The 288,358-nt window shown below is 34.8% G+C and overlaps 12 protein-coding genes, 5 long non-coding RNA genes and 2 pseudogenes across 44 annotated transcripts; 9 read left to right on the top strand and 10 right to left on the bottom strand.

The window, feature by feature from the left end:
• Positions 1 to 30,444: 30,444 nt before the first annotated feature.
• Positions 30,445 to 43,215, bottom strand: LOC120070279 (reticulon-like protein B5). 6 transcript variants are annotated; one of them, XR_016531957.1, is made up of 7 exons: positions 42,891 to 43,215; positions 41,332 to 41,512; positions 41,099 to 41,240; positions 40,842 to 40,911; positions 40,401 to 40,726; positions 36,308 to 36,463; positions 30,445 to 31,297 (listed from the first exon to the last, which is right to left on the bottom strand). XR_016531957.1 is itself a non-coding variant. In XM_039022199.2 (5 exons), the coding sequence occupies exons 1-5, from the start codon at positions 43,078 to 43,080 to the stop codon at positions 40,557 to 40,559; spliced, it is 753 nt and encodes a 250-aa protein (XP_038878127.1). In that variant the 5' UTR covers positions 43,081 to 43,215; the 3' UTR covers positions 40,236 to 40,556. The 6 variants fall into 6 exon arrangements, 1 of the variants encoding a protein (XP_038878127.1); XR_016531958.1 differs by having other exon boundaries at positions 40,536 to 40,726; XR_005479846.2 differs by lacking the exon at positions 30,445 to 31,297 and adding an exon at positions 34,847 to 35,640.
• On the top strand, positions 30,640 to 31,849 carry LOC120087200 (putative membrane-associated kinase regulator 6). The gene is made up of 2 exons (XM_039044110.2): positions 30,640 to 31,303; positions 31,419 to 31,849. The coding sequence occupies exons 1-2, from the start codon at positions 30,640 to 30,642 to the stop codon at positions 31,424 to 31,426; spliced, it is 672 nt and encodes a 223-aa protein (XP_038900038.1). The 3' UTR covers positions 31,427 to 31,849.
• Positions 43,216 to 86,287: 43,072 nt separating the features above from the next.
• Positions 86,288 to 87,661, top strand: MAKR5 (membrane-associated kinase regulator). The gene is made up of 2 exons (XM_039047071.2): positions 86,288 to 87,166; positions 87,286 to 87,661. Exons 1-2 carry the CDS (start codon positions 86,323 to 86,325, stop codon positions 87,393 to 87,395), a joined length of 954 nt encoding a protein of 317 aa, XP_038902999.1. The 5' UTR covers positions 86,288 to 86,322; the 3' UTR covers positions 87,396 to 87,661.
• Positions 87,662 to 92,983: 5,322 nt separating this feature from the next.
• Positions 92,984 to 93,618, top strand: LOC150038385 (uncharacterized). The gene is made up of 2 exons (XR_016527727.1): positions 92,984 to 93,038; positions 93,163 to 93,618. It is a non-coding gene; the product is annotated as an uncharacterized LOC150038385 (long non-coding RNA).
• A 5,577-nt stretch (positions 93,619 to 99,195) lies between these two features.
• ABCG8 (ABC-2 type transporter family protein) lies at positions 99,196 to 103,423 on the top strand. Its single transcript, XM_039026056.2, has 2 exons — positions 99,196 to 100,467; positions 102,616 to 103,423. Exons 1-2 carry the CDS (start codon positions 99,378 to 99,380, stop codon positions 103,344 to 103,346), a joined length of 1,821 nt encoding a protein of 606 aa, XP_038881984.2. The 5' UTR covers positions 99,196 to 99,377; the 3' UTR covers positions 103,347 to 103,423.
• A 3,970-nt stretch (positions 103,424 to 107,393) lies between these two features.
• LOC120084883 (protein SGT1 homolog) lies at positions 107,394 to 111,194 on the bottom strand. The gene is made up of 10 exons (XM_039040716.2): positions 110,757 to 111,194; positions 110,228 to 110,297; positions 109,886 to 110,010; positions 109,569 to 109,698; positions 109,271 to 109,367; positions 109,112 to 109,177; positions 108,680 to 108,815; positions 108,080 to 108,162; positions 107,896 to 108,000; positions 107,394 to 107,794 (listed from the first exon to the last, which is right to left on the bottom strand). The coding sequence occupies exons 1-10, from the start codon at positions 110,914 to 110,916 to the stop codon at positions 107,687 to 107,689; spliced, it is 1,080 nt and encodes a 359-aa protein (XP_038896644.2). The 5' UTR covers positions 110,917 to 111,194; the 3' UTR covers positions 107,394 to 107,686.
• Positions 111,195 to 113,252: 2,058 nt separating this feature from the next.
• LOC120073692 (uncharacterized) lies at positions 113,253 to 139,056 on the bottom strand. 4 transcript variants are annotated; one of them, XR_016531951.1, is made up of 5 exons: positions 137,758 to 139,056; positions 137,454 to 137,601; positions 135,988 to 136,080; positions 129,785 to 130,101; positions 113,253 to 115,399 (listed from the first exon to the last, which is right to left on the bottom strand). It is a non-coding gene; the product is annotated as an uncharacterized LOC120073692 (long non-coding RNA). The 4 variants fall into 4 exon arrangements; XR_016531950.1 differs by lacking the exon at positions 135,988 to 136,080 and having other exon boundaries at positions 137,752 to 139,056; XR_005480773.2 differs by lacking the exon at positions 135,988 to 136,080.
• A 2,054-nt stretch (positions 139,057 to 141,110) lies between these two features.
• LOC120067471 (Pentatricopeptide repeat (PPR) superfamily protein) lies at positions 141,111 to 143,974 on the top strand. The gene has a single exon (XM_039019030.2). It carries the CDS (start codon positions 141,275 to 141,277, stop codon positions 143,924 to 143,926), a length of 2,652 nt encoding a protein of 883 aa, XP_038874958.1. The 5' UTR covers positions 141,111 to 141,274; the 3' UTR covers positions 143,927 to 143,974.
• Positions 143,975 to 144,111: 137 nt separating this feature from the next.
• LOC120067478 (NADH-ubiquinone oxidoreductase-like protein) lies at positions 144,112 to 145,959 on the bottom strand. Its single transcript, XM_039019035.2, has 2 exons — positions 145,433 to 145,959; positions 144,112 to 144,511 (listed from the first exon to the last, which is right to left on the bottom strand). The coding sequence occupies exons 1-2, from the start codon at positions 145,743 to 145,745 to the stop codon at positions 144,318 to 144,320; spliced, it is 507 nt and encodes a 168-aa protein (XP_038874963.1). The 5' UTR covers positions 145,746 to 145,959; the 3' UTR covers positions 144,112 to 144,317.
• Positions 145,960 to 159,874: 13,915 nt separating this feature from the next.
• On the bottom strand, positions 159,875 to 165,536 carry LOC150038384 (uncharacterized). The gene is made up of 3 exons (XR_016527823.1): positions 165,471 to 165,536; positions 160,401 to 160,443; positions 159,875 to 160,213 (listed from the first exon to the last, which is right to left on the bottom strand). It is a non-coding gene; the product is annotated as an uncharacterized LOC150038384 (long non-coding RNA).
• A 12,737-nt stretch (positions 165,537 to 178,273) lies between these two features.
• On the top strand, positions 178,274 to 178,743 carry LOC150038383 (dnaJ protein ERDJ2 pseudogene; annotated as a pseudogene).
• Positions 178,744 to 180,779: 2,036 nt separating this feature from the next.
• On the bottom strand, positions 180,780 to 182,671 carry LOC120072995 (uncharacterized). Of its 3 annotated transcripts, XM_090311127.1 has the most exons (6): positions 182,536 to 182,671; positions 182,345 to 182,428; positions 182,050 to 182,147; positions 181,418 to 181,626; positions 181,189 to 181,336; positions 180,780 to 181,115 (listed from the first exon to the last, which is right to left on the bottom strand). In XM_090311127.1, exons 3-6 carry the CDS (start codon positions 182,143 to 182,145, stop codon positions 181,041 to 181,043), a joined length of 528 nt encoding a protein of 175 aa, XP_090167253.1. In that variant the 5' UTR covers positions 182,146 to 182,147; positions 182,345 to 182,428; positions 182,536 to 182,671; the 3' UTR covers positions 180,780 to 181,040. The 3 variants fall into 3 exon arrangements, 1 of the variants encoding a protein (XP_090167253.1); XR_016527822.1 differs by lacking the exon at positions 181,189 to 181,336; XR_016527821.1 differs by lacking the exons at positions 181,189 to 181,336; positions 182,536 to 182,671 and having other exon boundaries at positions 182,345 to 182,502.
• Positions 182,672 to 183,167: 496 nt separating this feature from the next.
• LOC120072133 (uncharacterized protein At3g49140-like) lies at positions 183,168 to 194,490 on the top strand. Its single transcript, XM_039024549.2, has 11 exons — positions 183,168 to 183,425; positions 184,180 to 184,276; positions 184,871 to 185,093; positions 186,448 to 186,550; positions 186,649 to 186,716; positions 190,300 to 190,494; positions 190,574 to 190,699; positions 190,838 to 191,179; positions 191,892 to 192,044; positions 192,917 to 193,012; positions 194,182 to 194,490. Exons 1-11 carry the CDS (start codon positions 183,356 to 183,358, stop codon positions 194,284 to 194,286), a joined length of 1,578 nt encoding a protein of 525 aa, XP_038880477.1. The 5' UTR covers positions 183,168 to 183,355; the 3' UTR covers positions 194,287 to 194,490.
• A 1,537-nt stretch (positions 194,491 to 196,027) lies between these two features.
• Positions 196,028 to 198,502, bottom strand: LOC120072142 (NAD(P)-binding Rossmann-fold superfamily protein). 2 transcript variants are annotated; one of them, XM_039024558.2, is made up of 3 exons: positions 197,610 to 198,477; positions 196,515 to 196,865; positions 196,028 to 196,428 (listed from the first exon to the last, which is right to left on the bottom strand). In XM_039024558.2, exons 1-2 carry the CDS (start codon positions 198,316 to 198,318, stop codon positions 196,546 to 196,548), a joined length of 1,029 nt encoding a protein of 342 aa, XP_038880486.1. In that variant the 5' UTR covers positions 198,319 to 198,477; the 3' UTR covers positions 196,028 to 196,428; positions 196,515 to 196,545. The 2 variants fall into 2 exon arrangements, with proteins under 2 accessions (XP_038880486.1, XP_090167952.1); XM_090311826.1 differs by having other exon boundaries at positions 196,028 to 196,865; positions 197,610 to 198,502.
• Positions 198,503 to 199,783: 1,281 nt separating this feature from the next.
• Positions 199,784 to 206,963, bottom strand: LOC120072123 (DNA primase). Of its 2 annotated transcripts, XM_039024536.2 has the most exons (14): positions 206,600 to 206,963; positions 206,170 to 206,306; positions 205,822 to 205,985; positions 205,570 to 205,716; positions 205,410 to 205,461; positions 205,121 to 205,295; positions 204,296 to 204,378; positions 203,668 to 203,877; positions 201,935 to 202,051; positions 201,609 to 201,765; positions 201,247 to 201,354; positions 200,943 to 201,008; positions 200,610 to 200,857; positions 199,784 to 200,228 (listed from the first exon to the last, which is right to left on the bottom strand). In XM_039024536.2, exons 1-14 carry the CDS (start codon positions 206,667 to 206,669, stop codon positions 200,151 to 200,153), a joined length of 1,812 nt encoding a protein of 603 aa, XP_038880464.1. In that variant the 5' UTR covers positions 206,670 to 206,963; the 3' UTR covers positions 199,784 to 200,150. The 2 variants fall into 2 exon arrangements, with proteins under 2 accessions (XP_038880464.1, XP_038880469.1); XM_039024541.2 differs by lacking the exon at positions 201,935 to 202,051.
• Positions 206,964 to 210,135: 3,172 nt separating this feature from the next.
• LOC150038382 (uncharacterized) lies at positions 210,136 to 211,113 on the bottom strand. The gene is made up of 3 exons (XR_016528452.1): positions 210,978 to 211,113; positions 210,760 to 210,903; positions 210,136 to 210,559 (listed from the first exon to the last, which is right to left on the bottom strand). It is a non-coding gene; the product is annotated as an uncharacterized LOC150038382 (long non-coding RNA).
• Positions 211,114 to 239,092: 27,979 nt separating this feature from the next.
• On the top strand, positions 239,093 to 248,199 carry LOC120080574 (CBS domain protein with a domain protein (DUF21)). Of its 16 annotated transcripts, none has more exons than XR_016527288.1 (14): positions 239,093 to 239,410; positions 241,725 to 241,960; positions 242,724 to 242,800; positions 242,894 to 242,977; positions 243,056 to 243,169; positions 243,679 to 243,765; positions 244,231 to 244,370; positions 244,457 to 244,544; positions 245,294 to 245,367; positions 245,681 to 245,787; positions 245,875 to 246,077; positions 246,548 to 246,590; positions 246,793 to 247,072; positions 247,968 to 248,199. XR_016527288.1 is itself a non-coding variant. In XM_090310266.1 (14 exons), exons 1-14 carry the CDS (start codon positions 239,262 to 239,264, stop codon positions 248,013 to 248,015), a joined length of 1,719 nt encoding a protein of 572 aa, XP_090166392.1. In that variant the 5' UTR covers positions 239,103 to 239,261; the 3' UTR covers positions 248,016 to 248,199. The 16 variants fall into 16 exon arrangements, 14 of the variants coding, with proteins under 14 accessions (XP_038891225.2, XP_090166392.1, XP_038891217.2 ...); XM_090310266.1 differs by having other exon boundaries at positions 239,103 to 239,410; positions 245,890 to 246,077; positions 246,544 to 246,590; XM_090310259.1 differs by having other exon boundaries at positions 239,105 to 239,410; positions 246,544 to 246,590.
• Positions 248,200 to 251,367: 3,168 nt separating this feature from the next.
• Positions 251,368 to 252,696, bottom strand: LOC120080632 (uncharacterized). Its single transcript, XR_005482591.2, has 2 exons — positions 252,166 to 252,696; positions 251,368 to 251,921 (listed from the first exon to the last, which is right to left on the bottom strand). It is a non-coding gene; the product is annotated as an uncharacterized LOC120080632 (long non-coding RNA).
• Positions 252,697 to 287,633: 34,937 nt separating this feature from the next.
• LOC150038381 (uncharacterized) overlaps positions 287,634 to 288,358 on the top strand; it is a 1,008-nt pseudogene continuing 283 nt past the window's right edge.

Here is a 288,358-nt window from a genome sequence, read left to right as displayed (position 1 = left end):
ATGATAAAGAAAAAGATGATGATGAAGACGATGTTGAAGAAACTAAAGAAATTCATTGGTTACAAAATGTATTAATGTCTTAAGCCAAAATGTAATACAATATAAAGATAAGAAGAAAGATGGAGGGCTAGATGTAGGCAATCTCTTGCTTCCATCAGATATACGTCAAGGCTGCCGGTGGTGCCATGGATGGGTGGTGGAGTAGTTCTCTTTAGCGCTCTATCTCCGGTGAAACTCCAGTCGTCACTCGGAATGGGCTGTAGAGGTGAAGAATCCTCAAAGAAAACCTTACTCATGCTCTCATCTGTGATCACAAGGATCTGCCTTAGGGTAGAAGCTCGGCTACCTTGAATTTGGGCTTTAAGGCTCTATTTATAGAGCTCAAACGCCGACAGCATTGGTGGTCCCACTCTGAATCACTACCACTTCTAACACGGTAGGTGAAATGTCAACATCATCTTATCCTTTTGATACTCCCAAGGTATGCGTTCATACTTGTTTCTTCAGAAGTACCAACACGTTCCACCCACCTTGCGATCAACCTTCTATCACGTTTATTACTCTGTAGCCGCAACATCCATGCGATGATCTTGTTCTTTAAGATCAACACATGCGATCAACTCTGCGATGGTCTAGGATCAACACATGCGCTCGATTCCTGCGATAGCTACATAAATAGGCATTTTGATGCAGAGTAACGCATAATATAAGGTTAGCAGAGATTTTCAATGCTGATCGACGCAAGCTCACTTTTCTCATGAATTCTTAGTATTACCAACACATATTCTACTTGTTAGCACTCATAATTCTAAATAAAAGGCTACAATACCTTGTATTTCTACCAGCTATCACCCTCTAAAGGGATGGTCACTCCAGGACGACACGCATGCAAACCATAAGAATCTCACGACGCAACCTAATGGAGGAGACCGAAGGATACCTTGACACACGTCCTTCTCCCACTTACTATGAACACTTTCCCTATTCACCTTGTGACCCATGCAAACACTTCTCAAAGGGAGGCCATACCAAGGACGACACGAAGTCGAGCATGGATCTCACGAAGTGAACTCATAGGGACATGAGAGCTGAAAATCGATATATCCCATATACCATTTTTCTCCCACTAAAGTGTTCTACCATTTTATGGTTTTATTATACTTAGTTAAATTCTGGCTAATGAATCTATCTAAGTCTATACCTATTATAACTCTTATAAAGGTCTTTATTCTAATGTTCTAGGCGAATTAAATCATTTAATTAACCTAGTGACATTGCATGCTAACAGGACTAAGGTTTATTCAACTCAAGTTCCGGGTCGGTTTCTAAGTAAAAGGTGTTCTGTAAACCGTCATCTTAAGAACGCCCAACCTAGACAGAACTTCACTGGTAGAGTTCCCTTATAACCTAAAGTCATGTTTGTCCTATTAGTCATATTTTAAATCTATTAAAAAAATAAGACTTAATTCTAATCTTATTAGAATTAATGTGACCTAAGGTCTAGATTAATTTTTAACATTTTAAAATTAATTCTAATCCCCTAAGATCCTAAGTTTGCATGCAACTTTTTATTATAGGTTGACGGTTACTAAATATTAATTTTATAACTATTACAACATTAATTATTAGCCCTATAAACATGCTTTCTATAGTTTACTTGATTAACAATCAAATTCTAATTAACAAAAAAATCATATTACATGCATTTCATGACTTTGATGTAACAATTATATTACACTATGAATGTGTCATGCTTAATGCAAATTGGTTTTTAACTTTCTTAATATAACTCTTATATTGAACAACTCATGAAAATCCACCAAGCATATGCAAGACATTAATAAATATAACTCTTTATATTTAATAGAGTAATGTTATGCATCATGCTTTTCCAATTTCATATATTTAACATATCAAAATATATTAAATAACTCACGAAATCATATACACATCATGCATTAAAACCATACATTATAACGCTTATAATAGATTAAAATGCATGAACATGCTTAACCTTTGGTGGGATTTATCTAAATGACATCCATAAAGCATTTATAATAGCAAATGAACCGGTAATTTAGCCCCTAGGATAAAATAAAACAATAAATTACAACAATTATGCTAATTTTATCCTAAAACTGCTTCTGTTGCTCCAGAACCGGACCAGACCAACTCGAACCGACCCGAACCGCTTCGAATCGGACCTCAAAACTACAAACCGAGGAAACACAGTGCAAAATCGGACAAGACCACTTTGAACAAGTCGAATCGAACCAAACCACCCTGGAATGCAGCTGAATTGCACGCAACGCGTTCCTAGCGTCACATTGTTCTTCTATTTTTGGCCGATTACAATCCTAATTCTAGGCACGGACTTACAGAAGACTCAAATTACATGACTAAATGCCCAAAGACGTAAGGGCCTTTACAATTTGATCGAATAAAAAACATGAAATTCCATGCCCATAACCTACCGTAAACATTCATTTGCAAAATTACATTCACAATGCAATTAATCCCACTAAAACTCAGTAAAAATTTCAGAAACCTAAATATATTCTATAAGATGGTTTTAATACCAATTGTATGGATTAAACCCCTAACGCAGTGGAAGAAAATGAAATTAATTTAGGAATTCTAAAATACCCATACACTGGAAACTACAAAATATTTCACAGAGATTAACAAAATCAAACCTACTGTAAATTAAATCTATGTTAAGCATGCTATAGGAAAAATTCTACAGGGAAAGGAAACAACTACTCACATTCATTGACGTCTCAGATGAAATGGGCAATTCTCCAATTAGGTTGGAATCAAGAACACCACCAAAAAGGCTTCCTTCCTATTCTCTAAGAATTCTTAAGGATTGATTTGTGGGAACCAGAATTATGGGAAGAAAAGGAGAATTTTTGGAGAGATAAAATTACATAACCCTTCTGTAATCAAGCACACACCTCTTTCCCTACATATATTATGTAGGTTTTTTATCAATGGAGAGAAAGAAACGTGGGAGTCATCCAACGTTTCTGTTAACTCCCTAGGTGGGAGTTAATTTTTTAATTTAAAATTAAATAAATTAATTTAACTAATTAATAATTTATTAATCTTATTTTATTAATGGTTTCATTTAAATCATATTTAAATGAAACATCTCTCACATAACCTGTAGTTTTAATTCAATTAGTTTAATTGAATCAAATTTAATTAAGTTAAACAATTATTTAATTCTCCAATTCAATAATTACTAAATTCAATATCAAATATTTAATTTAACCTAAAAATGGAAGATTCAGTTGTATTTCTTTCACACCTCTTGTTTTAATGTGCATCAAATGCACATTAATTCTAACCTATAGTTTTAATATAAATCTTATTCATATTAAATTAATATTTGAATTGCTTCAAATATTTAATTATCCCATAAATTAATTTTGAATCATATCCAAAATTAGATTTATATTATAAAGTTTAATTAAAATATAAACTTTATATTATAATGTATCATTATACATTATATTATTTCCCTAAGTGAACTTGAACATTTCAAACTCTATTCAAGACATAGTTACCTCAAATCCTTTTACAAGTTAGGAAGGGGACCTCATGGACCTACAGATTAGAAACTTCAACGATATGAGATTAATTGGCTAAACTCATTAACCACATAATCAATATTCGTTAACTGTGGGTACATTCCACTAAAGACCTACAACTGCACTCTTCTCACTATAGATATAATTCTGTGTCCATGAATATAGACCAATAACAACAAGTTAGTCCTTCACGAGTGTTTATAATATCAATTGGGTGAAATTACTTTTTGACCCCTGGGTTACCTCTGTATCCTTAAGTACCAGTGCTCCTCTAATGAACAACTTGTTTCTGGTCCAACTATTAAATAGAAACCTCTCTCGAGTCAGTGAGAGGGTAGGGCTCTTTGTTCAAGTTCCAGAGACACCACTTAAGCAAACTCATTACATAAGATACCTCCATTTGCTTGTTGCCTGCACGAATGTGTTGGATCATTGTGTTTGTATCAAATACGAAGTAGATCGTATCCATAGTATCATCAGGATAAGGTACCTAGCCTTATCCCTATATTATGGACCCTTTAGGTTGTATCTTGTACATTGATCTTTATATGTCTCCACATACGATTCAAGACTCAAGACAACCTAGGATGTTAGTTTATTGGATTTAGGGTTATTAAGACAAAAATAATACAATGCAATTAATAACATTTATTGAAATAACATCGATAACTCTTTATAGATGACAATAAATTATTTACATTTTTTATCTATGAGTTTTAGGGCATAAAACCCAATAGAACAATGAGGACCCTCACCCTCTCATTAGCCAGAGAGGGATCTGGTTATAATGGGACTATGACTAATTGTTCATTACAGAGATCAATGGTGCTTAAGGAGTTAGATGTAACTATAGGGGCAAACGATAATTTTGATCCAACTGTACTTACGAGCAATTTCTAGAGGGTCAATGCACTGCCAATTGGTTATATCCAATGGACACAGAAATATATCTACAATGCAAAGAGTGCAATTATTGGTCTTTAGTGAAGTGATCGACAGTCAATGAATATTGATCAATTTGATTAAGGAGTTTAATCAATTAATATCATATCATTAGAGCTTCAATTTGTAGGTTCATAAGGTCCCCTTATTAACTCAATAAGGACTAAAGAGAATCAAATTAATTTTGGTTTAATTTGAATCGTTTAAATTAATTAAAGGAAATTAGTTGTATAGGATACTACATACATAATGTATGTTGATACATTATAAAGTATAATCTATGTTGATGCATTATATGAAAGAGATAAGTATTTGAATATGATTCAAGTATTTATTATATGAATGAGATTCATATAAAAACTATATGTTAAAATTAATGTGAATATGATTCATATTAAATCTATGTAGTTTTATGAGAGAAATAAATATTTGAATATGATTCAAATATTAATATAATTCATATAGAAATTGTATATTAAAATTAATGTGAATATGATTCATATGAAATCTATATAGTTTTATGAGGGAAATAAATATTTGAATATAGTTCAAATATTAATCATATGAATATGATTCATATTAATAATATATGTTTCATAAAAGATAATAAACTATAGGTTATACTATATGCGATATAATAAACTATAGGTTATATATTAAATGAGATATTATAGTTGGTTTGATTATATTAATTGGCTAATATAATTCAATTAAATTTGAATTTTTAAAATTTAAATTAAATATAAATCCTTGGGAGTTATTGAGGGAGTTAGAAAAAAAAGGAGTTGAAAAACTTCATTTGGTTGAACGTGACTTTGTGAGATAAAATCATCTTCTTCCTCACTCTCTCTGTAACATCTATCTTGGCCTGCTTTTTTTCTCTCAATCTCAAGATCTCTCTTCTTCCTCCCTTACCAAAAGGAAGTCCACAACTCTCCTTTGATTCTCTTCTTGAGAAAAACAAGGAAGTATTTCTTAGTGGTGTCTAAAAAGCAAAGAGTTTGCTACCTTGTTCGTAGTGTTCGAGTTCGAAAGAAAAAGTTTTGTTCGTGATCGTGACCATCGAAGAGGAAGCGAGAAGATAGGATCTTCAAGGGTGAGTTTAATTCTTCCCTTATCCTCTCTATATTCTTAGAAGCGTGCTTAAGGGTGGATATTTATCGTGTAAGTTTCTGTTATTCCTTTGTTTAATTAAGTTCTATAAAACGATTTGAAAGACAAGCTATCATTCGTTTCCGCTGTGCAGGAATTTGATTACTTTTAGTTACCACATCCTCGATCTCGATTGCCTTTTTCTTGGTCATCTTCTTTATCTTTGAACTACAACTTTGACTAAAAAAGTTGTTCAGATGTTTGTTTGCTCTTCTTGATAAGCTTCTCTTCATGGGCTTGTAAAGAACCCATAAGTTGATCAACGAACATTGTACTCAAATCCTTTGATTTTTCAATAGCTACAACAATGAAATTGAACTTTTCATCCAATGAGCGGAGTATGTTTTCTACTACTTGCTCATCATTTATTGTCTTACCATATCTTTTCATTTTATTTACTACTATTACCGATCTTGAAGTATAATCTAAAATCGATTTGGACTCCTCTTATGTAGTGATTCATAATCATCTCTCAATTTTTGAAGAGTATTCTCCAAAATTTACCGTGCTTGATGTGCAGTAGTTGCTCCAAAAATCTTCTTAAAATTTAGATCTTCAATAGCTTGATAAATAATGGTGAGAGTCTTTTGGTTTTTCTTTTTTGTATTTTGCAAAGCTTCACATTGAGCTTAATTTGAAGTTGCGTCACTTTTTGGTTCTTCATAACCATTAATAACAATGTCGCATACATCTTGCGGACCAGGTAGAGCTTCCATACAAATACACCAACTATTATAATTTTCGTTTGTAAGTTGAGGCACTTAGAAGGGAATCGTGAGCATCAGCATGAAGGTTCCAGATCCAAGTGGTAGTATCAGGACCCTTAGCTATTTTTCTCGAGAAATGACCTGGTCTGGCCCATTCCTCGAAAGAAGTTTCTATGGGATCCCTATCTACCGAAATTTTGACTTCTGGTTCCGGCGAATGAATAATCATTGAGTCCTCCTCTTTCCAGACAACACATACCAAGAGACCTACACTAAGTCTTTAAAAAGCTAACATGAATCCCCGGAACGTAACTTCTCATGCTGATATGAGACCAGAGATACAGAAGCATTCACTCGAAGAAAATGAAAGGCCTTGCTATACTGATTATCCTTCCTTTATAGATTTGTCTACCGTAACTCCACTCAACCAACAAAGTGAGGCAAATAGTGAGTTAGCGAAAGAAGGGAAGCTCCGCACAAGGAAAGGAGATAGATACGAGACAGTTCCTAGATCGTTATACCTAGGATTCTTCCTAGCTTCCAGATAACTTAAGATGTGAAAAGTCTTTGTGCGAGCCGTATGCGGTGAGAGTCGCACGTACGGTAACGAGCTTAAACAAGAAATCACAGAGAACAAGGAGATATACAGTTGAACGTAAAGTCGGCGGTTTTTCCTTCTAATGACCGGCATATCAATGATTCTTTTCTCCCAGATGGCCCAGGGGGTCTTGGCAGGCTTCGGTGAGGTTCCTCTTTTCGGTCTGTGTCGCATTGCAAACGACAAGGTCATGTCGGTCACGAATGCAAAGTGGCGAAGCATCTAGTAGCATAACCCGGTTCTACTTAGAAAGAAGGTCCTCGCTCAAGACTTCAGGTTCACAATCTAGTGATAGTTGAGTTTCCCTTGTATTTTGATCTGTTGAAAAGTGCCTACTTATCTATAACTGAAAGGAGAGGAAAAACTTCCTAGCTTTCGGATAACTTAAAATGTGAAAAGCTAGACCCAATAAGAAGCCCTTAGTTGCTGCCACTTCTTTCTTTGTAGATGTAGATTTCCTTCCTGTCCTGGGGAATGAACTCCCTGAGTCTTAGTTGGAAGCCTCATATTATAAACTCTTATTAGAGCATGGAAACAAAAATCGTATCGGAGGTTATGTTACTTTTTGCTTTTTTCCTGACTCTACTGTTTGTTTTCCAGGCGAGGAGGAAGTCATGGGTGATCATTGGTCCGATGCTTCAGGCGAAACCCATTCCCAGGGTGTGACGGGCGAAGAAGGAGTTTGTGAGAGGCCGGCTTACTCTTTCAGATCCGTCTTTGAAGATCTTGGAAATTAGTAGCTTCATCGATGTTACCTACCAAATAAAAGATGATGTTCCATATTCAAATAGAGAAGATTCACGAAGCCCGAAATCCCAGGAGCTAATCCAAAATCACCTAAAGTCAAGGTGTTAGCGCTTTAGAAAGATTGCAGGGCGTTGAGGCCCTTACTACACTAAGCAATACATGAGCCCCCTATACGGAAGGAGACTCTATTTGGTCAAAGTCACTTTCCAAAAAAGCTTTGACGAAGAAGAAACAACATTGGTTCTTAAAAGAGAAGGTGCATCTCCCAACCAATATCTTTCCTTCCCAATGGTCTCCGGCCTAGGCCAAAGGTACGGTATGGACAATTGTTTCCATTACTGACCAGAAAGACACCAAATTCACCTTTAGGTGGGTCGAGAGTGGGAATTGAGTTTCCTTCCACAGGCGATTATGTAACCGCAGGCAGCTCCATTCCGTCCTCTCATCAGGCAAATCCCTTTACAACTCCCATGAATAAAAAAGGAGGCTTGTGCCATTAAGGAAAAGAAGGGAACCAATTTGAATTTGGATCTTGATATGTCAGTGGGGAGTAGAGAGGCGGGCCCCTCTGATAATCATATTAGGCTTTGTCCGAGTACCCCGAGTAAAAAAAAAATCCTACAACAAATAAGTCTCGTTCGAACACTTGCCCCGGATCAACTTCCAGATGAAATTTCTCTAGTGAATAACTAAATAAAAAAAAATAAATAGATGGAGCAGACACAAAGTCAGAACTCGATCGACTTGATTCTCTTGAGGTAGCATACCCCAGATTGAAGGAATAGGAAATTAGGTACTCGACAGAAGGTCGGGAAGAGTTTTCACCTCAACCAAAATAGAATAAGGAGAAAGAGAAGATCAAGAGCTCTTTTAGTGTGATTGGTCTAATCAACGCAGATATTTTTATGCCTATTTAGTGAAAAATTGGCAGGCTATCTCCTATTGTTTTTTAATAATCAAAGGAAGCCATTAGCACCAGATCTGCGGGCTTCTCTTTTTTCAAGAATGAAAAAAAAAAAAAAAGATCCTGTTCTCCAGCAGCTCAAGCTGCAGATTCTATTCTGGGTGTCTGCTGCTTAGTCTTAAGTTTAGTTAGCATCTAGTAACCTCGCCTAACTATGACTTCTTTCTTCAATCCTAGCTGCTTTCATTCGTGAACTCTCAACTGGAAAAGTCAACATCTTCATGATTCTCGGTCTGAAAGGCATCGCTCTTTCCTTTGTCCTTCCCCCCTCATTGCTATTTCCTCTAAAGCTTGAACAGCGGAGGACAAGCGTGTCTCAGCACTTAGACAAGATGAAGAAGATTCGAAAAGAATTTTGAGCTATGAGAGTCAAAATACCAGTAGTTTCGGTTGTAGAATCTCGTGCAAGTTAGGTTGTGGTTGTATTAGCTGCAAGCGGAACGTACCACCACCGCTCAATCCACGAAGCAGATAGGAATAAAGGGAGGGTGAAATTTTGGAATTAGATCGTGCTACGAAAAATAGATTTATATATATATAAGTGCTTATAATTGATAGGGGTGAGACTAAACTACAAAAGGGCTCAACCGTTAGGGTACGAAGAGATGGGGAGATATGACCCCAGGATTTTGTAAAATCCATAACTTGACGCGTAAACTGCAAATGCTTTTGGAGATCCCAGCAAGGCTGCCGGAGACATCACTAAACCACCCGTTAGCCGGTTTTTGTAGCAAATTCAATTTGTTTTTCACTGCTTTGGGTTATGGGGCTAACCTTTCCTAGCCTATGGGGAATACAAGGGGGAATCCTCACAGTCAGATAGCTATGAGTATGTAAGTAAATTACTCCCAGTTGTTCAATCATTTGGTTTGAGCAACTTTCAAATTCCTCTGGAAAGGGATTACCAGTCATTCCCCGAAAGCTATTAGTCTTTGTATACAGGACTCGAACCTGCAACTTTCGCCTTGACAGGGCGGTGATCTGGGAAATGTCTCGAAGGGGGTTAAAGATTCTTTCTTTAAAGTTCATGCATGGATTTTCAGTGCACTCCACCACAAATAAGACCTAATCTTTTTTTTACTTGCCTTTTCTTCCCCTGCTTCGGAAGGATGGGAATAGTTACATTCTTTGTTAGGCCTTTGCGCAAGCAAGCAAAGTCGAAGCTTTGCCAGAAGCAAGACATCCTCGATTATTTTTCTTTCTCAAACCAAGAAATCTTTTTCTAGAAGGTGTCGAGTATCTTCCAGTAACGGCGAACCATATTGCTCGGTTTCTGGAAAAAAGGGCTTTCGTAACAAAGGAAGTTTTCTTAATCGTCCACTTGTAATTCCTTAGACATGACAATTGATCCCTCTAGAATACTCAATTGCAGACATTTCTGGAACACCTCTAACAGAGGGACAAATAGTCAATTTTGAAAGAACTAACATGAAAGAATTCCGCAGAATGAACGGAGCTTCCGTCGCCGGCCCTTGTCATTAGACGGAACCATCTTATAATGAGAGGAAAGGACAATTTCCCCAATTGGGTGGGCCTGGGCCATAATGGAAGTATAGCAGGCCCGTGGGTCAACAACGATATGGTTTTTTGGGGCTTGTTCCTTGAGTCCTGTCATGATCGCGCACTCGACGAAAGGGCTTCATCTACCATTCTTTCTGCAGCAATAATCGCAGAAGCCAAATCCGGTCGTTATTCTCACTGAAGGAAATATTGAATTTCATTGTCCTTCCAGGTACTTGGCCGGGTGGGGGAGCGGTTTGGTTTCGTGCAATGCCCTCGCAGCAGGAAGAGGGCTGTTGTCATTTGAAAGGAAAAGACCCTTGTATAGGGTTCCAAACCAGCGCACCACCAAACAAAAAACTTAACCAATGGGACGCATCAAAGGGCTAGTCTGTCTTGGCTGTCTTCAAAATGCATGAAAGAAAGCAATCTCGGACCTTTTATCTATCCTATCATCTCATGCATTGGGTCATCGTTCCCAGGATCATACGAAAAAGAAATCAAAAAAAGGGAGAGGTTCAAAGACGCTCGACCGACTGAGCTCGAAGGTACCTTTTTAATGTAGTAGAAGTACTTCACAATCTTTTCTTCTGTTATTGGGAAAGTCTGGGCCAGCAAGTCAGAATCTTACGAAGACCTTCGAGATTCAAAGTGTTAAAGCGTTAAGCGGCAGAAACTAATGTTTCTGGTATGAGCTGTCTCAACTGGATCAATAGCTTTGTTTTCCACCAGAAACTAATCTTCCCTGGTCTAAGGAACCACAAGAGGAACAGAATGTGAGGCTTCGCCGAATGTGATTGTTCTTTTTCTATATATAGCTGAAATAAACCTTCTTTTGAGAGGGAGAAAAAGTCCAACATTTACCGTCCCGCCGAGTCGAAAGATCATCCAAGGACTGAAAATCGGGACTCAAAATGAGCGAGTCAAGAAGGCTTAACTCAAGCAATCACTCAAGAGAAGAAAGGATTTTTGGATTATTTTGTGAAAGAATTTTTGGGTCTATAAAAAGCAGGATTTGTGCTTATGGAAATTCTCGAGTAATCGGAGATCAAAAAGAGGATTCGAAATTTTGTGAGCAAGTCGTCCTAAGACAATTCGCTCTTCAAGGCTTACTGAGAGGTTCGCTTCCAGTTGCTGTATCTGATGCTACTGACAAAACAGAAAGTAGAACGTTGGGTGATGATGGGACTAAGACTGCTTTATCATCTCCTAGAAGGCAAGAAGGCTAAAGGGCTAGTCCTTATAAGACATCACCTTCCCCATAGAAAGCTATTCCATCATGCTCTCCTATATCTTCTCTAGCTCCATTTCCATCATCTGCATCTCTCTTCTAGACTCAAGCCTGGGAAGATTGGAGGAGATCCATTAACACAAGGAAAAATCTCGATCCCAGACACCCACGATTCGACCTCTAACTTTAGAATGGATATTTCAGGGTGTTCAAAGTCAGTACCGTTCACCTTATTTTGTGTTTTGTGCTCAATGCACCCTTTGCTTGAGTTGAAAAACTTATGACTCGCTCGATGCGCCTGAACCCCGAACCATCTTGACCTCGGCTAATTCCAGGAAGTTGCTTACGGTCCGTCCACCTGCTTCATATAGTCTAACAAGTCTTTTTTCATTCTTGACAGATTTTAAAGTGTATCCTTATCATATTGAATATACCCTTTCGAACCAAGATTTGGGCCCGTGGCGAGGCATGACGCATTTCTAGTTGCGTTCTAGGTCGTTGGCGCTAGTTTTCTCATTTGCCGAAGTCGTATTCCACAGTGGAAGTGATTGAAATGGAATTGGTCATGCGCTAAGTTCTTCATCCTAAATCGCTCGCAAAGGCTTGTTGATTCACCAAATAACCAAGAAATTTCCTTGATTGATGTTACTTCGAAGGCGCACGATACCTAAACCGATAGGTAGGTCCTTGAGCAGATCCCATGTTAGCCCCAAGACGAGTAAATGTTTGAGCTTTATCGTTTTTCGGCTGTTCTACAATATTCCTTGCAAGATGGAACTTTTCTGTTGACCTAACTTTCAAGTGAGCGGACCTACTCAAAGAAAAAAAGTGTTCTACCCTAGAGAAAGGATTTCTAGGTTTTCAGTGTAATGCTCGAAAAGAGAGTCACGAGCTGGAATCGAACCAGGCCCAGCAAACAACTGATATTGTTATCGCGACTTTACTTCACATAGTTTTTGTTTCACTCCTTTGAGAAGTCTTTTATAGAGAAGAACCAACCTTCGCAGTAGCCTTCTTTTACTTTACTCTCGAGCTAAGCAGCAAAAAAAATTCGAGTTGTGAAATAAGAAGACTTTCTTTCTAAATCTTCGGAGTACCTGGTAATACTTGATCATCTGAGAGTGTGAAAAAAGTCCCAACGTCTTTAATCCTGACAAGCTTGTCTTGGACAATTTTTTTCTTAACAGAGCAGGAATATGAACAGTATCCAAACACTCGAAAATGCCTGCCTATAGAGGGCCAAAAATTGAAGAGGAGTAGGATCCGCTTATCTTGATGCTATAAATGGTCTAGCTAGAGATGCTTTCCGCTTGTGAATGATAGTCTTTCATAGCGATAGCGGCCTATGGAATTCAATTGAATTAGCGATATCTCAGTAGTTTTTGGTATTGAAGCCTTCCATTTCTGCTTCGACTGCCTTTCTTCAATCTGATTCACAGCAGAGGAGATTATCACTGCTTGCATGCAAGAACTCGACGAGGACATCCTAAAACGTTTAAGATTAATTTCTTAAAAAAAACTTTCTCATAATACATATCTAAGTTGTATTGTTTTAGAGCATCTCACTCAATATTTAGTGAAAAAAATATTTATGCTCATTATCTATGGTAAGACTATACTGAGTACGGCGATAACAGGACACTTCCGAAGATATCATCTTCGCTCATCGGGGAGGTTGGAAACGAAATAATGTTTTTCTTATCTCTTCAATATAGAAGCGGAGTTGGTGCATCAAGCAACCAAGACATGTCCAAGAAAATATGCCAGTAAGAAAACTAGGTATGTAAATACCTCTGCGAGTGGTGCTTTACCTAGAACAACATCTGAATCGACTAACGAGAAGTTGCTCGCCAGCGGCCGCTCAACTGTTCGAGCATTTTCCTTTCTCTTATTATTAGAGTAGGGTGGTTGGTTCTAAATCGACAAGGGTCACTAGAACCACAATCCTTTTGTGTGCGGATGTAGCTAAGTGTCTGACTCTATTGTTCATAGTTCCCTACTATTACGGTCGGTGCTCGTTTGCGCATGCGTGAACCAACCCAACAAACAAGGAAAGGATACCTTTCGGGGCATCTGAGAATGATGCATCAACTATCTGGTTGTCTGATACGTAAGTATCCGCCCAAGTGTCACAATTCACATGTTGCCTGTAAGTGAATGTGGGACAGCTAGGGGTAAAGCAAAGCCAGAGCTTCTCTTCCTTTTCGCCTTACCTCGAGGGCTTACGAGTCCGTGAGCATAGTTGAACAAGGCTCGTATTCTGATACAGGTGGAGTATCAGAGGTTGAAAAGGGCCAGACCATAAATAAAAAAGTCAGAAAGAAGAATCAAAAGAACCATAGCCAGAAGAACAAAGGAACTGTACATTTAGTGTTGTGTAACAAACAAAAGACAGAGAACTCGTCTGAGACAACCTTGTTAGTATTAGCTCTGCCAGGAGTATGGGTCTTGATCGTGGTGAACTGACTCACAAACAAAAAGAAAGATGCAAATTTTTTGCTGTTCTTTGATCAGCTGCTATGGGAAGTGGTATCCGGGAAATGTTGGGAGCAACTACTTTCTTCTAGTAGTATGCCAGAAGTGTCGGTGCTTATGAAAAGCTTGGAGGTTGGCACCTCGCCTTTTCTTGTTGCCATGGGGTCGACCTGTAAACAAGGTAAACCCAATGGGACCAAAAAACGGGAGGGTACTGCATTGGGTAGAAGACGAACAAGCAATGTTCAAGCACTTTCCTTTAACATAGGAGAAGAGGTTCGTTGATTACTATTTAGCTCGTGCTCTAATCAAAGTGGTTGCTCAATCAGGCATCACCGCTAGCGATAGTCTTAACTCCACCAGGCTCTTGGCCTCTCTTCGCTCGTTGGTTTGGGAAAGCAGGTACTTACGGCGGGCGGAAAAGGCTTGGCTTTATTTCACAGAAAAAGGACTAAAGAAATTTTGTTTCCGTAGTGGTGATGCAGGCGTCAGTTGACCAGGTTGATAGATAATATAGATAGATATTCTCTATATATGCGAGATCGAAGATGCGATTCGCGCGGGTCCGCTTTTTGGGGCATATGGGTCGAAGCAATAACAAGAATCTTTCTTGATAACCTTTTTGAACGTCCGTCTTCGCGTGGCGATTTGAAAAGGGAAACTGCAACAAAGACCCATACTGACAACCATTTGAAGTAGATGTTCTATCTTTCATTATTAACATCCAATCCCATGCTAATAAGAAAAACGAGCGATTGCTAGTCAGCTTTCATTTTTTGAAATACAAAGGGACCTGATTTCACTCTTTTCAACCCGTAGGAGTAAGTCAGAGAGATTGAGAAATAGAACCATTTGATTCGACCAGCGAATTATTGCGACCCGCCCAGAATGGCCATACATACTAAGACCTTATTCACACAGCGAAGAAAGGCCGAATGGAAGGGGGCAATCAGCTAGCTGTTTCTTGGCCACGTCCCCCCGCAACTAGATACGAGATACTTTATGCTTTTTTCTGATCTTCATCCAGGTTCCTAAATTTCTCATTGCAATTTCTTTCATTATCTTGAACTTGATAATCAAGGTTTCAGAATAGGATACTGGATGCTTACCAAAGAGGGGAATTGCACATAAGAAAAGGGAGAATCTTCATAGACTGGCTTCCACCAATCGAAGTTTCGCACATTTCAGATGGTGGTAAAGTAAAGTGAGAACACATAAAGAGCTCTAACTAAAGTCCAAAGGACGACCAAGATTTTCCAATCTTCCAAGTTAAAGGACATATCCTATTAACTAAGGAATCCCTTTTCCTCATGGAGGAGCCCGTCACACTTTCACGTTTTTTGCTAGCATGATTGATAAAGAGTTGGGAGAAGACGAGAAGTTCGGGTTTCCGCATATTCTATTAACGACCCACGGGAAAGGTTTTGCACACCTTACCGTAAGTGGTCTTGAAAAGCTTCAGTTCTCAAGTTGGATTCTTATTCTTTCTTGTTTCTTTTATTACAACTTGGATACTGCTTTGGAGGCGCCCGGTTGATTGATCTCTAGAGTCTCCGCTTTTCTGACAAGTCTTTCTTCATTTTTCGAGCAAAAAGCGAAACTACAAGAAAGCTTTCTTTATCTTTATGGATAACCAATCCATTTTCAAATATAGTTGGGAGACTCTCCCCAAGAAATGGGTCTCTTTCGGGTGTAATACCTAGCCTTGTAAGTCGAAATAGGAAACAACTTCTTTTCCAGGAAGCGCAAGTGAAAATGAAGGAAGAAAGACTTGTTGGGAGAGAAATATGCTATATCAAAGGTGCTTTTGGCCTTTCACCCCTAGCACAAGTCATCTTTAGGGCTTATAGCTTAATAAAGACTACTTGTAGGCTTACTCCTAGTATATGTGGCAATTTACTATAAGCACCAGCCTCGGGTCAGGAAGTCTCATGATCCTTCTTCAAAAGTGCAGTAATATGGCATGGATAGATACTGGAGACATAAAGGTGCGATAAAGTCCTCAGTGGCTGAGTCTTTCAATATTGAGTCGACCCCACTCCAAGCACCGCATCTATCGACCGGGCTAACTGCCTCCGTTGACTCCCTTTTCCCGATCTACTGATTTTGCATGGCTTTTTCCTATCTCAGCCAGAATGCTAGTGGAGAATCTCTCCCTGGCCTTTCAGAGGGTCTTGAGTTAGCTTCCTTAAAGAGGCTTGATGGGAAAGAGAGGTAAAAGAACCTAAGGAAGGTACCTCACAAGCTCTTGGATTCCATAGCTGTAGTCATTATCAGTAGCAGAAGCTAAAGCGACTAGCCATGCTGACTTCATTCAGGTGGACACTGCAGGTATGGATCAATCGAATATCCAAAAGATGACTTGTATACCAACACCTCGGAAATCAGACGAAGGAAAACCTTTGGACTGAAGAAATATGGCATCAATTGGTGTGAATGACTCCGACCCTTTGGTTAACGAATCCTACTTCCATTCTTTTTTAGGGAAAGAACCGACCCCAACCAACCAAGGGGGCTAGCTGCTCAACGAATCGAAATCTTGATGTGAGACAGCCTTTTCAATTTGAGTTGGGAAAGAATGACGAAGTCCATCCGAACCGTCCAATGAAGAATAAGAGGAGAATAAAGCGCCAATGGCACGCAAAGATATACAAGTTTCCTCTCGTACCATGCCTGTTTCAACTTCCTTTCCTGTAAACAAAAGACTAGCAGACATGATCAATAGCTCTTACAGAAGGCAATGTAATTGACGAGGAAGAGTCGGCAGCTAACTAATCAACAGTTAGTATGGGAAATACTTCAAGAAGTTATACAGGGGCATCCCGTATTGCTAAATAGAGCGCCTACTCATCATAGATTAGGCATCCAGGCCTTCCAACTTATTTTAGTGGAAGGACGTGCTATTTGTTTTCATTTTTTTTCTATAAACCTAGGCGCTTAACGCCACTTTGCTTCAAAGAAGAGTGGATGATCTGCCAGCTCTTGCAGAAATTTGTCAAAGTTGTTGCGAACCCGAGCAGCTCTTGAAACTGCCGCCTAATCTCCCGACATGCTAAAAAAACTGAGAGCCACCCAGGGACTAGACAACCAGAGGGAGCTTGCTTCTCGTCATGATCGATCCACGTCCTACCTGGGCTTAGAAAGCTAGCTTTCTAAGGCGAAGGACTTTTATTGCATGAGCTAGCCAGCCAATCCAGCCATTTTCTTGCTTCCATCCGCCTATCTAATGAATAGACCTTCAGCTTCAATCAAATAGGCCATATATCTCACTCGAAAGTGTGAAAATATGCTAATCGACAAACCCTGGAGACATCATTAGTATAAGAAGAGGTAGAGAAGACAAAGAGCTGGTCCTAAAATGGGTCAAATGTTGGTTTAGGAATATGAGAGCAAAGAGAAATTCCTTCGAGTGCCTCCGTATGGGGTCTTGATTATCAACAAAGTTTCTTCAAACTCTTTCTTAACAGACACATCTTTTTCCTTTTGGGAGGGTACTCTGAGTAGTGGGTACCTCGTAAGACCTCGACCTACCTACTCGGGGGAATGCTGCTAAGATATCAGTATCTCTGGTTTCATATTCATGAGTCGAATAAGTTAATTTAGAATCTTTAACACCAGCTTTGAGAGCTGTTGAGGCAGCGGCGGGTTAGGGGCGGGTATGGCATTAGAAGGCCCAGCTTGTTCCGGTTGATTGACCGACGAGGTACTTTTACTACGCCTGGAACTGGCGAAACAGCCAGCTGAAAAATGCTAGCTGGCTAGGCTAGTGCGCAATGGCTTTCTCCGCGTTGGGCTCGCTTCTTCAAGCTTCGCCCACAAGGTCAAAGTCAAGCGCGAAAGAAGAATAACAACACCTTGACTTGGCAACCTACCAGAAAGCGCAACAGGAATAAAAAGGAATTCGTCTACAAGATAGGGCACCAGGGATTATAGGGTTATAGGCTGAGCCGGAGACAAGATATACTGCTTATCCTACAACAAGGTTGTTTACTATTAATCCCCTTTCCACCTTTCAAGCTACTACAGCACGGGGAATGACTAGCTCCTGCTTCACCATCTTCTGCAGGTATTGATCCGGCTTCTCGTCTCGACCTCCCCGATCTACAGGTGTATCAGTGCAGGACCTTTGCTTCCACTATTCCACTGGTTGAGCAGGCTCCTACTCAATTTGTAATCCTGAATAGCATCAAGACGGACACCAGCTTCTATAGTACAGGCAGGCTGACAGCAGTCGGTGTCAGTCTGGAGTCAGATCAAGATCCATACCACAGTTTCACCCTAATACTTTTCTGTACGACATTGCCTATTTCTATTTTACCTAGTTTTTTTTTCAAAAAAGCATTCAGGCAACTTCCATGATGAGCAGTGTAAAATAGCAAGGAACGAAGTAGCTCAACCGATAGGGAGAGGGGGAGGAAGTGGTTTTTCTCCGCAACTTCCACTAGGTCCTCCGCCGGCCGGTAATGGACCTACTTACCTTGCTTGTGGACCAGCAGCTGAGCTAACCCTGGTTCTATTAGTTTAGCGGTTGCTACCAAGACGATTTCTTTATGCCTATCAAAGAACCTCGAGATGCTAATCCACGAAAAACGATACGAGAAATTCGAAAGAACTCATCTACTCCACGAGGGCGACCCGTGGAAATACATAGGTTTCTTACTCGTGCAAAGGAACTCTTGGAAACTTGGACAACTTCGCACGATGTTTGTCTCGCATATCACTAGGAAGATCATATAGCCTAATTGACTACAAGTTGAATAGGCTATGAGCCTCTTTAGATTGTTCTGTAATATTCCCATGGTTGCCACAAGGAATGACGTCGTAGCTCCTGTAGAAGTAATAACAATCAAAGCCGTAGGTGGGTGAAAAGCTGCTTTCAAGGTCTCGTCGCTTCGGTGAATCAGTTGAGCCCCGATACATTTTTGGTGCCATGGAGCTAGACCAGTGAGCTATTATGCTTTCTTCAAAGGATGGCTGCTTCCAAGCCATTTAGAGATTATAATACTTTCGTTCAGGAAGGATCTCATTCGAATGTGTGCCAGTACACTACTTCGAATTTCTTCTTCAATTTCTCAAGTCGCAAGAGTGAAGGGAAGAGGTTTAATATCCCTTGAACCTGAGAGTGGCTCAAAGCCTTTTCAGATGGGAGGGAATCATCTAGGTTGGAAGTATCCATGAATTCTTAGAGCTATTAGAGAGCTTTAGAGCTCAAGGTTTGTAAAAGTCTTCTGGTCTTCCATCGGGACTAGTTCCGGGCAGGAGGGCGTCAGAGGTCGAGAAAAGGAGAAGAGATCTATCCGCCGCAGGGATAGTTTGACTCCTAGAGCACTAGCACCCTAGTCAGACACGGATTTATTTCCAAGTTATACCTTCCGTCACCACTTTATGGAAAATCGTGAGGTATGAATATGTTAGATACCTGTGACTCGATTGGTGAAATAGATCTCTCTCCAAAAAAGCATGTTTTTTTTTACCGCCGCATAAAGAAAATATTTTGTTGCGAATGAACAAAATTGTCCATACATAAAATCATAATTATTGATACCGCCAGAAACTCGAGAGAGTCGCCTTTGGATGCGTTCGTCGGTAACCAAAGCGTCACAACATAATAAAAAAGAATGAGTTTAGCTGACTGAATCCAATCCATAAACCCGGAAACAAAAAAAAGTGTGTTCCCTTTCGTCAAGTAGGTCAAAAAATAGGTATCGCAACAGCTTCCCGTGGAGCCTCCTGCGGATCATCAGATCCGCCCGGTTGGGCTCAACCTCAGAGAAAGGTTGAGTGAATAGAAAAGGGAGGTTTGACCCGACCCTGTTCAAATTCAATTTTTTTCTAGGATGATACTCTGGAAACCATATTTTTCGTCTACTGGTCTCGGGTTTCAGAAGCTGTCAAACAAATGATAGAATGGAAGAAGAAATTCACTGTCGAACCCTTAAAGCAACAAGCGAGAAAGTTGCCCCGTTTTCAATAACAAAAAAGTAAAGAGGGGCGAAGCAGCTCGACCAAGAGGGAGAGGGGCCGCCCACCCCGTAAGATCTCGTCTTACTTACCACACACCTGACGTCCGTCAAAGCTCAAAAATCCTCCTGCCCCGCCTACTAGACCAACTCTGTCTCCATTAGTTCTAGTTTAAGTGCCAGCGACATAACCATCTCATTCAAAAATCTAGCTACGTTTAAGTCACCATCTACATCAGTGCCAGAGAGAGCTCCGACTTCTTACAAAGCTACTGATACCGCACAAGGAAAAAATTTCGTCACGGGTTTAGCAATCTCTGTTATTGGACAAAAATATGGCTATGTCCCTTCCTCTGGATATGAAAACTAGTAGTCTTGCTGTGTAGATCAGTTCCACTTACGTCTGGGGAGAGTGAAGAGCCTTCTGTCGTCTTCCTTCTAACAGTTATCAGAGACTCCTTCTAGTAACCATCCCTGAAATCCAAGGAGGTGTTCTTGAAGACATGGAAGATTCCAAGCTACACCCTTCTCTGCTACCAAATCATAGATCTTCTAGAGAAGACCGAAGCGAATGAGCTCTTGATAGCACAGGTGAGAAAACCCCTAATGGGCTCGCTTCACCGATCTCTATATAGTTCACCTCTCATCCCATTAGACTTATTTAGTAAAGAGAATAGCTTTTTCTATCTATTGGCAAGCCTGAAAGCCCCGTTAGCCTGGGCGAAGATGGGGATAAGGAATAAAGATTGAAGCCCCCTTAGCTCTGCCACGGACTGGGTAGGGGTTAGCTTTGTAAATATGGATCCGGATCTACGCCATATATCAATAGATTATAGTTTCGAGGGTCATCCATTACAAAAAGACCTTCCTCTGAGTGGATATGTGGAAGTACGCACCCAGTCAATTGCAAAAAACACAGTAGAATCACGCAAGGCATGCAGCTGGTGTGCTTCCTGCCCACCTTTTGTGGAATTTCACATCCCTCGCTCTCCCTTCCCGTGCTTTTTCGAAGAATCCTGCCCTCATCTTTTTCGTGGCCATATGCTTTGACGCATCTGGCTAAGAGAACAAATCTCATTCGTTCTTCAGATGGAAAATCCCAAGATGTTTATTACTTCGATCTGATACCTCTCGATTCAGAGAGGAAATGCGCAGGAACTGATGGAATTGATGATTTGAACAGGGTGCTGCAGGATCAACTTTAAATGAAGACAGATTGCCTTGCCACTGCGCGCTCGACAAGATGCGGGTTTTGTCTTTTTTCTACCCGCCTCGAACTGCTTCGCCCCTCTCCCTATTAGTCGAGCTGCTTCGCTTGGCTTCGTGCAGAACCAAGGGGGCATTCTGGCAGACGCGCGCGTGTAGGAAGGCCGTCCACGTCGAAAGGAATTTGCCTCCACTAGCGTCATTCAAAGAACGAAAAAAAAAAGGGTGGCAGCACCTGGGTAAGAGCGCGACTACTAGGGCACTGAAAATAAGAGGGTCGAGCGAGATATTCGACATTCATCCATCCATACGCAATCTCTGCTTCCATTTTGATACATAGTTGGCCCTTCTAACCATTGGTTCCATCGATTCTCTTGTTGTAAGGGCTTTAGCCAGGACGATAGCTTCTGACTCGAGGGAAGGAAGTGGCGAACCATTCCATTACTACCAACCCAAAGAAATATGACCTCTCTTAGATATACGATTTATGCCAGAAAGGTACGAAGTTGGACTAATTTGGAAACATTGGGCAATTTACTTTATACCTACTATTCCATCATACCACAAAGACCATGGAAGAGTGTCTCCATAGATTTTTTCACGGCTCTGCCAGAAGTATGGGTCTTGATCTCTCCAGCATTCAGGCTGAAGCAAATGATTAAGGTTCATAAGAAGATTGAACTGACATGAGGTAAGCTCGATGTTTTGGGAAAACCTTTTTCTAAAATCAGACAAAAATTCAGCAACGAGATAAGAAACGTCGAGAGGATCGACGAATCTGAGAGAGGGATCCAGAATCTGAGGAAGCGACTGGAAGGGAAGTAACAGAACCTGTTGCATGGAAAATGGATACAAATTTGTGGTTGCTACTTAGTATCGGTAATAGGTCTGAAAAAGTATCTAAAAATCTCAAATTGAGATCTTTGTACCCTATCGAAGTAAGGAACCATGGCATATATGTTTGGAATAGATTCCATTTTGAGAGAGTTGAAAAAGCACTATCTCATTGAAATATTATATACATCTGCCCTTTCTCAACGCATTTCTTTAGACAAAGACTCCGTTTTTTCCTTTTTTCGAATGGTAAATATTTCTCAAAAGAGTTTCTTTCATTACAGAAAGAAGACTCGAAATTTCGTAGAATAAGATTCTTCATTTGATTCTAGAGTAGTCTTTGCTGAAGTTTGATCTCAAGCAGTTCAAAATTCACTTTCCAAGTTTAGTAGATGGTGTCGGTCGTTCGATTGCCTATGATACTAAGACCAATAAGTCAAAAATGGGTTTGTGTTGCAAGTATTGAACAAGCCGGGTATGTAAGCCGTGTATCTGGGAGGAAGTGAAAAGAAGGGCTTTCGCTTTTTTGCACCCTATTTTGGTCTTGCAGCTATTGAAGGTCTTCGAGAGTCGAGCTATTGTGGTAGTAAAGGAATCACACGAGGAGAGTGGAGACCCTTTTCATACGGACCAAGTGGTGACCTCGACCCGAGTGGAAGTACGATGTGTCTGGAAACTCGGGATCATAAATGGATTCGAAAAGGTGTGAAACCAGATTCTTATCTAGTTGAGTTCTGGAGGGATTATTATAGTAGATTGGCCCTTTTAGTTGAAAGTGATAAGGAGAACAATAAGAAAGTTGAAAGTGAAGGATAGGTGGGAGGTGGTGACACACAACGACCAATCCTGAAAGACCACTCTTTCGTCTAAGGATGCCTAACCGCCGCATCGAGTTTTTGGGGCCTCAATCAAAATGTCGAGAAATTTCTCCCTATTCATTCAATCAAAGTCTCCATGGGCAGCTTTAGAGACTTCTCTCTCGACTTTAAGGGCGACAAAAACTTTCTCCGAGAATCGTGGGACATCAAAAGTGGGAAGTTGTTGGTTTTGATTCCTCACTCTCGTATAGGGGAAAAACGATAGGAACTTAGTTTTAGGACAGAATGATCAAGGAACGTAGAGAGATGGTCGAGCAAGAAGTGAGCAGGCATAGGTAGCCGATAGCAGCAATCGACCATCTTGAGCAGCAAGAACCTGTCGATCGAGCAAAGCACTTTTGTGAGGTGGGAAACTTGACGTATCGCATCCGTCACCCCCACTCCAAACTATCTTCCCACTCATTCCAACAGAAGTTAGTGGGGAAGAAGATGGCACCTCTACTTTAGGTGGTCACTTCAGATTCTTTTCCCGAGCTCATGGGATTGACGTAAAGGGTTGGGGGCCGACGAATGTGCTACTGATTCGATAGCCTTTTTTCTTTTTCGCTTAGGGGCAAACAATTCTTAATTGTTGGTACCAAAAATAAAGCAACGAATTCAGTAGCCCGGGCAGTTCTAATGATTCCGTAGATATAGAAAGAGCTTAACTGATTGCTCGACTTTCTATTACTTTTTTCATAAAATCGATATTAAAACGTCAACTTTAGGCTTTGTGAATTAAGGAGGACTCATATGATTCTCCTTCCTTGACTTCGGTTCTGTCTCCTGGTTTTCAATAACCCAGAAACTTGCTTAGTCAGGTCTTCCTTTTATGTGAATTCGTAGGAAGAGCTAGTAGGAGCCATCCTATCCCAATAGCGTATATTTGGAGCTCAATATGAAATCCTATTTTCTTGCAAGTTCTCAAGATTTGTTGTTATTCTTTAGTCCTATCCACTTTTGCTGGATCAAAAGGCAACCAACTCAAATAGAGAGAATAAGGCTTTTCAAAAAAGGTACTGAGACTATCCCTGACCCTGAGAGACTTCTTGAAGGAAAAGAAAATCAAAAAAGCGTAGGAAGACATTGCGGATGTCCAGGACGGACACGATTAGTTGCTTGATCAGGGCCCTAGCTTTATTGCGAGCCAAAAACCTCAACGGACCCTATAAAGATAAAGCCTTTCGGAGAAAGTTTTTTTCGCCGTCGAGATTCAGGGGTTGCCGCTATAGCCGAACACAGGGGAAAGATCATTTATACCGATATTGACAAGATCATTTTTTGGGCAATGGGTATCTCGCAGAATTCCATTAGTTATGTATCAACGTTCTAACAAAAAGACTTGTATGCTGCAAAAATCCCTGCCTTTTGAAGAAAAGATAGACACGGGGAATGAGGATTGCCAAAGGGTGTTTAACAAAGTGAAAAAATATCTATTCAATCCTCCCATCCTGGTACCACCAACGCCTGGTCGACCTCTCCTGATGCATCTGTAAGTAATGAAAGCATTCATGAGTTGTGTCTGTCCTTGGTCAGCACGATGAAACTAGTAGGAAAGAAAGAGAACGTCCAGCTATCAAGGAGACGAAAAGCTATGTGAAGTAAAGTCGTCGACTGCTACTAAGAACCTAACAGAACTTTTCAAAATGGAATGAAGAAGGCATTAGCATTAGAAAGACTACAAAGGCATTCCAGGCCGACTACAAGACTAGGACTACAATACAAGTCATTAGCGATAGCGAACCTGACAGCTATCACTTATTAGTCAATAAAAGTGGGGCTAGTTTCAGTTTTCTTCGGAGCTTTCAAGTCAAAGAGTGTCATGTACTTGCTTATGAATTATTGCTTCAAAGAATCATCCTCAAGAGGTGAAAAGCAATCAAAGCAGGAGGGGAGGGGATCCATACACGCCCATAAACACAAGATTCAGATCTATCAAATCTATGATAGAGACGACGAGTGATATCTCACTTATTAAAGAAAAAGCCATAACCCTAGATGCAAAGATCCACAGGCACTCCTAAGGCTTGGTGAGCACTTAGCTTTGAACTAGGTTGAGGAATGGGAGTTGCACGTTAGCACTTGACTTTTTGAATTTTCCGGCATAAGAAGTCTTGTATCTTTACTGTTTTAGCGGAATAAGCAGTCTTGGTGCTTTGGGTGTGGCACTAGTCTAATTGTGGCTGACCTTTAAATTCAATATCGGGTTTTCATCAATTTCACATATAAAAAAAAAGCTCTTTTTATCATAAAAAACAACCTGATTGATTTTTGAGACCTCGTGCATTGCATTACTATAATGAAAATCAAAATGAATTTTAAAAAAAAAAGAGAGAGAGAACTCTTGTGATTCAGAATGAACCTTTCTCGGTGGAAGAAAAGGGTGGACGACATGGACTGCAACAACGTCTGACAACACTGCCAGAATGTGGGCTGCTGTAACAGCTGAAATTCATGAATGGCTTTCAGCTACTGTTGCCATTTCCGAAAAGTGAACACCGCCCTTCCCTCTTTTCACAATGTTCCTGAACTTGCTAAAGAATCAAAATGTGAATGGCACTTCGAAGTGCTTCCACGATGGAATTGTTCGATTATAGCCCCGCGCTGCTTCAATGGCTCGATATGAAAGACGACCAGCTTTACAACTTTTAGTGTCATATCTTCCAAAACCAAGTTATGTACCGTCTGGTTTGCAACCCCTACTACATAGTGAGAAAGACTTTTCCAAATTCGATCAAATCGATCGAGAATCTCATCATCTGTTAGGTGGACCAACCGACCGAGTTAGTTGGGCAGGGCGTCCATGTCATAAAACCTTTCTTCTAGCCAAGAATCCCATTATTGATCAAATCGGGGCGGATCCAATTCATTGGCAAATGAAAAATCAACCGTTTTCACCAGAAAAAAAACCTAGAAAAGAGGAAGAGTCACTAAGACAAGAGCTAGGGAAAGCAAGAAGGAGAGGCTAGAAAAAGGCGAGGCAAAGGGCTCTCCATTTTCTCAAGGTATCTCCTGACTCGAAGATTAGAGCTTCTTCCCAACCAGAGGCATCCGAAACAGGAGAATCGGTTTATTCAGGCTTTGTTAGAAGTGGATCTCATAAAGTTATGGAAGAGTGTTGGCATTGAAAATGAGTGAGTATTCAAAAAAAGACCTAAGAATTTACAGGAAATTTTTTTCGTTATATAAAATAAGTACCCGAAAAAACCTTGATTTATGAACCGACTTGTATCATTGATACTACTAGGAATTTAATCATTATGGTGGCAAGGAAAAGGGAATGGAAAGGTTGCTCAATCAGAAATTCCTTGACTCTTGATCTAGCTTCTTCCCTGCACCAAGTTTTCGGGGGGGGCGGACTGCTCTACATTCAACCACGCCACTATGACCCCCAAACCGAACATGGGACTGAAATATGAGATTTGTGCCTAAGAAGCCGAGGAAATCTCGATTGAAACCAATTCGATGATGGAGGTTGAGTCTCGAGCATGTTCAATGCCTCGCCCTTGTCTCCTTCGCCTACGACTGCTTAGAATGGTCATCTAGCAGGTCACATGTATAGGACCAACTAGGGCCGAAAGATCCTTCTAGCTCGCGCAGCACTAGGTAGACCCGCCAGTATACTTCCCGATTTGAAGGGGCCGTTTTGGCTGACGCCAACTATTGGGAGTTTAAAGCCTTTGATGAATGGCAAGAACGTCCGCTTATCTTGATGCTATAGATGGTCTAGCTAGAGATGCTAAAGTATCTTCCTTATCACATTCCAGCTATTCAAAGAAGGCGGTCCTGAGCGGATGATCTTCGGATTCCATAACAGTACGTCCGGCGGCTATTCAAATGGATCCAGTTCCTACCCGCCCGCAACCCTTCGTGGGAATGGAATCCTATCGACTAGGTACTTTTAGACCAAAAAGATTTGAGCAACTTTCACGGGAGAATCTTTCAAAAAAAATCTCTTTGGCACGTAGATCAAAAAAAAAAAAAAAAAACAGAAAGAAAGCCAAAGAAACCACTAAAAAATGAGAGTTAGATAAAGAAGTTTCACTAAGAACTAGCACTAGCCCACAGCTCGCCCCAAACCCTACCCAGCTTTCCAGGCCATCCAATCTCCGTCATTCCACTTTAGCTCACCTTCAACTACCTCACCCTTATAGCTTATGGGCAAATCCCATTCCCCCAGCGGGGATGAACGAGTATGTGGATAAATGAAAGTTGAGGATTTTAGGAGCCACCAAATTATGGTTTCCCTTTATCCTGATTCACACCCGGAAGGACAAGGTAGACCGACCATACTTTTGACAGTCGGGGATCTCTTCCCAAAGGTGCCTTTTTTTCTCCCACGTATCAAAGGTAGTAGAAAAAAATTCCTTTATTGATAGAACAAAATCGGATTCATCTTTCCTGTTCTTCTGTCCCAAGGAGGTTTTTTTTAACAGCTGGAACCAAATTATTATTTGTCATTTGCAAAAACAATTCTTATTTTTCTAACTCCAAACTCAAGCTTTGATACCATTTTATTGGAAGTATGTGATGGACCCTCACAGATATATAATCAACAAAAGAATATTTGAGAGAAAACAAAACACTTATATTTGAAAGGCTTTTCAAACTAACTCTCTTTGTGTATTACTCTTCTTTCTTGGTTGCTTTACAATACAAAACTAACTCCCTTTGTGTATTTTTCTAACTATTAATGTTAGTGAACTTTCAAAAATTAGTCATTTTGGCTTTATCTTTATTTTGTTTTTAAGTAATTAAATGGTGCATGTGTATTAATTCATTGATATGAGTATAATTTCAAGCCATAAAGGATTAGAGATATACATCTTTGTATATAGTTGTTAGACGAAAAATAATATAATAAGAATTAAAATGTTTTTTTTTATTTGAAGTTTAAAGCCTAAGATAGATATACATTGAAGATTTATGGTGATGAAACAAATATATAAAAGTCTAGAAACCAAAACAAAATAAAATAAATGAGAAAGTTTGAGAATGAAAATGATATTTAATGGAACATTTAAACAAAAAAACAAAGCACATTATAGAATCTCGTTTCTTATTTTATTTTAGTTTTTACTTCAGTCTCGTTTTTTGTGAATAAAACTCACGCATCGCAACTTTTGTGGGCATTTTCAAAATTGAACACAAGGGTAGTTTATAATTTTCTTTGCCTCTCTTTTTAAAGGGTTAGGTCAAAAGTCTATTCTAGGAATTCCTTTTTTTATTTTTTCTTGTCAATAAATAGAGTATGATGGTAAATATCAATTAGATATTCATTTTGGCCAAAAGTCTATCTAATATGTTGATTTTATTTAGTTTAATTTTTTTTTATTAATGGATCTCAAATTGATTTATAAAGAATATCTTGAAAGAGAGAGAGAGTTAAAATGAGCATACTATAAATCTCAATACTTTTTCTGTAGTTAAATTATAAATCTAACTCCTAAATTTTTGAATTTTTTTATCTATGTGATCATCAAAATTTAACAGTATCTAATAAATCATATACTTTTAATTTTGTGTCTAATAGATTCTTAAATTTTACAACCTGTCTAACTTTTTGAATTTTTAATTTTGTATCCAATAAGTCCTTAGATTTATAATTTTGTATCTAATAAGATCTTAACTTATTTGAATTTTTTAAAAAAAGAAAATTATAGAGGTACTAGATACAAAATCAAGAGTTTAGGGTTTCATTCACAATTTTTTATATAAGAAATCAAAAGTCCTAAGATTTATAATTGTGTCCAATAAGTTCTTTACCTATTTGAAATTTTTTTTGAAAAAAAAAATTATAGAGGTAATAGACATAAATCAAAAGTTTAAAGTTCCATTAGACATAAAATACAATTTTCTATATAATAAATTAGTTAGTTTTAGAAAAATATCAAATATGTCAAGTATCTATTGGATGAAGAATATAATTGAAACATCAAGAATTTATTAGACCTTTTTTTTAAGTTTAGGGTGAAAGTCGGTTTTATTGTCATAGTTTTGAAGCTAACCAAGAAACAAACCGAATCAATCAATTTTATAAATAAGAAAATCAAACCGATATCTAATAAATAACAAAACCAATCAAGGGAATTGATGGCTTGGTTCTCGATTTTTAGCATTCACTTTTTCTTTCTTATTTCCACTTTATATATATATATATTGGAATTGGACATTTTTATTTCTTTTATTAGTCTTTTTTTTTTTCAAAATAATACACATATCTGCATCATAATAATTATTGACCATTTTTTAAAATAACTATAAATGCACCATAATATTTAAAACCAAGATGTTGAATTTTATACTAAAAAGTCAAGCCAACCTAATAATAGATCATTTAGATTCATTTTAATTCTTCAGTTTTTCAATTTTTTGTTACACCCTGTTAAATTACGTTGGTAATAACAATTTTAAAAGGGAAAGAAAATGAAGACATGTGACAGAACACCAAAATCCAATTCAACAGAACAAATATTTGTTTCATAGTAAAATATTACTAAAAAATGTGTCGTGTAGAATTGAGAAGGAGGTGTCTGTTACACACTTGCAAACATATTAGTAGACCTCACTTGCTCCTAAAATGGACAAACTCATTACACCTATAAATCTCCCACAACAATCCAGCCCTTTCTTCTAATCTCGACCATTTCTTTCTGAGGTAATCCAACAACTTCAAATAATTTCTTTTACTTAATTAAGCATGTCCAGTTTATTGCAGACAAGAAATTCAAGGGCTTTTTGTGATTCAATTTAGCTTAAATTGTAGTTTCTTCTCCATGATTGCCCTAAATTAGCTTGGTTTCTTATACTGTACTTTCCCCTTTTTATTTTTAATTTTCTGAAATATTACAACTAGACTTTACAAAACCAACGCACAACATTCTCTTTGGGAATCAAAATGTAGCAATGAATGTTTGGATTCTCTTGCAATCATTATTGTCTTTAAAAGGGGACCAATTTGTTTCAAGTCGCTCTCCTTTTTTGGGTGATGTCCCAAAAACCTCGGCCTCTGTCCATGTCTTTTCCCGACAATCCTTTGGACCATTGTCTGTCTCTTGCAATTTTTTTACCCATTCAAAATTTGAATGAAAAATGAAAACGACATAACTTTCTCTGACAGTTAAACGGGAGAGAAGTTTCAAAATTTTCAACACCACTCAACTCAATACTGTTGGTGGATGAAAAAGTCTGATCATTCTTTACCATTCACCAACTGTTTGATATTTGGCCTCATCCAATTCTTCTTCACCACCAATTTAATCTCAATACTCCCTTCTTTTTTCCTTTTTTCTAATTCAAGGACGACAACTTATCTACGTATCAGAATTCAGAATCATGGAAAACAATTCTTTCTTTTCTCACTTGACGTCTTTTTGTACGTCTGTCGTAATGTCGTGGAGTTTTAACAAGTTTTGAATGGACGTGTTGATGTCTCGCATCTACGGTTCAAACTTGTGATGAATAAAGTGAATATCTTTTTGGAAAGAGAATCTGTCTTCTTCATGAAGTATATAGGGAGGGGAAAATGATTAATAGAGATGTGGGGTTGAATGTACTGATGCAAACACTACATTATATTTGCTTGTAGGGACTCAAATTTCTGTTCCTTTTCCACCTTTTTCTCTTTTTTGAATTATTAATTTCACTGTTTCTTGCCCAATCACAAACATAAGAATTAGAGAGAGAGGAGATTGAGGTTTTCCATATATATATATACACATACATACACACATATGTGAACCACAAAGCCCCTGTGGACATGTTCCGTAAAGAAGAGAGTTTTCACTAGCTATTTCCCTTTGTGTGTATATATTAGTATCTTTGAACTTGTGTTCTGCACATATATTGAGATAAAGCAAAGCTGCTGGAAATGGAGACATCTCAGCCTCTTTCTATTGACAGCTTTTCATATAGTTGGCTAGTGAATATAAAGCCATCTCTAGAAAGCTCAGGTAACAACTCCTTTAGGACCTCACTCGATGCTTCCGATGAAGCTTCCTCCTTCATCGAGATGGACCCGAGAATGCCACCCTCCAAGAGATTTTTTAGGAATTCTCAAGACTTTAAATTTGATTTCCCTGTCTCGCCGCCTTCTCTCACTTTTGTACATGCCGACCAGCTGATTTCCAATGGTTGTCTTGTGCCTTTTTTCATTGATCCAGTGAAAGTTCAGAAATATGAGGATGAAGATTACAATCCAAATTTTCAAAAATCTTCCCACACAGAAAACGACGTCCATCCAGCCAATACTTCTGACTGCTCGTCGATGAGAAAGTGTCGGAAACTATCGAAGAAAGTGTTGCAGAAGTATTTGAGTTTTTTCAAGCCATTGTACCAAAGAATACGAGGTCATAGAGCATCAAGTTCCAAACCAGAAAATGTTGGTAGAAGATCCAAATCTATGAAGAATTGGGAATATTCATATGAAGCATCGCCACGGATAAGCGTAGCTTACTCTGCCGATGATTGGCGTAGATCCTGTGATTCCGAGAGCTCAATCTACGAGGCAGTCCTCCATTGCAAGAAATCTATAGGTATGTGAAGCATATTATAGTTTGATCATCATCAGAGTCAATATGGTACTAGTTTTTTTTTTATTGAACACTTTGTTTGGATTCTAATGCTTAATCAAACCTTTACCATCTACAGGAAGATGAGATCGAGTAATTTCAGACGAAAAATCAGGAGAAAGAAGTGAAAGCAGAGAGGATGATAATAAACAAAAGATTAATTCAAGACAGACAAACAGATGAGAGAAAAATGAGACATGAAATGATAACATCCACTAAGCTTTTTGTCCATTTCTTCTACTTTTTCTTAGATTCAAATGTACCATACCATTTTGTCTGTGAGGAAAGTAGAAGCTGTATAAATGAATAGGATTGCAAATTTCAGACCTTACAGAGGAACAGGAAGGGTCACCATAAATTTTGTTTGTCCTTGACTGTTATGTAATAAAAATCCATATAACATGAGAACACTTGTTTCAGTATGCCCGTGACCGAGCGAGCAGGTTCCTTTAGGTAAATACTCAAATGCCATATGAAGTTGATGAAGATGAATATAATTTTTGTTCTTTACTTGGAGTTCTGTAGATAAGTTAAACAATCAAGTGACTCTTTGTTCATATTTCTAATGAATATAATGCATTCGGACTGATATGATGGTAACATAAGAATGTCTTCTAGTTTGCATTTTGCCCTTTCTTGACAGTGGACTGAGTTTTTAGATGGGAATCCAATCCATATCTTAAAGACTTGGTAGCTATTCAATGAGGTTATAAGGAAATTGTGGTGGGGTCCCCTTCGTTGCTTTTGTTAAGCAAGGAATCCATAGCATGTTGTCTTCTTTTCATTTGCACATGAAAGCACTCCAACTTGCTTTTTCATTACATGTTCTTTATTGACAATAATTGTCGTGTTTTGTTTCTTCAATTCACCATGATTTTTAAGATGTTAACAATAATCTCATATAGTCTCACTCTAACCTAGGGGTATTGGGTGTTATTAAGTTGCATGATGTTGATTCTTAACCATGAAGTTTAGGAAACTTTTCTCTCCAGGGTAAAGAACACATGCAAAGCACGTAAAAATGTCAAAATTTAAATTTATAGTTTTAAATCCACCGACGCATGTTTTTTATTATACATACATCTCAACTATAAGTGAAAGAATGTATCAATTTGGTATGTACCCACTCCTAAACAGTTATAACTCATTGATATCAATTATATTTATTGGACTCAATAGACACATACATTCAAAGAATCATCTCCCATCAGTTCGAAAAGTTGCATCCTATCACGCATCAATTACACCTAACAGAGACATATATTCGAAAAGTTGTCCTATCTAGAAAGGGTGAGATAGAAATTTTTAAATAAAATAAAATAAAGGGTAAAAGAGGAAACAAAGGATTTTCCTATATTGCCTCATTTATATAGATTTAAATAGATTATAGATATAGATTACATATTTACCTCCTATGTTTTATCTCTAGGTGCACTTTGATTTTCGTGCTTAAGAATATTGTTTTATTATTATTTATGTAATAAGTCATTCTTATCTTATAATTAAAACTTATCCAATGACTTTGTCCTTAATTAATAAGGAGTATTAGAATAATTCTATACTTTTTAAGAAAATGAAATGCAACTTTCATTGTGAATATATATATATGAAAGAAGGGCATCCAATAAATCAAGCCCATAAAAGGAAGCCCTATAAACCCTATAAGAAAAAAAGACTACAATAAAAAATAAATAAATAAATAAGACCTAATAAATAATGATAGAAAGAATTTGCCATCGGTGCCTAAAGAGACACATAGAACCTAACGAGAGGCTAAATGTCATTAGGACCCTCTCAATTTCTCTAAGAGGTTGTTTGTTACATGGAAATCTAAGATTCCCGTGGAGTGGGCATCTAGACTACCTCGTTTGTTTTATGATACTATAAGATGCCCAAGTATCTAGAGATTTCTGGCCATTCTAGAATGTCCCTACAGAGAACATCTCGAGAATTTTGGATATCCTTCTGAAACATAGGTTTTCTAGATTCTCGTGTTGAGGACATCCCCTTTTCACTTTTTAATCTTTCCCTATATATATATATATATACACTCCTCTTTGTTTTCATTTTATAATTAAAATAAATATTGTATTTCACTCTCTTTAATTATATTTTTTTTACTTTTTAGAAATATATTAAAATTAATATTTATTTTATAAAAAAATCTTAAATTAATATATATTATTATGTTGAGAAAAATATAAAATAAAAATAAGATTTTCAAAAATAGAAAAATAAGAAAAACTATTTACACAAAATAGCGAAATTTTAATCTTCTTTGATAGAGGCTGATAGAAGCCTATCAATGATAGAAACTGATACAAGTCTATCAATGTCTATTAGTGTTCTTTTGTTATTTTTGTAAATGGTTTAACTGTAAAAATTTTCCAAAATAAAATAATATAACTATGTTAATTTAAAAAGAAATTCAAATTAATAAAAACAAATACGTATGTTATTTAAGTTCAAATTACACTAAGTTAACTATAAATTAATAAAAAGTCATAAAGGTATTCTTGGAACATTATGTAAATTTAAAACATTCCCGAGTAGAAGTCTTACGAAACAAACACAGTCATCCAAATATTTCCAAATATCTTTAAAAATATTCTTACAAAACAAACATGATTGTCAAAGGATGTTGAACATTTGTAATCTCTAACATCTATAATTATTTTTATTTAGATATTTCGATTATCTATATTCCCAGAAAACAAACGACCATCAAGGTTCGGTTGTTCATCTTCTACATATACCTCACAACAAAGCGTATAAACCGGGCGTGCCACAAGAATTCCCCCTCTCGGTAAAAGAATGCTCTAACTATAGTTGTTAATCCTAGAACCTTTCCTAGTTTTCAACCCATTCAACCAATATGGCATATTAAATCCTACATCCTTAAAGAAATTTTATTTTAATAATAATAACAATATTAAAAAAAAAAACATAAGTTTAACTATCATTTCAACAAGACTAGAGAGATTTGACCTTTTGACCTCTTCATCGATACTACAAATAACTCATCACTTTGAATTTTTGGCTAAGGATAGAGACAATAATGGAACTTTAAAAGTAAGAGTAATCAAACAAAGGGCAAGATTCTATTGGGAGAGAGTAGGAGTTGGGGAGCGTAGAACTATGAGCTCCACTCCTCGTTTAGTCCAAGGAGTTTATGATCCCCACAACTAAAGAAATTCAATTTTATGCCTTATTAACTTCTTATATTGTGGGCATCAAAAGTTTACAACTCTCCAAGCTTCACAACTATTTAAAGTTCACAACTCCGCTTCTTACCCCAAACACGTTAAGAATTAAAAATGTTGTACCACCTAATCCATAACATACCAATCTCCACCAGTCTCATTCTATATTTGATTTCTCTGAAAATGATGATGACAATTCGAAGGTTGTGAGGGCCAATCCTAGACCTAAGAGATGCGACTTTATTTCTTATACATGATTAAATCAATACCTCTCCTACTCTGCAATACAATTTAATCAAATCATGATTGAAAAATTGAACTAAACAGATTTTATTAGATACAACCCATGTTTAATTGAAACTAATAAAGGGTTCATTTGATTAAAGTGTGAAACAGAAATTCATCATAATAAATCTCAATAATTGATAGATTCTTCATGATTGGTTCAAAACTGAGCCAACTGATGGATGACAACAGAAGCAATCATAAGATTTGGACCAAATTTTGAATCTCTTGGCTCCAAATTCAGAATGATAATGTCTTCCAACTCTGCTGCTTAGTTAATACAAAACAGAAATTTCATTCTTCATCAGCTCAAAATTTTCATCTTGCAAACTACAGTTGAATTTTTACTCTGAAAGAAGTGTTTTTTTTTTTTTTTTTAATTCTCTTCAACTGTGAATGAAGGAGACTTGAGTTTAGAGGTAGAAATTTTGAACAATGCCCACCAATTTAGGCTAAAAAAATCCAAAACCCCATCTTTTTAGATATACAATATCTGGCTCAGATCCTCTCTAAACCACAAAAACTTCAAAAATAGAAAGGCACTTGGATCGAGGAAACGAAGTGTATCTTCGACCAAACGTAAGCAATTGCATACTTTAGCACTTGAATATAGCTTTTTGGTGGCAGGCAAAGGGTTCAAAAAAGTGGTTAAACTCTTTAACTTTTCTCTTGTACAAAGCTAAGATTCAATGGAACTATTTAAGGTGCATGAATTATAGTCACATCACAGGCCACTGAAGCATCCTCAGACCAAACTTTCAGTTTCATCTCTGAGCATAATGATGAACATGGGCTCCATTTATGCTCATGTGTCTGCTGCAAAATTGTAGCTTTCATTTTTTGGTGTGCTTGATATTATAAACAGTTATTCATGAACACTCTTGAATATTTAAGGCTTTTAGCAGGTCATTTGAATACTTTAAATTCATCATTTCAATTGCTACCAAACCCAAAAAGACTCAAAACTGGTTCAGGATGATGGGCAACCATTGCACCACATCCTCAAACAGTCTGTTATTAAAAACCTTATCTCTTTCTGAATACCAACAAGATTTGCCTAGTCCTTTTCAATTTCTTAATGCTTCATTATTATCTTCGTATTTGGCAACTTTACTAGTGCCTACTTCATGCAGAAAAGCTCTTAAAGACTTGAGGATAATTGTGCTTAAAAACCAAAAAGTAAGTAGCCATGGTAAACTCCTATTCTCTGAGAAGAGATAAAAGAAAAAAAAAAACGATTCAAGGCGTAAATGGTTCCCACCTCCCAAAAGACCTTTCAAAGAATACAAGATAGCTGACCAACAAATTGGTATTAAAACAGATCCAATCCTGCTTTTTTTTTCTTAAACAGTGTTAGGCTTTTAGCTAATGGACTAAAAAGTGTTGGCTAAGAATGAGAAGTTTGTCACATGTCTATAGCAAGAAGGAGGAGACATGGACAAAATATGCTAGGACAAATGACAAAGTATGATAAAATTACCTCTCTGTCTCTTTCTACTAGTTTTTTTGCCAGACTTGTTGGATTTTCTGCTTTTCCACCATAGAAGCACAGTGATGGGTGGCCTTTACGAGCTTTGTCCTTCTATCGTTTCTCTATCAACATTTTCCGTGGGGACCAAGACTTCCCACATGCGACCTGTCGTTGCGAGTCATCCTTCAGTCACTTTAGTTGCTAACAAGACAGACTAGCAAAGTCATAAATATGCATATATTTGCCAGTTAAGTTGTGGGGTTCCCTTGATAGTGTCCTTAAGCTATGGAGGATTTATGAGACAATGATAACTAAAGGTTCAAGTCTATCCTATTGCCATAGAATTGAACAGAACACCTTTATGTATCAATGCAAATTCTTTGCCCCAAGGATTCAATCCAATTCAAGATCTTTCTGTTCACAAAACTCGGCACAAACCAAGCTCGGGTTTTTCCCGGCATGTGATGTCAAATAATTGAGTTCTACATTGTTACTGTACGATTACCGTATGCCCCGAATAGATCACTGTCAAAATGAACTTTCTAAGAAGGCTTGTAGGGAATGAATTTTAGGAAAGTTAGAACAAAATGGTCTGTGCTAAAACCAAACTCCATGACTTATGTCTGAGGATTTTCCAAAAATCCTACTCAAAAGTTTTAGGACAATGACCATATATCAGTTATCACATGCCTTTTCTTTGTCTCAATATCTAGGAATGTTCATTGCACTACTGCAGCAATGATGTAGATGAACTTTTCAGGTTTCGATAAATTAATCGAACCTTGAATTCCATGTGACAGCGATGGAAGTGTTTTTACATCAAAAAGATTCACTCTGTTGATGTCAAAAAGCTAGGAATTGGAGGATGCCACTTCTGTGAATAGAGCCATGTTCAAATCTTGAATCCAAATAAAATTTCCTTTTGAGACATTGTGCTGAGTAAAGCGTATTAAATCCTACATCCTTAAAGAATTTGAATTGTTCCATTTTTTTTTTATAATCATTTGGATTTTAGAAACTCTTTTTCTTTTTTTTTTTTTATTTTTTTTTTTTTTTTTTTTTTTTTTTTTTGTAAGTTTTCTAAACTTGCTTGGATTTCAAAAACATTTATAAAAAGTAGATAACAAAACAAAGAAATCTATAAGTAGAACTAATGTTTACCAACTTATTGTTTAAAACCCAAACAGTTTTCAAATGGAACCTCAATGTTGTTTGTAGATGCAAAACTTGCATAGAGAGCAACAGAGTATAATCTTATGGACAAACAAATGATATGCAAACTAGTGGAATTTCCCTTATAACTGTCATTTCCTTCTAAGATAGACAACAAAACATATAGTAGATGATGGACTGACTGTCTATCATAAATATCTTCCAAATAAGACACGTCTAAACACCAGAAGTTAAGATTTCAGCAGAAACCTTCTGTCCGAAAGAAGTTTATTGCCCATGTAACACTAAAATCTACTTGGAGCTATAAAAACTGTTATTCAAATGTAGATGATCTAGAATGCTAATTAAGATTTTTGTGATTTAAACTGTTTTTGCCATGTTTAATGGTTTATCTAGAGCTCTTGAAGCTGGTATTCCCCCGTTTTGGGCCGAAACTAATTCCCTAATTCTATAGAATCTTTTGATTGGGAAAGCTAGATTCACGAAAGAGGTTCAGGTTTTCGTTTGACTCTTTTCGAGATCTTCATCATCATGGTTCTATCCATGTCTTTCTTTGAGCTAATCGTAGGAGTAATTCTATCACTCATGAGTTAGCTATCCATGCGCAAAGATTCGATTATTTGGTAATCTGTGAAGGCCAACTTCCATAGGCAAATTCCACCCTTCTTTTTTATTCACTTTGTCCTTAAGTTTTCTTTCTTATTTCCTTCTATTGTGCTTGAAAAAAATCAAGAAACATTTTCATTCCAAAAAGGTGTGCAAAAACAAAGAAAATAAAGTCCTAGAGCATGTTTTGGCTTCCCATAAAAAAATTTAAGAAGTCACTTATTATTCTATGTCACGCATACTTAACTTTAGAGCTTCTATGATTGAATCATTGAAAAGGAAGATGCACATTATTAGTATAGACGATAACTACATCATGTACCCCTATGTGCGCCTCGAGTACTCGAGTGTCACAACACGACATTGGTTCATCCTACTATGTTAAGTCCGACTAACTAATTACTTTTTTTTGCAGGATGGGGATCAAACCTCTGACTACTAGGAAGGAAGGTCGTGCCAATTACCATTGAGCTAAGCTTATTTTGGCAAATAATAGTTTATGTTCATATGATATAACCTGTTTTGTTTATCAACTTAATTTTAATTGATATAGTGACGTGTTTCAAGTCAAAAGTTATTCACCCATGTCTCCTTTCAGGCTTCAGGAATTTTCCATTCTACATGTTCATGCATCACAAGACGCACCAACCTCATTACTACATATATTCTCCACTAATACCTTTTGTTCAAATCTACACCTCATCTTTAATCACTCAAAATCTATGAAACACAAAAACAAATACGGATAGGAGATACGGATACGACGATACATCAATTTCTAAAAAACTAGGATACAAATTTGTCGATAATATGTTTTTTTATTTAAAAAATCCACATATCTGTAAATTTAATATAAAGAAGCTAAATACAATCCACTTAAAAATATAACATGTCAAGTTAATAACAATAACAAAATACAATACAAACACTAAAATACAATACAAAAGCAATATCAGAGATATTGAAATACAATGATCAATAAAATACAATAGAAAAAGTTGGTGGCACATTGGAGTCAAATCAATCAAAGAAGAAGAAGATTAGAGGGGGAAGTGCGGAGGTAAATAAAGAACTTCCTTGAATTGTTGAAGATAATCAAGTGGGTTATTTTTTACTTGACTTTGTGGGGACTCAACGTGAAAATGAAGATCACACGATTTTAGGTTTTGGTCATTTATTTTTTTCTTCTTTTAATTTTGGGTTGGGGCAGTGTGCTTTTAAAATAGACTGCTTAGTTTTGGAAGGGACACGTATCCTTAAAAAAAGCCAAATCACATATCATGTGCAGCATTCATTCTTAGGATATGTATCCAATATTGATTCTCTACCTCACATGAAGTATTTGTGCTTCATAACTCAAATTCAATTTAATATTTAATTTTACACTTTTAAATGTCATTTTCACATTAAAAGCATGTTTTGGAGTGATTTTGAAATGACAAAAATGATTTTAGTCATTCCAAAACTACTTCCAAACATGTCATTCATTATCTTTCTCCAACATTTTGGAGGAACACACTTTTTCAAGCAAAAAGAAATTAATTTAGTGATTTCAAAATTACTTCCAAACATGTCCTTCATTATCTTTTCTCCAACATTTTGGAGGAACACAATTTTTCAAGCAAAAATAAATTAACTTTTGACAATTAATTTCTTCTTTTTTTTTTTTTTAAGTACAATCAACCATTTAAATCCCATGGTTTTAAGTTTTTTGAAAATAAAGTCAATTTCTTACCGTGATTTTCACGAAGAGTTGATTTCTTAGCAACATTTCAAAAAAAAAATGTGCAGGTTAGTTAACTAACAAGAGCCAAGCGTTTCTAAGAATGAATGCTACACATGGAATGTAATCATGAAGAGTTTTTCCTTGTAGGGGGCACCTCCCCACTAGAACCTAAATTTCAAATGTTAGTTTGTTTATTATGAATTTCATAATCAAACCTCCTGTATAAATTCAAACTCCAAACATACCTCATATACCTAAATATTTTTATATGCACAAACCAATTCAAATCAAGACTACTCAAATACAGATTCCTACATTCCAGTTCTCTACTTAGTCTAAAGGCAGCTAAATATTAAAGCAATTAAAAATTCGATGCAAATAGATCATAAATAAAAGTAGAAGCTTAGACTTCTCGACGACAAACAAACTACATAAACCCAAACATACAGATTTATTACTATTATTAAAAAAAAAAAAGCAGCAGCCGAAAGACAAAGAACCATATAATTAATTACTCGGGAAGGCAAAGAAGCTTGGGGTTGACAAGGAAAAGCAAGGTACATTGGTGCAGAATTTATCAATCTACCCAAAACTTACTGAGTGCAGAGTAAGCATGCAGCAGCAGCAGAAAGGCTTCTAACTTCTACTTGAGAAACAAGGGAAAAGTAACAGAGCTGCCTTGCCAGAAAAAGAAAACAAGACTGCTAAGAGAGAGATGAAGTTAAGCCTAACCAGACAAAAATGCCACATAATCTAATTCTTCTTCTTCCCTTGAAGTGGCCACATTGGGATTTTGCTCAGAACCTTGGCATCAAAGACAGCATACTGCTTCTTGAGCTCTATCAAAGCCTTCTCGGCAATTGGGTCAACCTGGTCTTCATACTTCTCATAAAGAACTGGCACAGTGTGTAGCAATACAAAGGCTGATTTTCAAGCATCAAATACACATCAAATTATCAATATGTAAGAACATATTTTCAATTATAAATGCAAGAGGTTTGGTGATTTCTCATCCAAAACTGAAAGAGCGGTCCTTACATATGTATAACAAGGTCAGAAAATTGCACCAGTTGCCAACTATTGATAGAACCCATAAGCCAATAAAAGCCTGTTGATGGTATCAGACATCCTCAGTGGCATTACCAGAGTAATCAATAAACAAAATGGTGATAAAAAAAGTTTCAGAAACTACTAAAATTGTTATTTCCAATAGATGATCAAGCCTAGAAATATTTCCTTTGTTTCTTCCCTTCTCTGAAACACATTTACTCATGAGATAATAGCATTGAACTTACACTGAGAAATTTCTTCAAATCTCTTCCAAAAGCAATATCACGTAAAGTGGAGATTACATGGTTGATTTCAATTCTCAGTGAAGAGACAACCTCAAGCAGGCAATCTTCAGGAACTCTAAAATCTGGGATTTGAGGTGGGGTCCTACACAAACATGAAACAACACGAAATATAAGTATAAAACCAAACCAACAGACTATTTATTGCATCAAATTTTGTAAGTCGAAGCCCTTACTTGTTGATAAACGTATTGGCATAAGACCACAAGAAAACTATAGCCAGTAAAAGAATTAATATATGGCACACAAGAGTGATTAATTGGTACTCAAGCAGCTCAAAAAGAAACCACAAGGCAGTGACACCCCCAAGGACGCCTGCAGAGTTCTTTTTGTTCCTCCAAAGAAAAACATCAGCAGCTGCAACCGGAAGTAATTATAACTTATAAGAAAAGTTTCCTCAAGGATAAAGACAGGAAAGTGGTGAGGGGTAGAACTACAGAAGAGTGTAACTGCAATGTCACGTTCTACAGAAATTTGTATGTGGAGAAAAAAAAAGTCTATCTAATCAGTTCTAATCAGTTTTCAATTCATGTTAATGTAGTTATTATATTATACAAAGAAATTTGTATACAATTCAATATTCCATAACTATTCATTTAACCATAGAACACTAACAGGGGATTGTAATCCATAAACAAGCTAACCATGCAAACATTTGAGCCTATAGCCCCAAGTGGAGACCCCAGAATTTCCAAACAGAGGAGTTAGGTGCATGCACCTAATTGTTACAACTTTGAAAGAATAGATATATATTCGGGAGAGCTTTCCAAATTTGCTTGAAACAATTCTACTAATAGATTAATAATAAATTAATAATGGGTAAGTATTGTTTCTGTAGTCGTCTGGTAAACAGACTAGAACAGAACTAGACCTTTTCCTTTCAGCCGTTTATCTCATCAACCACAGTATTCTTACGAAATACGAACTACAATGTAGAAAGAATAACATATTGTTTTAAACTACGATCTGCAGCAGAACGTCAAACAAAATACCCGTTACCCTATTCATAAATAAAGCAGCAAAACTCAACTTTGCCCATTGCAGTAACTGAGTACTTTTCTAATGCGCAGATACATCAGTTACTCTTATCATTGTCATGGTTTTGAGTATCTAACATGAAAGTAGGAAGCCTAAAGATTATGTTCAAATCTGATCCAACAATTGTAAATACCATTGAGGACATGTTGAGGATCCTACATAGGTATGATGAAGAGACCTCAAAATATATGTTACTCTTTTCCTTGCCAATTAGCAAATCGATTTTGAGATAATACCTCATGTTTATCTAATATAACTGAAACCACAATGTATGAAGCCATAACGCTAAGCTACCTTTTTCATGCAGGTTAAAGAGGAAAAAACTATATGTTGTGACATTGGACAGTCATCCGATCTCTGATGTAAAAGCGTTTCTTCTTTTAGCATTTACAACTAAAATTCTCCTTTATCCAAACGGATAAATAAAATTTATTTGTAATCCCTTTGGATTGGTTTTTCTCCCTCTTGTACCATTTCATTCCATCAATTAAATTATTTCCTTCCAAAAAAGCAAGAAAACATCGGACAGTCATTCAATCGAACGAAAAACTGAAAGAAATTGCGCAAGTACATCTCAACAATAACATTGTAGAAAGATAGAAAGGCATTCGATAAGTAAGAATGACAAAGCATAATCCAAATCTTCCATTAACCGATCAAAACGCGAAGAGAGAGAGAGAGAGGGATCAGAGAGTACGTTTTCCACCGCCCAAGACTGAGTGGACGGGCTTATCTCTGCCGAAGAGCCTATAAACGTGGGATTTTACAGCATCGACTTTGGAAGGCCGGTCATCATCAGAGCCGGAGGAAGAGGATGAAATGTGGTCGTTGATCTTGCCGGAGATCTTGTCAATGACCGAATCTGGCTCCCCTGGTTGGTCAGCCATGGATCTTTGCAGCAAAATTGAAGAACAGAAAATGGAAAGGAAAGAAAAAAAAAACCGTCTCCGAAGCAGAGACGAGAGGACCAAATAGAAGTAGAGAATGGGGAATGCAATATTATGAGCTATTTAAACGTGTGCGTGGAAAACTAGAGAAGTAACGCAACTAAACCCACCTAAAAAAAAAAAAAAAAAAAAAATCCATTTTTTGGTTTAATTTAAACAACGTGATCTGAAATTCGAAAAATAAAATAAAATTTTTAAGGCCATATTCCAAATTCAATAGATTTTAGGCGTGAAATATATCCTTGAACTTTTTTAATAAGTCGTGGTTTAATAGGGAGTCTTCTTAAATGTAAAAAAAATATTTAAAAATATTTATACTTTATTGTTTGTTAAATATTTTTTAGATTTTCTATTTATAAGAAATTTTTTTTAATTGGGAGGAAACACCAACATGAATCGATGGAGGCCCAAAGATATATTAATGTCGCACAAAATTTAATTGTACACGGATAGATTTATATGTTAAAAGTGTTGAATACCTATTAGATACAAATTAAAAGTTTATTATTATTATTATTATTATTATTATTATTATTATTTTAGGAAAATAAATTTATGAACTTATTCATTTCGAAAGGGGATTTTCAAAAATAGAAAATCAAGAAAAACTATTTACACAAAACAACAAAATTTAATCTTCGTTAATAGATGTCTATTAGTGATGGAACTAATAGATGTTGATAGAATACTATCAATATCTATCAATGTTTATTTTGCTAATTTTGTAAATAGTTTAACATATTTTCTTTCACTACTTGAAACTTTATTGACTATATTTATAATTTAACTATTTTTTAATCTTGTTTGAAATGACAAATATTAAAATACGATGAAATTGAATGCTTAGTTTATACAAAATTTAGAAAATCCTTCGCATTTTGATCGTTAGCTATGATTTTTTTTTTTTTTTTCATAAAATCAAATAAAGAAATTGATTTGAGATCCATCCATTAGATTGTACATTTAATATTCATTTTAATTTACTCTAATATAATTTTCATTAAGGAAAACAACTACAACTTTTCATTATCATACCTCGTGCAAGATATGGAATTCAGGACGTGATAAAGTGCTCTTTGTATTTCGTGTCCAAACTATTTATTAACTTTCGAAAGTTATAAAAATATCCTTAAATTTTTAAAAATAAATTAAAAAATACTATTATTATTATTTTTTATGAGAGTAATTTGCTGAGTGGAAATCTAAGATTTTCCTAGAATGGACATCTTGATTATCATGTTTGTTCTGCGATAAAATAAGATGTCCAAGAATTTTCAAATGTCTTCTTCAAATATAGATTTTCTTGATTCTGGACATTCCCTTTTTACTCTTTTTTAGCCCTTCTGTTTTTTCTTATATATATCTATACATCACTCTTCTTTAATTTTAACTTATAATTAAAATAAATATCGTCGACTATGTATTTCACTCTCTTTGATTATATTGTAATTGTCTTTATTTTTTTTTAAATATATCCAAATTTAAGTTTAAATTAATTTTATTTTATAAAAAACTTAAATAAAGATATATTGTTTCTTTTGTGAAAATACCAAATAAATTATATTAATTTAAAAAGAAATTCAAATTAATAAAAAAAATGTTATATGAGTTAATATTATATTAAATTAATTACAAATTAATAAATAGTTGTAGGAGCATTCTCGAAACATTAGACAAATTTAAGATATTCCCAAGTAGAAAACTCACAAAACAAACACAGTTATTTAAGTATCATTAGATATCTTCAAAAATATTCCTAAAACAAACATGGTTATCTAAGGATATTGGACATCTGTAATTTCAAATATCTTAGGCATCTTAAGATTCCAATTATGTAAATTCCCAAAAAAAACAAACGGTCTCTCAGTGTTTCGTGTCAATTGAACTTTTCAAAAGTTTCAAAAACACTTTAAACTTTGAAAAAAAAAATTTACTTATTATTAATATTTGAACGGTTAATATTGTTTTACTTTTCTATTTTCACGTTTTTTTCCATCTCTTCTTTAATGTCCTCTTACTCTCCTTTTTGTTAATTATTTGATATTTATTTATCTACAAAATAATAAATAAATGAATAATAGTATTGTCCATTTTAGTTAAGGTATAAACAAGATGAAACATAATAATGAAATAATGAAAATACCAAGGAATTTTAGGACTTAATTATTTTAATAAAGTTGTAGCTAATAGTTGAGTGTGTTAATAGCCAAATACATATTTTATTTTACTATTTATCGTTTTGGTATGTTTTAAGAGATATTTTGATTTATGAATTTTGTGGGATTTTGTAGTATTTTATGTTATAACTTAGAGTTTTTGTTTTTATTTTGGTTGCTGAGAAAATTGGGATGAGAATGAAAAAAACGGAGAAAAAAAAAAAGAGTAACTCTATGAAAAATAAATGGGAATATCTATATAATTTGTTTTAGAACTAAATCTTATTGATATCAATTGACCTAAGCACTCATTGATATCTTAAAAATTAATTAAATCCCTTTTAAATTTGGAGGCGAGAGAGGGGGTGAGGGATGGTAACAAATTTTGGGTTAACGTTAGATATATATATTAATTCAAACATGAAGATGTACCGTTATAACTTAAAGTTAACTTAATTATTAATAAATTGAAATCAATAGTATCAATATCTACATAGATATTTCAATCTTTAGTAAAGATATATACACCTTCAATCAACATGTTAAAAGTCAGAATCTCCCGCTCCACGTGTTGTTGAACTTTAAAAATTTTAACTAAAATTCTAAAATGTCAATATAAGTTTAATTCAACTAGCATAAAGTATGAACAATAGATTAGAAGTTTGAATTCCTCCACTACACATATTCTTCAACTGAAAGAAGAAGAAAAAAAAAAAAACCTCCAAAATCCTTTTTTTCACAATTAGAAAAATTATTTGTATAACATCATAGAAAAATCAAAACAAAATAAACTAAGTTTACTAAGTATAAAAAGGGTAGATAGATTTGAACTATATATCTCTTAATTGTTAACATATATATATAATTAAGTTGTGCTCGTTTTGGCATAAAATGGATTTAATGCTACATAAGGATGTAATTTCATTTTTCTCATTAATCCCTCCTCCCTTTACAAATTATTTATTAATTATTATCCCTTTTAAATTAAAAGTACACCATTTTAAAAACAAGTTTGAAGAATTAGATTTTAAAAAAATAATAATAAATAATAATAATAAAAAGTGAGATTCTTTTACATAAAAGAATTACATAAAACATCATTTTCATGCCATATATTTCAAAGATATCTTGAATTTTTTTCAAGAGAGACTTTTAGTATTATTTTTGGATAAATTTACTTTTTTATTTTTTTAAATTTTTATATATATTTCCTTATTTACGAAGCTCCCTTAATGATAGAGAGAAAAAGTACATTTATTACAGATAAATGTGATTTTTTTTCCGTTTTCAAATGGAGAGAGAAAATGCATTTAATAAAAAAAAAATCATTCAATCGGAAAGTGAAAATGTGATTTTTGATATTATGTGGTATAGTTCATTGTTTGTTTTGAGTACTATTTGTTTTCATGTAATATATTTCGTTGTTTATTTGGCATATACCTAAGGTATTATGATATGTATGTCTTTCTAAGTAGGTATCACTTGTGTGCCTGTAATATATTCATCCGATGTCTTATATATATGTCATTCTAATGCCAATTTTATATGTTAGTCTGACTTATTTGAATTGTCTAATGACTCATTCTAATGGCACTTTTATATGCCAGTATTATCTAGGTGATGTTTGGACAACCATCCTCTTACATCCAGCACAAGGCCCTCAAGTATGTTTATTGAAGGATCTCATATCTAAGAGTTTCATGAGCGCGTTCGGATCGCTCCGATCTCACCATGAACGAAATATAAAATTATATATTCAACTCATACAGTTATGCAAATAAACTCTAATTAACGGCATGTTGTGAACAACAAAAACATAAGGGAAAAAGTTCCATACCAGTTGAAGACTATCTTCAAACTTCAGAACTCCTACGCAGCGGAAACCCTCCAGCAGACCTACCAACGCCCGGCGGGAACGTAGCAGCACGAACAATGAAACTCACGACCGCAACGGGGATGATACCACCACTAATGAGCCCCGAGTATTCTCAGAGTTAAAACGCAAAGGGTGGGCTTTGATGAATTTGGTAGAAGACGGAGGAAAATACAAATCGTGTAGGCGATAAGCAAGTGGGAGGGTTAAGGCCGCTATCGCATAGCAAAAATGCTTATCGTCTAGAGGAGCTACACGACCATGTAGGATTTACTGAACGATCGTTTAGGAAAAGGTGTACGATCGTTTAGTTAAATCGGCACACTATACGATCGTTTAGAGAAGCTATCTGATCGTGTAAGCAGGAATGTACGATCGTTTAGCGCGAGGAAGACGATCGTTTAGGTGGAGAGACGACTATCGTATAAGCTCTCGAGCGATCGTTTTACAAAACATCAGCGCACTTTCACGAAACCTTTTTGGACGAATGACGGATTATCGATTGCATAATTCAAAAATAAAAACTTTTTCATTTTAACTCATCGGTTACCATAACCGATATTGTCCACTAACCCACGTCTAAACGTGATATTAGGATTAATTATCATATAATTAATCAATCAACTAATTAATAAATATAATCATATTATATTTATATCTTATAGTTTGATATCACATATCTACTATAGTATTTTCTTCTCTGCTTGATATAAATCATATTTATATCTAATTTCCTCCAAAATAATGTATTTTACACATTTGTCAATTATATCATATATTAACCAGTCCAATTATATCATATATAATCAAACTTCCTCTTGTCAATTTGAACATTTCAAATTAACCCAAATACTGGTTCTCGACTTTATCCAAGCTACCCAGGGGACCTAATGGACATGTGGCTCGAAGCTCCAACAGTACGTGAATAGCTGACTAAACTCTTAAGCCATGAGATTCACCATCTGTTAATTGTTACACATTCCACTAAAGACCAACAACTGAACTCTTTTTACCACAAACATATTTCTATGTTCATCAGATGACCATTCATGAGTACGATGACCCTTCACAGATGCTCGTAAGTACAGCTAGGCCAATTTACCGTTTTGCCTCTGTAGTTACATCTCACTCCTTAAGTACCGCTGATTCCTCTAATGAACAATACAACATAGTCCAACTATGTGTGAACACCTTTCGGGCCAAGAGAATGTGTGTGGCACTGCATCGTTCAAGCCCCGGAACCAGCCCTTAAAGGAGCCATCTATCTACTTATCCCTGTCTCGGGGAAGGAGTGAATTTCACTTGTGTAGCTGAGTTCCCAGCTCCCAAATCAGATCAATCCCTAAAATGGTAGGTTTGAATCGGCGACCTGACCACTCGCACCCATATAAATCAATGGACCGCCCTCAATGGCAGGATTTCTCAACTCACTCAGGATTGAGGTCATGTTACCTATGGTCATCCTAGTGAAGTGAAGTCTCTTTCATGAACGGTGTTATATAATGAGACGTTAACACTTCGTGGTCAAGTCTTATACAAACTCTTTCATGAATGATCAGGATTAGACCATCTGTGAGATTTAGATTTCTTTTCATGGTTTTTTCAACTTTCAGTTTTGATGTTTGAAAATTACTACTAAGAATTCTTTTCAGACTTATTTAGTATCATTTATGATTTATGGGTACCATATTTTTTGTTTTAATATTTGAATTTAATGGACTTTTGAATCTACCATATTTATTTAGCATTTATTTCATCATAAAAAGGGTGTCGTTTTAAGTTCCATACATGTATGTATTTAGTAACAACTTAACTTCAGTCCTAGGGGGTCGGGTCGTTACACCCTGTGTTTTTGGGCTCAATTAACATGCTATCGAGTTTATATTCAAAGTATTTGAGTTAATCAAGTCATTCGTGATGAAGTTTCAAAGCATGGAGATGCAGTTCTCAGCGAAGAAGAAGACCAAAAGTTGATCGTGTTGTGTAGTCTCAGGTTAACGATCGTTCGGATTTAACTAAACGATCATGTAGATTTTTCTATGCGATCGTGTAGTATTTACTAAACAATCATTTAGCTAATGCTAAATAATGGGGTAAAATTTTTGCTCTATCGCATAGCGTTGGTTGCCCGATTACGTAGACGCTGGAGGTAAACGATCGAGTGAGAGCATTTGATGCTCATTATTTCGAAAAAGAAGTGGGTCATTTAGAAAAAGGAATGCGTTAAATGAACGTGTAGTTAGCATGCTTATCACATTGTCATTGACTACATGATCACGCAGTATACGATACTAAGGTGCTCGCTCGACAATCCTTTAGACAATTGTGCTTCATCGCATCGTTGTCGTTAAGACGATCGTATAAGGCTTGCGTTATGGAGCGCGCTGCACAATCACGTACCTCATGCTATGCACATGATCGTTGCTAAACCTAGAAGCGTAGATAAACGATTGAGTAAAGTGTTTACTTTTTCGTGTAGACAACTGCAAATTGTTTGGTGTATGATCAGTGGAGACGCGTTGATTCACCCAGACGGTTCAAAACCCGGTTCGTTTGTTTGAACCAGAGACTCTTTTTTTTTGTAATAGTTAGCTTTAGTTTTTTAGGATTTGAGGCAATTTTTCCCGGTTCTTCAACATTTGCTTAATATACAATAGATGTATGTGGTTTATATGGCAAAGTGTTTGACCTATAGATTTGAAACCCACATCAGGTTGTGAAATTATTCGTGCATCGTGTATTATAAGTGTTATAATATAGCATGATGAAATTACAAGAAAGCATGCACATGCATCATGAAATATAAGAGTTATATTTGTGCAGTGAACATATTCATATGTCATCTTTATATTATAAGCGTTATAGTATAAGGGTGAATGGAAGCATGTTTTGCTTGGTTCGTTGCTTGTTTGTATAAGAGTTCTATAAAACGTAGCAACGAATAAACAATGCATGGAGCGTGACACTTAGGCTGTTTATAAGCGTTATGAATGCCTTGTATGTCTTTGCTTTGCGTTGTGGTTGGTTTTGGTTGTTTCTGTTATTAGCGTTATAATAGAAATTATAACTAAAATCGATAAGAAAGAGTTGCATGCAGACTTAGGGTAAACTCATGTTTTTAAAGGGTTTTAAAATTAGATTGAGATAGACCTAAGTTCAAGGTTCTAATGGGATTAGCAACCTTATATGTGTTAGCTTTGCGTTGCGTATGGTTTTGGTTGTTTCTGTTATAAGAGTTATAATAGAAATTAGAACTAAAATCGATAAGAAAGAGTTGCATGCAAACTTAGGTAAACTCATGTTTTAAAAGGGTTTTAAAATTGGATTGAGATAGACCTAAGTTCAAAGGTTCTAATGGGATTAGCAACCTAGCTTAATCTTTTTAAATCGGTTTAATAGGATTATATTGGTTGGCATAAAAGATTAAAATTGTATCAAATCTATCTATAAGGGACCTTTTATCTAAGGCGGGTTCTGTCTAAGCTAGGGTACTTAAGCTGATGGAAACGCTTGGGAACCTACCTGGAAAGGTGAATTAGATAGATTTTCTGCAAGCATGCGACAGTTGGTCAAAGACTCTGCTAAAGAGTTTAATGGATAATGACCACAAGTTGTTAAATTATCCAAGCTAAATGTTACTCTTGGGCAAACGTAAACAGTCACTTAGTTAAAATTCTTAACCGTGTTTTTTCTAAGTAAACTAAACCCTAGGTTATAAAATACTCAGTGGGAGGAAGAGATGTATCTAATATGTAAATGATTCCACTCACGTTTCTCCCTGAATGTTCACGCCTTGAGATTCATGCTTGGCCTCGTGGTGCCCTAGGAGCATCCCCTTTCGGATAATGTTTGCATGAGTCAATATCAAGGTGACGAAGAGAGTGTTTATAGTAAGTGGGTGAACGGTGTGTGTTAACCCGTCCTACGGTCTTTGTCATTTGTTCGCACCGTGAGATCATTCTGTACTCCCTCGTGGCACCCGGAAGCGTCCCCCTTCAGATAGGTTTTGTGCAGTTGGTTAAGATCAAGGTGAACTCCAGAAATGGATAGGGTCTCTTTAGTTTTTGCCCCAATCAAATTTTTTCCCTCCGAATTGGCTGCTTGGGGTGGAACTCTAGAGCCTAAAATTACGAGTCACACTTATGGATAATTGTTAAGTAAGTTAATGATATCTTAACCAAATTAATGATGGCTAGTCATTATAGGAGCAAGAGTTGTTCTTGTATTAATGGTTAGTTGAGAATTTCTCAATTCAGATGAGGGATGAATTGACCACCCTTCGGCGGCTTTTGTTCTAAACCTTTGAAGTGTCATTGCGAAACTAGATGTCATACGGGGTTCATGTTAGTTTTGCTAGACCTTATTGGATGTTATATGTTTTTCAACGGGTATTTGCTTAAAACTTAAAACCTAACGTAGGACAATGTGTTTTATTTTTCAGCAACATGTATGATTTTTCGTTTAATGCCTCTAATTTCACTGGTTACATATAATGGGAAGAGTCTTGTAAAACGTATTTCGTGGTAAACGACCTCGAATTTGTCATGGTTGAGGAATGTCCTCAAGTCTCAACCTTTGATGCACTACGAAGTGTTCGTAATGCATATGAGGTGTGGATAAAGGCTAATTCATTGGCCCGAGTTTACATACTGGTTAGCATACCTAATGTTTTGGCCAAAAGGGTTAAGAACATGGTCATTGCACGCGAGATCGTGGACTCGTTGCAAGAATTGTTTGAACGTCAGTTCTTACTTTTCAAGCACAAAGGTATGGATGACAATACCAGTAGTGTCAGTTCCCAAGTTAAACTCCAAAAAGAGAAAGCAAATATTGCTAACTCTGATACTGATCCCACCACTCTCCAAAAAAGAAGGATGTCCAAAGACAGTAAATGTGATTTATTGGTCATGGAGACGTGTTTGGTAGAGAATGACGATTCTGCCTGGATCCTTGATTCAGGTGCTACTAATCACGTCAGTTCCTCTTACCAAGGATTCAGTTCCTGGAAAACGTTGACACAGGGAGAGTTGACTCTTCGAGTCAGCACTGGTGGAGTTGTTTCAGCTATTTCTGTAGGCAGGTTGAAATTATTTTTGGACAAAAAACGTTATTTGTTAAAGATAAACGCCCATCTTTAGCATCTGAGGTTCGGTCACATTAACCTCAATAGGATTGAGTAGTTGGTGAAAAGTGGACTTTTAAAGAGTTTAGAAGAAAACTCCTTGCCGGGGAGAAACATTCCTCGAAGGCAAGATGACCAAACGACCTTTTACTAGAAAAGGTTACAGAGTCAAGGAAGCCTTGGATCTTGTACATTCAGACCTCTGTGGTCCGATGAGTGTTAGGGCTCAAGGTGGATATGAATATTTCATCTCTTTCATAGATGATTATTCAAGGTACGGGTAACTCTACCTAATGAAACGTAAGTTTGAAGCCCTTTACAAGTTTAAGGAGTATAAAGCTGAAGTTGAAAACTTGTTAGGTAAGAAGATAAAAACATTACGATCTGATCGTGGTGGAGAGTATATGGGCCTCCAATTCCAGAAGTATATGATAGAACATGGGACTGCGTCCCAACTCTCGGCCCTAGGTACACCTTAGATAAATGGTGTATCATAAAGGAGAAACAGAACCTTGTTGGACATGGTTCGGTCCATGATGAGTTATGCTCCTTTTTTAGACTCGTTTTAGGGTTTTGCTGTGGAGATTGCATGCTACATTCTGAACAACGTTCCTCGAAAAGTGTTTTTAAAACACCTTTTGAGTTGTGGAGAGGCCGTAAAGGTAGTTTACACCACTTTAGGATTTAGGGGTGTCCAGGCCATGTGCTTGGGACATAAAAAAAGGGAACCTGAAGAAGTTGGAACCGCATTCAAAAGTTTTCCTCTTTGTAGGCTACCCTAGGGAAACGAAGGTCTATGATCCAAGTGAGAACAAAGTGTTTATTTCTACAAATGCTATCTTCTTTGAAGAAAACCACATAAGGGATCATAAACCACAAAGTAAGCTTGTGTTACGTGAGATTTCTAATGAGACTGAAACTACTGAGGCTTCAATAAGAGTTGTTGAACAAACCGACAGATCAATAAGAGTTGTTGAGGTCCGTACATCTAGTCAATCAACTCAGGAGTTGAGATTGCCTCGACGTAGTGAGAGCGTTATGAACCCACTGGATCACTATATGGGTTTGACTGAAGCCCAGAACGTCATTTCTAATGATAAAGTCGAGGATCCATTGTCTTTTAAGAAAGCAATAGAGGATGTTGACAATGATGAATGGATTAAAGCCATGAACAAAGAGATGAAGTCTATGTACTTCAATAACATCTGGGAGCTTAAGGATCCATCTGATGGGGTAAGACCTATAGGGTGTAAGTCGATCTATAAGCGAAAGCGAGGTGTAGTTGGAAAGGTGCAAACCTTTAAGGCTAGACTCATGGCAAAGAGTTATACCTAGGTCGAGGGAGTGGACTATGAGGAAACTTTCTCACTTGTTGTCATGCTAAAGTCTATTAGAATACTCCTGTCCATAGCCACATTTTATGATTATGAGATATAGCAAATGGACGTCAAAACTATCTTTCTTAATGGTAATCTTGACGATACCATCTACATGGCTCAACTAGAGGGGTTCGTAGTTCCAGATCAAGAGCAAAGAGTTTGCAAGCTTAATACGTCCATTTATGGGCTGAAACAAGCATCTCAATCTTGGAACATTAGATTTGACAATGCAGTCAAATCGTTTGGCTTTGATCAGAATGTTTATGAGCCTTGTGTCTACAAAAAGATCATCAACAACTCAGTAGCTTTCCTAGTACTGTATGTGGATGATATCCTACTCATTGGGAATGATGTAGGGTTTCTAACTGACATTAAAAAGTGGCTAGCTACCCAATTCCAAATGAAAGATTTTGGTGAGACACAATATGTTATAGAGATCCAGATCATTCAGGATCGTAAGAACAAGAGGTTAGCCTTGTCTCAGGCATCATACATCAATCAAATGTTGATCCAGTATAGGATGCAGGATTCCAAAAGGGGTTTGTTACCCTTCAGGCATGGAATCGTTTTGTCTAAGTATCAATGTCCTAAGACACCTCAAGAGGTTGAGGAGATGAGACAGATTCCCTATGCTTCAATTGTTGGAAGCTTAATGTATGCAATGTTTTATACTACACCCGACATTTGCTACATAGTAGGGATTGTTAGTCAGTATCAATCCAATCCAAGATTTGATCACTAGACGCCAGTCAAGACGATCCTCAAGTATCTCCAAAGAACGAGGGATTACATGCTCATGTATGGAGATAAGCATTTGATCCTTACAGGATACACAGACTCTGACTTTCAAACCGATAGAGATTCTCATAAATCAACATTGAGGTCAGTGTTCACTCTGAATGGAAGGGTTGTAGTGTGGCGAAGCATCAAGCAAGGATGCATCGTGGACTCCACTATAGATGCCGAATACATAATCGCTTGCAAAGAAACTAAAGAGGCTGTTTGGTTGAGGAAATTCCTTACAGATTTAGAAGTTGTTCCAAATATGGATTTTCCTATTACTCTTTATTGTGATAACAGCAGGGCTTTGGTAAATTTGAAGGAACCTCGGAGTCATCGTCGAGGCAAGTATATCGCAATGAAATACCACTTGATCAGGGAGATTGTGCATCGTAGTGATGTGATAGTCACGAAAATCACATCAGAGCACAACGTTGCTGATCCCTTTACAAAGGCTTTCATGACTAAAGTGTTTGGGGGTCACTTGGAGAGTCTGAGTCTATGGGACATGCAACATCTTGTCTAGAGTAACTAGGAGACTATACTGGGGTATGCCCTAGTTTATTATATATTGTACATGTATTTAACTTGTATTGTACATTAGTCTCCCGAGGCTTTAGGACAAGTGGGTGATTGTTGGGATTGATGTCCTAATTCTCCCGAAGTCTTGTAGTTTGTAATTTATACACATTTTTATGAATAAAATAAAAGTATTTTATTTGACATTTACTCATATCCAATAAACAAAGCTCCATGGTTATTGTATGTAAATCTGAGCATGTATATGAGATATACAAGTGGATCATGCCTTAAGTGATAACCTAAATAGGTCTATAGTATAAGGATTAAGGAGGGATACCTGATCTTTGTGACATTATGGACACAGCCCGCTTTGTAGAGGTTTGTAAATGTTGTGAACTACTACAGATGGTAGATCCTGACCATTCATGTGAAGACATGTGAGCGGGGGTGTCCTATACAAAGATTTTATAGAAGACCAAACCACGAGATTACTAGTCTTTGTATATAACGTTGTTGATATTTGAGACTTACATCTCACCTAAACGACCATAGGTGATATGACCTCAATCTTGAGTGTTTTGGGAACTTCTGCCTTTGAGGGCGGTCATTTGATTAGTATGGGTGAGAGTGGCCGGATTACCAACTCAACATGCCTACCTTTTTAGGGATTTTTCTAATTTAGGAGCTGGGAACTTAGTTACACAAGATGGAATTCACTCTTTCCCCGAAGCAGGGGTAAGTAGATAGATTGCTCCCTTAAGGGCTGATGCTGGGTCTTGAACATAGTGGCCACAACTTCTCTTTGGAAGAGAGGATTCAGTCATAGTAGGACTATGACTTATGTTCATTAGAGGGATCAGTAGTACTTAAGGAGTTAGACGTAACTACAAGGGCATAATGGTTATTGGCCCAGCTGTACTTAGAGCGATCTGTGAAGGGTTATCGCACTATTGATTGGTTGATATGGACACATAATATATCTGTGGTAAGGAGAGTTCAACTGTCGGTCTTTAGCGGAGTGTCTGGCAGTCAACGAATGGTGGATCCCATGACTAAAAAGTTTAGTCAGTTATTCACGTACCGTTGGAGCTTCGAGCTACAGGTCCATAAGGTCCCCTTGGTAGCTCAATGGATTCAAGTTGAGAGTCAGTTCTTGGTGTTGATTTGAAATGTTCAAATTGACAAGAGAAAATCCGATTATATATGATATGATCGGCGTGACGTATGAGATAAAGTGGAGGATTAATGTGAATGAATTTACATTAAGTACCATGAAATAGAAAAAGAACTATAGTTTATATGTTTCATGAGATGAAATATTAAAACTATAGGTTATAAATATAGTATGGGAAGTTGATTATCATATTAAAACTACAGATTATATAACGCCGTTCATAATTGAGAATTTCATTTTACTAGGATGACCATAGATAACATGACCTTACTCCTGAGTGAGTTATGAACTTCTGCCTATGGGGGCAGTTCTTTGATTTGTATGGGTGAGAGTGGCCAGATCACTGACTCAACAAGCCTACCATTTTAGGGATTCGTCTGATTGGGGAGTTGAGAATTAAGCTACACAAGATAAAATTCACTTCTTCCTCGAAGTAGGGGTAAGTAGATAAATTTCTCCTTTAAGGGCTGATTCTGGGTCTTGAACAATGTGATGCCACACCCTCTCTTGGCTCGAGAGGGGTTTAGTTATAGTGGGACTATGATTTATTGCTCATTAGAGGGATCAGTTGTGCTTAAGAAGTTAGATTTAACTACAAGGGCAAAATCGTAAATTGGCCCAATTGTACTTACGAACGATTTGTGAAGGGTCATCATACTATTGAATGGTTATATCCAATAGACACAGAAATATATCTGTAGTGCGAAGAGTGCAGTTGTTTGTCTTTAGTGGAGTGCTTGACAATTAACGAATGGTGGATAATGTGATTAAAAAGTTTGGTCAGTTATTCACTTACCGTTAGAACTTCAAGCTACAGGTTCATAAGGTCCCCTTGGTAGCTCAATTGATTTAAGTTGAGAATCAGATTTTGGGTTAATTTAAAATGTTCATATTAATAAGAGAAAATTTGATTATATATGATATAATTAAATTAATTCAAGTATATATGATATAATTGATATAATGTAATTGATATATTATTTTTTGAATGGAGGAACTAATATTTGAATATCATTCAAATATATTTTTTATGAATTAGATTATTGGTAATTAAATTCAATATAAATATGATTTATATTAAATACCATAAAATAGAGAAAAAGAACTATAGTTTATATATTGTATATAATGCAATATTAAAACTATAGGTTATAAATATAATATGAAAAGTTAGTTATCATATTTATTTATATTTATTAATTATTTGATAATTAATTTATTTTTCTCCATAACCACCCTTAATGGGTAGTTATTTAGTTTTATGGAAAACTGGGATAAATAAAGTTATTTTAGTTATTCCAAAGTGTGGGGTGAACAAGAGACGTGATTAATAATTGATTGACTATTCGATAGTTTCAATATCTAAACGATCGAGTTACATTGTCTATGTGATAGACTTCATCATCTATACGATTGCCCTTGTTCATCTACTCGATCATCTTCCTTCTTCACACTAAACTTTCCCTCTAACCAAAATTAGCCAGAGCCCACCACTCCTAAATTCTCACACCGGTCACCAAGTGGTAGTGTCCGGTTAGTTCGAAGATCGAGTTGCTACTTGCTACCTGTTCAAGGGAGATCATGTTGTTCGACGCGTTCGTGAACGATCGAGGGATTATAAGGTATAAGCTCTTAATCCTTTGTTTTTAATTCAAAGCATGCTATAATTTAAGTTTTATACATAATCTATTTTGTATGACTGTAAATATATGAGTCCATTCACAATGGGATTTGGACGATCCGCTTCAGCTCAAAGGTTCTCTATAAATGGAATTCCTTGATGAATATGTAGCTACTTGTGAAGCATCAAAAGAATTAGTTTGGCTCAAGAAATTCCTAAGTGATTTGGAAGTCGTTCTAAACATAGACTTATCAATCACCTTATACCGTGACAATAGAGGGGCAATAGCCAACTCTAAAGTGTCTTACGACCACAAATGAAGAAAATATTTTGAGAGAAAGTATCATCTGATATGGGGGATTGTGCAACGAGGAGATGTGATCATCACAAAGATCATTTTGGAGTACAACATTGTTGATCTATTTACGAAGGCTCTCTTGGCTAAGGGGTTTGAGAGTCATCTAAAGAGTCTAGGCATGTGAGACATATACATTGTATAATCTAGGCAAGTGGGAGATGTGTTATGGGTATATTGATGCCCTAGTTTATTGTATTTATTTATCATTCCCGCTATTTTTGGTTATTAATCTTATGTACATTTCATTGAATAAAGTTTTAGTTCAAGAGGGAGTTTGTTGAATTTTATGCCCTAAAACTCGTAGATAGTAAATGTAAATAATTGATTGTCATCAATAAAGAGTTATTAATGTTATTTCAATAAGTATTATTGATTGTGTTGTATTCATTTTGTCTTAATAATTCTAAATCCAATAAACTAACATCCTAGGTCGTCTTATGAGTCTGGAACTGTATGTGGAGACATAAAAAAATCAATGTTCAAGATACAGCCTAAACGGTCTATAGTATAGGGATATGGTTGGTACCTTATCCTTCTGACACTATGGATACGATCTAGTTTTATTTGATACAAACGCAATGATCCAATATGTTCGTGTAGTCGACATGCAAGTTGAGGTATCCTATGCAATGAGTTTGCATAAAACCGGACCGTGATATAGTAACAGCTAGATGTAACTCCGTTAACTAATTAGGTTTCTAATTCAATAGGATAACCTAAGCAAATTAGTCTTAATCTTGAGTGTATTATGAACTCCTATTCACGAGGGATTGTCCTTTGATTTGTATGGGTAAGAGTGGCAAGTTTGCCGACTCAATAAGGCTATCATTTTTGGGACAAGACTGAGTGTGAAGTTAAGAACATAATAATACAAGATGGATTTCACTCCTTCCCGACTTTAGGATAAGCAGATGAGCGTTCTTTTATCTGGTGTCTCTAAGACTTGAATAAAGGATCTTACCTTCTCACTGACTCGAGAGGGGTTTCTATTTAATGGTTGGACATTAAACAGATTATTCATTAGAGGAGTACTAATACTTAAGGATACAAACATAACCTAGAGGTAAAACTATAATTTACCCAACTAGTGTTATGAATACTCGTGAAAGACTAACTTGTTGTTATTGGTCAATATCCATGACATAGAAATATATCTGCAGCGAGAAGAGTGCAGTCGTGGGTCTTTAGTGAAGTATACCCATAGTTCACAAATATTGATTATTGTGGTTAATGAGTTTAGCCAATTAATCTGATATCATTGGAGCTTCTGATTGTAGATCCATAAGGTCCCTTTCCTAAATCGTAAAAGGAATTGAGGTAATTATGTATTGAATAGAATTTGAAATATTCAAATTCACTTAGGGAAATAGTATAATGTATAATGATACATTATAATATAAAGTTTATATTTTAATTAAATTTTATAATATCAATTTAATTTTGGATATGATTCAAAATTAATTCATGGGAAAACTAAATATTTGAAGGAGTTCAAATATTAATATAAATTGAATTCATATTAAAACTATAGGTTAGAATTAATGATATAGATGCACATAAAAAACTATAGGTTATATGAGAGATTTTCATTTAAATATGATTTAAATGAAATCATTAATTAAATAAGATTTAATTAAGTATTAAATTAATTTATTTAATTTTAAATTAAAATGTAACTCCCACATAGGGGTTACCAAAAACATGTGATAGCTCCCACATTTCTCTCTCTCTCCCTCCTTTGTTTAAGAACCTACAAAAAGAATTGAAGATGACTGGATAGGCATAGTGTGATCTTGCTTTACAGAAACGTTTTGTAAAAACATTTGATCTCTCTAAGATTCTCCCTTTTCTTCCCATCGTTCATTTTGGTTCCCACAAACCATACAAAAAAATCTCGGAGAATAGGAAGGTAGCCTTTTGGTTGTGTTGATTTCAATCCCAAAGAAGATTTGACGATTTTCATTCAAGTGATCTAGAAAAGTAAGTTTGTTCCTTTTCTCTGTAGAATTTTTTTTAAGCATGCTTAACCTAGGAATTTTACAGTAGGTTGTATCTACTTTTTGGTCTCTGTGACTTTTTGGTTTTTTCCAGTGTACTAGTATTTCACGTTTTCTAAATTAATTTCGAGTAGGTCATGTTTTCTTTCTTCCGCTAAGGCTTTGATCCCTATAGAAAATGCATTAAGTAAAACAATAAAGACATTTTGATCTGATCGAGGTGGGGAGTATATGAAAAAAAATTCCATGACTATTTGATAGAACATGGAATTGTATCCCAGCCCTTGGTACCTAGTACACCTCAATAGTGAAAGAAATCGGAAACGAGATTTCCATGAGTAGTGGAACAAGACTATTCCAAATTACAATCATGAATCAACAATACATTTACAGTCGACTTCAAACAAACGATTATACAAATAATTCCAGAAATTACAGCATGAACAACAAATGAACAGAGAGTAAACTCTACGCACATAGGCAAAAGCGTCTCCACGCTCCGTTGCGCGACCGCTCGAACAACAACGACAACGAACACTCGATCTACATGACCACAATACCGCACGAACACTTCGCGCTCGTCCTCAACGATCTCCCCGATCACGAACTCCTTCGCAACAACGAACAGCCTTCAGAAAACCTTGAAGGTGTCAAGTTTAGTCTGACACTACCAACAAGGCGACCTTGGTATTCTCGGTGTGAGAATCCATAAGCTTGGCTCTGTTCGGACTTGGTATGAGACAAACGAACAGAAAAAACAATGATCGCGTACATAACTGGGCAAATGGGAGAAGTCGGAGACCTATCGAATAAGTCGATGCCCAATCGTTTAGATAAAGCTATGTGATCATCAAGCAAAAGCTATGTGATCGTTTAGTCTATCGTTTAGCTCGGTCTGTCATGTACAGGCTCTATACGATCGTTTACCTTGGGCCAGCGATCATCTAGCAAAGCTATGCAATCGTTTAGTAAACACTGAACGATCGTTTAGCTCGCACTTGCACGATTGTTTAGCTCGCCCAACTGTCGTTTAGTAAATCTGTATTTACTTGACGACTTACGTGAGGTTCTTTTCGCAGAGATAAAGCTCAAAATTCTTTTTAAACTTTTGTAAAAACTTCTTTTCAAAATAGGAAACTACTTTTCTTTTAAACTCACGGTTACCATGATCCAATAACCACCCACTACTTTGGTTATTTAAAAGAAAAATAATTAATATTATCATAAACATAAATGATAATCAACTTATCATACCATATTTATAACCTATAGTTTTAATATTTCATCTCATGAAACATATAAATCATAGTTCTTTTTCTATTCCATGGTACTTAATGTAAATCTTATTTACATCAATCCTCCACTAAATGTATCTTATACATCATACCGATTATATCATATATAATCAAAAGACCTCTTGTAAATTTGAACATTTCAAATCAACACCAAGAACTGATCCTCAACAAAATCTAAGCTACCAAGAAGACCTCATGGACCTGTAGATCCGAAGCTCCAACGGTATGTAAACAACTTATTAAACTCTTTAGTCACGGGATCCACCATTCGTTAACTACCAGGCACTCCATTAAAGACCGATAGCTGAACCCTCCTCTTTACAGATATATTATGTGTCCATCTTAACCAATCAGCAGTGCGACAACCCTTCACAGATCGCTCGTAAGTATAGCTAGGCCAATAACTGTTATGCCCCTGTAGTTACATCTGTCTCCTTAAGTACCACTGATCCCTCTAATGAACATAAGTCATAATCCTACTATGATTGAGTCTTCTCTTCCAAAAAGGAATCAGCCCTTAAGAGAGCAATCTCTCTACTTATCCTTGCTTCGCGAAAGGAGTGAATTCCATCTTGTGGATTGAGTTCCCAGCTCCCAGATCAGACAAGTACCTAAAAAGGTAGGCATGTTGAGTTGGCAATCTGGCCGTTCTTACCTATACTAATCAAAGGACCACCCTCAAAGGCAGAAGTTCCCAAAACACTTAGGATTGAGGTCGTATCACTTATGGTCATTTAAGTGAGATGCAAGTCTCTAGTATCAACAATGTTATATACAGAGTCTAGTCATCTCGTGGTCGAGGCCTTATATAAACTCTTTGTATAGGACACCCCTACTCCATGTCTCCACATGAATGGTCAGGATCAACCATCTGTAGTAGTTTACAACACTTGCAAACCTCTACAAAGCGGGTCGTATCCATAGTGTCACCAGGATCAGGTATCCCACCTTAATCCTTATACTACAGACCGATTTAGGTTATCACTTAAGGCATGATCCACTTGTATATCACATATACATGCTTAAGATCACATAAGATAACCAAGGAGTTTTGTTTATTGGATATGAGTAAATGCCAGAATTAAATAACACTTATTTTATTCATTGAACAATGTGTATCTTTACAAAACAACGAGATTCCGAGAGAATTAGGACACCAATCCCAACAAGTAGAATGGTGTATAAGAAAGGAGAAATCAAACCTTGTTGGAAATGGTTCGATCTAAGATGAGCTACATTCACTTACCTGATTTGTTCTGGGGTTATGCAGTTTAGACTACAGCCTATATTTTGAATTATGTTCCACCTAGGATTATTTTTTAAACACCTTTGGAATTATGGAATGAACATAAAACAAGTTTACTCCATTTCAGGATCTAGGGTTGCTTAGCACATATGCTTGAGGTTAATCCTAAGAAATTGGAACCTCGTTCAAAATTGTGCCTATTTCTAGGCTATCTTAAAGGAACGAGAGGTGATTACTTCTACAATCCTAAAGATAATGAAGTGTTTACATCGACAAATGATACAATTTTAGAAAATGACCACATCAAGAAGCAAAAATCGCGTAATAAAATAGTATTGGATGAGATTTCCAATGAAACTATAAAACCTTTAACAAGAGTTGTTGAAGAGCCAAATATATCAATAAAAGTTGTTGATGTTGGTTCAAGTAGTAGGTCACATCCACCTCAACCATTGAAAAAGCCTCGACGTAGCAGGAGGGTTACGAACTCGCTTGTTCGTTATAAGGGTTTAACAGAAACCCTAACTATCATATTTGATGGCGACGTTGAGGATCCATTGTCCAATAAATAGGCACTGGGGATATAGATAAAGATGAATGAATTAAAGCTATGGATCTCGTAATGGAGTCTATGTTCTTCAATTCAATCTGAGATCTTGTGGACCATCCTGATGGGATAAAACTATTGGTTACAAATGGATCTACAAGAGAAAAAAAGGTGCAAACCTTCATGGTTAGACTAGTGGCAAAAGGTTATACTCAGGTTGAGGGAGTTAATTATGTGGATACTTTCTCACCTGTTGCCATGTTAAATTCTGTCAGGATACTCCTGTCTATTACTGCATATTATGATTATGAGATTCGAAAAATGGATATCAAGACTACCTTTTTGAATGGCAATATTGAGGGGACCATCTTCATGCAACAAGCAGGGGGATTCGTAACTCAAGGTTAAGAGCAAAAGGTTTGCAAGCTCAATTAGTCCATTTATGGAATAAAACAAGCTTCTCAATCTTGGAATATAAGGTTTGATACTGTGACCAAATCTTATGGCTTTCATCAAAATGTTGATGAACCTTGTGTATACAATAAAATGATTGACAGTTCAATGGCTTTCTTAGTGTAATACGTAGGCGATATCCTACTTATTGGAATGTTATAGGTCTACTGACTAACATAAAAAAGTGGCTGGCAGCCCAGTTCCAACTGAAATATTTGGGAAAGGTGCAATTTGTTCTGGGCATTAAGATCTTTAGGGATCATACAAAAAATTGTTTGCCTTGTCTTAGACATCAAACATTGACAAGATGTTTGTCAAGTATACAAGGCAAAACTCTAAAAGAGGCATGCTACTTTTTAGGCATAGAGTTGTCTTGTCTATGGAACAGTGTCCTAAGACACCTCATGAAATTAAGAAGATGAGATGAATCCTTTACGCATCGGCTGTTGACAGCCTAATGAATGCAATGTTATGTACTAGACCTGACATTTGCTATGCAATGGGGATAACCAATAGATATCAATCTAATACACGATTAGATCACTGGATAGTCATTAAATCTATCCTCGAGTATCTTAAAAGAATAAAAGACTGAAGGATCTGGTGAAGATCTTTGAGCGAAAACGGAATTGGTCCCAAATCCCAATTATTTTAGAATTTACAATTTTACAGAATCAATACAGTGCATTATGTATTCAATATAAAATACAACATGCTTATAAACAAATAAGAAAGGAGAAAAAAGAACAAGGAGCGAAGAGACTTACCCTTGAAGATCTAATCTTCACGTTTTTCCTTTTCTTTAAAAAAAAAATCACAAACTCAAAACCCTAATTTATCCAAAATGGTCACCACCAATTGGTTTCCTCTGTATTATCTAGGATGAGAACCCAGGAGTTTTAGAGGCTCTATCTTTTTGGAGGAAAAAGGGAATTGAGAGAGAGATGAGAAGAGAGAATAAGAGGTTTGAGATTTTTTTTCAGAAAAAAATTCTGAAATCCTCTCTCTGTCAAATGAAGAAGAAGATGATGGTCACTCCCAACCACCCACATAAGACGTGGATTGAGAGAGAATAGAAGAAGGAAGTTATTTCCCTACCTTAATTTCAAAATTAAAATTTTAAAAAAAAAATATCAAATATAACATATAACCTATGGTTTAATATTGTATCATATACAATATAACCTATAGTTTCAAGTCTCTCACCAATGACATTTAAAATAAATCTCATTTATACTAAATTTAATTATATGAATCCAATTCACATAATTAATATTTGAATTTTCATTTCAAATAAACTTTATATTATGATGCATCATCATTATAGTAATTAAATCATATATAATTAAATTAAATTAATTATATAACATATAATTAATTCCCTCAATTAATTTGAACAATTCGAATTAATCCAAAATCGATTCTCATTTAATCCTTGTTGAGCTACAGAGGGAACCTCATGGATCTGTAATTTGAAGCTTCAATGGTACTTGAATAATTAATTCAACTCCTTTAATTAAATTATTCAACATCCATTAATTGTCGGGCACTCCACTAAAGACCGATAGTTACACTCTTCGCACTACAGATATATTCCTATGTCCATTGGATATAATCAGTCAACAATGCGATGACCCTTCACAAATTGCTCGTAAGTACAATTGGACCAAAATTACCATTTTGCTCCTGAAGTTACATCTAACTCCTTAAGTACTACCGATCTCTCTAATAAATAATAAACCATAGTCCAACTATGACCAAACCTCTCTTAGGCCAGGAGATGGTGTGGCGCCACAATGTTCAAGCCTCGTAATCACCCTTAAAAGGGAGCAATTTATCTACTTTCCCTGACGTGAGGGAAGGACTGAATTTCATCTTATGTAGCTATGTTCCCAACTCTTCAATCAGACGAATCCCCATAATGGTATAATTGTTGAGTCGGCGATTTGGCCACTCTCACCCATACAAATCAAAGGACTGCCTTCATAAGCATGAGTTCACAACTCACTCAACATTCAAGTCATGTCCCTTATGGTCATCCTGGTGAAATGTGAGTCGCTATTATGAACGGTGTTATATAATGAGACTAATCATTTTGTGGTCCGGTCTTATATAAACTCCTTTGTATAGAATACTCCCGCTAACATGTCTCTACATGAGTGATCGGGATCAAATCATTTGTAGCACTTTACAACAATTGTAACATATATAAATCGGATCGTACTCATAGTGTCACTAGGATAAGGTATCCGACTTTATCCATCTACTACAGACCATTTAAGTCATTACTTAAACATGATCCACCTGTATGTCTCCACATACATGTTTAAGCTACAGAAGATAACCTTAGATATTAGTTTATTAGTTTGTGGGTTTAATGCTACTAAATGTCAAATAAAACATCTCGTATTTTATTAAATAAATAAAATATTTGTACAATACAATTACAAACTAAAGAACCCTACAAGATTTAGGGAATCAACCCCAACAATCTCCCACTTGTCCTAAAACTAGTGGGATGTTTAATATACGAGTCATACTGATATACATGTACACAAAACAATAAACTAAGGCATAAAACGCCCCTAGTAAAAAATATCCCACTTGCCCTAGATTAAATGTGGCATGTCTCGTATACCCATACTCTGTTGGTAACCCTCAAACACCTTGTCGTGAGAGCCTTTGTAAAGGATCAGTAACGTCATGCTTCAAAGCTATTTGACGTCCCCTCGATGCACAATCTCTCAGATGAGATGATACTTTCACTCTATATACTTCCCATGCTTGTGACTCCGATGCTCTCAGGAATTAGCCACAATACCACTATTTATCATAATAAAGGGTGATGTGTTTTGACATGTCTGGAACCACTTTCAGATCAGTCAGAAATTTTCTAAGCCACACAACTTCCTTAGCAGCTTCACAAGCTGCTACGTACTCAGCCTCCATGGTAGAGTCAGCAATGCACCTCTACTTGATGCTCCTCCAAACTATTACTCCTTCGTTAAAAGTAAACCCTAATCCTCATGTAGATTTCATAAAATTCTTGTCAATCTAGAAATAAGAGTCAATGTATCCTGTAAGAATCAAATCCTTAGAACCATACGCAAGCATGTAGTCCCTCGTTCTCTATAGATACTTGAGGATGTTCTTAACGGCGCTCCAATGATCAAATCTTGAATTAGACTGATATCTATCGACTATCCCTACATCATAATAAATGTCAAGTCTTGTACATAACATCGAATACATCAGGCTTCCAGCAGCTGATGCATAGGGGATTCGTCTCATTTCAAAGGTGTCTTAGGACATTGTTCCTTAGACAATATAACTCCATGTTTGAAAAGTAGTAAACCCTTCTTGAAGTTCTGCATCGAGAATTTGACAAGCATCTTATCAATATACGATGCTTGAGATAGGACAAGCATTTTGTTCTTTCGATCTCTAAAAATTTGAATGTCCAAAGCAAACTACGTCTCTTCCAAATCTTTCATTTGAAATTGGGTCACTAACCAATTATTAATTTTAGTCAATAGACCTTCATCATTTCTAATGAGCAGGATATTGTCTACATACAACACTAGAAAAACTACTGAACTTTTGATGATTCTCTTGTAAACACAAGCTCATCAATATTTTGATCAAAGCCATAAAATTTAATCGCAATATCAAATCTTATATTCTAATATCGAAAAGATTGCTTCAATCCATAGATGGACCGATTAAGCTTGTAAAACTTTTACTCTTGACCTTGGGTTATGAATCCTTCAAGCTACTCCATATAAATGGTCTCCTCAAGGTTGCCATTTTGGAAGGCAGTCTTGATATCCATTTGCCAGATCTCATAATCATAATATGAGGCAATGGACAAGAGCATCTGGATAGACTTCAACATGACAACAAGTGATAAAGTCTCCTCATAGTCGATTCCCTCAACTTAGGTATAGCCCTTTGCCATAAGTATAGTTTTGATTGCAATTTCCCATCAGCATCTTGTTTTCTCTTGTAGATCCATTTTAAATCTATAGGTTTTACCCCATTAGGTTGATCTATAAGATCTCAAATAGAATTGAAGTATATAGACTCCATTTCGAGATCCATAGCTTTGATCCACTCATCTTTGTCAATATCTTCAATTGCCTTCTTGTAAGACAATGGATCCTTAAAATCTATGCAGCTACCATGGCTAGGATTTTTGTTAAACCAGTGGACAGATGGGTTTGCAACCCTCCCATTACGTCGAGGTTCCCTCAACACTTGAGGTGGATATGACCTACTAGATGAACCAACTTCAACAACTCTTGTTGAGGTGTTGGGTTCTTCAACAACTCTTGTTGAAGGTTCAATAGTTTCCTTGGAAAGTTCATTCAACATAATCTTACTGCGGGGCTTATGATCCCTTATGTGGTCCATTTCTAGAAATGTATCGTTTGTCAACAAAAACACTTTATTTTCTTTAGGATCGTAGAAGTAACCACTTTTTGTTCCTTTAGGGTAACCTACAAATAGGAACAATTTTGAACGAGGTTCCAGTTTCTTAGCATTTGCCTCAAGCACATGTACTAAGCAACCCCAAATCTTGAAATGGCGTAAACTACCTATATGATCATTCCATAATTCCAAAGGTATTCTCGTAACACACTTGGATGGAACATAATTCAAAATATAAGTTGCAGTCTGTATTGCATAACCCTAAAACTAGTAAGGTAAGGAAGTATAACTCATCATGAACTGAACGATGTACAACAGGGTTCGATTTCTCCTTGCTGATACACTATTCTGCTGAGGTGTACCAGGCGCTGAGAGTTGGGATACAATTCCACGTTCTATCAAATAGTTTTGGAATGTAAGATCCAAAAACTCTCCAACTCGATCAGATCGAAATATTTTAATTTTTTTAATGCATTTTCAACGTCAGTCTTAAACTCTTTAAACTTTTCAAAAGCTTCAGACTTCTGTTGCATTAAATACACATACTCATATCTTGAATAATCATCAGTAAAAATGATGAAATATTCAAACTCTCCTCTTGGTCTATCATTCATCGGACCATAGAGGTCTGAATGTACAAACTCTAAGGGTTCTTTGGCCCTATGACCTTTTCTAGAAAAAGATCTTTTAGTCATTTTTCCTTCAAGGCATGACTCACAAATAGGTAAAGAATTTTTTTTCTAACTCGCTTAGAAGTCCATTCTTAACTAATCTCTCAATCCTTTTGAGATTGATGTGTTCTAATCTTAGGCGCCAAAGACGGACATTTTATTTAGGAGAAATTTTAAGTTTTCTTATTTTGAGTTATCGCAGTTTTAAACATTTCAATGTTTAGGAGGGCTTTAGTTACTAGCACAAACAAATTATTTTCAAGATTAGCACAACAAATTAATACTCCATTCTTATAAACAAATACTTTATTTACTTGAAAATTTAGAGAAATCAGGATCCTTTTTAAGTCTGGAATCACATATACATTATATAATAAAATATAAGATTTTTGTAAGCAGAGTTGAAGCCTTTCCACTACTATAGCTAAGACGATGTGCCCAGTTCCAACATGCATCGTCGTCTCCCTAGCTTTTAGTTGCCGCCAGAAGCTAATTCCTTGGAATGAAGAACAAACATGGCTAATGGCGCCTGAATCAATTACCAGGCTAAATCATCATTCTCCATTAAACAAGTCTCTAATATAAGTAAATTAAATTTACCTTGCTTGTCCTTCTTCTTTTCTATCAAGTATTTGGGATAATTCTTCTTCCAGTGTCCCTCATGGTTGCAATGGAAATAAATTCTCTTTGCAACCTTGGCCTTCTTGCCCTTTCGGGTAGAAGCTGGTGGGTTAGCTTTCCCCTTTCCACCTTTTTTCTTCTTCCACTTTTTGGTGTCGAAAGAAGAAGATACAGGCTTAGTCTCAGAGGTCAAACCTCTGTAGAACTTCTTGGAGGATGAAGCAACATCTACCTCACCCTTTTGTTCCTTAGATTTCATCAAGGATTGAAATGTCTGAAGCTAATTAAGCAAGGTGGTCAGGTTGTAGTCAATCCTGTTGATAACAGCATTGCTACGGAACTGTAAGAAACTTTCAGGGAAAGATTCCAAAATGAAGCTAACATGATTGGCCTCGTCAGTGACAAACCCATTCATCTTCACTGCGTTGAAGTGGACCATCATGTTGAGAACATGTTCTCTAACAGATGCCCTCTCTTGCATAGGGGTATTGAAGATGTGTGTTAAAACATCATGCCTGAGTTGTGCGGAAAATTGTCCAAACATCCCCCACAAGGACTCCATGATCTCACGGGCAGCGATCATGGGCTCATACTTCTTGGCCAAAACTTCAAAAAGGCTCGTCAAGTTATACGCTCGAGTTTTTTCATTTTCCCTTATCCAAAGGCCATATGTCTCTCAAACGTTTCGAGTGGCGTCTCGAGCTGGTATTAGAGGATAATCCTCCATAAGGACGAATCCAAAGTCATCGATTATTAAAATTATCTTCATTGTCTTTTTCCATGTTGTATACTTTTTGTCAGTAAGTTTCTCGGCAGCGAGTAAATTTAGTGTCGCGGAAGTCATGATTTAATTTGTTCAAACCATACAATTTATTTATATTAATAATCTATGCATTAACCCGTTTTCAAAAACCATCAAATTTGGCAAAATAATCTAATATACCCTAAGTGACATCTATTTTTCAATGATGTTTTAGTGAGACAGAACAAATGTCATCGTAGGGTGATCAGGTGCACCTTCACTGAAATGAGACTATCTCAACCGATAAACAAAAAAAACTCCTGTAACTATCAATCACCATCGTTCGGTCTATTTCTTGTAAGTGTAACCCCTTATTTTAGATTTTAGAGTTCACCCCAATAAGCCAATTGTAGAGAAAAATCGATCGGTGCAAAAACTAAAACAACCTTGTCCATTTCTGGAATTTGAAGTAAAGAATCATTCAAATGTCATCCGTAGAGGGACACAAGCAAAGGTGCCTCGAGGCTGAGCATGAAACTTCACTATAAACTAACGAGAGAGATCGTGAGATGTGTTGATACACGTCCCACTCCCACTTACTATAAACACTCTCTCCATTCACCTTGATATTGACCTATGTGGGATTTTTACTATATGGCATACATTATGACATATATAAAATTAAAAAAAAAAAGAAAAATCATACAACAAATGCATAATTTAAAACAATTATTGGACCAAGATTGGACTGCTAAACTATTAATTAAATTAATATAACACTTATATTAATTTAATTAATAAAAAATCACTATATATTACATAATTAAAGTTCAATCAACCGAGATTGGACTCCTAAACTATTAATTAAATTAATATAACACTTATATTAATTTAATTAATAACAAAAACTATATATTAAATAATTAAAGTTCAATCGATTCAAAATAAGCGAACCAAACCGCTCAGCACCCAAACCAGCCACGAACCAATCGAACCGAATATGAACCAGTAGAGCAATGAACCAAACCGTGCATAACCAGTTTGTTATTTTTGTCTTGCAGCATTGCAACGTTGTGACCTATCGTTGCAACGCTACAGATAGAACACTTCGTTAGAGTAGGGCACAACGTTGCAACATTACTGTACAATAGCAATGTCCTTCGATTCTTCTCCGATTTTGACCACATTTTCTACAGATTTTCACTGGAACATACACGAACGACTCACAAACAGTCAATCACAGATTCGATAATAATAATTATGCCCAAAACACGGGTCCTTACAAATCATATTTGTAAAAATTAAAAGTTGTAAAGACTAAAATTCAATCTCGTAAACATCCAAAATTGTAATATACGGAATGCAAAAACCACCATGAATCTATAAAATTAATTTTGGGAAAAAATTGGAAAAAATTAGGAACAAAACCTGGCTCTGATACTAATTGAAGGAACTGATGAAGGTCCAATGCGGAAGTGGGGATCGGTCTCAAATTCCAATTTTTACATAACAAGAATTTTACAGAAATAAACATAAAAGATTATGCATTAGATCAAAATTACAGCATGCCTTTAAAATTGAGAAAAGAGAAGATAGAAAAAACTAACTCTTGAAGATCCGATCTTCTTCGTGTGAATCCTTTTCTCCAAAATTGTCATAAACTACAATGATCTGGAAACCCTAATTGGCTACCACCAATCAGAACCTCCCATATTCTCTGTAGGGGAAGAGAGTCTGGAAACCCTAAGGGAGCAATTTATCTACTTTTTCCAACATCGAGGAAGGAGTGCATTTTGTCTTATGTAGTTGTGTTCCCAATTCCCCAATTAGATGAATCCCCAAAATGTTAGGCTTATTAAGCTGGCGATCTGGCCACTCTCACCTATACAAATTAAAAGACTGACTTCATAGGTAGGAGTTCACAACTCACTCAAGATTCAGGTCATGTCACCTATGTTCATCCTGGTGAAATGTAAGTCTCTATTATGAACGATGTTATGTAATGAGACTAGTCATTTCATGGTCTGATCTTATACAATCTCCATTGTATAGAATAGCCCACCTCACATTTCTCCACATGAATGATCAGGATCAGATCATTTCTGGCACATTACAACAATTGTAAAATCTACAAAGTGAGCTGAATTCCAGCCTTATCCATCTACTATAGACCATTTAAGTTATCACTTAAACATGATTCATCTATATGTCTCTCTACATACATGTTTAAGCTACAGATGATAACCTTAAATGTTAGTTTATTGGTTTGTGAGTTTAATGCTACTAAATTTCAAATAAAAATTTTTATATTTTATTAAATAAACAAAATGTTTGTACAATATAATTACAAACTATAGAACCCTACAAGATTTAGGGTATATATATATATATATATATAATATTTTTAATTTAATTTTGATTTTAAAATTAAAGGGAGGGAAATAAATCTCTTCTCCTTAATTCTCTCTCAGTTTGTTGTGGGAAATGTGGCAATTTTTGACGTGATCATATTCAACATAGAAGATTTGATTATAGAGGCTCTGGCTATGTAGTCTGAAGATAAATCTCCCTGGAAAAGATTTTTTTTTCCTCTCCAAAAACCTCTCCCTCTCTTTCAAAAAATTAACATAAAGCCCACTGTGGATTCCCAATTAAAAGAGAATACCTCGGTAATCTTGTGGTGGTGCCCAACAAATTATTCTGTATTGCTGTGATTTTTGGGTATTTGTGATCGTGGTTGTTCGTAACTGATCGAGGAGGATTATCATGAAGATCTTGGTTCTTCAAGGGTAAGTGTATATTTTCTAACCCTAAATTCTCCTTTAGTAGCATGCTGTAAAATTTTTATTGATATGTATAATTTTCCTTGTTCTGTAAATTTTGATTTTCGTGAATATAAAATTTGGGAACAATCCTCCTTCTACTATGGACCTCAAGGTTCCTTCAGCTGGAACCTCATGCAGATGAAAGAAGAAGTCGACTGAGAGAGAGGTTCATGAGAGAGAGTTTGTTGCGCGGGTTGGAGGGAGGGAGAGAGATTTGATCATTTTTCTTTTCTTTTCCTTTTTTTTTTAACTTTTAACTTAAAAAAAAAAAAAAAAAAAAAAAAAAAAAAAAAAAAAACCTAATGTGTGTGTGTGTGTAGATATATATAGATAGATAGATAGATATAGATATATATACATGGGTGGAGCCACATAGGAGCCAGAAGTGGCACATGCCTCCCCTCAATTCATTTGTCTTTGTATTTTTAATATAAATTATAAAGTAATATATATAAAACAGTTCAAGTTGAGTAACAAAAATTGTTTTGGCTTATTGGCGTATAGTGTTGTTTGGTTGGTAGTAGATAAGAGTTTGACTCTTGTAAAGCCCAACTTAAAATAATAAAGGGACAAACATTTTATTTCAAACTTTTGTATGTGTTTTTACCCAAATTTTCATCTCTAATGGGCTTTTAAAGCCCAATTCATGTAAAGAATAATAAAGGAAATTAGGTCAAACAATGTGACATTTAGAATATTATAATGTGCCATTTTTTAATAAATAATCAAAAAATATTTTTTTTTATCAACAACAAGACGACAGTTTATAGACTTTTTTCCTTCTTTTCGAAATTCACTTTTCAATCTCAAGAACGTTCAATTAAAAAGATCTCGTTCATTTTTTGCACATAATAACCCTTAAGGGAGCAATTTATCTACTTTTTCCAACATCGAGGAAGGAGTGCATTTTGTCTTATGTAGTTGTGTTCCCAATTCCCCAATTAGATGAATCCCCAAAATGTTAGGCTTATTAAGCTGGCGATCTGGCCACTCTCACCTATACAAATTAAAAGACTGGCTTCATAGGTAGGAGTTCACAACTCACTCAAGATTCAGGTCATGTCACCTATGTGAAAAGTCAATTTTTAAAGGATGCTGCATTTTATTTATGTTGTTATCTATTCAAACCAGAACTAAGTGAAAAGTCAGAATCGATTTCAAAACATGAAAACTTGTAGAGGACAATTGTAATGTAACAAATTAGTTAATATAGGAAGTTATGAATATATTTTTACACTCATTTATAGATTTTTATTATTATTATTTTTTTTTTTTTGTTAGACTTGTACATTTAGTGCCTCTATATAAAATTATTGGCTCCCTCTATTTATATATATATTTATATAACTCTTAAATCCAAATTCTAATTGGATTTCAATTAAATACACACACATATATTTTTTCTTTTCCCTCTTAAATTCTAAATTCAATTTAGATTCCTTCCAGAATTCTGAATCTCCCAATTATCAAGTTTCCAACTAATTTCAAATTTCTTATCAACTCCAATTAAATCCATAATAACTTCAAATTAACAATTTATCTCCTCCCAAATAATCAAATTTCGCTCCAATAAATAAATTAACGCTCAAATAATTCAAGAAAGTTCGGGATATCACAAATATACTAGTAAAATTGACTAAATTCCATTTAAGTAAATTTAACCGAAGCTCCCTAATAGAAATCCTAGTCTCAATTAATATGAACTTTTCAAATTCAATTTAAAACTTCATGATTTTCAAATAAACACAGCTATCTACTAGAGATGTCCACAAGGCGGAGTAGAGACGTGAAAGCCTTCCCCGTCCCCGCCCCCTATTGTTGAGGTTGATGCCCTAAACTCTCGTAGGGTTTTGTAGTTTGTAAACACCAGCATGAACAAACGTTTGTGATGTAATAATATGAGATATTTTCTTCACTATTACCTATGAAATATAAGATATTTTCTTCACTGTTGTCTATGAAATATGAGATATTTTATTTGCTTTTACCACAAACCAATAAACTAAGATCCCTAGTTGTCGTTGTAACTTAAGCAGGCATGTAGAGACATACAAGTGAATCGTGCCTTAAGTGATAACCTAAATGATCTGTAGTATACAAATATAGGAGGAAAACCTTATCCTGGTGACATTATGGATACCAGTGTTGTGACGTGCTATGGATGATCTGATCCTGATCATTCATGTGGAGACATACGAGCACGAGTGTCCTATACAAAGAAGTTTGTATAAGACCGGACCATGAAGTGTTTAGTCTCGTTATGTAACGTCGTTCATGACAGAGACTTTCATTTCACTAGGATGACCATAGGTAACATGATCTTAATCCTGAGTGAGTTGGGAACTCCTGCCTTTGAGGGTGGTCCTTTGATTTGCATAGGTGCGAGTGGCCAGATTGCCGAATCAAACCTCTCACTTGAGGATTCATCTGATTAGGGAGTTGGGAACTTTGCTACACAAGATGGAATTCACTCCTTCCCCGAAGCAAGGGTAAGTAGATAGATTGCTCCTTTAAGGGTTGATTCCTAGGCTTGAATGATGTAGTGCCACATACCTTCTTATAGCCCGAAAGGTGTCCACTTGTAGAAGGACTATGACGTATTGTTCATTAGAGTGATCAGTGGTACTTAAGAAGTTAGATGTAACTACAGGGGCAAAACAGTAAATTGGCCCAGCTGTACTTACAAGCATTTGTAAAGGGTTATCGTACTGTTGACTGTTTATATCCGATGGACACAGAAATATATCTTTGGTGAGAAGAGTGCAACTATCGATTTTTAGTGGAATGTCCGACAGTTAACGGATGGTAGATCTCGTGACTAAAGAGTTTTGTCGGCTATTCACGTACCGTTAGAGTTTTAAGCTACAGGTCCATAAGGTCCCCTTTGTAGCTCAATGGATTCAAGTTGAGAATCAGTTTTTAGGTCAATTTGAAGTGTTTAAATTGACAAAAAGGTATTTGATTATATATGATATGATTAAATCAGTTCAATTATATATGATATAATTGATATGATGTATGAGATACATTAAATGGATAAATATGATTTATATCAAGTAAAGGAGAAAAGGACTATGGTTTAAATGTTACATATTATGTGATATTAAAACTATAGGTTATAAATATGATATAATAAGTTAGTTATTATATTTATTTATAATTAAAACAATTAAACGATAATTGTAGGTGATTTCTCCTTTAATTGTGCGTGAAGTGGAAGGTTATGTTCAGTTTTCATAACTGAAGGATAAAATGAAAAATGTTTTCATTTTTGTCAGTGCATTGCTTGATTAAATGCATGAGCAATCGTTTAGCTAATGAGAGACTGTATGATAGACTTCTAAGTGAGGGACTAAACGATCGTGTAAGCGCCTTTGACTAAACGATTGTATAAAGTTTTACTAAATGATCGCGTGCCTTAGAGAGATTCTCTAAACGATTGTGTAAACGATCAAGCCTGTTTTCCTAAACGATCGTGTACCTGCTGAGTTTTACTAAACAATCAAGCACAAAATCTATACGATAGACAGTTTACTCTCCCACTTGCTTGGTCGTATAGTTCAATTGTTGTTTCCTCCAACCCTCTACCAAATCCAAAAGAGCCCACACCTCCTAGATTTTCACTTCGAGAATACCGAGGTTTTCGAGTGGTGGTGTCTAAGAGGTTACTTGTTCATGGAGAAGTTTATTCATGATTACTGGACAATTGGATAGACGATATGGGCGAGAACGAGATTTTGCTGTCCAAGTTCTTCACGAGAGCGAGAGATCTGTAGCGGAAAAATTCTTCAAAGGTATGTCTCTCGTTCCTTTTATATTTATTTTCTATAGCATGTCATAATTTGTTAGAAGATGCATAATTGGTTTGTATGTTTGTGAATGCTTTTAGTTCTGTCACAATGAATTTGGATCGATCGTGCTTCCGCTCATGGGTTCTCTTTGATAAGAGTTCCTTCACCTATTTCAATCTTCATCCCTACAAAATTCTATGCGGGAATTGGGGCGTGAAATCCCTGCGAGGAATTCAGGGGGGTCGGGTTTCCATGGGAAAAAATTTCCCATTTGTATTTGTTTTAATTTATTCATTTTTTAAAATTTCATTCTCAATCTTATAAATTTTTATGTTAAATTGGTCATTTTCAATACATTTAAATAAACACTATAAAATTTCTTAATAAAATAATAATATTTTATATGCAAAGCTATGATTAAAATATCTAATCCTATACTTTAAAAAATATATATATTATAAGTTTAAACTTTTCACTTAAATATTACAATGTTTAGGTCTTAAGAGTAATAAAGTCTTGAGTATTAAAAAATATATACATGAAGTATAAAAATATTGAGATAAAAATTTAAAAATAATTGTTGAAGCATTTTAAAACAAACTGATTAAAACTAATTAAAATAAATTCACAATGTATAAAAATATTATAAACTCACTGTGAAATCATAGAATGTGAGTATATATGTATATTTATTTAATTACAACGAAATATACATATATAAAGAATATATATATATATATATATACTATATATGAGAAAAATATATATTATTTTTCTCTCGGGCGAGGACGGGTCGAAGTCAGAGATGGAGAATACTGTTTAGTCAACGAAAAGAAATTTCTCCTTGCTCCCTCCCCTATTCCCTGTCTAATTGGGGATTTTCCATCTTTTTGGGAGCAGGTCCCCATGGGACCTTGTCTCCATGAGGTAAATGGACATTTTTACCATCTATCACATATATAAATCACAAATGAACTTAATGTTCAATATGTCTTAGTGTATATATCTTAAAACAAAAAGTCTTCATAAAAAGTTAAAGATATATATTACAATATATATCGAAAAACCACCCTATATATTAAAAATGAATAATCACAAATAAACTTAATGTTCATTATATATTAGTGTGTATATCATAAAACAGAAAGTCTCGAAATATCATAGTATATATTGGAAACGTGTATATATAAAAAAAAAACCACCCTATATATCGAAAACAAAAAATCATCATATGACAGTATATATAAAAAAAACCACCATATGATAGTGTTTATCATAGTATATACAAAAAAAAAAAAAAAAAAAAAAAAAAAAACCCTATATATCGTTTTTTATCGTTATCATCAAGAACCCCACAACGTCGAATCATCTCGTGTCGGATTTGCTTGCTGCTGAAAAAATCATCTAGCGTCGAATCTCCATACCCACACTGGAAAAATCACCATGTGCCAGAAGATCATCACCGTGTCGTCGATTCGTCCCACGTCGTCCGTCTTCCGTTGCTAATCGCCTGCAACTCACATTGTTGAGAAGGAGACAAGGGAGGGAGGAGGAAGAAAAGGGAAATGAAAGAGTTTCAACGTTTTTTGCTTTTTAAAAAAAGAACATTAATTGGCGTGAAGCCTTAAGTCTATGCATGGGGAGAGAGAATCAAAAGTTTACATGCATACATATATACGTATGTACGTACATACATACATACATATATACATAAACACATACATTCACATGCATACATATATACGTACGTATGTACATACATACATACATATATACATAAACACATACATTCACATGCATATATATATATATATATATATATATATATATATTGTGTGTGTGGCTAAGGTTTAAATTGTAAATAGTCACTGACGTTAGTAGAAAAATAAAGTCCAATCAACCTTTTTTGTATAAAAAAAAAGTGAATGTTCAAGACATTAATGTAATATAGCCTAAGGCCTTTTATGTAGAAAGCCCTATAAATAGTATTAGAAAGAGTAGAGAGAGATAATCTCCCTAGTTTGACTTGAGGTGTACATGGGTTGGGGTGGGTTGATTTTTTGGACCAACAAAAAAATTCGTATTGGTTGGGTTGGCTAATCGAATGACCCAAATAAGGTCCCCAATTCAACCACTAAAATTCATGTTGGATTGAGTTGTCGGGTTATTTTTTTTATTTTTTTTATTACATTTTTTTTATTGACATAAAATACTTAATGTTGTGTAAACATATACTCATAATTAAAATTTCATAAAACTTAAATATTAAATATCAAAATCTAAGATATCTATTAAAACTTTATACAAACATCATAAAAATATACGATTTATAATATCTATAAGTTATATATATATATACATACATACATACATACATACATACATATACATACATACATACATGTATCTATTTAATAATATTAGATTGAACACCCCCTAAGTTTGACAATGGTTATGGCAGCCCAATATAAAATGACATCATCATACAGAAACGATTCGTTGCTTACCAGGCCCAATAAGCCCATAATTTGCTCTCCTCTCTCTTTTGAAGAGACTTTTCTCTGCCTTTTTTTATTTATTTATTTATTTAACAACTTTTCTCTACTTCTTTTTCTTACTTGTAAATATATATAATGTCTTAATTTGATATTTTTCATAAACTTTCTTTATCTTTTTCACTTTCGTTCATTCATTTTCAAATATTGTACATTAATTCCTAAATTTTACACTTTTTATATATATATATATATTTTTTTTTTTTCTTTAGAACTTTTACATGTTATGTTTTGATATCTAAATTTTACATAAAGATCCATTTTTGTATTCAATCTTTGATTAGTCATTTAAGTTGAAAGAGAAAAGGAGAGTGAGACTACTTGAATGAATGTCTGTAATTGAAATGTATTAAATAATTTAGGAAAGAAAAGAACAGATTAGGAACGGGGTAGACGAAATTAAATACATAGACAAAAGGAATAGAGTTTGAAGGCCCCCAAATGCTCAAAGGTCAAAACTTTTGTAGAAGGGAAAAAAACAAAAGAAAAACAAAAACAAAAACAAAAACCTTGGACTCCACACAACAACAAAAGCTACAAAAGCAAACAAAAGGGACAAAAGAGAGGCTATGGTCAAATACAAAGCTTGCCGCTCTTCCCTATTTATTTCTCACTTTTTCAGATTTCCCTTTAGCCCTTAAAAGCAAAATTCCCTCTTTCTCAAATACATATGTTGATATCAATGCGGAAAAAAAGAAAAACCTTAATACTATCACCAAAATACAAATAATAAACCAACTCAACTCAAATGATATAAAATATGTACCATCAACCTTGAAATTAGAAGTTGATTTTATTCTCTTCTTATACCGTAAAAAAACGAACAAGTTAGAAAATGACATATTTCACTAAATATTTCATATCGTCGAGGGTTGTCCTAAGTAGACCTACAATCTGTGAGTGGGACCAAGTTAAGAAAAACTAAGAGGCGACATGGAAAATCGTGCATCCCAAAAGTGAAAAGTCAAACTCTCAAAAGGAATTACACAAATAAAAAAATAATCGAGCCAAAGCACGATTGACACTCTACAACCTCAAGGGTCGCAACTACCCTGACGTCATCGGCATTACACGTAACCACAAACGGGTGTTAGGAGAATGATATTATAAATAGCCCCGTTTGACTACCACAAAAGGGGAAGAATGTAAACACCAAATGGGAACTCTAACTTTACTCTCTATTTTTTTACGTGGAACTATACATTCCATGTACTAACATAAACATCGTTGGTACCACGTTGGTGCGAGTACTCTCATGCAAGTTAGAGCGAAAGACAAGACTAGACCAGAGAAGTATACGGATAGCATATGGAGGCCCGCATGTAATGCAAGTTTCCCACCCCGACAATTATAATAATATCAAGACATTCAAATAAATATAAATGAAAGTTTTAATATGCAATTTTAATCCTGTTCTAATCTTAGTTGCGTTTAGATTTGAGTTTCACTATGAACTTTGAAATTTTAAGTTTATTTTGCTTTATCTTTTAAACATTTTATTTTACATTATTGTAAGCTTTACATACAAAAATATTTTTGTCTTGCCTCCGTTTTTTTAATGAAATATAAACAAGAAAATGTGATGTAGAGTCGTAGACACACCTTTTGATCATTTACCTGATAAACGAAAATATTTGAATAAACAAGTGTATAAAGTCACAACATATTAAGTTATCACATATATTAAGTTAAATGTTAGGTTTCAAGGTAAATTTTGGTTATAGTAAACTATTGAGAAATTTTGGGAACAAGTTAGTGATTAAAAAAAAAACTAAGTTAAAACACCAATTTTCTCTTTGCAGAATAAAATTTTCAATCTTAGCCTTTATGCTCAATTTTAATCAATGTATTTTGAATAAATCTTAAATCTAGTTTCTATTGCTAGTTGATTTCTCCAAAAAGCTTTCGATACAAAATATTATTATTATTTTTTAACATATTTCAATAAAAAATAATAATAATAATTTCAATGGACTAAATTCAAGATTTATTGAAGCTTTCTCTATTAAACTGTTCTCGAAAAGTGATGAGGACACTAAGAATGTGTCAACCTTGTTGAAATGTTCCGATGAGTCTATTGATCCCTCTTTTTGTTAAAAAAAAAAAAAAAAGATTTATTGAAGGTACAATTTTCATAATTGGAAATTTAAAAATAGATAAACAAAATTGAAAAAAATTAAAGTACATAAACCAAATTGATAATTTGACCAAGAAAAAAAATATTTAAAAGTCAGAAAATTTAAAACATAATCTACGAAAATGTCGAGATAGAAATGAACTAAATTAAATGAAACAATCCTAGTCTTAAAAATCAATGAAAACTAATAATAATATTCTATTGACATCACAAAGCACTCAACCGTCTGAAACTCCTTCTCACGCTAGAAACATCTCTTCCATCGCGAAATAGTCAAAAACCCTAATGCGAAGTTCATTTCAATGGATTATTTCAAAATCGCAGCAAGAGTCATTATAATATCGTAGTACTGGAAGGGCACAACACGACATCCATTAGACAATTGTTGACTTTAAAAAACAGCAATTGAAGTGAATATTGCGTCAGAGCTCTAACTATTTTACGATGGAAGGGACGTCCCTAACGTGATAGCCTTCTATGACGTCAACAAAAGATTAATTTTCGTTAGTTTTAAAAAAGTTGGATTCATTCTTTAGTAGCATCTTCTAAATTAAATCATCGCTACAAAAATCACATTAGTAAACGCACTAAAATTAGTTTTTTTTTTTTTTTTTTTTTTTTTTAAGAATAAAAAACTTTTACCTGCCCTCCTTTCATTATTCATCCATAATCTCAAAGCCTATAATTTCTTTACTAGGCTTTTTTTCACATTCATTTCAAATTCTTTTTTCCTTTTACTCTTTTCTCTCTCTCCTCTTTTTGGAAGTTTCTCTTTTAACAGTTCTCAACGCTTTGGTTTTCAAAGACGTCCCTTTAACTCTATATCAACAACCATATAAGTATAGCTTCAACTTTTTCTTTTTTATTTCTTCTTTTTTTTTTTCTTTTTTTTTTTTCCCTTCCTTTTCACTTTGCCCTCATTCTCTTTCCTTTAAATGCTCTTTTTCTTTTTCTTTTTCTTTTTTCTCCCTCTTTTTCACCACCTTCAAATACTATGCCCACATGTATGCCTTTTTTTTCACTACCTTTGAATATTATACTTTCATTGCATACTTTTTTTAAAAGAAAAAGAAAAAGACAAGGCTTTCTCTATAAATAAATAAAACTTTGTTCTACTTTTGCGTTAATTGAGTTAAGATTTTGAGATAAAAGTGCATTAGAATAATGTCCTTTTGCGTTTACCCTATTTGAAAAATAAGAAAATTTGGTATACGGTTTCTTTCTTAAATCTGACATAATAAATACTAATAAATAATGATTTTGATTGACTCCCATAGTTGGTTAGAATGCGAGAATTTCATATTGACTAAAAAAATAGAAAATTGACTAAGAATCCAAGAACGGAAAAAATGTATGTGTTATAACATTGTGATAATATATATTTTTCCACATAAGGCGATTGAATTAGAATTTATTCACTCAAAAGTGAGAGATAAATTTATTGCTTTTAATTCAAAAATTATAGTTTCAATAAATGATACAATAATTACACATCGTTGTCAATTTAAGATATGTTCCTATTTCAATTTTAATTATTTGAAGTGGTATTAGTTTATATATATTGAAATAAGAATTATTGTTTATTGTTTGTGGTTGTTTTCTAGAAAAAAAATAAAGATATTTTTTTAGTATAATAGTTTTTTTTTAAAAAAAAAAAAATCTTTTTTAGTACAATAATCTAAATATAGAGAAATTGTGGATAAATGAATTATATTAGGTTAAAGGGTAAAAGCGACATAATAAGGAAAAATAGGCCACTGGGCCAAAAGAGCTATAACAAACGGACAAAACGCTATACCCTGGAAAAGAGAGAAGCTGACAAATAAGGGAAAATCAAGTCTAGAGGTAATTAGACTTGGTCGGTCTTGGCCCAATCGAGGTTGAGCCCTCTAGGTGGTGCACTCCGGTCACAGGCTAGGCCCACTAAGCCTTCAAGAGTACAGCCAATGTTGCCCAAAGTCAGCCCGAGCCGCTTGGCCTTAGTTAATGTCTAGCTCACTTTCTTCACTCGAGTCAAAATCCTAAAGAGAAGGAAATCGAAGAAGATTCGGGAGAGAAATCCTAAAGAGAAAAGGGATACACCACAGCCTAAAGAGGAAGGAGACAAGTAAAGCAAGTGAATTATCCGCTTGGAACACTAATTAACTATGAATCTCTAAACCTTCTAATTTAGGCATCAGAATATGTGTAATCTACATCGGAATAGTATGCAGTTTTTTTTTTTTTTTTTTTTTTTTATACACAAGTGAGCTCTCTTTCTTGAAATACAAATTTATCATTATATCTACGGTGAAGTCAGTCAAATCTTCCTAGCCAAATTTTGGTATCAACCAATCATTTTAGTCAAATAGAGTACATTAGAAGTTGTAAAATTTATATTAAAGAAGGTGGTAAGGTCTAAGCTTTAATTATTCAAAAAGTTTATTTTGTTTCCATCTTTATTTCCTTTTAATTTATTTTCCACTTATCTGGTGCCACATGTCAACTGTATCATCTAGGGTCACGTGAGTAGGGAGCGCGTGAAGGGTTATTTTTACAAATGAAGAAATACGGAATATTGCAAAAAAAGACTTGGGCTAAGTTGGCCAAGTCCTATTTTTGCAGTCTGACCACCAAAGCTTTCCCAGCTTTTGCATTTTTCCCTATGTCCATATGATAGTCAAGTCAAATTCATATCTAAAGAAAAGAAATGTATATTTATTTCCTATTACTTTTATAACATATGTAGGGTGCAAGTACCAATTTAATGTATTTATACAAAGCATACAGAATTATAACTTATGAATGAAAAAAAAAAAAAAAAAAAAAAAAAAAAAAAAAATTTGGATTGAGCAAAGTTCAATAATCTACTGCCAAAATGACTTATAACTCAACAAACATCAAGCATGTATTATGGATCTCAAGGTCAGATATTCAATCCCTCACTCCACATATTGTATATATATATACATGCAAGTAACAAACACATTGTCATCTCCTGACGATTAAAAGATTTGTGACTCGAATCTACTATCCCAAATTCTAACTTTATTAATAAAAAAAATATATGTTGTCTTCAAAAATATGATAGATGGAGAGTAGATACATGTTTTCTAAATTACTTTTCATATATCAATTTATGTTCCTAAATTTTAGGAGTTGTATCACGATAATGATGATATCAATTTAAACATTCAACTTTTGTAAATATTTCTATTTAGATAAACGTTGTATGAGACTTAAAGAAAACTTTGCTTAGATTAACTTTTTAAGTGTTTAAACACTTTTTTTTTAATTAAAAAATTATTATTTTTAAGTACAGTTAGAAAGCCAATCTAAACACATCTTTAATTTTATAAATTAAATTCTTAAATTTTCATAAACAAATCAATTTAGACGTTCATTTAAAATTCCTTTGAAAATCCAACGTGCATAAACTTTGGTTGTAAATATTGTTACTTCGAAAATTGAAGAAATCAATGTATATGAAATGATGGCTTGACAATTTATAAAGGCAATATAATAAATAGTCTACTAAATTAACTCATCTTTGAGAATTTAAAATTTTGATTGATATAATTATATATCAATCATAATATTTTTCTGAACAAAATGTGAGGAGAGTGTAAATTGATATCTTTGTAAAACTTCAAAATTGAGGCTGCATTTACCAATTCATGATGAAAATTGGCGTAATCGAAATGGAATTCTATTGATAGATCAATGTAATTGATCGTATTCGCAAACGTAATTGAATTATTTTTTATCGCGTTTATCCAAAATTATGGATTTGATTAAATTTACTGTTACTGTTATGGTTACCTTTACTTCTAAGGGTTAAATCGTAACCGTAACGGTAATGGTAATAGTAGATGCGTCAAAATTCATATTTTTTTTTCTTTGAAACAATAACAATAATGTAACCATAATCATAACTATAATGGTAATGAAAGTTGATATGATGTAATTTTCGGACTAATCAGATTGATCATCCTCTGCTCGTCAATCGATTTGCGTTTTTTGTTCAGATTTGGACGTGAGCCCCCTATATAAATACACAAGTAAATAATACCAAATATAATTAAATGGAGCTCATTTTTTAAACTACCAATAATTTATTACCATTCGGGGTAAAGGTGACCTTAAATAAATTAAATTATTAGATGATATTTTAATTGATATAATTTCTAAATTGATGTTAAAACCTCGAAAAAAAAAAAAAAAAAAAAAAACACGTTCTGTCGAGTCAAAAGAGAGGCATGGTGAGGAATCCAAATTCAGCGTTAACAGCTGAGAGAGTCAGAAGTACACTTTCATCGAGGTTTTTCCTTTGTTCTCCTTTTATCATTGAAGCAAAAATAATATGAAATTTCATATTTGTACTTTTCTTGTTATATTTCCATATAAAATTACTTTATATATATATATATATAAATTCTGTACTATTCAGTAGTGAAAAAGTAACCTCTTATGGCTAAACTAAGCATTTTTTTTTCAATAAATCATAAATTTAATCATTCAAATTGGCCATAATAATAGTATTTACTAAAAGTAATTGTAGAAAAAAATTCCAAATTTATATACAGCGGAAATTTGAAAATATGCATCTCAAACAATTATTTGATATAAAATCCACAGCTAAAGTTCTGATTTTTTTTCCAATAATTTTTCGAATAAATGTAATACTTTCATTTAAAAGAAATACGATACCAAAGAATTGTATTGCAATTTACAATTAAATCAAATAGATGAAAATTTGGGGGAAAAAAAAAGAGTTTTGTGTTATGTTATTTTCAGGGTCTGGCACGTGTTGGCCCGGCCCCCCTTCCTCCACACGCAGCAGCTCTATAAAACCCTCTCTAAACCCCAACCTGCTCATTTGTCTTTCTCCCGATCCTCTCTCCGCCATGGAAGCTCTCGACTTCGTGAAGCTCCATAATCTCTACTCTCATTTCTCTTCCATTGTCGAAACTGCATATCCTCTCATTCGTTCTCATTTCTATGGCGACGATCAAGATGAGGATTCATTCTTCGATTTGGATTTCATCTCTCCTCCTCCTTCAGAAACCTGTAAATCTCCCGACGAGAACAATCTCACACACTCAGGCCAAAACGAACTCTGTTTTTCTCAACGGAATCTTCTTCTCTCCCAATCCGATCTAATCTCCAAACTGAAAATCCTTCCGATTGAACTCAGTTCCAAGCCAGAGTCTCCGGTTTCAGTTTCGATTCTCAAATCCGCTCCTAGACTCTCGATTTCATTGTTCAAGAAGCCAAAGTTAATGGCGAAACAGAAGACGGAGGAAAAAGAACCGCCGTCTCTCAAATTACACAGCACAGAAAGCAAACGATTCGCCTTCAAACTGAACAGAGTTAACAGTTCAAGAAATAATAATCGGATTGACGCATCTGAGCGTCAATCGAAGAGATTCTCCGGAGAAGGAATGCAGAAGTATTTAAAATTAATCAAACCTTTGTATGTGAAAGTTTCGAGGAAACAAAACTACAGATCGTCGCCAGTATCTTCGCCGTCGACAACAACGACGGCGACTTCGATTGATGAGAAACAGAGGAATATTGCGATAGGGATTCGAGTGGTTTGTAGGCGTTTAGGGAAGAGTAAATCGTCATCATCAGCAACTGGAATGGCTGTATCACCAACGAATCGACGAGACGATTCGCTTTTGCAGCAAGACGACGGGATTGAGAGCGCCATTTTGCATTGCAAAAGATCGTTCAGCGCAACCAGAGGCAAGATCCAAATCCAAAAGCAAAATAATCTTAACGTTAACGTTTATTTTCTCTGTTAATGCCCTAATTTGATTTTGAAAATCTCTAGCATCTAACAATCATTTCAATGGAAATTTCAGATGATATTGATGGAACTTGTGACGATAATCTATTCGGTGCTGGCGATTTGCAGAATCAGAAAACGGGAAAAGATTCTTTCTCGGAAGCCAAACAAGACGAACAACATTGAAGAAAGCGAGAGCGAGAGAGACTTTTTGGGTTTTGATGTAAAAAGATGGAAAAAAAAAAAGAAAAAAAAAGAAAAAGCAAACTGAATTAGGCAGTGCAGGACAGTTTTCGTTTTTTTTTTTTTCCCTTAGAAAATGATAAACAGTAACTCGGTGAGTTTGGTAGTGGCTGACTCGCTCGGAGGTGTATTTAGTAAATAATAGTTAAATGATGATTGTTTGTAACGTATGTGATGAAACATTTCCATTATTTTCTTTTTATGTTCCATATGATTTCCTCATCATTTCCAAATTCCAATATATTTACATTTCATTAAGCCACTATGCCACTTTTTTAATATAATATATACATACATATGCTTATATACTAATCATCTAAAAAAATAACATGACTCTAATAGTCAAAGTATTATAACTTTGGTTAAAGGATTTATAGCTTCAATCACCGCTATGTTACCCCACGTTCCACCCATAAAAAGTACCACAAGAAATCAATCAATAGTTGTCCTCTCTCTAAAATGAGGGATAAAAAAGAAACAGGAAAGAAATCTTTCCAAATTCAAGAAAGCCTCGAAAAAGATGACAAATATGTTAAATTATGAGTAATTTTGTTTTCTTCTATAAATTTTACAAAATTGATAATATGATCAAAATTAGCAAGGAGAAGAGCTACATGGAAAAATCACCTCACCAAAATTCTCAAAGGTTAGACAACTTCGCTCGAATCCACTCTTGCTGTTGAATTATATGTATATGTAATAGTTATATTGTACTAACCTCTTTGAGTAATTATTTATTCAACATCTCTATTTTTTTTTTCCTTCTTTTCAAATATCTCATTTTAAAAAATTTGCAAATTCTCAAATAGTCTCAACATGAAAGAAGAGTTAATAAAGTTTTAAGGTTAAATCAAATATAGTTTGATTGACATACGAGTGTTAGTAACTATAAAGTTTGTAGTTTAAATTTCTATATCCCTAATTGTATTAAAAAACTAATAATGTTTTAAATTTTATGTGTTAGTTGATATATGAATTTTTTAAAAAATATATGTGGAATAATTTAATAGCCCTATAAGTTACAAAATTTAGAAATTTATTATCACAATTTAAAATGTAATAGTCTATTAAATACTATTTATATTAGTTCAAGAACATAACTAACATAATTTATTGATAAAGTTCAAAGGAATATTTTAAAATTTCAGACATCTAATAAATTAAAAAATCTAAAGACTTAAGTTTATGATTTAATTTAAGCAATTAAAAAAAGAAGAAGTAGAAGAAATACAATCCCTTATAGTAGAGAATAAAAGGAAAATAAGTTGGTCAAAAAATCAAATGATTTTTTTGTGCATTAATTGTTTTGTGGATAATCTTTTGGACTTTTCCTCACAAATGTAATAATTAATGAGGTCAAAATAGGAGGAATCTTTAAATATTAATTTAGTATTTGGGTTTTCTTTTTTGAAAAATGACACCTATTCTATTCGTCTAGCTCTCTTCATTTTCATTCCCCTTCTTTAAAAGTAAAGTTTTGAAACTTTCACAGAACTTTGACCAGCTTTGGCTAATGCTACCATTTATGAAAAGAATAATATAAATCACAAATAAATAAATAATTTTTTTGGCTCCATGCTACTTACTACTCTTTCTTTTTTAAATTTAGTTTAAATCATAGACTTCCAATATATGAGCTAATATCTTAATTTAAATCATAGACTTTTAATATAATTCAAATTTACTATCCTTACTTCTTCTTCTTCTTCTTCTTCTTCTTCTTTTTTTTTTTTTTTTTTTTTTTTTTTTTTTTATGAATTTGACACTCATATAATTAATTTAGGTGAATTTAGTTTAACTTTCTAAACATTTAATTTTGAAAATAAATCATTTTAGAAAAAAAATTGAATGTTATGTTTAACAACCACTCACTATAGCTTTTGAAACACTTTTAAATTACATTTTAGCCGTTTTTATCAAAAGAGTTGAAATAAAAACGATTTTTTTGAAAAAATATTTTTTTTCTCTAGTCAATTCAAATATATCCTTAAATCAAATAAGTTGGTTAAATTATAAAGAATAATGGTTATTTTTTTTAATCATTATTTATGGATTTCGAACAAGATAAATAAAATGAGACACTTAAATTACAATGAGTATTTTTATTTTTTTAAAAAAGAATAATAGTAAAAAAAAAGTTGAAGGAACTTTACCAAATTTAAAAGCCAATTGAACAAATTTCAACAAGAAAGAAGAAGCATTTTTATTATTATTATTATTATTTTTTTACTTTGGAAACATGTATTGAGAATTTTACTTTTGGTTGGGACATCAAAAGCAGCATTTTTATATACTTTCATTGAAAAAAAGGCTTAGCTAATTAGTTCAAAGTGAAAAAGTATATAAATGCTTTCTGTCTCTTAATTGAACACTTTGCATTCTTTCTTTGATTTAATTAGTATGAATTTGAAAAACATTGAATTAAATGCAATTTACACCTTTTTTTTTCTAGGAGAATGTAAGAAACTCAAAAGTTCTCTTAGATCCCTGAAAATGATTTTTCCACTAAGTTTTCATATTTTGAAAAAAAGTAAAGCCATTTTCTTAAAATATATTTATGTGTTTTTCTTTTCCTTCATAAAAAGCTTTTAAAATTTCAGTTACAACTTTTTTTATGGGCTTAAATTTTAATAATGATTATAATTTATATATATATATATATATATATATATATAAAGGTAGATTTTGAAACAAAATAAATTTAGTAAACCAGTTTAAGTTTTTAAAATAAATTTGTTTTCGGACAAGCTTTTATTTTTCGAAAAAATATATCCGTGTCAAAAACCACATAAAGTTGTTTCCGTCTTTCAATTCAAAAAGCTTTACATTCATTTAAAAAAAGAATTATTCTTTAAACTTTTAATATGAATGTTGACATTTGGATCTTATCAGCGTTGGATGATGTTGCAGATTTCTTGTAGACCTGAGCTTAGGCTCGTTTCTCCTTAGTCTAATCTCGAATTATTTCGAACTCGTGATTTGCATAAAAAATCCTCGCATCAGTATGATACCATACCTATCACACTCATGCCTAAGTTTGTTCAAAAAGTGTAGAGTTCAACTAAACACATAAGGAATAAGGTTAGAGTTTTTCTTCGAAGATTACTTCCTCTTCCACATGAGAGTCGTCGAATGAAACTATTTATAAACTCTTCATCTGATACTCGCCTAGTAACGTTGGTAGTATTAGAGTTGTTTTCAATACTACTCAAGGTTGCAAGATGTGAAAGTAGGTGTAACTTTCGGTTATTTTCCAATTGATATATATTCACCGATTCGGGTGGTCGGTCCGAACTCTGAAGCATTGATATTGTCCTTTTAGGATGTGCGTCCTCTCATGTTTTCTCAGGTCCCTATGAACTTTAGACCTTGCCTTGGACAATCTTTAACAATGGATATAGCTTAATTATCATTTCAAAACTCGATGCTTCAGTTCTTGATCTTAATATTTATTGAACTCGAGAAACAAAACTTACATATGGTTGAAATCATAGGGGAAAAAAACCCTACAAACTTGTATTATCTATGAGAATATTGTTCCAAGCATCAAAAAGTTCAGTTAGGACAAGACAAGAGGAACCAAAGCAAGAGTTCAACTCTCTCCACCTTGCATTGTTTTTATCAAAAAGGGAACAAAACCCTAAAAGCTCTCTCTCTCTCTCTCTCTCTCCCTCCCTCCTTGTAGGAAGGGTAAAAAAAACAATGGTGTTTGAAAGAAGAGATGGGGACCTTGAAATATGGTTCACTGTACCAATGAGGAAAAGCCCCTTTGTAAATTATATTAGAAGAATAGAGAGAATTAAAGAGAGAGCAATAGAATTGATTTAATCTTGGGAAATTTCAAGGCAATGTATATACATACAATACACTGAATGTCCCTAGAGAACATTTTAAGACATATAAGAGAATACCCAACACCATATTTTTCTCCAAGGGTTTTGGATTTGCTTTGTCCCCTTTCATATATCCTTCCTTGTCTTTGGCCAAAATGAATGTCCAATAATTATAAGCCAATCTCTTTGCTCTTCAATGTTTTTTTTAATGGCTTTGGGATCACAAAAGCTGGGTAGGTTATTCCCCTTCTTCTTCATTATATATTAAATGATAGAATTAATTAGTATAGCTTTTTTTTTTTAATATTTTTTTATCATTGGATCTCTAGTTTCATTGCTTGATCACATGCATTTGTGTTATGATATGTATATAGTTTTCAAGATGTTTGAGGTTTCACATTCCACAGTAAGGTTTTCTATTCTCTCTTTGGGAAAATATCTTTGAATTTTCAAAGTAATAAATATAGTTTAATATATATATATATATATATATATATATAGTTTTCTTTTTTTCCTCTATTCTCAATTAAGCTGTATTCAAAGTAGCAAAAGAAAATTGGTTCACTTTATGGAATTATTATTCCAACATATCAGACCATTTTTGGATGTTCAACCAGTAAAAAAAATGTGGAGAATTGGAACCTTTAAACTTTTAGTATTGAATATAAATATCTTAATAATTTTGAAATGTATGTTGAGTTTTGGCAAAATATTGAAAGTGCAATATCTCACATCTGAAAGGTAAGGAAGTGATCAACTTCAAATATTATTAGAAAATGTTTGTGTCTTTGGTTTCTAATAATCCCAATTTGAAGTACTTTAAATTTGGTATACTAACTCACTCAGTTGTGTATGTAATATAATGCTTTAAGAGAATGTTCTTATAATTGAGAGGTCGGAGAAAGACTTATGTGTACTTGTGATAATTTTTTATGGTTTGTGGTTTTTTTCCAATTTGAAGTTTTTCTATGTTAATTGTTGTGTTTCTAGTTTTGTTTTTTTGTTGTTTTTTTTTTTTTAAATTTATCTGTTAGTTTCCTTCTTATTATTGTAATAGTAGTAGAAGGTTTTTGGCGATATTTATATCTGCTGGTTAGAGGTGGATTTAGTATAGGCCCAGGAGGGGCTTGAGTCCCCTCAACTTTATGCTTTTTATATATGTGTATATATATAAATGATACAATATGAAAACTATTAGTTAGTCTAATGGTAAATTTATTTTTTAGTCCCCTTTAGATCTAAGTTCAAGCTTCACTCATTACATTTATTTTTATTAAATTATATAAAGTCTCTGTCAATAAAATTTATGGATCTGTCAGATATGGGTATGTTTCAATAGGTTAATACATTATTAAAGTTGAAAATTTAAATTCGATCTCGTGTAGAACTTGAGAATGAAAGAAGACGACGCCAGTGTTTTTGTGTACTTGTTTCTTGCTCAGGAAATTAATTTGCAACATTATTTTTCATCGAGTGGACTGTGAAGAGAGAGTGGTTAATTTAATTGGGCTTTAAGTGGGGAAGATTAATTTAATTGGGCTTTTCACGGCCCATGATTACCCAAAGTTGACTCATGTTAGGCCCAAACCATATTACCTACTATTTTTCGTGGCCCAATAACGATACTTTGTTGGCCTTTCTAGCCTAAACAAATAAGTTTAAACGATTTCTACATAAAATGGTTGGCCTCTCTATTTTCGCGGCTATTTACAATTTAATCTCTCTCTATATATGTGTTTATTTATTCATTCATGTATTTCTCTCTCCTCATGCATATATTTTCTCTCTCTCAATAATATATTCATATATTCTTTCTTTTCCCTCCCTTTTCTCCTTTCCCTGACTTTCTTTTCTCCTTTCAACGATGTGAGTTGTAGGTGATAGGCGACAGTGTGGGACGAATTGATGGTTCAACACGAGGTGACATGAACAACATGGGACAAATTGATGGCGCAGGCGGTGTGGGACGAATCGACGGTGACAAGGTTGAGCAGATTCGGTTGACGACACGACGAGACGAGCAAATTTGGTTGACGATGATGGGGGGAGAGATCTGTGGCGGCCATGACTGAAGAAGAGATGAAAATGGAGGGTTATGTATTATAAACTCCCATATGAAGATGAACTTTATTTTTTTTTCTCATTTTTTATATATATTGGGATATATATGTACTTTTTTTAGCTTTTATAGGAAATTTAATATATACTGTGGTATATGTATCTGTTTATTTGAAATAAATGAGTGTTCTTTTTATATTTATTTATTTAGACTCATTGTATTATGATATATATATTGTGGTGTAGATGAAATTTATGAAGATTTATATATAGTATATTTCATGTATTGGTTTATACTGTGATTTATTTCAAGCATCCATTCAATCTCTAATTTATAAACTATAATATATTTCATATATTTGTTGGAATATTTTTAAATACCTGATAAAATATTATAAGGTATATTTAAAATAATCATGAATGCGTCAAAATGTTCTAAAGTATATTTAAAATAATCATTAATCCATAAAAAAATCCAATAAATTGATATGTACAAATAAACAACGGAATATATTACATGTACAAGTGAAACAAGTAATGGAATAATTTACATAATAACAAAAATCAACATGAAAAACGAAATGGAAAATAAAATTATATTAAATGTCATTTTCTCTTTCCGAATGAAAATATAAAAAATATTTCAAATGCATTTTATCTCAACAGTTGAAAAAAAGGGAAAATCACAATAAATTCATTTTCTCTCCATATAATAAATGCATTATATGATTATTTATATCAAGCATTGAATTTATATACTGTGATATATTTCATATATTGGTTAGAATATTTTCAAAATTATAATAAAATATTCTGAAGTATATTTTAAATAACAATGAATCTGCAGAAAAAAATGTGAAACCAATGAAAATAGAAAAAAAATCATTAAATATATTTTCGCTCTCCAGTTAAATTAAATAAAGGAAAATATCTCAACAAATAAATGCATTTTTTCTCTCCATTTGAAAATATGAAAAAAAAATCATATCAAATGAATTTTCTCTCTATAATAAATATAATTTCTCTCCACGTCATTAAGAAAAATTTGAAAATAGGGAAATATATATATAATGGAAATAAAAACAATAAAAAAGGGTAAATTTATCCAAAAATAATATTAAAAATATTTTTTGAAAAAATTCACATTTAAATACATTTTCGAAATATAGGACCTGAAGATGGTTTTTATGTAAAAATTTCTAAGTTTCTAGCTTTTATATGAATAGCGAAATAGACTATTATTTTACATTAAAATCTTGTCCGGTTTTCGTCAAATAAAGCAGATTTCATTATTTACTATTTTTAACTATTTTAGTTCTAGAAAATAAAATTTACCACACGCGTTAATTTTTTTTTCATGCACTTTGAAATTCACAATTAGGCACAATTTTTAAATTTTGAGTTCAAATTTAAAGTTTTTAAATTTAAATCAAGCGTATTGTCAAGTAGAGTGAAAACAGGAAATTTCCTTTTGTTTTTCTAACAAATTCTGCTTTCAAAATAAAATTTTTGGAAAAAGAACAAAAGGAGGCCTTATTCTTTTATTTATTTTGAGAACCGAAAATCAGTACATCGAAAAGAGTATCCATACAAAATTTACAAGTTTAATCTCTACAATTTTTACCTCCAAAATTTAAAAATGTCTAGTAAATTTCTAAGTTTTCATTTTATTTTATTTTTTCTTGACTTAGTTTCTACTCAGGTCTTTCAATTTTGTACTAAATAAGTTTTATCTTCTAAAGCTCATGACTCTGTTTGAAAATAATTAGAACTTTATTTCTAATATCACCTTGTTTGTGTTTGAGAAGTCTTGAACTTTTAAAAATAATAATGTTTAACAAAAGAAAAAAATTGTCTCATTTAATAATATTTTGTTTTTGAAAATTAAGTTTATATCATCCACATTTCTCACTATGATTTACATATTTCCTAAGCACAATAGTTTAATTCTTAGCCAAATTAAAAAAAAAAAAAAACAAAAACAACTTTTTGGAAATACTTTTTTTTTGTTTTCAAAATTTGGCCTGATTTTTTAAATTTTGGTGAAAAATAGATAAAAAAAAATTGAAGAAATTTGGATATGGAAGTAATATACATAGACTTAATTTTTAAAAATAAAAACAAAAAATAAAATGATTACCGAATGAGATACGAAGAATTATGATTAAATAAATTCAGGATGCAACTAAGCGTTTTTCATCTGATTATTCCCACGTAGGTTGGGAGAAATAGAACTGATTTTAAAAGTGTTGAGAAGCTCTTTCAAGTTTGATATATATCACCAAAAAGAAAGCAGCAGAAGTTTTGTCATTGTGTTGCAACAAGTGCGTTTTAAATTAATATTGCAGAGCATAAAACGACGACGTACGTCCACTGGTTTACAATAAAATGGAGGGAGATGTCACGGGCTGCCTCCCCTATTCTGAATATACCTTTTTTTAATTAACCAAAATAAAATAAAATAAAATAATAAAAGAAAAGAGGGAAAAAAAAAAGAAAAAAAAAAAGAGAAAACCCCACATTTTGGTTCTTCCAAAGTTGAGACTGAGAGAGGGAGAGAGAATCTGTGACGCTGCTACAGTGAGCTCGTGAACTTTGAACTTCTACAAACCAACCAACTATAAAATGATGAGTTGGTTTCTACAAATTCCAAAATCATTCCCATTTTTAAATTTTTAAGTAGCTTTTCAAAATACATCTTCTAAAATATATAGTTGTAATCAATAATATTCTTTTAGTATACCTCTCACGAGCTATTCTAATATGTAAGATTTATTTTATGACGGTCACATAATTCATTAATTGTGAATTTGTCATACTTCTTAAATCGTTACTAATTAAGTTATGATTAAATTTTATGGAAAATATCAATTTATATCCCTAAATTTTATAAATGGTATCAATTTGAACCTGAACTTTTGTTGGTATATCAATTTACACAGTTCATTACATTTCATTTAAAAAAATATCGTGTACCATTTAGTAATTTTATCAATTGAACTCTTCTATTTGAATTTTCTTTGAGAACGCCAACAAATCATTTATAATCGTCCATTTGTCATATCAACAACAATTGAAAGTGTACACACGTTTGACAATCGATACAATGATGATTTTCAAATTTAATTGTTAGGAAATGTCTTGAATGATTTGCTTATGAAAATTTTAGAGTTTAATTGATGTAATTTATAAGTTTCATACAAAATTTGTTGAATGGAATAGAGTAAGATTGTAAATTGATTCGTTTATGAAAGTTTAAAGTATAAAATACCATTAATAGTTTAAGGTCTTAATTTGATACATTCTCAGAATTTAAGAGTTTGAATTACTTTTTTTTGTTCTAGTTTTTAAAAATAAACTTGAATTTTTAAGGGTAATTTTTTAAACGGTTAAGCGACGATAAATCGTGATAGACTTCTATTATTAATATCTATAAATGTGTATCACGATTTATTATTAATTGATAGTAATATTTTGATATATCTATAAATAAGTTGACTTTGTTTTGTTTTATTTAAAAACAGTCAAATTTCTAAAAGCTAGGCAATAAAGTTTTATAGGGAAAAAAAATGTAAATTTAAAATGTTGACCTTTTTCTTGCTTTTATGTTTTTGAACAAGAGGTTGACTCCGTTATTACACAATCCATAGAATGTAAAATTCAAGAGAAAATGGACTGTCCACTTGGAAATCATATTCTAATTTCATCTGCATGCTTCTATGTCTGACAACTGTTATATGAGCCCAGAAAATATATGCTCCACACCTGTTATATATCATTTGTTTTCAAAATATGTATTAAATTATCACTGCATCTTAAAATTTAATTTTGTCAGTAAATTTTCACGTCAGTCATTTTAACCCCCATATTTACATATTATTTTGATTTATTATTTTAAATAATGATTTCAACACTTTTCAATGAGCAATACACAAATAATAATAAAAATAAAAATGAAAATGAAAATAATGTTTTAATAATTTTTTTAAAAATAAATTGTCACGAGACAATTTTTAATGGATATAATCTAATATGCAGTCTCTCTGTTTTTTTTTTTTTTTTTTTTAAAATTAAAAAAACTAATTTCTCTTTTTTATTAAAAAAAAATAATTTCTCTTCCACTTATATAGTTTTTTATTTAGTACCTCCAAATTTTTTTATTACGATCCAAATTTTGAAAAGAAGGGTGGTATAAAATTTTATTTGTGTTAGTCTCTTGCTCTCGCTCTTTTTCTTTTCAATTTGTGTTTCTACTTGCATTTAACTAATTTAATACGATAATGCTCTCATACTGATACTCTTTTCCCTATCTCACTCACTGTACTCATACTAGCCACTCTAGAGGGGAAAAAAGCAAGTAATTTGTTACAATAGTAAAACAGTATTCTTCATTAGTTTCAAATTTGGGATCAAACGATATTTGGGGTGAAATTTGGATCATCGATATAAAAAATTATATATTTCATTTAAGATTTTGATATTCCTCTTTCTCATTCTGATCAGTACACTCCCTACGCTCTTCATCACAGTGATACTTCCAATCTTGTTCTTGTTTCCGAACTTTTCACCGACGAAAACTACATTTCTTGGAGCAGATCGATGGTTCTTGCCCTCTCCATTCGAAACAAACTTGGTTTCATTGATGGTTCTCTCCTTCGACCCACAGGTGATCTTCTTCCCTTATGGATTCACAACAATAATGTTGTTGTTGCTTGGATCCTCAACTCTGTTTCTAAGAGTATTTCTTCAAGTATTCTCTTCACCGAATCGGCTCGAGCAATCTGGCTTACCTTCAAGATCGTTTCCAAAGACGCAACGGACCTCACATTTTTCATCTCAAACGCGAGTTATCCAGCCTCAAGCAAGATCAAGACTTTGTCACTATGTATTTTACTAAAATGAAGAGTTTCTAGAATGAGAAAGAGGAAGCTCAGTAGTCGGAAAATCGGCTGAGGAAGATGGATCGGCCAAAGAACGAAGAGGTGTCTCGGGAAAAACCAATTTGACTTCGCGTGGGAAGGGGAAAGGGGGAAAAATTTAGGGATTTGGGAATTTTCTTGCTCTGATACCATATTGGAAGTGGAAAAGCCAAAAGTAAATAATACTTTTCTCTCTAATTTATTTAATAACAGTAAAGATACATTATATAGATGTACAATAAAGAAAAAGGAGCAGTTAACTATATTAACAAAAATAACAAAAACTTGATACAACTAATAACAACTAACAAAAAATAGCAAAAGCTTATTAGAACTAATAACAACTAATAAGTCCCACTTCAATTCTGACTTTTGACTTCACTAAGAATATTTCGTAAAAAAGAAGAAAAAAGAGACATGCAATATTTGAGAACCACAAGTTTTTCCTTCCCTTTCTCAGGTACGTAATGTCAATTCACTGTCAACAAGTTCGAAAATGAAATTCAACCTCTAGACAAAATAAAATCCTTCAAAATAAAATCTATGGATAACTATTTTTTTCCGACAATTTAAAAAATCACTATTTTTTAAATATAAGAAAGTAAATCAAAATATTTATAAATATAACAAAACTAGATGAAAATAATTAATATTTGTCTCTATCATAGAGAAATTATGATATTTTATTATTATTTATAAATATTTTTTTTTTATCATTTAAAATAATTTTCTTTTTAAAAATTTTAATTCTGCTCTACCGATATTTTTTTCAAACTATACTATTAGTTATATAATTCCATAAAAAAAATTGAATTTTGTTAATAATTTTTATTCGCACAATTTTGAATGTTCTTACAAAAATACTTAGTGCAATTCAGACGTCATCTATCTTTATGCATCTTATTAAATTGTTTAAATCAAAACTTGTCAGTGCCAAATTTTAGTTTTAATAAATATTTTAATATTTTTTAGATGTGAATAATGAGAAGGGATACACAAAGATTAATGATATCCGAGATGCACAAGTATTATCTATATTCTTATATCATGTCAATTCCCTTCTCCAATTCTACGTGTCTCTCTCGCTTCTCTCTCCATCAGAAAAATCTCTCCCAATGGAAAAAGACCAACCACCACCACTGCCACCGTCGCCGCCACCAAGAAGCTACACATTAACAGCATCATCAATCTCCTACGCCAAATCCACCGCCGCGGCCGCCTCCATCTCGCCGTACAACTGGTTCAAATCCTGCACCACCGCCGAACCCACCTACATTCTCCGAAACATTTCCTTCACAGCTCACCCTTCTCAAATCCTCGCCATCGTCGGCCCAAGCGGCGCCGGAAAATCAACTCTCCTCGACATTCTCGCCGCCCGAACCTCACCGACACACGGCGCCCTCCTCCTCAACTCCGCCCCTCTCAACCCTTCCACTTTCCGTAAACTCTCCGCCTACGTCCCTCAACACGACGCCTCTCTCCCTCTCTTAACCGTCTCCGAAACCTTCGCCTTCACCGCCCGCCTCCTCCTCCCTAAAAAATCCCAAATCCTGACCACCGTCAACTCCCTCCTAGCCGACCTCCGCCTCACCCACGTCGCCAACACCCGCCTCATCTCCGGCCTCTCCGGCGGCGAAAGGCGGCGCGTCTCAATCGGCTTAAGCCTCCTCCACGGCCCAGCCGTTCTACTACTTGACGAACCCACCTCCGGGCTCGACAGTGGGTCGGCATTTAACGTGATCTCGACCCTTAAATCGATCTGCGAATCGCGTAATAGGACGGTGGTGGTTTCGATTCACCAGCCGAGTTATCGGATATTGTCAGCCATTGATGGGATTCTTTTGCTATGTAAAGGATGTGTGATTCACCATGGGAGTGTTTCGAGCTTGGAGAGTTATTTAGTTTCGAAGGAATTTTGCATTCCGCCGCAGCTTAATCCTTTGGAATTTGCTATGGAAATTCTCAATAACCTTACGCCTTCTTCTTCTAATTGTAGTTCGGATTGTGATGATTCTTCGGGCGTAATTATTGGTAATGAAGGTATTAATTGTTCGAATTATGAAGATAATGATGAGATTAAATACAGGAGCTCCAGATTGCATGAAATCTTGACCCTTCATTGGCGATTTTGGATTATTATTTTTCGAACGAGGCAGCTGCTTTTGACTAATACTTTGGAAGCTCTCATTGTTGGAATTGTCTTAGGTATGTAATCACTTTCTTACAAATTGCTCTCCCATTAATTACTTCTACAATCTTAAGTTTTTTTTTCCATCTATTCTTTTTAATGGTAATAGGAAATAAAGCTTTATGTTTTATAATATTTTGTTATTTAATTTTAAATTAGAGAAACACGTGAAAACAAAAAAATCTAAGTGCGTTTGTGAGTGATTTTTGAAATTGCAACATGTCATTTAATCATTTGAAATTGAAAACAATTTAAGGTGGGTTTAAAATACATTTTCAAATATTTAATTTAAAAAATAAGTTATTTTGAAAGAAAATAAAGTATTTGGTAACTACTCAAAATAATTTTTCAAATCAATTTTTATCTAAAGTATTTAAATAAAAATGAATTTTTTGAAAAACTTTCTTTTTAAAAATCAATCTAAATGGATCCTTAGCATGAATTATGCAACACCTATTATATCTAACTAAAATTGTCACGTAGCGATTCATTATTAAAAAAGTTATTTTTACCGTGGGTAGAAAAGGGAGTGTGGACTTAGTTGTAGCTTAGCTACACCTAAATATTGCTCTTTAAAATTAATATGAAGTTTAATTTATAATTTTAAACAAGATTTTCATACCTTCAAAATTTATTTTGATTTATTAGGACATGTTTGAATTAAATGACTTTTAAAGTTTGTTTCCAATATTAGTATTTGTCAACTACTGAAATTGATTTTTAAGAATGAGTTGAAAGGTGATTCTTGGTAGATGATTGACCGAGAATTATCTCAACAAAAAAAAAAAAAAAATCTTTTTATTCCCTTATTGAACTTGCCACTTTTGAAATTGAATTTAATAAGAATAAATTGTATTAAAATTAGTTTAAATTTTGGAAAATTTTCACATATAGAAAAAATGTCAAATTATTTACAGAAATAGCAAGAAGAAAAAAAACTACTGATAGACACTAATAGACTTTAAAAGTTGTCAAATATTAATATTGAAAACAAACTTTAAAAGGCATTTAATTGAAACATGTTCTAATAAATCAAAATGAATTTTGAAGGTATGAAAATATTGTTTAAAATTATAAAATTAAACTTCAAATTAATTTTAAAGAGCAATGTTTAAGTGTAGCTAAGCTACCAGTCCATACTCTCCTTTATCTTCTACCTTTTAATAAACTTCTATTACATAGTATTAATGATAGAATTTATCAGTTTCTATAACTGATAAACTTCTATTAACCTTTATAAAAAAAAATTAAAATTTGTTATTTTGTGTAAATAATTTTTTTTATTTTTCTATTTTTTTTTTAAAATCTCACTTTTATTTTTCCATAAATTTATAAGAAAATTCTTATAAATAAAAAAATCTCAAAAATATCTAAACTCAAGTTGCACAAGTATAGTACTTTTGGAACTTTTTGCTATAAAATTTAAATATTTTTTATATTTAAAAGGACCCCAAATTTATATTTAGTTTATTACTTATGATAAATTTTGTATTTGATTAGTAGAGAAATTTCAACAATTTTCTTTTATTGTCGACACATTCGTATATTAATTAAACTATTCTCACGTAATAATTTTATATTTGATTAGACTCACATGCCCACATATTTTTTTAAAATATAATTATTCAAACCAAAGGAGTCAGAAGGTAAAAATTACCAACACATATACATGTATTCAAGTTGGTGCAAATCTAGGAAATTGAAATTCTAAGGTAAAACTTGGTGAAAGAGTAATTAATATTTATTTGAAAAAATATATATATATATATTTTTATAATTAATCAAATCTATTATTTTATTTAATTTTTAGATATTTATCTAGAATGTTACAGGTACAAATGATGAACAACAATGCTTAATAAATTTATGTTTATGAAAAACAATTTTTTAAGAAAAATAAAAATTATGAAATAATATTTTTTAAAAAAGAAAAAAATCATCTAACAAACTTTAATTCAACTATTAGGTGGATTGCACACAAATGAATGCAGCCTGGATGAACTTAAATAATTTTCTATGTAATAATTATCAAGTATTCATCTAAAATCATACAAACTTGAAAAAAAAAAAAAGTGACGGGTTTTCTTTTTCATAATTATTATGAGATATGAACTATGAAGATTCATAAATTTGATAAAAAAATACATTTGTGTAATTGTAAACAGGAACAATTTACATAAACATTGGAATGGACAAAGCCGGCATAGAGAAAAGATTGGGTCTATTCGCCTTCACGCTTACATTCCTCCTCTCTTCCACAACCGAAACTCTCCCCATTTTCCTCAACGAACGCCCCATTCTCCTCCGTGAAACCTCCGCCGGCGTCTACCGTCTCTCCTCTTACATAATCGCCAACACCCTCGTTTTCCTCCCTTACCTCCTCGCCGTTGCCGTCATCTACTCCGCCTCCGTCTACTTCCTCGTCGGACTCTGCGCCACGTGGCAAGCTTTCGCCTACTTCGTCCTCGTCATCTGGATCATCATTCTCATGGCCAATTCCTTCGTTCTTTTCTTGAGCTCCCTCGCCCCGAATTTCATCGCGGGGACGTCGCTCGTTACCGTTCTCCTCGCTGCGTTTTTCCTTTTCTCCGGCTACTTCATCTCCCAAGAAAGCTTGCCTAAGTTCTGGATGTTTATGAACTTCATGTCAATGTACAAGTATGCTCTTGACGCATTGCTAATCAACGAATATTCGTGCTTGGTTTCTAGATGCTTCATTTGGTTTGAAGAGAATGAAAGGGAATGTTTGGTTACGGGAGGAGATGTGTTGGTTAAAAGAGGCCTTCATGAGAATCAACGGTGGACGAATGTTTATGCTTTGGTGGCGTTTTTTGTGTTATATCGACTTCTTTGTTTGCTTGTTTTGATTAGAAGGGTTTCTACATCTAAGAAATAATAATAATAATTATTATTATTATTATGCTCACTTCAAAGCATATATTTGGAAGAAAAATAACACTCTCTTTATTATTATTTGCATTTGTTGAAATTTGTTTTTTTTTTTAAAAAAATAAAATTATAGAAAACTTGGTTCAATTTTAGTTTTTATACTTCTAGTCGTCTAATTTTAGTTCATATACTTTCCACAAATCTTAAATTTAGTCCATAATTTATTTATTGAAAAATTCTTATAAATAAAAAAAAAATCTAAAAAAATATTAACCTTATAGTAAAAAAGTTTCAAAAGTGATTTGCTATAAAGTGTAAATATTTTTAAATATTTTTTTATATTTAAAAAGGCCCTTAATTTATTTTTGATTTTTATTAGCATTTTTTACTATCAATTTATTATTATCATTTAAGAAATTTTGATAACAATTAACTTTGAAGATCTAAATTTAAGATTTATTGAAAGTATAAAGGTTAAAATTAGACAATTAAAAGTATAAGGACTGAGATGAGAAAAAACATTGAGGAATAGATATTTGTATTATATCGTAAAAAAGTTCATGAAACATTAAAAAAAAAGTAACAAAATGTTGCTAATATGTATAATATAAATAATAAACATGTTAACTCGATGGGAATGACAAATAATTCATTAATCATTATTGAAGGATAAAATGAGTGAATGATAAGTTAAAAGCAAATTAGTAAGCATCTTTCTTGTTTTCATTTTGTCAATTAGTTTATGATTCTTGTTTGGCCTTTAGAAAGAATAAAACTATGATAATAACATTGGAGAGAGATGGATGTTAGGACTAGACAGCCCCTTGATGTGAAGGTGAGGCTTCAATCATTTGGGCAAATGGGCCAAATTGTCCAAAAGACCCCACATGCAAACTTTCTATAATACTTTCTTATTATAGGATTTAAATTTTCTTTGAGCTACAAAATCTTTTTGAATCTTATATTTTTATGGAAACTTCAAATTCATTTATTAAAGATAGAAAAGATATGGGCTACTATTATCTTCCATCATATCTTCAATAAAATAATGTTATTATACTTGGCCAAAATTTTGTGTGTTTGTATTTTTTGCAAAAAAAAAAACTGAATGTCAATTTTTTTCTTCTAATTTGAACTTTAGCAATTTATAAAAATAAATTATTGGTACATAATAGATAGTAGCGGGGTTTGAAATTAATTTTCTCTACCCTTATAATTATTGAAGTATTAAAAAAGTTTTGAATGGTTAATTCAAATATGTTGGTGAGGGTTGTGAGACAGAAAGCCTATGAGTAGGTCCAAATCCAAGAAAAATTGAGAGACATCATGGAGAACCGCGTACCCAAAAGGAAAAATCAGATTCTTCAGTTTTGAACCGAAAGAATTATACCAATCAAAAAATAATTGAACCGGTTTGACTCTAGTATTCTGCAATTTTGGGGGCCACAATCATTCTAACACCACCAGTATTACACGTAACCACAAATAGGTGTTAGAAGAAGAATCTTATAAATAACCTCATTTGACAATTCCAAGAAAAGAATAAGTAAACTTTAAGGAGAAATTTGAAACCCTCTTTTCTTACTTATCTAAACTAAATATTCTTGCACTAACTTAAGTATCGAAATGTATTTGACTTGATATTATACTGGTGCGAGTATTCTCACGTAAGTTAACTTGGACAATGAGACCGTACCGGGAGAACAGACCAACAGAGCATCCAAGACATTGGCATAAGTTAAAAAATTCAAAATAAAATAAAATAAGTGAGGTTTTTAAATCCTTCAAATAATAACATGTCACGGGTGCTTTAGCTATTGTGATTTGCAGATATAAAAGTAAGAGGAAAAAAAAATATAGTTTTGTTTTGTTTGATGGTGAAGCCTCCCTGATTGAATCAGTGCCAAAATATTCACTCACGGGTTACTCTTGTGTTGCTATTGCACGTGAACCTTTTTTTCTTCTTTTTGGTCGTTTGTCTTCTTTTATAACTATATTTCACTCTACCCAAAATTCTCCTATAATAATTTTGATCAATCGACAACCAAGTCTATCCATATGTACTAAAAAGGGGATTTTTTTTTATTTTTTTATTTTTTTATTATTATTTTTTTAATGTTGGATTTTGATAATATAATTAATTTTAACGATACACTTAGTTTAATCATTAAAGTTTGAGGTTTATGTTTATTGGGTCAACTTTTATAAATATCTACTAAATATAAATTTTGTGTCTCATAGATCTCTCATAAATTTGAATTGTTTAAAGATTAATCGATTATATAATAATTTGAATAATATGTATAATGGATTCCAAAATCCCTTTCGTAACTATTTGTTTTTTGTTTTTGTTTTTTTTTAAATTAAACCTATGGACATTACTCACACTTTCAAATTTCTTTATTTGTTATCTACTTTTTACTAATAATTTAAAAATCAAGCCAAATTTTGAAAACTAAAAAAAAGCAGCTTTTAAAATCCTGTTATTATCTTTTAAATTTGACCTTAAAAAAGATGCAAATCATGGTAAAAAATAGAAAAAAAATAGACCTAATTTTCAAAAATAAAAAAAGACTTAAATTTTTAATTTTGTGTTTAAACAATCTATGAGTTTTTAAAATAATATCAAAGTTTAAGGACCATCTCTCCGATAATTTGAATATATACCAACCACAACCATAACATTATGGATTTAATACACAAATTCATTATGTGAGTTTGAATAGGATGGAATTGATGAAATTTTGTCGATATCCCACGAGAATTAATGGGTCGAAAAAAAGCAACGTGCTTATCTAAGGTACGAGATTGTGTAAGGAAAAGAGTAGAGAAAAAGATCGCACAATCGACACGTGGTTGACTTTCAACCTTGCTTTTGGTGTCCATTTTATTTATTTACTTTTGGAAAACTTTTTACTATGTTGCATTTGACGATCTTATTTATTTATTTGATGGAAGACCATATATATATATATATATATATATTGGTACTATGCTACGATTATATAGAATTACACTAGTTTTGTGAACTCATCTTTCAGAATGTGTATTGGGCTTAATAATCCTCAAATATTTCACAAAGATTAAATACAAATCACACTCATTAACATTTAATTTCATCAAATCTCATATTCAACTTCGATAGATATTGCAATTTTTACTTTATAAGGTTAGAAAAACATTGAGAATATTCTTATAAAACAATGTTTTTTAAGAGATTGATAGAATTTTAGACAAAAAGAGAAATATACTGGAGCTGGGTTTTTTTTTTTTTTTTGGGTGGGGGGATTAGAATTTGAAAGTTTTAGCTGAGTTATTTACTGTAATTGGACCAGCCCAACGTCATTTGTCCTATCGAGGTTGGACCGATCATCCATTACGATCCATTAAAGTTGCAGCACGGCCCATTATGAAGCCCATCAGTCTAGTTATCAAATTATTTATTTATACATTACATAATTAAAAAGAACCAATATCCCTTCTTGGGAGAAGAGAGTTATTCCGAGAGAGAGAGAGGGCGTATTTACTATTTAGTTATGATAATTCTCTTTTTTAATTGAAAAATAAAAGAAAAAATTAAGGTTGTTTGTCGCCCTTCAAAATTTCACTTTTCTGTAGAACATAGGACAAGAAAAGGATAAGCAACTAATTAAGTCAAAATAGCAACCTCAAAACGGGTGGATGGTTGGAAAATCCAACCTCCAACTTTTAAGAAGAAAGGCCATACTAATTGTCGTTAGCTAAACTCATTGACAAAAAAATAACTAATTTGAATATAACTTGGCTATGTGTACGAGAAGGGAGGGGGGAAAAGAAAAGGGCAAAGAATAAAAGCAACAAATCTAAAACATGCAGAAACTTCTAATAAATAAGAAGATATTAACTACAATAATACAAAACCATTTTGAACAACATTTGGTTTTAACTTCTCTAAGGATTCAATTTTGAAAATAAGTTTAACAAATCACCTAAAATAGTTTTTGAAACACTCAAAAATATTTTACATAGTTTTTATAAAAGGTTTAAATAAAAATATCTAAAAAAGACAATATTGTTTTTCTAGTTAATCCAATTGACCCTTCATTGCTATAAACACATAATATTAAAAATTCTCTAACGATCGCCCAAGACTCGGTTCGAGGAAGAGAACAAATAATAATCACAGAGTTCAGAACAGAAGAATAAGCAAACAACTGGTTTTACAGAAATCGTTGAAAAATCAAGCACAAACAAAAGGAGACCGTTGACTCGGCTGCCTACAAACTGACGCCAAAATAGAAATAACTCCATCAAAAATTTCAACTCCTTCACAAACTTACTAAATCCAACCAAAGGAAAAAACTCAGATCAGATCTCCCATTTCTTCAACTCCATACCATCGGGAGGGCTACCTTCGACCTTCTTTGATCCCACCTCCTTCCAGTTCGTTGACAGGACTGTGCCGTTCGATTCCACCTAAACAACAGAGAAAATTAACCAATCGAACAAATAGTTTCCGAAAATTACAATACCTGGCAGGACGATTAAACATCTAAAAATACTTCAAGAAGCCTTACAAATGATTTTTGCATGGCTCTTCTTGTATCCTCATCAGCATCCTTGTATATGTCTCGGAAAAACTTGTTCAACGCTGCATCCCCATCTAGTTTCTCGTCTTTCTCCTAAAATATAACAAATACTGGTAAATTCACTCCCCCACAAGGAATAATAAGGAAAAAAAATACCAGAAAATAATCAGACCTCCTTTTTCACTTGAGCTTCAAGCTTATCCCAATCTCTTCTTGGCTTAGAGGAGGGGTAAGCGAGAGCTTGAGATCCACTAGCTGCAAAAAATCACAAGTTTTGATCAACTTCAGCAAACATAAAACATAGGACACCAGACGAGCTCGATTATGAAACCATCATTGACATTCGATATACCTATCTCCTGACACAATAACCATATGTCGATAGTTCTACTTCTACCATTGCACAAGAATGAAACCAAAAGCAGGACAGTTTACTGCAGCATAGAATAAGGTAACCAAGACTGCACATTTTAAAGCATAAATGAGAGCTACACTCTGCAAACATACTCCGCAAACCCATTAACTGATCTGCATGTTCAGGATTGATCTCTAATAATGAGTCTGATAACCTTTTACCCATGGTATAAACCAAAATTATTGGTTACTTTCATTTGGATATGGTCAATATTTGGCATATTGAACAGATCACAGGTTTTTTTTCACAATTTTTAGATGTTAAATTCTTGCATCTAAAGCATTGAGCGATCAGCCCATGGTACAGTGACCCTAGAAGCAGTAAAATGAAGAGTGTATAGGGAACAAGTTCACCTACAGGGGACATTAATGCTCTGGATAATTCTATTCTCCTTGCAGAATTCAAGAGACGTCCAGTGTATTTGCTCAGCCTTTGCAAGACGAATTTCAATTTTTGTTGATAAAACAAAAAATTTGCACTTCTCACGTATTATCTGTTTGGGACAATCAAAAACCAAGCATAAGATTCCTAATAAAAGCTAGAGGCATAACTAGGCATAATATCCATGTTGCTGGAGGAAACAAATGCTCAAATAAGAAGAAAAGAAATGTAAGGAAACCAATCCATTGCAACAGAAAGAACAAAAATATGAGTGAAGAATACTACATTAAGCAAAGATGATTCTTCTCCACATTTACAAAATTCCATATTGTTTTGGATATATTTGCTGGATAAGAAGTAGAACCCCTCTTTGTTTCTTAAAAATTAGATTCTAAAAATCTGGAATACCTTCCCAAATAAACGAGGCTGGAAACAATATGCATCTTCGCCAGGAAGATCAATAGTCACACTTAGCTGCAAACAAGCCATTAAATTTTCAGCAAAACTTTCCAAATATATGTGATTTTGAAAAATATTCGAAAAATGAACATTCAATTGTAGACGTACAATTTGTTCACCAAATTCAACAGCGACATTTTCAGCTGGTATTCCCTTAGCAAATATGGACACAACTACTTCTTCCGGTTTCTGATAAAATTCATGCCTGCATGAGTATTTGACAGAAACTATGATTAGTTAGGTTACCATCTATCTTGTGATGCATCCCTACAATGGAATACCTTATAATTAAAGTACCAAAAGCATTTATGCAATTCAAGCTGGGAGTTAAACCAAAAAGAAAAGCAGTGCAGAAAATAAAGAGAGAAAATATTTACTACAACAAGAACCGACAAAGAGCAGCAACCTGAATTTCGGTTTGACTTCTATTGTCGCCTGATGCAGTTGATTACTCACAGGTACAACGTCATTACTTGGTAAAACAGTTTCCTGAACAGTACTTTCCACAGATTCCTGTGGAAGGTCGCCCATTTCCTCTGTTATGAAAATGGGGGCATCCATGAATTGGAAAAAATGTAAATACTTCTTCCACATAATAGTCAGTGATGTCAACTACCAGCAAAAGAAACGTGTTCAGACATAACAAAAACTTTGCAAAGAAGATCTATCATCCTTATCCACAAATTTAAACTGGTAAATTATCAACTATCAAGCAGCCCATACCAGCAATGAGTTTTTCACATTCTTTTATTAAATTCGTGAATCTTGAATCTCCTGAGGCCAAAGCAGAGCCTGTCTCCAAAGCAACCTTTGCTGTTTGATACTCCTCAAGTTTCAGACATGCAGTGCTGAAACAAAGACAGACACAATAAAAATAAAAACTATATAGATACGCATATTTCAAAACTTAGAACGTGATTCAATAAAGATATAAAGAACCCACCACGTTTTAAATATCCATATGATTTCACACAAAGCTGCACTATCTCTTAAAAACATTATACTCTTTGACTCTCGAGAATTACATGGAACATCAGAAGCTACGCAAGTAAGAAAAAGGCTTACCCTTTGCGCAAGTATGCTTTTGAATTTGAAGGGTCAAGTTCAATTGCTTTGTTAGCATCAGCAACAGCTTCTGCAAACATAAGCCCGAATCATTAAAAAAAAAAAAAAAAAAAAAATCTAATTAATTGTCCACTGCACTCAGCTTCTTTTAACTTCCGTTTAAAATGACTTTCTAAGTGCTCAAAAACATTGATTTTACACTTAAAAAACACTTATTTAACTTAAAAAGTCATGTAGTCCTAAATTAATCCCAGAACGAATACTCGAGAAAGTGGGGAGAAAAACTTCATATCAAAAACATAAACCAATCGACCCATCCAAACAATTCACGAATCATTTCTTAATATTAACTTCTTAAAAAAAACAGAAAATTAGCAGTGAGTAAAGTTTTTAGTACAAATCATAACCAAAAGAAGTAGAAATCCGATCGAAGACTCTGATTCGCGCAATCCTATTCTTTACAGAATCAATTGAAGGGAGCATTTCATAGTAAGAAACATGAAATTGAATGGACAGAGAGAGAAAGTACCAGTGTAATGGCCGAGTTTGATGTTGGCCTGAGCACGGGCAACATAAAGCTCGGATTTCTTCGGACTAAGAGCGATGGCTTGAGTGTAAAGGTCGACGGAAAGTTCGAAGTGGTCGTCGATAAAGGCTTCCTTAGCCTTGGCTTCGAGATCGGACGCCATGAAAGAGGAACTTGAAGCGTCGGAAGAATGTAGAGGGTTCTGGAGGGGAGGGAGAAAGATCGGGCTTTTCGAAAGAATTTGATTGACTCGAAGTCGTGATAAATGATAAAAGGCTCTAAGAGCAATGACAATCGACAGAATAAAGTAAGGTATTTAATTAGTAGACAACGTTAAATTATACGAGAAGTCAAGAACCTTCAGCTTGAACTTTAGGGTAAATGAAAGCTTTTTTTTTCCTTCCAACTTTTAAAAAATATTGATATGAATATTTAAACCTTGGCTTAGAAGTTGAACACGGATGCTACTTAGAGTATTGATCATCACACTGGTGGTTTGGACTAGTGCTTCGTGATCACCTTGGTTGAGTCTATCTTATTGGGTCGAAGTTCATTCTTAGATGGTATGAGATTAAGTTTCTTGAAGCGATGACTATTTATGAGACGCTTAACTCTCGTAATATCATTGTGAAATGTGACTATTTAGAGATTGTTAATCTTTTGAATAATATATTTACCAACTTCTCTTTTTAGTATGTATGCCTTTAATTACAATACCTTTGTAAAAAAAAAACTCCCGAACTTTTCATTTGATTCAAGATCAATATTTCTGTTAAAATGAAAATGAAAAAAAAAATGATATGAAAATGACTTGTAAAATATTGGTATAGGTGCCATAAATATAGATTTTAATCATGCACTTAAAACTTTAAGGTAGATTTCAACTATATTAGACAGATAATAAAAATATTTCTATGTTAATTTATCATGAGTATAACATAACTAACATATTGGCTATTACAAGAGTAAAATAGAACTAAAAGATTGGCTAAGACTAACTATAGTTAAGTATAACAAACTCTACTACTCCCCCTCAAGATGGAGTTAGAAAATTGATAACACCCACCTTGGACAAAAGAGGACTAAAAACAGAAGAAGGAAGAGCTTTAGTGAATATATTAGCAAGCTGTAAATGAGAACGAATAGGCATTAGCTTGACCAACCTTTAACAACATGATCTCGAATAAAATGACAATCTAATTCAATGTGTTTCATATGTTCATGAAACACTGGATTAGATGCTTTATGAACCGCAGTAGTGTTGTCACAAAAAATGAGGGAAGGATGCTCAGCAGTAATATGAAAATCACCAAGCAACTGTTTTAACCAAACAAGCTCACTAGTTGTGGCAGCCAGGACTCTATATTTTGCTTCAGTTGAAGATCTGGACACGGTAGTCTATTTCTTTGCTTTTTATGATATAAGGGAATCCCCTAAGATTACACAAAAACCAATCACAAATTTCTTGGAATCAGGGCAAGAGGCCCAATCGGCATCAGAAAATACCTTCAGCTGAAAAAAAGATGAAGCTAGTAGAAAAAGACCTTGGCCTAGAGAAGACTTCAAATACCGCAATAATATGTGAACAACTTGCAAATGAGGTTGTCTTGGCTTAGCAACAAATTGACTAAGTTTGTGAACAACAAAGGTTACATATGGCTGAGAAATGGTTTAGTATAGAAGTTTCCCAATTAACCTTCGATGGAAAGATGGATCAGTCAACAAAAAACCTTCATCATTATGCAATTTAACATTAGGATCCATAGGATATGAACAAGGATTAGAAGCTAAGAACCATGTTCTCTTGAGTAATTGTAAAGTATAGTGTCTTTGGGAAAGAAAAATACCCTTGGCAGATCGAGCAATTTCTAATCCAAAAAAGTATTTCAAGGATCCCAAATCTTTAAGCTTAAACATATCGTTCAAATGATATTTCAATTGATCAATCTCCTTAGAAGAAGCATTAGTAATGATAATGTTATCCACGTAAACAAGTAAAGCAATAAAAGATGTACCAAATCCCTGAACAAACAATGAATACACTTAGACTGTTTGAAACCAAGACAAAACAAAGCTCAAGAAAACTTATCAAATCATTGATGAGAAGCTTACTTCAACACATAAATGGACTTATGAAGTTTGTGTTGAGGTTGATGCCCTAAATCTTGTAGTGTCCTATAGTTTTTAATTGTATTGTACAAACATTTTATTTATATAATAAAATATGTGATGTTCTATTTCAAAATTAGTTGCATTAACCACAAACCAATAAACGAACATCCAAAGCTATCTTGTAGCTTGAACATGTATGTAGAGACATACGAGTGGATCATATTTAAGTGATAACCTGAATGGTTTTGTAGTAGATAGATAAAGATGGATACCTTATGTAACGACCCGACTCCCTTAGGACTTAAGTTAGGCCGTTACTAAACACATGCATGCGTGGAACTTAAAATGACACTCTGTTGTGGTGAAATAAATGCTAATTAAATAAGGTAAATTTAAAAGACTTATGCATTTAATTTCAAATATTAAAAACAACGATAGGGTACCCATAAGTCATAAATGGTAATACATAAATCTGGAAGCGTTTCTAAATAGTAAGTTTAAACATCAACACTAAAAGCTAAGAAAAACATGAAAAGAAGTTTAAATCTCATGAGCGAAAGGATAAAACTAGTCCCGGTGGCTTGATCACGAATTCCGTTTGTCATTCGCCGGCGCGTCCCTACTCTTACCTGAAACATAAACATAAAAAAAAAGGTGAATATAAAATACTCAGTAAGTAACCCACTACTGGGGTCAGACTAGGCATCTATGTCCTCTAAATGCCTACCTCTAATGGAATATATAAACTGCTCTAGTCCTCATGGGATACATATATACATGAAAAAACTTATTTCTATCCTACTGTAGTTGAGTATGTTCACTAACTCTAATAAGCCCCGTAGGACCCACAACCTCTGGTGAATCCCGAAGGAAACACAATCTCTTACATACGCATGGTTATGCATACACCTCTTTCGTATACACATAAACCCATTTAATGTGTACCTCTTTCGTACACATTGCTACGTATACACATCTTTCGTATACACATAACCCACCGAAGGTGTACCTCTTTCGTACACCTAGTTAAGTATACACCTCTTTCGTATACACATAACCTACTAAGTATGTACCTCTTTCGTACATCTAGTTATGTATACACCTCTTTCATATACACATAACCCACTGAGTATGTACCTCTTTCGTACACCCCAGATTCTCTCTATAAATGCAGGGATGCGTACCTCTTTCGTACACCCCAGTACCCTCTAGGTATGTATCACTTTCATACACACCAACCCTAGTACATCTCTTTCATGTACTAGCGCCCTTGGACGTACATTACTTTCATGCAGTCACATAGTCTGGAAAGGAAAGAAGATTGCATCTAACTTCATATTACATATAATATTCACCTAATCATGAATCCTCTAAAATCTCCTCATCGTCAACCTCATGCTAATTAACCCCAACATACATATTTAACCTAGTTTTAAATGAATCAACTGTAGCACATCACTTTCATGCACTAGGTCATGTAAACAATGCAGTATTCAGAATTTCGTAATATATCATACAGTCTACATATTCTCATAATAAATCGCATAACTATATAAATCAGAAAATGTCTAAGGCTCATCTAGCTTTAAGGCACCCCAATATGCATGCTACTTAACTCATAATTTAAGGGTCATGCTCAATCATCATTTCATATAACTCATAAAATTCCAAATCGAGTTCATACGTAATCATATTCCGATATATTACCACATGCTCATATATACTTCATAAGCAGTCCATCCAACCTCAAAACAATCAAAATTATTCAAAGAAAAACTGTTGTAGGGTTCTAAATGTTAAAATCTACAGTGTATCGCCTGGCACAAAAGCGATTCCAGTAGTAAGATTACTTACCTTAGAGTTTGAGCTCAATCAAACAAATTTATTTCCTTCCTTGCTTAAAAAGAATCTTAAATCGAACCTTGAAGTGTTTGTTCAAGTCGAACTACAGTCGAGTTTCAGACACGAAATTGACTGTAGATACACGCCAAAATGAAGGGTGTTAAGAACCCAATTAAACTCACCAATTGCTCACAATCCTTGCTTGATGGCGACTCGGAACGACCCAATCTCCAAACCAAACTCCGATCACATTGAATCGTCAACAAAAAAATATCAAAACTTAATGTGCATCCAAGATATCCAAAACCCATTGTAAAAAATCAACGAATAACTTACCACTAACTCTAACGTTCTGGCACTATCGACGACTGGGAACTTGGCGACTGCAAAACTCGAGGCTGGGCATCGATGGCTTCACGGTGGCTAGGGACTCAAGTTCGTTGTCGCCGATTTGAGCAGTGGCGACCCACGGGCGAATGAGCAGCACCCCGACAGCGACCACGAACGATTGGGGAGAGATCTTGTGCGTGTGGCTCAGACCGTCGACGCGAGGAGGCAGGGGCGACAGCTAACCTGGGGGTGGGTTTTTGGCGGCAGGCGGCGGTGATTGGGGGTCGACGAGTGACTGCTTCAAACTGCAAACACCGAGCGACCGAGGCGTTCCGCGAGCGACTAGCGAAACTGACGTCTGGCTGGAGGTGCGGATGGCCGGTGGCGGACTCAAGGGCGGCTGCTGGTTTCGACGGCTAGGGTTTTCCCAGAAAAAGGGGGGCACACGGTGAGGAGGAAGAAGGAGAAGGAAGTTTTGTTTTTATATAAAAAAGAAAATAATAATAATAATAATAATAACTTAAAAAGGAAATAAATTAAACTTTATTTTATTACTTTCCTTATTCCACTTTATTTTATTAACTTCTTTTATTTCCCAAAAAGTGAGATTAATTCCTGCCATAAATTTCTAAATCGAATAATTTTGTAAGGTCAAAAACTAAATTCTCGCATTTACACTTGAACTCCAAAATTCCAAAAATTCCATCCACTAGCAAAATTATTGAAATTATATAAAAATGAAAATTCAGGGTGTTACACCTTATCCTGGTAACACTACGAATATGAACCGCTTTGTAGATGTTGTAATTGTTGTAAAGTGCTACAAATGATATGATCCTAATCATTCATGTAAAGAATGTGAGCGAGGATATTCTATACAAAGAAGTTGGTATAAGATCGGATCACAAAATATTTAGTCTCATTATATAACGTCATTCATAATAGAGACTTACATTTCCCCATAATGACCATAGGTAACATGACCTGAATCCTAAATGAGTTGTGAACTCATGCCCATAAGGCGGTCCTTTGATTTGTATGGGTGAGAGTGGCCAGATCACTGAGGCTATCATTTTGGGGATTCTCTGATTGGGGAGCTGAGAACACAACTACACAAGAAGGAATTCATTCCTTCCCCTATAGCGAGGCAAGTAGATAAATTGTTCCGTTAAAGTTTGATTCCGAGGCTTGAACAATGTGGTGCTATACCCTCTCCTGGCCTGAGAGGGGTTTGGTCATAGTTGGATTATGATTTATTGTTCATTAGAGGAATCGGTGGTACTTAAGGAGTTAGATGTAACTACAGAGGCAAAACAGTAATTTTGATCCAATTGTACTTACTAGCAATTTATGAAGGGCCATTATACTGTTGATTGGTTATATTCAATGGACACAAAAATATATCTGTAGTGCAAAGAGTGCAACTGTCAGTCTTTAATGGAGTGTCCAACAGTTAACAGATGGTGAATAATTTAATTAAAGAGTTTAATTAATTATTCACGTACCATTGGAGCTTCAAGCTACGGGTGCATGAGGTCCTCTCGATAGCTCAATGGGAATTAATGAGAATCAGTTTTTAGATTAATTTGAATTGTTCAAATTAATTGAGGGAATTAATTAATTATATGTGATATAATTAATTCTAATTATATATGATATAGTTACTATAATGTATTTGATACATTATAATATAAAGTTTATTTGAGAGGAAATAAACATTTGAATATAATTCAAATATTAATTATATGAATTTGATTCACATAATTAAATTTAATATAAATGAGATTTATATTAAATGCCTTTGATGAGAGAATTAAAACTATAGGTTATATTATATATGATGCAATATTGAACTATAGGTTGCATGTTATATATGATATAACATATGCTTAAATATATATTTTTTGTTTTTTATTTTTTTGATGGGAGAAAAATAACTTCCTTCCCCTATTCTTTCTCAAATAACACGATGGTGGGCAGTTTCAAAAAGGTGGTTGTTTTTTCCTTTTTGTGTGTGTGTGTGAAAATATAAAGAAATTACAGAGAGCTCTTAGCTTGAAAGATCTTCTTTTTCCTCTCCTCTCCCCCAATTCACTCTCATCCAAAATAGCTAGAGCCCCATTCCTCTTGGATTCTCATCCAGACAATACCAAGGTAGCTAGTGGTGGTGGTGTCATTAGTTCGAGGGATTACATTGAAGACTGTTCTTCAAAGGTAAGAGTTCTGAACCCTTCTATTTTCTTCTCTTTAATTAAGTCTATGCATGTTGCGAATTTTAGATGCATAATGTATATTTACGATAAAAATTTTGTATTCTTTGAAATTTTGAGAATTGAGACGATCCGCTTTCACTGCATACCCTTCATAGGGATCCTTCAATTGGTATTAGAGCGGCGTTTATGACCCAATTTTTTTTTTCAAAATTTTAGAATAATTTTTACCGTAATGGTGGGTTAATCATTCAGTATAATCCATGTGATGAATTATGTGTTGAATGTGGTATGCATTAATGGGTGTTTTTGGGATTGGGTATAGATTCATCGTTTTTTTATGAAATTGTTTTGTAAGAGCCCATATTTTAGGACATTTGCAATAGAGTCTGTAATTTTTGTTTGTTGAGTCGTTTGTGATGTCCCTGACCAATTTCTGGAGAATTCGAGGCGTTTTCCATGGAGTTTTGAAGTTGTTCGAAATTGTACAGTGGTGACTGTATAGCAGCGTTGTGACGTTGCAATGCGGTGAACGAAGGAAAATTTCTTAGTGTCACGACGTTAGAGCATGGCGTCGCGATGCTTTGAGATGGAGTTTTCACGCGATTCAGCTCCGGTTCGCACGTGGTTCGTGGTCTTCTAGTCCGGTTTGGTTCATGGGTTCTCCGATTCGAGTTGTTTGGGTTCATCTGAACCGATTCCTGGTCTGGTTCGAGCGATTCAAGGCCCAATTCACCTATTTCGAACCGGATGGATAAATATCTTGTGATAGATAATTCTCTTAATAGGTGTCCAATCCCTGCCCATTAATTGCTTTTATATTATGCATGTGATGTATGATCTAATTTTATTATTATATGCCATAATGTATGACATATAGTATAAAATCCCACTATAGGTTATGCACTTAATTTCATGCATCATATTATAAATGTAATAATTTTAGATGCATGATTTAATTTTATAGCATGCTCATGCATCATATAATATAAATGTTATAATATATGCATGCATGCATAAATAGCATATTCATGCATCATTTATATTATAATTGTTATAATATATAGTGCAATGTATGTATGGTTGTATGCTATAGTTTGTTTCATTAACTATTTATATAAATGTTATATATGTTAGTAATGAAATGAAATTGCATGAAGCATGACACTACCTTAGATATTTTATAAATGTTATAATTTACTAAAGTATGTCAAAGCATTCAATGTATGTTTTAATTTGTTTCATTTGTTTATAATTGCTATAACAAAATGAAATTAGAAATTAAAATCAATAATTCAGAGTTGCATGCAAACCAAATCAACTTTTAAAATTGATTTAAAACATGAATCAGATAGACCTAAGATCACATTTCTAATGAGATTAGAAATTGAAGTTTAATATTTTAATCGGTTTAATAGAATTAAATTGATCTTAATAAAAAAAATTAACTTTGTAACAAATATATCTATAAGGGCCTTTTGTCCAAGGCTAGTTTTGTCTAGGCTGGGGTATTTAAATTAATGAAAACGTAACACCTCTACCAAGAAATTTAAGTGTCCCCATATAGGATGATATTTTCGTGCATGGCTTTGTGGTACCTTAAGTGTCCCCATATAGGATGATATTTTTACATGATGTTTTATTCAAACTCCAGCAATGGATAGGGTTACTTTAGTTTCATGTCCTAATCGATTTTTCCCTACAGTTGGCTTATTGGGGCAGAACTCTAGGACCTAAAATGAGGGGTTACACTTACAAGAATTATTGAGCGAGTTTAACAAATTATGGACCCAACAATGGTGACTAATAATGACAGTAACAAGGAGTTGTTCTGTTTATTAGTTGAGATTGTCTCATTTCAGTGAAAGGGCACCTAATCACCTGTAAACCCCGAACCCTACTTTCCTTACCTAAGTATATTAACTATGTGGTTACAATGTTAAGTAGGTTTACTTATGAGGAATGTTACATTGTAGGGAAAAGTTGAAGAATGAAGGAAAAAAAGAAAGGAAAACTCTAAATGTTGTGTTGAAATGCCTCAGGTAGGCTTGTGAATTTAGCCGAGAGTGCTTTTGGTAAGCCAAATTCTAAATTTTTATGAGATATATTGAGTTTGGGATTTATGTTGAACAAGGGTGGAAGAATACTATTAACCATAATATGATTATTATTATTATTATCATTATTATTATTATTATTATTTTGTTACTAAAGGCTGAATGGAAGTATGGAATAAAATAATTTTGTGATTATTTGAAAAAAAAAAGAAAGGAAAAGAGAAAAAGGTGCAAGTCGGTGGAGAGGTTTAAGTGGGATGAGGGATCACTCTTTCCCCATTTTTACTGCCGACATACCTCCCCCTCCAAACCGAAACAAGTGAGGGTACTTCAACTAGGCATCAAATTGGAGAAGAAGTAGAAGAAGGTTTAGGGTTGAGTGGTGTAGAATTTAAAGAAAAACTTGGGGAAATTCAAAGAAGAATTGAATCTGGTCTGGAATTCAAGTAATTTGGGCAGGGTATCATGTTCGAAGGATAACAAGCCGTGGAGATGAATATTTGAGGTTAGTAAGTCAACTCATTTCTTAACAACTTTTGTAAAGGATTCCTGAGCTAAATGTGAAGGGAAACAGATGAAATTCGAAGAAGAATTAAAGCTAGTCTGGAATTTGAGTAATCTAGACAGGGTAGGATGTTCTAAGGATAACAAGCTGTGGAGACCGAGTTTGGAGCTGAGTATTTAAGGTTAGTAATTTAACTCATTTCTTAACAACTTTTGTGAAGGATGCCTGAGCTAAATGTGAAGGAAAACAGGTGAAATTCGAAGAAGAACTGGAGCTGGTCTGGAATTCGAGTAATCTAGACAGGATATGATTTTCGAAGGATAAAAAATTGTAGAGATCAATTCCGGAGCTAAACTTTTAAGATAAGATAGATAACTCAATTATAAACATGTTTGTAGAAGGAAGTTTCATTAATTGAGTTATGGATTTCGAGTTATAAATTTTTTAAATTGAAACAGAAATTTGTTACGTAAGCAAATAGCTAGTTGGGAAGATCAAGTAAGTAGCTCACCCAAGGGAGCGAGAGCGAGATAAGGATTGTATAAATCTCGATGGTCATTCAAATCTCGTTGATTTTCTACCTAGTCTTGCTAAAATTTATGCTAAGTCTCTCTAATAATGGTAAGTCTCGCTAAGAATGAAAAATCTTGCTAGTTTTGTGCCTAGTCTCGCTGATTTTCATGCTAAGTCTCACTCATAAGAGGATCTCACTAGTGATGATCTCGTCGGTGAAGATCTCGCTAGTGATGATCTCCTTGGTGATGATCTCGCTAGTGTTAGTTTCGCTAGTGATGAACCTGCTAGTAAAGGTCCCACTAATAAGCAAATTATTTGAAGCATCTTGATGAGAATTCTAAGGAATCTAACAAGGAATTTTGTTACTTCAGGCCAAGAGGAGCTAGGAGAGGCCTACAAATCGTTAAGAGCCTAGACGAGTAGTGAGTGACTAAAATAAACTTAATGTTTTCAATGTTTTGTGCATAAAAGACCATGCAATTTCAATGATGTTTGATGATAAGTTTATACGTTTTCAAGCAACCAAGTTTTATGAATTGCATAGCATTTCTTCTCCAGCATGTGTATGTTTTATCGCATGTCAAGGTTATATGTTAATTCATTATAAAAACTAAGTATCTATGATGAAGCATGCATTTTTAAGATAAAAGCTATGTTTCTACAAATGCTATGCTAAGAGCTATGATTGAATGATTATTAATGTATATGTTTATTTATTTATTTATTTATTTTTTTAATTTTTTTTTTCTGAAGCATGATATGTTTAGTAAGCCGGATATTGAAGGTATAGAAGGTATCCAAAAAGTACCTCCACGTGCACGTAGGTAGTTCTGAATGAGAGGATGAAGTGTGGGTCTCCTAGGCCATATACCAGCAACCTGAGGCCGAAGTATAGGTCTCTTGACCGGATATAGATGTTGAGCTAGAGCGATGTATGCTCGTTCTCAACTAAGGTTTAATGATGTTTATTGATGTTTAATGAGTTTTCTTCTTAAAAGCTTGATGTTATGACTATGTTCATGTTTTAAAGGAAATTGCTTGAAATGTTTTCCAGTATGTTTACATGTTTTATATTAATGAAAAGCATGTTTTATCCTGATTTCTAGTAGTCACTCACTGGGCGAATAGCTCACGGTTTTTAAATATTTTTTTTCTTTCCCCAGATACTAGTCAGATTCCTCGAGATTGATCCTGCTGCTGCTTGCCACACAAGACCTGCTAGTTGAAGAGAAACTAGGTTAACTATTGTATATATGTACACTTGTTGTGAGAAGTGTCAGGGACATGTTAGTGAGAAAATGTCAGGGACTTGTTAATATCATTTTGGGCCCAACTGTAAATATTTTATCTGTAGACGTTGTGTTTATGGTTTGTTAAGCATGTGATTGTATGGAAGTTAATGTTGAGCTTTCTTGATGTGGGTTAATTGTATAAGTCAATAATGTTTATCAGGTTGGCACTAAAGGAGTTAAGTAAGTAAGTAAAGGGAGTAAGTGCTGGCGATAAGGCTAGTAATTACTACCGTCACATCTTCTTCCAGTTAAGAGGGAAATCTGAGAGAGGATGTGACATCACCCTATGATGACTTTTGTCCTGCCTTACTGAAACATCATTGCAAAATATATGACACTGAGGGTACATTAGAATATTTTACTAAAAAAATTGATTGGTTATTTTGATGATTTGATGTAAATAGACTAATATAAATAATTTGTATGGTTTCAGCAAACTTATTTCAATATGACTTTTGCAATGTTTAATTTACTCGCCACTGACAAATTAACGGGCAAAAATTACACTTTTTGAAAAAACACGATCAACATAATCGTAATCATCGATGACCTCCGTTTTGTCCTAATGAAGGATCGTCCTCCTATTCCAGATCTCAATGTTGCTCGAAATATTCGAGAAACATATAACAAGAAGGCCCAAGCATACATCTTGGCAAGTCTTTCCGAAGTCTTGGCCAAGAAACAGGAGCCTATACTCATGACCCATGAGATTATAGAGTCCCTGAGGAGAATGTTTAGACAACCGTCTGTACAACTCAGGCATGACGCTTTTAAACACATCTTTAATACACGTATGCAAGAAGGGGGCATCTCAACATGATGGTTCAATTCAACATGGTAGAGATGAATGAGTCTATCATTGATGAAGTCGGTCAAGTTAGCTTCATTCTAGAATTACCTGAAAGTTCCGACAGTTTCGTAGCAATGTTATTATGAATAGGATTGACTATAATCTAACCACCTTACTCAACAAGTTACAAACCTTCCAGTTCTTGATGAAAACCAAGGAACAGAAGGGTTAAGCAAATGTTGCTTCATCCTCTAAAAAGTTCTACAAAGATTCGACCTCTGGGACGAAGTCTGTACCTTCTTCTTCTGGCATCAAAAAGTGGAAGAAGAAGAAAGATGGAAAGGGGAAAGCTAACCACCAGGCACTTTCTTCTTTAATTCCCTCGTAAGCTGATCTATCTGCTCTTCTAATTCTTTAAAGGAGTCAGCTTTCGATTGTCTCATTGCCTCGCTCTTTTCAATGTAATGTTTTAACGATGTCTCCAGAGTCGAGGTGCTGCAAGAGGTAACATATAAGAACGGTTGGTCATAGGGTGGTATACCTTGAGAATTACCTGGGTTACAATCCGGAGTAATGAAGACCGGAGGGTTGCCTCTATCCCCTTGATAACTGTTCTGATAGTAACTATAGCTCCCCTGGTTGTGATTCTCGTCCCAACTTGAAGTTGGGTGATCCCACCAACCAGGGTTATAGATGTTGCCAAACGATTCATCATAGACAAAATATACGGGTTGTTGATTCCATGGGTAGACTTCTACTGGATGTCCCTCTCCACATTGAACGTAATTCATTGCGCCTACGTGAGTCACCGCATTAACTTGCGCTGATCCTTGAGAGAAAGTTCTCTGTTGGTTAGCCACCGTCTGGAGAAGTGAGGCATTGTGGTCATTTGATCGATCAGTGCGCTCATCGCATCAGTTGACACATCGGTACTTTCTACTCTTTCTTGCTCTAGACCTCGTACCTCAAGCCCAGTATCAATCCACTCATCAGAATTTCACGAGATGCGATCCAAGATATTCTTTGCTTCCGTATATGATCTGTTCATTAATCCTCTTTCTGCGGAGGCATCGACAACTGCTTGCGTTGATTGGTATAAGCCATTATAAAAGGTTTCCATCAGAAAACTATCAGGAATCCCTATATGCGGACAGCTCTTCACTAGCTGTCGGAATCGCACCCATGTGGTGCTTAAGGTTTCATAACCCTTTTGCTCAAAATTCAGCACATCCCTCCGTCTTCTTGCGTTGAGGGCTGGAGGGAAGAATCTGTTCATGAACCTATCAACCAACTGTTCCCATGCTTTAATCTCATTCCGCTCTAATGACTGAGCCCACCTCTTTGCTTCATCCTGCAGTATGTACGGGAAAAGATATAACCTAAGTCTTTCTTGATTCACATCAGGCATGGAGAATGCGCTGCACATGTCTACAAAATTAGTCAAATGCGTGTGTGGGTCTTCTCCTTGTAATCCTCCAAATTGACCCATATTTTGAATCATCTGCAGCATAATTGGTTTTAATTCAACACTTACACCATATTTGGATACGATACGTATACGTCCAGATACGTAGTAGATACGTGTCTGATACGTGATTTGAAGTATCTGATTTCTTTATTTTTATTTTAAATTTTCAGATATGAGCATCTACTTCCAGATACGTGAAGGGGATACGTGGGTCAATTTTTTGTTTCAAATTTAAGCCCAACCATTTAAAAACCCAACCTACAACCCTTTTATTTTAGTGCATGTTTAGGAGTGATTTTAAAATCATTAAAAATAAGTTTTTTTCATTTTTAAAATCACTCGAAAACACAATTTTAATAACTCAAAATTAATTTAATTTTCAATTTTACACTTTTAAATGCAATTTTCATATCATCAAAATTAGTTTTGAAGAATTTAACATGTTTCACGGTGATTTTGAAAATGACAAAAGTGATCTCAACCCTTTAAAATTACTTCCAAACATAAAAGTTCACTTAAATTGAGCAATCCAAAACAAAATAAATTAAAAATGATAAAACATAATTTTTTTTAAAGAAAAAAAACCGAAACGTAATTAAATCTCCATTCTTCCCTTCTCTCTCAATATTTAAATCATGATTCACACCTCCTTCATCTTCAACTTCATTATTCAATCTTCATCTTTTACTTCTTTCCTACCGTCTTCTCTAGTCACTCAACAATCACTCGACGTTACTGGATTTTTTTTTAAGTTTTCACTCTCTTCTCAAATCTATTCTAATCTAACTTAAAATATGTATTATAGAAATTAATTAGACGTTATATATATATATGTATGTATGTATATGTATGTATAATACGTATTTTCAACGTATCCGCATCTTAGTTTTTTAGAAATAAAAGTATCGTCGTATCGTATCGTATACATATCATGTATCCGTATCTGTGTCTGTGCTTTTTAGAAGGTAGTTTTATAAGATAACAACCTATTTTTAACTATTAAAATAAGTGGTTAACCTACGTGAGTATGCAGCTTATCTTTGTTATGATTTTAATGTCTAACTTAATTTTATAACAACTTATAAAACTTTAGACATGCTTTGCATCCATAACATATATCAAATATCTCATGATTTAATATATCACATATATTAAAACAATTGAAACCCTAAACATACACCTTATAACATACTTTCAATGCATGTAACATGCTTCCTATGGTGGGATTTTAAATTTACATGGCATACTATATGCACATTCAAAATTTATTTAATTATAACATACATCACATGCATAAATAATTAAACACAATCTAATATGGTTTAGTTTTGACATTTTTAAGCAAACAGATGCCTAAAAAACATAAAAGAACAAAATTTAGCTCAAGAACACTTTTGAACTGCTCGAGTCTCCCCGAATCAAACCTGAACCTCTCGAATCGGACCTCCAATGCTAAAAAAAGGGGCTAAATCAGGCTTAACCAGGTCGAACCAGACCACCTTGACCTGAACCGGCTGGACCGGTTCACTTGGACCATCAGTTTGGGCTCGTGCGTGCATGCTAGATTGGGATGAACAGTGTCGCAACGCTGCATCCCTGTTGGGGTTGATGTCCTAAATCTTGTAGGGTCCTATGGTTTGTAAATGTTTTGTACAAAATCATTGTTTTTTTTTTTTTATACAATATATGATATTTTATTCCTTTTTCAGTTGCATTAACCACAAACCAATAAACTAACATCCAGGTTATCTTGTAGTTTAAACATGTATGTAAAGACATACGAGTGGATCATGTTTAAGTGATAACCTAAATGGTTTGTAGTAGATGGATAAGATTGGGTATATTATCCTGGTGACAATACGAGTATGAACCGCTTTGTAGGTGTTACAATTGTTGTAAAGTGCTACAAATGATCTAATCCTGATCATTCATGTATAGACATGTGAGTGGGGATATTCAATACAAAGAAGTTTGTATAAGACCGGACCACGAAATGTCTAGTTTCATTATATAATGCCGTTCATACTAGAGACTTACATTTCACTAGGATGACCATAGGTAACATGACCTGAATTCTGAGTGAGTTGTGAACTCCTGCCCATGAGGGCGGTCCTTTGATTTGTATAGTTGTAACGCGTATGTTTAAGCATGATGCAAGTCCATGCCATAAGCTTGATGACATAGATTTTATGCGATGATACATGATACTACTTCTAGATATGCGTTATTAATGAATGATTTTGTAGTATGTTGTGCGTTGTCACAAGTTTCCTTGCGTTGAAACCAAGTATAATTTCACCACAAGTTTCTCGGTGTGATCCGAGGTCGAACACAGGGACTGTTTGAGGTTATTGTGTTATGTTTGTGATATATGCGACCAAGGGTTTTTCAATTTATAAAAGAATTTGTATACAAGTAATTAAACAAGCGATAAAGTAAAGTAAAGTAGTAAAAATGCGATAATAACATAAATTGCGTTAAAGTAAATCTAAGTTAAGATGATACAAGATACAGGTTTCATGATACAAGTTACTGAGGTCAAGGCTGGCTGTGAAGATTATGCAAAGATCGTGTAATGCGGTGGCAAGTCTTATGTGTGAAGTAGAAACAGAGAAGATAATTAATACAAACATCGCAAGTTTCTTAATTGCGTTCAAGCTATAAGTACGGTTCTGCTTTTCCCTTGGCGTACATCTCTCGGTGATCGACTGCATTCTCACATCTCTGTGGTGAAACAGGGACGAACGTAATGAACGCAAGGTTGCTTCCATCTCTGGAAGTACTACTTGCTTTATTTAACACATTCTTCTAACCTTCTCTCGACAGATCAGAATGACATCTTTACTTCTGCTCTCACAGGTGAAGATGCCGTCTAGCATGCCTTAACTAAACGCATTTATCTCTTTAGCACAAATTAAGTTACTCGTTTAATCCATATTAATTACCAAGGTATTAAGAAAACTTCATGGAGAAATCGATTAATGGAGGAGCGAAAATAGACAGAAAAGTGAAAATGAAAGTGATCGAGACATTCAATAACACTATTTAACGTCTGATACATGATTTGTGAATGAAGAGATTAAGAGAATGCAATACAATGGATGAAATAGAGTTAGAAAGAAATAAAAATAAATGCCAACGTCTTAGCGCCGATTTAGATGGAGATTTGCTTGCCGGCGTGGATGGATCGTGCGGAAGGCTGAGTTTCCCTCTCAAGAAGCACAGAGCTTCACAGTGGGGATCTAGTAGAATCGCACTGAGACTCACCTCTTGACTTTGTCTCTTCTCTTCCCAGATTACTTCCGATCAGTACTCAACTCAGTCTCTCTCTCAATGATCTAGCATCAATTAGCCCTCGTATCAAGTATATCTTCTCTGAATTCTAGGGGGGTATTTATAGGTGAAAAACTTTAACTCTTGGCTTGTGAACCCCACTTCTTGTTATGGAAATTCCGAAGATGGAGGAATAAATATTCCTTCTGTTATGCAATCAGACCGTCAAATCTGCACAACAGTTAGTTGTACAGGTGTCACGATTCTCTGCATTTGCGTTGCTCATCTGCATCTTTCGATCGGTTGCTCGCATGCGGTGTTGTTTTTATTACTGCATGCGGTTGAAATTCAGCTTGAGATCGACTGTCATATTGTGCCGTCATTGCGTTAATCGTCTCTTTATTGTTGATTGACGGGTGCAAGGTAACAGAGATGCGTTGTTCAGTTTCTCGTTGTGCTTTGATTGCAAGCAGTGACTTGGTTTCCTGCAAAACAGTAGTAGAAATATCCTCTTCTACCATCTTAATGATGTTAGTGGGCGTAATTGCGATAATTTATATTTATTGTATTCCTGAGCTAATTTTCATACAATCGACGCATATTCCTTCTCTTTTGGCCGCAATATCTGAATAAGGCAGCGTAAATAACTTGTATTTCTACAAGTTATCAATGGTGAGAGTGGCCAGATCACCGACTTAATAAGCCTAGTAGCCTACCATTTTGGGGATTCGTCTGATTGAGGAACTGGGAACCTATTATACAAGAAGGAATTCACTCCTTCCCCAAGGTCGAGATAAGTAGATAAATTACTTCTTTGAGGGCTGATTCTGGGGCTTGAAGAATATGGTGTCACACCCTCTCCTGGCTCGAGAGCGATTTAGTCATAGTTTGACTATGATCTATTGTTCATTAGAGGAATAGTGGTACTTAAGGAATTAGATGTAACTATAGGGGCAAAATGGTAATTTTGGTCCAACTGTACTTACAAGCAATTTGTGAAGGGTCATCTTATTGTTGATTGGTTATATCCAATGGACACAGAAATATATTTGTGGTTTGAAGAGTGCAATTGTCGGTCTTTAGTGGAGTTCCCGACAGTTAACGGATGGTGAGTAATTTAATTAAAGAGTTTGATTAATTATTCACTTACTGTTGGAGCTTCAAGCTACAGGTCCATGAGATCCCCTTAATAGCCCAAAAAGACTAAATAATAATAATTTTTTGGATTAGTTTGAACTGTTCAAATTAATTGAGAAAATTATGATGTTATGATGTATTTGATACATTATATTATTTATGAGAGGAAATAAATATTTGAATATGATTCAAAGATTAATTGTGTGAATTGGATTCATATAATTGAATTTAATGTAAATGTGATTTATATTAAATACCATTTATGAGAGGAAATAAATATTTGAATATGATTCAAATATTAATTATGAGAATTGGATTCATATAATTGAATTTAACGTGAATGTGATTTATATTAAATAGCATTTGTGAGAGAAAAGAAACTATAGGTTATATTGTATATGATACAATATTGAAACTATAGGTTATATGTTATATATGATATAACATATAATTATATATATAATAAATTAATTATTATATATATAATTATATTATATTAATTTAAATTATTTTTCTTATTAATTTGAATTAATGAGAGGGAATTAACTTCCTTCCTCACTTTTCTCTCCATCCACGTAGAATTGTGGAGGTTGGCAGATGTTGATGATATCTTCTTCATCATCCTGATAGAACATATAACAATTATTTGACTTCTCTGAGAAAAAGAAAAATTTGATTGCTCTCATCTCTTCCTTCCTCTCAATCTCCTTAATTCCTTCACCAAAATCACCAGAGATCACATCTCCTGGGTTCTCAGCCTGAGAATACCAAGGACTCCTTCATGGTAGTGCCCAATTCCAGTTCGAAGGTTTTCAATCGAAGATAATCTTCAAAGGTAAGGGTTTTCTGAAACCCTAAGTTTTTTTGTTAATGAGCATGTTGTAATTTTGTAAACGCATAAACTGTTTTTCTTTTCTGTAAAATTTAGTTTGGTGTAAAAATGGGATTTGGGATGATCCCGCTTCCGTTTAAGGTTTCCCTTCACAGGGATTCCTTGAATCCCAGCATAACAACACCAGAGGATGTTATTCACGATTCTGGTTGGAACATGAACAACGTCGTGACACTCCAAGCATAGCATCACAACGCTGTGAGGTAGTGGCTGAAACTTTAGTTTTCTGCTGCTGACCTCTGCTGCTTCTTTCTTCAATTACATCCTAATTTCAACTCTAATGACTCCAATCGAATTACAGACTCTTAAACACACATTAAAGCCCATCAATCAAGAGCCAATTACAAGAAGTACAACATAATTGAAGAGAATTTAATGTCAAAAATCAAAAACACCATATCAGTTCACCATTTTCATACAACTTATGAAAAACACTCACCAAGCCAAAGTTAACTCGAATTGAATGCTTCAATGATGCTCTGATATCAATTGTTAGTTTTAAAAAAATACACAACGAAAGAAAATAGGATCATAAAGCATTCTAGTTCATTAATTTTGGCTAAAAAATAAGCATGCTCATTAAATAACAATGGGGTTTCAAACATACCTTTGAAAATCTACTTCAAACTCGAAATACAACTGCAATTCTCCCTTCTTCTGGATGTGAACTGCCACTAGAGCTTCCCTTCTATCCTCTAGGAGCCTTAGATTGAGTTGTAGGACTCAAAACAAGCTGGAATTTAGGGGAAAAGAGGAGAAGTTCACTGGTGCATCACAGTTGAAGACCTTCTTCAACCTTCAACCATCTTCAGCAATATACTATCAATTGTATGACCATTTCCACTTAAATCTGAGTGATTTATACTCAAACTTCATGCAAGAACTCATTGCCTGAAGTAATTCCAGCTCCAACTTCAATTTGAGCTGTAATTTAGGAGTGGAATCATGAGTAAAGTAATTGCTTATTAGTGGAAAAATCCCACATTTGAGATTTTCCAAAAATTGAATTAAATTTCAATTTTTAATCAAATTTAAATTGAAATTCTAAAATGACAAATCAATTTAATTTGAATTTTGTCAAAATTCAATTTTAATTTAATTTTCCAAAAATTAAATTTAAAAATTGATCTTAATTAATTCTATTAATTCCACGACCACAAATCTCTATTCATGAAATTAATATTGAAATCATATTTAAATATTAATTGATTCTCTAATTTCGTTTAATTCCATAATTAAACGTGTAATTATATCACATATAATTACTAATTCCCTTAATTCGAATTTAACGATTCAAATTAACTTATCACGCTATTCTAAGGCTTATTCCGTTTGTGAGTTAGTAGGGGGACCTAATGGACCTATAGATCATGGGCTCTAACGATCTGAGATCAATTGGCTAAACTCTTTAAACCGAATTAACCCTCAGTCATTACCTACCGGGTCACTTCACTAAAGCCCAGTCGTTGCACTTCCCTTACTGTAGATATATTGTGTCTACTCGATATAACCACAATTAGTAAGTTAACCCTTCACAGGTTATTCGTAATAACGACTGGGTCAAATGGCTGTTTTACCCCCGAGATTACCTCTTGTTTCTTAAATTCCACTAATCCTCTAATGAATAATTGGTTTGTAATCCGACCATCAAACCAAGCCCCTTTTAAGCCAATGAAAGGGTGGGGCCCCTTGTTCAAGACCTGGAGTCAGCACTTAAGAGAACAACCTCTCTACTATCCCTGAAAACGGGTAGGAGTGAATTCCTTCTTGTACCCTATGTTCCCACCTATCTACCATGTTTTACTCTGAAATGGGAGGCTTATTGAGCCCGCGTTATTGAGCCAACCCTCACCTATGCAAATTTAAGGATAATCCGAATAAACAGGAGTTTATAGTTAGTTCAGAAATAAGGTTAAGTTACCTAGGTCATCGTTATGAAATAGTCAGTTTTAAACAGTAAATAACGTTATAAAGTAAGAATGACTTTATTTTTTTAGTTTGATCTTATGAAAGCTCATTGCACGGGATGCCCTCACTCCTCATGTCACCACATAAACGAATCAGAATCACTTTGTTTGTAATACTTTATAACTTCTTGTAACAACTACAGAGTGAGCCGCATCCGATAGTGTTACTAGAATAAAGTATCAAACCTTATTCATATACTATAGATCATTTCGACTATTTACTCGAACCTGATCCACTCTTATGTCTCCACATAAAGTCCAAGTACTCATGTAATGTCATAGATCTTTTAGTTTATTGGATTTATTTCTGAAACGAAATAAGTAATTCATATATTCAATAACAACTTTATTGAATCCACACTTCTATAACAACTTTATTGATTTACAGAATAAGTTTATTATTTTACAAAACCACGAATTTTAGAACATAAAATCCAACAGCTTCCTCACTTGATTCGTTTTGGGGTTTTGCAGTATAGACTGCAGCGTATATTTTTAATTGTGTTCCATCCAAAAGCATTACGAGAACACCTTTCGAGTTATGAAATGGTCGTCAAACTAGTTTACGTCATTTCAAAATTTGTGGTTACCCAACACATGTGCTTGAGGCAATAAGAAACTAGAATCGTTCAAAATTGTGCATATTTGTAGGCTACCCCAAAGGAATGAGAGGTGGTTATTTCTTCGACCCTAAATAAAATAAAGTATTTGTGTCGACAACGCTACTTTTCTAGAAGAAGACCACATAAGGGAGCACAAGCCCCACAGTAAGGTTGTGTTAAATGAACTTTCCGAGGAATCTACTGAACCTTTAATAAGAATTGTTGAAGAATCCAACACCTCAACAAGAGTTGTTGAAGTTGAATCATCTATTAGGTCAAATCCACCTTAAGTGTTGAGGGAGCCTCGTCGCAGTGGAAGGGTTGTGAACCCACCTATCCATTACATGGGTTTAACAAAAATCTTAGCTATGGTAGTTGACAGGGATGTTGAGGATCCATTGTCTTACAAAAAGGCAATGAAAGATGTTGACAAAGATGAATAGATCAAAGCTATGGATCTTGAAATAGAGTCGATGTACTTTAATCCGATTTGAGATCTTGTAAATCTACTTGATGGGGTTAAACCTATAGGTTGCAAATAAATTTACAAGAGAAAACGGGGTGCTAATTGGAAGGTGCAAACCTTCAAGGCTAGACTAGTGGCAAAGGGTTATACCCAAGTTGAAGGAGTCAACTATGAGGAGACTTTCTCACCTGTTGTCATGTTAAAGTCTATCAGCATCCTCCTTTCCATTGCCTCATATTATGACTATGAGATTTGGCAAATGGACGTCAAGATTGCATTTCTGAATGATAATCTTGATGAGACCATTTATATGAAGCAGCCCGAGGGATTCATAACCTAAGGTCAAGAGCAAAAGGTTTGCAGACTTAATCAGTCCATTTATGGACTGAAACAAGTTTCTCGATCTTGGAACATAAGGTTTGATACTACGATCAAATATTATGGTTTTTATCAAAATGTTGAGGAGCCTTGTGTATACAAGAGGATTATCAACAGTTCGGTAGTTTTTCTAGTGTTATATGTAGACAATATCCTACTTATTGGGGATGATGTAGGTCTACTGACTGAAGTTAAGAACTGGCTAGCGACACAATTCCAAATGAAAGATTTGGGAGGGACTCAATTTGTTCTATTCAGATCTTTAGAGATCGAAAGAACAAAACGTCAACTTTGTCTCAAGTATCTTACATTGACAAGATGCTTGTCAAATATTCGATGCAGAACTCCAAGAGAGGCTTACTACCTTTCAGGCATGGAGTAATATTATTTAAGGAACAGTGTCCTAAGATACCTCAAGAGGTTGAGGAAATGAGACGGATCCCTATGCATCGACTGTTGGTAGCCTGATGTATGCAATGTTATGTACGAGACATAATATCTGCTATGCGGTAGGGATAGTCAGCAGATATCAGTCTAATCTACTGGACTGTCGTTAAGAATATCCTCAAGTATCTATAGAGAACAAGGAACTACATGCTCGTGTATGGTTCTAAGGATCTAATCCTTACAGGATACACAAACTCTAATTTTCAGACTGATAAGGATTCTAGGAAATCCATGTCAGGATCAGTGTTCACTCTTAACGGAGGAGCAGTAGTCTAGAGGAGTACCAAGCAAGGGTGCATTACTGACTTCACTATGGAGGTTAAGAATGTTGCGGCTTGTGAAGCTACTAAGGAAGTTGTTTGGTTCGGAATTTTTTTTTACTGATCTAGAAATCGTTCTAGACATGTCAAAGCCCATCACACTTTATTGTGATAATAGTGGTATTGTGGCTAATTCCTGAGAGCCTAGGAGTCACAAGCATGGGAAATACATAAAGCAGAAGTATCATCTCATCTGAGAGATTTGCATCGAGGGGATGTGATCGTCACCCAGATAGCTTCAGAGGACAACGTTGTTGATCTATTTACAAAGGCCCTCACGGTTAAATTGTTTAAGGGTTACCTGCAGAGTATAGGTCTATGGGACAAGCCATGTTTAAACTAGGGTAAGTGGGAGACTTGAATTGGACGTGTTGTGCCATAGTTTATTGATTTGTGTACTTTATATTTTTGTTTTATTTTTACATTGTACACTCCACTAGCTTTAGGTCAAGTGAGAGATTGTTGGGGTTGATGCCCTAAATCTCATAGGGTTCTATAGTTTGTAATTGTATTGTACAAACATTTTATTTATGTAATAAAATATGTGATGTTTTATTTCAAAATTAGTTGCATTAACCACAAACTAATAAACTAATATCCAAGGTTATCTTGTAACTTAAGCATGTATGTAGAGACATACGGGTGGATCATATTTAAGTGATAACCTAAATGGTCTGTAGTAGATGAATAAGGCCGAATACCTTATCCTGGTGACACTACGAGTATGACCCACTTTGTAGATGTTACAATTGTTGTAAAGTGCTACAAATAATCTGATCCTAATTATTCATGTGGAGACTTGTGAGCGGGGATATTCTATACAAAGGAGTTTGTATAAGACCGAACCACGAAATGTTTAGTCTCATTATATAACGTTGTTCATAAAGAGGCATACATTTCACCAGGATGACCATAGTAATATGACCTAAATCCTGAGTAAGTTGTGAACTCTTGCCCACGAGGGCGGTCATTTGATTTGTATGAGTGAAAGTGGCCAGATCGCCGACTCAATAAGCATACCATTTTGGGGATTCGTCTGATTGGGGAGCTGGGAACATAGCTACCCAAGAAGGAATTCATTCCTCCCTCAATGTCGGAGTAAGTAGATAAAATGCTCTCTCAAGGGCTGATTCCATGGCTTGAACAATGTGGCGCCACATTGTCTTCTGGCCGGAGAGGGGTTCGGTCATAGTTGGACCGTGATTTATTGTTCATTAAAGGGATCAGTGGTACTTAAGGAGTTAGATGTAATTATAAGGACAAAACGATAATTTTGGCCCGATTATACTTACGAGCAATTTGTGAAGGGTCAACGTACTGTTGATTGGTTATATTCAATAGACACATAAATATATATGTAGCGCGAAGAGTGCAGTTGTTAATCTTTAGTAGAGTTTTTTATAATTAACGGAATTTAATTAAAGAGTTTAATTAATTATTCACGTATCGTTAGAGCTTCAAGCTACATGTCCATGAGGCCCCCTCTATAGCTTAACAAGAATTAATGAGAATTAGTTTTTGGATTAATTTGAATTAGTCAAATTAATTGAGGGACTTAATTAAATATATGTGATATAATTAATTCTAATTATATATGATATAATTACTATAATGTATTTGGGACATTATAATATTAAAGTTTATTTGAGAGGCAATGAATATTTGAATATGATTCAAATATTAATTATATGAATTTGATTCACATAGTTAAACTTAATGTAAATGGGATTTATATTAAATGTCTTTGATGAGAGAATTAAAACTATAGGTTATATTATATATGATGCAATATTGAACCATATGTTGCATGTTATATATGAGATAACATATGGTTAAATATATATATATATACACACACATATATTGTTTTTTTTTTTTTTGATGGGAGGAAAATAACTTCCTTCCCCTATTTTTTCTCAATAATACGATGGTGGGCATTTTCAAAGAGGTGGTTGTTTTTTCTCTTTTTTTGTGTGTGTGAAAATATACATAAATTATAGAGAGGTCTCAGCTTGAAAGATCTTCTTTTTCCTTTCCTTTCGTCTTTTTCAATTCCCTCTCATCCAAAATAGTCAGAGCTATATTCTTCCTGGATTCTCATCCAAAGAATACAAAGGTTGCCATTCTTGGTGGTGTCATAAGTTCGAGGGATTCCATTGAAGACTGTTCTTCAAAGGTAAAGGTTCTGAACCCTTCTATTTTCTTCTCTTTAATTAAGTCAATTCATGCTGTAAATTTTAGATGCACAATGTATGTTTACTGTAAAAATTCTGTATTATATGAAATTTTAGGAATTGGGACGATCCGCTTCCGCTGCGGACCCTTCACAGGATTCTTCAGTTTGCATACTAATTTCTCCCCATGAGGCATGACATGTTCATGCATGTAACACATACGTAAATCCATGTAAACATCTTCAATGAGATCACCGTGCAAAAATGCGTTATTCACATCTAACTGTACTAGACTCCAATTCAAGGAAGCAACCACTATTAATAACACTTTGACGGTTACAAGTTTGGCAACAGGATAGAAAGTATCTACATAATCAAGACCTTCTTGTTTTGTATATCCCTTAACTACAAATGATCTTTATATCGTTCAATTGTACCATCAACTTTGAACTTCACCTTATAAACCCATTTGCAACCAATGGGATGTTTTCCATGAGGCAATGGAACAATGGACCAAGTATTGTTTGCCTCCGTAGCGTTCAACTCATCCTTCATAGAAAAATGCCAATGTTCACAAGGAGCAACTTAATGGTAAAAATCAGGCTCAAATGTTGAGGAAATAGTTAAAGTAAAGTTTTTACAAGAGGGAGAAAGCTTCATATAATCCAAATATTTGTGTAAAGAGAATTTGGATTTAGAAGGTTGTAAAGACTGAGATTGTAATAGATTGCAAAGGAAATCTTTCAGGTATGAAGGTGGTTTAACTTGCCAGGTACAACGATGAGGTACTACAACATTCTCACTTGGATTAGTAGTGTTAACAACCTCAGCTGGATGTTGTGCTAAAACAGAGGAATTTGTTATATTTTTATCTTGACTATAAATTCCAACATTAGAAGCAGAAACATGTTCATCAGTAGACATAAGAGAATCAGTAGGGACGACAAGAGCTATGGCATCGAGATCCTACATTTCATGAACTTGATTCTCCAAAACAGTAGGAGAACTATCAGCTCAAGTTGTAGAAAACCCAAAAGATGTTCGTAGCACAAGGTCTGGAAACAAATTCACAGTATGATCTTGTTGAATGATCTCATGAAATGGAAACACTGATTCATGAAATACAACATCTCTTGATATAAAGAACTTTTTGTTTTCTATGTCATATAAACGATATGCTTTCATGCCAGGGGGATAGCCAACAAAAACGAATGGAATAGTCCGACGATGAAACTTGGATTGCTGTGAGTGTAAAGTTGAAGCAAAACATAGAGAACCAAAAACCTGAAGTCTAAAGTAATCAAGATGAGAATTATATAACTTATAATAAGGAGTGTGCCAATTCAAAATAGGGGAAGGAGTCTGGTTGATCGAAAAGGCAGCAGTCAACAAACATTCCCCCCAAAACTGAATTGGAACACGAGATTGAAACACCCTTGCAATATTCAAAAGATGCCGATGTTTTTGCTCAACCATAGAATTTTGTTTTGGATGGCCCACACATGAAAACTGATGAGATTTATGCCTAAAGGATTAACTAAAGGACAATTCTAAAACATTATCAGATCTAAATGACTTAATCTTAGTTGCATATTGAGTCTGGACAAGTGCAAAGAATTCAGGAACGATCTTTAAAGTATTAGATTTATGTCTTATAAAAAAATCCATGTATATCTGAAATAATCATCAACAATAGTCAAGAAAGAACGATAGCTAACATGAGTAGAGGTAGGATATGGTCCCCAAGTGTCACATGTACTAAATCAAACATGTTATTGGCTAAATGATGATTACATTGAAAGGATAATCATTTTTATTTTGCTAAAGAACATACTAAACATGTATTAAGAGAATGTCTAAAAGATATAATATGTAACAATTCTTTTAAAGTATTCAGATGTTTAGAAGAAAGGTGACCATACCTGTCATGTCAAGCAAAAATCAAGCAAGAAGCTATAGACAAATAACAATATCTTCCTTAACCACAGAATGAATTTGTTGATCAACTGAGAGCAAATAAAGTCCTTGTGAAAGATTGGCCTTGCCAATCGTCTTCAAAGACAATTTGTCCTGGAGAATGCACAAATTCTCAATAAATTTCATAACAATAGGCAAATGTTAGTAAGAGCACTCATAAAGACCAGATTGAAGTAAAAATCAGGAATAAAAAGAACATTATGAAGGGATCAGGAGACAACTAAATAGTTCTATAGAATGAACCTTGACCTTAGACTGATTTGGTAAAGAGACAATAGCACCATCCACATTAGTAAATGAAACAAACATATTCCGTGTAGAACAAATATGAGCAGCAGCTCTCGAGTCCAAAATCCAAGAATCATATTTGAAATCAGAAGTGGCGAGAATTGGGAAAATACCCACAACATGAGAAGTGTTGGTAAAAGTATCAGAATCAATCTTAGCTTTAGCGAGATGATTTTGAAGTAAAGATAAGAGTCCCTGACATTGTTCAGTAGTTAACATAGATAGAGAATCAACAGGAGATTCATATTTGGTCACAGACTTTTGATGAAGGCGATGACTAGGTGGATATTTGTGAAACTTGTAACATCGATCAGTTGTGTGACCATGAATACCGCAATTAGTGCAGATAGGTTTATCTTTCTTCTTCGGAATGTTAAAAGATGAAGTATGAGAAGAATTACCAGAAGAATTACCAAAATAATTTTTAACAAGCAAGGTCGTGATGGAAGAAACAGGGGATGTCAACTATGAAGGCGGAATGATACATTATTCAACTTCTTGAACAACAAGGGAGAAAGCATGATCGATAGTCGGTTCTAGCTCCATTAACAACAATTGAGCCCTAATTTGACTAAAAGAATTATTGAGACCTATGAGAAAGGTCATGACATATTCTGTCTGAAAATAGTTGGCAAGATCCTTAACACCTACATAAGTGCAGTGTCCACAAGAACACATCGGCCGATAGGAAACCAATTCATTCCATAAGCCTTTCAATTTAGAATAATAAGCAGAAACAGAGGATTGTTCTTGAGATAAATTCGATAGCTCTTTACGAAGTTGAAAAATGCGTGGACGATTGTTATGTTGATATCGTTCTTGAAGATCGATCCAAATTTCTCTGGCAAAATCAGAGAAATTGATGCTCGCCGAAATTTCTTTAGACAACAATTTGAAAATCCACGTTGTGATGCTGCCATTACAAATTATCCAAGAACTTGATAAAGCTCCAGTCAGTCACAGTATGGTTCCATCCACAAATCCGAGCTTGTTCTTGACCATGAGATCAATAATCATAGACTGACTCCAGGAAGTATAATTGGTTTCGATAAGTAGATTCGAGACCAAAACAATATTGGTGTCATCAGAAAGGTGAAGAAAATATGAAATTTTATATTGTTTAAGGACAGGCGACGCAAGCAGTCGAGCATTGACAATAGGATCAGTAGGGTTTAAAGAATTTTCAAAAACCTCCAGAAGTGGATCCATGAAGAAGAACACGAGAAGAAGAAAATAAGTACAAAATCGAAAGTTTACATCTCATACCATATTAGACTTGAGATAATAAAAATACTTATGTGTTAATTTATCATGTACAGAAAATGACATGGCTATATATATAGCCATTAGTACAAGAGCAAAACAGAACTAACAGATTGGCCAAGACTAACTATAGTAACTAACTATAGTTAAGTATAACAAACTCTAATAATATTTCTAAAATTTAGGCTAATTTTGATTTAACCTTAATATGAAAATCAAAACAACCATCTCTCTAGCTAACTACGGGTTAAAATGGATATAGAAATATGATGAGGTGGTGAGCTATAAAAAAAATCAACAATCTTCGTCACATTTGAAATGGTGTTAAAGAGGCTAATTGAAAAGTGTCTACAAAGTTCTAGATCCCTAACGTATTGAATTATTGTTAAGAATTTATTGATATATATGTATATATATTTTGCAAAGGAAAAGTTTCACCGAAGATTAGAACTTAGGGGTGTTCAAAAAATCCGATGACCCGAAAAAATTGATCAACCCAACCCAATGCATGCGGTTTGGGTTGAGTTATCAACTCATTTGGATTGGGTTGGGTTCAAATAAATGAAAATTTTATGGGTTGGGTTAGTTCATGGGTTCATCTAATATAACCAAAACCAATCCGAATTTATTATTAACTTTAAAATATATTTTTTATTACTTATAACACAATTATTTATACATATATTGATTTTAATTTTATTTATTTCTAATATTTTTTTAATAATTTATTCTTCAACAACTCTTAAAAGTAGTTTCTTCGCACTTAGAAAAAAAAATCACTATATAAATTGAAATTGAGTTGTTAATCTTAATTCAATATATGAAAATAATTAAATTAGATTTTTACATATTTATGTTTTGCTACTTTTTAAAACAAAATTTTAAATAAATGATCCGATTAACTCGAACCAACCCAACCCAAATATTTCATGGTTGGCTTGGGTTAAGTTCATTTTTTAATAAGGATTATTTGAGTTGAAAAAATTTACAACTCGAACAATTGGATTGGGTCTAAAAAGTCTTTCAACCCAACCCAACCCATGAACATCTCTATTGGATCTCAAGAACATGAAGCCAAGAAGTGTTTTGGTATGTTTCCTCACCAACTAACCAAGTTTGCACGTTAAAATATATATATATATATATATATAATAAAAATTTATTGATATTAAATATTATAAAATTGAGTTTTATGTCTAACTTTATATCTTGTTTCTATTATTTACGTGAAGTAAATGTGTGTACATATATATATACAAAATAAGAAAAACATGTCTAATAGACATTTTTAATGTTCAAATACCTATTAAAAACCAAATTAAAAATTCATCGAACAAATGGATACGAGATTAAAAGTTCATAAGTTAAATTTGTAATTTAACATATTTCAAATTACACTAATTTAAGATCAAGACTTGTACTTGGCTAATATGAAAAAAAATATATATGCAAAAAAAAATTTAGCACAACTCAGTTGACACTTGTATTATATCTCGGAGTCAGAGGTTCGATTCCACCACTCCATATATATATTGTCAACAAAATATGAAAAAAATTACTTGAGTTTCTATTAATGTAAAAAAGTGACAACGGATTAAATCACTAATCTCAGAAAATCAACCAATATAAATATATAATGACGGCATGCATTCAGTTCTAATATCAATTTTCTTTTAGTTTCACTAATATATATCTTTATATTATTCAATATATAAGATAGTATATTATATAGATCGTCTTGTACATGAACTTATCAAATATATTTTAGCGTACTTATAGAAATTCAAAAATATCTAAATATATTGTGTTGTATATATCAAATATAGCTTATTTTCTTCTTCAAAACTTCCTACGAAATCTTACTTTTGTCGGTGAGGAAAACAATTTTCAAACTTTGTAAATAACTTTTCTTCGATATGTGGATTTTGAAAGGAATATGGTTTGGAAAGTTTATAACCGTTTTAGTATTAATATTATTATATTAAAAAAAAAAAAAAAAAAAAAAAAAAAAAAAAAAAATAGTAAGAGAGCTTGAAAAGTAAATTGCACCTCGTTAGGCTATTCATCTAAAAAAATTAGAAAAGTTTTAGACAATTGTTAATTGTACCTATGTGTAGAATGCAAGTATTTGCAGGTCATTTCCCAACTGAGCCTCTCAGCCTCTTTCTTTTAAATCCCAAATGCTAAGTTCTATCAAAGCATTACAAGGAAAAACATGCTATGTAGAGCAGTCCCCAAACTTCTCAACAGAAATGAACTCTATCGTCTGGAAGAAAGCTGCTCTCAGCTTATTTCAATTTGCAATTCCAAATCCTTAAAAGAGGGCGTTTGTGTTCATAGCCCGATTATCAAGCTCGGTCTTCATGGTAATCTGTATCTGAGCAATAATTTACTAGCTCTTTATGCTAAACGATTTGGACTCAAACAGGCACGTAACCTGTTCGATGAAATGCCTGATAGAGATGTGGTGTCCTGGACCACGATGCAGGCTGCTTATGTCAGGAACAGAAGCTACATTGAGGCTTTTGAATTGTTTGATTTGATGCTAACATTGGGTCACTGTCCAAATGAGTTTACACTTTCGAATTTGATCCGATCGTGCTCTGAAACGGGAGAACTGGAGCTTGGAAGTTGTGTCCATGGCTATGTTATAAAGGGTGGCTTTGAGACGAAGCCAGTGCTGGGATGCACCTTGATTAATCTTTATGCAAAGTGTGATTTCTCTGAGGAAGCTTATGAAGTTTTCAGAAATATGGACGATGTCGATACTGTTACTTGGACCGTGATGATTTCTTCACTAGTGCAAGCACAGAAATGGGATGAGGCTCTTCAGTTATATATCACTATGATGAATTCTGGGGTCACTCCTAATGAGTTCACTTTTACAAAACTTTTAGCCACAACCAATTTTCTGGGTTTGAAATATGGGAAGTTACTCCATTGTCACATGATAACATTGGGAGTCAATCTGAACGTAGTTCTAAAGACGGCGCTCGTCGATGTGTATTCAAGATACCAAGAGTTAGAAGATGCAATGAAGGTTGCAAATCAAACACCTGAGAAAGACGTGTTTTTGTGGACCTCTATTATCTCCTTCTTCAATCAGAATTTGAAGGTCAAGGAGGCTATTGCTGCATTCCAAGAGATGAGAATGTCTGGAATTTTACCAAACAGTTTCACATATTCCAGTGCGTTAAGTGCCTGCACATCGATCCCGTCGCTTAAATTAGGTAAGCAAATTCACTTGCAGGTAATATTGGCTGGGTTGGAGGCTGACGTTTGTGCTGGGAGTGCACTAATTAATATGTACATGAAATGTTCTAACTTCATAGATGATGCCTTGAGAGTGTTTAGGACAATAACTTCCCCAAGTGTTATTTGTTGGACTTCTTTAATATCTGGTCTTGCCGAGCATGGTTGTGAACAAGATTGTTATAGATATTTTTTGGATATGCAAGCAGCAGGAGTGCAGCCAAATGCCTTTACTCTTTCTAGTATCCTTGGGGCCAGCAGTTCAGCGAAATCACAAAATCAAACATCGATGTTCCATGGATATATACTAAAAATGAGGGCTCACCATGATATTGTTGTTGGAAATGCTCTTGTGGATGCTTATGCTCGATCTGCAAAGGTGGATGATGCTTGCCGAGTGATTAGCACCATGAATCATCGGGATGCCATCACTTATACTAGCTTAGCCACGAGATTGAATCAGATGGGTGATCATGAAATGGCACTAAAAATCATTGATTCCATGCGTGCTGACAATGTTGAGATGGATGAAATTAGCTTGACAAGTTTGGTATCTGCATTGACAGGCCTAGGTATAGTTGAAACCGGGAAACAACTTCATTGCTATTCTTTGAAGTATGGCTTAGACAACACCTGCTCAGTAAAAAATAGTTTGATGGACTTATATGGCAAGGTTGGATGCTTGAAGGATGCCAATAAAGTTTTTGAAGAAATAAGCAAACCAGACGTCGTTTCTTGGAATGGAATGATATCTATATTAGCATTCAACGGGCATATCTCCTCTGCTCTTGCTGCCTTTGACAATATGAGATTAGCTGGCCTAGAGCCCGATTCAATCACATTCCTATCAATACTTTCAGCTTGCAGTCAAGGTGGTTTGGTTGATTTTGGAATGCACTACTTTCATTCTATGAAAGCAACCCATAAAATAGAGCCAGAATTGGATCATTATGCTTGTATAATTGATCTCCTAGGCCGCGTTGGACAACTAGAGAACGCAATGGAAATCGTAGAATCCATGCCATATGAGGCAGATGCTAAAATCTACAAGACATTGTTGAAAGCCTGCAATTTCCATGGGAACATGCTGCTTGGAGAAGATGTGGCAATAAGAGGACTTCAACTTAACCCAAACGATTCATCTTTCTATTTGCTGCTGGCCAACTTGTACGATGGATACAACCGACAAGATTTAAGTGCAAAAACTCGTAAGCTGATGCGAGATCGTGGAGTGAGGAAGAGTCCTGGCCAAAGTTGGATAGAATTACATAGCAAGATTCATCTCTTTGTCACAGGAGAGAGAACACATCCTCAAATCAATGACATCCAAGAAAAGTTAGAATTCCTCAGAGCTGAGTTCAAGAGTAGGGGGTTTATGTATCATGAAGATGAAAATTCATCCCATCATAGTGAAAAATTGGCTCTTGCATTTGGTCTTGTTAATTTGCCACCCACAGCTGTTGTACGAATAATGAAGAACATAAGCATTTGCAGAGAATGCCATGACTTCATATTGCTAGTAACAAAGGTGGTAGAGAGGGAAATAATTGTGAGAGATGGGCGCGGGCTCCATGTGCTAAAAAATGGAAGCTGCTCTTGCAGCCATTACTCATGATAATGTACCATCTTAATTGATTATGATCCTCAAAATCTTCTTCTGCCATTGATTTGATTATCATTTTATCCCCCGACTTGGGACAAAAAATTAAAGAGTTCGTGTCTAGATGGTAAAAGAATTAAAATTAAAATTGCTCATTCTCAAAATCCAATCATGACTGCGTTTGATGGCCAAAGTAAAAATTAAACCAGGCAATGAAACGGTGCATTTATGTAATTCCAGAATTGGGTAAAGATTATTGAAGTACACACTTTGTGAACAATCATTCCTGCATACAGGCACTCTATTGGAGAACAAACATAATTAGATAACATCAAGGCCAAAAACAAAGAACGGCTTTCGATTCCTCAATTCCGAAACTCGAATCCTCCAAATGATAAAAAAGAGGTTATTCTGTCACCTGAGGTGCTTTCTCGGCTGTCTCTACTTTTTTTGCACTATCACTGCCGATGGCCTCCAGCGTTTTGTAAAACTCTTCGGGGAGAGGGCCTGGTCGGTGAAGAGGAACGTGCTTCGGTACCGGAGCATCATTCTCGATTACTTCGCATTCGTAGTCATCAGGAACACCCCAGGGATCCCACTCTGCATATTTGAAGTAAACTAATCACTAAGACGACGACAACAACAAATTGCGCTGACTGACAGAATTCTATAAATGTCCATATCTGAAATAATTCGAGTATTGTTTAAATGCAGCAGGACCAGAGAAGTTAGATAAACTAGTAATTACTCTCAATCAAACTGAAAAACGGGGGCGAGAGAGATTAACAAACAAACCTCCTCAAGGTTGAGAAAAGAAAGAAATAAAGTGTCAGTGAATCTCTACTAATACAATTTCTGTCTACTTCAAACTTCTTGGTTAGATAATAACTCCAGCTTGACTATGTTTTAATGTTTGCAATATGGCACCTTCATCCACCTTAGTGAAAACACAAGATGAATTTCAAAAGTTCAGAGATATTAATGGGTCAAGTTGTGATCCAATTGCTTAAATGGTGGTTAAGGACCAGCGAAGGACCTGAGATTCACAAGTTGAAGAAATTTTTATACCACTCCTACAGTAAAATGAGTAGATACACAGACAATTTTGATAGCCTAATAGCTCAGGTTAAGACGAAAGGACAATCAAAGATTGCTACTGTGCCATAAGCCCCGTCTTTCGACGAGCTAAGAAAAGGGTAGAATTGAAGAACCGAAGAAGGATAAAATACAGTCTAATCTATAGGTATTGCGCAAGTTTTTCATGCAACAAGATGCAAATTCCATTCTTTGACTCTCAATACTTGAAAGTCGCCAATCTCTATCCTCAACGAGATGAGGAAAAATGTTCTTTCTTCATTTCAACGCTAAATATGAGGTACAAATCCTGATGCCCTCCCTTTCCAATTCTTACATCCCCTCCCAACCAGACAGGAAGAGAAAATGAAATGAAAATCAACTGTACATCAAAATTTCACAAATGCATAAACATAGAATTTTGGTGGCAGTAAATTATACACATACCGATCATTTTAGCAATGAGTTTGAGCTCGTCCTGGGCCTCCTCGATTAGCTCCTCCACCTGACCACAGCCTAGCCGCTGCTCGATCTTCTCCCAGTCCTCTTCCTCCTGGCAGACCTTCAACCGGTGGCGGGTGAAGCTCTCGACGGCTTTACGGTATCCTTCGTCCTCGGGAACGGCCTGGATCTCCTTTAGGGTTTTACTGTAAAGGCCGATCAAGACCTCTCGGGCATTGGGGACAACATCCAGACCGACGATCCCCGTCGTCTGCTTAACTTTGGCCAATAATGGCCGTCCGATCACTCGCAGAAACATCGTCGGAAAACTCTGGTCTCTCTCTTGATCACACTTCTCGGACGTGACGAGCCAGTCGCTACGGGAGAGTGAAAAGGGGCTCTCTCGCTGTTGAGATTGATTGGAACGGGATTGCTCTTATTGGGCCTCGAAGCCCAATTTCAAAACGATGACTCTTGCCGGGCCTAAAGCCCATCTTCAAAAGAACGACTCCTGGCGAGGGTTGAAGCTCATGCTTTCCTTGGATCCCAAATTAAGAATGAAAACGATTTTTTTTAAATAATGTTTTTTTAATGTATAATGACAAAAATAGGGTTTGAGGGAAAGTATTTCTAAAAATAGGTTTTTAAATCGTGTACCCGATATACCATTACACCTTAATCGTGTACCGTGTACACCTTAATCGTGTAACGCGTACACGAGTCCCTGTCTATCTGGCATGTGCAGTCTGTCGTGACAGTTATGTAGAGGAAACTGTGTACCCGGTACACGATTACCTTAAGTCGTGTACCGGGTACACGACTTCCTCTCTATTAAATCGTCACTCGCCCCTTCTTCTTCCTCACCGAAATCTTCAAACCAACCTTGCTCCATTTTGCTTTCTACCTTTCGAAAATTCTGAAATCTTGCTTCTTTTGCTCGATTTTCCTCACCGAGTCCTCCATTTCACCGAGTCCTCGATTTTCCTCATCGAAATCTTCCAAAATTTCGATTTTGCTCGATTTTCCTCATCGAGTCCTCCATTTGTTCGTCCGTCCAAAATCGTCTGAATGCTTATGTGGTAAAATTCTTTCTCTAGTTGTTTTTCAATATATAATCGTATGAACCTATATCTTATATATTTTTTTAATTTGTTTCGGCTGATTTAAACTTAGAAATATATGTATGTTAAACTTAGAAATATATGAATTTGTTGGGCTGATCTTATATGTATTTGTTGGGTTGATCTTATATGTATATGTTTGTAGATCTTAAATCTTAGATCTTATATATATTTTTTTATTTGTTTGAACTGATTTAAACTTAGAAATATATGTATGTTAAACTTAAAAATATATGAATTTGTTGGGTTGATATTTGTTGGGATGTATACGTTTATAAATCTTAAATCTTAAATCTTAGATCTTATATATATGTATATTTTTTATTTGTTTGGGCTTATTTAAACTTAGAAAAATATGTATATTAATTTGTTGGGATGATCTTACATGTATATGTTTATAAATCTTAAATCTGATCTTATATTTTTTTTTTATTTGTTTGGGCTAATTTAAACTTAGAAATATATGAATTTGTTAGGCTGATCTTATATGTATTTGTTGGGCTGATCTTATATGTATATGTTTATAAATCTTAGATCATACATTTTTTTTATTTATTTGGGCCAGTTTAAATGTATGTTAAACTTATAAATATATTTGTTGGGTTGATCTTATATGTATTTGTTGGGCTGATCTTATATGTATTTGTTGGGCTGATTTTGTTGGGTTGACATATTAACATTTTTTTTTTTTTTTGTCAACTATAACAGTTGAAAAAATCATAATAAATATGTCGATGTGTCCTAAAGATTTAGTTATTCTTGAACTTAGAAATGATGGAGATAGTGACATTGACATTGAAGTTGATGAATTATTTGGAAACAACAGTAGTGGTGAACATGATCTTGAGTTGGTACCGTCGGAAATGTTCACCAAAATAGATTGGGAAATGAAAAATTCAACGTATGAACTAGGGTCTACTTTGGAAGAAAGGAATATAGGTGTAGATCACTGTAGTTTAATACAAAAAGGAATGTTGTTTAATACCAAAGAAGATTTACAGCTTGTTGTAAAAAAATATTGTGTGACAGAACACTACGAAATTGTCGTAGTGGAATCAAATCAGGATCTTTGGTATGTTAAATGTAAATCATGGAGTGACGGTTGTGCTTGAAGGTTACTGGCATGTCGGCGTAAAACTCATGAGATGTTCGAAATCACCAAACTTCAAGGAGAACATTCATGTTTGTTTTTAGAATTGACACGGGATCATTCACAGCTTGATTCAAATTTCATGAGTATTGAAATTCAAAATTTGGTTTCGAGTGATGGTGTCATTCCTGGTTGTTGCTTGTTCGTATGCTGTCATTCGTGTAGACGATCGTGGTGTTGTTAGGCGACTGATTGTTGGGCAATAAGGACTGTAGATGAGTCACTTTCGCTGGATTGAGTTCGAGTGAAGAAAGTCTTCAACTGGTACGTTTACTCAATCTGTTGTATTTTTTTTGTCAAAGCATGCCTATAATTAGTGTTAAAATGCATTCTTGATTGTTAGAATGTGTGTGTGGTAATTCGGTCATAATGAAATAAGAAAGATCCAAACCTGCTCATGGATACTCTTGTTTAGGAGTTCCTTCAATTGATATCAGAGCCAGGTTCTGATATTCCAATTTTTTTTGTTGCAACGAATTGCATAAACATTCGCAGTGGGTGCATATCTGCTTTCTGTTTAATTGTTAAATTGTTTGTGGATGTGCAGATTAATGGAGTTTTATGGGATGTAACCTCAGTTTGATTAATTCTTTTACATTTTCGTTTAATTGTAAAGGCCCCTGGATTTTTTGGCATAATTAATTGTTATCAAGTCTGTAATTCAAAATCAGCTCGAGTCTTGAGTCGTTCGTGAAGAAGTTCGGAGCAAGGGATGTTGTTCTTCGAGGAAGAAGACAATCAAGGGTTGATCGGGTCGTGTAGACGATGGGGTAAGCAATCGTTGACTATCGATGCTCGAGTGTCGTTTAATGCGCGCGCGCACTAGACGATCATTTAGCTTAGCAAGCTTCATCATTTAGTAACTAACTAAATGATCGCAGAGTAACGCACGGTAAATCGTTTACCTTTCTGCATTAAGCAATCGTCTAGACGATCAGACTTCGCAGCCTCGTTCTCAACTAAACAATCGTTTAACTTTTGTGCTATCGTCTAGTGTGCGCTAAGCGATCGTTTACCTGCGGCGTTTCTCCTAGCAGTTCAAGACCTGGTTCGCCTGTGAACCGGTTTGCTTGATGGAAAATGTAATAGATAGAGTTATTTCATTCCATTTTGTAAAGGTTCATCCCAGTCCATTAATCCTTGATTTATTACATGAGATGTATGGTGATTTATATGTCATATGGAATGTACATATAGTAAATCCCACCTTAGGTTATGAATTGGTCATGCATCATCTCTTTATTGTAAATGTTATAATTTAGAGAAACATGATTTAATTATGTAAGAGCATACTCATGCATCATACAATATAAGAGTTGTATTTATGCATGCATAAAAAGCATTGACATGCATCATCTTTATATTATAATTGTTATAGTATAAGGGTGTATGGAAAGCATGTTTGCTTGGTTATTATGCGTATATAAAAGTTATGTGTAGTAATGACCGGACATTACATGAAGCATGACACATAGGTTTCTTTATAAGCATTATAAGCACCTAGTTATGCGCAATGTGTATTAGTTGTTTATTTTTAAAGGTTAAAGAGAAATTAGAACTAAAAGCAATAAGAAAGACATGCAGCTCACTTAGATTTAGTTCATGGTTTTAAAATGTTTAAAACTTGGATGACATAGACTTAAGATCATGGTTCTAATATGATTAGCAACCCTTAGGCTTTAATCTTTTAATCAGTTTAATAGGATTAAATTGACTAATAAAAGGTTAAAGTGTAGCAAATCTATCTATAAAGGACCTTTTGTCTAAGGCGGGTTCTGTCTAGGCTGAGGTATTTAAGTTGACGGAAACATAACACCCCTACCCAGGAACCTACTTGGAAAGGTGAATTAGATAGATTTGATGCATGCATGCAAGTTAAAGATAGTCCATTAAAGTGTTTAAATGTGACTACTTGAACTTGTTCATAATTTATATATAAAAGTTGTTTATGAGCGGACTTAAAAAGATAACTTAGACTAAAATTAGTAGCCGAATTGTCCAGGTTAATGAACCCCTAGGTAAAACATTCAGTGGAGGTACTTGGGGCATATGATACTTCATTTAAACCTTTCATGTTTCTCCTATATAGTCCACACCGTGAGATCTACCCTCGGTCTCGTGGCACCTTGGGAGTGTCCCCCTAAAGGATGATGTTTGGGTAAGTCAATATCAAGGTGGATGAAGAGAATGTTCATAGTAAGTGGAAGCAAGAAGTGCGACAGCATATCCCTCGGTCTCCCTCATTGGATTGAATAAAGTTTCTGCGCATCGCCTTGAGGCACCCTGGAAATGTCCCCCTATAGGATGGCAGTTTTGCGCGTTTCTTTATTTGATCTCATGTAAGAGGATAAGGTTACTTAATCTCTTTCCTAACCTGCTTCTTCTCTACGGTGGGCTCATTAGGGCGGACTCTGGGCCCAAAAGCAAGGGGTCACACTTACGTGGAATTGTTAAAAGTTAACAGTTCTGGACCAAATAAATGGTGGTTGTTAGGTTCAGTTCCAAGAGTTGATTCTACCTAATGGTTGAGAAAGTCTCATCCCAGTGAAGGGGTATTTGATCACCCCACCGGTGACATTTGTCTTGCCTCATTGGGGGTATCAATGCAAAATAGAAGTCTTTCACTTAAGGTACTTGAAAGTGTTTTGCAAAATTAATTGGTTAAAATGTGGTTTAGCAAAATCTAATAAAATTTTTGTTCGTTTTTCAGCAACAAGTTTTGAAAAATGGCCACAACCACATTAGCTTTGCTTAGCGCCGAGAAATTAACTGGGAATAACTTTTCAACATGGAAACACATGATCACGACGATATTAATAATTGAGGATCCCATGTTTGCCCTTACGGAGGTTTGTTCTCTTATTCCAACTTTGAATGCCCCTCGAAATGTTCGGGAGACATACGAGTGATGGACACGGGTGAATCAGAAGGCATGAGCCTATATCTTGGCAAGTCTTAATGAAGTCTTGGCCAAGAAGCATGAGCCCATGGTCTCAGCGCATGAGATCATGGAGTCCCTGTGGGGAATGTTTGAACAACCGTGTGAACAGCTCCAGCACGAGGCTCTTAAGTATATATTCAACTTCAAAATGGAAGAAGGAACCTATTTTTGTGAACACGTGCTTAACATGAGGGTCCACTTCAATGTGGCAGAGTTGAATAGGTCTACCATTGATGAGGGTAGCCAGGTTAGCATAATCCTGTATTCTTTATCGGAGAGCTTCCTACAATTTGTTAGTAATATGATTCTTAACAAAGTGAAATACAACCTTACAACTCTCCTCAACGAGTTGCAGACCTACCAATCTTTACCGAAAAGCAAGAAGAGGCAGAAGGGTGAGGCAAATGTTGCTTCATCTTCCAGGACGTTCCATAGAGGTTCGACCTCAGGAACGAAGTCTGCACCTTCTACTTTTAAATCTGCAAAGGGGAAGAAGAAGAAGGGTGGTAAGGGAAAAGGGAAGGCGCCTGCTAATCTGCCGCCTGTCACCCCAAAATGGCATCCGCTGCTGGTTGAAAAGGAAAAGTGTTTCCACTGCAACCAGGATGGACACTGGAAGAGGAACTGTCCTCTCTGGCTGGAAGGAACGGAAGGCCGCCAAGGCTAAGGCCAAGACAGATAAAGGTAAATATGATTTACTTGTACTTGAAACTTATTTAATGGAGAATGATGATTTTGCCTGGATAATTGATTCGGGCACCACTAATCACGTTTTTTCTTCTTTTTAGGAGCTTAGATCCTGGCGACAGCTAGAGGCTGGTGAGATGACGATGCGAGTAGGCATCGGGCACATCATCTCAGCTGTGGCAGTGGGAAGGCTCCAGTTAACTTTACAGAATAGGTTTCTTGTTTTAAATGATGTATATATTGTTCCAGAACTTAAGAGGAACCTTATTTCTGTAAAGTGCTTGCGACAATGTAACTACACTATTTCATTTAATGTGGATAAAATGTTTATTCATAAAGATGGTGTTAATATTTGTATAGTGTATCTGGAAAGTAACTTGTATGTGATAAGATCTGGCCATTAGTTCCCTCCATAACACATAATTGTTTAAAATTGTCGTAACTCAAACTAAACGTCAACGAATTTCTCCAAAAGAAAATGTCCAACTTTGGCACATTCAATTAGGGCACATCAATCTCAATAGGATTGAGAGATTGGTGAAGAATGGATTTCTAAGTGAGTTAGAAGAAAATTCTTTACCGGTGGGTGAATCTTGCCTTGAGGGTAAGATGACTAAAAGACCTTTTACTAGAAAAGAGTATCGAGCCAAAAATCCTCTTGAGTTAGTACATTCTGACCTTTGTGGTCCTATGAATGTGCGAGCCCGAGGTGGCTATGGGTATTTTATCAGTTTTACTGATGATTACTCTAGGTATGGGTATGTTTATCTTATGCAACAGAAGTCTGAATCCTTTGAAAAGTTCAAAGAGTTCAAGGCTAAAGTTGAAAACGCATTGGATAGACAGATTAAAACACTTCGATCAGATCAAGGTGGATAGTTTTTGGACTCGAAATTCCAGAACTATTTAATAAAACATGAAATTGTTTCCCAACTCTTAGCGCCAGGTACACCTCAACAAAATGGTGTAGCGGAGAGGAGAAATAGAATCTTGTTGGACATGGTTCGTTCGATGATGAGTTATGCTTCCTTACCAGACTTGTTTTGGGGTTTCGGAGTGAAGACTACAGTATACATACTCAACTGTGTTCCTTCCAAGAGTGTTGCGAGAACACCTCTGGAGTTGTGGAACGGGCGTAAAGCTAGTTTACGTCACTTCCGCATTTAGGATTACCCTACACATGTGCTTGAGGCAAATCCCAAGAAGATGGAACCACGTTCGAGGTTATGCCTCTTTGTAGGCTACCTAAAGGTACACGAGGGGGTTGTTTTTATGATCCGTTAGAAAATAGGGTGTTGTTTCCACGAACGCTACTTTCCTGGAAGATGATCATATTAGGGAGTACAGTAAACAAAGTAAAGTCGTGTTGTGTGACCTTTCCAATGAAACTACAAAAACTTCAACAAGAGTTGTTAAAGAGCCTGCTTCATCAACAAGAGTTGTTGATGGTAGTTCATCTAGTAGGCCGGTTCTACCTTAAAAGTTGAGGGAACCTCAACGCAGTGGGAGGGTTTCTCGAAAATCCTAGCTATGGTAGCAGATAGCGATGTCGAGGATCTGTTGTCTTATCAGGAGGCAATGGAGGATGTCGACCAGGATGAATGGGTCAAGGTCATGGATCTCGAGATGGATTCGATGTACTTCAACTCAGTATGAGATCTTGTAGATCATCCTGTTGGGGTAAGACCTTTAGGTTGTAAATAGATCTACATGAGCAAACGGAGTGTTGATAGAAAGGTGCGAACCTTCAAGGCTCGACTTGTGGCAAAGGGTTAAACCCAGGTAGAGGGAGTCGATTATGAGGAGACTTTTTCACCTGTTGCCATGTTAAAGTCCATCCACATCCTCCTGTCCATTGCAGCTTATTATAACTATGAGATCTGACAAATGGACGTCAAGACGACCTTTCTGAATGGCAATCTTGAGGAGACCATTTACATGGTGCAACCCAAGGGATCCATAGTCTAAGGTCAAGAGCAAAAGGTTTGCAAGCTGAATCGTCCATTTACAGGCTAAAACAGGTATCTAAATTTTAGAACATCGGTTTGATACTGCGATCAAGTCGTATGGCTTTGACCAGAACGTTGATGAATCTTGTGTCTACAAGAAGATCATCAATGCTTCAGTAGTATTCTTAGTATTGTATGTAGACGATATACTACTCATTGGGAATGATGTAGGTCTACTGACTGCAGTTAAGAACTGGCTAGCGACCCAATTCCAAATAAAAGATTTGGGAGAGGCTCAATTTGTTCTAGGTATACAAATCTTTTGGGATCGTAAGAACAAAGTGCTAGCACTGTCTCAGGCATCGTACATTGACAAGATGTTGCTCAAATACTCGATGCAGGACTCCGAGAGGGGCCTACTGTCGTTCAGGCATGGAGTCACTTTGTCTAAGGACATGTGTCCTAAGACGCCTCAAGAGGTTAAGGAGATGAGACGGGTCCCATATGTGTCTGTCGTTGACAGTTCGATGTACGCAATGCTCTGTACTAGACTAGACATCTGCTATGCAGTGGACATTGTCAGTAGGTATCAGTCTAACCCAAGCCAGGATCCCTAGACCGCAGTAAAGAACATTCTCAAGTATCTTCAGAGAATGAGGGACTACATGCTCGTGTATGGATCTAAGGATCTTATCCTTACTGGTTACATAGATTCTGACTTTCAGATTGATAGAGACTTTCACAAGTCCACTTCAGGGTCAGTCTTTACTCTTAATGAAGGAGCTGTAGTGTGGCGAAGCACTAAGCAGGGGTGCATCGTTGACTCCACTATGAAGGCGGAGTACGTAGCGACTTGCGAAGCTGCTAAGGAGGTCGTCTGGCTCAGAAATTTCTTGATAGAACTGGAAGTTGTTCCATATATGTCTAGGCTCATTACCCTCTATTGTGATAATAGTGGGGGTAGTAGCGAACTCCAAGAAGCCTAGAATTCACAAGCGTGGCAAACACATAGAGCGGAAGTATCATTTGATCTGCGAGATAGTGCATCAAGGGGACGTGATCGTCACGAAGATCACTTCAGAGCACAATGTTACTGAACCATTTACGAAGGCTCTCATGGCTATGGTGATTAAGGGTCACCTTCAGAGCATGGGTCTACAGGATCGCCTATGGCTGGACTAGGGCAAGTAGGAGATTTTCTTGTACTAGGCTTTTATGCCCTAGTTTATTGTTTTGTACTAGTTTTATGTACACCACACTTCGCTTTAGGACAAGTGGGAGATTGTTGGGGTTGAACCCTAAAGTCTCGTGTCCTGTAGTTTGTAAATAGTTTGCACGAATGATTTTGATGTATAATATATGATATTTTACTTCACCTCTTGATTTTTCTCAGTTATTTGTTTTATTTGCTTTACCACAAATTAATAAACCTAAAATCCCTGGTTATCTATATGTAACTTAAGCATGTATATGGTGACATACAAGTGAATCATGTCTTAAGTGATAACCAAAATGGTCTGTAGTATATGGATATAGGAGGGAAATCTTATCCTAGTAACATTACGGATGTGGTCCACTTTGTGGAATGCTCACAAGTGTTGTGACTTATCACAGATGGTTTGATCCTGATCATTCGTGTAGGGGACATGCGAGCGGGGGAATCCTATACAAAGAATTTGTATAAGACCTAACCACGAAATGTTAATGTCTCGTTATATAACATCGTTCATGACAGAGACTTCACTTCACTAGGATGACCATAGGTAACATGACCTCAATCCTGAGTGAGTAGGGAACTCCTGCTATTGAGGGTGATCCTTTGATTTATATGGGTGCGAGTGGCCAGGTCGCCGATTCAAACCTACCATTTTGGAGATTCGTCTTATTTGGGAGCTGGGAACTCAGCTACACAAGATGGAATTCACTCTTTTCCCGAAGTAGGGCAAGTAGATAGATAGCTCCCTTAAAGGCTGATTTTAGGGCTTGAACGATGTGGCACCACACACCTTCTCTTGGCCTGAGAGGTGTTCACACATAGTTGGACTATGTTGTATTGTTCATTGGAGGAATCAATGGTACTTAAGGAGTGAGATGTAACTACAGGGGCAAAACGTTAAATTGGCCCAGCTGTACTTACGAGCATCTGTGAAAGGTCATCGTACTCATGATTGGTATATCTGATGGACATAGAAATATATTTATGGTAAGAAGAGTTCAGTTGTTGGTCTTTAGTGGAATGTCTGACAGTTAACGAATGGTGGATCTCGTGGTTAAAGAGTTTAATCAGCTATTCACGTATCGTTGGAGCTTCGAACCACAGGTCCATAAGGTCCTCTTGCTAGCTTGGATAAAAGTTGAGAATCAGTTTTTAGGTCAATTTGAAATGTTCAAATTGACAAGAGGGAGTTCGATTATATATGATATATTAAACTGGTTAATTATATATGATATAATTGACTAAATGTATGAGATACATTATTTTGAAGGAAATTAGATATAAATATGATTTATATCAAGTAGAGGGGAAATTACTATAGTAGATATATGATATCAAACTATAGGTTAAGAATATAATATGATTATATTCATTATTTATTTAATTAAGGCGGTTATGTGATAATTGATCGGGAATTTCTCCTAAATCGTGCAAAAGTGGGAAGATTGATTCGGTTATTGTATTGAAGAATATTATGAAAATTGTTTTCATTTTGTAAAGAGTTCGAAAAATTCGCTCACAGTGTGAAAACTTCATGATGCTTAGTTGAGAACCTATACGATAGCGGCCATTGCCTAAACGATCGCACACCCACGCACTAAACGATCGCATGCGTTCTCTAAAGGAGCGCTCACCTTCTCTAAACTATCGCTTAGCGCTTCGAGCTTTTCTAAATGATCGCTTACTAATTACTAGATGTAGGTTATTACTCAAACATGATCCACGTGTATGTCTTTACATACATGTTTAAGTTTCATAAAATAACCTTGGATTTTAGTTTATTAGATTGAATTAGTACAATCTAAATATCAATAAAATATCTCTTACTTTATTAGATATATAATTTGTCTTTAAAAACTACTAGATACACTCGATTTAGGACATTAACTCCAACAATTAGTTCGTAATATTGCCATGTGCTTGACAACCAATTACTATTTTATTACCTTCTATTTTTTTCTTAACTATTTCATACTTCTGATAGTCAACTGATTTTGTTGTGATTGATATATGTTTATTTTTTATTATTGTAAAAAATAGGAAGACCAAGGAAGAAGAAAAAGACAAAAAAAGAACAATGAAATTTGAGAAAGGTGAAACATCAACAAAAAGAAAAAAGAAACAAACAAAAAGAAAAATGAGGTAATTAGCATATTACAACATGGTTAGATTACCTATTGATTTATGTCTGTTTTACTTCATGTAATAACTTAATACTGTTTGTTACAATCATTTAGTAAAACTAATAAACTGTCAATATACTTTAATAAGACATTCCACCTCATAGGTACAAGGTGCATTATTATTTAAAATTTGACATGATAGAAAATTTGCTTAAATCACTCGCACCAAAACAAAAAGAAAAGTTTAGAAATGGACCATTTGAGTTCTTTTTAGACTATAGGATAAATAAGTTTCAAGGTCAATTTCTTGTTCATCTATTAGGAAGACTATCTAAAAAAGATAGTAACGATGGACAACTGATCTTTCATTTAAAAGGATATAAAGTTTGATTCTCCTTGAAAGACTTTTCTTTGATAACTAGTCATAGATGTCATCCATTCCCAAAGTCCATAGAATTAAGTAATCGAGAGGATTGAACACATTTGTTGAGAGATAATGTCTTCAACAACTTAGATGCCATTGATAGGATTAACATAGTTGCTTCTTTAGCAATATGTAAATATGACAATGACTCGATGCTTAAGCTTGCCAACTTGTATATCTTAAAATATTTTCATAACTGCAAGCGAAAGCATAATAAGATGCAATGGAATAATGTAGAGATGATTAAGGATGATGGTACTTTAAACACCTTTCCTTGGAGTAGGTTAGTTTTTACTTTGACAATAGGATTCTTTAGAAGGGCTGCTCAACCAAAAGTACAAATTGCACCTTACAAGGATTTCCTCAAGTCTTATTATGTTGGGCCTATTAAATAATCCCAAAAATTTTTTAGCAAGATGTTGGGATTGTAATACAAGTGAATGAAGAATGCTAGAGAATGCTAAGATGGAGACCGACAAAGAAGCCTGATTGGAATTATCTCCAAGAGCGTATTTTCAAAGCGAGCGATGTAAGTTTATCAACCATTGTGATCTCATTTTTATCTTCTTTAATTTACTCTTTGTCTCAGTCATTTATTTTCATTTTATACAGTTTAAAGTTGTCCCTTTGAATCCATCTGAAAATTAATTACATTCAAACTATTTCCAATATTTTACAAACGAGCCATTGGAAGTAATTGAAAAAATATGGAAATATAAGAGGTCAATCTGCTTGGATGATGAAGAAGAATTTTGGAATGAACAAGAGGTTCAAAGCCTAGGTGTAGATGGTTCGATTAGGGGACATCAGAAAAATAAAAGAGGACTTGAAATTTTTTAAGGAGGAAACTGTTAAGATTTCGAAAAATACAACTACATTGTTTGAATTGTTCAACTCCATGAATGAAAAATTAGATGCAAAAAACATGGAGAAACAATCTCAAGATTCCTTCCATCCTAAAGACCTCCAACAGCAAGTCTTTAAAGAATTGAAGATGAGATGAATATCCAACGATTGGAAGACAAAGAGGTGAAATGTTTATTATATTTGCTTACTAATACAATTTGATGTACATTAACTTACTGATAATGATTACTTTTCTTTGCTTACTGAACAGGAAGAAGAAAAGGATGGAGAAAATGAAGGACAAGAGGAAGAAGATGAAAGTGAAGAGATACAAAAAGACCAAGAAGATAAAGAAGATGAAGGAAAAGAAGTGGAACGAGAAAAGGATAAAGAGCAATGACAAGAAGTGCAAAAAAAAATGATGGAAAAGAACAACAAAAACAGGAAGAGTTGGAAAATCTTTTGGTATCAATTGATGAAATAATCAACATCAATCAGGTGATTGCATTAATTAGTTTTTAGTTTTCATCTAATTGATATATGATTTTCATCTTATTGCATTTTAATTTTCGTTTGATTACATCCCTATTTTTTGGTAGATAGTTAGCAATTTTTTATATCTGATTTCCATCTGATTACTTTTTGGAAATCTGTATGATTGTTAATAATAAGCAATCTCAAATTTCTAATTTTGTTTATAATAGCTTGTCAAAGATATTGAAGAAGAAGAAAAACGGAGAAGAACAAAAACTAAGAGAAGAAAAAGAGAGAGATAAGGACAAAGAAAAAGAATGATAAAGGGAAAAAATAGATAACAACATTCTCTTAATACTAAGTCATATGATACACTTTGATTAATATACTTCGAAATGTATGATTTGATAACAGGTTGAAGAACATAAATCAAAAGAAGAAAATGAAGATAAAAGGACAAAGAAAAAACATGACAAAGAAAAGAAACCAGTCACATTATTTTCTTCACTACAATTATTTTCTGATTATCATGTGATTGTTATCTGATTGCTCTTTGATTTCCATGTAATTGCTTTTCAATTACCTTCTTATTACTATTCTATACTTGTTTCTAATTCATTATCTATTGGTTTTAGGTTGTTCAGAATAGAATGCAAACAAGAAAATCTTCACAAGATAAGCTTGAAGTGGAATATGCACGACCAAGAAGAAAATTAAAACCCATACCCAAGGCTGTTGATTTGGAAATGGCGAAAAAAACACAAATCTCCAAAGAAGATACGAAATACAAGTACTGTTATTGAACCACCTTCTTTTGATTTGAACATTTCACAACCAAAATGAAAACAAATTTCTTTTGATAACTTTTGTAGACTTTGGTGTTGATGTGGAATTCCTAGACTAGTTTTATGCTAGTTTTTTGTTGATAATTTCTTCAACAATATTTTGTCATATAATGTTAGACAGTTAGAATATTTTGTTGATAATGACTTTGATATTAGCACATATGTCGATAGTGAAACAAATGTACTTGTTATTCAGAAATGAAAAGTTCTTAATTACCTAAACTGTGTGTATTAAATATATAGCATTATTATTTATTGTCATATAGTAATATTGCTATTGATTGTTTTTTTATTACTTTCTGATTAACTTCTAATAGAAATATATTCAAGAGCAATATAACAATGTGGATTATGAATTTAAAGCTTGGAAAACAGGTTTAGGGATGGAGATTTCTGTGAAAGAGAACTTGCTATAAAGAAAAGGCAAAATCTTTTGATTGTCATATGATTGTGTTCTGATTGTATTCTAATAGTTATTTGATTGTATTCTAATTGCATTTTATTTTTGTTAATTCTATTCCAAATTATAATAGTTCTTTATCATATTGTCATCTGATTACCTTTTAATATGGATGTATTCAAGATTACCTGACTTGCATACATATAACTTTAATATGGTGCAGAGAATTTGAGTTTCACTCAAAGGATAATAGCAACATCATTCATATACTAAAAAAAGATGCAAAATAAATCCACTAATATACTAAAAAACCACTAAAACAATATAATGTTGTACTTAACCTATTAAAACAACAAACTGTTCTTACTCAAATGAGAAAAATAAACTCAAATGAAAACAAATAATAAAGCTATCTTTGATGGCTACAATATGATCATTCAAATAGGTTGATTTTTACATGTTCTTTTATTAGGACCATTACGCTTACAATGGATACACTTCTTGCTCTTTCTCAATTCACCAATTGAAGGGATCCTTTGCTTCCAGGGTCTTTCTACTGAACGTTTAACAATCGGTCATTTACTGCTACAATACTCCATTCATTATGGTTACTAACAAGGCAAACATTACCATTATAAGTTGATGCAAATATGCTAGCAAAATAATACTTTGCAAAAGAATAAGAATTTAAACCAAGAGTACGAATAACAACAAGAGCATGATTGCATGGTATTTCTTCCAAATCCCAAACACGACAAGTACAACTATTATAATTCAACTTTACCAAAAAGGTTTTACCTCCATCAAGTATTTGATATTCATAATCACCAATAGGATTAACCTAAAAAAATATAAAATCAAAATAAGTAATATAAGTATGGCATGTACAAGAAAGTAACTCCTAAACCAATTCATAAAGTTTAATACAATCAATATAATATGGCAATTAGATAACAATCTGACAACAATTAGTATAAGATAACGATGCAGTAATCAAACAGAAATCAAATAGCAATTACATATAGTGAAACTCTGTGATTCATCAGCTAGATTTCTCATCACTCATTTAGCCCAACTAGTCAAAATACTCTTCAAAGAGGATGTCGATTTACTTCTATCATAAAACCATTGTTGAAGTAACTCTCGAATTGCATCAAGTAGTGAAGTGACATGTAAATTTCCATCATTTTTCAACACTAAATTCAAACTCTCGGAACTATTAGTTGTCATCATTTGGTATCTTCGTTGCTTAAAGTAGACACATGCCCATCTCTTAAACCCAATATTCCTAAGATATTCTCTAATAAATAGGTATATTGACTCCATCCATCTCATATACAACTCAAAATCATCTATTGTATATGATTTTGCACACTGAAACAACCAATGTATTTGAAAAAAAATAAACCTAGATTAATTTCTTTTAACTTCAAAAAGAACTTGGGAATCAAGTCATAAGAATCACCAACATCTCCTCTCAACATCTTCCCAAGGGATTCTTTTGCCCTCCAAGCTTTATAATAACTAACAACAACCCCATAATTCATTCGCATATGATGTATTATATCCTTTGGTATTGAATGATCATAGTTATATCTAAAATTTTCAACCATACAATGACTAATAAACTGTGAAAATGCCTGCTTATGAGAAACACGAACCATCAAAGAGCAATTATGTTCACTAATATACTTTCAAATCATCTACAATTCACTACTTTTGTAACGTGATGCTCAAACAAACCATTGGCAACCATCTTTAGTACATTCCAACTCAACAGATTTTGAATTTGATTTTAAAGTTCTAAACTCAAAATTATTCTTTACAGCTATGAATTAAAACGACTTCAACAAAATTTCCTTACTAGCAAACAAGTCCTTCTTCTTCAAAGACAATGCAGAAGACATATCGTTGATATGAAAATCTCTAAAAACTTCTAATTCACCTTCAAAATCAGCCTCAATTATAGAAAAATGAGAAGTAACTAAAACCTCTAAAAGCGTATTCACAATATGAGCAACTAAAGGATATTTCATAAATTCATCTTTAACCATAGTTAGAACAAATATACATCTTTATCTTCAAGAATCTTAACAACATCTTGAACCCCAGTACTACATAAGTTCAATAAAACTGAAAGTTCAATAGATGAATGAAGCCGAAGTTCCTTCTGTATAAAGTTAACAAAAGACTAAAAAAGCATCGCTTCCTTAACCAAAACATCAATGGTTTTGTGTCCTACATAGAATTGTCGATCATCCCATTGACCATTATGAAAAATGACTATTGGAAGTTTAACCATAATTACAAAATGCTGCAAAAATATGAAAAAAATAAAATAATATATAACTCAATATTGTAATCTGATTTCCATAAAAAAAATTAATCACATGAAAATCAAATAGAAATCAGATAACGAACACAATGATATAACTTGCATTGATATATTAGTAAATAATACAAAAGATAGTCATTACATGACAATCAAATAGAAATCACTAACTACTAAGTACTAAATAGAAATCAGATGCCAATCAGATAAAACATAAAAACTAAGTGTTATCAAATAGAAATCAGATAGCAATTTTAGAATAAGATACATTATTATTCTTCTCTATTTTTGAAAAAAAATCCACAAACAAAGAAGGTATAAACTGAGAAATTCGAAAACGAACCCTTCACAAACTGAGAAATTCCTCTCTATTTCAGATTTACTGAGAGATGTGATACTGAGAATAAGAGAGTAGAGATCGAAAATGAGAAATTCGAAAACAAACCCTCCATAAATTCTAATAATATCATGTTTGTTTTCAAAAACAAACTATCTATAAAATTGAAAACACAGGTTTGTTTTCCGGGGGGAGGGGGTAGGAAACTCCACAAATCGACTGAGAAATTAGAAATCAAAACCTAATAAATTGAAAATTAGAATGTAATTATAACCTGAGAAATTCGAAAACAAACCTGATAAATTCGAAAGCAAAATATAATCAGAACCAATTGAGCGTGATTTTTAAGGCTGGTTGTCGTAACAACCATCCATAAATTCGGATTTTCAGTTTTGATTTCAAAGAAAAAAATCCACAAGTCGATTGAGAAAGTAGAAATCAAAACCTGAGAAACTCGAAAACACGAGAGAAAGTTGAATGCAAAATTGAAACCGACTGAGGAATTGACTGCGATTCTTACGACTGGTTGCAGAAACTTGGATGTTTAAGGAGAAGGAAAAACACGGGAGGAGACAATTCACAAATTGAACATTTTAGAAATATAAAATATACCTTGCGAAGGTAATTTTAGAATAAAGAAAAAAAATTCTACAACAAATAAAATTTAAATATTTTTGGTATATTTTTTTAATATATATGTTTACCGTAGTTGCAATTTTTTAAAGAATGATGAAATAGATGCTAAGATATATGTTAAAAAAGCTACCTGATGCAATTTTCCTATAATTAGCTATATACTACAATGTATCAATATACATTATTCATTATATTAATCACATTAATATAAATAACACTTTTAATTCCCTTAAATAATTTGAATACTTCAAATTATTCCAAAAGTAATTATCCCTTGTTTTATCCTTAGTGAACCAGCAAGGGAACCTTATGAGTCTACATAATAAAAGCTCCAATGATACAAGATTAATAATTAAACTCTTTAATTAAATTAATCAATATTCATTAACTTTCGGTCACTCCACTAAAGACCTGCAGCTGCACTCTTCACACTGTAGATATATTTTTGTGTCCATGGATATAATCAATCAACAGTAAGTTGACCATCACAAATTGCTCGTAACTATAGTTAGATCAAATTATCGTTTTACCCATGTAGTTATATCTAACTTCTTAAGTACCACTGATCCCTCTAATGAACAATCAGTTAGAGTTTAACTATAAATTAGACCCATCTCTGGCCAGTGAGAGGGTGAAGTGTCTTATTGTTCAAAATCCGGAATCAGTTCTTAAGGGAACAATTCATCTACTTACCCCATGACGGGGAAAAAGTAAATTTCATCTTGTGTAGCTGTGTTCCCAACTCTCCACTTGGGCAAATCTTCAAAATAGTAGGCATATTGAGTCAGTGAATCTAGTAGAAGTTCACAACTCACTCAGGATTAAGGTCAAGTCACCTATGGTCGTCCTAGTGAAATATAAGTCTCTTCAAGTAACGATATTATAAAGAGAAACTAATCATTTAACGGTCCAATCTTAGACAAACTCTTTGTATTGGATACCCTCACTCCATGTCTCCACATGAACGATCAGGATCAAATCATTTGAAACCATTTACAACTATTATAACAATTATATAGTGGATTGTATCAGTAATATCGCCAGATAAGGTACCTATTCTTATCCGGTTATTACTTAAACATGATCCACTCGTATATCAACTGTTGAGGATGGTGCCCTAAAATCTCATTGGGTCTTGTAGTTTATAAACACAAGTTTGAACAAAAGCTTATGATGTAATAATATATGATATTTTCTTCACTTTTGTCTATGAACATTGGATGTTTTAATTGCTTTACCACAAACCAATAAACTAAGATCTCTGGTTGTCATTTGTAACTTAAGCATGTATGTAGAGACATACAGGTGGATCATGCCTTAAGTGATAACCAAAATGGTCTGTAGTATATGGATATAGAAGGAAAACCTTATCCTGGTAATGCTATGGATGCGACCCGCTTTGTAGAATAGTTACAAGTATTGTGACTTGCTACAGATGGTCTGATCTTGATTATTCATATGGAGACATGCGAGCGGGGCGTTCTATACAAAGGATTTTGTATAAAACCGGGCCATGAAGTGTTATAGTATCGTTATATAACGTTGTTCATGATAGAGACTTCACTTCACTAGGATGACCATAGGTAACATGACCTCAATCCTGAGTGAGTTGGGAACTCCTGCCTTTGAGGGCGGTCCTTTGATTTGCACGGGTGCAAGTGACCAGATTGCTGACTCAAACCTACCACTTTGGGGATTCGTCTGATTTAGGAGCTGGGAACTCAGCTACACAAGATGGAACTCACACCTTCCCCGAAGTAGGGGTAAGTAGATAGATTGCTCTCTTAAGGGCTGATTTTAGGACTTAAATGATATGGCGCCACACACCTTCTCATAGTCCGAGAGGTGTCCACACATAATAGGACTATGTTGTATTGTTCATTAGAGGGATCAGTGGTACTTAAGAAGTTTGATGTAACTACTGGGGAAAAACGGTAAATTGGCCCAGCTATACTTATGAGCATCTATGAAGGGTTATCGTATTATTGATTGGTTATATCCGATGGACACAAAAATATATTTGTGGTGAAAAGAGTGCAGTTGTGGTCTTTAGGAAAAGGGAAAAGTAAATCTAAAGGACAAATCCGTAACTTTAGTCATCTATGCCATCAGCAAGATCGTTCGACATTTTTTAAAAAAATTTAGGTCGTTTATCATTTCGGATTCAATTTTTGGGTCATCTATAAAAATATTCCATCAACAATTGTGTTTGAATATAAAAGGGCAAAGATGAAAATTGTAAGTGTATGCACATTCAAAATGTCAAAGGTAGGAACAAATTTAAGTCACTAAACAAAGTTGCGCTGAATAGAAATTACTTTAACAAGGGCTGGATGTTGTTTCCAAAACTTCGCCTTCTCTTGTTTAATAATTTTCTTAAGGTCAAGATTCAACTCACTTCTAACGAGTCCAAATATCTTTTGAAAAGGTTCATTATCAGCTCTATGAACTAGCATTTCCACATACTCGCTACCTTTATGAAGACATCCATTACTTTGCTGTGTATAGCAAAATTTATTGATAATGTTAAGAAAACAATAGAAAAGAAAATTATAAGACTTACTTCGAGAAGAAGAGCTGAAGAATTTTCTTTACTTTTCTCATATGGTAGCTTGCGATTTGACTGAAACTGAAGACAAGACCAATTAAACAAGACAAGGATGTTTGTTGGTATTTGACTTTGACTAAAGATGCAATCACTAGTTATCCTTTAGGCTAAAAATGTAATAGGATGTTTGTTGACACTTTATTAACAACCTTAATAGTAGATGGTAATAATCAAATCTTCCCCCATTGCATTTACTACCGTAGATTCAGAAAATAACGCATCATGTAAATGGTTTGTTTGAAAGCAAACAAAATAGTTTTTGTTAGGATTTATGTCCTTGTTGGGGTTAATGCCCTAAATCTCGTGGGTTTCATAATTTGTGAATTATTTATACACAAATTATTTATTTAATAAAATAAAATTTTATTTTATTTGACATTTAGTCCACATAGGGCAAATTCAATAAACTAAGATCCAAGATTATTTCATATAACTTGAACATATATGTTGTTGATGAAGGAACTCTTATCAAGAGTACATCTGGGCGGAAGTAAGATCATTCCAAACTCATTGTGACAGAATTACCGCATTCATAATCTAACAGACTAGATATGCATTTAACAACAAATTACAGGCATGCTTTGAACTCTAACAACAACAAAAGAACTAGAAACATACCAGTTGAAGAACCCTTTTTCACAGAAAACACGTTCTCGTCTAAGGACTACTCCTCTCGCTCTCGCTCAGAACGTCCAAGCTATCATCCACCAAATCGTGTACCCATAAACGGAATCCTCACAAACTCGGAGCAAGGAAGACACCACCACTTGGAACCCTCGATATTCTTGGCGTGAGAATCTAGGAGGTGTGGACTCTGTTGGATTTGGTAGAGGGAAGGAGGAAGAGATAATCGTATACCACGACCAAACAAGTGGGAGAATATCATGTGTCTATCATATAAACGATGCTTAATCGTTTAGGTAGAGGTACACGATCGTTTAGTAAATCCTATGCGATCGCTTAGAAGAATTTGCATGTGTATACGATCGTTTAGAAACTTTGAGCTATCGTGTATGCTCTCGGTTTGCTATGCAATAAGCAGTATACACTATCCGGTGAGCGAATGTCTGATCCTTTACAAAATGAAAACAATTTTCATTTTATCCTTTAGTTACGAAAACTGAAAGCAACCTCCTACTATCTCATTCAGTTACGGAGAAAAAGCTGGGCAACAATTATCCTATATTTGTCAAATTAAATAATAAATATAATCATATTATATTCATTAACCTATGGTTTAATATCACATCGAATGCAACATATGAACCATAGTCTTTTCTCCTCTGCTAGATATAAATCATATTTATATCTATTTCCTTCAATTAATGTATTTAATACATTATGTCAACCATATCATATATAATTGACTCATTCAATCATATCATATATAATTGAAATCCCTTTTGTCAATTTGAACACTTCAAACTGATCCAAAAACTTATTTTCAACTTGAATCCATTGAGCTACTAAGGGGACCTTATTGACCTATGGCTCAAAGCTCCAACGATATGTGAATAGCCGATTAAACTCTTTAATGATGAGATCCATCATCTGTTAACTGCTAGACATTCCATCTTGTTCTCTTTCCTTCCTCTTGGTGGTATCGACTGTTCTTCTTCTTCACCAATGATGCTCGCAACTTCTTCTCTGACCAACTTCAACAAAACCAAAGTTAATAGAATTTAAGAAAGTGAGAGAGACCGAGACTAAGAGAGAGCGAGAGATATAGAGAGAGGGAGAGAGATATAGAGAGAGCGTGTGTGAGAGAAATAGAGAGAGAGGGAGAGGAAACAAGAGAGAGGGAGATAGAGCGAGACCAAGAGAGAGTAAAAGCAAGATACTTTTCCACATGCGCGCAAGTATATTTTGGTAATTTCAACCAAATTTGACATCAGCAAAGGGTCATTCGACATCTTTTTTTTTTATTTATTTTTAATATGGGTCATTTGATATTTTTTACCCAATTTTTATGTCATCCATACAAAAATCTCATTGTTGATCCAAGGCTCAATTAACTCATGAATTTGCCAACTTGCCTCCACCTTTGAACGCTTAAATACGTACTGGAACTTGCTCCTAGCCTTCTTGAAGAATTAATGAATTCTAGTCCAAAGTTAAAGGTATCTTAACATCTTTGAACTTTCCAAGTTGCATTTAGTGTTGAGTATTATATTGTATATCATGATGTCATGTATGTTGACCATTCAACAGTACTCTCCGCTTTTGATGAAAATTTGTGAAAGGCAAATTTGTGAAGATAATGGAATGATTCATTCTAGGAAGAATGTGCTCAGTCTCATTCATAATGGTTTTAGAATATTGTTAAAAGACGGTTGACAACCTAGTGGTAACAATATGCCTTATAAATTATTTCTGTAGCTTTTGGGTAGCAAATGTCTTAAAGTTAGATGGTAGTTCTTTGTTTCAAACCATTATTTCAGTCTCATTCATAATGGTTTTAGCAAATGTCTTAGATATAAACGTCGAAACGGGTTGGTAGCTGCTCTCTCCTGCATGTTGGGTTATTTACTTTGTGAAGGCCCAAGGCCCATTAGGGCTAAATCACTTTTTTTTTTTAAATAACCTTGCAGTCGCCTGTCAATGAGATGTAGCATGCAAACTGAGAGATTAAAACAACATAAAAGTTAGACTTTTTAGAAATCTCACCAGCAATGTTTTCCAACCATTTGGGGATCGATCCGTGGTCCGATCGAGCTGAAATTTGACACCATGTTCTTGACACGAGGGTCTTCAATCTGAATGGTGGAGATTTCGTTTGGAGCTACCTACAGTCAGCTACCGTGGGTAATTGGTTACCAATTTAAGCGAGATGTTTCTAATTTTATTCTCCTCAATTTGTTGCCATTTGTTGCCAAGATCGTTAATCTTGAGATATTTACTTTGTATGCCTCTAGTTGTGACTAAAAAGAACTTGTTGCAACCCATTATTGATTATAGTGGAGATTTTGACTTCGGTCCGTGGTTTTTTTACTCCTCGTATTAAGGGGGTTTTCCACGTCAAAATTGCTTGTGTCCTTACTTAATTATGATTGTTATTACTAGTTGATTAGTATTCTATTAGATTCACACAAGAGTGGGATAATTGATTCAAAAATATATTGTTTATCCCAACAAAGTGGTATCAGAGCCTTGGTTAAGTTAATTGGCTTTACCTTGTGTTGAATATGGATACTAGTTCTACTGAGATGGTTACCCTTAGTCAAATTATCAAGTTTGGAAAAGAAAGATGGAAGATATTTCATATGTAAATGATTTGCATCTTCTAGTTTTTTCTGAAGAGAAGCATGATGATAAAACTGATAAAGAATGGGAATTATGTTATAGAAAAGTGTTTGGGATTATGAGACTATGGGTAGAAAATAACTTTCTAAACCATATTGGTGAAGAAACTCATGTACGAACTATATGAACAAGCTTGAGTCGCTATGTGCCCCTAAAACTGGTAATAATCAAATGTTCCTGATCAAACAAATGATGACATTGAAGAATCAAGATGAAACACCCATGTTAAATCATTTGAATACATTCCAAGGTATTATTAATTAGTTATCTAGGATGAATATCAAGTGTGAGGATGAGATACATGGGTTATGGTTCCTTGGTACATTTTCGGACTCGTGGGAGACATTTAGAACTTCCTTATCGAACTCAACCCCAAATAGTGTACTAAGTATGGACTTAGTAAAAAGTAGCATATTGAACGAGGAGATGAGAAGAAAGTCATAAGGCTCTTCTTCATAATCAGATGTTCTTGTTATTAAAAGAAGGGGGAGGAGTAGGAGTAAAGGTCTAACGGAGAAAGACAAAAGCAAAAGTAAAGATGGTCGGTTTGCAAATGTTGAGCCATTATTGTCATGTGAAAGGGCATATAAAGAAGCATTGTCGGAAATTTAAAAGGGACAATAAAAATGATAAAGGCAAGGAAAAGAAGAATGACGATGTGTTGGGATTTATATCCTAAAACTCGTGATTTGTAAACAATAAACCTTATTCTAAAAATTCAATAAGTTGTTATTGAATATATATAAATTGCTTATTTCGTTTTAGAAATAAATCCAATAAACTAAAAGATCCATGACTATTACATGAGTACTTGAACTTTGTGTGGAGACATAAAAGTAGATCAGGTTCGAGTAAATAGCCAAAATGGTCTATAGTATATGAATAAGGTTGAGTGCCTTATTCTGATAACACTATCAGATGCGATCCACACTATAGTTGTTACAAGGAGTTGAAAGTGCTACAGACGACGTGACCCAATTCGTGCAAATTATGACATGAGGAGTGGGGGCGTCCTGTGCAATGGGTTTGTAGAAGATCGGACCACGAAATCAGTCACTCTTACTTTATAACGTTGTTTATTATTTAAGACTGTCTATTTCAAAGTGATAACCTAAGTAACTTAACCTTAATCCTGAGCTAACTATGAACTCCTATTTATTTGGGATTATTCTTAGATCTGTATAGGTGAGGGTTGGCCCAACAACATCGGCTCAATAAACCTCCATTTCAAGGGTAAGAACGGGTAGATAGTTGGGGACATAGGGTGCAAGATGGAATTCGCTCCTACCTGCATTTAGGGATAGTAGATAGGTTGTTCCCTTAAGTGCTGACTCTGGGTCTTGAACAAGGGACCCCACCCTCTCACTGGCCCAAAAGGGACTCGATTTGTTGATCAGATCATAAACCAATTGTTCATTAGAGGATCAGTGGGACTTAAGGAACAAGAGGTAATCTTGGGGGTAAAACAACCATTTGACCCAACCGTTATTACGAACAGCCTGTGAAGGGTTAACGTACTAATCATGGTTATATCGAGTAGATATAATATATCTACAGTAAGGGGAGTACAACTCTGGGCTTTAGTGAAGTGACCCAGCAGTTAACGAATGAGGGTTAATTCGGTGTAAAGAGTTTAGCCGATTAATCTCGGATCGTTGGAGCCCATGATCTATAGTCCACGAGGTTCTTCTATTAGCTCGTAAATGGACTAGCCTTAGAGTAGTGCCATAAGTTAATTTGAAACGTTCAAATTAGAAATAAGGGAATTAGTAATTATATGTAATATAATTACGCGTTTAATCTTAGAATTAAACGGAATTGAAGAATCAATTAATATTTACATATGATTTAAATATTAAATTCATGAATAGGGAGGGATTCATGATGGAAGAATTTGTGTAAAATTAACTTAATATTTGGTATTAAATTAATTAGAATAAATTAAATTGTTTAATTATTTATTTATTATTAATTTTATTAAAAAAATTAATTAATGAATTAATTTTGTAAAATTAATAAAAATTTCAATTTTGAAAACAAAAATTGATTTTGGAAATCAATTTAAAAAATCAAAATTGGAAAAAGATGAAAATGGAAAATCCCAAAAGTGATAATTCTCCACTTTCAGTCTTAGTAGCTCACTCATTTCCCACCAAATTCTTGATTCAATCTTCCAAACATGAGGTGCTCTTCATGCAACAATCTACTTTGCATGATTGCCTTGCAATAAATAGAGAAGATTTGGTTGAGAATCGAGTAGGCAAACTGATGCAACATATGAGTTTTTGTTGAAAAACTTTGTGGTTGAAGAAGGTGTTCTTTCATGGTGTAACAGTGAGCTTATTCTCCAAATTCCCTTTATTCAAGCTTATTTTGAGTCTCACAACTCAATCTAAGGCTCCAAGAGAATAGTAGGAAAGGCCTTAAGGTAGTTCACAAGCTGATTTGGACGAGATTTGTAGCTGAATTCGAGATTCAAATGGTTCTACAAAGGTATGTTATGAAATCCGCTTATTAGTTTATGAGCATGCTTAATTTATAACCAAAATTAATGAATTAGAATGCTTATTGATGCGTTTCACTTCCGCTGCGCATTCTCTGACACTAACACGATGACAGTGATGCAGACATAATTACTATAGCTACCGAAGATTTTTACATCTTATTTAATAGTGATGTTATAAATCTTGCTACACAACAGAGCAGTTGGGTGATTGACAGTGGTGCCTTAGTTTATTCTACATCAAAGAGGGATTTCTTTGCATCCTATACACCTGGTGATTTCGGCAATGTTAGGATGGGTAATGATGGATTAGCAAAAGCAGTTGGCATCGGAGATGTACATTTGGAGAACAAGAATGGTTCTAAGCTGATTTTGAAGAATGTGAAGCACATTCCTGATATTCGCATGAATTTTATGTCTACAGGTAAGCTTGACGATGAAGGTTTCTGTGATACCTTCTATGATGGTAAATGGAAACTTATTAAAGGCTCTATGGTGATAGCTAAGGGAGAGAAATATTCCTCACTGTATTATATGGAGGCTAAGATCACTGATTGTGATATAAATACAGTGAACGACGAAGCGAATGTTGAGCTTTGGCATAAAAGACTCAATTACATGAGTGAGAAGGGTTTGAAGATTTTAGCCAAGAAAAATCATCTTCTTGATATAAAGAGTGCACCCTAAAAAGGTGTCCCCATTGGCAGGAAAACAGGCTAGAGTTACTTTTAAGTCATCTCAGTATTCAAGGAAACCAAATGTACTAGATTTGGTATATTCTGATGTGTGTGATCCTATGAAAATAAAAATACTTAGAGGTGCATCATATTTTGTGATGTTTATTGATGATCATTCAAAGAAAATATAGGTCTATACCTTGAAGACTAAAGATCAGGTATTACAGGTGTTTAAACAGTTTCATGCCCTTGTTGAGAGAGAAACTGATAAAAAGTTGAAGTGTATTAAGATTGATAATGAAGGTAAGTATTGTGAACCTTTTGATGAGTAGTGTAAAATTCATGGTATTTGACCTCAAAAGACACCTCCTAAGACTCCTCAGTTAAATGGCATAGTTGAGAAAATGAACAAAACACTAGTTGAGAGAATGATATGCTTGCTTTCAAAATCACAGTTATCACAATCGTTCTGTAATGAAGCATTGAATATAATTGTACATGTTTTGAATCCCACACCATATGTTCCTTTGGGATCAGAAGTTCCGAATAGAATATGGTCAAATAAGGATATATCTTATGATCACTTGCATATCTTTGGTTGTAAAGCTTTTGTTCATGTTCCTAAAGATGAGAGATTGAAGCTTGATGCAAAGACTAGACTATGTGTATTTCTTGGCCATGGCCAAGATGAGTTTGGTTATAAATTATATGATCCCGTATAGAAGAAGCTCATAAGAAGTCGAGATGTTGTGTTTGTTGAAGACCAAACGATACTAGACATTGAGAAGACAAATAAAACAAAGTCTGAGCACAATGATGATCTAATTGATTTGAGTTCAGTTTCTTTGACACAACCTTCTACACAAATAGAAAATGAGGGTTTTGAGGGTTTTGAGGGTTTTGAATAGGTTGAGGCAGATGATAGTGTTCAAGAATAGTTGTCAGAAACAGAAGTTCCTATAGATGTTTCACTCAGGTAATCTATCAGAGATCGACGTATGTCAATAAGATATTCAGCTAATGAATATTTGTTATTGACTGATGGGAGAGTGCTAAAAGTTATGAAGAGGTCATAGAAGATGAGCACAAAAGATAGTGGATTGATGCCATGAAAGATGAGATGATGTATTTACATGAAAATCACATTTTTGAGCTTGTGAAATTACCTAAAGGAAAAACTACACTGAAAAATAAGTGGGTTTATAGAGTGAAACAGGAAGAACATACCTCAAATCCACGTTACAAAGCGAGATTGGTTGTCAAAGGGTTCAGTCAGAAGAAAGGTGTTGACTTTGATGAAATTTTTGATCCAGTTGTCAAGATGTCTTCTATACGTGTAGTTCTGGGTTTGGCAACTAGTTTTGACTTAGAATTTGAGCAAATGGATGTTAAGACTACATTTCTTCATGGGGACTTAGATAAAGAAATCTACATGGAACAACCAGAGAGTTTTGAACAGAAATGCAAAAAGCATATGGTGTGTAAATTGAAGAAAAGTCTTTATGGGTTGAAACAGGCACAGAGGCAGTAGTATAAGAAGTTTGAGTCAGTTATGGGAGAGTAAGGCTACTAAAAGACTACTTCTGATCATTGTGTTTTTGTCCAGAAATTTTTTGATGATGATTTTATTATATTATTGCTTTATATTGATGACATTTTGATTGTTGACATGAGTGTTTCAAGAATTTATAGGTTGAAGAAACAATTGAGCAAATCCTTTGCCATGAAGGACTTGAGGCTAGCAAAGAAAATTATTGGAATTCGAATAGTTCGAGACAAAGCTTCCAAGAGATTGTATATGTCACAAGAGCAATACTTGGAGAAGGTGCTTGAGCGTTTCAACATGAGTAAAGTGAAACCGGTCAGTTCTTCTTTATCTAGTCACTTCAAACTGAGTAGCAAATAGAGTCATTCTACAGATAAAGAGAAGGAAAATATGAGCAAAATCCCTTATGCTTCAGCAGTTGGGAGTTTGATGTATGTCATGGTATACACTAGACCTGATATTGCTCACACTGTTGGTGTTGTTAGTCGTTTTATATCCAATCCAGGAAAACAATATTGGGAGGCAGTCAAGTGCATCAAGAGATATTTGAGAGATACTTCCAGTTTGAAGCTCACATTTGGAGGTGGAAAGCTATTTCTTGTTGGGTACACTAATTCAGATATGGCAGGAGATCTAGATAACAAAAAGTCTACTACTAGTTACTTGATAACATTTGCAGGTGGTGCAGTGTTGATGCTCGGAATTATGTGGTAGAAATATGGATGCAATGCGTCGATGGAATTGCGTTGTGCACTCAAGTTTTCCCAGTGGAATTCAAGTATAAATTCCTCTGAGTTTCTTGGTAAGTCCAGGGTCGAACACAAGGACTTGTGAAGGATCTGCAGGATCCCAAATGAATTGGCTTATTCGAAAAAAGCCTTGTTCTTTGGAAGATCTATCTCGTGTCTGGTACTGTACGGTTCCACTCTGCAAGAACTCCGAATCATTCTCTTGAAGCTCATCCTCTTCATCATAAATGATCCGCTTGCCCCGAAATGACCTAGCCCAATAGGGAAATCCCAATTCATTGGGCCTTTCGATACAATCAAATAGAAAGCCCCAAGGGCGCCATATTCTAGGAGCCCAAACTATGTGATTGAATAAATCCTCCTCTATCTGTTGCGGGTCGAGGACTCCTTCTCCTTCCCCTTCTTCAAACTCCGATTCGTATTGTTCATAGAGAAATCTCTGATCAACGATAGAACAAGATCCATTTTGTATCATATCTAAGGGATTCCTGGGTTCGGGCCGAAGAAGCAATGTCACTCGATCATTATCAAATCGACTGCAATCTTTTTCTGTCCGTGAGGATCCCAACAGAGCGCCTTCTACTTCTAATAGGCCATGAACTAGATCAGAATCATTCTCAACAAGCCTATAAGAAGTGATCCCATTATTTTCATCGGGTCCGGGTAGAGACCAAAGGTCTTGAACGACCGATCCGGCAAAACAACTCAAAAGATAAAGAAGTATCGTTAATTTCTTCATGCTCGTTTCAAGTTCGAAGTACCATTTGTACAAATAAGAACCCCCTTCGTTACATGATTTCTTCTTCATATAGATAGATATAGGATCTATGGAGCAATTACTTAGAAGTACATTTTGTGCAACAGCCCTTCCTATCTGATAGAAAAGGATCCCATGATCCTGAACCGATCTTACCTGGGATCGCAAATCCCAAGTTTGTCTATGAAGAGCAGATCTAATTATATTAGTGTCTATAATTGATTTCTTCTGCGTAATACTAATCGATAGGGCCTCATTGGTAAGTGCTACAAGATCTCGTAGATTGGAACCCATGGTTATGAAACCGAATCCATTAGTATGGAACATTTTCTTTTCCAAGTGAAATCCCCTAGTATATGAAAGAGTGAAAAAGTGCTTTCGTTGTTGTGGAATAAGAAACCTTCGTATTTTAATGCATGTATTTAATTTATTCGGAGCTATTAGAGCGGGATCCACTTTTTGGGGAATATGGGTTGAAGCAATAACAAGAATATTTCTAGTGGAACATCTTTCACAATCCCTGGAGAGATAGTTCACTAATAGACCAAGGGATAAGTAATTCGACTCATTCACATCCAGATCATGAATGTTTGGAATCCATATTATGCAAGGAGACATTGCTTTTGCTAATTTGGGTTTGTTATTTGTGTTGATGAAAAAGAAATAAATAAAGGCGGCGGATTTGAGAAAGACAATTGCATTGATAGATGCAATAAGTATGCGATGAATGGGTTGAGAAGATCTTTAGCTAGCATTACTCGGGAATGCGTCAGACTATGTGATCATGTTACAACCATGCACAGCAAGTCATTTTCTAATGTAAATGTGATGCTCCTAAGTCTAGGACGCATATGTTGAATGCAAATTGTCCATTGAGCTTATCCCTAAGTCTCTACTCTTGTCCTATGCGTTGATGCAAAATGCATGAAAGCAAGGTGACTGCATACAATCATATCTTATCGCTAAGATGCATGCAATGCATTAATAACAAATAGTGCTCATTCCTAAGCACCTATCTCTCGTTTATGCGTTCTAATCTGGTTCTTCCAAACTTAGATTCTAACCTGACCTTCCCAAGGCTAGATTCTGTCCTTAGACTACCCTCCCGAGTATCTCTAATGGACGAATGAAGCATACATAAACAAGATAATCGTAAAGAATGAAGATTCCCTAGTTATACTAGCTAAATGCTTCTCAACCCATTCAACTAATTTAGCTACTCATGCGTGAACAACAGAGAGTGAACAAATATAGAGAAGGAAATTTCATTCTTATAAATGAGTTGAGTACAAAATGTCAATGGAAAGTAAAGGAAGAGAGCCCGGTAGCAATTCCTTGCTGACCGAGGCTTTTTACACTGATTCTCTATTCTGATCTAAAGATATTCCTGCTTCCGCAGGCGTCGACCCTCTCTTTATTTTGGAGCTTCCGGCACTTTCCCAACCTTACCGGAACGATCTACCGACACAACTTTCTTCCTCGCGTCCGCCTTAAAATGAAAGAAAACTATGGACTGAGGCGTGAACTTGTGGAACAAAAGATTGTAAAAGTCGTGAACCCCCTTCTGAAGAATGCACTTGGTATTTATAGAGTTTCCATGGGAAAGGCGGCTTCTCCCTCCTAGTTGTACAGATAGGACAGCTTTAATTCCTAACTGATGCGTCGGATAATTGTCACTGATAAAGCTGAATGTACTTCGTGACCGTTATCGGCTGTCAACTTAATTTAGATCCGACTGTCCTCAGCTTTCTGTCTCATCGCTCTTAATTATCCTTTCACTCGGATGCGTCCACCATGTTGTGCTGACCAAGTTGCGGCGATCCTTCTTGGGTGAATGTGTGCGAGCACGATCAACGCAAAACCTTGCGATGAAGTTGCGCTCGACCAATGAATTCCTATGATCGCAATCTTTGCATTGCGTGAACGCATATTCTGCAAAAAAAATACAAAAATCAATAGTTCTGATGCGATGAACGCATGCGACCACAATATTATAGAATTTATGCTTAATGGACGCAATTAATCATATTTCATCAATGAAATCTAACATTGTTTAAGAACTTAGCACTATGATAACGTGCATTTCTGCCCGTTATTAAGTATCTTGGCAGTTATGGTTGTAGAAGTGTGTGTTGCACTTTCTACAATTGAAGCGGAGTATATTGCTGCAGCAGAGGCTTGTAAAAAGATGCTGTGGATGAAGCGCTTTATACAAGAGCTTGGCTTCAAGCAACAAAGATATGTGATATACTGCGATAATCATAGTGTTATTAATCTTGGTAAGAATGCTACATTTCATTCTAGAACAAAGCATATAGATGTGAGGTATCACTGGATGAGAGATGCTTTGAATGATGAATTGTTTGATCTTGAGAAGATACATACTAATCATAATGGATCCAATATGTTGATGAAGAATCTACCAAGAGAGAAGCTTGAGTTTTGTCGTTCCACCGTGGGAATGACAAGTTCCTCCACAAAGTGAAATAGGGAGAGATTTGTTGGGTTATTTACTTTGTGAAGGCCTAAGGCCCATTAGGGTTAAATCACTTTTTTTTTTTTTAAATAACTTTGTAGTCGTCGGTCATGAGATGTAGCATGAAATACGAGAGATTAAAACGGCAGAAAAATTAGACTTTTTGGCAATCCGACCAACAATGTTTTTCAGCCATTGGAGATTAATTTGTGATCCGATCAAGCTGAAATTTTGATGACATGTTTTTGACACGAGGGTCTTCAATCTGAACGTTGGAGATTTCGTTTGGAGCTACTTACAGTATAATACCATAGGTAATTGGTTGCCAATTCAAGTGAGACGTTTCTAATTTTATTCTCCTCAATTTGTTGTTGTTTGTTGCCAAGATTGTTAATTTTGAGATATTTACTGTGTATGCCTCTAGTTGTGACTAGGGAGAACTCATTATAACCCGTTATTGATTATAGTGGAGATTTTGACTTCGGTACGTAGTTTTTTTTACTCCTCACATTGAGGGGTTTTTCCACATTAAAATTGTTTGTGTCCTTACTTGATTATTATTGTTATTGCTAGTTAATTAGTATTCTATTAGATTCACACCAGAGTGGGATAATTGATTAAAAAATATATTGTTTATTCCAACACTGCATGCCCCTCCACTGCCCATTTCACAAAGAAGTGAACTTGTGGTTCTTACTTGCAGATCCGAATTCAAATAATGTGTGGTTTTACCAGAAGGTCAGTTTCATGGATGAGGCTACAACCATAATTGCTGCTTCCAAGGCGATTGAGTAACAAATGGAGGGATCTGGAGCAAGTGTGAAGGAAACCAGTGCTGCAGTTAGGGAAGCAGTGGAGAAGGTAAAAGCAGGATCAAGACTGGTTCTAGGCAAGTTCCACGCCCCAGCTGAGGGAAACTACAATTTAACTTGTTACTGCCTGTGTGATTCTTGGATCGGTTGCGATAACGAAACAAACCTGAAAGTGAAAATCTTGAAACGTACCCGTGCGGGTACCCATGGAGGCCTTATGGAAAAAGAAGGACCAACCATGGAAGATGGAATTGAAGAGGAAGAGGAAAATGATGATTACGAGAGCTGTGTACAACCGGAGACGAAGCTGATGAACAAGATGTGAAAAAGAATAGCCCTATTGCCAATGGAAAAGCATATAAGCAGAGTCTAAGTTCAGAAGGCTCTGATTCTGATGATGAATGAAAAACCGTTCTATTATTAGTGAGACAACCGACCCCTCCCGTGAGTAAATGGACTCTTCCACACAGTGATAGTGCATTAGAACTTTTTTTTCTTCTTTCTTTTTTTTTTTTGTCTCTATATACCAATTTAGAAGTTTTACGGCAACAAGATTGACTTTAAAACAGATTATGCTAGAGGAAACATAATCTTATTTTGAGTTTTAAAGCATGCATTTTCAGAAAATCACAAATGGGTTTTATGTTACATATCTCTTAATGAATTCTTCAAATTTCAAGCTGTTTTTCATTCCAATTCAGTACCAAATCAACCGTGAACCACCAAGAGATCTTCTCTACTATTCTTAACCTTAAAATTGAGTGGTGGAACTCAGATTTGAGTGAATTTGTTGAAAGAGTTATGTGGGTTTCAAGAGAAAGAAGAAGAAGTCAGCTGAAACCAGATTTCAGCAACTATATCTTCCTTCATCAGCTCAATTGGAGAGTTTTAACCAGCCTTTACATGCAACCACTTCAGAAATTGAGCTTGGCCAGCAGCTGCTTGAAATTTAGATGATGGGATTTGTGTGTATCTCATGGAGGAACACCTCCTACTAAGATCAACCCACTTTTGGGTTTCAATTTCCAATTTTTTCTTTTTAAATTTAAATTCAATTTAATTAATTCATAATCAATTAATACTTTAATTTAATTCATTCATAATTAATTAAATCTAAATCATTCAATTTCCTAAATTGAATTTAAATTGGAAAATGATTTCTAATTAATTAAATTTTAATATCAAATATTAAATTGATCACACACCTAATTTTAAACATGAATCTTATTCATGTAATTAATATTTAAATCAATATTTAAATATTATAAACTCTCCAATTTCGTTTAATTTCAACAAATTAAACGTTAATTATATCGAATATAATTAAACAAACCCTAATTTGATTTTGAATTTATTCAAACTCAAAACCCTAATTTCAATTTAAACATTTCTTTGAAATTCAATTTGAACACTCCAAATTGATATCATACCAAATTCACTCAATTTAATAATTCAAGGTGTTCATGTTTTACGAGCTAGTAGAGAAACTTTATGGACTTACAGATCATAAGCTCCAATGATTAAGATTAATTGGGTAAACTCTTTAGACCAAATTAATCAGTATTCGTTAACTATCGGATCACACCACTATAGCTCGATAGTTGCACTCTCCTCACTGTAGATATATTTGTGTCCACACGATATAACCATAACTAGTAAGTCGACCCTTCACAGGTTGTTCGTGATATCGTCTAGGTCAATGTGCTGTTTTAACCTCAATATTATGTCTTGTTCTTTAACTTCCAACTAATCCTCCAATGAACAATTGGTTTATGATCCAATAACTAAATGGATCCAATCACTAAATGGATCCCTCTCGAGCCAGTGAGAGGGTGGGACCCATTGTTCAAGATTTGGATTCAGTACTTAAGAGAACAACCTTTCTCATATCCCTAAATCGGGTAGGCGTGAATTCTGTCTTGCACCCTATGTTCCCAACTATCTACCAGGTCTTACCCCTTAAATGGGAGGCTTATTGAGCCGGCGTTGTTGAGTCAACCCTCACCTATGCAAATCTAAAGTTAATCTCGAATAGACAAGAGTTCATAGTTAAGATTGAGTTACCTAGGCCATCTAAGCAAAATAGTTAGTCTTAAATAGTAAACAACGTTAAAAAGTAAGAGTGACTTATTTCTTGTTTGATCTTATGCAAACTCATTGCATAGGACGCTCCCACTCCTCATGTGAATACATGAACGAATCTGGATCACTTCGTTTTTAGTATCTTTACAACAACTTGTAACTACTATAGAGTAGGCCGCATCCAATAATTTTACCAGAATAAGGTACCCAACCTTAATCATGTACTAGACTGTTTTGGCTATTTACTCGAACTTGATCAATCTTTATGTCTCTACATAAAGTTAAGTATTCATGTAATAGCCATAAATCTTAGATTATTGGATTTAGACTCTATGAATGCAATTAATAGATTCAATATCTTTATTGAAGAAATGTCGAATAACATCTTTTATTGATAATAAAATATATTTAATTTTACAAACTGCGAGTTTTAAGACATAAAACCCAATACAAACCCCATGAAATCATGCTCAAAACTGGATTCTTTTGACATACATTCATCTTCCAAAATTTCATCTGGATCTTCACTCATTTCTTCATCATCTTCAAGACTAGAATCCTTAGGCTCTGTTGAACTATGTTCCATTTTGTCAAGCTCACTAAAACCATTACTGAAATTACTATTTTGTACAGTACGACCCGAGTTCAGGAGGGGTACATGAATGAACCGGTATCACATCCGAACGAGAGGGATCCTGAAGACATGAAAGTATGGTTAAGAAAGGTTTAAAAAAATTGAAAGTTACTACCTATACCAACAACGTGCACCTTCCTTTTCGGTGGCTCAATCATAAGAACTCTAGCTTGGAGTAATCCTATGTTGGGTAACTTCCTGGGAAATTTCCTAGGACTCATGTGAGCGAGGACAAAGCATGCTGAAAGGACCCGTGTTGGTTTATGGGGACAACTTTCACTTCTAAAGTATTCAAGGCAAGGAAGGAATGGGTAAAGCTTTGTATTCAGTTGAAACTACTTCTGTAGCAATAAAACTGAATACCTCAAATAACTTGTGATTGCCCGATCGTAGTAGAGGGATATCACTTTATAAAAGAATATAGGAGGCATGCTCTCCAGATGCTGAGAAAACAATTTGTTCCAAAACTCTTCAGCTTCATCAAGTCTTCCATCTTCAGCTAAGGCATTTAATAACGTGAAATAGCTTCCCATTGTTCTTCCTTGGCCTTTACTTAACATCCATTTCGTCAACTACAATAGTACACCCATTTTTCTTAACTCATTTGGTCGGAAACATCGTCAAGAGAAACGGCAGAGCAAGAAAGGACACAAAATAAACATGCAAGAAGGTCCTACATAGGAAATGTACCTGAATTATCCTCTTCCATTCTCTTTGTGTGTTTTTTTTTTTTTTTTTTTTTTGGAAAATTAAAAGCATTATTTAAAAATCGCTTGATGTTTGGTTATGCTGTCAAGAGTAATTAAAATCTTGAATCCTAAAAGCACTTAAAATGCTTCTTTCAAAAGTCTTAAAATGCATCCCAAATATACCCTGTATCAAGATGACAGAAAAGATTTTCTGCAATGAAAATTCAATTTCAATAGGCATAATGGCATCCTTCTTTTTGTGGATGGAGGGTATTGGATTAGTGAGACAAGAACAAGAGAGCTTACACAATCAACAAGCATGCTGCCATGGATTTGATCCCAATTCTCTTTTTGGTTTTCCAGACCCGAGGATATCTCGGCCGTGGACCCTTTGCAGCGCATACCTAAAAATAAGTCGAAATTCTTGGGTAAGAAGTGAAAGAAAAGGTCAGGATCTGTCTAAAAATTACGATACATAAATCCAATTTCCATTTATCAGACATTGCTTCTTCACAATCGAAATGAACAAACGACGTATAAGGTATAAGTCTGATTAAGTTTCATTATGGCTAGCAACAAAGCAATTGACCAGAAGGCTTACAACTGAACTGCTCGCACGCCAGGAAAATGTAACAGATTCTATCCTTTTGGATATGATGGAAAAGTGTAAATCAAAGTAAGCATCCTGAGCCAGCAAATGAAAACAAATATCAATAGATTTTGATAAATTGAAATCCAAATTTTTAACTCTAAGAGCTTAGGAGGAAGAACGAAGCAGAAGCGCGAAATCACTATTGAAGGGAAGAAGAGTGAATTTCATCATCTAGCACAAAGCATTCTTCGTATCTAAGAACAAATTTTTCGTTTTCGTTCTGAAATCTTCTCAGTAATCAAACACAAACGTTGAGAGAGATAGAATGAGAAAAAGGGAGAGTTTTAGATAATAAATAAAAAATTTTGAGGTGGATGTAGTCTTCCTAGAATAAATTTTTAAAAACAACAAATAAAATTATTACCAAAAGAGATCTACAATCTTTTTATCCTTTTATTTCATTGTTATTATAATTTGAGTAGAAGAATCAAACCACAAATTTTGTGATTACTAACACACTTATATATTAATTGAGCTATATTCAAACATTTGTTATTTTTTTAGTCTAACATGATTTGATAAAAGTCTCATAAATAGTTTAGACTATTTAAGTAATTTTATCCAATTATATAATGATAGAAATTATAATTTCTAAGACTATGTAAACTAAATTAATTGAAATTTAGAGTATATTTAATCTAATTTTTTCGGATCATCGGATTTTTTTTAACATCTCTAAAGTAGCCTTATGTATAATTTCTCAAACACAAAAGTAAAAGAAAATCAAAGGTAATGGGCTGCACATAACGTGAGAGCCCAATAGATTGCTGCCATTGGGCTTGACCGGAATGCCGTAGACGTTCGCTCGAACGGCAATGGCATATTCATTGCCGCAAAGGATATTTTCCACGTGAAGCCAATAAGAAGAGCAGGTACCTCATCCTAATACACAATTTCTCTTCGAAAATGCCTGTGGATCTCCTACTTCAATAGCGCATTACCAAGAAAAAAGGTGAAAGAATGATCGAAACTGCTCTGGCCGTTCGATTTCCCGCCGGCGCAAACTTCTGCTACTCCTCTGCCTTGTCCTGTAATTCTCTCTCTCTCTTTCTTCTCCGCCGCCATTACTTACTTCAGAAGATGAGCTATACTCTCTGTTCTCCATTCTTTTGGTCGAATTATACGAAAGAAGGAGAGGAAACGATTGTTTTGATTGCTTAACTTGCTCTATGTTGAAAGCAATGGAGCTCAGGACTCCACGGATTTTCTTTTTGGCGTTCTGTTTCCCTCATTTTTAATGGATGCCAAGCTGACTATTTTTCTTCAATGTTTTTTTTCGAATTAAACGAATGAGGAAGAGGAAACAATTTTTATTATTGCTTAACTTGAATTTTATTGAAAGCTTTGGAGCTTAAAATTCAACAGCTTTTTTTTTCTTTCTTTCTTTGGCGTTTTCTCCCGCATTTTTCTCTGCTGCCGAGCGGAGACTACTTTTCTTCTATGTTTTTGGAATTAAGCGAAAGAGGAAGAGGAAACAGTTGTTCTGATTGCTCAATGTGATTTCTGTTTGAAACAATGGAGCTCGAGATTCCGCTGCCTTTCTTTTTGGTGTTTTCCCCTGCATTTTCTTGGCTGCCAAGCTGAGACTAGTGTTCTTTAATCCTGTTTTGAATTAAGCGTATGTGGAATAGGAAGCAATCTTTTTGGTTGCTTTAATTGATATCTGATAAAAGCAATGAAGCATACGATTCCACAGCGTTTCTTTCTGAAGTTTTTCCGGTATTTTCTTTGGTGCATGGCTTAGACTAATTATCTTCCTTGTTTTTGCTCGTGTGCTTGTACAGATCACCGTCCAGCTTGGACTTCGGAGGATGTATCTAGTATAGTCCATGCTAGCAGCTTTTGCCGGCTTTTGCATTCTTGCACTTCCGACGTGCATTGGTACTTAGCTTGAGCTTGCTACTTTCTTTTCCTTTTTTTTATTTTATTTTTTATTAAATAATTTTGTCGACGAGTTTCTTGGTAACATACGTGTGCGGGATTTTTAGTCCTTATCCTGCTTCCACTTACTGAAAATTTGCAATAAATTGAATAAAAGTCCGAGTTGAATACAAATTTATGATTAGAAAATACTTGTACATACTATACGGTCCAAGCCTAATGCAATGAGAAAGAACTCATAATTCAGACAATGTTTTTTTTATTCTTATAAGATGTGGTCTTTATGGAATCGCAATTGGCAAGCATCAAAAGGATTAATGTTATTGGCAACTGTGTTGTTTGAGATCTTTCTGGAAAGATTGTGTATCTGATGGTTACTAGATCTCAGTGGTGCTTTGATATGCCACTTATGTATATATTTTATAATTATTGTGTACAGAGAAACTTGACCAAATGGTACTGTTTCTGTTTATGAACATCAAATTTGATCAGGTATATGTATGTAAAAGGCAATAGGAGAACTGCACGAACACCACAATTTCAGATACTAGAAAAGAACGATTAGAATACTAAAACCTGATAACTAAATTGCAGGAAAAGATGCCAAAGACTTAATAGTAAGTCTCTCTTGGGAAGGAACAATCTCAAAAAGAATGGAATCCAAGCATCAGCAGAGCATTTGGGCTCTGCATCAGATCCAATTAAACAAAATAGGGGATTGCAGTATCATCCATCTGAGGAGCTTGTGAAATCAATAACAGAGATTGCTGAGGATGTTAGACCTACCTCTGCAGAAACTACGAGAACAATCATTGAGGTATCAATTTAGACTAATGCTGTTCTTAATGTCATACTTAATCACGATGTTTAATAGATGTGATGCATCACTAGCAGGAAGGTTGTTTGCATTACTGCTTTATGCAGCAACAAATGTTACCGCTGGAAGGCATTCATTTGTTTGAATTATATATTCCTTTTCCATCACGTTCTCGAGGACCAAAGTGGAGGTCAAAGACTGAAAATTCACCCAGCTACACTAATCTACATCGTGCATGCAATGAGATTTATATAAAATAATTTTGTGAACCGATGTAAGATGGCTAATCTTGAAGTTTGGAAGATTATCTATTTATCTTAGAAACAAAAACAATGGACCCAAATTTTCACTACCTTTTTACCTTTTATAGTAATGATAAACTCAACTTTTTCCTCTCTCTTTTGTACACAAACAATGGGATTCATTCACGTAAATACCGTAGATGCCATGTCTCCAAGTTCTTGGAACATGTTACAATCTTTCTGCCAGCTCAATGCCTAATGACTTGGAAAATGATGAATTACTACTCATCCTGGGAAGTCCTAAAAATAAACTCCTCGCACTAGGTGTTCTTTTTCTGTTTCTTTTTTCTTTTTTGATAAGAGACAAATTTCATTAATGTATGAAATTTACAAAAAGGAATAAGCCAAAACTAAAGAAGCTACACTAGACCTCTCCAATTGGCCAAAAGAGTGGAAAGACTATATGAGCTAAAGAAAAATGTAAGTTTGCACCAAGGCATAGCAAGAAAGATAACTCTAGGGGTTTTCATTATAATTAAAATAATATAAAAGATAAATACCTTACTTCTGGCCCTGAAGATAGAATATATGGGCTTGGATTAAATGATAATTTTAGCGACTTTCTTAAAACAACAGTCACTTTGATTTCATAACTGACCAATAAGTCTAAGAAAGATAAGAAAAGCAAAGGTCGAAACCTGTCCACCTCAACGCTCAACCACAAAGACACTACTGCTTAGTTTTTATAGATGTAAATTTTCTGTGAACATGTTCTTTCCTGTATGTAGCTATTTTATCGGACCTGGTTGTGAAATGTGGGAGAACGTACAGCTACTGCAGCATATTGCTTCCCTTTGGTCCAAGTCTTACAAATGTTGGATGATTCTCTTTTTCTGTTATCACCTATGTTTTAATGGGGGTAGGATATTAAAACTTTATTTTTCCCTTAGTACAACAAATATAGGAATGAAGATTTGAACCTCCTACTCTAAAGCGAAAGTAGGTGGGAGCTATATTAAAAGGAGTTGCTTTTGTAATTCTGTATTATATATAGGTTGATATTTCATACAAGATTTTGATGATTAATATTTTCAATAGCATTCCATGTTCAGGTAAATAGCAAAGCAACATTAATGTTCGCGGGTTTGATTAACAATGAAGTTCAGGAAAATATTATCTGGCCAGAACTACCATATGTTACTGACGAACATGGAAGTATGTCCAACATAAGAGTACAACATTCTCATACTCAAGGCCAGCCTTGACTATTTTCCCTATTATCTTATTGATTGTGTTATGTTGCTCCATTGCAGATATCTATTTTCAAATGAAGAATACTGAAGAGGCCATGCAAAACCTAACGTCAGAAAATAACTTTGTGGTATGGATTTTGACTTACATATTAAATATATGTCTTCACACCTCTCACATCTCGTCTCAAACCAATAGATGCATTCAGTTGTTCATTTTTCATTATTACAAGATTTAACTCGGCATGTGAAGGTTCCCTTGTGATAGGTAATGCAAATTTGGCCCTTATCTCTTTGATTAGTTTTGGAGTGGGGTTAAGGCACTTTCTAGAATGACATTTCTTTGGAGCTCTCCACTTTCTTCCATCTTGTTCATTGTGTAGCGGGGTATGGTAAGAAAACGTATTTTGGGAGGTTCAATGGGTGGGGGATAGACCCCTTTGCTCTGTGTTTCCTCATCTTTATCATCTGTCTTCCCATAAGCATCGTTTTATATCTAACTTCCTAGTTTGGTCAGGGAGCTCTATTTCTTTCTAGTTTGACTTTCGTCGATCGTTGACTAATGAATGATAAAGAAATGATCGAGGTTGTCACTCTTTTCTCTTCTATTGGAGAGTTTGGTTTTAGGCTTGGGAGAAAGGACGTTTATGTTTGGAGTCTTGTCTCGCTAGATGGTTCTCTTGCAAGTCATTCTTTCGATATTTGCTAGATTAGTAAGTCTGTCTTTGATGCCTCGTGGAGGATTAAGATTCGAAAGAAAGTTAAGTTCTTTGCTTGGCAAGTTTTATTCAATCATGTAAACTTGATGGACCGAGTCGTATTCTTTGTCGGAAGGTGGAGGAAGACTTGAATCTTCTTTTTTGGGATGTGAATTTGCGAGGTTGACGTGGAATCAATTTTTCAGGAGTTTGGTTTTATGTTGGCTCCTTAGAGGAGTGTCAGTGGTTTAATTACCTCCTTCATCCGTCTTTTAGAGAAAAGACCCGCATTCTTTGAGATGTTGGGGTGTGCACTTTGTTATAGGATATATGGGGAGAGAGAAATAACGGAGTGTTTAGAGGGATGGAGAGGGGCCCTAGTAATGTTTGGTCCTTAGTTAAGTTTCATGTCTCCCTTTGAGCTTCGATGTCAAAGACTTTTATAACTATTCTTTTGGCAACATTTTACTTAGTTGGACCTCTTTTTTTTAATGGGGATTTTGTGGATTTGATTTTAGTTTGCCCTTGTATTCTTTCATTTTTTTTTTCTCAATGAAAGTAGTTCTTTCTATTAAAAAAAGAAATATATATATAGATATAGATATATTTAGGATATTTTAATGCATTTCTTTTCACTATAATTTTGGGAATGAAGATTGTATTAAAGGACTGACATGCTTTTGTAACAAGAAATGGTTCTGCTATACCTTTGTAATTCACAAGAAAAATTTATAATGGTTTTTCATTAGGTACCAAAACCTTCAGATTAAACTCAAATACTTTTTTATTTCATTTCTATTGTAAAGTAAAGAGAGAATAGAAATAATTCGTTGGCAGCTATTGTGGGTTGTGAGGTGAGTGTGTTGGCTTCTTTCTGTTTGGGGCTCCCTTGTGGTCACAATTTGAGGGGCATCCCGTTTTGGTTTATGGTTACTGGAAAGGTCCACTAGCACCTTGCTTCGTGATATATATATATATATATATATATATATATATTTTAAAGAAAATGGAGGTTTGTGGTGTTTTGAAAGGTCCACAAGCACCTTTATTGAAAAAATAATCTTTTCCAAGTGAGGAACATTTACTCTCAAGTCTCATCCAAGCTGTCTTATCTGTGATCCTACTATCTCTCCTTTTTAGAATTCCTGCTTCGCTCGATAAGAGCCTAGAGAAGTTTATGAGGAATTTCTTGTGGGTTGACGAGTGGAGGATTTCATCTTGTTAATTGGGAGATAGTTTCAAGGTCATTGGAGTTATCCCTCCTCCCTTTGATTGGGTCTCGAGAAGTAAGTTTTGTTTTCTTGAAACAGAAACAAAAATTACATTGATATAATGAAAAGAGTTTACTACAAAATACAAGATCTCCAAGTATTTGATAAATATAGGAGACAAACACAACTTATGAAGAACACAGGCCAAGAAGAAGAAAACCTTCGACTAAAAAGCACAAGAAACTTAGAGAGAGTCCCATAAGAAACTAAGAGAAAAATCAAACCAAGACAAACTGGGCCAAACATAGAGAAACATCAAACTGACCCTTATGCGAGGGAAACGAGACACTAAGGCAAATAGGACATTAAAAAACTTCAACTTGCTCAAGCAATCTATGAAAATGCAAAGTGCTCTAAACAAATAAGAATACCCTTAAACTTTAGCTCTTGGAGAACTAGAAGGAATTGCCCGCAACGGAAGACAGCGTACCTTAACCAAAGAAGCGAATTTGTCAGGAATCAAAGGAGACATTGGAGAAGTTACAGCAAAAGACTCTGATTTAAGTGACCCAATATCTTCACTCGCAAAAATATGATTATAGGCTTCTGCAAACATATACTCTGATAGCAACTCCTATTGCACTAGTTCCTCCATAAGAACTTCTACTTCACCACTCACACTTACCAATGATTTCTCATCTTCTTCGAAATAGCATAAAACTTCTTTAGAGAGAAGGGGGGGGATACCTCTTTAATAAATTGAACATCATATCCAGGGAGAGAGACAAAAAGAACTTGTTAGAATCTAAAGGGTTGAAGATGCTTAGAAGCGATTGATGAAGAAATCAAAAGATGAGTGCAAGACTCTTCTATTATCTCTCCCTGGAGAAGTAAGTTTGTGTTCCTCTAAACCTCCTATTTAGTTTTCCCTTATTCTCCTAGTTCTTTAAATGCTCAATTGAGGATGGCTCAAGTACCTATTTTTGGGAAGATTATTGGATGGGAAGAAATCTTCCGCTCACCTTTACCCCATCTATATTCTATACCACCGATGATATGAAATTACAGTCTAGGGCCCTTGCTTTTCCTCCTTGTCCTCCTCCTTTTGTTTTTTTGGGATTTCATTGCCCTCTCACGGTTATGGAGTTGTCAAAGGTTTCTCCCTTACTTTTGTTTGGCCTACTATTAAATTTTTGACAAATGATGCAGTTAATTCAGTATTTTTCCTCCGAAAGAATGATATAATAATTCTTTAAATTTACTTTGGAGTCTCAATTCCTTTATTTGAATTCATTTATGAGATTTCTCGATTTTAATTTTCGGAGTACAGTTTGTTAAAACAAATGTGGGAGTCATATAATTGGTTTTAATTTGTATAATGGAAGATTCATTCTACATGAATTCAATGTTTTAATTATATATCACAATCAAAATTTGGTTGAAACCATTAAAGATTTTGCGGGAGTTAAATTTGACATTCATGATTAATTTCACAAGCTCTTTGAACTTGTCATTGCTATCACAGCATATACAGAGTAGTGCTTAGCTTAAGAATGTTCATTATGGTCAAACCGTTGTGAATTTTTATACACCTTTCTCTACATCAGGCGTTTTCTTTACGTCTTTCCCATCTAGCATCTCATGAGTCATGAGATTCTTTAATCTAACATACTTTCATTCAGTAATATCAGTTGTATGAATTTATTTCTGATGGACAAAAAATTGTTTGAATGGATGATGCATTTGAACGACTATCTCCCTATCTTCTTTCCTTAATATGATTCACATTGATGGCTTTGATGCAGCAAGTTCTTATTGGCCTTGATACCATGGAAATGATCGATGAGATGGAGTTGTTTGGTCCATCAGAAATTGATTTTGGATTTGAAGAGCTTGATGATGAGGCTACAAATGATGGAGATGATGATGATCGTGATGATGAAGATGAAGATGAAGATGAGGATGAGGATGAGGATGATGCAGATGATGAATACAATAGGGTCTCTCCATATAAAAGAAAAAGTATTACTGTTTGATTCAACTATTTTAGTTTGATCCTAAAGTTTCTCCATTCTGCAGGACTGGGTTTCTGTTATAGACGATGAAGATGATCAAAATCACTCTGATGAGACCCTAGGAGATTGGGCAAAACTAGAGACAATGCGTTCATCACATCCAATGCATTTTGCCAACAAGCTTTCAGAGGTAATAATTTATGATGGATTAAAAGTTCATCTTTTTTTCCAAAGACAACCACTAACAAGACATGTTCTCTCCATATATGTTAAATGAAGCAACTGATTTCTAATTACATTGATATCCATATGCCTGTTATGCTTTTAGGCTGCATCAGATGATCCTATTGATTGGATGGAACAGCCTCCTGCAACTTTAGTGATTCAAGGTGTTCTAAGACCTGCATTCAGTGAAGAGAATACTGTTATCCAGAAGCATCTATCCAGTCGCCATTCAATTACTGGTGACATAAACGAGGCTCAGAAACTTGAAGTTGAAGATAACCTTGAAAATCATGGTAGGATCAATCATCATGGTCATGAATCAAGCTCATCCAAAGATGGTTCAAACTTGACGGATGCATTGGATGAAAATATTCCAGTGAGCGATGCTTCATTTTACCGGCTGGAGATGATAAAAGTTCAGCTATTTACAGGACATGCACATCCAGTATGTTTAATCTCTGTTTCATTTCGCAGTTTGTCATTGGTTTCTTTTTCACATTGAAGCATGTTTTCTTGAAACAGCATCATACACCACACACCTTGTTCACTTGTAAGAATGAGTCTCTTAGTCTACAATTGCAGTGGCCTGTCTGAGTTTTTCTGATTTCCTCGCTTCCTTGCGCTGGAAACCTTGTGCCTCGTGCGTTTCCTCTATAATACGTATCTTGGACTTTATATTTGCTTGCTATGCATAATATTTTTTAGAAAAAGCTATTAATGTTATTAATTACTGATTATAAAAGTAACAATGTGCTGCATCTTTCTCTGGCGGTGGGTGAAAAAGTTGCAGCCTCAAAACTAAAGTAAGATATATTTGCTCGTGACTGCTGTCAGCTTCAGCCAATGAAACTATAAACATACAACAGAGATTTAACTGATACAAACCACTTTGCCTTCATGTCGTATATTATTTGTATTAATTTTTATTTGAGCATGATATATTAAGGCTATCTAACAAAGAGAACCGGCACTTCCTGGAACTTGGGCGACTTTGGTGGACAGATTGTAGATAGTTTATGGATTATAAATGTTTAATGGCTACAATATGCAGTCGCCACATTTCTGGATGGGTCATGCTGTTCTAGCCTAAAAATGTCTTTTTTTCTTGTGGGCCTGCTTCTGGTTGTTGCTGACAAAAATTCGTTGATCTTTCCTAGAGCAACGTTGAAATAGAAGATCTCATGAAAGCTCAACCTGATGCAATTGCGCACTCAGCCGAAAAAATTATTTCTCGTTTAAGAGCAGGTGGAGAAAAGACCGCACAAGCGCTCAAGTCTCTCTGTTGGAGATGCAAGGGCATTCAGGTCGAGGTAATATATAAACCTACACAAAATCAGAAACTATTTCAATTCTTTGTTAAAATATTTGTTTTAATCTCAGAATCATTACTTTTCATTTTCCCAAAGGACAAGGCTGTTCAGTTTGTTGTTTTTATTTAAATCTCATTATGCATTTTGTATGTTAATTAGTTATACTGACTTATTATAGTATTTTTAGTTTGGGTATGATCTTCCCAAAAAAAAAAGTTTGAGCATGAGAATTTAAATCTTCAAGATAAAGTAGTATATGTCAATTACCATTGAGTTATTCTCACAAATTTTAATTAGTCAGTAGATTCATTACGTACTTCATAGTGGACTTCTTAATTTTATGGTTGGTTTTGAAAACAGTCCGCTTCTAAACTAAACAGTAACCAAATTAGTAGAGGCACATGAAAGGAAAGTAGCCTACGATGTTGCAAGAGGATGCCTTGTTTCATTGGCTGTAACATAGAGATAAATCTACTAGGTGATGTACTTTTCTAGTGGTGTTACTTGATTGGTGCTATCATGAACTGAAGTATTTTCTAAAAATTAGTACTTAGTTGAATAGCTAAACATGAAATGAACATTGGCTATAATGGAATTCATAGGAGTGCTCGATAATATATAATTTAATTTTTAGAAAGAAATAGAAAATTGATGAATGTGTTTATCACCAATGGCGGATTACAAAAACATCGAGTTGTTTTATGGCAGGAGAAATCTTTTAACTTCAAAAATCCTAGTTATGAAGTTTCTCGAAAGACCTATCCTTTCTTGTTTTAGTTTCTTCATTTTCCATTATAGTTCAATAATAGGTACACAGATTATCATGATGGTCTTGATGTTTTGGATCATTGGTTTTCACTGAATGATTGCAGGAGGCAGTAATCAATGGTATCGATTCACTTGGATTTGATGTGAGGGTTTGCTCCGGAACTCAGGTCCAAACATTGCGGTTTGCGTTTGATACACGAGTAAGTCAACTATCACGTTAGTCTCAAGTTACTGTTTTTTTCCTCTTGATTAATAACTAGATATGATTACTAAAGAAGCAAAAGAATGTTCATACATAATTTGTGACATAATTGGCAGGTGCAATATTTTGAACGTAAGCATATATGATGTGGTTTGATGAACTTTCTATGGTGCTTTTCTCCGTTTTTTAAGATGTGAAATAGTTTATCATAATTGTCATGTTTATGAAAATAATTTAGGAACTATTTGTAATAACTTTCAAGTACTTGAAAACATTTTTTTCTTTATTACTTTAAAATATTTTTTAAATCACTTGAAAAGTCATTTTAAATATGCTCTCATGGAACTTGATTAAGCCGAATTTTATTCAAGTATGATTTTACCTCTTGGCACATAGCGTACAGTTGCATATTTCTGAAGCTCCATCTACCTGATTTGGTTCAGTCATTATACCTTATTTCTTGAACATAAAGAATGTTTCAATTTTCATCATGGATTGGGTCCATAGCTAAGTGGTAAAGCATTTGACTGCATCATGGATTGGATCCATTTAGCTTTTTTTCAGTCCAGTTTCTTTCATCCTTATTGGTGCTGCCTTGCAGAGTAGAGCCGTAAATTTGTACACCAAAATTTACCAATTTTTGGCATAAATCAGATATCGTTTTGATAACTATTTTGATTTTTAGATTTTCGTTTTTGAAAATTGTTCTTGTTTTCTCATAGTTTTTTACTCATGATTTTCATATTTTGCAACTAAACATTTAAATTCTTAGTTAATTTCCAAAAATAAAATCAAGTGTATGAAAACTACTTTTTTTTTAGATTTAAAAAATGTGGCATTGGTTTTAAAAACATTCCTAAAATAGGCTACAAAACATAGAAACCAATATAATAAAAATGGTGCTTATAGGCTTAATTTTCAATAACAAAAGACCAAAAATGATAGGGTTAACAAACAGGATCTTAATCTTTCAATTGAAGAAAACTTGAAAACCTCCACATTTTTAACCTTTTTAAAAATTATATATATATATATATCATAGAACTTACCAGTTACCACCCTCTCTTGGTGCTGTCCTACGTAGGTGTTAAAGTTTATATTTCAAATGGCAGTGCTCTTGGCAGGAAAATGCTTATTAGGGAGCTTAACCAATTAATTTCTGTGCAGGCAACCTCAGAATTCAGTGCGGAAAAACAGCTGAACGAGTTGCTTTTCCCGAGAATGCATTCGAAACCTCAGAAAATGAAACAAACACATCAAAATGAATGTTAAAACATTGTAAGCCTTCTCAGTACATTACAATCTAATGATGGGTGTGTTTGGCCTTCTCAGGTTCTGATCTTTGATGTTTGAAAGCAGAATGGAAATAGGTAAATTTATTTTAAATTGTCGATTCTTTAGATTATGGATCCGGTTATCCGGTGATTGCAAATCTGCAGTCATTCTTCAATTCTTATCAATTGGCCTCTTCCAACAGCTTTCTCTTGCTGCACTGCCATTAATCTGACATCAAGTGTTTGCTTGCTTCTAGTGTGTTTTTTTTTTCTTTTTTTCTTTTTTTTTTGGGTTCAACAAATGGAGTGGAAAGATTTGACTCTTTCACCCAAGTAAATGACATTTTATCTAGTTAAGATAAGACAGTAGACACAAGTTGACACTTATTCAAGTGATTAAGCATAAAGGATATCAGTTGAAGTAATAAACTGCTGTTAACTAAAGAATTTTGCTCCTAGGTTAAATTACAAGTTTAAATTTTGATGATTTTGTCAATTTGATCCTAATATAACCTAACTTTTAATATTTCTCCTAGGTTAAAAAATTAATTGTGTTTTAGATATAAACTGGAATTATGTTTAATAGAATAAGTTTCAATTTTTTGTCTAGTACAATTGTAAATTTTAATAAATATCAAAGTATAGGAATATAATTTCCACTTGTCAGAGATGAACTAAATTAACAGTGTTAGGTTTAAAATTTCAATTTATTATTTAATATTTAATATTATATACTAGTTAAATTATCTAGTGTCTAATTTCAAACTTCACATAGGATGAGCATTAGAGATAAAAAAATCAAACCAAACAGATTTTGATCAATCGATTTACGGATATTTTCGATTAGAGTCAGTTACAAAACTTCATTCGGTTGGTGTGTCCAATAAGAACTCAAATCGACCAATCTTACCAACATGTTCATTTCTTTTTTTAAGAAAGCATTATCACGTGCCTACAAAGCTATTGCACCAAAGTGGTCAATTGATTTGCATACCTAGCCCTTCAAAATCAACAAAAATCATTCTTCATAAAACAAACCTGTTGTTGGTGGACAACTGTTTGAGTTTAAATCGACGACAACGGACCGATGTGAACCCCTACTCGCAAGAATCTATAATACAAATCAATTTGTAGTTGAATTTTAAACTAAATGATAGAAATCAAATTATATATATTATATGATTTGCTCAACACTTGTGTCATAAAAATAAAATATTACATTTACATAACTTAAAATGTTCAGTGAGGCATCATATAAGTTCATTTTCTTGTTGATATTTTTATTAAAAGAAATTTGGATTGTTCAATATACATTTCTTTTTATTTTAAAATTTTGAAAGATGTCTTTGATGTTGTAACTATACATAAAAAATAATAATAAATAAATAAAACATAATAATAAATAAATGAGAAAAATAACTTTTTGGTACCTTGAATTTTGAAGAATAAGTGCATTTAGTCCTAAAGTTTCAAATTAATCATTTTTATCATTGAGTTTTGAAGAATATGTTTGAAAAATCCTCCCTAAAAGGAACAAACTTTTTAATTTAATATAAAAATATTTATAAATGCTTGTCTCTCTCATTCTCTCCTCTGTCTCTCTCTCTCTATGAAACGTATGGTTGTTTTATCCTTCTCAAGCATAGGCCTTTGTAGCCTCAACCCGAAACAGGAAACATCCACTTCCAAAGAATGTTAATGAACTATATGAGATTCGTGACAAAGAAGCTACAATCCCATTTGAAATTCCAAGCATGATACTTTTTAATGATCTTTATTTTAAAAACAACCCAACCTTTGAAATTCAATAGGTTGGTTAAAGCCATGAAAATTTTGAAATTTTGTAGATTCTTAGACAGAGAAGCCATTATCAGAAATGATACAAATGCATCAATGTCAGTAAATCGGCAAGGACCTAATTAGGGAGACTCCACACAACGACACATAAATTAATATCCTAATTAGAATGCTACTGATTTATAATTAAGATCTTATTTGCAGTAATCTCCATTGGCTTCTCCAACATTCTTCCTCTCTCATCCCCATTTCTAAGTCCAGAAACAATCCCCTGTTTCCGCCACTGCTTTCTTTCGACTTTCACCATATATATATTTGGAAAGCAAGCAGCCGAAAGAGGGAACTGAAAGAAAGGATTGGATTTCAACCTTAATCAAATAAAACAGGAAAATCCCGATGGAGAAAACAGTAGTAGTAAAGAGGAAGCACCTGTAGCTGTTAACAAAGAAGTTTGAAGAACTCAGATGGTTGTCTCGTACGCGAACTGGGCTGCAACGAGGTCGAACACAGCAGATCCAACAGATTTGAACACGGTTATTTCATCCCCATTTCTCCTTCCCACAACCTCCCCTTTGATCAAATCCACCAAATTCCCCAAAATATCCCTCTTCTCAATAACCCCTCTCTCCAGAGCTCCCACCAACTCCCCTGCCTCTTCCAAAGCTTCTTCACCGTCCACAAAAACCCTCCCTCTCTTTATCGCCATATCGTCACACTCCCTCATTGAATGCTTGAATGACCCCACCAAATTTAAGTACGCCCCGGCTTTCAACTTATCACCTGTTCAATATACACACACACACACATATGCTCTAACCATCAATATCACTTCACATTTCATAATTTAATGGTGATATGCATGATATCAAACAAGGTCCCAAACTCAAATCCATGCATGTTATTTTCCTTTTAAGGGTGGGACTTTATCAATCAAATTAAATTGGTCCCAACTTATCTTGAGTGGAATTGGCTATTATAGCTCATTCAATGTTTGAGTCTGCTGAAGTTCTCAATTATTATAACCTATAGTTAGCTACAATAAAATTATTTGACAATCATTTACTATTTTGTAACCATCCTCTCTCCTTATCTGTAACTTAGACTAAAATAGTTCACACTCAAATAGAGACTATTGTAACCCATAGATTCATCCTCTAGTCTACCCGTGTGTTCCTGGAAAATTTACCACAACTTACTCTTTCATTTGGTGGCAATATAACATAGTTAGACATGGATTTGATAAAGGGCTAAGAAGAAATGAGTTTAATGACCTTTGAATTTGACACTCAAATGTTATAGGATTAGATGGGTTTCGAGGTGCACATAAGCTGGAATATATATATAATCTAGACAAATAAAACCTTAATTCATACTCGTGCAGTATTAATTATGCCAACTCTTATGACATTCATGTCCACAGGTAATGAAGTTAAAGGATGCATGTACCCAACAAAATATAACCAGTAAAATAGCCACACTCCCACCACATATCGAACCCAAATGTATGTGTGTCATTGAAATTACCTTTGACCAGAGGAACCTCCGAGTTTGTTGCACAGCTCACAATATCCGCCTCCGGGATCGCATCATCCAGATTTGCACTACTCTCGAAGCAGACACCATCCAGCCCTGCATTTTTCCGCATCTCATCAGCTAGTTTTTGTGCCCTTTCCTCTGTTCTGTTCCAAATAATCACTTTATTAACGCTAGGTCTTGCTGCCAAATGAGCTTTGATCAAATGGGGTCCCAAGGCACCCGCACCCACCATAACCATGACCCTGCTATCAGGTCTGGCCAAATACTTCGCAGCCAAACCAGAGATACAAGAGGTTCTGTAAAGAGTCAAGGTAGTGCCGTCCATGGAGGCCAGAGTTTGGCCAGTGGTGGAGCTAAAGAGCGAGTAACTTGCATGAATTGCTGGCAAGTTTATGGCGGAATTTTGGGGGAAATGGATTACAAGTTTGACGCCTATGTATGGAAGTGATGGAGAAGAAGACCAAGAGGGCATGAGGAGGAGAGAGGAATGGGGCTGAACGGCATGGCTTTGACGCATTGGGCTGAAAATTGTGTGGAAGACGATCGGGAGAGATGATTGGAAGTGTTCGCTTAGACGTTGGTGTGTAAGAATGGAGTCCAAAGCTTCTTTGGTGATAAACATGGGAGATCTGGCTGTAATCTTCTTTGCGAGATTCGTTTCGGTTTCGTCTTTTGGGTTGCTGGATGTGGAAGCCATGATTCGAAGGTCTTTTATGGTTTTTTGATGAATTGGAGAAGACGATGATCAGCGGTGGAAAAATGGAACATGGGGAGAAAATAAAAGGAGTCTTCAATCTAGTGGAGAAATTGAACTTTGTTTCTGTTTCTTTTCCTAGGAAAAAAAGGGAAATTGCATGAGCTCAATTTTATCGATTTGTCTTATTTAATAATGGTTGAATTACAAGACTTCCTTTTTCTTTTTCTTTTTTTTTTTCTTTTTTTTTTTCATTTTCATAGTGAAAAAAATGAAAGAATACAAGTAACGAATCAGTCCACAAAAGAAAAGATTTCTCTCTACAAGAAGAGACTCCAACTATGCAAAATACCTCTTTTTAAAAATCCTGCTATTGATTGAATTACGAGTTGAATATACAGTTCTCATTTTCAAGGGGTGGGAAGCACTGATTTGCTAACACAACAAGTTTTCAAAAAATAACAAAATTTGATAGCTTTTCAATAACTACTCAAATTTCATATTTATAACCGATTCTCTAATGGAGTGGAGACTTATGTGGGGAACGGAACAATTTACTCTAAAATTTAATGAGATATCAAAGTGATAGGAAAACAGTTATTCATGTTTGAGGTTGATCCAAGCACATTGCATGAAGATATTTTCAAACACGATTGGTGAGACCCTCTACTTATAGAACCCCCTTTCTCTTGATCTTCTCTTTCTCCTTGTTTTATTTTGATTGCGATGAGTCAAAAGTAACGACGAGTTAATCAAAAGGAGCAAGTTTTCGTTTTAGGATCTATCAAAGAAATTGTTGGGGTTCTATTTCTAGTGGCAACATGCTATGGGGTGGCGATTCCGCTTATGGGATCAAATCAATACGCTCTAAGAACCCGTTCGAGTTTTCGACAGTTTCCATCGCCAATCACATTCCACATCCCACTTCAAACTTTTCGATTCCTCGAGGGCCAAAATGCTAAATGGGTTGGGAGAAGCAAGTCAAACCTTTGATCAACCCAAGGGTTCAGGAGAAGAGGAATAAAGTCTAAGTTCCATATCGAATGAGATCGACCTTGTTGCTCCTTGACAGAGAGGAAGTTTTTTTTTTTTAATGAGTGGCCGAGGACTTATAATTGAGGACCGACAAATTAGAAAAACAGTGCAGTACATATCATTATTGATAGACAGAAGAATCGTGGTTGTCTCCAATACTTTACTCTGACTCGCCCAGAGAATTTGTTATGAAATTTGACCTAATTTCATAGGTATAATAAATGTAATGCATGAAATACTCTTGATGGTAAATCTTCATTGATTGACACTAAGAACCAGTTCGGAGAATGAAAATGCTAGAAAGAGGAAATCAAGGATTGTCCACCATCAATTTTTTTTTTTTTTTTTTAACGTATTCTCAAAAATAAAATTGAATGCTAAATAAATAAAGCCTGGATAATTTACAACTTAAAGTGCCAAGGAAAGAAAAATCTGGAGAAAAACTTCCAACACTACATTTAACTCTCAAAAGTTACTCGCTCTTGCACTCCTGATTTATTCTTTGCTTTTAGAGCAGAAAAACTTCAACACTACATTTAACTCTCATCATACCATACGTTTCATCTATGACTATAAGTAAAATCACATCCTGAACTCCACAATTAGTTACGTATAGGCCTCTCATTCATCTGACAGAACTGAATGCAATTTTCCTAGTAGAATTTGCAGAGCTAACATTCTAAGGAACCACGCCTAAATTGTAGCCAAATATCCAACAGGTTCGTTATTGGATGCTTCCAAATGCATAATAATTTCTTTATGGTACCAAGAGAATACATTTGCCATCCAGTCCTGACTTTTCAAGTAGACAAATCTTTTACTGAGTTTTCCACAGCCATCCACCAGTCATCGTCTTCAAACTCTAATTTTCCAAGGACCTGGCAGAAAAATGGTCATCGAGTCAATAAAATGAATGATGCATTCCAGTCAATAGTATAAGATCTTTTTATCCTTAGAGATCTTAGTTATTTGTGATTTTGTGAGGCAAGTCAAATAGCACATAGCAATCTAGGTTCCTTCCGGTCTATCAAAGAATAGGACCTTCAAACTGTAAAATCAAGTAATTAATTATGATCTACCATAAAAGACAGCTAGTATTTGATTTAGATCAAGATGGGCAATAAGAAAGAGAAATTATCTCTTGAATGGTAAGCTCTTATTTATAACTAATCTTTCACATGGAAAAGAGAGATCATGTAGAACCAATGTAGAAAAAAGTGCACAAGTAGGTGAATTAAATAGCATGTTTGGGGATCAACCATGTTCCGTTTGTTTTCAACATCGTCGGCCACTCTCATCACTTCAAACCACCAGGAATCCTTGGCACTGCTATCTGTAATGTTCTTATCACTGAAAAGCAAAAGACAATTTTCATCGTTGCTTAGAGATTGATACTGGATGCAATCATCGGTTGACACTATGTCATTTGATATCTGTTCTGAATCCATGGAAACCCATGGACTAGGCATGGTATCAATTGGGATTGGACGCAGAGGAGATCGATAACCTGTAAGATGGTAAGTTCAATTAAACAATGACTGCAAATCAATAGTTTTCACAAAAAGTGAGAGAATTAGGTTTTATTCGAGCACCTCTACAATCTGGATCATGACACTTCTGATAATATGCAGCCCTCCTAAGGTCGACAACATACATCACTGAACGATGAAAACAAGGATAATCAATGCTTTGCATCAAAGAAGAAATGGGAAAACTCTCAGTTGATTTAAAGAAAAAGAAAATCCAGAGAAAGTTGATTCATTAGGTTTAAAGAATTAGATGATAACTGAGAAAACTAGGGAAGCTACACATGCTCAAATATAATATATACGAGTACTTCAGTCTATTTTTGAAAACACAAGTTTAGGAGAAAAGCATTCATCGATTCAAAGGTACCATGGTTGCTTTTGTGTTCACGACCAATACGTTCACAGTATCTATTTCGGGACATGCTGTAGACTATTAGTCCATATTCTGAGAACCAATACCAGCAGCGTATTTTTCCTGAGAAGGTAGCAGCTACGTTAATGGCTAGCAATTAAATGATAGAAGAGAAAGCGATAGATATCAGCAGACGTGAAATTTAGACAAGAGCAAATACGCTAAATGCAAGGGGAAAAAAAAAATCATCTCCCTGAAAAAAAAAAAAAAAAAGTGGAGAAACTCTACTGCAAAGAATTACAATTTCTCAAATACATTAGGTTTTTAAGCACGAAGTCCAAAACTTGCCTATCGCATGGGAAATACAAGCAAGTTACCTGCTAAACATCCAGTGGAGGCAACTGATTCAACAAACTTATCCACAGCTGGGAATGGAGATCTTCCCATGCAAGAAGTTGCCGAAACATCTCTCATGCAACCAGTCAACGGTACTTCTTTAGCGAAACTGAAATGCCGTCCAAAATTACATTTCTCCTGCAGCAAGAGAACCTCAAAGGTAAACAGATGTTGAATAATTAAAATCAAACATAAAGGTACGAAACATTTGGATTTACAGGATAATTCAATTTGTAAGGTATAATACACATGTCATGAAATGTTCACAGCAGCTTTACAGTTAAACTGAAACTCAGCTTGAGCTTACCTCCATCTCAAATTGCAATGTCTTTACGCAGTCTAAATCCATTTTGCAAACTAGAAGCTTCTCACAGTCAGCACCAACGTTGCAAATCAAGGATGCCATGAACATGTCTTTCTTACACTATGGTTAAATATGTAAAAGGTAAATAATAGGATCCTTCTCAAAATAATGTATCTTCTGCAAGTACTTCTTTAAGAAGTCAAGTAACAAAACAATTTCTTTAATATTGGAAAATTTTGGGCAAAGTTTTATAAATAATGATGACAACGAGGAGCCTTGAGCTTCCTCTTTCCTATAGGAAACCAGAGTCACTTTTCTTTTTTCCCCTTTTTTTTTGTCTAAATTTGTCTCGCAAAAGTAATTTTCAAATACAAGTACAATTACCTAGCAACCCATGCATGACCTCCCAACAACTGAAAATGGCAATCGGAGCCAAACTCAATGAATCAAAAGAACCTAATTCAACCTCTCTGAGGAAGATCACTCTCAAACTTCCCAAGAGCATGTTTCTTCTACAAGGCAGTGCTATACCAAAAAACCAATACCCTATATCCCCCTCAATGGTTTAGCACTTTAATCCCTTGGTGCCTCTTTGCCTTCCAACTGAACGATAAACAATTGGGATAGCCACCTTTTAAATAGATTATTGAGGGGATCTCATTTAACGGTTGAGAACTCGAGATGAGTAGTTGTTGTTGTTTTGAGGGGATCTCATTCAACGCTCGAGAGAAGCATGCATGTGAAAGTGAAGGGAGCTCAAACTTAGGGGAGCCTAAGTTAAAATTGAATAGGAGGCTTTACGTAAGATATTGAAGAGGGAGTCTATCGTTTAATTTCTTTTTCTTCATGTAATCGTTTAACTCTTTATCCAATGAAGTTTCTTTCTCCAAGGCATGCATCCCCTAGTAGGTGACATTGCACCGAACTAAGTTACCAATCTTTACATCTCTCTGACTCTGCTCTTATTGTTTGTTACTAAGTCATTTGGTTTGTTAGTTATCTTGTTAAGCAATCGTGCTTGACTTATGTGTAGTATGCATTAGATTCATTTTAAAATTTTACTAAGGTTGCATACAAGTAAGTTTCATCAACCTTCTTGTGGAATGTTCAACCTTGAGTAGGAAACCAATTCGTTTTACCTCATGGTCTTTGACAATCAAGGTACCACCCACTAATCCTTTCCCTGGAATTGATTCTTATTGAAATAAAGAAGGGTAGAAAAAGGAAGACAAGTTTACATGGAAAACCCTAGGTCAGAGAGAAAACACCACGATAGAAGAATTTTTATTATTTTCCACACACTAAAACACCACAAATACAATGTATAAGTAGACCCGGGCAAACCCAAAAATAGTAGAGACAAGTAAAAAGACTAAACTGCCCTTAGGGCAAATACAACATTTTCAAGAATTCTAAATTGATTTAGGAGTTTAGGTGTTCTCCTATCTCCTTAGATGAGATTTCTTATTTGCAATTTCTTAAGGCTTCATAACAAATTGGTACACCAAAAACTTCACAATATCTTTCTTTTATCTGAATTCCATGTCAAAACCAAAAGTTGATAATAAGGAGATCATGAAAATTCCAAAAGGAAAAGGATGGGTATCTAAAAAAGAACTTCATGTTAAAAATGACATTTGGGATTGACTGGCTATGCATTCGTCTTATGATTTAATATTGCCGAGAAAATAATACAAATTTGAGGAACTTAATATTTGATAGTAAAAGTACCATACCATTTTTGTACGACCATGCCTCCCCGTAGGTAGAAGCATAGAAATCTTCCCTGCCTTCGATGACAAAGCTAAACGAAAGCAACGATTTCTAGAATAAACTGCATTGTCCACAAACAGATGGCTGGGAAATTCAGTGGAGCTTGAATCTTTTCTGACAAACAGTTCTTCGTATCTCCCTTCCACTTTTGCATTACAAATCCGTGAACATATCTGATAATATACCATCACCAATTAAAACAGTACGGAGTCTTGTATAAATAGACAGTATGATTGTAGCTATTCAATTAAAATTCTGTTAAATAATGAAGATTCAGAACTAAAATATATTGGACATGCCTCGGATGAATGACCTACTTAGCTGATAGCCTAATATCTAAGAAGTAAGAAGCAATTAGAAATCGTGATGTAAACATATGAGCATTTTGCATTCTCAGAAGTTTAACAGATGCATCTTTATAATAACCACTGGGGTGGGTACCATCCATGCGTGAGTTTAGGGGGTAGGATTAGGAAATTGATGACAGTAATAGCAAACCAATACGATCTCCATTCGATAGAATAAAGTAAGAGTTCAAGTGTTTATCACTGTAGGTAAATCTTTTGGTCCTATGTTTCTTCAATGGAGTACCTCACCAACAAATGCTCCTACATGCGAGTTATCCTTAAAAGCGACTTTTGGTATGCGGATTATCAGGTGGCGAGAGAACTTCTCTAGACATAAAAATCAAATTGGAAGAATTATCAACAAAATCATAAACGTCACTAATGAAATCATTTGCAATGTAAACATCGAGGCATCTACAAAAGAAATAAAATAAAATAAAATGCTAGATGTTAGATCTAGGCTATAGGCGAAAGCCCTTATCATTATCAATCTCCGAAAGAAAGTTGCATTGCATGGAAATAAAAAATCCAAGGCTAGCTTCCCAAAAGGAAATCTCCAAAACATACAGCTGAATGACTTATTAGACAAAAACAGTGACTAGCTATTCCTCCCTTAATATTTTTAATTAAAAAATTAATTAATGGTTTGATTTTAGGGTAAAGTAAAGCTTATCCGTGAATTCTACAATGTCATTCAATTGCAAATTGAACAAATAGCTCTGGAAAATTGAACTCAAAATAATTTTTCGCATAAATGTCGCCAACGGTATTAGATCAGCCAATAATAAACCTTCGGCTCTTCTTTTTAATTTTTTATGGTTTTAAAATTTTGAAGTAGTCATATTCCCGTAGAATTACGAAAAATAATCTTGTTGACTATTTTGAACTTGTAATCAATAAAAATGGTAAAAGATTATTATATATACTTATACCAGGAAAATTTCAATTATCATGTCCAACAAAGACACAAATTAAAAGGCCTCAGTTTAACCATTTTAAGATGAACTAAGACATAACAGACGAATTAACACGGGAGATGAAGCCTAGATCAAACTGATGCTAAATATACCTTCGTTTGAGGAATCTAGCTCTAGTACCCAGTCAAAGCTTCCTTGAATTGAATACTTTTCATTCAAGGCTTCTAGAACAACTGATATCAAGGAATCAACCATTACGTCTCCATTTTTTCCCATATTGATCCTCTTACTGTATTCTAAATCAAAGTAAAGGTGACAAGGAGCGCCCTGAACACATGAATAGAAAAGTGAGAAGTACAGCAGAAGAAAAAGTAAAGAGCACATGAGTCCCATGGATTAAACCACATGATCAACGCATTGACTCAAACTTGTTCAGCTCACCTCTTGGATCACTTCATAATGGTGGCGACATTTTGAATCCATGCTGTTGTACCTGAAATTAATTAAGAAACGTAGTTAAAACAAGATCATAAGTGTTAGCTAAGTTGACAATTCTGTATGCGAAGTAATTTTCCTGCTCATGATTAAAATTTGATGGTACCTATGCCAGAACTCACTGTAAGATGAAACTAGAAATCTCCTTTGTCCATTAAAGTGATCTTGATAACTAAAAATATGAACATCAGTGTGTGCTCTCGCAAAATTAATTGCTTCTTCTTGTCTGGGAAATGTGGACCATACTTGCTTGCTATTCAGACAAGATCCCAGAAATATCAAATAGTACCATAAAGAAGTGGAATAATGGTGAAGCAGACAGGAAAAATAGGAGAGGTTGGAAGGATCCTAAATATACCTTAACTTGAATCTGCTTTGCTCAGAGAGATCGACACGGATTTCATGCAATAATCTCCACAAACTAGATGGCCTCTTTGGAGGGACACCTCTAGGCGAACAATAAAATACGACTGGAGAGAACTTCTTGGAACTAGAACCTGTTTCTTTACTTGTCAAACCAATCTGAATAGCGTTAAACATAGCTTTGTTAAGCAACGCCAAACAAATATATATGTATATATCCGCCTATTTCAGCCTCACCATTCGCCCAATGAATACTGAACTTCATTAGATAATTGAAATATTTGGATAAGCATATTAAAAATAACAATCAGACAAACTTGGCCCTCAGAAAACAACGACTTACTTTCTCCACAGTATCTTGGACGCTCGATGCAGTTTCCTGCCTTTCTTTAACTGATCCAGAAGCTGGAGTCTCAGAATTTACTGAACACTCGGGCTTCAATTTACTTTTTCTTTTCTTTTTTCGTCTCACAGCAGATTCTGAATAGAAAGATGATGGATAACCGCACATAGTTAGAAGCAAAACATACAAAACGAAGAACATTCATGCTGGTCACCATGCCACTACAGAAATTTGACCTATAACAAACATTGATCCTCTGTCGTAATTCCAATTTACGAAACCTACTAATTTTAGTGCAATGATTATCATTGCTTCGCAATTGGAATTCGGTTGTGTCTAGAAATGAGATTTGCAGTACATTGCTTCACGGAATACGCTAGGCTGCCATGATTGGAGGGAGTCGAATTGAAAGAAGAGAAATAGTACTTACGGGGAGGAGAAAAGCCGCACTTGAAGCATTCAAACAATCGATCGACGTCGTCCTCCACGGTCGATGCCATTTTTTCTTGCTCGGAAGTGAATGTGGATCGCTTTCGTCTCTCGCCTTTTCCTTCTCTCTTGTTTTGAAAAAATAACTGTGATATATTTTGGGAGTGAGAGGCGGTTCTAAATGAAACGAATTGGAATTTTTTTTGTGTGCTTTTCTTCCCGCCGAAACGATCTTTCCCTCCTGGCTCCTACCTTCCGTAAATGGTAAAACATTTGAAGCAGTCCTCGTAATTACTAGTTAGCCACAAGTTTTCACACTCCGCGCCAAAGTTAGTATAGCTCATATAGCATCAAAATGTTTCCACTCTCTGTCTCGCACATTTTTAAATGGTTTTAGATGTGTATTTTTTTAACATGTGCGTTACAAAATTTGAATTAACCTCGAAGATAATAATATGTCGTTTGATCTATGTTCTTTTTGTTCGGTTTTAATCATTAGAAATTATAATCTTCCAAAAAGTATTAATCTTTAACTAAAATTTTCAATTTGATTGGTTCAATTTGTAAACCCATATAACTGTTCCGGAGTGAACGGATAAATAATAGGGAAATTATATTGGATAGCTAAAGATAATTATATATTTGTAACCGCAACTTCACTTTTTACACTTTGCATATGTTGCAAAAATCATGCATGGTTTTTATTTCATTGTAATCTCCTGCATGTTTTTCTTTTCTTTTTTTTTTCTATTTTTTACAATATTCTTGTGTGTTCTTCCTTATTTCTTTTTATCGACGTAAATTTTTATTTCTCTTATGTGAGATATCTTCTTCATTTTCTAAATGTGGTTATAAGGTCTCTCCTACAATAATTTGTAATCTTTTCTCCTCTAAATCCTTAGTGAATCGTGTGTTATTCTTTTCTCAACTTGACGTGATTGTTTATTCAACGTGCCCTTTTTTTCTTTAAATTTATTGTAATTTATTCTCTTTTTTTTTTTTATCATCATCTCTTCTTCATAATGAGAGTTTTAAAATGAAATGAAAAAAATAATTATAAGTTTTACATGTATAGCTGAAACCAAAGAATAATATAATAATAATAATGTATTTGGTATATAAATGATGCTTGACAGTTAATAAATCTTCATCTTTTATGGTTCATTTTATCAAATTCAGTAGTACACCTAACAATAATTAACGTGCATTCAGTAACTTATGTTAAAGTAAAGCACGTGTGTCTCACTTTAAATTTGTTATATCATCAATATATATAGCAATAATCAACTTTCCAAGTGTATTAGCAGTATATCTAACATCAATCAACATTTAATCAGTAATTTATTTCAGAGTAAAACATGTGTGTTCCATTTTATAAATATGAAATTCCAAGTGTATCAATAGTAAATCAGATTTAAGACACTAATGTATCAGACATCAATCAATAAACATTTGAAGCAAGACACATCCAATTAGTACTTATTTAAACGTAAAACCTGTGTGTTTTATTTCGTGAGTAGGATATTTCAAGTATATCGACGCCAAATTAGATTTAAGACATTAGTGTATCAAACATCAATCAATAAATATTTGAAGTAAGACATAAATATCAGCAGTATATCTAACAACAATCAACTTTCATTTAATGACTTGTTTTAAAGTAAATCATATGTGTTTCATTTCATAAGCATGATAGTTCGAGTGTAGTAAGACACGGGTGCATCATACATCAATCAATAAATACTTGAAGTAAAACATAAGTATCAACAACATATATATCTACCATATACCAATGTTCGACATTTCAAGTGTATAGAAGTATATCTAACAACAATCAACATTTAATCAATAACTTATCTTGAAGTATATCAAATATAAGATTGATTGTCTCATACATTAATTAGCAAATACATGAAGTTAGACATGAATGTATCAACAATATATCTAACATCAACCAACATTCTAAGTGTATCAACCATATTAAATTTTCAAATATAAATAATATAGTCTATTGAATATCAATTAGGAAACCATATTAAATCTCGAGTTCGTTAACAAACTAAGCTACCAAGCACAATCTAACAAGCATGTTAAAATATGAGTACATAGCAAATATATTAATTTTTTTAGTACATCGGTAGACTACATGACATCTATCAGCGAGCAAAACTAATATTTCAAATATATCATCAAACTATCATACATCAATTAGCAAACATATTAAGATTTCATATAAAACAAAAGCTATCATGCATCAATCAACAAACATATTAAAATTTTGAGTATATCAAAAGGCCATAAAGCTATTACCAGAGACAATTTTAAAATTTAAAGTATAACAAAGGGCTATCAAGCATCAATCAATCTTTATTTCAAGTTGACAATGAATTAAAGGGAGAAAGAAGAGAAATTGACGATGGATTGAAGGAGAATAGATATTGAAATTTTAGAAAGTGGTTACTCGCACTCAATATGCGTGTCTCATACAACATCCTAGCAATTTCAGAAACAACGGTAAAGCAATAGAGAGTGAATCAAATAAAAACATCAAGATTGGTAACCTAGTTGTGTGATAAACCACTTGCGTCTGGAGGGTAGAGTGTCCGAGAAATATATTTCACTAATATATATAAATCAAATAATTACAACATTGCATTTATCTGTAAATAACAATAATTACAAGGACACCCATACAACTCAACTTAGCTGATCAACTAGGGTCTCTCTAGATGTGAGACTCCCCCTCTCTCTAACTTAGGCTCCCCTAAGTATGTGAATATTAGTGTTGAAACACCTAGTCTCCCCCAAGTGTGTGAGACTTTCTCACACTCGATGATATCTTTTCTTCTACTTGTGAACTCCCTTCACATGAGAACTTAGACTCCCCCTAAGTCTTGAGAACTTCCTTCTCGATAAATAACACCTTAGGCTCCCCCTAAGACTTGAGAAACCCTTTTCAATTAACAAAGTCTTAGGCTCCCTTAAGACCAAACAACTTTGTTGCTGTGTTATGCTTAATATGAAAGCAAGTGAAGACACGCCACTACAAACACAATACAAAACCTTCTTCTTGAAATCAATGCAATGCAACATGTATTTTATAGAATTCTCACAATGATCTCTCAAATAATACGTGTGACAACCTTAGCATGAGAACTTCTCGAACTTAAAATAGCACAGCGGAATGATGGAAAATATCCTCACATAAAATCCTCAGCTCACCAAAAAGGAAAACATCTCAAATAAAATATCACACATAAAAAGTTAAATAAGGAAATAAATATTATGCATATTTGGCATCTTAAAGAACATCCTTTAAGACAAGATCCACCAAAGACAGAAACAAAGTCAACTCCTAAAAGCCCAAGGAGTCGACGCCAAAAATCTTAAACAAATATATTTAGACAATATCACATTTCTAACAAATCCCCCTTTGACTAAGATATATTTTTTTAAGACGAGACACAATAAACACATCCAACCCATACAGGTTAATTTCACAAATGATATAATTTTTAAAAAATGACAAAAATGTGGTTGTGTAGAAACTTTTTCTAAAATAATATGGTAATAAAAAAACATGTCTCGTCTCAAGATCAAATTGAAAGTATAGACAAAAATATATGGGAAAATCGTGGACACTGTTCACGACTTCTTTCAAGTTAAATTTGATCAGACTCTTCGTCCATGTCATCTTCCACATAGTGCGTCCACGAGTAAGGTAGAACTCGTGGACCCTCTCCACGAGTATGTCTAGTGTAAATTTAAATTTAAATTAAGTTTCTCTTTTTGTTAATTAAAAGGGCTTTGTTATTGTAAATCATGCAAAGAAGACCACAGGAGTATGGGTCATCAACTGTAAATCCTCCATGCGCTTTCCAATGCCTTTTGAACCTTATTCTACCTTGTTGCTATCTCCATTTCCTCTTTGAATGCACTTGAAACCTCCTCCCTCATTGTCCTGCTCAACCAAACCTCAAATTATTTGCTCAAAAATGCAATTTTCCATATTTGTCTTTGCCTTTTTAATATACACGTACCAATTCACCCACAAAATCGTTGAAAGTTTATGCAACCGACACTTCTACAACCACTATTCAATTCTAGAATTCGCTCTTCTAGGATTGGGTAAACCATTAACTCTAATACTCTTGAAATTACCTCCAATAGACTGTGCAACTATTTGATTCGAAACCTGGTGCTGACAAGACCCAAATACAGTATTCTGATAATCCAACAGAGGCGAGCCGGTGAGAAATCTCGAGCAGAGGTGAAAATGATGAAGCTTGATCGTCAATTCCATGTCTGAAAAGTCAAAGTAACAACAATAAATGAAATGAAAGAGAATAAATTGGCGTTCGTGAATGGAAGAAACCTACATATCAAAGAAGATTGCGAGACGGAAGGAAAGTGTGAGCTACGATTTCCATCATCTGCAATGTGGCTGGTACAGCAGTAAACTGCAGCTAACGTGGTGCCATGGGGTGAAAATCGTGGACTTGGTCCACGTTTACCCTAAAACCGTCAAGTGTAGGTGTGGACTTGATCCATGATTTATAGAAATTGTATATTAGGTCCACGATTTTACCATCTATTTTTGTCAAATATTTTCTCCCTACTTCTGTCATTGTTTATTAAAATAATATTATTTAAAAAAAAAATCCCATACCAACAATTAACAAGGGTAAACATAAAATAATAGAACTGTTAATCTATAGTAGTAATAAAGGTCCATGCAAAAGTAAGTATGTGATTAACAAGTCTTAGCCCATCAACAAAAGATATCGAAACAAAAACAACAACTGCTCAAACACCAAACTAAACGTTTGCAGTTGCCATCATCCAACCATCAATCTAAGCAATAATAAATTCAAATTGACAACCAACTCCCTCTCTGGCTTAAAGAAAATATCAATGAAAAGAGCCTAGCACGATCAGGATCCTCCCCAATTTGCCTCCTTAAAGTCATCAACGTAGTAAGTTCACGCTTTCGATCAGAAGCCCGATCAAGTTTATAACACAAGTAAATCATATTTACCTTGTTTGACCTTCTTCTCTGCCAAGTATTTGGGACAATTTATCCTCCAATGTCCCTCTTAGTTGCAATGGAACTAAATTCCCTTTGCAGCTTTAGCCTTCTTGCCTTTTTAGGTAGCAACTGGGTTGGCCTTCCCGGGCATCCCTTCTTCTTCTTCTTCCATTTTTTTATGTCGAAAAAAGAAGGTATAGACTTGGTTCCAAAGTTCGAACCTCTGTAGAACATCTTGAAGGGTGAGGGAACATTTGCCTCACCCTTCTATATTCCTCGACTTCCATCAAGGATTGATAAGTCTGTAGCTCATTGAACAGGGCGGTCATGTTGTAGTCAATTATGTTCATAACAACATTGCTACAGAATTATAGGAAACATTCAGATAAAGTTTCTAAGATGAAGCTAACCTGACTGGCTTCATCAATGACAGACTCATTTATCTCAATCACGTTGAACTGGACTATCATGTTCAGAACATGTTCTCAATTAGAGGCCCCTTCTTTCGTACGGGCATTGAAGATGTATTTGAAAGTGTCATGCCTGAGCTAAGTGGATGGTTGTCCAAACATTCCCCTAGGGGGCGCCAAAATCTCACAGGTAGTGAGTATGGGCTCATGCTTCTTTGCCAAGATTTCAGATAAGCTTGCTAAAATATATCGTAAACCCCTGAACTTGTTTTACTAGTTAATTAAGTCCAATTCCTCTTAATTATGAGTTAAGTTGTGTAGTAATGTCAATAGAAAAAAGTAGTTAAGAATGTATAATGAATAATGTGTCTAAAGTGTAAGAAAATGGGGAAATTTTTTTAAATGTTATGACTATATGCGTTCAGGTTGTAACATAGTTGACGCATAGAAAGTTGAAGAAACCTATTAATAGTAAGCCGAAAAAGGGCAAGAAAATATGTTAAGTATGGAACGTTGGGTTCTTAGGTGAAGTGGGAACGAGTTAACACCTAGAGAGGAGAAAGTTCCATGCATTGGAACCATGAGGCACGCCAGCCTAGTTGAATGCTGCGGTCAAAGGTCCAAGAAGGAGAACATTATGGCTAAGTACAACAAATGGTATGAAGGATTTATATGACCAACTTTATATGCCATTAATGAAGGCTGAGCTGATGAGTGAAGCGACAGACAATCATGCGTTGAAGGGAGAAGTCTTTGATAGACGCAAGGCTATGCGATCAAGTTTAAGCTGAGGGATTCAACTTAATTAATGAACAAGTAAGCCAACAGCCTTGCAGACGTCAATAAAAAGGATAAGTTTGACAGGTGGCAATTAATTAAGCTAACTCTTCATGCAAGCCCAAGTATAATTAGGCTTAACCAAGAAAGGGATTGTTTTGCCAGAATTTTCTTAACGCCGAAGTAAGGGAGAGTTGCTGCCATCTGAAGAATTTGAAATTTGAAGAACTTTTGGCTAGCTAAAGGAAAATTTGAGGAATTTCTTATTGGTTTTGGAAGAAATGATTGCTTAGATTATAAGGTAAACAATAAATTAAGATGTTTATGAGCATTTCTTTGAAGAAAGTTTAGTTAAAGGAATGTTGGAATTAAAGTTATGAAATCTAGAAGTTTGATTTTGAGATGATGTTGTGGATGAATAAGTAGGCAGTTGTATACAAAGAATAAGAAAGCGGCTGATTCAGTAAGGTTACACGTTAACGCATACAGCGTAGCAAATCCACAACGAAAGCAATCCTAGTACATCGTATAGTGGATGTATGTCGCATAAGCTAAGAAGTGTTTCAATGCTTACCCGATGTCATTTAAGTTATAAGGTAAGATGGCTAAGGAATAATCGATGCATTAAGGATGGTTTTTGATAATCGAACTTAGCTATGATACAATAACCATTTGTATGCGATAAATTTAAGCCATGCATTAAGCTCAAAAGGGAGTTAAATATACTGACCAATGGATCTTTCCTTTTTAGGACAAATGCAAAATAGGAGAGATGTACAACTCCTTTGATAAGTAGCTTAAGATAGTGAGTGATAAGTTTTAATGAATGTTTTCTAACGCAAGTCTTAAGAATAATTTCCAATGCATAAGCATTTCATATGAAGTTATTATATTACGATTTTCTTCAACACATGCCTTAAAATGAATGTTGACCGTATGATCTATATTTTTAAATGCTAAAATTATTTAAGAATTTAGCATGCATTTTCCAATAGCCTATACCATGTTTTATCGCATGATGAAATTGATCAAGTACACTCCATGTTTTACAAGGCACTATGCGTTGAAATAAAAGCATAAGGTATGATTATTTCAAATATGAATATTATGTATATGTTCTTAAATGTTTAAATGTTTGTGCCTTGTACAAACCTACTCTAGTGTTGGTACCAAAGGTATGATAAGGTACCAAGATTTCAATGATGTTAAGGATCCTTGACACCGAAGGTATAGTAAGATGGTCAAGACTCAATTTAACTATACGTGCACGTACGACTATGTTATCGATATTGATAAGATCGGGCAAAATAATTCTCTCTCAACTAAGGTTATTAGGAATTGAGCAAAAGGGCTCTCCCACATATTCAGGCAGCGGAGTAGTGGAATCTTCAGAAAGATGCTAAAGAGTTATTTCGGGGTTTTTACATGATGTATTCTTATGATTTCAATTCCATTTTTCAAAATCCTTGTTATGATTTTATAAATGTTTCCTTTGATAAGAATGTTTATGTTAATTATCATTTAAAGTATGTTTTACTTAAGATAATCACTTATTGGGCTTTCTAGTTTACTGTTTAAAAATATCTTCCTCCTCAGGTAGCAGTCGACGTCCCGAGGCCTAGCGATTCTGCTAGTCAATCACTCCTTAGACCCTCAAGAATATTACAGTTTAGATGGCTCATAACGTTCTGTTTAAGTTTTATATCCATGTTAGAGGGAGCATATAATGGAGTTTGTATTTATATAAGTTTGGTTTCTAAATTTTTTATGTATGTTTATGTTGATATTTCTGGTTAGCAGTAAACTATATGTTTAAAGTGGTTTCTAGAATTATGTGTTGAATTATGGAGAATTATAAATTACTAATAAGGTTTAACACGTGCTAAGGAGACAAGTTTTCGTGGGTATGTTGGCAGCAATTGTCATAAGAGGATTGACAATTTTTGTCTTCACATCTCTCTTTGGATTAAGAGGGTAATATGAGGAGGGGTGTGACAAGTTGGTATTAGAGCATAAGATTTTGGGGAGTAGAGACATGCATTAGAATAGGAGCATATGAATAATGTTATGAGCCTAATAATGTATATGTGACAGACTGACTTGGCAGATAGTTGAAAGGGATCGTGACCCTACCAGAGATCTTGTAGCTCAAAGGGACCCATAGTTAGTCAGAGGACCGATAGTGCAAGAAGCTACATTAGAGGGAGAGTCTAGTACCTCTCATGTTAGAGCCGATCCTCAGATGGAGGATAGAGTCTTTGATAAAATTGCTCAGAGATTAGCAGTTAGTGTAGGATCTGTACCACCAGATTCTGAGAAAAAGTATGGTATTGAGAGAATGAAGGCACTGGGTGTGTAATGACCAGACTCCCTAAGACTCAAGCTAGGTCGTTACTATACACATGCATGCATGGAATTTAAAACGACACCTTTTCATAATGAAATAAATGCCAAACAAATAAAGTCAATTAAAAGATTTCAATAAAACTAGATGATAAAAATCCAAGTGACAGGGTACCCATAATCATGAAAATGAATCTACAAAACTGCAAGTCTAAAAATGAATACCGAAACAAAGAGTTCTAGACATTAAGACTAAAATTGAAAGCATGAAAAGAAAACTCGAAAACATGCACGGAAGCATAAGACTAGTCCCAGTGGCTCGATCACAGATTCCGCTTGCCATTTACTGATGTATCCCTACTTTTATTTGAAACATAAAAATGAGAAAGGATGAATATAAAACATTTAGTAAGTAACCCCACTATCAGGGTCAGACTAGACATCCACATCCTTTATATGTTGACCTCTGATGGGACGAACATATGCCTTTATATTCATGGAACATATATAAATGAACATCTAAAATCATCCTACCATAGTTAGGAGTAGCCACTACCTCTAATGAATCTCAAAGGAAACACAACCTCTAGTGAATCCCAAATGAGACACAACCTCTAGTGAATCCCAAAAGAGACACAACCTCTGCTGAATCTAGAAGGATACACAACCTTTAGTGAATCCCAAAGGAGACACAACCTCTGGCAAATCCCGAAGGAGACACCACCTCTGGTGAATCCCAAAAGAGACACAACCTCTGGTGAATCCCAAAAGAGACAATCCCTGGTAAATCCCAAAGGAAACACAACTTCTAGTGAATCCCGAAGGACAACCTCTAGTGGGTATTTATCTAACGGTACATACACAATCTCATAAATATATCGTACATCATAGCATAGGCTCACAACATATACATACATCACCTCATACTTATACATCCATAGGAGTTCATATATCACATATATTGAAGTTCATGCAAACAATCACACGTCGTTCATATATAATAAGAGCAACTATTTCCTCATACATATTTATGCAAACAACCTTAAAATCTTTAATGATGGCTTAAATTTTGTTGTCTGGCACGTGGATAGTTCAGTAGTAAGATTACTTGCCTCGAGTCGAAATTCCAAGACTAGCTCAAGTAATCAAACACCACCACTCAAATTAACGTTCCCAAATTTTGTCGAAAATGCCAACAAAATCAACTCGCTAAACAACAAATAAATTCCACACCAACTTCCATCCCGAAGCCAAGATCCAACAAGAACAACGACAAAGGAAAGAAAATTTGTGCGGCAGATCAATGGCGGACGAACGACACGCTCAAATCTGGCAGACAGAGTGGTGGTTGGCTAGAGGTGAGCGACTACTCTATCTGCGGCGAGGCACTGGCTGGAGGCGAGCAGTAGGGCGGCTGCTAGGAGAAGGGATGAACGACGGGGAGGAAAAAAATCTCAGAGGCTGGGGGTGCTTCGTAAGTCCTAAGAGAGAGAGATTTTTTTTTTTTTTGGGGGGGGGGGGATGTCGCGCGTGAGGGAGGGAAGATATAAATTCATGTGAATTTAATTTAAAATTACGAATACACGGGATGTTACATTATTCCCATCTATAACGACCCGATAATTAGACTGCATAATTTTGAATTTAATTTTGACTCCATCTATAACCATCAATCTCTTAATTCCAATTCAAAATTAACTACTTCATCTCCAAGTTGAATTTAATTTTGACAATAACTTCAAATTAAATTCATATAACTTCAAAACCATCTATAACCATCCATCTCTTCATTTCAATTCAAAATTAACTACTTTCCCTCCAAAGTGAATTTAATTTTGACAATAACATCAAATTAAATTCATATAACTCCAAATCCATCTATAACCATCAATCTCTTAATTCCAATTCAAAATTAACTACATCCCCTCCAAATTGAATTTAATTTTGACAATAACTCCAAATTAAATTCATGTGACATTAAATCCAAATTTTTCTTCAGTAAATACTGAACTAAAAAAATTACGAATACACGGGATGTTACAAGGTGCCACTTCTTTCAAAGGCACTACTAACCCCACGGATGTTGAGGCGTGGTTGATTCATTTTAGAAAAGTGTTTCCAAGTAACTAGATGCACAGAGGATCGTAAGGTCAAATTGTCAGTATTTTTGTTACAGAAACGGGCAGAGCAATGGTGGAGAGTGATAGACTTTTGAAGAAACAAATTAGAAGAGATGTCATGGGAGAAGTTTAAAAGAATTTTGAAGATGAATATTATCAAGTTTCATACCGTGAGGCAAAGAGGAATGAGTTTCCGAAGCTCGTTTAAGGTAGTATGACAGTTGTTGAGTACAAATAGAAGTATACTGAGTTATTCAGGTATGCTTCTACGATCATAGTCGAAGAGAAAGACAGATGCATACATTTTAAGAGTGGTTTAAGGAAGGAGATACAGACTTTCATTACTACTACAACTAACTGGACGATTTTTCTCAGTCAGTTGAGACTGCCATGCGAGTAGAGAAGAGTTTGATAGAGGATAGGCAGGACAAGGAAGTCTCCAAAGGGGAAAAGCAGAAATTTACGCTAGGAGAGTCTAGCAGAAGAGATTTTAGGCCTTATTTTGTGGGCCAGCGACCTCTCAGGGTAGTACAGCTCGTAGTCAGCAGAGGAGAGGCAGATAGAGATTCGGTCAGACAGTTAGGGAATCTAGATCATAACATTCTAGGGAATCAGTGGCCAGTACAGGTAGGAAGCCCCAGTGTACCAGATGTGGTAAATTTCATGCAGGCCAGTGTTATGGGGGACAGAATGTTTGCTATCAGTGTGGACAACCTAGACATTATAGGAGGGAATGTCCTCAGTTAAATTTAGGGGCACAGACTGAGCATAAAGCAGCATCCCAAACAGTGGTGTAGCCTAAGGTAGGGACAATAGGTGAAAAGAGCACTAATGGTGCCAAACAGAAGGGTGCAGTCGGACGGTTACGTCAACAGGGCAAGGTTTACGCCATGACCCAGCATGAGGTTGAGGATGCACTAAATTCGTTACTGGTACAGTTTTTATTCATGATAGACATGCACATGTTTTTTTTTTTTTTTTTAATCCAAGAGCGACTCATTCATTTATTTATAGCATGTCTGCATTGAATATTGATAGGGTGCTAGAAACTACGCCTATAGAGTTAGTTATTTCTACCTTTGCAGGTGATATGTTGGTAGTCAATAATTAATTATAGAATCTGTATAATTCACATAGAAGGACAGAACATGGTGATTGATTTAATTCCCATAGAACTGTTAGAGTTTGATGTTATTATGGGGATGGATTTCTTGTCTAAATATCACGCATCTGTGAAATTTCATAAGAAATAGGTAATATTCAAATTACTAGATCAGGCAAAAGTGGTGTTTGTAGGGGAAAAGAAGATGTTCCCTACTTATCTGATTTCAGCAATTAAGGCCAGAAAATTGTTAAGTAAAGGTTGTACAACATACTTGGCCCATGTAACAGTTTCTTCACCAAAGAAAATAAGACCAGAAGATGTTCCTATGGCGCAAGAGTTCCTTGATGTATTCCCTGAAGAGCTATCGAGGTTACCACCTGATGGAGAGGTGGAGTTTACCATAGATTTGATACCAGGAATAACACCTATCTCACAGGCACCGTACAGGATGGCTACAGCTAGCTGAAGGAATTGAAGGCTCAATTGCAGGAATTAGTAAATAAGAGTTATATCAAGCAGTGTGTCACCTTGGAGAGCACCAATTTTATTTGTGAAGAAGAAGGATGGCACACTCAGATTATGTATTAAATACAGACAATTGAACGAGGTAACTATATGGAATAAGTATCCGTTTACCTCATATTGATGACTTGTTTGATCAGCTGAAGGGAGCATAAGTATTTTCAAAGATTGATATCTAAGATCAGGTTACCACCAGTTAAAGGTTAGGGAGTCAAATATCCCTAAGGCAACATTTCGAACCAGATGTAGGCATTATGATTTTTTGGTTATGCCATTTGGTTTAACTTATGCTCCAGCGGTGTTTATGGATTTGATGAACAAGATATCTCATCCTTACTTAGATTAGTTTGTGATTATTTTCATAGATGATATCATGGTGTATTCAAATAACAAAGAAGAACATGCAGAGCATTTGAGGATAGTATTGCAAATACTACGTGAAAAACAGTTATATGTTAAAGTCAGCAAATGTGAATTCTAGTTAGACCAGGTGCTATTTCTAGAACACATGGTGTCTGCAGCAGGAGTCAGTGTTGATCCTTAGAAGATTGAGGTTGTAGTCAGGTGAGAACGACCAACCTCGGTCGCAGAGGTACGTAGATTCGTTGGTATAGCAGGTTATTACAGGAGGTTTGTGGAGGATACAAGCAAAGGTATCTTGAGGCCAAGCATGAAAGTTTACTCTAAACTAATAAGTGAGACCGTGAGATGTGTTGACATACGTCCTACTTCCACTTACTATAAATACTCTCTTCATTCACTTTGATATTGACCTATACAAACACCTCTCATAGGGGGACACAAGCAAAGGTACCTTTAGGTCGAGTATAAATCTCACGGTGTGAACTTGTAGGGAGAAACATGATAGAAAAAATGAAGTATCATACACCCCATTTTCCTCCCATTAAGCGTTTTACCTAGGGTTAGTTGACTTAGAAAAATATGACTAATTATTTTTACTACGCGTTTGTTAACTTTGCCTAATGTAACATTTACTTTGGATAGTTAAACAATATTGATTCTTGTTCATTAAATGATTTAACAAATTTCAATCACCTTTTAGGTTTGTTCCTAGGTAGGGATATTCCGTTTCCGTCAACTTAAATACCCCAGCCTAGACAAAACCATCCTTAGACAAAGGTCCCTTATAGATACATTTGTTACAAAATTAATATTTTATTATTAACCAATCTAATCCTATTAAACTGAATAAAAGATTAAACATATTTCTAATCTGATTAGAAATTTTATGATCATAGGTCTAATGTGAATCAAATTTTAAACTATTTGAAAAATGAATTGATACCTATGTTAGCATGCAACTTTTATTATAGATTTTAATTTCTAATTTCATTAAACTTGTAACTATTATGAAGTAAAATGAAACAAGTTAAAACCTAAGGTTGCATATAAATGACATAATTTGAGAAAAAACTATAACTTTTATTTTTAACCTAAAGTGGTTGATGCATTACTATGGATGCGTTAAAAATAATCCTATGTTATGCCTTCTTAAACTTATAAGCACATTGTTTTATCTAATTAAACCTGAGTGCAAGTTTAACTAGAGTCCTAGTGAGTCCAAAGTTAAACTCATGAATTGCTTCCTAATGATGCTATGAGATGTTTTGATTTTGACACAATTTGTTACCAAATATGTGATAGATTGGTTTATCTACTCTGGCGCTAATGCTAAAATAAGTGAATGAGGATACGATGATTATCACAACTTAGAATGAAACAGCCTGCAAAGAGAAATGTAAGATTTTAGTGAATAAAGTTGGGATGAGAAAAATATCAACTAACACTTCCTAAGCAATGCATAAGCCATGCGTTCAAGCAGTTTACTCACAATCACAAGCTACATTAATTAGTGTGTTTAGCCACAATATCCTATGTTTAGGATGGATGCGATGAGTGTTTCATGCAAAAGACGTATCTTTATTTCTAAAGGCATTTCTTTTCTTATATAATGAGATCTAAAATCCCTTGCTTTTTCAAACAGTGATTAGTTCTATTTAAAGCAATCTCTCGACTTGATCAAAATAGTTTATGAAGCACGCATTAAACAAGTTGAACGTAAGTTAATACTTTACTTAGTACATGTTAGTTTCATTTTTTCTCAACTCATTATGAAAGTAGTTGCTCATGCTTGATAGTAAGAAGATGGATATATATATAAAAAAAAATATGATGGCATTCATAATGATAATGGAAGTTTTTCAAATTTACACAATACAAGTATTAAGGAAAGTGTAAAACAAAAAGATAAGGATAGAGAGAGTCAAGTTGTAGATTGCAATCTCTTGCGCCCTTTGACTTATTAGATGACTGCTTCACAACGGTTGTAAAGGTGGTGATGTCGTTTTTCCTCTTCTACGAATAGAATCTTGAGCTCTCATTCAATATTTCTCAAAGGGAAAGCTTAGAAGAAAGTATTTATGGACGAGGAATGGAGATTTTTGCAGAGCTTGACCATTTTCTCAATTAAGTCTCTTATATGTTCGTATCTCCAGATAGAAATCTTACGGGCTATTTATAGACATCAATAAGAATTCTTCTGTGTCTCTTACTAATGATTACGCTAACCCTATGTATTAAATTTCATGCACTGTCATGTCACCTGCCTCGCATCAGAAGTTCATTGGCTCTATCGCAAATCTTTCACGTCAGCTACCGACTCGATCTTTTTTATTTGACCTCCACCGCCCATACGGCAAAAATCCAAAGTTCAATCCTGAAACATCCAGAAATGAAAAATCCACATTCATCCGCGTTCATCAACGTAAATGCAGTACAAACAAAAATCCCACCGTAAATCTGAATTAATTTCGAAAATAATAAAAATTGAGACCCAAAACGACTGCTTTGATACCAATTGAAAGGATGTGTGAACACTCATGCGGAAGTGGGTTGTATCCCCTTTTTACAATTTTACATAAACGAGAAAATTCAGAATCCGAAAATGTTCATATGCAATTAGTTTACAACATGTTATTCACAAGAAAAGAGAGGAAATTAGGGTTTTCAAATACTTACCCTAAAAGTCACAAAATTCTTCACGCATTCCTCTTGTGGGGTTGTATGTCCTAAAACTCGCAGTTTGTAATGTTAAACATATTCTATTATCAATAACGATGCTATTGACGTTTATTTAATAAAACTGTTATAGAATATGGGAATTGCACTTGTAAAGTCTAAATCCAATAAACTAAAGATTCATGGATATTATATGAATACATGAACTCTATGTGGAGACATAAGAGTGGATCAAGTTCAGTAATAGCCAAAATGGTTTATAATATATAAATAAAGCTGGATACCTTATTCTGGTAACACTATTGGATGCGACCCACTCTGTAGTTGTTACAATTAGTTGTAAAGTGCTACAAATGAAGTGATCCTGATTCGTTCATGTATTGACATGAGGAGTGGGGGCGTCCTATGCAATGAGTTTGCATAAGATCGGACCAAAAAATAAGTCACTCTTACTTTATAACGTTGTTTACTGTTTGAGATTGATCATTTCAAAGCGATGACCTAGGTAACTTGACCTTAATCTTAAGCTAACTATGAACTCCTATTTATTCGGGATTATCATTAGATTTTCATGGGTGAGGGTTGATTCAACGACGCTGACTCCATAAGTCTCCCATTTCAGGGTAAGACCAGGTTGATAGCTGGGGACATAGGGTGTAAGACGAAATTCACTCCTACCCGCTTTTAAGGATAGTAGAAAGATTATTCCCTTAAATGTTGAGTCTGGGTCTTGAACAAGGGGCTCCACCCTCTTACTGGCTCGAGAGGGACTCGATTTAATGATTGAATCACAAATCAATTGTTCATTAGAGCATCAGTGAGACTTAAGGAGCAAGATGTAATCTTAGGGGTAAAATAACTTTTTGACCCAATCGTTATTACGAAGAACTTGTGAAGGGTTAACTTACTAATTATGGTTATATCGAGTGGACATAATATATCTAAAGTGAGGAGAGTGCAACTACTGGGCTTTAATGAAGTGACCCGATAGTTAATGAATGGTCGTTAATTAGGTTAAAGTGTTTAGTCAGTTAATCGCGGATCGTTGGAACCCATGATCTGTAGGTCCATGAGGTCCCCCTACTAGCTCATGTCGAACTAAACCTTAGAATAATGTGACGAACAAATTTGAAGTGTTCAAATTTGGTTTTTGGAGCAAAACGTTAAATATATACGATATATTTAACCTAATATTTAATTGTGAATTAAACATAAAAAGAGAGAAAATATGAGATATTTAAATAAGATTTTAATATCAAGATTATGAATATGGATTCATATTGATTGGGATTAGTGTTGGATTTAATATTAAATTAAATTAATTAAATTATTTAATTTTAAAATTGATTATTAGAATTAATTTAAAAATTAAATGGAATTAGTCAAAATTGCATTAAAAGTCAAATTGTTGACTGGGTAAAAAAAATGTAATGATAGTCAAATTGTTGACTTTTGACTTTGAAAGTCAAAAAATCAAATTTTTTTACTTTGGACTTTGAGAGTCAAACTTTGACCATCGACCAAGTTAGTGGAAAGATCCAACAAATTGTGAGTGGGAAATGCCAACTTTTGCGTTGCTAAGTGTTGTTTTCATTTGAAGACACTTGCCCCACTAAATCCCACTTTGAGTTAGTGAATTTTTTAGTGTCAAATTCTCATCAAACTTAAAGTTGTATGTTTTGCATGTAATGGTCTTTAAAAGGAAGAGTTTATGATTGTTTAGAACTCTTGATCATAATGGAAATTGATGAAATTATATGATAATCTCATTATAATTTTCTCTAGAAAAAACTTAACCTTTTCCTCTCCAAATTAGTCACTCACCGGATTCCACCATCCCATTATAAGGTCGGAGCATAGTCGGGAAGACTCTTGTGGTGGTCTACAAACCATTCGTAAGAAGATTGGAGCTAATTTGGAGAAGATTCAAAGTCTACAAAGGTTGTATTTCTACTTCCCCTTCTACTTTATTTAATTGCATGCTTAACCTTTATGATTAACCTAATTATAGTACTTTATATCCATTTTTCTTCTGTTGCACATGTGTTCGTTCCATCACCTCTCCAGTCACAAACTCTCGAAAATGCACAGCACTGCCAAAAACCAATTGGCTGGACACCACTAGAAAGAAACCTCTGTATTCTCCTTTAGGTGAGAATCTACGAGAGGGATGAGCTTTGTGATCATTTTGGAAGAGAGAAAGGGAGAGTTTTGAGAGGAAGAAAAACACATAAAATTTCCTAGACTAAGAGCACTATACAATTCTACATTGAATGGAAGGAAAAAGATGAATATCCCAATATCCAACCTCCCACTTCCACACTTTTGAGAGAAATAAGGGAAGAAAAATTATTTCTCATAACTCCCTCCCTTTTGTTCAAAATTAATTTTTTTAAAAAAACTAATTTTAAAATTTAACCAATATATATTTATATAATAACTAACTTACTATATAATCAATATTATACTATATGTTATATCTAATATAACATATAATCTATAGTTTATATAATATCAAATATAATATAACCTATAGTTTGATATTCTCTCATTTAGCCTATAGCATTTAATATGAATCAAATTCATATAATTAATATTTGAATCATATTCAAATATTTATTTCCTCTCAAATAAAAATTTATATTATGATATATCAAAGACATTATATTAATTATATCACATATAATTAATTTATATTAATTATATCATATATAATCAATACCTCAATTAATTTGAACTATTTAAATTAATCCAAAATTAATTTGATTCTCCCAGTTGAATTACTAAGGGGACCTTATAGACCTATTAATTGAAGTTCCCAATGGTACTTCATTAGTTAATTAAACTCTTTAATTAAATTAACCAACTTTCATTTTCTGTCGGTCACTCTACTAAAGATTGACAGTTGCACTCTTCGCACTACAGATATATTTTTATGTTCATTGGATATAACCAATCAATGGTGTGTTGACCCTTTATAAATTGCTCGTAAGTATAACTAGACAATTATCATTTTGCCCCTGTAATTATATCTAGTACCATTGATCCCTCTAATGAACAATAAGTCATAGTCCAACTATGACCAAACCCTTCTCGGGCCAGGAGACGGTGTGGCGCCACATTGTTCAAGCCCTCGAATTAGCCCTTAAGGGAGAAATTTCTCTACTTACTTTGACTACAGATAAGGAGTGAATTCCTTCTTGTAAAGTTGCGTTCTCAGTTCCCCAATCAGACAAATCTCCAAAACAGAAAGACATATTGAGTCAGGATATAGGTCACTCTCACCTATGCAAATCAAAGGACCATCTTCATAGGCAGGAATTCACAACTCATTCAGGATTCAGGTCAAGTCACCTACGGTCATCCTAATGAAATGTAAGTCTCTTCTATCAACAATGTTATATAGCGAGACTATTTATTTCGTGGTTCGGTCTTATACAAACTATTTGTATAGATGTTGGGTTGGAAAAGGGAGAGGAGAATAAATATGCTTGTCTTCTATTACGCGTTAATCTCCATGCGTCAATGGTCATGCGTTGGACTAGAAAATATGAAATATGCGTTAAACTCATATGCAATGACCATGCACTCCTATCACAAGTTTTCTTGCTTTCTCACCAAGTATAATGAGAACGCAAGTTTCTCATGATCCGAGGTCGAACACAGGGACTTGTAACTCAATAATGTTTGTGAAGTAATGTGTTTGAGGCGATGAATAAAAGTAAAAAGACAGAATTCAATGGATTATGCGCTACTCCTACTCCTAACTAAACAGATTAAGCAATGGAAGTTTGACTATGAGAATTGGTAGATATGCGACAATTGTTAACACATAATAAGATGCATGAAGAAATGGAATTGTGGAGGGGATAAATTCACCCCGTCATTAAGCTTGGTCATAAGGGTAATCCCAGCTCGGCACACTAACGCATCACACAACTCTCGATGGTCAGCCTCATGCTTATATCTCTATAATGCATGGTTGCGTTGAGCATAAGATTATTCCTATCTCTAGGAACACTGCTTACTTTGCTTAGTAAGTTCCACTATTCACCCTCTCGGGCAGTTGGTTATAGCTACTCAGTTCATAAACAAGCATTCCAATAGTCTCTCATTAAGCAAAGAGGATTGACTCACTATACTCACACAATGTGCACCTCTCGATGGTTTGCTACATGCGTCATATCTCTATGCCACATGATTGAGTATGCGATAACTCTTGCAATCTACACTTAACTCATGCAATGAAATTAAAAGATGATAAAGAAGAAGAAGATGATGTTGAAGGAACGAAAAAGATGCATTGATTACAAAATATATTAATGTCTTAAGCCAAAATGTAATACAATACAGAGATAAGAAGAAAGATTGAGGGCTAGATGTAGGCAATTTTTTGCTTCCATCAGATATACGTCAAGGCTACCGGTGGTACCATGGATGGGTAGTGGAGTAATTTCTCTTGAGCTCTATCTCCAGTGAAACTCCGATCGTCACTCGGAATGGGCTATAGAGGTGAAGAATCCTCAAAGAGTGTCTGCTCATGCTCTCATCTGTGATCACAAGGATTCGCCTTAAGGCAGAAACTCGGATGATTTGAAATTGGGCTCTAAGGCTCTATTTATAGAGCTCAAACGCCGACAACATTGGTAATCCCACTCTGAATCACTGCCATCACTAACACGGTAGGTGAAATGTCATCGTCATCTTATCTCTTTGATACTCCTAAGGTATGGTTTCGTGAATGTTTCTTTTGAAGTATCAATACATTCCACCCACTTTGTGATCAACCTTCTATCACGGCTATTGCTCTATAGTTGCAGCATTCCATGCGATGAACTTGTCTTCATGAAGATCAACACATGTGATCAACTTTGCGATGGTCTGGGATCAACGCATGCGATCGATTCCCGTGATAGCTACAAAAATATACATTTTGACGCATAATAACACATGATATAGGGTTAACGGGAACTTTCAGTATTGATCGACGCAAGCTCACTTTTTCACACGAATTCTTAGTATTATTGACACATATTATGCTTATTAGCCCTCATGATTCTAAGTAAAAGGCTACAATAGCTTGTATTTCTACAAGCTATCAATAGAACACCTCCGCTTACATGTCTCCACATGAATGATCAAGATCATATCATTTGTAGCACTTTACAACAGTTGTAACAACTACAAAGGGGGTCGTATTCATAGTGTCACCGGATAAAGTATCTAGCCTTATCCATTTACTACAGATCATTTAGGTTATCTCTTATACATGATCCATGTTTAAGTTACAGAAGATAACCTTGGATCTTAATTTATTGGTTTTGTGGATTAATGCTACTAAATATCAAATAAAATACCTCTTATTTATTAGATAAATAAATTTTCTGTACATTAAAATTACAAACTACAGGACCCACGAGATTTAGGGAATCAACCCCAATAGAACTGAAAAGCTTATCATCCTTTATATAGGCAAAATTGATCGAGGGATGGCCTAAAATCATGGCTGATCATTTTCCCATCATTTTAGGCATGGAATAACATCTTTGACCGAGGAAATAACAATCAAAATTGACTGGACATGAATTAGGAAAATTAGGACTCACTGATGCGGTCGCATCACCTAAGCCATCATGGTCGCATCAAGACAAATTTCTGCAAAATAGCAAAAAACCTTAATAAAAGCTTGTAAAATCAATATAAATCACTCTAAATCAACTTTAGACAATTCAAGTGCACACATTTGCTCATTTTATCTAATTTAAGGCATCCCGAGGTCAAAATATCACACAAGTTGTATTTTTACCATAAAAAAGTACTAAAATAGATGGTAAAAACATGCACTTTTTGACATTAATTAAGGAAGAGACATGTAAGTCATGCTAAGGGATCCGTACGAAGTTCCATACAGTTGAAAACGGAAAGGTCTTTTCTGACCTCTTTTTCTACAGGGTGACATATCTACGTTTGTTTAAACGGATGATTGGGTCTTCTGTTTACACTACTAGACAAAGCTTCTAACAAGCCATATGATTTGAGATGTTGTGCTATTACAACTCAATCTTTTGTCTCCCTTTGAGTTTGGATGGTCGATTATCCCTGATTTCCCCTTTTGAGAAACCTAGCCTTGCACTGTCATTAGTTGTTTTCCCTTTTGATAAAATTCTATCTAGAGTTTCAGTGCATGAGTTCTGCATTTTAACTACTTACACATGGAATCTTTTTTTGTTTTAACTAGATTTAGTTCATGTTTTAGATATGCAATTGTAGACATAAGTCTATGACTGTATGCCATTAAATACTCGATCCTCTCTTTTTGAACATAAAAAAACCTTTAAGTCATCTTGCCACTTGTTGAATAGTTTCTGATAAGAGGGATTAGAAAGTATAAAGTTACTCTCACTATTTTTATTTCTCACGAACACATCAAGTTCAGGATTTTCATGAGATAATGTCTTCATTTCCTATGAACAAATCAAGTTCAGGATTCTCATAAGATGAAGTGTCGGATGCGATGTAACTAACAAGTGCCTTGACATTAGCTCTATAGCCGCAACTGCTATCAGATTCATCATCAGTCCAAGTTAAGATGTAATTTTTATTCTGCTTTTTCTGAAAATTCGGACATTCAGCTTGAAAATGACCAAAGCCTTCACAATCTCTACACTTGAAGGACTTTTCCTTGTTTTGATAGCTAGTGGAACCTGTCACACCCCGCCCTGAGTCCACACTCCTGAGCCCGAGGAGAGGTGTAAGAGATCGCAGATACCACCCTTTTGTGATACCTATTGTCCAACTGAACCTCTTTACTAAACTCAATAAACTTTAAGTCAAGGAGATAAACAACAACTGGTTAAGTAGGCCCATTTATTATTACAATATGTTTATACACTCTAAGACTTAACTATAAAATTTACAACAACCACTCTTAAAACCCTCCGGAAGTGTAACTGTGGCTTGTGGCAGACCTTGACCTTAGTAGCACCCTGGAACTCCTCACCTTGCACTACCTGGGAAGAAAAACATGAAATAATAGAATGAGCTTCACAACGCTCAGTGGGTGGTAAGCAACTTCTAGAGTCTATTTCAACTTATAAAACAAGCATATCATATATATTCGAGGTCAGTATTCAACCTCTGCTTTGAATGAGTCTGTTCTCAACCTCTATCTACAGTGATAACTATTTAGAATGAGTCTATGCTCTACCTACACACACGGTAGATAGTTAACAAATACTAATCAAGAATGCTTACTCTGCTGCGTTCCCTTTTGTTCCCAATGTCTCTTATGTGCACATAGCTCCCTGCTCATGAGCTCAGAAGCTAGGCCTGTAGGCCCTCTGACCATCCCATGCGAGGATCCTCCTACAGGCTAAGGAACTAGACGTCTCGGTCTCCTAACCATCCCGTGAGGTTTTGCTTTCGGGCTCAGGAACTAGGTCTATTGACCCCCTGACCATCTCGATCACATAATCTCATTCTCATGCTAGATACTCATTCATAACATAAGCATATACAATTTACTCTAAAATATATTCTTTAAGACTTAAAGAAAATTACCACTCACCTTGGTAAGGATAGGAATCTTTCTCTTAGAAGTTCTTTGATCTACCCAGGCTCCTCTTTTGAACCCTAAATTCCATATTCAATTTAAAGCTCATATTACTCATAGTTATAGGATTAATATCGACTTACTTACTTCTACAAATATACTCTAAAATGTCTCAGAAAGCTTACCTTAAAATATTAGCTTAGAACTTTTTGTGGATTAGCCGAAATCTTCAAAATATCAAGACTGGCTCAGTTTACTTGACAGTTCGACCCTTCTGCCTTTTCCTCATTTTTCTGCCCGATTCCTTGGATTTTCTTCTCTGATAGCCCTACCCTGAAAACTATACGCTTTTAGCTTTCAGGTGGCTTTGAAATCACTCTAAACGCATGAGTATTCTGGGAGATATCCTTGTTCCAAGTTGATGCTACTTCCAGACTTCACTATCCGACAACATCTCCTTCTCTTGGAACTTCATGACCGATGCATGATTTCATTCCCAACGCATGGTCTCTTTCAAATCCATCCTTTAACACTCTTCCTTACACTCAGCTTCCTTCAGCACCTCTTATTCTGACTTTCGTCCAATCAACACTTTTTTTCCTTCGTTCAACACACGAATGTCTCTTACTTACTCCTTTCTTAGTGATCTTTATGAACTTGAATGGTTTTGTGGGCTAAAGTGAAGTGTTCTGCTTCTTTTATAGGCATCTCACCTTCTCCTTTACCCGAAACCTCCTCCTTTGATCACATCTAGGCGTTTTCCTCTCAATTTGCCAACACCCAGCTTCATCCACCTCCTATTTGATGTGTCTTCTTCATGAACAAAACTCACTTTGCATGAATATTTATTCGTCCAGCTCCTACTATCTCTGTTTCAGACTTCCGTTGGTAAAGCCATTTGTCCTGATGAGCTCATTCATCTTGCGTAACGTAGTCCTCAAGACTGCCCCATCGTTTAGTTTCTGCTTCTATCGCTTAGCTCCAACAACCCATCGTGTAGCTCAATCGTTTAGCAAATGATCTCCTCTCAACGATCTTGCTGATCTCGCTCCAAACGATCTCGCGCATAGCCTATCACTTGGCTACTGCGAGCGTCGTTTACCTCCATCATTTAGCATTGATACCTTATCGTCCAACGCATCCTCTAATCATTTGCGTCATCGCCCAATGCCCACCTATATGATTGCCTACCTCATCGTATAGCTCCCCGCTTTGCTACACAATCGTCCAGCGCCCGCCTACACGATCGTCTACCTCATCATGTAGCACTGCTCACTTACTAAACGATCGTCTATCTCTTCGTGTAGTACTGCTCATTTGCAACACGATTGTCTGCCCAGTGCCTTGCGTTTAGCCTCTCGCTTTCTCTGCTTTCGCTCACACATACCCAACGCATGAGCAACTCTTGGCAATGCCTCTTGCCAATACTTCTGTCAATCATGCGTCCAACCTTACAAACGCATGGTTGCCTTCTCATCTTATGCATTAATGTCTCCTAACACTTAATGCATGGGTCCTTTTTTACCTTACATTTAGCCAAATTTCACCATTTAAGGATTAATTCAAAACTACTCAAGGAAAATCTATTCAACACTTAGAAATTTCCTTCACTTCAACATAGGATTTAACTTTCACTTAGTTAATTCCCTTAATCACCTACTTAAGTAGGAAAAATGGAAATCCGGGTTTCACAGAACCAACTTTCTCAGCTTTCTTTTGAAAATTTTGAAGTTTAAACTGCTTAGGAATTATATTTTCTCCAGATCTGAAACTTCGAGTACTTTGATTTCCTGTTTTCTTCTCAATTCATTAGAGAGCATGATTGAATTATTTGGACATGCAAGATATTGAGTCAACAAGAGATTCATCAGACTTTCTATTTAGATCATCATGCTCTTTTTCAACTGAAGATTGCAAAACAATCCATTTATTTCATTTTTATGGTTTTCCATCCAAAGACATCTCAAAGGTTAATAGAGAGCCAAATAATTCATCAAATTTCATGGTGGAGATGTCATGAGCTTCCTCAATGGCTGTAACTTTCATATTAAATTTCTTAGGTAAATACCCAAGTACTTTCCTGACCAACTTTTCTTCAGAAATTTTCTTACACAGAGCAAATGACTCAATGATAATATCTAGTAATCGAACATTAAATTTAGCAATCTATTCATCACCTTGCATTTTAAGATTTTCAATTTGATGTCAACAGTTGTAATCTAGACAACTTGATCTTTGATGTTTCCTCACGAGCAACTAATAGGATAATCCAAGCTTCTTTAGCTCAGGTGCACATATTAATTAAACCGAATATATTGTAATCAACACCACTAAATATGACATTTAAAGCTCGTGAATTTCCCAAAGAAGCTTCATCTTTAGCTTTAGGCCGTTGAATTTATGGTTTCAAGATTTCTTTGTCAACAACATTCTTCATGGTTTGGTGAGACCATCTTGTGACTACTGCCTCATAGGTTTTGATATTGATTGATTTCAAGAAGGCAGTCATCCTGGCTTTCCAGTAAGGGTAGTTTGTTCCATCAAGAATAGGAGGACGTGTAGTGGAACCACCTTCCTTAATACCATCCATGATCGAAACATCTGAGATAAAGGTGACTTGCTTGGATACCAAATGAAATTCTGGAAATAAGTTATTGACACTCAATACGCTTGTCTCACATGACTTCCTAGCAACTTCAGAAACAACAGTAAAATAACAGAAAGTGAATCAAAATAAACACACTGAGATTGGTAACCCAATGTAGTGATAAACCACATATGTCTGAGGGTCAGAGTACCCGAAAAAGATATTCCACTAACATATATAAGTCAAGAAATTACAATATTATACTTATTTGTGAAGGAAACTCACTGAGGGAGAGATCCTTGAGCGGAAGCAAGATCGATCCAATTTCCATATTTCATTGAATTTAAATTTTACAGTAAAACAAGAACAAGATATGCATTTACAAAAATTATAGCATGTAATAAATAAAGGAAAACTTAAGGTTTCGGAAACCCTTACCTTTGAAGAACACTTTATTCAAGAATCTCTCGAATAAGTCACAAACCGATCTTCTTCTCCAAAAAAGGACACCACCACTTGAGAACCCTTCGTATTCTCTTGGGACAAAGGATTCGAGCAAGAGTTGTGGGTTTTGCTTGAATCCTTGGAAGAGGGAAAGAGATGGAGAAGATGAATCTCCAACCACATCATTTTTTCCCAATAGGACTATTATCTCATAGAGAATTAAGGAAGAAGATGAATCTCCAACCACATCATTCTTTCACAACCCACATAAATTAACTGAGAGAATGAGAAGAGGGAGTTGTAACTCCTTCCCTTTAATTAATTTTAATTAATTAATTAATTAAATATATATACTTTGTTATATATATATATATATACACACACACACATTATATGTTATATCAAATATAACACATAGCCTATAGTTTTATATTGCATCAAATACAACATAACCTATAGATTTTATTCTCTCAACAATACATGACGTTTAATATAAATCACACTTATATTAAATTCACTTATATGGATCTTATTCATATAATTGATATTTGAATCATATTCAAATATTTAATTCCTCTCAACTTATTTATGGTATTTAATATAAATCATATTTATATTATATTTAATTACATGAATCTCATTCATATAATTAGTATTTGAATCATATTCAAATTCCTCTCATATTACCTTATATTATAATGTATCAAATACATTATATTAATTATATCACATATATAATTAATTTAATTAATTATATCATATATAATTAATTCCCTCAATTAATTTTAACACTTCAAATTAATCCAAAAATATTTCTCAATTAAATCTTTGTTGAGCTCGGGATCTTATGGACCTGTAGATTGAAGCTCCAATGGTACTAGGATAATTAAACTCTTTAATTAAATTACCTAACATCCGTTAACTACCAGTCATTCCACTAAATAGAGGTGTTCAAAAAACCCGATGACCCAAAAAAATCGATCAACCCAACCCAACCCAAATTTATTATTAACTTTAAAATATAACCCAAACCTACCCTAACCAACCCAAATTTATTATTAACTTTAAAATATATTTTTTGTTACTTATAACACAATTATTTATACATATATTAATTTTAATTTTATTTAATTCCAATATTTCTTAAATAATTTATTCTTCAACAACTCTTAAAAATAGTTTATTTGCACTTTAGAAAGAAAATTTTCACTATATAAATTGAAATTGAGTTGTTAATCTTAATTCAATATATGAAAATAATTAAATTAGATTTTTACACGATTATGTTTTGCTTCTTTTTAAAACAAAATTTTAAATAAATAACCCGATTAACCTGGACCAACCCAACCCAAATATTTCATGGTTGGGTTAGGTTGGATTCATTTTTTAATATGGATTATTTGGGTTGAAGAAATTTACAACATGAACAATTGGGTTGGGTCTAAAAAGTCTTTCAACCCAATCCAATCCAACTCATGAACACCCCTACCACTAAAGACGATAGCTGCATTCTTCACACTACAAATAAGTTTCTGTGTTCATTGGATATAACTAATCAACAACGCGATGACGCTTCACAAATTGCTTGTTAATACAGTTGGACCAAAATTACCGTTTTGCCCCTGTAGTTACATCTAACTTCTTAAGTATCACTGGTTTCTCTAATGAACAATAAGTCATAGTCCAATTATGACCACGTCTCTCTTGGCCCAAGAGAGGGTGTGGCCACTATGTTTAAAACCCGGAATCAGCCCTTAAGGGAACAATTTATCTACTTGCCCCTGCATGAGGGAATGAGTGAGTTCCGTCTTGTGTAGTTGTGTTCCCAGCTCCCTAGTTAGACGAATCCCCAAAATGATAGACTTATTGAGTTGGCAAACTGGCCACTCTCATCTATACAAATATAAGTCTCTATTATTAGCAGATGTTTACAACTCACTTAGGATTCAGGTCATGTCACCTATGGTCATCCTAGTGAAATGTAAGTCTATATTTTTAACGGCATTATATAAAGAGACTAATCATTTCGGTGTTCGATCTTATACAAACTCTTTATATAGGATACCTCCACTCACATGTCTCCACATGAATAATCAGGATTAGATCATTTGTAACACTTCATAACATTTATAACACCTATAAAGCGGGTTGTATCCGTAGTGTCACTGGAATAAGGTACCAAGCCTTATCCATCTATTACAGACCATTTAGGTTATTATTTAAACAAGATCCACTTGTATGTCTCTACATACTTGTTTAAATTACATGAAATAACCTCGGATCTTAGTTTATTGGATTGAGTATATACTTATAAAATAACACTTATTTTATTAACAACAATATGTTTATACAGTGTTTACAAACTATGAGATTACAAAGAGATTTAGTACACCAATCCCAACAATTTGTAAATAGCAACATTTACAATGACACGACTTAGCTAATCACCTAGACTCTCCCTAGATGTAAGACTCTCTCTCTCGAACTTAGGCTCCCCCTAAGTATGTGAATATTAGTGTTGAAATACTCAGGCTCCCCCTAAGTGTGTGAGACTCTCTTACACTTGATGATATATTTCTCTTTATTTGTGAACTCTCTTCACATAAGAACTTAGGCTCCCCTAAGTCTTGAGAACTTCCTTCTCGATGAATAACACCTTAGGCTCCCCTAAGGCTTGAGAGATCCTTCTTGATCAACAAAGCCTAGGCTCTTCCTAAGACCGAGCAACCTTCGTCACTGTGTTAAGCTTATTGCAAAACCAAGTGAAGAACACTCCCCCACGAACACAACACAAAACCTTCTTCTTGAAATCAATGCAATGCAATATGTATTCGATTGAATTCTCACAATGATCTCTCAAATAATATGTGCCACCACCCTAGCACGAGAACTTCTTGAACTTAAACAACACAGTAGAATGATGTAAAATATCCCCACATAAAATCGTCAACTCACCAAAAAGGAAAACATTCCAAATAAAATATTTTGTAGAATAATATAATAAGGAAAGAAATATTCTACAAATTTGGCATAAAAAAGAACCTATGAAATAAGATCCGCTAGAGACAAAAACAGTGACAACTCCTAAAAGCCCAAAGAGTCGACGTCAGAAATCTTAAACAAATATATTTAACCAATATCACATTTCTAACCGACATAAATAAACAAGTTAGGAATTATTTTACATGGGCAAATGACGCATGTTCGGAGGAAAATATCTTGGAGACTACCCTTAAATAATAACGGATAGTTTGGTCACCAACTTGGGTGGGCTATTACAACCCACAACATAATTGGGCTCCAATTATAATATTTGGTATTTTCAACTATTATGACCTACAATTAACCACAAAATTACTATTTCATATTTCTCTTTTTTGTAGTGTTTAATATTTTCTATTCATCTTATTTTTTCTTCTTTATTATCGTGTTTATTGTTTAATATTTCATACCAAAACTAAAATAATATGAACCCTAAACACATACTACTATAAACTATTATAACCCATAAACTATAGTAAATTTTACATTCGTGATACTTCAAAAGTGCCTAGATAATTGTACTAAAAAAGTGTCTGAATAATTAGAAACGTTTTTGCTTCAAAACAAAATTAGAAACCAATGGAATTAGTGCTATTTACTTTTAAGTATTTCTAAATTTGTTCGATTACTCAAACGAAAATAATTAAAATGACTACAATGAAAATGATGATTATATGAAGTAAGGCGATATGATAGCCAATACCAAACCCAAATTATTTCGATGAAAGCGGAGCATTCTCTGTGCGCGTTTCTGGTTCTTCTAGTGGAAAATTTTCAAAGAAAATTTGAATAGCTTTTTGGAAATCTAAGGCCAATTTTAATGATAGGATTTTCTGTTGAAGAATTATCCACGAGATTATCCCTATCAAGACTAAAGCTGGAAACGTGTCCATTATGATCTTTTGTGTGCTTTGTGCAGGAAGCATATTGAAAACGTCTTTCCATTTGTTTTGGAAGTGTCGGAAAACGAAAGAATTACTCTCTTTCTCTGACGTCTAATGTGGACATTCTTTGTGATGATAGGACTAGATGAAGTAACATGAATCTTTAGAAACGGATCATTGAAAGAAGTGTTGCATAGGGATTGGAAAAAACTTGTGATTATCGTGTGACAAATTAGGGGTTAGAATTGAAGGAAATTCCTTTACAGAAGCGAGTGAAAGTTGTGCAATCGAAATTCGATTTGAAACACACAAAATACAAAAAAATCAACAGTCTAAATTTACAGTTGATAAATATTATAAACGTACATTCTACATATAGGAGAAGAAGGAGAAATTTCACTTACCCTTATAGAAATACTACTTCACGAAAGTTCTCTTCAATGTCACATACACTCTCTACACGAACACAACATTATAACAAACTTCAGTAAATAGAAACATTATCATGAAGATCTTCCTTATTATTCTCAAGATAAGAATCGGAAGAAGTTATTGGCTCTTCTACTTTTGTTAGGGAATAAGAGTTTTTTTTAAGAGAAATCTTTGAGGAGGGAATGTTGCAAAGAGAACAAAAAAAAAAAAAAAAAAAGAAGTTATGTAATTCTTTTTATTTTAAAAAACCCCCTCTATGTTATTATGTGTAAGAGCAAATGGAGGATTTATTCAAAATAACTCCCTATTATCACGTTCAAAATAACTCCCCATTATCACGTTCAATAACTTTCAAGGGAGTTATTCCTCATTTAAAATACATTAAATCTAATATAATATAATTAAATTAAAACTTTATATTAAATTATATTTAATAAAAATGTCACATATTTAAATCATATTCAAATAATATTCTCTCGCATAACCTATAATTTCAATATGAATCTTATTCATATTAATTTCAACCTATAATTTTAATACAAATTTTATTCATATTAATTTTAACCTATAATTTTATATGAATGAGATATTTGGATCCTATTCAAATATTTATCTCTCGCATCAAACTTTATTGGTTAAATAAGGTGATGATCACGGGTATATAAGGGGCAGGAGGGGGGACAATTAATTCCATTGATATGAAATCTTTTGGGTGAAACCAAAAGCAAAGCCATGGGGGTATTATACCTAAAGTGAACAATATCATATTATTGTGGAGATAATTGGAGGGTCATTATCCTTAACAACGTGGGTTGGTTCCCTCCAGTGGAGAATTGTTGGAAGCTCAATACAAATACTACTTGGAGCACGACTAGACAAGCTGGTGGTTTAGTTTGGGTGCTAAAGGATCATGTGTTCGATTTGGCTTCAAGTTTATTTTCAGATGTTGTTCAATGAAGATTCTTGAAGCTATGGTTATCCGTAATAACTTGATGATATTTTTTTTACTAATGTGCAAAATATCTTGGTTGAATCTGATTGCTAGAAAGTTATTATCCTTCTTGATGATGAGTCTTCAAACCTTAACCTTACAAAAGCCTCGTTGTTTTTTATTGAGGAGGTGAGGTCCATGGCAAGTGAGTTAGGGTATGTCTCATTCTCAACTTCGTATACTTTTGTTTACAAGAGTTCTTTAAAGAAGAGGCGTGGTGGTCTATTAGCAAATATTAATTGTCAATCTCAGTGTTTTGATAGACTGAAGGATGAACCAAATTAACAGTAAATGGTATGCACTCTTTCGCTTAAATCGAAAGTTTGGTCTTTGTCTCTATAATTATTGAGCTAAAAATCATGAGATGACATATTGAATTACATGATAATGTTTAAATGATCGTAAGAAATTTTTTAAAATTATTATGTTTGAATGAGATTTTTCGTTCCATCACAAGTTGGCACCTCATCTCACAAAACTCCAATTTATTAAATGTAGGGCTAATTGAGATGCGCCCTTGAATTTAAACCTCGAAACAAGTAAATGACAAATTAAAAATAACACGTGTCTTCTTTATGGTCATTTAATGTCCACTCCATGATAGATTTGATTAAATTTGAGTCTATGCTAACTTTAGCACAAGTTCAAGTTCAAAACCTCTACCTAAAAGTAATTGGGTTAAAAAAAAAAAGGAAACTAAATAGAAAAAAGCATTGTGTAGGAGAAGATGAGAGGATTGAAAGACTCAACATTGCGGAGCCTTTGAGGCAAACCAAACCGATTAAAAAGGTCTAAAGACAAATTTACTTTAAGAGAGGAGATTAGATATCACAGATTATAGGAACTCAACACAACTATTAATACAAATTCAAGTTTCAAAATTTTATTTGTTGAAATCCACAAATTCACTAAGATTGGGGTTCTCGTATTTCTTTTTTTTCAAAAAAAAACATCGTCATTTTTTCATATCCCTCGAAAGTGAACAAATCTACTCATGAATTAGCTCTGGCCTCCTCCTAAAATTGCTCTTTGATCCGAAAATATGGTTTTTTAGATGGTGTTCTTTTCCTCGTTGGTTAGGGGACTTTAGACATGGTTGTGTTTTGGTTATTATGTTTGGCTTAAAAAAAAATAATCACAAATTCAAGTAAAATTATAATTACAGGTTATTTTTTATGATATATTTACAAATATATGTATAAAAATTAAGTTAAATGGCTCGAAGTATCCCTTTTTGAACAAGTTTGAAACACAACAAAATTAACAAACTGAAGGGCTGAATTTACAGAGGATCAGAGCTTCCATCTCATAGACTAAGGAACCCCAACCCAACTCCCATTACGTCAGCGGAAGTTGCTGCTTCATTCTCGAGCGACGATCCACAGTATGGGAATTGGGAGGAATGGGGCGGTCAAAGTCACATTTCCTTCGAACAGTTGGAATCAGAATCCTTTTCATTTTATAATATGGAGGAGAAAGTCATCAGCATTCAGCACCATAACTTTGGAGGAACTGCTTCCGGTAACCAACGCAAGGTTAAATTGCCGTATTTTATTCTTTTCTTTTCTTCTTGTTCTTTTGGCCATATGTTTATGTAGAAGCGTAAATGTAAGAAATGCTCCAAATTCGCTCGACCAAAAGGCCAAATGTTTGAATCCCACTCCACAATTTGTTTGAATTTTTTTTTTAAAAATGTAAATAGCCATTGTTATGAGTGAAAATTAGCCATAGTATCAAACAACATTGGTGGTCAAGTGAAAAATAGCCCAAGAGGGAGAGATAAGCCAAAGAATAGTTGGGGTCAGCTCGACCGAGCTAAGGCCGAACCCCGACGGTGTCTCCTTAGCCACACAAGTCCAACCCCCTTGGGGGTCGGGCTTGGGGAACTATGAGTCCGTTACAACCATTATGGGTTGGCTTGGAGCTACATGTCCATTACTTGTCTAATGGAAGAATCCCAAGAATTAGGTGGACTGTCCGCGAGCTCGGTCTTTCGTTACGTTATGGAACCATTCCTATAAAAGTGGGGAGAAGTCATTCAAAAGTACATCCAAATGCAATATTATTTTATACTTTATACTATCTAAACTATTTACAATCCCGAGATCAACTTGAACGTTGGGGTGTGAGGCTTGACACCACACCAGTGCACAGTTCTTTTTGTATTGTAGGTTGGGATGGTTATCAATTCTACCAAATTACCATTGATCACTTTTTCTGGCATCAACAACTATTCCGTCTATAGAAATTTTTTACACTATTGAAGATCACATTGTAGATTAGTATTATTTAGCAAACTTTTCCACGTTTATCCAAATTGGTAAGTTCAAGTTGACTCGATTAGTATATTCACTTTTTTTAGTTAAATACAGTAATTAATGGATTCATTACTGTTATCCAGGAAGATATGGTTGATGAAACATATCACTAAACTAAATTGATCTCCAGGGCAAGGGAGTATTAGAGTATGTCTTGATTAATTATTTTTTATGGTGTATTTTTAATTCATATTCTTCATTTTTTCTTTTCTGTTACATAATAAGATTACTTTTTATCAAACGACTGAAATAATTTACTTGGTTTTGAAGGAAAGGGATGAAAAATAATGTGTCGAGAGAACAAACTAATAAGAGAATGTTCTGGTCAATCAATAGATTTTTTGCTTCCTAATAAAAAATTTATCTTAAATTCCTTAAATTCAACTTTTTGTTTATCAGTATACAACGCAGCATCGCAGGTAAAGATTTGATGTCATGTATATTTATCCATGCAATATTGTTCAATTCATACTCTGCCTTTGCTGAAACATTGAATCTTGATTTCGAATTGTCTCACAATTGAAATTAGAGCAAAAAACCAGCCTGTTTTTGTTTGTCAAAAGTTCAATTTCTAAAAGAGTTTAGTTCCCTGTTTTCAGTGTGAAGCTAGTTGTTGCATACCTTGAATCTATTATTTGGCATGTCGAAAGACCAAGTACGGGGGTCTGTTAGTGAACCACATAAATCTATGTGTCGATTCTCTACTATTTTTCATTTTTTCTGTTTTCTTTATTTGTTGATTCCATAATACCAGTAATGCATAAACTGTCAGTATTCGCCTTTTGCGTTTCTGTTTTAACATTATTTGTAGGATGTAGAAATTTTATGTTTGACTTAGATGCATCCCTCATTCTCATTTCAAATCATTATGTTATCCATCGAACAAATGGAGGAAGAGACGACAAATTCTTATTGGAACAAATCCATTAAAAATGTAATGAACATATATGTTAGTTAAAATCATCCATAATTTCGTCAAAATAACATTTTTTTCCCTTGTCCTCATTCTCATTTTCGTATAGATGAGAAAACTTTTGGTAAAGTCTTTCAAATAAAAATGCTATCCTAACCTCAACCACCAGTGTATATTATTTTATAGGAAGAAACAGAAGATAACTAATACACTAACTATTAAGAAACAAGTTCATAAAGTGAATCCCACAAACATATCTTTTATTGCATTTTCAATTGAATTATTGACAAGCACATCAGCAGAGTGTAACCACATAAATTTCCCATAATTTAGCTTTTCCACTTTCTCCTTTTTTATTAGAAGGTCATTTGGTGCAATGTTATTGTTTATAATTTCAAAGGGCCAAGTCTCTTGGGGGCAGTTTGTTTATACATGTCATAGATTCTCTTCTTTTGTCATTTTGGAATTTGGAATTTTTTTCTGCTGATATTAGAAGGCGTATCGGTTGGGCGACCCTCTCAATTTCTGTTCTATATGATCACTTCATTGTGTTCTTAGCCAATTGTATTAGTAGCCACAATTCTCTTGCCTGTTTACCTCAAATCTCTTTTGTTTTAGACCATTTGAAGGAAGTTTTTTAACTCCCAAGAGCTTTGTATTAACAAACAAAGAGATGGCTGCAAATGATGTTCCATGCTGTGAGCCAAGGTTCTGGATGTATCTTTTGATATGTGTAGGTTTGGTTGCTTTTGCTGGACTTATGTCAGGCCTTACGCTAGGACTTATGTCACTCAGCTTGGTTGATCTTGAGGTTCTTGCCAAATCTGGCAGGCCGGACGACCGCAAAAATGCCGGTAAGTTTGAGACACTTCCTGCTCCCCTCTTGTCAAGCAATTAATTCATGTGATATTTGCATCGATGACCTTGTAATTTGCTCACATTTGTTGGAGAAACAAATATATTGCAAAATTTAACGTAGAAGCTATGTTAAATTGAAGACTTTGACCTCGTTTGATAACCATTCGATTTTTGGTATTTGGTATTTTAAAATTAAGTTTACAAACAAACTACTTCTACCTATTGGTTTCTTTGTTTTGTTATCTATTTTTCAGAACGTTTTCATGTTTTCTGAAATAAAAACAAGTAGTTTTTAAGAACTTGTTGTTGGATTGGCTAAAAATTTAAATGTTTGCTTAGAAAAAATGAAAACCATGATAAAAAAAAATTGTGAGAAAAGAAGCACAGTTGAATAAACTTATTTCAAAATAATAAAAATAAAAGTAAATAAATAAACCAAATGGTTATCATATGAGGCCTTGGTTTTTGGTTTAGTTTTTGAAAAATGTGCTTTTTTCACCGTTGCTTTACAATGGTCTTCAACTTTTTTAAGGTAACATTTGAACTTTAGCTGAATTCCAAAGACAAAGGAACAAGTTTTATAAAAATTACTTTTTTTTTTTTTGAAAATATTATTATAAAGTACAAAACAATGGAACCTAGTGATGAAAGTTGTGGTATAAGCTTAATTTTAGAAAATCAAATGATTATCAAATAAATTCACTTAACAACTCTGCGCTTCTAACTTCATTCCTTGTTCACATTTCACATTGTTTGTAGCTAAAATTCTGCCCATAGTAAAGAACCAGCATTTGCTTCTTTGCACACTCCTCATAAGCAATGCTATGGCAATGGAGGTACTACATCATTCTATATTAATCAAACTCTTTTTTAAGAAAAAAAAAGAAAAAAGAATTTAACTGTGGTTTTTCGTTTCCTTCCAATATAAGGCCCTGCCTATCTTCATTGATGCACTTCTCCCAGCTTGGGGTGCAATTGTGATATCAGTCACTCTCATACTAACTTTTGGAGAGGTAGATTTTCTGAAACAAGTGAACTTCCTTCTTCACGATATATGGTACTTGATGGAATAATGCTTCTTTTCTCCTCAGATTATTCCTCAAGCTATATGTTCAAGGTATGGACTGAGTGTCGGGGCAAAGCTGTCGGACGTTGTTCGGGTGCTTCTCTTAGTCCTCTTTCCTTTGTCTTACCCCATCAGTAAGGTAATAATCATGTTATGAAATTGCTTAACAGTCTTAAAACCTTGAAGCAATGAGAAATATTTTGGAATATTGGCTCATATGTCATAATATTCCAACATGAATCATTTAAAGATTTCACATGCTTCTCTTCACAGCGCTTGTTTGGATTTTATATGGACAATATTATGCATCTCAGAAGCCTTAATTGATAATGTGGTTATATATGAGTAATTCTCTTTGTGTTGCTTCCTTTAGAGGGTCTTCCTGTTATTTTCTTTATTCATTTTATGAACTTGTTTTTTTATGGTCTTGTATCATATTCTTTCCTTCTTTCTCAATGAAAGTTCAGTTCTTAAAAAAAGGACATATGGAGTTTTTCTTTAATGTAAAAATAATGATTGGGTTTTATGAATGAGGAAATAAAATAAAACAAATTGAAACGAAAGAAGATATAAGGTTACAAAATCTTATTGGTTGTGTTTTGCCCAGACAACAAACGATTGATATGAGCTTCTAAATGTGAATGACAGTTATTAGATTGGCTTCTGGGCAAGGGGCATTCTGCTCTTCTAAGAAGGGCAGAGCTCAAGACATTTGTAGATATGCACGGGAACAAGGTTGGTTGAAGATGCTTACATTCCAATGGTTTTCTTTTGTGAAAAAAAAAAGGAAAAAAAAAAGGTTAAAATGTCATTTTGGTCCTATACTTTGAAGTTTATTCAATTTTAGTCCATATATTTTCAATTGACCAAATTTAGTTCCTCTACTTTCAATAAATCTTAAATTTAGTTTCATTGCTCTTTTAATATAAATTTTGAAAATATTCACATTTTGTATTTCCTTGCATGAAAATTATTATTAGTATTTAACCAATTTGGGTAAAAATTAATTCCTACAGGCTAAATTTTAGATTTATTAAAAGTACAAGGACTAAAATTGAACAAACCTTCAAGTATAGGTATCAAAATGATATTTTAAACGAAAAAAGGTTAAAATACTAAAAGCTCAGTAGTATTTCAAATGTTTGAGCTAAGTTTTAATGTGTTTGAGGAAACAAAACCATATGATAATTTCTGTCTCAGGCAGGTAAAGGTGGAGAATTGACTCAAGAAGAAACTACAATAATCACTGGAGCTTTGGACATGACGCTCAAAACTGCCCAAGATGCTATGACTCCTTTATCCAAATTGTTTTCACTTGATATAAATTCCAAACTTGATGAGTATGCCTCTAACCTTAATGTTGACTAGTTGAAGTTGATGAATCTAACTTTTAACTTGTTTATTTTGACTTCTTGGTTAATCTAAGGAAAACCATGGAGCTGATTTTAAGAAAAGGACATAGTCGAGTGCCGATATACTCGGGACATCCAACTAATATCATTGGTATTATCTTGGTATGTTCAAGTGTTAAATTGTAAGGCCTAATTATCTTATGCACCTTTCGTTTATAATTGTAAATGAGTAGATCAACCTTGCAGATGAAATTTAAAGAAACAGTTACTCAATGTTGGTTAAATTACATATCTCTCTTAAACTTTGAAGTTTGTATCTATTTGGTTCTTGATATTAATAAATTTAGTCTTTGAACTTTCAATTCTTTTAATAAAAGAATTGATGGTTCTACAAGGCAGAAAATTGAAAATTTTGGCAGACATGAAATTTAAACTTATATATAAGAGGATCACTTAATTTTAAAAACTTTAGATATTGTCAAAGATTTATTAAACACATAATTGGAAAGTTCAAAGACCCCCCCCCCTTTAAATTAAGGAACCAAATAGACACAAACCTCAAAATTCAAGAACTAAACTTGTAATTTAACCTTCTATATTCTATGTATTTTATCCTAAAAACTTCTTTTGCTAGTTTGTAAAAACTACTAGTACAAAGTGGATGCATAACCTCTTACTTTGAGGATAATGCCATCTCTTTACTATCTCCACAATGGTGTAATCTTATCCACTTTAGGTATAAACCCTCATAGTTCTACTATTAGAATTGCCCAAAAAGTCTCATATCAATAGAGATAATTGTTCACACTTACATATGCATAATCATTTCCTTCTTTAATCAATGTGGAACTTTATTTGCACCTGACTATTCTTTACCATACAGTTACCTGAAGATCCTCATTTTGCTGCAGGTTAAAAATCTGATCAAATTTCATCCACAAGATGAAACTCCCATCAGAAATCTCACCATCAGAAAAGTTCCAAGGTAAAATTTGTTGGATGCTTAGCCTTTATAGCCTTCTTAAACTCTTTAGCTCGATGCTTCTGCAGAATTTATGTTGGATGCATTTTGGGTTGCATTCATCTTTTTGCATCCACTCTAATTACAGAGTAGAAAAATTCAAAAATATTTATTAAAAAAAGAAGAAGAAAAAAGAGTTTGCTACGTGGCAAATTATTGTTGGACGACTGGTGGGCTGCAAAAAAAAGAGTGCAGCCAAGGATACACCCAAGTATTTCTATTTGATAACGTCAGTTGTCTTTGCAATTCAACAAAAAAGGTTTCAAATTTGATGCAGGGTACATGAGAACTTACCTTTGTATGACATTTTGAACCAGTTCCAGCAAGGACATAGTCATATGGCTGTTGTCATAAAGAGTCATAAGGAAGCCAGAGAGCCTGCAGGTTTAATCTTTGTGCTTATATTTTACCGTCTTCATGATTTGGTAACCAGAATCATCAAAGAGAGAAACTGATCTCATATCTCTGTAGATTCAACAAATGCAGATTCTAACAGACCAGAGCTCGAAACTGTGATACCAGCAACTGAGACGGACTTAGGACATATTAAGCTGCAGATAAGGAATATTTACACTAATTGTAGTAGCAATAATGATGGAAAATCAATGCCAGATTTTGATGAAGATGTTATTGGTATCATAACACTGGAGGATGTCATGGAAGAGCTTTTACAGGTTCGTTTTGTTTTTCTTCTTGATACGTTATTAGATTCCATGGTGAATTTCGATATGTGATCTGCTTTGACAATCCAAAGATGTTTGATTCAATGCAAATGACACTCAAATTCACCATAAATCTGTAGTACTTTAACTAGACCGTACAACTTAGGCGGCGTTTGATAACCATTTTGGGTTTTGGTTTTTAGTTTTTGAAAATTAAGCTTCTAAACATTACTTCAACCTATGAGTTTCTTTGATCTGTTTTCAACTTTGAAGTTTCCAAAAACTTGTTTTTGTTTTTGGCATTGACTAAGAATTCAAATATTACCTCGAGAAGAATGAAGACCACAATAAATAATTGTTTAAAAAAAATAAGCATAATTTTCAAAAACAAAAAATCAAATGGTTTTTGAACGAAGCCTAACATCACAAAATTAAGAACCATACTTATGTTATTTTGTTTTTGTTCATGTTTATGAAGGAAGAGATATTGGATGAGACTGATGAATATGTTGCTGTTCACAACAAGTAACTGCTGAATTCTTTCCTTTCTTAGTTTTGTTTTACAAGTTAAAAATAGAACCACATCGAAGAACTTGTTTGGAATGACTTTCTAAATGCTCAAAAAATATATTATTTTCACACTTCAAATAACTTTTTAAGCATTTAAAAAGTCATTTTAAATAAGTTCGTGATCTCATACATTGCATTTATGTGTATAAAAATACAGGCTAAAAGTGAATATGAAAGTAAGGAGATCAACATCAGAATCACCAAGAGGAGCAGCCCATCTGCACTGGATATCACCAGTGGCATCCCCACTGTCTTCATACCATCATTCTCCACTTTCTTCTTCATACAATCACTCACCAATTCTTCATTCTGCAATTCCTCCACATATTCACTCCCCATTTACTCCACCACCTCTCTCTTCTTCCCCTAGAAATTACTTGCACTCTTCTCCAACTCCATGCTCTGCTCATCTTTGTGCTTCACCTTCTTCTCATAAGGTTTTTCTCTCTCTAACATACACGTATACTCTGGAATCGTTAAAATTTTGTTATTTTCAAAATTACTCTAAACATGTATTTAGCCACTCAAAATCAATTTAATATTTAACTTTAGACTTTTAAATACAATTTTTAATCGTGAAAAATGATTTCAAATAATTAAAATCATGTTAAAAAATGATTTTGAAAATGACAAAGTGATTTTAGTAATTTTAAAATTCTCCAAAACATGCCCTAAAAGAGTATGATATGATATTAGAAAGAAGAAAAGTGTTTTTAACTAATTACATATGACATGTGTGATAAAATGTATTTTTGATCTTGCTTTTCATGAAATGAACTTTTTAGTCTATGAACTTCGATTTGTAAAAATTTCAAACAATTTAGTTCCTAAATTTTAACAAATAATTAATAATTTAATTTATATACTTTTTAATTTCGAATGATTTAATCCCTATTATGAAAATTTTCATTAAAATTAAGTGCCATTATTCTTTTTATTATATGTATCTACTCCAAAGTGTTCTTTTTTTAAAAAAAAAAAAAAAAAATTAAGTACATCTGATTCATAATTAGTTTATTAATCAATATACCAAATATTGTTATATAATAAAGTTCATTGAATAAACTATAATATAATTTAAAGTACGTGAATTAAAATATTATCAACTAAAAATTATTGCTCTCATAAAAACTTATACACCAAAAGTATTTTTTAAAACCATATATAGTTTTCATGGTATCTGTTAATTTAATTGAAAATACTTAGCAAAAGTGGTTATCACATAAAATACTTTAGTTGTTACTTTTCACCTAAAAGTGCTACACTCAAAATACATTCTAATAATACAAGTAGATTCTAATCTTGTAACTTATATTTTATTTTTCTTTCTAGATTCCAAGGAAATCGTATGAGAAGCTGAAGCAGCCAGATGGATCATAGATCAAAGTTTCTCTTATTTGGTACAATGTGTATGATATGTAAAACTAATCAATCAATCATATATCCATATGCATATTTCTCATGATATCAAAGAGACTCATGTGGCCTTAGATTGAAGTGAGCTTCTATACAAAATAATAATAATATACTTTTTGTAACACAAGCTAATATCATTTGAATTCTAGTATTTGGATTAATTATTATAAAATATCTCTCAAGCAATGAAAAGAAAAGAAATATTTAAATTAGTAATAATCAATAAGAAAAAAAATAAGGACTAGATTGATATTTTGAATTTCTATAACAAAAATGGGAGAGGGCGAACACAAACAAGGAAAAGCGATTTTTCTCTCTCTCTTTTTTTTTTTTCCCCTAAAAATATAAGTACTACTGGTCGCCGGTGGGTAATAGAATTTTTCTAAAGGTTTGTTTGGAAGTTAGTTGGAGTAGTGGGTTTTTTTTTTTAATAATAATAATAATAAAATTAAGTACGGTTAGACTTTGTAAAATTGATTTTTAAATAATCAAATTTATGTTTGGTATCAAATTCTTAGAAGTGATTTTCATATATTAAGAATTGATTTAGAATTATTATGTTTGGTTACAAAAGTGAATTTGGAGTTACTCAATTACTCAAAGTTGTATTTTCTATTTAAGAAATTATTTTTTTAACTAAATAATTATGGTAAATATTTATTTCTATTTATTTTATTGTCAAATTCTTATATGCATAGTTGATGTTTTGAGTAAGGTAAATATTATAGATATTGAAAGAAAATTCAAAACATATATAATTGTTTATTTTATTAACAATTTAATGATATACAATGTCCATCATCTTTCATCCCAGTTAAAATTAAAAAAATTGATTTCATAAATAGCCCAATAATATTTTAACGAAAACTAAATTAAATAACCATTTCGGGATCTATTTTCTATCAATCACTTATCAAAAATCACCTATCAATTAATTCCTCCAAAATCAATTTGAAACGATTTTAGATTTTTCTAAAATCATTTTTAAGTCATGCCAAATACCATGATTTTAAGGAGAAGACCATCTCAAAATCACTCCTAAACATACCTTAATTTAATGCGTACAATCAACTTAGTAGGTATAGTCTCCACTCTCTAATATATGTTTCTCCTCTTCTTCCCATTGCCAAGACCTCGTCTATTTATATAGTTTTGTTAGAGGCCTCACACGGCTTGGGCCTAGTTATTTATGGGCCATAAACTGGGCTCAGTATTGGCCGAATATTTTATTTAGCCCAATTTTCTATCATGGACTTAAGATGGGGTATTTGGGTCTATAATAGGATGTGTTTGTAATGTCTAAGAAAAATAGTAAATTTTAAAGTTTTATTTGGAAAAACGGCAAAAAGATTTTAAAGTTGTAAAAATAACCAAACAAATTTATATAATAAAAAATACTGATTAGTAAATGACAAAACTACCCTAAAAATAACCAAATTAAGTACAAACTATAATGCAAAAATACATTTCTTTAAAAACAACTCCCACTCTCCTTAAACATTCTAGAACCACCACAAATACACTGTATCTAAACATTCCAAAAGCAAAATTGAAAATCACCCAATATGGTCCTTAATGCTTCCAACGGCCTATAGAAAGCATGTATGCAAAGGAAGCTAACAACCAAGCGACGGATAGGGATGGCGAAATTTCCCACGAGGTCAGGTCCCTGACCCGATTGGGGCAGAGAATGCCCGATTTGACAGGGCGAGGATCCTCAAGGATTAAATCGGGTCTCCGATTTGGGATGGGACGAGGATCCCTGCCCCAATATCAATATATATATATATATATAAACAACTAAAACAGTAGTTGAAAAGCTACTGTTTCATTTTTTTAAAAAATTTTCTAATATAATTAATTTAATTTTTATTATTTTATAATAAAAAAACATTAAAATATATTTTTAATTGTTAATTTGAACAAATATATGTAACAATAATACTAATTTCTTACTTAAAATTTATAATTTCAATGTAAATACTAAATTTAGTTAGTTTTAATAATAAGAATAATAAAATAATAAAATAAAAAGTGGAGATTTTTTTCCATGGGGATTCTCGACCCCAAAACGGGGAATGGGGTGCGGACACGGATTAAAAATTTGCACGGGCACAGGGGATGGGGAGTGCATACCCGTCCCTGCCCGGTCCCATTGCCATCCCAAGTTGGGGTTATTAGAAACTTATGGATGTCCACAACGATGGATATAGAAGTTGTTGTTGGCAAGTGAATATTTAAAAAAGTTGCAACTTCAGAACGATGTGATCATTGGAAATATGATTGCGCTTACACCAAACCAGTTGTAGGGAGTTGATTTTAAAAACCAACTTTAAACACTATTAATCCTAGAACGTCAATGTTAAAAACGCGATGTTCAAATTCGAAATAAAAGTAGGAAAATTGTGTGCGAACGACCAAGATCTACAACCTGGCAAGAGTGGTCGTCAAAAGCTACCCAAGACGATGGAATTCAAGAAAAGATTGTTGAACCAATGATCGCAAACATGAGACTAAGAAGGAGAAAGAGAGATTTTGGGAGGCGACTAAGTGAAGAATATGAAGAAGATGAGATTTAGGGTTTTTTGTTATCTTATTTTATTTAGATTGCTTGATGATGATGATGACGACGACAAACCATTTTTATGTGCTTCTATATGAAAATTTGAAAACACCAAAGTAAACATCTAAATAAATCGAAAGTTAATTAGATAAAATCAAATTTGATAATAAAAGATGAATTCAAATACAAATTAGAGAGTAAAATCATGAATTTTTTGTTTATTGTGATTAATTTGAAAAGTAGTTAGATAAAATCAATTTTGATAATAAAATATAAATTCAACTATAATGGAGAAAAATTAGGAAGGGAGATCGTTTATTTACAACATAAATCCATTTTCATTTAAGTTACAACAGTTTCCCTGTATTTATAACTCCATCCACCATAAAACCTACAAACCCATAAAACGAAAAACAACAAAAAAAAAACCTAACTTATTGTAGAGGCCTAACAAAAACAGTAAAATTGCAAAAATGAATACTTATTTGTTTATAAAAAAAAATAGATGAATTGTATAATAATATAATAAAATGATAATGAATAGAACATAATTAAAAAAAATACAAAAAAATTATAAATTTCGAATAAAATATACAGTCTGTTAGATGATAATATGTATAAAATAATGACTAAAATCTTAATCGCAAGCAAATATATTAATTCGAATTTAAAATAATAAAAAATTAATAAGATGATATAAAATCTAAAGATCTAGTATAAAATCAAAATGGTGATATATAAATTAGAAATTGATTCATTCTCAATACTTTTGAAAAGTGGTTATATTAAATCAAATTTGATATCAAACAACCCATTCAAAATTCAAATTGGGCGAAAATACACTTTTTTATCTTTGAACCGATTAGATTGGAGTCTCATAACTGACTCTTCCCATTTACACTAGATTTCTATTCATAATTGATACACAGTATAACAATTACATGTATTCGAAAATGCTGTTATCCGATCATACCAAGGGTAACTTTGGAATTATCTAAGTGTTCGTCATGTGAGCGGCACACGTTTTGCCAAAATTATTTTATTTTTGATTTTTGACAAAAATCAAAATAATCCCCCGGATTTTGCCATTTCCTCCAATTTCTCTTGTAATGTAATATAACAAAAAATCCATGTTTGGATTGAGCATTTTGGGCCCGATTTGTAATCCAAAACTCATTCCATTTCGGCAGTTTTCAACTTAATCGTCTTTATCACAATTTTCATGATTCACGATCTCACTTTCGTTCTGTCCTCGATTACTCATGCTTTCTAATATTTGTCTGATTCCCAGTAATCCTGATTACATTCTACAATAGAGGCAGAATATATGGCTTTAACAGAAGCTATAAAGGAGAGATTGTGGCTCAAAAGGATTGATGAAGGACTTTGGTTTAGATTAAACCGTAGTTAAAATCTATTGTGACAACCAAGTGCCATTCACCTCTCAAAGAACTCACAATATCATACAAAAACTAAACAGATTGATATTAAATATCACTTTGTGCGAGATAAAATTGAAAGTGAAGAAGTCGAAACACTTAAGGTTCATACCTCCAGGAATGTTGTCGATATGCTAACGGAGTCAGTTCCTAAATTCAAGCTCCTCAAGTGCTTGAGTTGATCGACTTCAACCTTCTAGAAACAGGGTAAAATGTCAAAAATTGGAAGAATTGAAGATTGCATGCATTGGATTCAAGGTGGAGAATTGAAAATAAATGACTCCAACGACTAGCTTTTAACTTCTCTTAGTAATATTACAAACTTGTAACTGACTGGTATAAACTATAAATACCATAATAGATCTATAAATGAGAAAGAGAGTTATCATTTTTGTAAAGGTTGTAAGAAAACTTATCTGCAAATCTTCAAACAATTTCTTCCAATAGATGTAGGCTGATTTTGGTCAAACCACATACCTCCTTATGCTTCTCTTATTCTTCTCCTTCATTAACTAAGTGTGCATGTTTTGTTCTTCAAGTTCCTTGTAGAAATTCACTATTGATAGAAGCTGTGAGCTAGTGAGAGAGTGAGAGAAAGATCGAGTTTAGAAAGAGAGAGATATTTTCATATGTATTCAAAATCAAAAGAGACTAATTGAATTTGATAAATTTTCTTACCTCCCATGTGGTGTTCTCAAACTAGCAACGTGGCCTTCTCCTCTCCACATCTGTCACCTACCACTAATTCTTCTTAGATCAGCTTTTCCCCCCTTGATTTGTAGTATATGAAGTATTCAAAATATAGAACCAGTTACAAATGCATTCAACACTATCAACTATTTGGAGGTGTTTGACTTACCAACATGAGTTAAGTTGAAATGGCAAAATTTACCAACTCAATGTTGTGCCCACTAACCTTAAATGTTGGTGAGTTGAGTTGGTTTTTTTACCAACCCATCCCAACTCTCCCTCTAATTCACCCCAATTCTCTCTCCTTCCAATATTTTAAGTGGTTCCACCCATCAGCCACCATCGGTGACTACCGCTACCACACTCCGACGACCACCTTTGTGTGGCCAATTCTAACGACCAATTGAGGGAAGTGATAAAGGTTTAGAGTGGAAATGGGAATTGGTCCAAAATCCCAATTTTTACAGAATTTGAATTTTAAAGAAAAAAAAATAGAAACATTATGCATCACAATAAACATTATAGCATGCTAATTATGAATAAAAGAGAAAAGGGATAAGAATACCCTTACCTTTGAAGAACCCTTCTCAAGAAAATCACGAACAATCAAGATGGCCACAACTAATTGGTTTCCTTGGTATGCTAATTATGGATGTTAGTTTATTGGTTTGTGGGTTTAATGCTACTAAATGTCAAATAAAACATCTCATATTTTATTAAAAAATAATAAAAAAATTGTACAATATAATTACAAACTATAAGACCCTATGAGATTTAGGGCATCAACCCCAACAATCTCCCACTTATCCTAAAGCTATTGGGGTATATAATATACAAGTACACAAATCAATAAACTAGGGCATAAAATGCGCCTAGTACAAAATCTCCTACTTGCCCTAGACTATATATGGCCTATCTAGTAGACCCATACTCTACAGGTGACCCTCAAAGACCTCAACCATGAGGGCCTTTGTAAATGAATCAGCAACGTTGTGTTCCGAAGCTATCTGTGTGACAATCATGTCCCCTCCATACACAATTTCTCAGATGAGATGATACTTCTGTTCTATATGCTTCTATTTTGCAATGATGTGTCAGTGAGACAGGGTAAAAGCTACCATAAGGTGATCAGGTACCCCTTCACTGAAATGAGACCATCTCAACCAATATACAGAACAACTCTTTGTTCCTATAAATATAGCCGGAGAATAAGCTTCAAGGAATTGGGCTGGAGAATGAGGAAAATACAGAAGGGTCAGGCTGTCGGGTAAGCTGGGCCAGTCTTAATGTTTTGATGATTCCGGCCAAACCACGATAATTTATGAGCTAATATTGTAGGGTAAGATTCCTGAGACATTTCAGAGAATATTTGTAGAAGGAATTATCTCTAGATAAAGCCTATAACTATGAGTAATCTGAGCTTTAAGTTGAATCTGGATTTTAGGGTTCAAAAGGGAGCCCGAGGTGACAAAGGGACTTCTAGAGAAAAAAGGTTCCTAAACGATCAAGGTGAGTGACTAAAATATTTTCAATGTTTTAAGAAACCATGTGCTAAAAAAAGATCTTTCAGATAAAGACATGTTTTCTAAGTTTTATTAAAGAAAGTTGTTTTATGACTAGTTTTACTTAAAACTCGATACCGAAGGACATTTGAGAAGGTATCCAAGTAGCTCGATACTGAAGGACACATTTGAGAAGGTATCTGAGCAAAAGTACCCAAGTGTGAGGTAGTTCTTCTGATAAAAATCAGTTTTCTGGTCACTCACTGGGCTTTATAGCTCATGCTTTCCAAATGTTTTTTCTTTTCCCAGGTAGCGAAAGGTGAGGAGTTCCAGGGTGCTGCTAAGGTCAAGGTCTACCACATGTCACAGTTACACTTCCGGAGGGTTTTACGGTTGTTGTTGTAAACTTTGTTGTTAAATCTTTGAGTTGTATAAACGTTACATTGTTGTAATATAAAATGGGCCTACTTAATCAGTTGGTTATTGAATTTATTCATTGGTATAAGAGTTATTTCCGCAAGAGTTATTAGGCAGTAAGTGTCAACAAAAGGGTTGATAACTGCTGCAATCACGCCCTTTTTTAGGTTCGGAGGGTAGTCTGGGGCAGGGTGTGACAACTACGTGATCCACTTATATATCACATATACATGCATAAGTTTACATAAGATAACCATGAAGCTTTGTTTATTGGATTTGAGTAAATGCCTTAATGAAATAACAGTTATTTTATTCATAAAACAATGTGTATCATTACAAACAATGAGACTCCGAGAGAATTAGAACACCAATCCCATCAAAGGTGTGTGATGCCACATTATTCAAGCCTCGGAATCAGCCCTTAAGGGAGTAATCTATCTACTTACCCCTACTTTGGGGAAGGAGTGAATTCCATCTTGTGTAGCTAAGTTCCCAGCTCCCCAATCAGACAAATTCTCAAAGTGGTAGGTTTGAGTCAACGATCTGGCCACTCGCACCCATGCAAATCAAAGGACCGCCCTTAAGGGCAAGAGTTCCCAACTCACTCAGGATTAAGGTCATGATACTTATGGTCATCCTAGTGAAGTGAAGTCTCTGTCATGAACGACATTATCTAATGAGACTAAACACTTCGTGGTCCGGTCTTATACAAACTTCTTTGTATAGGACACCCGTGCTTGCATGTCTCCACATGAATGATTAGGATCAAACCATCTAAGCACATCACAACATTTGTAACTATCTACAAAGCGGGCCGCATCCATAGTGTCACCAGGATAAGGTTTCCTTCCTATATTCATATACTACAGACCATTTTGATTATCACTTAAGGCATGATCCACTTGTATGTCTCTATATACATGCTTAAGTTACAACGACAACCAGGGATCTTAGTTTATTGTTTTGTGGTCAAGCAAATAAAACATCTCATGTTTCATAGACAATAGTGAAGAAAATATCCCATATTATTACATCACAGCGTTTGTTCAATACAGGTGTTTACAAACTACAGGACCCAACGAGAGTTTAGGGCATCAACCCCAACAACTGGTGTATGGTTTTAAGGATTTGATCCTTACAAGATACACAGACTCTAATTTCTAGACTAATAAGGATTCTAAGAATCCACATTACAATTAGTGTTCAGTCTTAACGGAGAGGCGGTAGTTTGGAGAAGCACCAAGCCAGAGTGCATTACTAACTCCACTATAGAGGCTGAGTATGTAGCAACTTGTAAAGCTGCTAAGAAAGCTGTTTGATTGAGAAAATTTTTAATTGATCTGAAAATAGTTCCAGACATGTCAAATCCTATAACCCTTTATTATGATAATAGTGGTGCTATGGATAATTCCCGAGAGCTTAAGAGTCACAAATTTGTAGACTATATTTTTATTTAATTGAATTCATATATCAAATAAGAGTTAAGAATATTTAGATAAGAAGTATCTTTGTAGTTGAAAAGTATGTAATATATAGAAAAAAAGCCTATAAACAAATATTTTTTTCCTAAAACATTTTCAAACAAGAATTAATGAAAATGAAGATTTGTTCTCTAATGATCCTTCGAATTTAGAGGAATTGAAAGTGAAGTTGTTGAAGAAATCTGTTGACATTCTATTGGCTACTAAGATGATGAGGGAAATTCAATTAAAAAAAATCACGACAAAGTAAAAATACAAAACAACGATAGGAAGAGGAAGAAAAAGAAAAAGATGACAATGAAATTCATGGGAAAAAAAGAGTTAAAAGTTTTTATTTTTGTTTCATTTTATTTAATCATATTTATGCAAGAAATGTAATAGGTTAATTGTTGTTATTTAAAAATTAAAAAAAAATTGCAATCCATATTTTATTCAAAAAAAAGATGGGTAGAATTATTGAATAAAAAAATCCAAACAAAAATAGTAATCATAAAAGAAAATTATTTAGGTCTCTTTTGGTAACCATTTAGTTTTTTATTTTTGTTTTTGAAAATAACATATTTCATCCACATTTTTTTACCATGATTTGCATATTTCTTTAGTACAATGATTGAACTCTTAGCTAAATTCTATGAACAAAAACAACATTTTGAAAGCTATTTTTTTAGTTCTCAAAATTTGGCTTGGTTTTTTAAACTAATGATGAAAAGTAGATGACAAAGAAAGAAATTTGGACGTGGAAGTAGTGTTTATAGACTTAATTTTAAAAAACAAAAACAAAAAATAAAATGATTACCAAATGGATCTTAGAGTTCAAAAAACTTCACCAGATACCTAATCATATGAACTCAACCTTGTACCCTAAAAACAGACATATGAACTTAAACCAAATAACTCTATACCCATAGATATATGATCTCTACATATATATGAGAGCATTAAAGGTGAAAGGGCCGAGAAGTCTGTGCCAAAACAAAATTCTAGATTGTGTGTCTGGAGTTTGGGATACTGACTTGAAATAAGATGTCTGGAGTTCATATATTTCACAATCTAGAATTTTGTTTTGGCACAGACTTCTCGGCCCTTTCACCTTTAATGCTCTCACGTCCAATGCGTAGGTTCTTTAGATCTCCTCCAAAACCTAGCCTTTTGCTTTCACAATATAAAATATCCAAACGAATTTAGAGTTTTCGTTGAGTTTCTATACACCATAATTTTTGCTCTGTTTCTCACCATATTTATTTATTTCCATTCAGAAAATGGTTCAATTCGATCGATTAACACACATTTTAGCCATATATGGTTGCAATCATATTCGTGGGTTATGACGAATCCATCCATCCATTCAGCTCTGTTGAATCTTAATAATCTCAACAATTCATTCATTAATTCATTCAGAAGAAATTGTTCAGTGGAATCTTAACAATCTCGGCCAAATCAGACAATCCCAAAGCTAATTAACTGAATCCATCAATTCATTCATCTCTGTTGTCAATATTTTTAACTTCATCGGCATAATTTTTTTTTTGGGATCATTTAAGAAATCTTGCCCAAGAAATTGGGCAATTGTCATGCTCAATTGGGACTTATGGTCTGGGCATGTTGGTGCTTGGGAAGCTCTATGAAGAGGCAACAAAGAAATTCTGTAACGGAAATCACAGAAACTCAAGCAAATATCGAATTTAAATGTTGAAGAACAGCTTCATTAAAGAAACTCAAGAAGCTGTAATATCGTTAGTTTTGGTGAGAAAAGCTGGGGGAAAATGCAAATTCGTTTAAGATGGAAGTAGAACTTTACTCTCTTGATGCAATGAGGACTGAGATTGAGTTTAGTTAGCAAATAAGTTGTCAATATCAATGGTTGTTATCGTAACGACGATTGGATATTGGTCGTCGGTCGAGAACATGTGAAAGAATGAAGAAGAAGAGGAGGGGAAGGGAGGGAAAAAGAGAAACGAGTGGAGGGAAGGAAAAAAGGAAAAAAAGGAAAAAAGTGAAAAAAAAATTATATTTTATTTTTAAAAATGATATACTATGAGTAAAATTTGTCACCTCATCGTCTCACATCACTTTTCCATCAGTCTAGTCAAAATTAATTCGAGGCCATTTAGAAGTATTTTCCAAACCTCATGGTCTAAAATGTCTTTTTTTTTTTTTTTTTTTCAAACTTCAAGGATCAAATAGACACCAATTTCGAATCTAAGAGACCAAAAATACATTTTACTCTTGAATTAACGTTAACAACTCAATCTCAATTTATATAATGTAAAATCTATTTCTAAAGTGCTAAAAAACAATTTTTAGGAGTTGTTGAAAAATAAATTATTAAAAAACTAATGAAATTAAATAAAACTAAAATAAATATATGTATATCTAATTGTATCATAAGTAAAGAAAAAAAAACTTTAAAGCTCAGGTTGGTTCAAGGTTTGTTTGGGTTATTTTAAGTGAACTCATAAACCAATCAAATCCATAAAATTTTTATTTATTTAAGGGATTATTATAGAATCAATCCTTTTCAAAACTTATTTTCACAAATACTTTTTTATATTTTTGTAAATAAGATTTAATGGATTTTTTGGACTAAAATATCCTTGAGTATGGTGGGCGGCTAGAGAGAATGCGTAGTTGGAAAAAAATTCATATTTACAAACCACCCTTAATGTAGGAGAGAGAAAATGCATATATTTGTTAAGATTTTATTCTTTTTGTTTAATTGGAGAGAAAACAGGTTTAATAGATACGTTATCGCATATGAACTCAGACTAAACAAAAGAAATATGTTCACCAAACCTAAAACTTATACTAAAAGCATAGTAAAAGTAGTAAGAATGGGGTCGAATCCATAGGAAAAAAAATGAACTACTAAGGTTGATTAAATAATGCATATAACGGGGGGGGGGGGGGGGGGGGGGGGGGGGGGGGGGGGGGGGGGGGGGGGGGGTTGGTTTGATTTGTAAAGAACTAAATTAAAAATAAACATGCAAAGAATCGAAGTTTGAACGAGATTAAACACACAATTGGATTGAAGTGAATCAATAAAAGGGGTCTTGAGAATAGTTTATATGTCCAATTTCAATCATTAGATGCTAATAAATAACGTCAAATCCATGAACTCTACAACCTATTAGTGACACTAATTCCCCAATTAGCCAAATTCGAGATTAATCAAATTGCCTCTAAATTAATTTTAAACTCTTCTTTCTTAGCAAAATCCAAGCAAAAACTAATTCACATTACGACTAGCGTTCGTGCGTTGTGACATACTACAAACTCGAAAGCCTATACCTATAGCATGGTTAATTGAATTGGTCTGACAAATCACTTTTATTAGATTCTTGTTTACAAAATCTTCATGGCGCTATGCATAATTGTTGATTACGTTGCACGAATTAGGATTGCATGTGTCGCTATGCATAATTGGGGGTTGGTTTGATTTGTAAAGAACTAAATTAAAAATAAACATGCAAAGAATCGAAGTTTGAACGAGATTAAACACACAATTGGATTGAAGTGAATCAATAAAAGGGGTCTTGAGAATAGTTTGTATGTCCAATTTCAATCATTAGATGCTAATAAATAACGTCAAATCCATGAACTCTACAACCTATTAGTGACACTAATTCCCCAATTAGCCAAATTCGAGATTAATCAAATTGACTCTAAATTAATTTTAAACTCTTCTTTCTTAGCAAAATCCAAGCAAAAACTAATTCACATTACGACTAGCGTTCGTGCGTTGTGACATACTACAAACTCGAAAGCCTATACCTATAGCATGGTTAATTGAATAAGATTAAACTAGGGCAAACATGCTTGAGATCAGAACAGTCTTACCGACACATGCAATCCTAATTCGTGCAACGTAATCAACAATTATGCATAGCGCCATGAAGATTTTGCAAACAAGAATCTAATAAAAGTGATTTGTCAGACCAATTCTATCAAATTCCACTAAAAATAATCCAAATCACACCCAAGAGTTCATAGAATTCAACATTAGTAATTAGAAATCTTCAAGAAATTGAACAAACAACTAAAGCCAAGAAAGAAATAACCTAGCATTGCATTTTCCTCAAATTAATAACAAAAATTGAGAAGTTGAAAGCCATAAATGGAAAATATTGGAAGAATGAGAAGAAAGAATGATGAAATCCGGGTGAAAACTCCTAAAAAAAACTGTCCCAATCGTGGCCCAAATCGTTCTCCCTTCATAAATTTTCTTCACCCTTTCAACTGGAACCTAGATCCTCTATTTGTAAAATGATCGCACGTCGCAACTCTGCCAAGAACATTACGACGCTCTTGTCGAAGGAGAGGCGCAACATTGATGTGACGATGCATTGCACACGCGAAAGCTACTTGTCCGTTGGAGTTCGTAGCATTGCAACGCTGCCCTTTTCTCATACTTCTATCCAATAATGTCGAGTTGGAGCATTAGCATGGCATTGGGACGTTGCCTGCTTGTCCCAAAATTGATGCCTACTACCTCTTAACATCACGTGAGGGTTAAGGGAGGGTTGCAACACTGTCCTCAAGGGCAGCTTGGTAATTTTGATGTCTTCTTTCAATATGATGCATCCAACACCCATTCTTGCTTCTTTTGGCTCGGTTTTCATTCAAATGACTCATTTACTCTTTGAGATAGACTTACCTTCAAATGAGACAATTTAGGCATAAGAATTATTCGGACCTATTATTAACTCTTTTTTAGAGCTAACAAACATCTCCAACTTAGCTCTTAATCATCCCGAGCAAAATCGTAACATACAATCATGCAGTCAATAAGGTACTATTCACTCTATTTAACGGTCCCTAACTCAAGTCTTAACAGTCTTTCGAGGTACACAATTTAATCACATAACAAACCAAATTCAAATACTCATTTGAAGCTCATTGTAATAGATACTTTTGCAATCAAAATCATGTAAAAATGAACATTAAAGCCTTGAAAACTTTTTTTTTTCCATGAGTCAAAGAATACTTAGAAAAGCTTTATCCTATTCTCATCTTTCCTCTACTTTATCTCAGTTATCAGCTCATGACATTCTATTCTCCATCAAAGAGCAACTCTTAGACAAGAGTGCCTAAAACTCACACACACAAAACTTAGAAGGCATCAATTTAACCTAGAGGGCTAGCTTTCACACTCGACCACCAAAAACCTAACCACTCTTTTCTCGCGGGCCCTAACTAGACACGACAGAGATAGCTCTTTTCTCCTCTATCCATGCACACATACCACTTATTATTATTATTTATTTATTTATTTTGCAAGCAAGCTAGCTTTTGCCTTTTTTTTTTTTTTTTTAATAAAATATGCTTACATTATTTTAGCAACTCCTCTTTTTTTTTTTTCTTTAATAACACACTAGCCCACTTTTTTTTTTTTGCCTCATTGTTTAATTTTGCACTCAGGCACTGAAAATTACTCCCAAGCTAAAAGTGGGTCTTTTAAGGTGACAACGAAAATCCGAGAGGGATAACCCGATTCTAAGACTCTTTAGGATTTATATAAAAGAACAAGAAATTTTCAACCTAGGTTCATTATGCATAGGTTTTCATGAAAAGATTTTTAGAAAAAGCTCAAAATCACGAGAGAATTTCCTTTCTTGAAAGCATAAAACCATGTGAGTGCATCATCGACTTATCATTGAAAGGAAACGAAAAAACAGAGCGAACAGATCATGCATAAACATCCATATATATCTTCATCACAGGGATTCTTATTCAGCAACAATTGAAAAATTCAGATCATAAAAAGTCGAGCTTAGATGCTCAAGGCTAACCAGAGATCTCATGTATAAAAGAATCAATTCAATTATAAAAAACAATTCAATAGTTGTGTCTCATCTATACTAAGTATACCAAGAATTCAGCTATCCCCAAAAAAATGAACCATATACCAGATATGTTATACACAAAATCAGAAAAAAGAAGCATGCTTTGCATCCACCCTCAACTTTAAAAACATACATTGTCCCCAATGTATTGCAAAGTTAAAATTCATGCAAAAGGACAAATAGTGGGAGTTAGGGGAACAAAAAAACATTCCCCATGATATGGACATGAGCATGAATTTGGGGCAAGCTTCTTGATGAAAAGTTAAAAAAAATATATTTCTTGTAAAGAGAGAGAATTATCAACATTCTTTCAGTTATTGCTTTTTTTTTATTGGTAAAAAATAAATGAAAGAACCATAAGAAATAAAGAAAAGAAACTGAAAGTTGATAAATTTGATGCCTGACTGCCTCCAGGAAGCACAAATTTTTATCATTGTTTGCTCGACGTTGGGTGAGGATGGGCTCAAGTGAATGAGGGTGAATTCAAAACCAAGCTTGAGTGAGCAAGGTTCACTTCTCCTTCATTGAAAATCTTGACACGGTGCCCATTCACCTTGAATTCCTTTCCAGTCTCCAAGCTCCTAATCTCAACTATACCATAGGGAAAAATGTTAATAACTTCAAACGGACCAAGCCACTTGGATTTATGCTTACTTGGCATGAGTTGGAGGCGTGAATTGAAAAACAAAACCTTTTGACCGACTTTGAAGTCTTTCCTCACAAGACTCTTATCATGAATTAGTTTGGTTTTTTCCTTGTAAGTTTTAAAGTTCTCATAAGCCTCAAGTCTCAACTCTTCCAACCCTTGCAGTTCAAGAAGTCTTTTTTCACTGGTTTGGGCTAAGCTCATGTTGCACTGTTTCACCGCCTAGTAGGCTTTGTGCTTGATCATAATCGGTAAGTGGCACCTTGCCATAGACAAGCTTGAAGGGTGCTGTCCCAATGGGAGTTTTGTAAGTTGTCCTATATGGCCAAAGAACATTGTCGAGGCGTGTGCTCCAATAATTTCTTTTGGGGTTGATGATCTTTTCAAGGATACTCTTCACCTCTCGATTGGATATCTCGGCTTGACCTTTCGTCTGAGGATGGTTGATAGACAAAATTTATATCTATATTATATCGCAAAAAACTTGTAATGATTTAAAATGAATGAATGATGCGCTATGACTCAAGTTGCTTTGCGATAATTATTTATGATAATATGCGATACTACATTCTAAATGTATGCGATGATGCTTAAATGCTTCGTAGTATGCGTTCGTGTAGTGCGCGTGTCACAAGTTTTCATGCGCTGGAACCAAGTATAATTCCAACGCAAGTTTCTCAGATTGACCTGAGGTCGAACACGGGGATTGTTGTGATTAATGCAATACTAATGTGGTATATGCGACCGGTTAAACATAAAGAATAATGAATTTGGTTTGCAGAAACGTAAAATGCGGTAAAACGTAAATTGCTGTAAATAATAAAATGCGACAGTAAATAAAGTGCGGTGACGTAAATTACAATGATAAGTAAATTGCGGTGATAAAATAAATGAATAAACAATTAATGATACAAATTGAGGACTGGTTGTGAAGTTGTGCAAAAGAGTCTAATGAATGCAGTGGCAAGTCTTGTGAATGAATCAGAAAGAGAATGAGTTGAGGGAAAGGACATCGCAAGTTCATCAATCTTGTTGAGGACGTAACTAAGGTTCTGTTTTTCCTTGGCTTACACCATTCAGTGATCGGCCGCATTCCCATATGTCTATGGTGAAACAGGAATGAACGTGATGAACGCAAGGTTGTTTTCATATCTGGAAATACTTCTCACTTTAGTTAACGCATTCTTTCAACCTTCTTTCAATAGGCGGAATAACATCCACACTTCTGCTCTCACAGGTAAAAATGTCGTCGAGCATGCTTTAGCTAAACTCAACCGATTTCCTTAACAAGGATTAACTCACTCGCTTAATCCTTCCTCTTTACCCTGGGGATTAGTTACATATGATGGAGAAAATGGATGATGAATGTATGGAAAGAACAGAGAGATAACAATGATTACGATAATGATATTAAATCTAGAGATCAACGTTTGTTATAAATAGTGAATGAAATATTAAAGATAGATGACACAGTAGATGAATGGAAAATAAGAACAAACACGAAAAGAGTGTCAATATCTTAACACAGATCTCGATCAGAGACGATTTGCTTACCGGCTTATGGAAGAAATGGAGTGGAAATCTTTCCTCTCAGGCTTTCTTTCCAAGTAGAAGTGACCTCTTGCACAGAGCTTCTTCTTCGGGAATGGAAATAATTTCTTGCTCAGAGACTTACCTTTCGGACTTGTCTCGTCTTTCTCCCGAATTTTCTCTGGATTGTCTCTTCAGACCAACCTCCTTTTCATTGAATTTGAGGAAGTTATTTATAGACCTTGGCTTCTTCTGTATTAGTGGTCCTGCTTTGAAAATCTGATAATTCCTACCATGGCTTGGTGGAAACGTCCACTCTACTCCACGATTGATTTGTCAGAATCGTATAACAAAAAAGCTGTACACTGTCAGAAGTCCTTGCAAATGTGTTGCTCTTTACATCTACGATCGATTGCCGCATGCGGTGTAATTGTTTTGATCTTCTATCGATTACCACATGCAGTGAAAATGCGTTGATCGCTTGAGTCCATGATCGATCGTCGCATGCGTTGCAATTGCGTTGTTCTTTTCGTTCTTGATCGATTGTTGCATGCAATGTGGATGCTTTGTTCATTTTTGTCCTCGAGAGATTATCGTATGTGGTGACCTATTTCCTGCAAAACAATGACTTGGACATTCCATTTTTCCATTTTAATGGGGTTAGCGGGTGTGCTCACGACACTTTACAATTTTCGTATTTCTAAGCCAATTTCTATACTGTCGACGCAACTTTTCCTTCATTTTGCCGCATAATCTAAATAAAACGGTATAAAAAACTAAGGCAATTTATCACACCCCCAAATTTAGATATATGCTTGTCCTCAAGCATATCCTCAACTAAAGCAATTTAGCTCAACTCCTATCCTAACTTTGCGTCGATCGGCTACTCCGAATGCTCCACCTCTACATAATTTCTCAACCCTATAGGTTCCTTCTATCTTTCGACATTTCTTCACATGCTCTACTTTATTCTTATCTAAAACAAACCTCTGCTCAAAGTTCCCTTATAGTTTTGACAAGAATGTTTTATCTCTTCTTGCAAAAACAACGAAGTGTGCCTTTTATGTGGTGGCTTGGTTTGCGTCATCTTGTAGAGAGCGTTGATCATGGTTACACCCTTCGTTTTGGCTTGCTCCTACTGGTGTCATGTGAGCATCCAACTTCGGTTGTGTACCAAGCTCAAGTTCAACTCTTGATCCTCAACCAAGTTTTACTTTTGCTAGTCAGAGGAGTTGTCTCTTTTATTCTTGTTTTTTTTTTTTTTTTTTTTTTTTTTTTTTTTTTTTTTTTTATATTGCGTCGATCCTGGAAACCTACCTTCATTTTAGCTTGCTCCTATGGGTGTCATGCGAACATCCAACTACGAGTAGGTTCCTTTCACGACTTAACTCTTATCAGGTTGGGATTTTCCCTTGCACTGACAGCGGAGTTTTTTTTTTTTTTTTTTTGACGATGATGAACGCATTTGCCTGATATTACCGCATCCGCTTGATCGCATCTGCTCAGACCTTCCCCACCCCCAAATTTAGAGATGCACAAGGTCCTCATTGTGTTGTTTTGGACAGAAAATCAAAACACTTAGTCAAATTTTTTAAAAGAAGGTTTGAGCAGAATCTTGTAATAGAGAAGGTAAAGTAGAGCTATTGCGATGAATTGTCTAAGTGTTAAGCAAAAAATGCAATGTATAAAGAAATTTTGCTAAGGGTATGCATACTACTCATCATGGCAGCGTAAATAAACAACGCAAAAGAAAAGACAAGAATTACCATAATAATTGACAAAGGATGATAAAAGTAAAGAGGCCAACGCATAAGAAAAGAATGATTACTCAGTTGTATAAAATTTGTCTAAGTACACAAAGAATTATAAATATCGCAACACAAAATTGTAGCATGTACAAAAGAATACAATGTATAGCTTTCTATATAAAAAAATGAATGACCGCAAAGAAAAAATGCAAAATTGTGGAGAAGGTGGTACACCCCCAAATTTAGAGTTGCGGCGGGGGCTCTTAATGAGGAGGATGTTGCGGAGGAGCTCTTTGTGACGCTTCTTGAAATTGTAGAGGTTGATGTAGATATGGAGGCACCATGGGACCATGTAGATATGCCGTTAAGAAATTGAAGTACTCATGGTTGCGCTCGGCCATCTGTCTTTGGTTCAGGCGAATGGTAAAGATGTTGCGCTGAATATTGACCATCGCTTGTCGTAACATTGTGTTGCTGTCTCGAAACTCTACGTTGCTCTCCTGTAACTCCGTTAATGCATGGCGGAAGAAGGTAAGCTGTTGAGATAAGAAGACCCGCATATCGGCTAAGATAGCAGCAAAGGATGCAGTGGTGGGTTATGATGCTTAGATTTATGAGGTGTGGGAAATATAGATGATATGTGTTGATGGATAGCGTTGTGCACTCAAGTTTCCCCAGCGGAATCCAAGTGTAAATCCCTTTGAGTTTCCTGGTAAGTCCAGGGTCGAACACAGGGACTTGTGAAAATAGTTGCGTTGGAGATTTTTATGAAAACTTACGGTAACCAATTAAATAAACAAGTGTTTGGTTGTTGTTGCGTTGGTGAAAATAATAATAAATGCGGCAGAGTGTGAAAAGAATTGGAAAACGGGAAATACGATGAATATACGATGAACGGGTTGAGAAGAGTTTCAGCTAACACTCCCTAGGTTGCGTTCATGCAACATGCATACAATAGTAAACCACCTCTCGGCGTGAATGTCCCGGCTTCTAAGGCTTGAATGCATGTGATAAATATGCGATAAGTCTATAGGGTTTACACATAAACCTCTATCTCTATTTATGCGATGACAACATGACATTCACACAAATATGCGACCACATAATATCACTCTTATTCCTAGGATGCATGCGATGCAAGTTGACAAGCAAAGCTTATCTCTAAGTCCCTATCTCTTGTTTATGCAAGCCTAATCTTGCTCTTTTAAGTCAGATTCTAACCTAGCTCTCTCGAGACATTAGGTTTTTTCTTTAGATTCTCTCTCGAGTAACTCTAAAGGGATGTTTGAACAGCATAAAATAAGACAATAGCAAGCAATGAACTTCCTAGATTATGTTAGCTTAGTTTTTCTCAACCCATTCAACTAGTTTAGCTACTCATGTGTATTAAGAGAATGAGCAATAGAACTTCCATTGAATAGATATAAGATGAAGTACATAATAACAATGCAAATATAGTAAAGAGCCTGGAGCAATTTCTTGCCACCAGGCGTTATACTGTTCTACTCGTGCTCTAAAGATATTCTTGCTTTCGCGAGAGTTAACCCGCTCTTTGCTCTTACGCCCCAATGTTCTCTCTCGAGCCGCTTTAGATGATCTTCGGCGTCACCACTTCTCTCTAACTCTGCCGTAAAATGGAAAAGAAAACTATGAACAGAGGTGTGAACTTGTAAAGTGATGTGAAGTAATCGACTGCTTAACCCCTTCTCTGAAGAATGCACTTGGTATTTATAGGGCATCAAAAGTGAAAGAGGCTTCTCTCTCCTGGTTGTACAGATGGGTCAGCTTTAATTCCTGACTGACGCACTGAATAATTGTAACCGATAAAGCTGGATGTACTTTGTGACCATTATCAGCTGTCAACTTAATTTGGATCCGACTGTCGTCAGCTTTCTGTCCCATCAATCTTAATTGTCCTTTCGTCCGGATGCGTCCACCATGTTGCGGTGATTCTTCTTGGGTGAATGTTTGTGAGCACGATCAACGCAAAGTCTTGCGGTAAAGATGCGCTCGATCAATGTATTCCTATGATCGCATTCTTTGCATTGCGTTAACATATTATTCTGCATAAAAATATAAAGATCAACTGCTCTAATGCATTGGACGCATGTGACTGCAATATTATAGAATTTATGCTTAATGGACGCAATTTAACATATTCTATCAACGCAATCCAACATTGTTTAAGAACTTAGCACTATGGTAATGTGCATTTCTGCCCGTTATCACACCCCCAAATTTAAACAATGATTGTCCTCAAGTATAAGTTAAATATTCCTTTAGCAAGTTAACCGCAAAGTTTTCTTTCCTAGATTTCTCAAGGATACTTCGTTCAGATCCTATATGCTAGAATTTCCTTAAGTCTTATTCAAATCTCTTCCTAAAATATTTCTAAGACTTAGGGATTGCAAGCTTATCTTTCAAAAGGACTTTACAAATTTCGGAACATCGGATGATTTATTTCAAAAAGAAAATTTTTCACCGGGGTGTCAAATGATTTATCCCTGCACAAAAAAAAATAAAATCTTCATTGCTATTTTTTTCTGACCTTGCGCTGATCTGAATGCCTTGCCTTCGTTTTGGCTTGCCCCCACAAGTGTCATGCGGACATCCAACTACGAGCAATGCACTCTTCCTCAGACTAAACTCATACCAATTTGGCAGTGGAGTTGCGGTAATTTATTTGTGCGTTGATTCTGGCGACTTACTTTCGTTTTGGCTTATCCCTACGTGTATCATGCGGACATCCAACTATGGGTAAGTGCCTTTCACAACTTAACTCTTATCAATCATGGGTTTCCCATTGCGTTGACAGTGGAGTAGTTATTCTAAAAAATCATCTCTTTTTTTTTTTGTAGCAAGGTCGAAAACAAATATCCCACCCCTCAAATTTAAAATGCGGCAATGTCCTCATTGCCAAAAGATTAAAATAAGTCATGCGATGGTAAAAAAAATGCATTATAAAGAGAGTTTGAAAGAAAGCTAGCAAAACCCTATTTCGAGAAATATTTCATGAGGTGAGTATCCTAAAATTTACGTTGACTCTAGTATAGACGAAAGAGATAGAAGCATATTTTTCATCATTGAAATCATATTTGGCAAAGAACAACATGCGGTAAACCACTAAAGTTATCTATTGGTGATATGATTGCGGTAATCAAGGAAGATGCGGTGATAAAACTTTGAAAAATAATATGCAATGTGATAACGCAAAATTTGAAGTCAAGATAAGGAAGAGTACACCCCCAAATGTAGCGTTGTCGCCCGCATTGTATTGACGCATCCATCTTGCGGCGATCATTCTTCGTTGGGTTGCGGTGATGGAATAAGATAATTGTTGCTTCGCGTACGTTTCCGCAATCCAGCGCCTCGATTGTTGTAAAGAAAACAAAGAGAGAGTCAAATTATTTTAAACAAAAGAAAAGACTTTTTTTTCTTTGTTCAGAAATAGTACTGAAAAATGAAAAGATAGCTGAAAAGTTAGTGAAGATTCTGAGTAGTGGAGAAAAGAGTTGAAGACTTGAAATTTTCCAAAACTTGCGTCCTCGATAAATTGCGATCATTTAATAATGCAGGGATCACCTACTTCCTTCTTCATTCAAAGTTTCTTAGTTCCATGGAGTCGACTTGGCGATGCTAGTCTTCTCTGTCTTCAAACGCAACCAATCTAGTATGCAGTGATGAAACTTGTGGTTGTACTGATGCTCTAGCTTGCGCTGACATCCCCTCTTCCACCCTTGCGGTGGTTGATTCTCCGTCAAAATCTAGACTTTTCGCCCTCTTCCTTTTCTCCTCTTTCTTCAGGCGCTTCTCTTCTCGCATGTGTTGTTTTCTTTCACTTTTCTTCTTTTCTTTCTTCTCCTTTTTTAGCTAGGCAACTTCATCGTCTTCCGCCCATTTTTCTTTACTTTTTCTCTTCTCCTTCTCTTCAGTCGTCCCTGGCTGTTTCTTCACCTCTACAACCTCCAGAATAGCCCTGATGGGTCCCTCATTGGAGTCTGTTGGGATAGTCTCCTTAGGATCCGAAGTGACCAGGACTATTCTCCATGAAGCCACTGCCAATTCCTCTTCTAATGGCAAGGGCTGGTTCACTACTCTTGACTCCGGTAACCCCCCCTCTTTTTAAATTGCTCAAAATACTCCCAAATACCTTCTTGTCATCCTTTTGCTTCAGTTCGCTTTCAGTCGAAGGTACTGGGAGTGCCACCTCAAGTCTGGTGGTGGGAGCACTCTTCGTGCTCGGCCCCTCTCGATTGGTGGGTGGTTTTTCTGCTACAGAGGTCTTTCGTCGGGGTTTTTCGGCGATTCTTGGGGATGGCTTAGGCTGGACGGCAAGGCGGCGACTGGCAACAAGGAAAGCCACCTCCCATGCGGGGGGGCTTGGGTAGGGGATGATGGTTGGGAAGAAGAGTGTGAAGATTGTCTGGCCATAGGTTCAGGAGGTGAAAGAAGTTGGAAAAAGTTTTGTGTTCTTAAGAAGAAAAAGGAAAGGGATGGGTATGTAGAGAGAATTACTTAGGGTTTTTCTTTCACGAGAGATGCAAATGAACTCCTCGGTTGAAGGAGGTGCGATTTATAGTTTGGGCCTTGATGGGCCCAACGCAATCGCTGTGTGGCAGGCCTCGGTATTCCCAAAAAGCCTTTGGCCGCGCCCCTCCCATTATGATTTAGCAGAATAGACGTCCTTTCGTCTGCTAAGTCATAATTCCCTCGAAAGCTGAAGCGATTCTACTACTCTCTCCGCGAATATTTTATCATTTTTATTTATTTATTTATTTAATCGGACGAGTGCAATGTTAAGTGTTTAACGCAATCCATCTGTTACCGCAAACGCATATTGCGGAGGATGAGCACAACGTATGTATTAGTGCAACACACCCCTAAATGCAACGCATTTCTGGAGGACGGGTGCACGGTATTTCTACTAGTGCAACATAACCATCGACATAGTGCGCTTTTGCTGAGGATGGGCGTAGTGTACATACTCGCGCAACTCATCCGTCTACGCAATGCATTTTTTGGAAGACGAGCGCAAAGTGTATCTATTAGCATAAGATACACCCACCGTCGCAATGCATACTGGATGTTATTTATTGAATCACCAACATCGCAACGCTTATCCCAAAACCAAGTTGATAAGACGTTGCGATGTTCATTTTTTAATATTCATTCACAGAAATTTTGAGATCAACGCAAACTAAGGCTGGAATGGAAATAACTTCAACTAGGGATAAAATTAACGCAAGCTAGAATTGAAGTAGAAGTAAATTCAAGTAAGCAGTAAAAATTAATTTAAGAAAGCAATAATAACGCAATAAAGAAAGCAGTAAAGAAAGCGGTAAATAAAGCTATAAAGAAAGCGGTAAAGATAGATAGTAGGGATGCTGATTGAAAAAGGTTCTTCAGGGTTACCGCAATCGCATCCCTAGCAGGCGGTCAGACTTGCCTGCATAATGTCACTACTGACATTGTTCCTTCCCATTAGATCCGAGGGCCTCTGAATTACTAGGCAAGATTCCCGATGTTCTGTTTTTGAGCTCGGCTGCCAGTTGTCCAACCTGGACCTCCAGGTTCCTTATGGAAGATGCTTGCGATTGCATGACCGCATCATTTTTCTCGATATACTTCTTCAGCAAAGCTTCCAAGGATGATATATTCGTTGTGTTGGATGAGGAAGGTTGGTTGTGCAATTGCCTACTTTGGTGGTGACTTTGATTCTGACCTTGATGAAAAGTCGAAGGATTTCCTCGATTCCCGAAATTATTCTGCGGATTCCTTTGGCCTCCTTGATCGTTGTTACCTCCCCAACTAAAGTTGGGGTGATTCCACTAACCCGAGTTGTACGTGTTGTTGTATGGGTTATTCTGAATGGAATACACTGCCTGTGGATTTGATGGGCACATTTCTACTAAATGACGCCCTCCGCATTGTGCACAGCTTATCGCTGCCACTTGTGCTAGCGCATTAGCTTGCACTGCACCCTGGGAGAGGGTTCCCTGATTAATTGCCATCGTTTGGAGGAGAGAGGTAACTGCGGCCATTTGTGCGGCGTCATTTTATCCGTAGGTACAATGGCACTTTCTGCTTTTCTTCTCTCGAGCCCTCTTCCCCCATACCCATCGTCTACTCAGTCATCTGTGTTTCGCGAAATGCGATCCAAGATGACCTTGGCTTCAGTGTACGTTTTGTCCATGAATCCTTCTGATGTAGAGGCATCAACAACAGCTTGCATCGATCTTTCCAAGCCATTGTAAAAGGTTTCCATCAAAATGCAATTGGGAATCCCGACGTGTGGACAGTTCTTCACTAATCTTTTGAATCGCACCCATGTGGTGTTGAGAGTCTCATTTTCCATCTGTTCAAAATTCAACACGTCCCTCCGTCTTCTTGCGTTAATTGTAGGAAAGAAGAATTTCTTCATGAATTACTCGACCAACTGGTCCCAAGAATTAATTTCATTTGGCTCCAATGAATGAGCCCACCTTTTTGCTTCATCCCAAAGTATATACGGGAAGAGGTACAGTCTAATTCCTTCAAGAGTAATGGCGGGAATAGAGAATGTGTTGCACATTTCAACAAAGCTGGTCAAGTGTGCGTGCGGGTCTTCTCCTTGTAGACCTCCAAATTGCCCTGCATTCTGGATTATTTGTAGCATGACCGGCTTTATCTCAAATCTTACATTCTCCTCTACCGTGGGTCTTGCAATTCTGGGCGAGAAGTCATACAAGTTGGGCGCCGCATAGTTTCTCATTGGGATATTGCAATCGGTAGCAAGAAAAACTGGATCTTACGTCGGTCGATTTACCCCTTAATTCCCATCGGGCCTATCGTTGTTATTAGCCATGTTCCTTCTTTGCCGAATACAGTTCTGGCGTGCTCGTGCGCAAAAAGTACGCTCGATCTCTGGGTCGACTTCGAATTCTGGTTTAGTCCCAGTACTCATAAACCGTCAGCCTGTTCTCCGCGTTACACAGACAGTACAATTGAGATCTTTTCTGCAAAATACCACAAAAATATTCAACACTAAATGTTGTCAATCCCCGACAACGACGCCAAAAACTTGATAGACAGAATTTATATCTAAATTATATCATCAAAAACTTGTAATGATTTAAAATGAATGAATGATGCGCTATGACTCAAGTTGCTTTGCGATAATGATTTATGATAATATGCGATACTACGTTCTAAATGTATGCGATGATGCTTAAATGCTTCGTAGTATATGTTCGTGTAGTTCGCGTGTCACAAGTTTTCTTGTGCTAAAACCAAGTATAATTCCAATGCAAGTTTCTCAAATTGACCTGAGTTTGAACACGAGGATTTTTTTGATTAATGCGATACTAATATGGTATATGCGACTGGTTAAACATAAAGAATAATGAATTTGGTTTGCAGAAACGTAAAATGCGGTAAAGCGAAAATTGTTGTAAATAATAAAATGCGATAGTAAATAAAGTATGGTAATGTAAATTGCGATGATAAGTAAATTTCGGTGATAAAATAAATGAATAAACAATTAATGATAGAAGTTGAGGAATGGCTGTGAAGTTGTGCAAAAGAGTCTAATGAATGCGGTGGCAAATCTTGTGAATGAGTCAGAAAGAGAATGGGTTGAGGGAAAGGACATCGTAAGTTCGTCAATCTTGTTGAGGACGCAACTAAGGTTCCGCTTTCCCTTAGCTTACACCTTTCAGTGATCGGTCACGTTCCCATATGTCTATGGTGAAACAGGGATGAACGTGATGAACGCAAAGTTGTTTCCATCTCTGGAAATACTTCTCGCTTTAGTTAACGCATTCTTTCAACCTTCTTTCGATAGGCAGAATAACATCCTCACTTCTGCTCAAATAGGTGAAGATGCCGTCGAGCATGCTTTAGCTAAACTCAGCCGATTTCCTTAACAAGAATTAACTCACTCGTTTAATCCTTCCCTTTTACCCTGGGAATTAGTTACACATGATGGAGAAAATGGATGATGAATGTATGGAAAAGAACAAAGAGATAACAATGATTACGATAATGATATTAAATCTAGAGATCAACGTTTGTTATAGATAGTGAATGAAAGATTAAAGATAGATGAACACAGTAGATGAATGGAAAATAAAAACAAACACGAAAAGAGTGTCAATGTCTTGACACAGATCCCGATCGGAGACAATTTACTTGCCGGCGTGTGGAGGAAATGGAGTGGAAAGCTTCCCTCTCAGGCTTCTTTCCAGGTAGAAGTGACCTCTTGCACAGAGCTTCTTCTTCGGGAATAGAAATAATTGCTTGCTTAGAGACTTACCTCTCGGTCTTGTCTCTTCTTTCTCCTAGATTTTCTCTGGATTGTCTCCTCAGACCAGCCTCCTTTTCATTGAATTTGAGGAAGCTATTTATAGACCTTGGCTTCGTCTGTATTAGTGGTTCTGCTTTGAAAATCTAATAATTCCTGCCATGGCTTGGTGGAAACGTCTGCTCTGCTCCACGATTGATTTGTCAGAATCGTACAATAGAAAAGTTGCACACTGTCAAAAGTCCTTGCGAATGTATTGCACTTTACATCTACGATCGATCGCCGCATGCAGTGTAATTGTTTTGATCTTCTATCGATTGCCGCATGAAGTGGAAATTCGTTGATCGCTTGAGTCCATGATCGATCGTCGCATGCGTTGCAATTGCGTTGTTTTTTTCGTTCTTGATCGATTGTTGCATGCAATGTGGATGCATTTTTCATTTTTTTCCTCGAGCGATTATCGCATACGGTGACCTGTTTCTTGCAAAACAAAGACTTGGACATTCCATTTTTCCATCGAAATTGGATTAGCAGGTGTGCTCACGACACTTTACAATTTTCATATTTCTAAGCCAATTTCTATACTGTAGACGCAACTTTTCCTTCATTTTGCCACATAATCTAAATAAAACGGTATAAATAACTTGTATTTCTACAAGTTATCAATGGTAAGGAGTGGCCACTCAATGATGGACTCTATATTTCCTCAAAAGGGCTTCAATGTTTCAGTTACATAAATGGGAACCTTGGTCATTGATTATAGCGCTGGGATGCCAGACCTGGAAAATATGTTAGCCTTCAGAAATCCTGAAACAATAGTAGCATTGTTAGTCTTAGTGCGGATAGCCTCAACCCACTTCGACGCATAATCGACGACTAGCAAAATATAAAAATATCCATAAGAAGAGGAAAAAGACCACATAAATTCTATGCCCCAGACATCAAAAACTTCACAGACAAGAATTGAGTTTAATGAAATTCATTCCTCCTAGAAAGAGATCCTGACCTCTGACATTTTTCATAAGATTTACAGTATGTATAATAGTTAACAAATAGAGACTTCCAGATCAAACCACTATCTAAGACTTTCCTAGCAGTTCTCTTAGGGCTAAAATGCCCACCACATGCCAAATCATGACAGAATGATAGTATTGACTCAAATTCTTCATCTGGGACACACCTCCTAATGATTTGGTCAGAGAAAATTTTTTAAAGGTAAGGTGGATCCCAAACAAAATTTTTAGAGTCATTACACAGTTTGCTCTCCTAGAAGTAGGCATATCATGAGGGAACTTATCAATCACTAGGAAGTTAACCACGTCAACATACCATGGTTTTGATGTGGTTACCTGGAATAAGTACTTGTCAGGGAAACCCTCTCACATAGATGTCAGATCTTCTTCTTGAAGGAAATCACAAACAGAGATCTCCATGAGCAGCGAAAGTGGATCGTTCCAAATCCCATTCAGATTAAACACAAACAATTATAGTCTTAAACGAAAACAAACAGGTTATGCATCAATAGAAATTACAGCATGCTACGCGACAATACAAGGGATAGAGTATGCGTACCTTTGAAGAATCATTCTTCATGAATCCCTCCATCAGTCTCCAATGCATCCAGAACAGGAACAACCAACAATAGGAACACGAACACAACGATCGTCTGAATGCACCTCGAACCCAATCGAGTCTAACTTCATTCACGAACTGAGTAAGAACACCACCACAAGTATTACCTTGGTATTCTCGATGTGAGAATCCATGAGTCGTGGGCTTTATATGATCTTGGATTGAGGAAGAGAGGAGGTATGTGATCGAATAAGTGGGAGATATGAACATTGCCTATCGCATAGACGATGTACTCGATCGTTTAGATAATGGAAGCCTATCGCATAAACTTTGCTACTCGATCATATAGCAACGATCAATGAGTAACTATCGTATAGTCAACTCTAAGCGATCGTGTATGCTCTCAACGACTATCGCTTAGTAAAAACTATTTTTACTTGATAGCCCTTTCCGTGAGTATTTTCCAAATGAATTACCTACTAATTTTGGAAAACAATTTTCCTTTTATCTCACGGTTACCATAAAACTTTCAATAACCTTCCATTCAAAATGGTTATTAGAGAAAAAGAATTAATTATCTTATAATTAATATATTATAAATAAATATGATAACCAACTTATCATATTATATTTATAGCGTATAGTTTTAATATTTCATCATATGAAACATATAAACCACAATTCTTTTTCTATTATATGATACTTAATATAAATCATATTTATATTAATTCCTCCAATTAATGTATCTAATACATCACATCAATTATATCACATATAATTGAATTTTCTCTTGTTAATTTGAACACATCAAACGCACCCAAAATCTGATTCTCAACTTGAACCCATTGAGCTACCAAGGGGACCTCATGGACCTGTAGTTTGAAGCTCCAACGGTACGTGAATAACTGACTAAACTCTTTAGTCACGAGATCCACCATCCATTAATTGTCGGGCACTCCACTAAAGACCGACAGATGCACTGTTCTCACAACAGATATATTTTTGTGTCCATATAACCAATCAACAGTGCGATAATCCTTCACAAATCGCTTGTAAGTACAGCTGGACCAATTTGCCGTTTTGCCCCTATAGTTACATCTAACTCCTTAAGTACCAGATATTCCTCTAATGAACAATAAGTAATAGTACTATTATGATTGAGTCCTCTCTTCCAAAGAGAGGGTGTAGCCACTATGTTCAAGACCCAGAATCAGTTCTTAAGGGAGCAATTTATCTACTTACCCCTGCTTCGGAGAAGAAGTGAATTTCGTCTTGTGTAGCTGAGTTCCCAGCTTTCCAATTAGACGAGTCCCCAAAAAGGTAGGCTTGTTAAGTTGGTAACCTAGCCACTCTCACCCATACCAATCAAAAAACCGCCCTCATAGGCAGGAGTTCCCAACTCACTCAGGATTAAGATCATGTCACCTATGGTCATTTTAGTGAAATGTAAGTCTCAATTATCAACGATGTTATATAAAGAGACTAATCATCTCGTGGTCCGGTCTTATACAAACTCTTTGTATAGGATACCCTCGCTCGTATGTCTCTACATGAATGGTTAGGATTATACCATTTGTAGCACTTTACGACACTTGTAAATATTTACAAAGCGGGCTCTATCCATAGTGTCACAAGGATAAGGTATCTCTCCTTTATCCTTATACTACAGACCATTTAGATTATTACTTAAGGCATGATCCACTTGTATATCTCACATACATGCTTAAGTTACATGAAATAACCACGGATCTTAGTTTATTGTATATGAGTAAATGCAAATAAAATAACATTTTATTTTATTAATAATAATGTGTATAAAAAGTTTACAAACTATGTAAACATTGGGAGAATTAGGACACCAATCCCAACAATCTCCTTCTTGTCCTAATGCCTCGGGAGACTAATGCACAATACATAAAACAGTACAATATAATAAAGTAAGGCATACTCTATACCTAGTATCATCTCCCACTTGCCCTAGACAAGGTGTCGCATGTCCCGTAGACCCAGACTCTTCAGATGACATTCGAACACTTTAGCCGTGAGAGCCTTTGTAAACGGATCAGCAACGTTGTGCTCTGACGCGATCTTCGTGACTATCACTGAAGGAACTCTTATTCAAAAGTACCTACAAGCGGAAGCGGATCTTTCCAATTCATTGTGACAAAATTTCCACATATACATTCAAACATACTAATATGCATTCATAATGCTAAATTCTTGACATGCTTAAAGGAACAATAAATAAGAGATCGAGAGATCATACCAGTTGAAGACTTATTCTTCACAACAAATCTCGCTTTTGCTGAGACGGTAAGCAATCGCTCAACAAAACCCAATCGTCTACCTCGAACAGTCCCCACACGAATAGAAGGAAACGGGGATGATACCACCACTCAGAGTCGTATTCTTGGAGTGAAAATCCAAAGGGTGGGTTTTGTTCAGATTTGGTAGAGGGAATGAGGAAGGGAGATCATATACAACGATCAAGTAAGTGGTAGATAGGCTCGTCTATCGTATAGACAAAAGTGCTTGATCGTTTAGGTGAAGATACAAGGGGACTTTATGGATCTATGGCTCGAATCTCCAACGATACGTGAATAGCTGACCAAACTCTTTAGCCATAATATCCACCATCCGTTAATTGCCAGACATTCACTAAAGACCGACAGTTGAACTCTTCTTACCATAGATATATTTCTATGTCTATTGAATATAACCAATCATCAGTACAATGACCCTTCACAGATGCTCGTAAGTACAGTTGGTCAATTTACCGTTTTGCTTCTGTAGTTACATATTACTCCTTAAGTATCACTGATCCCTTTAATGAGCAATACAACATAGTTCTACTATGTGTGAACACCTCTTGGGCCATGAGAAGGTGTGTGGCGCCACATCATTCAAGCCCCAAGATCAGCCCTTAAGAGAGCAATCTATCTACTTACCCCTACTTCGGGGAAGGAGTGAACTCCATCTTGTAAAGCTGAGTTCCCAGCTCCTAAATCAGACGAATCCTCAAAATGGTAGGTTTGAGTCGGTGCTCTGGCCACTCATACCCATGCAAATCAAAGAAGCGCCCTCAATGGCAGGAGTTCCCAACTCACTCAGGATTGTGATCATGTTACCTATGGTCATCCTAGTGAAGTGAAGTCTCTGTCATGAATGGAGTTATATGACGAGACGTAACATTTCGAGGTCAAGTCTTATACAAACTCTTTGTATAGGATGCCCACACTCGCATGTCCCCTACTCGAATGATCAGGATCAGACCATCTGTCACAAGCCACAACACTTGTAACTATTCGACAAAGTCGACGCGCGTCTGTAGTGTTACCAGGATAAAGTTTCCCTCCTATATCTATATACTACGGACCATTTTGGTTGTCACTTAAGACATGATCCACTTGTATAACACTACATACATGCTTAAGTTACATAAAGACAACCAGGGATATTAAGTTTATTGTTTTGTGGTAAAATAAAAACATCTAAAAGTGCAAAGTCAAGAAGTGAAGTAAATATCATATATATTATACATTACAAGCGTTTGTACAAAGTTGTTTACAAACTACAGGACACGAGACTTTAGGGCACAAACCCCAACAATCACATCACCGTGATGCACTATCTCCTTGATTAAATGATACTTCCGTTCAATATACTTGCCTCTATGGTGACTCTGAGATTCCTTAGAATTTGCCACAGCCCCGCTGTTATCACAATAGAGAGTGGTCGACAAAGACGTATTTGGAACAACTTCCAAATCGGTAAGGAACTTCCTAAGCCAAACAGCCTCTTAGCAGCTTCATGAGCCGCTATGTATTCGACTTCTATAGTGGAGTCCGTGATGTATTCGTGCTTGATGCTTCGCCAAACTACATCCCTTCCATTCAGAATAAACACTGACCCGGATGTCGATTTACGAGAATCTCTAACAGTCTGAAAGTCAGAGTCTGTATATCTTGTAAGGATCAGATCCTTATCTCCATACACGAGCATATAGTCTTTCGTTCTCCAAATATACTTGAGAACCATTTTGACCGTCATCTAGTGATCTAATCTTGGATTGGATTGATATTGACTGGCAATCCCTACTGCATAGTAAATGTCAGGTCTAGTACATAACATTGCATACATGAAGCTTCGAATAGCCGAAGCATAGGGAATCTGTCTCATTTCCTAAACCTTTTGAGGTGTCTTAGGAAATTTCTCCTTAGACAAAGTAACTCCAAGCTTGAAGGGTAATAAACCCCTCTTGGAATTCTGCATCGAGTACCTCATCAACATCTTGCCAATGTGTGATGCCTGAGATAAGGCCAACCTCTTATTCTTACGATCTCGAATGATCTGGATCCCTAGAACATACTGCGCCTCTCCCAAATCTTTCATTTGGAATTGGGCAGCTAGCCACAATGTCAGTCAGAAAACTTACATCATTCCCAATGAGAAGGATATCATCCACATACAACACCAGGAAAGCTACTGAGTTGTTGATAATTTTCTTGTAAACACAAGGCTCATCAACATTTTAATCAAAGCCAAATGATTTGATCGCACTATCAAATCTAATGTTCCACGATCTAAATGCTTGTTTCACCCCATAAATGGACCTATTAAGCTTGCAAACCTTTTGCTCTTGATCTGGAACAATGAATCTCTCTGGTTAAGCCATGTAGATGGTCTTCTCAAGATTATCATTCAGAAAGGCAGTTTTGACGTCCATTTGCCATATCTCATAATCATAAAATGTGGCTATAGACAGAAAAATTCTGATAGACTTCAACATGACAACAAATGAGAAAGTTTCCTCATAGTCTGCTCTCTCAACCTGGGTATAACCCTTTACCACGAGTCTAGCCTTAAAGGTCTATACCTTTCCATCTACACCTCGTTTTCTCTTGTAGATTCACTTACACCCTATAGGTTTTACCCCATCCGGTTAATCCACAAGTTCCTAGACAAAATTGAAGTACATAGACACCATTTCCTGATTCATGGCTTTAATCCACTCATCTTTGTCAACATCCTCCATTGCTTGCTTATAAGACAATGGATCCTCAACTTCATCATCAGACATGATGTTTTGGGCTTCAGTCAAACCCATGTAGCATTTCGGTGGGTTCGCAACCCTCTCACTACGTCGAGGTAGTCTCAACTCTTGAGATGGTTGACTAGATGAACCGACATCAACAAGTCTTGTTAATCTATCAGTCTGTTCAACAATTCTTGTTGAACTCTCAATAGTCTCATTAGAAATCTCATGTAAAACAAGTTTTCTTCGTGGTTTATGATCCTTGATGTGGTCTTCTTCCAAGAAGATAGCATTTTTCGACACAAACATCTTATTCTCACTCAGATCATAGAAGTATCCACCTCTAATTTCCTTGGGGTAGCCTACAAAGAGGCAAACTTTCAAACGTGGTTCCAACTTTTTAGGGTTAGCCACAAGCACGTGGGTTGGACATCCCCAAATCCTGAAGTGGTGTAAAATACCTTTACGGCCTCTCCATGGCTCAAAAGGTATTTCAGAAACACTTTTCGAGGAACGTTGTTAAGAATATAACATGCAGTCTCCACTGTAAATCCCCAAAACGAGTCTAGAAGATGAGCATAACTCATCATAGACCGAACCATTATAACAGGGTTCTGTTTCTCCTTTCTGATATACCATTCTGCTGAGGTGTACCTGGGGCAGAGAGTTGGGACGTGATTCCATGTTCTATCATATAGTACTGAAATTCGAGGTCCATATACACACCACACGATCAGAATGTAGTGTTTTTATCTTTTTACCTAACAAGTTTTCAAATTCAGCCTTATACTCCTTGAACTTTTCAAGAGTGTCAGACTTATGTTGCATTAGGTATAGATACCCATATCTTGAATAATCATGTATAAAAGAAATAAAATGTTCATACCCACTTCAAGCTCTAACACTCAAACCAAAGAAGTCTGAATGTATAAGCTCCAAGGTTTCCTTGGCTCTATAACCTTTTCCAGTAAAAGGTTGTTTGGTCATCTTGCCTTCAAGGCATGATTCACATACCAAGAATGAGTTTTCTTCTAAACCTTTTAGAAGTCAACATTTCACCGAGGTTGATGTGACCTAACCTTAAATAACCACAGATCTTAGTTTATTGGATATGAATAAATGAAAATAAAATAACATTTATTTTATTTATTACAATGTATACAAAAAGTTTATAAACTACGAGACCACCGAGAGAATTAGGATACCAATTCCAACACTTCTTGCATATCCTACTCAAGTGATCTGTTACTGAATTTTCTGTTCCCCTCTTATCCTTGATGGTCAAGTTGAATTCTTGAAGGAGAAGAATTCAACAAACAAGTTGATGCTTGGACTCCTTCTTGGTCATGAGGTACCTAAGGGCAGAATGGTCAGTATAAATTGTAACAGGAAAAGTAAGAATATAGGATCAAAATTTATCTGATGCGAAAACAATAGCCAAAAACTCTTTTTTAGTTGTGGTATAGTTGATTTGAGTAAGATTGAGGGTCCTTGATGCAAAACATATGACATGGCTCTTCTTGTCAACACATTATCCCAGAACTGCTCCTATGGCTAGATTACTAGCATCACATATAACTTCGAACGGGATGTCCCATTGACGGTTGAAGAATTGGGGTAGTGGTCAACTTCTTTTTCAAAGTGTCAAACGCCTTCTGGCACTTCTTACCAAATTCAAATGGAACATCTTTCTGCTGTAATGTGGATAGAGGAAGGGCCAACTTCGAAAAGTTCTTGATAAAACGCTTGTAAAAACCTATGCTACCAAGAAAAGAACGAATTTTCCTGATGCATGTAGGGTAGGGAAGGTTAGTAATTACATCTATCTTAACCTTATCTACTTCAATGCCTTTAGAAGAAACCAGATGCCCTAGCACAGTACCATGGGAAGCCATAAAATGACACTTTTCATAGTTAAGCACAAGATTTGTTTCAATGAAACGTTTCATGACAATACTGAGGTTGTGCAAACAATCATCAAAAGAATCTTCGTAGACGATAAAGTCGTCCATAAAGAAGTTAATACACTTTTCTATGAAATTTAAAAAGATACTCATCATACATCTTTGCAATGTATCTGGGGCATTGCAAAGCCCGAATGGCATCCTCTTGAAGGCGTAGGTCCCAAGTGAAGGTCGTCTTTTCTTGATCTTCTTGAGCAGTTATAATTTGGTAAAAACTTAAGAATCCATCAAGAAAACAAAAGAATGGCTTCCTGGCAAGCCATTTCACCATCTAATCAAGAAAAGGAATTGGAAAATGATCTTTTTTCGTTACCTCATTAAGCTTTTGAAAGTCAATACATATCCTCCATCCATTCTGAATGCACACTGACACCATCTCTCCTTTATCGTTTTCAACTATTATCATGCCGGTCTTCTTGGGTACAACGTGAATTGGACTTACCCACTTACTATCAGGAATTGGGTAAATGATGCTGACCTCGTTGAGCATGATGATTTCCTTAATAACAACCTCCTTCATTGTGGGATTGATCCTTCTTTGAGCTTGATCGTGGCTTTGGCTCCATCCTCCAAAGTAATCCTATGCATACATAGAGAAGGACTTATCCCCTTAATGTCATAAAGGGTCCACCCAATGTCTTTCTTATACGTTTTCAACGTGTCTACTAGAGAGCCCTCTTGGGTTGGTGTTATTCCCTGGAGATTATCACAGAAAATGTGTTTCCTTCACCTAGGTACATGTACTTTAGATGATCGGGGAGAGATTTTAACTCAAGTTCTTGTACCTGCGAATTACCAAGACCAATATCAAAAGAAGGTTTATCGTTGTTGCTAACATTAACAGAAGAAAGAGATAGATCATGTGAATCCAAATCAATATAGGGGGCAATCAACTCATCAATCATCCTCATCATGCAAAACAATCTCATCCACAAAATCATTAGTTTCAATCATGCATAGAGACAGATATTCTTCAGGAAACTTCATTGCATCATACATATTGAATGAGACAACTTCTCCATCAAATTCTACAGAGAGACATCATTTATCAACATCAATTTTTTTTTTTTTTCAATTTTCATAAATGGTTTCCCTAATAAAATCATAGAAGAAACAGGTGTAGAAATCTCATCCATTTTCAAAATGTAGAAGCCAACAGGAAAAATTAAGTCTTTTACTTGAAGCAAAACATCCTCAACTACTAGAGAATGAATATAAGATCTATTGGCCAACTGAATGCACACGACATTTTTTTTTTGTAGATCATTTAATTTAAGATCCTCGTATACATGATAACACATAACATTAATAGAGGCTCCTAAATCAAGCATAACATGCCAAATAACTCTATTGCCAATATCATAGGGCAATGTGAACATGCCTTGGTCACAACATTTCTTAGGCATATTTCTTTTAAGCAAGGCCAAAACATTTTTACTTACCATCACACATTCTTTGTCCTTCCCTATCCTCTTTTTTGTGCAAAGTTCCTTGAGAAACTTAGCGTACCTTGGAATATATTGAATTTCATTTAAGAGGGGAATATTGATCTAAACCTTTTTAAACATCTCTATAAGTTCTTCATCCTTATTTTCCTGCTTCGGTTTCACCAGCCTACTAGGGAAAGTAGCTTTAGGTACATAAGGTTCAATTGAAGGCAAAAACGATGTACTTACCTCGGGAGTCGATGGTGGTGCCTCAGATTTTGCTTCACTTTTCTCATTTTGTTTGACTTCCTCTTTGAACTTACCAAGTTTTGAAGGAATGGCAGCCAGTGGTGTCGGGGCATCTGAGCAGAGTGTCGGATATGGAAGCTTCTTCTTGCTCTTAAGCGTAATGGAACTCACATTAGCATTATCTGATTGAGCTAGTAGCTTCCTGAACTCTTACCTTCTAAATGGCCCACCGCTGTGGCTAGCTGAGTAACTTGAGTACCCAAATTTGCTAACCCAGTTCTTGTCTCATGTTGCAATGCTTTGTTATCTTGTGACAGCTGGATGGAGTCCTTTTGCAATTAGTGAATATCTTGTTGGAATTTCAAAGAATGGTTAGCTATGGTTTTAACGATGTCCTCCAATGATATACTTAAAGAAGATGACGATGGTTGATTGAAATAAGTTGGACTCTGATGTCCTTGCCCTTAACCTCCCCATTTGAGGTTGAGGTGACCATGCCATTCTAGGTTGTAAACAAGGGTATGAGGGTCATACTTTCTCTAGTAACCCCTAACTGCATTTACTTGAGGTTGAGTATATGCTTCAGATGATTGTCCTAACGCTTTACAAGCTCCGTAGCTCTTGACTTAGGCTACTCCCCCTTGTGCCATATGCGTAACAAGAGCAGTCAAGTTAGATAGTTGTGATCTCAATTCTTTTAACTCAAAAGATGAAGATGGATCAAACTTAGTAGCTCTGGTTCCAAAATTTTTATCATTCTCAGCCATGCGCGAGATTAATTCCTGGGCTTCCTTAGGAGTCTTATCAACAAGAGCTCCACCAACTAAGGAATCAACGGTACTCCTGTCATTAGAGAGTAAACCACTATAGAAATATTGGATTAGTAATTGATCAGATATCTGATGATGAGGAAAACTAGCACACAAACATTTATATTTTTCCCAGTATTCAGATAATGATTCTCCAATATTCTGTTTAATGCCATAGATGTCTTTTCTAATTGAATATACTCTACAAGCCGAATTTTTTTTTTCAAGAAATTTCTTTTTCAAATCATTCCAGATAGTTATAGACCTGGTGACTAAGTAGTACAACCAATCCTTAGCACTATCCTATAATGAAAAAGGAAAGGCTCTAAGGTTTAGTTGTTCTTCTGTAACCCCATGGGGTTGCATCTTTACGCACACCATGTGGAAATCTTTGATATGCTTGTGAGGGTTCTCTCCTGAAATTTCCCTGAAGACTGGTAATAGATTTATCGAACCAGGCTTGAGCTCGAATGGCATGGTGGTTGGAGGAAAGACTATGTACAGGGGCTGTTGATCCATGTCTGGTTTAGCTAGCTCCCTTAGAGTTTTCTCTCGGGCCTCTTCCGCCATTTTTTCTATCCAAAGACATTCCTCTCGCCTATTATACTCTTACCAAGGAAGGAAAACATTGTGTTTTGAAGACATTGTTAGGAATAAAGGCTCCTAAAGATTACTCTTTGAATGATAAAAACCTTGTGTCGATGACAAATTTAAAACTTAATAGTTTAAAATCTCACAATTGTCATGTGCTCTTACAACAATTATTTTCTATTGCCAAGTTCGGTATGCCATAACTCAATTGTGTATATTTTTCAATTTGGTATACAACAAGGTCCTAGATGTGCAACAATTTGAAAAGTCGGAAGAAGATATTTTTCTTATATTATGTTTATTGGAGAAGTATTTTCCTCCTTCATTTTTCACAATTATGGTGCATCTCACAATACACATAGTCAGGGAAGTCAAACTTTGTGGGCCTATATATATACGATGAATGTGTCCATTTGAAAGATTCATGAAAGACATTAAAAACTTCGTGAGAAATAGATGATAGCGGTGACAAAAAAAAAAAACTTCATTCTTTTCACGTGTTATACTTTTATAAAGGAAGAAAAACGTTGTGTTTTGAAGACATTGTCATGAATAAAGATTCCTAACCTCTTCAAACGTTAAAAACCTTGTGTAGATGACAGATTTAAAATTTAATAGTTTAAAATCTTATGAGATTGTCATGTGCTCTTACAAAAATTATTTTCTATTATGATAAGATCAGTGCTACCAAAACATGTTTGGTATGCCATAACTCAATCGTGTATATTTTTCAATTTGGTATGCAACAAAGTTCTAGATGTGCAACAATTAGAAAAGTTGGAAGAAGATATTGTGTTTATATTATATTTATTGGAGAAGTATTTTCCTCATTCATTTTTTTACAATTATGGTGCATCTCACAGTACACATAGTTAGGGAAGTCAAACTTTGTGGGTCTATATATTTTATGGATGTATCCCTTTGAAAGATTCATGAAAGACATTAAAAACTCCGTGAGAAATAGATATCGTCCAGAAGGTTGTATTGCTGAAAATTATATAATAGAAGATGCCATTGAATTTTGTTCTAATTTCCTATATGGAGTAGATCCTATTGGGTTTGAAACTCATAATTCACAAGACTATTTAGACAATTCAAATTTTAGTAGACCATTGTCTAAAGGAGTTTCTTTCAAACCTGAACAAGAAGTTTTATATCAAGCTCTTCGGTATGTTTTGGAAAATACAATTTATGTACAACCATATTCAAAGTAAGTTTTTTCAATGATTTTGGTTTTATTCTTTCATTTAGTTTTTTGATATAAATCTAACTATATTACAATGTTTCAATGTTCATTTCAAAGAAAACATATGATGGCTTTGCAAATGCAACATTGAAATAAGTCCAAAAATCAGAAATGGATTCAAGAGGAACATAGTCGAACTTTTATATCTTGGCTACAAGAAGAGGTAAAATGTTCAACTTATTATTTTACATATACTTTTAAATGCCTGAGTTGGAATGGAAATTCTCATGGTAAGTTGCAACTAAGCTTGAAATGGGAAATACTGAAGTTTCAGATAACTTGAGGTGGATTGCTCATGGTCCTCATTCTTTCGTGATTAGATATATAATGGATGTCGCTATCACACAACATCAGTATCACACAAGTTTCAGATAACTTGTAGTTAGCGATTCAACATCGGTTTTGTCAGTATCTTTGAAATCCATTCTTAGATATGCTGAGAAGTTGATGACCAAAGAGTCTAGTATTTCTTTACAACTTCTAGTTGGGGTTTTTGGCATCAGTTGAAAGAGTTGTATCCTACGAGAAGACATAAGTAACTTTTGTAACATGGATGAAGTCAAGACATTGACTTTGGTGGCTTATATGGCGTAAGTGATGTTATTACTTTTATAGACTTCAGTTTTGACGTTTCTTTCCACTTTTGTTCGTCTATATTTATGTCATAAATTTTTTGTACATACTTGCACTCATCATTTGTTGATTCAAAGGAAAATTCATAATACATTTTTGTAGATCCATCTCTCATTTCTTCTAGACATAACTCTCAAGAAGTTAAAACTCGAAACCTATGTAGAAGACTGATGGTTTCAGAAGAAAACCAAATAGTTCTTGCTCCTTTTAATCGTGGGGGAGTTACGCTTTTTTTTAAATCAATTTTAGTGTACTAGTCAAACAAACTTACATTAGCAATAAAATTACTAATTATACTTTATTAACTAGTGGTCATTGGGCACTACTTGGTATAAAATATACGATGATACTGTATACTACCTAGACTCAATGAGGACAACATCACGGGTAAATATAAGATATATAACAGACACATAAGTTAACCTTTTTTCATTTTTATTGTCTGTTTTAAAGTGTACTTTGTTTAGAATTTGTGGTTATTTCTTGACAAATAGGACAATTGCGATGTTTCAATCTCAAAAGAATATTAAAAAAAACCGGAAGCAAACCTTATGGAGAATAGTAAAGGCAAGTATAAACAATGACTACATATTCATCATATTAAGTAGACATCTAGCGCGTAAGGATTACTTCATTCTTAT

The sequence above is a fragment of the Benincasa hispida genome, chromosome 1, assembly GCF_027475165.1.
Source record: "Benincasa hispida cultivar pf3 chromosome 1, pf3_genome.v1.1, whole genome shotgun sequence".
NCBI classification, from domain to species: Eukaryota; Viridiplantae; Streptophyta; class Magnoliopsida; order Cucurbitales; family Cucurbitaceae; genus Benincasa; species Benincasa hispida.
The sequence above is the reverse complement of the archived record's forward strand: the minus strand, read 5'-3'. Positions and strand labels throughout refer to the sequence as shown.

Bases quoted from the DNA above. Each gene is read 5' to 3' on its own strand.
- LOC120087200 (XM_039044110.2), top strand. From the start codon at position 30,640: ATGGAGACATCTCAGCCTCTTTCTATTGACAGCTTTTCATATAGTTGG.
- LOC120070279 (XM_039022199.2), bottom strand. From the start codon at position 43,080: ATGGCTGACCAACCAGGGGAGCCAGATTCGGTCATTGACAAGATCTCC. The intron at 41,241-41,331 runs GTAAGGGCTTCG...ATGTTTGTGTAG, and splicing joins GCCAATACGTTTATCAACAA to GACCCCACCTCAAATCCCAG. The intron at 40,912-41,098 runs GTAAGTTCAATG...TACCATCAACAG, and splicing joins ATTTGAAGAAATTTCTCAGT to GCTTTTATTGGCTTATGGGT.
- MAKR5 (XM_039047071.2), top strand. From the start codon at position 86,323: ATGGAAGCTCTCGACTTCGTGAAGCTCCATAATCTCTACTCTCATTTC. The intron at 87,167-87,285 runs GCAAGATCCAAA...TGGAAATTTCAG, and splicing joins ATCGTTCAGCGCAACCAGAG to ATGATATTGATGGAACTTGT.
- ABCG8 (XM_039026056.2), top strand. From the start codon at position 99,378: ATGGAAAAAGACCAACCACCACCACTGCCACCGTCGCCGCCACCAAGA. The intron at 100,468-102,615 runs GTATGTAATCAC...AATTGTAAACAG, and splicing joins CATTGTTGGAATTGTCTTAG to GAACAATTTACATAAACATT.
- LOC120084883 (XM_039040716.2), bottom strand. From the start codon at position 110,916: ATGGCGTCCGATCTCGAAGCCAAGGCTAAGGAAGCCTTTATCGACGAC. The intron at 110,011-110,227 runs GTAAGCCTTTTT...TCTTTGTTTCAG, and splicing joins AAAGCATACTTGCGCAAAGG to CACTGCATGTCTGAAACTTG. The intron at 108,163-108,679 runs GTAGGTGAACTT...GATTTTTTGCAG, and splicing joins CCAGAGCATTAATGTCCCCT to CTAGTGGATCTCAAGCTCTC.
- LOC120067471 (XM_039019030.2), top strand. From the start codon at position 141,275: ATGCTATGTAGAGCAGTCCCCAAACTTCTCAACAGAAATGAACTCTAT.
- LOC120067478 (XM_039019035.2), bottom strand. From the start codon at position 145,745: ATGTTTCTGCGAGTGATCGGACGGCCATTATTGGCCAAAGTTAAGCAG. The intron at 144,512-145,432 runs GTATGTGTATAA...TCAAATATGCAG, and splicing joins ACTCATTGCTAAAATGATCG to AGTGGGATCCCTGGGGTGTT.
- LOC120072995 (XM_090311127.1), bottom strand. From the start codon at position 182,145: ATGCGCTGCAAAGGGTCCACGGCCGAGATATCCTCGGGTCTGGAAAAC. The intron at 181,627-182,049 runs GTAAGCTCTCTT...GTACTATTGTAG, and splicing joins GCAGCATGCTTGTTGATTGT to TTGACGAAATGGATGTTAAG. The intron at 181,337-181,417 runs GTATTCAGTTTT...TGAATACTTTAG, and splicing joins GCAATCACAAGTTATTTGAG to AAGTGAAAGTTGTCCCCATA.
- LOC120072133 (XM_039024549.2), top strand. From the start codon at position 183,356: ATGATCGAAACTGCTCTGGCCGTTCGATTTCCCGCCGGCGCAAACTTC. The intron at 192,045-192,916 runs GTAATATATAAA...GAATGATTGCAG, and splicing joins GCAAGGGCATTCAGGTCGAG to GAGGCAGTAATCAATGGTAT. The intron at 193,013-194,181 runs GTAAGTCAACTA...ATTTCTGTGCAG, and splicing joins GGTTTGCGTTTGATACACGA to GCAACCTCAGAATTCAGTGC.
- LOC120072142 (XM_090311826.1), bottom strand. From the start codon at position 198,318: ATGGCTTCCACATCCAGCAACCCAAAAGACGAAACCGAAACGAATCTC. The intron at 196,866-197,609 runs GTAATTTCAATG...TATATTGAACAG, and splicing joins GGAGGTTCCTCTGGTCAAAG to GTGATAAGTTGAAAGCCGGG.
- LOC120072123 (XM_039024536.2), bottom strand. From the start codon at position 206,669: ATGGCATCGACCGTGGAGGACGACGTCGATCGATTGTTTGAATGCTTC. The intron at 205,462-205,569 runs GTACCATCAAAT...AATTAATTTCAG, and splicing joins TACAGTGAGTTCTGGCATAG to GTACAACAGCATGGATTCAA. The intron at 200,229-200,609 runs GTTGATCCCCAA...TTTTTCTGCCAG, and splicing joins TTGAAAACAAACGGAACATG to GTCCTTGGAAAATTAGAGTT.
- LOC120080574 (XM_039035289.2), top strand. From the start codon at position 239,262: ATGGGAATTGGGAGGAATGGGGCGGTCAAAGTCACATTTCCTTCGAAC. The intron at 241,961-242,723 runs GTAAGTTTGAGA...CATTGTTTGTAG, and splicing joins GGACGACCGCAAAAATGCCG to CTAAAATTCTGCCCATAGTA. The intron at 243,170-243,678 runs GTAATAATCATG...TGTGAATGACAG, and splicing joins TGTCTTACCCCATCAGTAAG to TTATTAGATTGGCTTCTGGG.